This window comes from Mauremys reevesii, linkage group 5, assembly GCF_016161935.1.
Source record: "Mauremys reevesii isolate NIE-2019 linkage group 5, ASM1616193v1, whole genome shotgun sequence".
Lineage (NCBI taxonomy): Eukaryota > Metazoa > Chordata > Testudines > Geoemydidae > Mauremys > Mauremys reevesii.
This window is the reverse complement of record NC_052627.1, coordinates 38,618,343-38,906,700: the sequence shown is the minus strand read 5'-3', so window position 1 is coordinate 38,906,700 and position 288,358 is coordinate 38,618,343. Positions and strand designations below refer to the sequence as shown.

Genomic DNA, 288,358 nt, shown 5'->3' with positions numbered 1-288,358 from the left:
ATTCCTGGTCCCAGTGGGAAGAGGAACCAGGGATCCTTGCATATACCATGCCTTTGGAGGAAGAGACAAGACAACAAGCAGGGACATTTTCTCCTCTTCTCCAAATGTTTTGTGGATACACTACTCAAGAGTTCAAAAACTATTTGAAAGAAAGAGTGTATGAGCTGATGATCTTACAACAATTTTGAACTTTATAAAGTTCCACCCTCTGTACTGAGAGAAAATCACAACATAGAGCTACTAGCCTAGATGATGATCAAGATACTGCCTCTGTCACCTCTGGGTGATACTACAAAAGAAATGTGATCTTTTTTTCTCTTTCTGATCCTTCTTGTAAAACTCTAATAATGTGAGGCACAGAAATCTCAAATACTGTACAATTTATAAAGCAGTTCCAAGAAAGTAATAACTGAGGGAGTTCCAGACAGTAGGACTACAAGCCTAGGGGGATGTATAACCCTGAACACCGACGTACATATACCCACTCTCTAGAGGCTAAATTCAGAGATGATGGAAATGCTGGTTTATAAGAAGTTATACTTCTGTAGGTGGGTGCAACTTACATGTGAAGTGGTGTAAAGGAAATAGAGCAGGAACAGTATCAAGGTGAAATAAGATGTAAGATAAAAGTGATGGGGGGGGGTGAAGAGGGTTGTTTGTCTTTATTTTACCTTTCTGCTAGCTGCTTTTCCCCTTCTGTACTCTTGCCATGCAGTCATGCACAAACACATTTTACATGTAGAATTTACATCTGTGTCCCCTTTGAATTTTGCTCCATGCCTCTGATTTCCCTTGTAAAACTAAAGTAGGATGCCATGTGAGAAGACATATTAATAATAAACAATAGTTATTAACAATATAAAAAAACAGCACAGTTCTCACTAATAGGGGAACTACAAAGACATAAAAAGGATCCAGGGCAAATGTCAGCCAAAGTCTGAGTAGTGCAAATAAATTGGGAGTAGCTTTTTTCTGACCATTTTCATATTGCTGAAAGAAAGGAAGAAAAAACTGAGCATCGTTGCTTTTCTGAAAACCAAGTATTTCCGGCTTTCCTAGCTTACTGAGATAGAAACAAGAAGAAATACCTTGTGACTTAACAGTTTGACTGCCACTAAGAAACCAGCCAAATTCCAAATGAAACGAACCATAGGAATGTTACATTTTTCACACATTCGGATTCTGCAATAGCTTTTGGGCTAAATAATTCTTTCACTTACACAAGGTTAACAGTTTTAGTACAAACATTTGTTAAGCAATCTTCTGAAAGTTAGAATCTCTCTCTTGGCTTTCATTTCTTTGTCTTCCATATAATTTCAAGAGTGAAGGAATAAGTCAGGCATGCCAACAATCTAAATTAAGTTTATTTTGGCCTTTCGTAAAATTTGTATTTTCATTTTTTTAGCATTGGTCAACAGAGAGATGCTACTCACTGCTGCCATCTACTGGTTGAGAGAATTCTTCCTGGAGTCCTGTATGAACGAAAACTGATAAGAGATAAAGTTACTTCTACAACTCTTTATCTTGAAAGGTGCTCATCAGCTCAGAAAGGCTGCATTTTTGTCTGAGTGCAGCTTTCCATTGTCTGTTTATCAGCAGAAGAGGAAATGAAGCTTAAAGGCAGATGATAGTAAAGAAAATGATGACTTGCTGGTTGCAGCAACTGTTTTAACAAAAGAAAAAGATTTGATTGAATCTTCATCATCAGATAGTTGGGGCTTTACTTGTTCTAGCCCAGCAGTCTTCAAAACTCTGCTATACAAAGAATTACCATTGCTATCAATCTGTATCAAAGAGAATACAGATTTGCAATTCCATGCTTTAGAAAAAAGAGACTATCCTTAAGGTTGTGTTCACCACAAAATGCTTGTGCCCTTTCATTCCACATAAATCCAATGGTGTGTTTCAGCACTGGAACTTAGCTGGAAAACAGAAATACTTCTCTGGAGCTCATTAGGCCATGGGGAGCTAATTGAGAGGAGCCTGTTAATGAGCCTCTCCTTTGCCTTTCACATTATTCAAGTGAGTTAAGAATGAGCTCTCCACTGCTGTATAATTAAGACTATAATAATAATGGGTCAAACTCTGAAGTGGTTACCCTGGCAGTTTTCATGTACTGTCTCCTGGAGCCCAGCTATTTGACTGAGTCAGGACTTCAGGATTTGGCTCAGTAACAATTTGTATTGTTGTCGCTTGTTTCAAATATGTAGTTGCGATACAAGATATAAAAGCAGTCAATAAGTCAGTCACTGTAGACTAAAGCTAGTCAGAAAATGTTTTCCCCCTCCCTCGTGGAAAAAAAAATTACTTTTTCACAAAATATCAAGAACCAGGGCCGGCTCCAGACCCCAGCGCGCCAAGCGCGCGCTTGGGGCAGCGTCCCGCGGGAGGGCGGCAGGCGGCTCCGGTGGACCTCCCGCAGACGTGCCTGCGGAGGGTCCGCTGGTCCCGCGGCTCCGGTGGAGCATCCGAAGGCATGCCTGCAGGAGGTCCACCTGAGCCGCGGGACCAGTGGACCCTCCACAGGCACGTCTGCAGGAGGTCCACTGGCGCTGCAGGACCAGCGACCTCCAGAGTGTCCCGCGCAGCGTGCCGCTCTGCTTGGGGCGGTGCAAATCCTAGAGCCGCCCCTGTCAAGAACTGAAACATTTTGATTGTAAAATGCTTCTGTGATCCCTCATGATTATTGTAGTTTGGGTTCCTTATGCCCCCATTCTCTTCTATAGGCCAGCCTCCCTCTTTGGATTATCTCTTCCATGATGCTGCATGGGCCTCTGCTCTTAAAGGGCTTGTCTTCACTACAGGGGTACGTTGACCTAACTTACTCTACTCCAGCTACATGAAAAATGTAGCTGGAGTAGACTTACCTGGGTGTCTTCATGGCAATGAGTTGATGGGTCAACTTCCCTTACTCTTCTCGGAGAGCTGGAGTACCAGGGCTGACCGGAGAGCGCTTTGCCATCGATTTAGCGGGTCTTCACTAGACCCGCTAAATCAATCGGGAGGCATGGGATGGAGGTTGACTGGGGAGCCTAAGCAATAGAGGAAGATTGGGTTATGAGGCAACTGAACAACTACCTCCATTAGGCACCATGATGGGATTTCAGAATATTTTGATTTTTGGCAAATATATTTGGGTTTTTTTTGTTTTAGACATGTTATTTTAACAAAACAAAACAAAACAATCTATATTTTGTAAGGAAAGCAAACTTTTTTTGTGAAACATTTCATTTAATTGAAACCTCAGTTTTCTGTTGAAAAACAGATGGAAATTTTTCTACCAGTTCTAGTGTAGCCCCAGACACAGAAGTTTAAGATGAACTAGTGGCATTGGTTGGTTGAATTACATGACATGCATAGTCTCTTTCATACATCTGAGTAAATAGCATACCATCATATATATAAAAAACCACTATGCTATTGCATACTCAGATGTATGAAAGAGTACACACACACACACACACTTTTGAAGTCTCCATCCAGCAAAATTGTTTGGGACACTTTGTAACATTTACCATAATTAAACACATAAAAGCAAAGAGATCGTCTGACTCACATTATATAAAAAAAATGATGGATTCCAACAAAGGTAGTGAAAAGAGAGGGGGAGAGAAAGCTAGTAAACATGTGGCCAAGAAGTGTGATAACAACCCCTTCAACTCCCCCCAAAATCTAAAAAGTTTTGTGGTTTTCCTTTAAAATGCAAAGATATTGACTAAGATAGATGAGAAAGGAGTGGGACAGCAAAGGTCTGATCTTTAGTAACCTAAGATGCAATTGTGAGACTCTTAAAATGTAGATGGTTTATGAGCATAGACATCTATCAAGGTGAGGCATAAGGATCTCTTAAGAGTTTTTAAAATGCAACAGTGCCAACCTGAAATCAATCTGCCACTTTGTAAATGGCCAGTATGAAGAACACCAGGCATGCATAATAAAATCATGGTTTCAAACCAGTGAGCAAATGGGCTGCTGCAAGCTGGAGGTGACAGAGATTCCCAGATGAATGCCTTGGTAAGAATGAATTATAATATTTGAGCCTTGTTACCATGAGAGTGGGTATTGTTGTTCTGAAGATGTCACAGTTTAAAGAAGGGTACAGCTTCCACAAACTGCACAACAGTAAAAATGTTTTCATACCATATTTTTCATGTGGTTTTCACAATTGCCACTGAAACCATAACAGTGATCTGTAACCATCAGCAAGACTTTTGTTTTTCCACAGCTGAAGTCTGAGGAGGTATGATTTCGAGTATTCCTTTAGAGCAGGGGTTATCACTTCTCCATAGTGTGGACCACATATTAACCAAAAGATTGTCTCCTGGAGCACTTGCCCTCCCATTTGTAGTTGTGATCCCTGAACTTATTAGCATCAGGATAGTATTACTTATGTATTTTTGCTGTCTTGAATGTGAAGAATATTTTCTCCTTTTTGAAATAAGTTAATTGCACTGTCTCCTTTTTGCTCTTCATTTCAACTCCAGGGATAACAGTTTGAGAATCTTGCTCTGAAGCAGAGATCAAACTTGCATGATCCCTGGACCATGGGATATATTATCATGCTGCTTATGTTTATGTCATGCAAACATTAAAGCATAGCCAGGAGGGTAAGCCACACTCAGCTAAAGAAAATTGGCTGCTGGAACTTGCTATTCATTTCCTAGCCATTTTAGCAATAGTGGCATGCTGGCAGATTCGGTGTCCTCCTTTTTATGCTACTCTAGATGCAATCCTTTAACTGCAAAGTTCTCCTTTAATGGGATTAGCATCTATTTACCATAATGAGCACATTACTCTAGCCTTTTAGCCTTTGCAGAGCATTATATGTCATATTATACAATCTGCCTGCACCTTCACTAGATGAGCATTCCTGGGAGGAACATGCGGAGGTGCTAATAAAATTCTGACCACAGCATTTGTATATTCTTCCTCACCTTCTTTCTTGAATTTACAAAGGATTGCACTATTGCTGTAAATTATCTGACCATCACTTGCTTTGCTTGGTGGTTGTGTAGGCTTCAAATGCACCTTTTCTAGCTGCTACTCAGCATATTTTCGGAATGAAGGTAGGGACCCTGAATTTTAAAAGTTTAATTCTTTTTTAGTGTGTGTAGAGACAGAGATTATTTTAAGAGAGTCCCAATTTTATTTATGGCTCCAATACTGCTTCCCACTTTTACTCATGGGGATCATGACTCACCAGCCTTGTTATGCATTCTCAAGGTCCTTTGTGAACTCTTCTCCTGTTATGATATTTTAGATATAAATATATCCTAGTAAATTATGAATAAAGCTACCAGTTGAAAATCTTATTCATCCTGGGCTTAAAGGAAGAAAAATCAAGCAACTCAAACGTTGTCACCAGGTCAGGTGATGCAAAGCTGTGTTTTTGTGACAATAGAAACTGCCACCTCAGATGATATCCAGATTGGACAATTGCCCATCTATTCCAGTGACCTGTTTTGGGCATTGGCCTGAAGTAGGAGTATTAGAGGAATGTAAAAACTTTCAGACAGTACCTAAAAAATTGGGAGAAAATTCCTCCTGATCCCAGCTAGCAATGCAGCAATAGTTTTATATGTAACATAGTTGATGATCACATTAAAATTCAGGAACAGTGCACCCACCTCACGTTGTTTTAAGTTCTTGGAGTGGAGGTGTTTGGCACAACTCTCAGTTCTAGAACCCCAGACTGGACAAGTGCATTATATCCACCAGTCCTCACAAACTGGAAAATTTTGAGCCGGTCCCCTACTAATGTATGACCAAAATTGGGATCACACACAAACTTGCACCTGTACTTTGCAGATATGAGTACCTGCTAATAATTCTAACAAATACCCGTACCCTTCAATTAAGCTAAGAGTTGCACCTGAACAACTGTTGGCATACCCACAAAATCCATTGGCCTCAGTGGGTTTTTCTGGTGCAACAGCTAACATTAGCACAAGGGCAGGAGGTAGAGCATTTAGAAAGGACTCAGAAGTGTTTGCATCTGTGAAATGCAGATGCAAATTTATCCTGGAACAATTTTGCACGACAAAGGGGAGGTAGAGGGTAAAAAACCGATACAAAATAGCAAATAGTGTTCTGTGCCTATGAAAAGAATATATTGCTGACTTGTCAAAGTGCTTGATGCCCTTATTGTATTTCCAGATTTATCTTTTATCAAATCACAAGAAAATTCATCATTATCCAATACGCCTTTGCTGATTTTTAATTAGGAATTAGACACACCCAAAGTATTTGTTTTTCTAAAAGTAGAAGCTGGAGGTTTTTTTTCTTGTTCTTTTATCTACATTACAAATAACTGAGAGCTGAATATAAACAAAGTGACATCCTGAGTGACACAAACAAATGGGGCTATGTTCATGGACAATGACTTTCAAAATGCTTAAATGAAGGTCTGTGCTCTGAAGTTACATTTTAGCTGGAAACTGTTGTAATACATTTTCGTATTTATGCAACACTTAGTTCTGTTCTCTCTATGTAATGAGAAAAGGATACCTGCCTATCCCAGACTTTAGATATCTAGAGGTGCTTTTTAATGACTAGCATCAATGTAATTCCTTGCAGCCACAGTAGGAGATATCACTGAGTATCATCAAATTTGGACTAATTTATAGGAAGGAATTTTGTTTGAAGTCAGATTGCTACAGTGAATTCAGGATTCAGATTTATTCTTTCTCTAATAATAAAATAATAATAATAATAATTAATAATTAAAGAAAGAACTCTTGACCATATTAGAAGTTTTAAATTACATTAAAGGTATTTCCCAGAAAAATCTAGTCATTCAAGAAAAAAAATAGAACAATGGAAAATAAATCAGTGCAGCTCCAGTGACATCAATGTCACTATATTGTTTACTCCTCATAGCCTAGAGAATGACAATTGGCTACTAGAGGGATAAAGGCCAGTTTAGATAGACAGATAGATTTGTACAACTTCTATCTAGGATTATACATGACAATTTCTATAGAGCCCACCATAACAAACCAACAAATGCAGAAAAGCATATAAATCCATATATATATTATAGGTCCAATTTTTAAGAAGAAAAGTTGAGGTCATTGTGTAAAATATGCACGTGCTGTTACCACAATTGTGCATGCAAACCCACCTCCATAATTTGTTTTCCTCATGTAACTGTAGTAATTTCTTTTAGCATGTGTGTGAGACAACTTTGTGAATAGATGATGGTCTAACTTTTTAAAATTTGTCCATAAAAATACTCATATAGATTAGAAAATTATACCACACTTAAAAAAATTGCTATTTTTACTAGCATACATTATTTAGGCTGATTTTCATAAAAGACTTTTTAATTAAAACTAAGAGTCAGTAAACTATACTGGGGCAGCTGTGAACAGGTTTCAGGGGGTCCACAAAGCATGGCTGGTGTTAGGCTCACTAAGGCCCAGGGCAGAAAGCCAAAGGCCCGCCATGCGGGACTGCAGCTCGGGCCCTGAGTCCCACCATCCAGAACTGAAGCCTGAGGAACTTAGCTTCATGGTGCCCCCTGGGGTGTCGAGCCCAGAGCAGTTGCCCTGCTAACACTGTTACCCCCTAACACTGGCCCTGGCTTTTATATGTAGAAAAACAGTTGTTGTGGCGCAGGTGGGCCATGGAGTTTTTATAGCATGTTGGGGGGGACTCAGAAAAAAGTTGAGAACCCCTTTGTTGGACAACCCATTTTGCTCCTGTTTTTCAAAGAGAGAAACAGAATCCTTTCATATCGTAATTAAGGGTTGATAAAATTCAATAAACAGATTAAGTTCATTTCACTTCTACAGTAAATAGACATCTACAATATCACCCTGGCTTACATGAAGATGAAAATAAATAGTTATAAGAACTCCCTTTTACCAAGCTGACAACAATCAAGTCTAAAGTCCTCTGTTTATTCAGAAAACAATTTGTTTAAAGAATAAGATATAGAACATAGGCTAAGTTTTCAAAAGCACCTAAGTGACATGAATCGAAGTTCCATTTTCAAGAGTCACTTTGGCAATTAGACTTCTAAGTTCCATTAACTTTCAATGAGACAGGCTCCTACTAGCCACATTTTTTGAAGGTATTTAGGCACTTAAAGATGCAGATAGATACCTGGTGGGATTTTCAAAAGGGACTAAACAGGTTAGGTGCATAACTCCTATTGAAATCAATGGGTCTTTAACTACCTAAATACCTTTGAGGTATTTGAAAAATTGGTCCTGAGTGCATAAGTCACTCTTGAAAATGGAACTTAAGCTGCTAAATCACTTAGATGCTGTTGAAAATTTTACTCAAATTATAGTGTCATATTTTACCAGACTCAAAAGTGGAGTACTTTGCATTTGTTCTTATTGAATTTCATCCTATTTACTTCAGACCATTTCGCCAGATTATATTGAATTATAATCCTATCCTCCAAAGCCCTTGCAACCCCTCCCAGCTTGGTATCATCTGCAAACTTTATAAGGGTACTCCATATGCCAGTGCTTCTCAAACTAGGGCTGCCGCTTGTTCAGGGAAAGCCTCTGGCAGGCCAGTCCCGTTTGTTTACCTGCCGCATCCACAGGTTTGGCCGATCGCTGCTCCCACTGGCCATGGTTCGCCACTCCAGGCCAATGGGTGCTGCAGGAAGGGCGGCGGCCCTAGTTTGAGAACCACTGCTCTATGCCATTATCTAAATCTCTGATGAAGATATTGAACAGAACTGGATCCAGAACTGATCCCTGTGTGACCCCACTCATTATGCCCTTCCAGCATGACAGTGAACCACTGCTAACTACTCTCTGGGAATGATTTTCCAACCAGTTTTGCACCCACCTTATAGTAGCTCCATCTAGGTTGCATTTCCCTAGTTTGTTTATGAGAGGGTCATGCGAGACAGTATAAAAAACTTTACTAAAGTCAAGATGTACCACGTCTACCGCTTCCCCCCATCCACAAGGGTTGTAACCCTGTCAAAGAAAGCTATCACGTTGGTTTGTTCTTGAGAAATCCATGCTGGCTGTTACTTATCACCTTATCTTCTAGATGTTTGCAAATTGATTGCTTAATTATTTGCGCCATTATCTTTGGATAAGGGGTGGGGGAAGTCAAGGAACAGGGTGGGTTGGATGGGGAGGTGGGGTCCCAGGGGGGGTTAGGGGTGGGGGTCTCTGGAGGGGGCAGTCAGAGAGCAGGGGGTTGGATGGGGCATGAGAGTCCTGGGGTTTGTGAGGGGGCAGGGGGTGGATAGGGGTCAGGGCAGTCAGGGGACCGGGAACAAGGAGGGTCCTGGTGGGAGGCAGTTAGGGTGGGGGGGTTTCTGGAGGGGGTGGTCAAGGGGACAAGGAGCTGGGGGGGGTGTATGAGTTGGGAGTTCTGGGGGTCCTGTCAGGAGGCAGGAGTGTGGAAAGGGGTTGGCGCAGGCAGGGAGTTGGGGGGTTGGATGGGTCGGGAGTTCTGGGGGTCCTGTCAGGGGCGGGGAGTGGCTGGATAGGCATGGGAGTCCCGGGGGTCTGGCTGGGGACTGGGGTGTGGATAAGGGTTGGGGCAGTCAGGGGACAGGTAGGGGATAGGGTCCAGTCCGAGGACAAGGAACAGGGAGGCTTAGATAGGGGGTGGGGTCCTGGGGGGCAGTTGGGGGCAGGGGTCCCAGGATGGGGTAGTCAGGGGATAAGGAACAGCGGGGTTGGGAGTTCTTAGGGGGGCAGTCACCCAGCCCTCTCCCCTGAACCCTGACCCCCACACATACACCACACCCTCTGCCCTGAGCCCTGCACACTCCTCAGTCCCCTGCCCTGAGCCCTGTACCTCCCTCATACACACCCAGCCCTCTGCTTGACTCCTTCATCCCCCCCCTCCAACCCTAGCCTTGACACCAGCACCCCCACCCATACCCAGGCCCCCCTCTGCCCCGACACCTACACCCCCCCACATACCCAGCCTCCAGCCCTCTGCCCCCAGCCCTCTGGGTCCCGGCCCTGCACAGCCTGCTGCTGGTCTTGGGTTCTGGCTGACGGACCCTTGCCAGCCGGGGTCCCGGCCACAGGCCTCGCTCAGCCGGCTGCCGGCCTAGGTGAACAAAACCGCAGACCAGCAGTGGGCTGAGCGGGCCAGCAGCGTAAGATCAACATTTTAATTTCATTTTAAATGAAGCTTCTTAAACATTTTGAAAACCTTGTTTATTTTACAATACAACACTAGTTTAGTTATATAATGTATAGACTTATAGAGAGAGACTTTCTAAAAAACATTAAAATGTATTACCGGCACCCGAAAGCATAAATTAGAGTGAATAAATGAAGACTTGGCACACCGCTTCTGAAAGGTTGCCAACCCCTGCCTTAGAATCATGAACTCTATCATTTCACGATCACTTTCACCTAAGCTGCCTTCCACTTTCAAATTCTCAACCAACGCCTCCCTATTTGTCTAAATCAAATCTAGAACAGCCTCACCCCTAGTAGCCTTCTCTACCTTCTGAAATAAAAAAATTGTCTCCAATACACTCCAAGAATTTGTTGGATAATCTGTGACCTGCTGTGTTATCTTCCCAACAGATGTCTGGGTAGTTGAAGTCTCCCATCACCACCAAGTCCTGTGCTTTGGATGATTTTGTTAGTTTTAAAAAAACCTCATCCACCTCTTCATTCTGGCTAGGTGGTCAGTAGTAGACCCCTACCATGATATTATCCTTGGTTTTTACCCCTTTTATCCTTACCCAGAGACTTTCAACAGGTCTGTCTCCTATTTCCATCTCAACCTCAGTCCAAGTGTATACATTTTTAATATATAAGGCAACCCTCCTCCCTTTTTCCCTATGCTTTTCCTTCCTGAGCAAGCTGTACCCTTCTATACCAATATTCCAGTCACGCGTATTATCCCACCAAGTTTCTGTGATGCCAACTATGACATAGTTGTGTTTATTTACTAGCATTTTGAGGTCTTCCTGCTACTACAAGCATCTAAGATACTGATTTCATTCCCCGCCCCCAGTTCTGTCTTGTCTCTCTCTTATCCCTGCTATAACCATGCTCTCCCCAGACTCAAACCCTTCTCCCAGGGTTCCATGTTTTTGACTTACCTGTGGGCTTTGGTCACCTGCCCCCTTTGAATCTAGTTTAAAGCCCTCCTCACTAGGTTAGCCAGTTTGTATCCAAATGTGCTCTTCCCCTTCCTCAATAGGTGGATCCCCATCTCTGCTGAGCAGTCCTTCTTCATGGAACAGCATCCCGTGGTCAAGGAAGCCGAAGCCCTCCTGGCGATACCATCTTCACAGCCAGGCATTCACCTCCAGGATGCATCTGTCTCTGTCTGATCTGATCTGTGTGGATGTTGGGAATCCACAGGGTTTTGCCTTTCCCCTTGCCATTCCATGTGGGTGAGGAAATTAGGGGAAGGGAAGGAGAATAAAGAAGAGATTTAGCCAATGGAAACTCACAGAATATTCTGTTACCACAGGTGGTTTTTTCTGCTTAGGCATTGGCATTTTGTGTTTCAATAATATTTATGACATAGCTACAGCATACTGTATAGTTACTGTATTTAGGCCTAACAGAATAAAGGGCTAGCCATATTTTTTTGTTAATTATAGTAGCTAGGACTTTGTATTCTTAGCAATTCATTTTGCAAGCAATATTTTCTGTATCCCAAATACAAGTCCCATAGCCAGATGAGTCAAAATGCATTTTTAATACAGCCAGTATTCCCTGTGGTACAGTTGTGATACTTTTTTTATTTTTATACAAAGAGATGTGCCTTCTGGGCATCAAGTTTTCAGGTTTAAACAAGACCAAATTGATTTTGTGGCTGCATCAGTGTTTTTTTTTTTCTTCCCTTTTTGTATGAGGTCTATGTTAAGTATTACTTTAATTAAATGTCAAACCCAGCTTGGCTCTGGAAACGCACTATATGCCTGGTGTATGAGGAAAAGCTGTCAGCTCAACTCTCCTCTTGTCAAATTGCCATCTGTCTTACAGTGATTAGTTTAGGCTAAAGGTTCACTCTTTGGCAGGGTACCATATCAGAAATGACTCAGTACTATACAATTTGGGGTACAAAATGTGACACTACCTGTTTGCCTTCATAAGGCTGAGAGTTATCATTCTAAATTATTTAAGGATATTTTGGGAACTTTCCTTGCCAATGAATTAGAAACCTGAAATCCTGCTCAGAATTAGGACACAGGAGCTGAAGGTGAAATCATTCACAGCTGCAATTTCTCTGCACCCTGCTTGTAGTGGCCCCATGATTTTGGTTGACCCAAATGATGTTTTGATTTAATCCAGACATAGTCACCACATTCTGCACTTTAATAGGCTGGTGGCCTAGGCCTGGTCTACACTAGGACTTTAATTCGAATTTATCAGCGTTAATCAAACACCACTCTGTTGACGCTCTGGACAGCAGTCCGAGCTGGATTCTCTCCAGCCCCCACAAAAATGACCCGCTAAATTTGAATTCAGCAGAGGAGTCCGGCAATCCCAGAATAGAAAGAGGTCCCCAGCATGGACTGAGGAAGTCGAAAGAGAAAGGATACAGCCGGGATGCGATGCAGTGCCACGTGAAAGTGAAGGAAGAGAAGGTAACATGCCGCTTCTACGAGGCACTGCATGCCATTCTTGGTGGGTCTACAACAACTGCCCCACCAGTGAGTGGAATATCAAACTATACAAAAAGTAGGTCAACACATATAGGAATCGCAGCAATAATCTGGGGACAGTTCAAAAAAAAAAGAGAGAGAGCAGCTGGAAGCCTCTTTCTGCTTTGCACATTGCCTTTAGCAGGAGAGCACAGCTAACCTAACTGATAAGCAGTATGTACTGTAAGGGGCTTACCAGACTTTTGTGAAGAGGGATGCAGCTGTCGCAATGGCGCCGCCAATGAGAGCGTATTTCAAATCTCAGAGCAAACATGTATGTGTTCAAGGAAATCACCTACAGGGACGACATGTTCCAGAACTGATGGGCCTGCTCCAGGCGGGAGCGGCAGAAGAAGAGACAGTGGAGGAGACCCTGTGTCAGCAGCATCGCACACAACATGAGGGAGGAGGAGGGATGGGTGCGGAGACCAGCAGGCGAGCCAAAAACGCTGGCTCTGGCGCCTTGTAGATGTTCTGCAAGACCGCAGGGGGGGGAGAGAGCCCCCCCAGTGCACCTGCACCGCAGCAGACCGATAATGTTCAAGAGACAACTCGCGCTGTGGACAGTCTGTGTGGTGTATGCTGCCCGGGTCTTTCCAAGGCAGGCTTCCCTTCACATGCACTTCGACCGTAGCGATCCCCCCCGGTGCCCTGAGCCCCAAAAAGAGCCCAGGGGGCCAGGGGCACTTCCCCCCCCCCCCCACCCCCTCCACCCCAACCACCAAACAACCAACCCTCCCCTACATGCAAAAACCACGTAACCGTCCCCACCCCCCAGACCTATATAGGAGCAGGAGGCTGTCCGTCCCTCTTTGGACAAGCCTCCTGATGCACATCGCTTTCCGCTGGGGATATTCTCTCACGGGTGTCTGGCTGATGATGTAAGCAGCAGCCAGGCGAGCGATCTCAACCTGCACACAGCAAGCAGCAATAACTACGGGGATTCTTTTTTTTTTGATGTGCCAGGGCATTAGCGGGTAGGCGGGTCCCCGAGGATCACTGTGAACCTTGCCCGCCCACCCGCGTGGTCCACCACAGCTTGCAGCACATTGAAAAGTAGCCCTTTTTGGTTAATGTACTCGCTGGCCTGGTGGGCTGGTGCCAGGATAGGGATGTGAGTCCATCTATAGCCCCCACCGCAGTTTGGGAATCCCATCGCGGCGAGCCTATGATGACCTAGCAGTTGCTCAACGATTGCGTGGGCTACTTGAATGATGTCCTGGCGCTTCAGGGCAGGGGACAGCAAGTCACACAGTTCAGGAAAGTGCCCCTCCATCCATCCTGAAGTTTCAGCCCACTGTGCTATCAAGGAAGAGAGGAGGGCGTGATTAAACCACCCTCGACATTTTTTCCCAGCAGGCTGAATGTGGACTCAGAAGTTCGATTTGTGTATTTAGTATGGATCCTAGTGGATGGAGCAGGTTTCTGGAACAGACTTCTGATTTCTGTCTAAACCACTGTTGATTTATTGTGCAGATTTGGGCAAGTCACTTAAAAAGAGGCACAGAACGGGTACAATTTTACATTAAGGCCCACAGGCCTTAGGCCCCATTCAGCAAGTAATTAAGCCCATGCCTAACTTTAAGTATATGAGTACTCCTGTTGAAGTTAATGGGACTAATTTACATGCTTAAAATTAGGTATGGGTTTAAACACCTTGCTGAATTGGAGCCTTAATAATTAACACCGATAGCATGATTAGATGAAAGACTCTGTATAATAAGTAATCATTAGGCCAAATACCATGTGAGATTTTCAATAAGGAATACAGCATTTGGTCCAATGTTATTCATTATAGTAATAGTATTAAATTTATCATTAGTAATATAATATCACAAGAAAAGTAAAAATCTATTTATACTTTTGTATCTTTAAAAAAAAATCCAAATAGAAAACAAAGATTCAAAACAACCTCCACCAAGCCTTCTGGCAAGAAGCATCCCAATTTATAGAACCATTGTCAGTTGTTCCTTTATACATAATGCATTCTGGATGCTTTCAGTGGAAAAAGTAACTGATGTTGAAAATGCAAAGGAAATGCGCTAGACTACTAGGAAAATGGCACAAGTCCTTTAAACTGAGTATTACACACAGTAAGTATGTATATATATTGTACATAGGAAGAATATTTTACCTTTTGACCCAAATGTGGAAGAAACAAGGATAGTAATAGGTCTCATTTTGAAAGTAGAGAATCCAAGATGTGCTTAAGAATGAAAAAAAAATAAAAAATAAAAAAAATTAAGAGCAGCAACTTTCATTTACAGCTATATGGGAAGTCTGTGTTGAAATGTTAATTTATTATAGAAATTGTTTATTATTAAAATTAGAACCACATTTTTGAAGCTCTATCGTGCAATAATGACAGTGTATAGTTTGCATGTGCAATTAACCAAGCCGTGCACAAAATCATACCTATAATGGCATGTGTACATAACAAGAAAACTATTTAACTGGTCCTCTGTGTACAAATTTGCTGTGATTTTAAGCACAAATTCAGAAATTGCAAGCAAAATTACATTTATATACATCTTTAACTGATAACATTGTTTAAGCCATCACCAATCACTTTTTTTCTATTACCTGGAATCCATGATAAAATGTGTAATTTTGTCAATCCTCTCATATGAAAACACCCAAGAAGGAAAAGAATCACATGTCCATTGAACTAAAAGCATAATGACATTAATTACGATTTTTAATGTCTAAGTACATAAAAGGAAAAGTTTGGGAAGATTCTTAGTGATTTCCAGTCAGGAAAGTGTTAAAGTTATTACAATTAGTTCAAAGACTAAATCTCAGTTTCACTGATACATATTTATGTGTCTCCAGTCTACTCTGATTGGATTAACAGTTAAGTAAAGCTTCATCTTTTATCTTTGTTGCTTTTCTGAATCACTTATAGCAAACAATAAAATAATCAGAAAGCTAGTGATGGAAGAATTGCAGGATGTTCAAAATTTCAGTCTGGTTAAGAACCCAGAAGTAGAATGCGCAAGAACTGACAAATTTGGCTCTGCAATGTTGGGCTGGGAAATTCACAAGAACAGGCTTTCTAGTGAAGTTTAAGACTTTTGGTCAGGAAACGCAGAAGTGTGCTGAAAAAGAACACAGATTATTATTGAGGGGGTAGGATGGAGTATGGGCAGTCAAAACTTTTCACAGACAGTGAAAAATGTCTTTAATTTTTTTTTAAAACAGTGAATTCAGACAAAACTAAAAAAACCCCTTTCATTTTCACTATTTAGTGGGAAGTCTACATTTTCCATTAAAATGTTTATGAACTAGAAAAACCCATTTCCTCACCAGCTCTAATTATAAATTACTACCTATGATTATTATTATTATTATTGTGTGTGTGGTATAGGTGTAGGGTCTTTTTGGTTATTATTTTTTTTTTGCAATCACCACTTTGTAGACATTCAAGAAGGAGAATCCATGGCCTAAGGATCCCAAAATCTAAGGACAGACTGGCAGACAAAGTTGGGAAGGGGGACAACAAAAGGGATTCTCTGTAAACAAGTTGACAAGATTCACTATAGAAAGAACGGCAGAACTGGGGTTTTAAAGGGACTTAATAGTAAAGAAGTCCTTTTAGGTGAGTTCAGGGAGGTTGAACCATGCTTAAAAGGCTTTGTGGAAGAAGGCATGGAGGATTTTGTGTGTATACGTGTTATCTGCATGGTCTTAAACTTGAAAAAAGGGGTCCATTTTGGTTCAGTTTGATTTTTTGGCAAAGACTCAGGGTGTTGCTCATCCTTGCTGATCAGCTCCACCTCTTGTGAGAAAGTGCTATACATGTTAGGTAAATAATTCTCATTTTAGAAATTAATTAGATGATGTAGGACACAGCAATACATTTCTTTAATGGGCAGTACCCTTAATAGATTCTTGAAATAACTGGATGTCATATCAATACACTTGAGTAGAGCTCTTTTGCACTTCACTATAGATCTTTCTGCCAGAGCCTATTAAGGTTTAACACCTCTCTTTGATTCAGCAGCTATTTCTTCCTCCAATAAACAAGAAACTAGGATAAAGGGGAGCTTCCTTTAATAATCTCATCTCACAGATTGTGGCTCAGAGAAGGAAACTTTGAAGGGTTTAACGTGAATAAGAGACATACAGTCTAACTGTTATGTGATGGGAGAATGTGATAGAATCCACTGTTAGTCTCCTTCATATGTCCTCAGCTAATTAATCACTATGTATTCATTGTAACGAGAGGATTCATACATTTTATTATGTGTGGTATTAATATGTCATAGCAGCTTTTCATTTTTACATGCTATAGCACGGAGAGTGAACATGAACCTTCTTTGAAATCTTATTCTAAAGGCTTCCTTCTAATTTGTACTTCTTACACATATAAACTCTGGTTGAGCTCTCAGTTGCACATGGCAGATCATGATTTATAGTGATATAACTTATCAAAATATGTTTCACAGTTATTTGCAGTGGATAAGTCACCACTGGCTTTTCTGAGACTCTGATGCACTGTGTACAGCTCATCACCCAATTATAAGGCAATGTGTGAGGCTGTAATTGAAAAAGTTTTGTACTACTGATGTTACTGAAGAGATGGCACATGGCTCAATAGTATTAATGGTAAAATAGCAAATTTCAGGCTAGCTTAACTGGAAAAAGAAGGAATTGTTTGTAACTGTTAATTACATTTAAATTATTTTTCCTGCTAACAGATTCCGAAAAGAGGTTCACATATAAGCTGTCTTAATTATACTGACTCATAGTCTATCCCTATGTCAATGTGGCACAAAAATGTAAGCACAAAAATGAGCACAAAAAGGAATGTGGAATAAAAATAGGCACGTACAAGCCTTCTATGCTGCTGCTTGACAATGTTAATGCTAGCGCTCACAGGGGAATTGTAGAGCTAGTGGATATTGAGCATCTTGAATTAGGATAGATTTAGATCACATTGGCATACCATATACCTTCTGCTTGTTGGAGGCGTACTTGTTTGATTTTCAATGGACCCCATACATCATGCTGTCCCGGACGATGGAGAGCTGTGGCACTGTTGACAGAGGTGGCTTTAAGGAGAAGGGCACAATGGCCTAATGATCTGTATGGGACCCAATACTAGTTCATTTGAAGGTGTCTTCCAGAGTAGCTGTGTTCTACTTCACCTTGGTCTCTGTAGCCTGATTTGGGGTGGGTTAGTAGGGACAGTGGAATTTATCCACTTAATTTAGTTTTATTTAATAATTAATTTTCTAATTAATTAGTAATATTAATAATAATTAATATATATTAATAATATGGGTATGGCTCGCCAATATGTGTGATCAGAAGATAAAGTTCATCTTGAATCAGGCTTCACAGAATTTATACAAGGAGATTGGGATATACAACAGGAAATTACACTGAGACAAAATTAGTCAATCAAGACCTTTTATTTAAAATCAATGAAACAAGAAGTAAATGCAAAAATGTTAAAAGCAGTTTGAGATTACAAAGTTACAAAATATCACAGTTCTTTAAGAAAAATACCTATGATAATTAACAGTTCTAAATTCACTAGTGCAGTAGCACTAGGGTATTCACACCTCTGATAGATAGAGGAAGTGATGAAAAAATGGTTATAAGTTTTAGACCTATAATGCTTAGAGGTAAAGCAGAAATTAAAGTCCTTTTATACTTACAAATTTGAAAAGAAATAACACCACGATTTATCAGTAGTTTGACAGCTTTCGTAGGTGTAGGCAGGGTGAGGCGATGGAAGATAGAAAAATGTATCGCCTGCCTAATGGTGGATTATCACCCTTTTTATAGGGAGAAATCCTTCCTCCTATGCCCAAATTTGTCTTTCCCCCATGGAAATGTTAGGGTACCTATTCCCATAGGCTGACCTTTTGTGTGCGTATTAATGACAGATATGTACGTATCTGTGGTGTACGTGTGAGATTTGTGGGCAGAAATCCCCCACTTTTCACCCTATCTAGGTGAAAGGTTAGCAGACATTCAAAAGGTCTCTAGACATTTGTGTAGGTTTGTATTCTATTATTACTTTTCTGAGTAAGGGTCTTAAAGGTTGCTTTCAGCGTCACGCAGGAAATTGGCCAGGGTGTCTGGCCTGGATGTCTATAGGTATCTTGCATTACAGCTTATTATAAAAATTCTATAATCTATGCAGCCTACACACTTTTATCAAAAAGACATTTTATACAGACCAACAGATTAATCCTCAGGGCTACAGTCTCCTATTTTCAAATTAGCAAGTCTACTCCGATTCTCAGTGTCCCTTTCTTCCCCCTCACCCATTAACTCTCTTTCTGCCCCTTTATCCCTTTCACATATTTCAGCTTATGAGGGATGAGGTGCTGTTGTCTGACACAAGATGGTAGCAACAGAGGAGCCCTCTTCTGTTCTGAACTGTATAAACCAGGGAGAGAGGTCAGCAACACTAAGCAGACTCCCGTTCACCCCAAGCACAGTACAAGCTCTGAGGAGACTGGTTGCTGAAGACAGAGTCATGGCAACTGGAAGTAGGGTTTAATAGGATTCTACACCCAATAGTTACAGTAAGTTCCAGCAGAGACTATTAACACAACTTCCTCTTTGCACACATTCACAACATTCCCAGGCATCACCTTTTAGGATGAAATTCCCCATGAATTTCTATGAAAATCTCCCCCACTTGCTTTTGAATTCATTTGGAATAGTACTACAATAGGGATGATTTTCACTCACTGTGGTATACCACTCATTTTAATGAAATTAATACAGATAAATTTAACTAGATATGTTGTGATGTCCCAATTATCTAACCATGGACAATGACCATTATTACGCACAACATGGAGGAAAAAAACATTTCTATATGTGTATTACAATTCATTTGAGTATGCTCTAACAAGCTATATTTGCAAGTACTTTTGTACCTGTTTTGATGCTGGTATCAGCTGTTGCTGCATAGCACTTAATCTCCTTGGGAAAGAGTTGACAGGTTCTGCTTAACTGGCTGCTTGAGACACACATCTCTTTCCCCCGCCCTTCTCGGGGATGTACAGTTTCTGCCAGTCCAGTGACCAAGGAAAGAGAGAAGCTGACTAGAGTGGCATAGTTCAATGTGCTTGGATGTCCTGCCAAGTTGATGAATGGATTGTCAGGAGTGATATTTGGGGAAAAATTGTTTTTGATGCATATGTTATAAAAATATGAAAAGTGCAGTGATGTAGCCGAATCTAAACCATTGTTATACAACAAAAGCAATGGAAGAGAAGGGGATAAGCCTCCATTATACAAGTTGAATAATATATATATAAATGACTAAGACTCAGACCAGCAAAAATGCCTTATTAACAGGCATTTCAAATTAAACTTGGACTTTGCTGACTTACTAACTTATTTTCTGGAAATAGCAGGGCTAATAATGTACCTCAGTTGGACAATCTGCCTTATTTCAGACAGTTTAAATGTTATTTCCTTGCATATTTATTTCAACTTGATTTGCTCAGCAGATCATGAACCAGTTGTATCTATTCTTATATGTTTTTATTTATTCATACATAGGGTGACCAGATGTCCCAATTTTATAGGGATAGTCCTGATTTTGGGGCTTTTTCTTATATAGGCTCCTATTATCCCCCCACCCTCTCCTGATTTTTTACATTTGCTGTCCGGTCACCCTACTCATACAGAAACTTGCTTCTCCACTCCAAATGTAACTGGACAACAATTGCAAACAAGTAACTATAACAGACCAGCTGTTTGTTCTTTATAGGGACAGGGGGTGGGGAGGTAATAGAAGCCTATCTAAGAAAGCCCCAAATGTCAGGACTGTCCCTATAAAATCGGGACATTTGGTCACCCTAGTTCTTTTAGATGGGGTGACTCACACAAAGCAATTTAGAGAGAGCAATTGTAGCTGCAAAGGCTGTATGCAGATCCTTATCTGGCCAGTTTGATTGCTGCTTTCTCAGGATTCTGGTGATGAGCTGAGGAAATACGGTGCCCCTATTGAATTAATAAGCAGTGTCCCATTCCATATAAAATATACCAAGTGCATTTTGCATTTACTGGTCTGTAATTTTCAGTCATCAGCATGAGAGTTATTCATAGGATGCAGTCAGCTCTTTGTGGGACTGCTAGAATTGTCTGTGAGCCAAAGTTCTGGCAAGGGGTTTTGAGAATCCTGTTCCATCTTGTGAAAAGCAAATGTGAACACTTGAGCATGTAAGCTTAACACATTTGCTTTCTGCAACCAGTTCAGTAAGTACAACTTGATCACTGTAATGTTTTTTATGTTCACTTTCCACCAAGTAATGAACACATCCAAAATAAGTTTATGTTTAAAATTTAAAGTAATACTCTTAGGAAAGCTATTAGTGTTAATTAGAACTGGGTAAAAATTCTCAGGGCCAAGTCTTGGAACCATAGAGCAGCTGTGTCCTTGCTGCACCACACAGACTTTCTGACTTGGGTCTGCAGCATGAATTGCATCCATTTTGCAAAATGACAAGGCTTGGACTGAGTCACAGTAGGACTTGGGATGTGATCTACTCCTGTAGCAGGGTCCTGAGTGCTTGACGACCCAAGTTACATTGATTTGTGTGGAGTGAAGCAGGGCTTGAGCTCATACCTGAATCAAGGCTTAGTGTGCAGTGTAGACATACTCTCAGTACCCGCTATTGTGGCCTCAGGATTCAGCAGTCTTATAGACTCATATCTGGCATGGAAAATGGCTGGTGGAACCACATAATCTCAGATCCACTGCTGCATCTCTCCACACACCTCTGAATGTAACAAAACACTGCAGAACTGTATGGGATCCTTCTCCCTTCCCTCTTTCTGTATCAGTTCTTCAAAGGCTCAGCTAGGACTCACCACTGATGCAGACGGAAGGAGCACAGTTTGGGCCTAATACTTCACAGCTGGCATTAAATGAGAAGCACAGAAACAGAAAATACTACACATGTGCAGAATGACCTTAACCTCATTTGTAGAGACCTTAAAGAATGGAATTTCCTGTTCTTGATACTTGATTTCTCAACCTTATGTCGCATAATTTTAGTTTTTAGATTTAATTTCCATAGTGTTGATTTCTTTTTTGCTTTTTCTCCTTTCTTTGGGCAAGATGGGAAGAAAAATTAGAAGGAAGGGAAAAACAGAGGAAAATGGGTTAAAAATGCTTCAGTACTGCAAAAGCACTATAGAGAATAGACTTGAGTCTTGACACCTTTCAGGCCCAATGTAAGATTCACCTGTTTGAAGAAACTATTGCAAAATAACAGGGTAAGGTACATGTAATATCCATGCTTCCTTTCTTTATATTGTAGAATAGTTTATTATATCTGAAAGAATTCTAATTTCAAAGAAAACAACAATAGTAATAATAATGTCCATGATAACGAGAAAATTTTTTGGAACCTCTGTGATTCTGAAATACCAATGTAATTACAACTTTCCATGTCTGCAGAAAAGAGGTTGTTTCAGAATTTCATCCTGTGTGCTTATTGATAAAATGCCTTTAAAACTGTACTGCTTTTATAATACTCGCCTCTTTTCTTCTTCTGGAGACTACTTTTTAGCATTCTCCTTCACTGTGTATTTATATGTATTTAAGATTTCCAGTCCTTGGTGTGCAATTTTACATTCCAGACATAAAAATGAGTTTTGAGATAGTCATAAAATTCTGGAACACTTGATATATATTCTCATACATTTGTAACACCTGAAGCACAGTTCTTATGGTATGTTAATAAATGACCCAAAGCTTTACACCATTAACCATGAATAAAATGTTTTAGTGTCTTCTAAACTCAAGCTATGTTGTAATGGGATAACTTTGTATAAAATAATGCTACATGATACTCATGAAAATAAAAATTCAGTCTTCAAGTTCAGATAAGATCATTTTATCTATGGCCCTAACAATCAGTTCTGTATGTATAAGGTGCAGAAAGTGACAGTGGAGTTGGTAAGCATTATTATGAATTTAATTAGATTATAGCAGACAGAAGGATGATCCATGGGTTATGGCAGTAGCCTGAGAGTCAGGAGACTGGCGTTCAATTCCCTATTCTGCCAGGTACTTCCTGGGTGATATTTGATTGGCCATTTATTATCTCTGGGCCATTGTTTCCTAGCAGTGAAATGGGATATACATATACATGGGTGCTGGAAGTTTTAGCCTCTTCAGACTCTTTTCTAAGATTGTCACCAGGTATGTACATTAGTATGATGCCTATAATTGTTGCATTGGGGAGACCAGTCCAGTAACAACTGGATGGAGACTACCACAAACATAACAGCTATTAGACTAATAATTTTTAGTCTCAATCAGCCTAGACTGAATTCAAGTGGGTAAACAATATCCTATTACCAATCTCTTGGGCTACCAGTCTCCTGAACTGTCAGTTTAGACATTTTTGTGCAGTAAAGTCAACAGAGCAGAAAAACAAACCTTGACTCTCTGTTTCATACCGTGGTCACAGGAGCTAAGTGAACATTTCCAAACCAAAGAACTGTAAAATGTAAAATGTAAAAAAATCATAGTGGAACAGGCCCCACAAAACAGTTCAGCCTGACAGGTAGAGTTCAGGTACTCTGAACCAGTAGGTCCTCCTGTAGCTACTCATGTAGAAATGTGCATGAATAGTACAGCCACCATGCTGGGTGAGTAACTGACACTGTAGATAGGTAACAAGGCCTTTGTACCTAAACAGCCACGATAGGTTACATAAGATGAAAATGACAGCCATATGCTAAGATTACAAATTTGGTTGATAAAGGTAATAGTGTTGATGTCACGTACTTAGAGTTCTGTAAGGCATTTGACCGGGTACCACTTGACATTTTAATTATAAAACTAGAAAGATATAAAAATAACATGGCCTGCATTAAATGGATTAAAAGCTGGCTAATGGACAGATCTCAAAATGTAATTGTAAATGGAGAATCTTCATTGAACGGATGCTTTTCTAGTGAGATCTGGCAGGAATTGGTTCTTGGCCCTACACTAACACTTTTATTAATGACAAAAATTGGCGGGGGAGTGGTAAATAATGAAGAAGACAGGTCACTAATACTGAGCAATCTGGACCTCTTGGTAAATTGGGCACAAACAAAAAATGTGTGTTTTATTATGGCTAAATGTAAATGTACACATGTATGAACAAAGAATGTAGGCCATACTTGCAGGAAGGGGGACTCTAATGTGGGAAGCAGTGACTTTGAAAAAGATTTGGGGGGTCATGGCGGCTAATCAGCTGAACATGACTCCCAGTGAGATACTGTGGCTGAAAGGGCTGATGCAGTCCTTGGATGCATAAACAGGGGAATCTCAAGTAGGAATAGAGAAGTTATTTTACCTCTGTATTTGGCACTGGTGCAACCATTGCTGGAATAGTGTGTCCAGTTCTGGTATCCAAAATTCAAGAAGGATGTTGATAAATTGGAGAGGATTCAGAGAAGAGTCACAAAAATGATCAAAAGATTAGAAAACTTGCTTATAATGATAGAGTCAAGGAGCTCAATCAATTTAGCTTATCAAAGAGGAGGTTAAAGGTTGACTTGGTTACAGTGTAAGTACATACATGGGGAACAAAAATTGGTTAATGGACCCTGCAATCTATCAGAGGAAGGTATAACATGATCCAATGACTAGAAGTTGAAGCTAGACAAATTCAGATTGGAAATAAGGCACACAGCTTTAACAGTGAACAATTTACTAAGGTAGTAAAGTAGTAGTGAATTTCGCATCACTGACCATTTTAAAATCAAGATTGGCTATTTTTCTAAAAGATTTGCTATAGGAATTATTGTGAGGGAAGTTCTGTGGTCTGTGTTATACAGGTTGTCATATTAGATGATCACAATGGTCCCTTCTGGCCTTGGAATCTATGAATTATACAGTTGCTATTATTGCCCACTCCCGTGGGAAGTGATAATGTTTGGCACGTGTGGGATATCAAGGGAACTATACGTTGTATTACAACAGTGGAACGGCATTAGTTCTACAGCCACATTAGAGGGGATATAAGTAGATTATTAAAGAGTTAATGGGAAGGAACTCCTCCAGTTGCTGCAACTAAACATGTCATTTTTTGTATTATGTTAGGGCTACATTTAAAAAAAATGTGTAACTAAATATAGTTCCCTAAAAATCATACTTAGGGGTTTAAAAAGTAAGGAATAAAATGCATAGATATGATCTAATAATACTGATGCCAATATGATGCCAAGGTGAACTGCTCCACAGTTTTAAAAAATCAGGTAATGTATTTAGGTGTATAACTATGTTTTTAGGAGCCTAACTTTAGGCAGCTATTTTTGATAATATTTGCCCAGTTTCTTTTCACCCTCCCAACAAGCTACCCTGGACTCTTTCAGATGTCATGAGGAAATGCAGCTGTATTTAGCTTTCCTAGCATCCCAAATGACCTGATAAGGCTGATTTAGCTTTCTCTGGCTTCCAAAGGTCCCCAAGATACTGAAACTGCGACTAGAGAGTATCAGAGTATAGCACATTATATCCATGCTCCCTTTCCTCCAACCAGGCCCTTTCAGCAGACATAGCAAAGGAGCTGCTATGTGCCTCTTGCACTGAGTGATCCTCCTAGGGCAAGATAGATTGTCTCTCTATAACCAGCATCTTCCAGGGGCAAAGCAACTCCATCAGAATGGACAACCTGGTCAATAGGCTGGAGAAAAACTGTGTAACAAGAAGTTTTTAATACATTTCCAAAGGCAATTAGATGTACCAGCAGAAAGTTCCTTGCAATTAGAATAATTTAAAAAAAAAAAAAAGAAGAAAAAAATCAGGAAATGAATTATATATAGGAAGAACTGTTTCTAAACAGACTAGTTTAAAAAAGGTCCTATGAGGCACCAACAGTTCTTTAACAATAAAAGTGAAGAAATAAGGGAAATCCACATACTTTGGGGGTAACAGTATACAGTTGTTGGTTGATTTGCACTGGTGGACTCCAGCCTGTTAAACCTTTTGTGATGTTATTAACTATAGTTCAAATTCTCTGAAATGAACATTTTATGAATTATGTGGAAAATCATCTGAGTCATAAAAAATTGAGATAAAATAAACCCTTTTCCTGTGGACCAATCTGCTTGCTGTGTGTTGCATAAAAAAGGATTATCCAGGCATTTTATTTAACCATATTTTTTTATATTGGGGTGAGGAGGATAAAGAAGTTTCTTTCTTTCTACTGAAAAGTCTTTCTTCCAGTCATAACTATATTCAAAATCTACAGCAAGTAAATAAATATTGAAGACTGAAATAAAATCCACAGAGAAAATATAATAATACAGTAGGTTTCTATCACAAACAAGTTAAGATAGTTGATTATCAAGGTTTCTATTGTACTTACATTTTTACTTTACTGAAAAAAAACAACAATATTCATCATGAATCCAAGTCAAACTCATTGATTCCCAATATGACCTGTATACAAGATCATCCTTCATTATAGAGATGTATAGATTCTTACAAGGCTGCAGATGTAAAATTGAAGGCCCAACCTCAGATATCAGAGTGATGGGAATGTTTTAAATGCCTTGAAAAATTGTCTAGATGCAGCATAAACATAAATATGTATACATTTCTGTATCTACATTTGTAAATATAATCATGATCATTTGTTTGTACAACTGTGTACATGGAAGTACATCTCTGCTTTTGCAAAATATGACTCTCATTGGCTGCAATAACTTCCGTTTCCTTAAAATCTTACCTTTGTCAACCAATGATGACTTTTTTTTCCTTGTATGTCATTTATCCTTTATCTGTTAAGGTAATCAGCATAGTATCTGAGTACACCTTATACATTGATGAATTTATCATCACAATACCTCTCTGAGTAGGGAAGTATTTTACAGATGGAGAACTGAGGTACTGAAAGATTATGCAACTTGCCCAGTGCAGCGAAGCAAAGACTCACCGACACGGCACCTCCTGCTGGTCAGTTGGGAATTAGCTCATCCAGAACTTGGAGTGTCTCCTGGGGCCAGTGTCTCACTTGCCTCAGGCTCCCGTGTCCCTCCCGGCCCCAGAGCCCCTTACCCTGGGGTTCTGCCCACTGCAGTACCCCCACACGCTGGGTCTCCCTTTCCAGGGGAATCCCAACCCTCTACAGCCACCTTGCCTCAGTGGCTAATGCCAGTCATCATCTAGCCTCTGCTCACTGGGGCAAACTGCAGTCTGTCATGGCCACTCATCATTGGCAAGGAGGTTGGACCAGCTGCCTCTGCCTATCTCTGGGCTGCACTTTCCAGCCCCAATACCTGCACAGGCATTTACCAACCTCAGCCTGGGGAGTTGCCAGGATGGAGCTCCCTAGCTCCTCTGGCCTTTCCCCAGCCCTGCTCCGCTCTGGGTACCCTTTTCTCCCTGGCAGTTAGGTCCTTCTCTCTCCACAGCTAAAGAGAGACTGACCCAGCTCCTCTCCGAGCTCTTATAACATGGCCAGGTGTGGCCTGATTGGGGCGTGGCCACAGCTGTGGTTGCTTTCCTAATCAGCCTAGGCTTTTCTCTCCCGAGAGGGGTAACTGCCCCGCTACACCCATCTTCACATAGGAGCTTCAGTGGCAGAACTAGGAAGAGAATCCAAATCTCTTGGGTTCCAATTTGATAGCTTACCCACAAAACCATCTTTCTTTCATTGCTCTAAAATGTTGAAATGTCATTTTTACCCACTGCCATTATATAAATATTTTCCTTTAACACTTCTACCAGAACAGGAGCTCTCATTATCAAGTATGAGATGGGGGCAGTTCAACAATTATCCCTGGAAGAACTTCTTTCTGGTTCAATATTTAGACCAGGTTAGAAGCACACTGGAAAGTGCGTTCACATGACCCACTTTCAGTTACAACCTTTCTAACAATGGACTGAGGATTAGATGCAAATAAAACAGTTTTCCATTGAATACATGGTGCAAAAATTATAGGAAACCATGCTCCATTAGAATTAGCACTTTGAGACAGAGAGCTTGTAATTGAATATGTACAGTCTAAACATTCTTACCCCAGTCCTCTTAATAGATAAAGCCATATCCTAACAGACATCATTTAAACTTGATATGTGATGTTTCATGGAATTTCTTTAGCTAGTTCTTTGTATAACTGTGCAAACTGATTTTGTAAGAAATACAGTTTTCTTGAGTGATTAAAAATACAGAGTCTTGATTTCCTATTCTGCTGCAATCACATCTGAAGTAATTTCTAATTCACAAATATTTAAAAAATAAAAAGTACTAAGAGAAAATCAATTATTGTAGCTTTGCATATATTACAAAATAATAGTGACTTTAATATAATGACACCAATTTATACCAGTTGAGGATCAGACCCAATACCTACAAAGTGAGTTAAAATATTAAACAGTGTTCCTTCACTTTGTGGTTGTCCAACAAACCAATGTATTTGTGATTATCTGTCCAGCTAATTCCTGCATGAAACACTGGGCAATGTAACATTTTGTTTTGCAAGTAATACTATGCAAAATAATAAGTGAACTGAATATTTTTCTGTGTATTTAGATACACTTATTGTATGTGGGGCTTTTTATTATTACTGCAAGTGTGCTGCATGATGATGTTACAAAAAAACCTTGTTGAAGGTGGAAAGAAGCAGAATTGAGGTTACTGTGGGCGTAACCCCAAAAATCATGAGTACAACTGAAATATCATTTGTGAAATTTCAATAAAAATAAAAATTTTTGTTTGTTTGATTATGTTATCTGCATTAAATCCAGCCATTAAAAAGTGCCCTCTTTTGTAAATGATGCTGTCTGATAGAGAGAACCTATATATAAACTAAACCTAAACCTAAAATTGTAACTTGCTGTAAGAAACTTTTATTTTGACAGTGTTAAAGCTCAATTTTTCACCCACATTTTAGTGTTAGAATGATGTTCAAAGTTGAACTGATGATTTCCAAAGTGTCTATGTGCAAAAGAGAGACAGTTACCCATTTTTAAAATAAGGAAAATTGCCCTGTATGGTAGTTGAATGAATGTAAAGTTGGGTGTTTGGGGAGTGAATGATTTGTTTCAATTTTTATACTATGGTTGCATTCCTAGATTATTTTTAAAAAATTTAAATTAGTTTTAAGATATGTCCAATTGGCACATGTAGGAATACCAGCTATTTAAAGCTGAACAAAACAAAATTCATAACAATCATATTGCACGAGTACCAGTTTTAGGGTATTTTTTTGTTTTCATCGACAAGAGGATGCTTTTTTTTTTCTTTTAGCCACCAAATGTGGAGGAACTTGTCAGTTGGTATGTGTAGGTGTGGGTGTATGCATGACAGAATAACTGTCTACCCACCTAGGGACCACATCTGAAACTGGTCCCAGAATCCGCCTTAAGTTAAATAATTTTTCTGTTTACAAGATCACTCACAAATAACTGTTATTTAAATCCTGAGAAGTCGTTAGTTTTACCTAAAAATTTGTTTAAAGTTAAATAGAAAAAAAGCTCTGTTAGCCTGAAATGTATTGGAATGTTTCATGTAAATATATCATGAAGTTTGGCTATTGCCTAACCACCTACAATGTTGGAATGCAGCCTCATAAATGTCATGAGAACTGCTGTATAAATATTAGCTTTGGTTTGAAAGTGATTTGATCCTCCCTGTACAAGCCATATGGTTGGAAAACAACTTACTGTTTATTGGCATTGAGATTGGTAATCACCTGTTATTTTGAGACTGATAGCTAAACAAAGTGGGAACATAACAGTCTAGATGTATTTGTGAAGTTGAGGGAGAGAAGTTATATAGTGTGGTATATGGGAACTATAATTAGGAGTAACGGAATGAAATTAAGAATAGGAACATTTAGTCTGAAACCAGGAGAAACATCTTGGCAGTCATTTATATTAGGCTGTGGAATAGCTTTAAGAATTGGTAAAAACTTCTTTGCTCTTAAATTATTCCTGGTCAAAGCACTAGGATGCTGTGAGGGACAGTCCTGCATCAGCAAGCTGGTAGACTGGATGATCTAAGAGGGTTTTTCCATCACTAATTTGTATGATTCTATGATAATCTACCTCTGAACCAGCAGGAACACCTCTCTAAAAGATTTGTACTTGTGACAGATGGGGTGACACATAGTAGTAGATGAATACTATATGGGAGGATTGTGATCCCACACACCTGAAAACAGCCACCCTTTTGGTCTTTTAACATATTCTCAAGCAATGTTGCTAATTTCAGTAATGGTGAAAATGGTGAAATACTGAAATAAGGATAAGAATAGTCTAAAATACCAAAACGTCGCCCATCTTAAATATTTTCTGTTAGAAACACTCATTTGTGAAAATGAGATGCATTACTGGAATTTTTATTCCAATTTTATTCTATTTTATCCCACAGTAGATAAATATCAAATTGTCTTGAGATATCAAATTTCTTCCTGGTGAAACTTCCACTAGCACCGTGAGATCCTTGAGCATTTTGCTTAAGTAAATGTCCTCTTCACTTAGTTAAAACCCAAAATAATTACTCTTCCTCATTAGTCACTATAATTCAATTTCAGTTTTGATTGCACTATATTATATAATGGAAGATACAGAGGGAGATGAACAGTAAGGTTCAATTCCACTTTTTTTCATACCCTATATACTAAAATGCAAAATTCACCCACAAAAATAAATTTTGTAGGGAAAAAGAAACTCTTTACTTCTATTTTTTCCCAGGAAGAGTCTTGCTAGCAAAAGGATCATCATCATCATCACCACCACCACCACAGAACAGAAAAAAGGTCTCCACAAGACAGACAGTCATGAAGGAGGGACTCTCTCAAAATGTTTGTATCTTGGATAAGAGAAGGATAAGCATATGGCTTTTTGGATGCTTTTCTGAATTATCCCTGAATTATGGATCTTTTGATATGGGCCCAAAATTAGTCTTAAAACAAAACCTTAGGCTTACTCTCATGAGCAAACCCACTGAGTTTAATAGGACTATTCAAATGAATACAAGTACCTATGCACAATATGCATAAGTGTTTTCAGGATCAAATTTTTAGAGAGAATCTGATTTTCATATTAATTTATAAATCATGCAGGTGCTTTTGAAAATATTATCTTCCCAGCCTAAATGATTTAATCTGCAGGGTAAATTTAGTCTGTGGTTGGCATAATTCTAACTATTTTAGGGTTGTTAATTTTTTCATGCTGTGGAACAAAGAAGATAGGCTGAGATTTTCAAAAGTACCCAAGGGAGGTGCCCATCAAAACCCAGCAATATTTGAGTGACATTTGGAGCTAGTTCTCGGACCTGCTGAAATCAACAGAAGTTTTAATGAAAACAAGATTAGACTCCTAATATTTTGAAAATAAATAAATTTTGCAATTACCACCAAATTTGTAATTTTAAAATCCCAGCCTCCATTTGATTTTTATATGCATTACAAAATATCAGACATAATATAATACACACTCCAATAAAACATGTTCAATGTATAGTTCATTTGAGTAATACCATTAGTATAATAAAAAACACTATTCTAGGGAGTATCTGTTGTTCCTTTAAACCTATAACTTTTCCTATAAGTTTTAAGTCCACAGAGATGATAGTATGATAGATTTATAAACTAGCAGAAATAAATTCCCAAGAATCTTTTCTCTCTTTCTGAAGAACAGAGATTAGAACAAGATTATACCAGTTTAGAAAATATTATGGGGATAGTACATGGCTAAATCCTCTGTTATAATGGGAGTAAAATCCAGTCCTAAAACATAAAAGTTAGCAGGAAGTCTGTTGGGGCCAGGTACTTTCCTTGCCCACAGTGATGGAATAGCTAGCATAATCTTTTCTTGAGAAATATTATTCTCTAGCGAAGTAGCTTCCTTTTTTGAAATCATATATCACTAGGAATCAGCAAGGTACAGTGGTCATAGGATTTGCTTTCTTCACTACCATTCATATGGTTTCATATAAAATTTGAGAAATCTATTAATAGTTTGATGGCCCACTGACACAAAAGCTTTTAATGTGTGGTTGGTTTTTTTTAATGCCCTACACTGTTCTGCTTTTCAACTGCCACAGAAGGATTTTGTTGGCTTTCTCCTCCTATTCATGTACCTTGTTTTTAGCTGAAGGATACAACTTTTTTTTGCAGCTCTTCTGAGACTTCTTTGTGCATTTTGTAAAGAATTAACAGTGCCTGAAGCATTTTAGGATTTCTGTGTATGATCAGCGCAAAGATTCCAAACATCACAGTTTTAATGGAAAAATAAGCAGTTGTCCTCTTTCAAGGCATTTACCCCATTGCATGATGCCGGTTGAAAAGCTATTTTACTGAATGACTTCAGCTTGCATTACAAAAAAGACATATCTGATGCTTAATAACTCTTTTAAAGTGGCACCTTGTAAAAAAGTCATTGCTTTAGTCTAATGAATTGGAGTTGACAGCAATGAAGAGAGAGTAGGGAAGGTAATTCCCAACACAGAGAACAGCATGGAAGAACAGAGAAGATAACTGTGGGAGAAGTGGGAAAATGGGGCATAGAGGCTAGCAGTGCTGGCAGAGCAGAGGGTCAGTTGAGGAGTTTAATGCAGAAAGAGTCAAGGATAAGTAGGGCAAGGCAGAATTATGAAAGATCTTGAGGGAGAAAACATGAAGAATGTATTTGATGCAAAGAAGAACCAACGGAGGGAATCAAAGATATCCAGAACAACAGGCCAGGCCTGTGTGTTGTGTGGCACGGAGAGGCCAGTGAGAAGGAAATAATAAGAATGTGATCTTGGATGAGAGTTTTAGTTGTGTAGACCTAGAGAAAAAGGCGGGTTGAAATTTTGGGCTTGATTCTGCGCTCCATGGAGTTGCCTTCAATGGGTTACAACAAGAAACAAGCCCCAGGGGTAGAGAGAAGCAGCAAGATTTAGGGCCTGTCTGGATGTGGGGGGAAAAGGAATTCTCAGTTATCCAAAGCTAATCTAAAAGAAAACTTTTGCCTTTTTCAATAAAGCTGCTTTTTTTCTGTGAAATGAAAAGGGTCTTCAAAATTATGAAAGGTGCAGCGAAAACTGATTAGTCATTCCTTTTTACCTTCCCATATAATACATGAACAAAGGGGCATTAAATGAAATTAAAAGGCAATAAACTTATAACGAGTAAAATGAAATATTTTTTCCACATAGTGAAAGTCAATGAGTGTAATTTGCTGCTGAAGGGGGTCATTGGCATAATTCTGTGGCTGGATTTTAAAATGTGCTAATCATTTTATGACTATTAATGCTTCGAGCTGTGTAAGTTAAAAAATGATAACAGCTTTCACATCTCATGCTTTATAATCTAAATTATTGTCTATGGGAGTCAGGAAGGAATTTCCTTATCTCTGCCCATGTTCAATGCTGTACGGTTGGTTAGGCATATTAAGTTCTTATTTTTTCCCGCCTTCTTCTTCTGAAGTATCAGGTAATGGCCACTTCTAAAGAAAGAAAACAAGACCACATCGAAGGCTGGTGTAATGCATTATGGCAATTTGTATGTGCTCTAAGAAGAAAATAGAGGATAGTGTTGCCTAGGAAATGGGAACTCTGCACCTCCTGTTATGGGGCTTAATCAGGAGACCGTATCTTCTTTATACCATCAAGTCAACAATAAGCCTCAGCTGTTTCCACACAGACTTAATATAGTACTTTTAAAACAAGATAGGAATTACTTAAATACATAGATACTATCTGAGTGCCTCTAGAGTATTTAAATATAGAAACAAAATTAGTATGCAAAAATATTTTATCATAATTTTCCACTGGCAGGCTAGCCATGAGGGTAAAGTTGTTTTGCTCATAGTCTCTTGAATCACATCTTTCTATTCTGTTGTGAAGATTTGCTGATACATTTCCTTTCCCAACCCTAAATTCACATTGTCAATATAGCCTTGTAGAAAGAAAGAGGAAAATGTACTTATATGTTTATTTACAAAAAACCAGATTAGCAGAATGCCCAAGTTAGTCACTCTCAGGACACATGGGGGAAAAAAATCACTAGAGAACCTTTTTCCACGTTTAATCCCAGATGGGAGTAGAATGGCTACTCCACCACTCCACATGCACAAACCAGCCCTAAAGTCAATTGATCTAGCAAAAGGAAGAGGATCCTCGTGTGCCCTAGGGCAGTGATGAGCTGCCAAAATTTTAACAACTGGTTTCCTATAAAAAGTTCTGATTCAAGGGAGGGGAGGGGAGGAGGGGCCGGGGCAGGCGGAGACATACTTGTGGGGCCAGAGGCCCCTGCAGGGCCTGGGGCAAATTGCCCCCCCAGCAGCCCTAGAGCTTGCAGCCCCCTCCCCCCTTACCTTGCTGGCAGCTCAAAGCAACTCCAGAGCTCAGCTGAGCTGCCCACGCTGCAGCTGGGGGGAAGCGGGGGAAGGGCCGGGGGAGCCTCAGTCTCCCCAGCTGGGAATCCTGGGAGCAACAGGAGGGTCCGGCCCATGGACCGAAGTTCTTTGCCCACTCCATGGCCCTTTAACAACCGGTTCTCCATGGAGGTCTAATTTTAGCAACCGGTTCTTGGGAACCTGTGGGAACCTGCTCCAGCTCACCACTGCCCTAGGGTCACAATAACAGCATCTATATACTCCATCATTACTGTCAGCATAGTAGAGTGTCCCTTTCCCTCAGCATTCTCTGGTTTCTGCAAAGCTGTCTAGTGGAAGCCAGTGTTAATCATTGCACCTTTCAAGCTATTTTAATTTACCCCTGAGATCAGCCCAGTAGATAAACAGGCTAGGAACGATAAGAGGTGCAAAAGCCACCTTGGCACCCTTCCTTTGACTAGTGTCAAACACTTTTCAGCTGATCATGATGATCAGGAGTTCAGATTTCATGAACTGCTGCCATTATGACTGCCTTAACTCTGGGACTGGTGGTTGTGTGCAAACCTACTGAATGGATGCAATGAGAAAAACGGCAGGAGGCGATGAATTACCAGTGTCACATCTAGCAGAGTTTGTACCCCAGGGAAATAGGCTTGGCATCTATGATTTTTTCCCCCTCCATTTTGCATAAATTCCTACTTTTGTTAACCAAATATTGTGTGCACATAGTCAACAAACAGGATTGCTGTTAAGCAGACAAACTCTAAACCTTGACATAATGGTTAACAGTTCCCAAGGCTAGATTTGATGAATGGCCTTCATGCTTATTCCCATTCTCTTAGGGCAAGTCAGCCCATAAAGCTTTGCGGTCATCCTCGAGCTCAGGTTTCAAATAGCCATGCACATGTGATGGAGGCCCATTTGTTGTGCTACTAAAGGCACAAATAAATGTATGTATCGGTTGAACCACAGCTTGACAAATTAATAGAATAATTAATATTTTCTCTTTGTTCTTGTGACTTGACAGATTTACATTTATGCACTGAGTAATCTCTTCGTACCAAGAGATGTCAGAGTTATTTTCAGCCAGTGGGCCTGATTACATGAAGATAGCACCTCCCAGCACTCACCTACAATAGGGCAAGAGAATCTAGAGATTCATAGAATCCTGCCAGGCACCAAAGAAAGCTGATGAGAGGATGTGCTAAATGAATGCATTCTTTTTCAACTACAGTGGCCATACCCCTTTTCTGATACCCTCATCCACTTTTTTCAGGCTGCACTGGCCACCCAGCAGACAGAGAGTTACAGCTGTTTCCCTGACTGCAGTTTGTCCCTTGGCTGACATTCAGTCTTGGATACTTCCACCAGGGTCTCTGATAGCTTCCTCCTTAGAGCCTCTAAGCTTGCATGTAACCCTCTAAGTTTAAAGAACTCACAGCTAAGACTCTCAATAGAAATTCTTTGCAGGCGAGTAACTGGACTTTTAAGTACATGACAAGAAGGAAACCTACCAAATGGTCAGTCAGCCTACGGGATGATCAAAGCGGTAAAGAAGTATTTGAGGAAGACAAGGCCATTGTAGAGAAATGAATGAATTCTTTGTATCAGTCTTCACTCCTGAGAATATAGGGGAGGTCCAAACACCTGAGCCATTCTTTTTAGTTGACAAATCTGAGCAACTGTCCCAGACTGAGGTGTCAGTAGAGGTGGTTTTGGAACAAACGGATAAATTAAATGGTACAGTAATAAGTCACCAGGACCAGATGGTATTCACCCCAGAATTCTGAAGGAATTCAAATATGAAATTGCAGAACTACTAACTGTGTTATATAATCTATCACTTAAATCAGCCCCTGTAACCAGTTGACAGGGGGTTGCCAATATAATGTCTATTTTTATAAGATATTCCTGAGCCAACCCTGGCAATTACAGGCTGGTAAACCTAATTTCAGTACCAGGCAAATTGATTGCAACTATGGCAAAGAACAAAACAGAATGCTCACACATAGGTGAATATGATATACTGAGGAAGAGTCACCATAGCTTTTATAAAGAGAAATCATGCCTCATCAATCAATTAAAATTCTTTCAAGGAGTCAACAGACATGTGGACAAGGGTGATCCAATTGATAAAGAGTGCTTGGGTTTTCAGAAAGCCTTTGACAATATCCCTCACTAAAGGCTTTTAAGCAAAATAAGCAGTCATTGGGTAAGAGGGAAGGTCCTCTCATGGATCAGTGTCTGGTTAAGAGATTGGAAACAAAGGAGAGGAATAAATGGTCAGTTTTCAGAATGGAGAGAAGTACTGGAATCTGTGCTGTCCTACATATTCATAAATGATCTTGAAAGGGACTGAACTAGGGTGGATAAAAATCAGAGATTAAAAAAAATCAGATTTTTTATTTACATCGGATTTTTTTGATAAAATGCTTTTTTTGGGGAAAAAACCTATATAAAGATAGTTTTAATTAAGATTACAGCTCAAAGATATCTCATCATGGAATAGAGATTATAAATTCTAATTCTTTAGTATATGACAATATATTCATATAAGTTTTTAAGAAAAGTTTTGTAACTGAGTTCCAATAGTTCATGGATTAGGAACCCAATTTTACGAGGTTCCAGGGGCTTCTGTATAGATTATTTAGGTTAATCTTTCTATTTACCAAATGGGTCTCAGTGCTCAGTCTAGAAGATACTGTCAGTTTTGCAGTTCTCAAACTGTGGATTTGTGTCTCCAGAGATAACTTGGAAGAAATTAAATCCTCACTCTCAGGTTGGAAGCAACAAAACAATGCAGTTGGCTATGCTATTGCAATCTCTCTATTTAGCATTGGTGCTTCGTGAGCATAAAAAGAAAAGAAAAAAAAGGAGGTTGCAGGTGGGTCTACCCCCGGTCGTAGCAGGACTGGGTAATAGAGGAGTTAGGGGAAAAAGGGAAGAGACGTGTACCTGACACCTAGGAAAAATTAAATGGCAGCTTAAACCCTCTCTTTCTTTCCCTGCTTCCACACATGCTTGTTAACAGCAAAAATGGTTTTAAATAAATAAATAAATAAATAAAAAACCATAGCGGTGAGAAAAAACAGACTTCAACCCTATTGTCCCTCTGCAAATTTGTGTACACAGAGTCAATCCCTTACCTCTTTCTAAAAGTGCAAAGTTTCAAAAAGTAACATGAATAGAAGATTGTTCGGGGTGGAACAGATCTGGGCAAGGAGAAGAAGTCAGGAGAGAAATGGGAGAAGCGAGGGACAGGCAGTAGAAACAAAAGTGTAACAGTTTGAGCAGCATATTCCAGAATTCTTGAGGTCTTTCTGAGTATAACTTTCATTGACATGAGATCTACCATTCTTTCACTAGAAGGGAAAACCTATTATGGCAGCAGGCCGCAAAAGAGACCCAGTTTTAATCAAGTTCTTCTACTTGTGGGTAAGACAGGCATGCATGCAAAATGCAAACAGTGCAACAAAGAAATACAAGGCCTGGTTTCCCGAATGAAATAACATCGTGATAAGTGTTCCTTCTCAGGAGAAAGCTGCATTGAAGTCGAAGATGATGAAAGGAACATGTCTAAACATGCAGGATCTTCAGGTTGGTAAACTTTTTTATTTCATACTTCTTTCTTAAGGACTGACTGTCTTCCTTCTGGACTATTCTTTAATTCTCATGTTTGAGCAAAAAATATAGTTGTTACTCTATGGTAATGATGCAATTGTGATAAAAAATAAATAGCTGAAATAGGCAGATCTTCCTTTTACAATTTCACCTTTAAAGTAGTACTGAGTGTCAGTGAATGCAATGAGTAATACTAAATTAGCAGTATGGTAATAATAATTAAGTAACTGCATTGACTTATTTTGTTTAGGAGAATCCATCCTCAACATACAGGATTCTGAAGACTATCCACCTTCAAGATCACCATCATTTTCTATAGTTTCGGAGTTATCTGCCAATGATAGTGTTTCAGTCACATCATGTATGGCACATAGCCACAGTATATCACCTGTAGCAAAAAGAAAAAAAAATCTCCATCATCCAGAAACAACCATAGATAAGTTTGTGATAAGAACCAGCAGATTGCAAAAAGAGTTAATTGATGAAAAAAATTGCCCGGTTTGTTTATGCAAAAAAATCTCCTTTCCATATGATTGAGAACTCACACTTCATTAACATTGTTTGGTCATTAAGACCAGGATACAGTCCACCCAACAGAGCAGATGTCACAGGCAAATTGCTGGATAAAGTGTATGAAAGAGAAATTGAGCAGTGTGCAAAAGGTCTAGAGGGTGAAATTGTTAACCTGAGTCTTGATGGGTGGAGCAATGTCCACAATGATCCTGTTGTATGTGCTTGTGTGACAACAGAAGAAGGGAATGTCTTCCTTACAGAAACAATTGATACATCAGGAAATGCACGCACAGAAGAATACTTACAAGAAGTAGCAGTAAAAAAAAATTCAAATGTCTGGTACACAGCTTGGTCACAGACAATGCTGCAAATATATCCAAGATGAGAAGAAATTTAGAAGAGAGACCCAAGCTAATAACATATGGTTGCAGTGCTCATTTGATGCATCTCCTAGCCAAAGCCTTCAATGTTCCAGAAATAAAGGCTAATGTTTTTGAAATTGCAAAATACTTCTGTAACAACCACTTTGCAGCAGCTGCTCTGAAAAAAGTGGGAGGAACCAAGCTAACTCTCCCTCAAGTCATGCGATGGAACTCAGTAGTTGACTGTTTTGAGCACTATACCAAGAACTGGCCTAATCTGATGAGTTTGTGAACAAAATAATGAAAATATTGCATTTTACTATGTTAGTTAAAAACAATTTTAACAAAAACAAACCTGATTTTTAAAAAACCTGAATGTTTAACTGAATTCAGCAATTTTTATTAAAATATTATGTTTGTCATTGAAAAAAAAATCCAGAATACATAACATTATTGTTTTAGTTAAATAAAACAATTTAAATGTCTGTCTGATGATGTTCTCCGCCTAATACAGTATGGCAAGAAAATCCTCCAAATATTAATGATTAATCTCTTGAATTGGAGATAGTTTACCTCTCAATGATTTCATAAATATCTGCTTCAATTACCTGTGTTAAATGAAATAACCAAACAATCATTCATTTTCTGATATAACTGTAAAACTAATCCAAACATTTTTCAAAATAAATCACTTTAAAAATGTATAGTGTGTACCTTCTAAAAATGAAACCTACATCTATCTCTGAGTTGTGAAGAATATGTATTAAGGTTATAACAACCAACAAGAATTCACTTTTATGTAGAAATCAATGATTAAATCGAGTCTTCCGGACTCGATTTAATCCACCCTGGACTGAACAGTGAGGTGACAACATTTTCAGACCATACAAAATTACTCAGGATACATCCAAAGCAGACTGCGAAGAGTTATAAAGGGATTATGAGTGACTGGGAAACAAAATGGCAGATGAAATTCAACATTGATAACTCCAATGTAATTCACATTAGAAAAAATAATCCCAGTACTACATACCAAATGATGTGATGTAAATTAGCTGTTAGCACTCAAGAAGGAGATCTTAGAGTCATTGTGGATAGTTGTCTGAAACATCCGCTTAATGTGCAGCAGCAGTCAGAAAAGCTAATAGAATGTTAGGAACCATTAGAAAAGGGATAGATAGATAATAAAACAGGAAATATAAGAATGCCTCTATATAAATCCATGATATGTTCGCACCTTGAATACTGCTTGCAGTTCTGGTTAAAAAAAAGATACATTAGAATTGAAAAAAGGCAACAAATGATTAGGCAAACAGAACAGCTGCCATATGAGAGAAGTTTAAAAAGACTGGGACTATTCAAGCAGCAAAGAATCCTGTGGCACCTTATAGACTAACAGACGTTTTGTAGCATGAGCTTTCATGGGTGAATACCCACTTCTTCGGATGCAAGTAGTGGAAATTTCCAGGGGCAGGTATGTATAAGCAAGCAAGAAGCAAGCTAGAGATAACGAGGTTAGATCAATCAGGGAGGATGAGGCCCTGTTCTAGCAGTTGAGGTGTGAAAACCAAGGGAGGAGAAACTGGTTCTGTAATTGGCAAGCCATTCACAGTCTTTGTTTAGTCCTGAGCTGATGGTGTCAAATTTGCAGATGAACTGGAGCTCAGCAGTTTCTCTTTGAAGTCTGGTCCTGAAGTTTTTTTGCTGCAGGATGGCCACCTTAAGATCTGCTATTGTGTGGCCAGGGAGGTTGAAGTGTTCTCCTACAGGTTTTTGTATATTGCCATTCCTAATGTCTGATTTGTGTCCATTTATCCTTTTCCTGATTGATCTAACCTCGTTATCTCTAGCTTGCTTCTTGCTTGCTTATATATACCTGCCCCTGGAAATTTCCACTACTTGCATCTGAAGAAGTGGGTATTCACCCACAAAAGCTCATGCTACAAAACGTCTGTTAGTCTATAAGGTGCCACAGGATTCTTTGCTGCTTTTACAGAACCAGACTAACACGGCTACCCCTCTGATAATTGGGACTATTCAGTTTAGAAAAAAGAGACAAGTAAGAGGGGATATGTTAGAGGTCACTAAAATAATGAATGGTGTTAAAGAAAGTTAATAGGGAAGTATTATTTACCCCTTCACGTAACAAAAGAACTAGGGGGTCACCCAATGAAATTAACAGGCAGCAGGTTTAAAACAAACATAAGAAAGTATTTCTACAGAGAACACTGTCAACCTGGGTAAACTCATTGCTATGAGATGTTGTGAAGGCTCAAGAAAGAATTAGATAAGTTCATAGAGGATTGGTCAATCAATGATCATTAACTAAGAAGGTCAGGGATTCAACCCATGCTCCTGATATCCCTAAACCTCCAAGTGCCAGAAGCTGGGAGTGGACGATAGGGGATGGATCACTTGAAATTGCCTTCTTCTGTTCATTCCCTCTGAAGCACCAGGCTCTGGTCACTCTCAGAGACAGGATATTGGGGTAGTTGGACCATTGGTCTGGCCCAATATGGCCGTTCTTATGTTCTTAACTAGGACTCACTTTGCATAGGCAGAAGAGCCCAGTTTAGGATTTCTTTCTGGCTGCCACTAATAAATTATTCTTAAGGATTAAGCAGTACCACTTTCACTTCATTACCTAACGCTTTTTACCTTGCTCTGGTAGTCACAGATAAGCCCCAGATGAATATGTTTGGACTATGTTAAATAGTCTCTAGTTATATTTATGAGATTTGGAAAGGATTCATCTAGGTTATAATCAGGATCAGATAAGCAGAGGACAGCATTACAGATGAAAAGTTCAAATGGCCAATTTTACTATCTTTACTCAAGTTTCCTGCTTTGACTATAGAAAATCTAAGTCCTTTCTTTGACATAAACATCAGTCAGTTGGTCATATTTCATGTGCAAAATTATCTTAGGGGAATTTCTTACATTTTTATTTTATTTTAATGTAAATCTTGAGTTCCCATTATTAATCTTAATTATTATGCAACTCAGATAATAGAGATTAAAACAAAAGTAATTAACAATGATGCCAGATCTTCATTATTAACATTGAACTTCAAAGACCTCCAGCAATCTATATCAACAGCACTGATAAAACATAACTGTCAACTGGTAAGATTTTTTTTTAACCCTACATGGTCGGGAGTGACTGAAAAATATTAGAATAAGCTGAATACCAATAGATTGGTGTTCTCAACCTTTTCCATATCACATCTCCTTTCCCATATGCATCCTCCCCACCCACAGAATCTGACTCCCACCTAGTTAGAATCTAAGCAGGGCCCTTGCCACATTTAGCTATATGAGAAACACAGGATGGGCTTGACACCCTGACTGCTGTTTGTGATCTCTCTGGAGTTCACCCACTGATTTCAATGAAAGCAAGCTAGGCCAATGTTAAGCACTTTTGAAAATCCTACCTTTCAGTTTTTAGGCACTGGAGAACCTTTTGGGGAAGACAGACTGTATACAAAAGGTATAAGTTCCACCTTAACCATAGCAGAACCAGATTGTTGGAACAGAATATTAACTAGTATTCAGAGGAATTATTTAAACTAAGAGCTGAGGGAAGCTGAGGGATGGATGAAGATCACTCAGGTCACCTGTCATGAATGAAAATGTAAAAGGTTTTCATTAATCTAAAAGATCTTCATGGATTCTACACTGCAGATGGACAAGAGTACTTTGTATTTGTATCCAGAACTATCCCCACAGTAAGGCTGTGTTTCATAACTGGGACCAAAGAGAAGTACTCTTTGAATACTGGCTGTTTCGCCCAAAATTTCAGAATGTAAAAGTTAGGGTGAATTTTATTCTCATGTAAATATTAGGATACATTTTATTCTGATCTAAAAGGCAGTTTCATGGTAGTTCATGTGATAAAATAACAATTTCATAAAATAACAAAATAAACTAAGAGCTTCCCTCAGCTCTTAGTTTAAATAATTCCTCTGAATACTAGTTAATATTCTGTTCCAACAATCTGGTTCTATTGAAATCAAACAGCAGTCTCTTCTCATAGAAGAAAGCTTGTGACTAAGATGGTAAAGGAGAGAAAGAGGCATATTCTTGGAAAAAAATGAAAATAAAACACTCTCCCCACCCCCTGCAAGAGATTAGTCTTTCCAAAGAGAAGCTAAAAAAGTGCTCTGATGAGACAGTATGTCCATTGGATTTCATAGAGTTGTTCAGCATTGGCCAAACTCTGCTTCCACTGACGACAAAACCCGTAGTGACTTCAGTGTGGACACAATTATGTACTTGGGTGCCTAAGAAACATCAGTTGTGCCTGTGGTTATTTGAATGCAGAAATTTCAATGCCCAAAGAGAGAGATTGATGGGAGGCTCAGTTCAAAATCAGGCTCATTGCTTCTCATTCAATAACTGTGAGGTGTTCATGGACAGCATGTACATACATACACACAATGTGAAATCAGTGTTTTCATGCAGGTTCCAGATTAAAAAAATAAGAGGTATGATGGCCCACAGTACTTCCAAACCCCTCTCCAGTTATTACCTGTGGTAAAGCTGAGATTTTCATCAAGCAAACCACAAACACAAGTGATAAATGAATATGCAAGTCAAACCATTGGCAATTTCCCACAAAATACAGGCTTGGCCCATCCAAATAAAATCTGGCATTTGTCATCATTTAACTTTCTTGTTCTTGTGTAATTAATGAAATACAATCAACTACTGTGGTTTTTAAACTACCAGTAAGTGATAATCTTTACATATGACAATAAGTGAATATATATTATTGTGTGAAAATAACAAAGGCTTGAATGACCAAAGGTATTTTTTCAGTGGCTCCTTTGAAATAGCTAAATGTTACCTCACATGTGAGGTTACAATAATATATGCATCACTGTCCCTCAGATGGCTCCTGGGCCTACTATTGCTATTCTGCTTGTGTCACTCTGCATGTTAATAGGACCTCATAAAATAATAATCACCCTTAAGAGATTAAACTCAAAAGACTGCTCTTTTCATGAGAAGTCTAGTTCATAGACTAGGTTAATCTGGTTTTGCCAGACTGTTAAAATCAGATGATACTTGCAAATATATTACTTGAATTTAACGCCCCTTCAGTTTTCATCACTGGTAGTTCTTCAGCCCTCAGCAGTAAAAAAAGAAAAATTAGAATTGGAAATAGCTAAAACTGATGTTTTAAAAATATTTTAAAAAAATCCAGTTATGAACTAATCAAAGAGGGATTAAACTGCCAAGCAGTCTCAGGCAAATCCAGATACATCTGAACACCAGGGAGATGAACTCAGGTTCTGTGAATTTATTCAGGTATCAGTAAACCTGATCTTGCCTTCTTTACTCCAGCAAAACACCTAGAAAGACAGGATTTAAATCCTATGGAATAGGAGCTGATTGAACTATACATTACAAATATTGGGCAAGATTTTCAGAAGTGACTAAGGGAATAAGCTGCGTAACTTCCATTGACTTTAGAAGATCATTGGGAGTCAAGAAGCTAGCTTGCTTAGGATGATTTTGAAAAATCTCACTCTTAGCCACTTTTTTCACCAATTAAAGTTGTGAAAGAAAAAACTGGATACATGTGAATTAATTAATTATTCCTAAGATTTCCTGTGAATTAATCATGCTGAATAATTTTCAACCCATTGTGTTTTTTTTTTTTAAGAGGTAGAGGAGAGGATGGTTTGGTGAATTGCATATTTGTTGTTCGTGCTATGTGTTTGGTCAGCATAATGAACAAACTTTCATACACTTTTTCAAAACAATAGTAATTCAGACTTAAATTCAGGAAACTTTTGGGACTTGTTATCATTTTCAGAAAATACCTGGAAGTTATTGAAATATATGTGACATTATCTGAGCCAAGCAATCACAGCAAACTGAACTCAGTGCTCTTGTTTTCAAAAATATTGTTTTGCTCTGCTGTGGATAATGAAGTACCACAACCATTCAGAACAAATTTTTTTTCCTTTGAAAAACGCAGATGCCGGTTGACTGAAAAATGTCATGAATTCACATCAATTTTGGACAAAATGAAAAAGAGAAAAAAGATCAGATATGTGAAAACAAATAAAAACAACATTATCTAAATGAAGCCTTTTTATTTTTTGGGCTAGATTCACAAAGGAATTTAGGCACCATTTGCAAAATTGGAGGAAGTTGTGGTGCCCCCCACACTTATATCCAATAGTGCCCAGTGGTTAGGGCACTCATCTAGGACATGGAAGATCTAGGTCCAACTACCCACTTTGGAGCAGGAACTTGAACCCAGATCTCTACCTTCACCAGGTAAGTGCCCTAACCACTGGGTTATAGAATCACTCTCTTTTGCTGGCCCAATAACTACTCAAATTCTTTGTATAAAGTGGAACATCTTGAACAGGAAAAACTGAGAGCGACCCACCCCAGAATACCCTAAAACCTGGTGGTTAGGTCATTCATCTGGGATAAGGGAAACCTGGATTTAAGTCACTGCTCCAGAGAAGGAATTTAAACCTGGATCTGGTTCAACAGGAGGGGGTGAGCAGCACCTCCTCCTATTTAGGTAGTTTTCTGAATCTAGTCTTTCATTTCCTTTTAGTAAAAATACACTAAATTAAATGTTTGTGTCAGGCCAAACAAATTCAATTTTGGTTTCACCTGAACAGCTATTTTCCTCCCAAGTTTTCAGAACTCCAACCAGTGCTAGTGACATTGTTATATATGTACCCTAGAGTACTTTTAGCCAAAATTTCTGTACAATATGGCCTTGATCCTGCATTACTTGGGCATTCAAAACTCTCATTTGAAAGAGATTTTGGTGTGCAAGGAAAGCAGGATCAGGATCTATATGTGAACAGTTGTGTGAATAGCTTTTTTTTAAATTATTTCATTTTATTTCAGTTAGCTGAACAACATAAATCTATGCATTTGATACTATTAATAACCACATAAGCTGCCTGGCAAATGGCAAGTTGTTCAGCATTTGGGAACTATATGACCTTGAGAAATTATACTTATTGAAGAGCTTCTGCCCAGCAGGGGCAGGGGGATCAGGGCCCTGGCTCCTGAACATCTGAAGATTGTCATATGTGGCTTGGGGGGTCAGTAAGCTTGGCCACCCCATTACATGGCATCTGTCACCCACTCACTTTTCCCAGCCATCCCTTAAATTCATCATATAGAACCAAAATCTAAACGACAAAAACAACATACAGAAACCAAGTCAACCCTAAGATCTCTTCCAAAGTAAATATCCTTGTGGCTATTACTCACTGAAGCTAGGTTAGCAGACTCATGCTAGCCATGCACAAGCTAATGTGCTAAAATAGCAGTATGGAGGTTGCAGTACAGATGGAGGCTTGGACTAGCCAGGTGAGCTTGGACCAGGGGGTCGGGTAGCCTTTGTCTCAGGCAACTAGCGTGAGACACTGCCCATGCTGCAACACCCACACTGCTATTTTTAGTGCACTAACTTGAACTGAGCTAGCACAAATCTGTCTACTTTGGCTGGGAAGCACACTCCCAGGTACAGTGTAGGTGTACCCGGTGAGGCTTGCCTGTTTCTAATCTAGTTTCCTTCTGATGCTCAGGCAGAGTATACGTTATGCCACGTGTTCAAGTAAAGGAGATTAAAGCTGCTTTATCTGAAAAGTCTGTAATGTGATTACTTAGGCTGTTGTGATAAAGCAATAATTCCTTCTAAAATTGTGTTCCGTGGGTATAGACTATCGAATTCAAGAACATTCAGAAAAGCAGTTACTGCTAAGGACCCTATATTGCTACAGTATTCGTAGTTTTTTAATTGGTACCTATAGCTATCTAAATGCAAATTTGCATGCATATGCTGTATTGTACAAATGAGCACCATGACCCAGTATACGCTAAAACTTGCAATGAACTGCAGTCTGCATCTGATGGCTGGATTAGCTACTGTTCATAACCTGCTGTCTGATGTCTCTTCTTTTATTTCCCATTCCTGCCCTTTTTTATTTAATGCTCCCTTCTCTTGAATCATCGCAATGACTTTAAAATGTCTTTAAAAAGCAATCCTTTACAATACAGTCTAATTCATAGTCTTCTTAGGCACCACCCCAAGGTGCCACTACACTAAGAGGGATTAGCCATGAGCTCAGCAGGAAGCAGAATTTCAAAGAAAGACTCTGTTCTTAACTAGAGCAGTGCAAATCCTCCAAGTGTCAGTTTGTGGTAAATTTTGTGAACAGGGCTTAGAGGCAAATGCAGTTTCTGGGGGAATCCCCTTTTCCTTCCACCCATGCACCCCTTTTCAAGCCCAACTGACTCTTTTCCCAGACAAGCCCCAGGATTCTTCATGGTCCCTGAGGACTCCCAGTTCCTGGCCCCTACAAATAGATGGCTCCATCTCCAAGTCTGTGTAGTGGATTGAGAATTTTGTAGCTGGGCAAAAATCCTCTATCCATATTTAGGGAATGATTCAAACCCCCAAATTAGGATACATATGAGTGGGTTTGAAGTTAAATGCAAATGTTGCATGTGATTTTATTCCTAGGCAATACTAAAAAGGTTAACATAGGAACATGGGCTATAATGCATCCCAAGGGCTGCTCAGATGTATTTCTCAATGAAATGTTGAAGTTCCAAAGTAAAACCAATACTTCAGAGAATCCCGCCAAATGCTGCTGGGCAAACTCTGAGGTGTTCAGCAGTGAAAGGGATAATGTATTTTCAAAAACATTTAGACAAGGAGCTCTCCTACCTTAAAAAGGGAGAGCGTTCTGAATAAAGTAGCATAGTTACTGATAGAACGAAAGGCTGAACTTTGGAGTAGAGAGCAACTGAGAGCGAGTGGATCTGAGAGACCTGGAAAGGGTTTAGGGGACATGCAGGTTTAATGAAGGAGGAGGTGAGAGACCAGATAGAACTTTGTAAAGCTCAAACATTTTTAAATCTATGGCCCACATTCAATGGACTTAAATGAGGGACAAATTTAGCCCAATGCATTATTGAACTGGGACTTAATATAAATTGAACAGCACAAGAGTGGTATGATCTCATATTTTAGTTATATTTGGGAGTTTGGTTAATTCATTTTAGATTCTTTAAGTGGATGCTGATCATTTTCAGGAGGCAGAGGTTAAAAAGTATGGTACCAATGAAGTATGTGGAATACAAATGCATAGATAAGTATTGCTGCATTGACTTGTGCAAGAGGGCATATTAGTCTACTTTTTATAAAAAGGAGTGGGTTTGGATAAAACAAATACAAACATTTGCCTTTAACTAGTTGTTGTCATTAGTAACTTTGTGCAAATATCAACCTTTTACACACTGGTATCTGAGATACTGCAGCTATTTTGAAATGAGGGGAAAGCATATGTGCACAAACATCTCTAAAAGAGGCGCTGATAGGGGAATGCAAGTCAGGAAAAAAAAACATGGGTAGAGGTGATATGGCTGAAGGGATAGGATCCCTGTCTCAGTGAATTATTATATTCTCAAATTGGAAGGACCTAACTCAGGATAAAGGTGATCATATGGAGGCCCCAAGTCTTGCAGAATCTCTCACTCAGTTCTCTTATCCTAGGTAGTCACTGCCATAGGAAGGGTGCGGTTGAAGTGAAGTGGAAGTTCAGAACCACCTTTTCTGCAAAAGAGAGAGAGAATTGTGCAGTACCAGCTCTGGGATTGTAAGGGACTCCTCTCAACATCTGAGAGTCCTACAAGTAGGTAGCACAGGGGAAGTCTAAGTGCAGTACATGTACTAAATTCCAAAATATTTTGATTATAGGACAACTGCACACATGGAAGAATGAAATTACAGAAACTTGACCAAATTTCGAACATCATGAGAGCAGGGTTGAATAGATCCTTTCCAGAATAAAGGGTGAGTAATAGATTCCATGTATTGGGACAGTTGCTTGTAACTACAGATGGAAGCAACAGAGGGATATTTCAGATTTCTTCTTCTAATTGTATTTAGTTAAAGTTTGCCCAAAGTCTCAGACTGGAGCACAAGGTTAGGAACACATCATTCTGCATGCCTTAATGAGTACATTGCATATAGTAAAAAGCAGATATGTGGGCTTCATTAAGCAAAGGACATAGGATGGGAGGGTCCCAAGGAAATAACTGGGCTGTGAATACTTGTAAAAATCCAGTTATAGAACACTTACATAAAAATCTTATATACTCAAAACTTGCTCCAGCTTCATAAAAAACAACAACAAAATACCCATCCTCCTCCTGAGGTCTTTATCCTCTCATCCTGCTCTGTTTATATGAGAGAGGACTTTATCGTCCAGTGTTGTCAATCCAGTATTTTTCATGAATATTTACTTCAAAAATATATATTAAAAAAATTAAGGGCCAGTGTGCAGCCTCGACACTCCCACATAACTTTTCTGTAACAGTGTAATTCTGGTCTCTGAGATTAGTAATTGAGATAACTTGTCCTATGTTTTTCCTTCTTTGAATTCTAAGATATTTAACCAACAGAGCATGAATGAGATCAAAGCAACTCAGTAGGCCAAATACTACAATATCTCAAATTTTTTGTACTTCACTAGAATTCTCTAAATTTTCTAAGTTGTAGCTATTATGTATGTGTTTGTGTACCCATTGGACATACATTCACATAAAATGCATTTTATTAAGCGTCCTCACATGTACTGTAATTCACTTTAAGATCTTATAAATGTGCTAATCATTATTTTAGAAAGAAGTACGCAGATATGGATGCTGTTTATGACACTAGAAAGAGAAAAAACCTAATTTAACTGGTCAGAAAATTGCTTCGGACTTCTAAATACATTATGCTGCAGTGGCATTTAAAATATTCCCTGACTGAATTGCATAAACCCGCCAATCATCAGTGTAGAAGTATCTGGGCAGACATATGCACAGAACGCTGACAAGTACCCTTTTGGGAGGGATGGAAGAGAGTTGGCCTCAGTAGCAGGAGTATTCTATGCAGGATGTAAGCATTGAAGCGGGATTAATCCCATTTGCTTCTGAGCAGGAAAAGCTGGGAAGCAAGTGTTCCCTCTGAGCTAACTTTGATTCACTGTATGACAAGAGGCAAGTTACTTAAGCCTATATTTTCAAAAACGTCCCTCTAGTTTTGGGTGCCCACCTTGAAATTCCTCTTTTCTGATCCTCAAAAATGCTGAGCACCCATAACTCCAGCTGAGTACGACAGGAGCTACAGATGCTCAGGACTAGAGCTAGATAGGAATTTTCCAAACCTTTTTCATTCATCATAATGCCAGCTCATCAAAACTAAAACTACTTGTAGGAAAGGATGTTTTTGATGAGTCTACTGATTTGTAAATTTTTGGAAAAAGTTTTTCAACTGGAGTTTTCTGCTCTTCTTGTGCATACATATTCCCTTTGGTGTATGTTAAGTCCCAACTCAGGCCTTGTCTACACTACAAAGTTTTGTCGGCAATAGCTGCCTTTTGCCAACAAAGCAGTGGAGGTATACACACTACAAAACTACTTTTGGCAGCAAAACTCTGCTGTTTTGCCAACAAAATAAAACCACCAGTATCCCACAATGCTTGCTATGACTGCTCTGCTCACTGTTTTGATCTCTGCTGCCCTGCAGGCATGTGCCCCTTCCCTTTCAGAGCTCCAGGAAGTAACTGACAGATCAGCCATGCTGCTCCCTTTGGGGAACAAAGAGCAAATCACTGGAATACTCCTGTTCTGCCCTGTACTAGGAACACAGCGGCAGGCAGACTGCTGTGCTGCTTTGACATTCCTCAGCATGGAGAGCTGCTCAGGATGCCGTTCCAGGCAGCTGAAGAGGCTGTGAGAGAATTCGGAGGGAATCACAGAACCACAGGCAGGCAGAGTGGGTCAGGGGCTGACATGGGAGATCTCTTGCCTCAGGATAGGTCAGTCAGCATGTTGTCTGCCCCACCCCAGACACACCACTCTCCTCTCCCTCCCTCCCTCCCACACACTTCAGTTGAAAAGCAGCTGACAATCTAGTAGGATGCCTGTGGAATGATGTGATTGAGAAATGGGGTAGCTACCACAGTGCACTGCTCTCAGTGTCGATGCAAAAGGAGCTAGTGTGGACATGCAACAACGATTTTAATTTATGCTGCTTTAATTAAAGCAACATAAATTTTGCCAACAAAACTTTGTAACGTAGACATAGCCACAGAGTGAGTTTTTAGCACCACTAATAAGCCACTTAAAGAGTGGGAAAGATTATGGAAACCCTGGAAGACTCTTCAAGACTGTCACAAAAAATAAACAGAAGTTCTCTTCTCTACATAAAAACTTAAAAAGGTAAAACAGTTAAAATATTAATGTACCACAAATAAACATTGCTATTACCATCTGGCTATGAAGAAGAATTTTGTACATAAACCACCACTTTCCCCTTTAATTTATCTAACATTCTGATTCTATTCAAAATATTTTACATAGGTCACAAGGTGTGCCACTGTCAGTGAAAGCTCTCTACAAAAACCCCCCCCATCTATCAGGGATCTAGGGATTTTATTATTATCCATCACTCCTCACTGGTGTAAGGTCAATACCACAACAAGGTACCTCTTGAAAAATGTGCTGTGGGAAGATAAATTGCCTGAAGGTTGGAACTGCCAGCTGTCAATACAATTAGTGAGAAAAGAGCATTGATCCAGGCCTCTAGGGATTGTACAGCCATTTGGGAATTAATTTCCTCAGGATTTACCCATTCTGAGCTTTTTATCCATAAGAAGTGTCTATTTGTTGAGAAGTACCATTTCCCAGTTGATGTTCTTTACTATATTTTCTATATACACACTCCCCTGCTCTGCTTTGCCCAGATAAATTTTCTCCTGCACACATTGTGTACAATAAATATTTAACTTTACAAAACAAAGTATTCTCCCATGCACAATGCCATAACATAATAATTGGGGACCAAATAGCAGACTACACACCCACAGGAGGAAGAAAAAGGGAGCAAGAGCCTCCTTTACACTCCTGCTTGGGTTACCCACACATTGGGTCTGGATGAAAAAAAAATAAGAGGGCACGGCCTGTCTGTTTACTTCCATTCAAGGCAAGTGGACAAGGAGTGGAGAGGAAAGATGCAGAGATAGGTGGAGCCTTTGTCAAAGTTCTGCTTACTAGCAAGCACTTCTGAACTCGTGTGGGTAGTAGTATAATTTGCTACTGATAGAAACCAGCAGTAGATTGTCCACCTGGAGCAAGGAGGAAATGGAGGAGAAATTGTGACTCAGAAGTCTTTCTCTGAGCCGCACTGAATCTTAGGGCTTGGGGCTGGGCTTAAGGCATAATCATTCCCTTAGCAAGAACTGGTCAGCAATTTTCCATTGGAAAATGCCTTTTTTGCAATATCAATTTTTTCCCCCAAGGGAAAAACTTCAATTTTGAAGGAAAGTTTCATATTTTAACCTTATTGAAATAAAAATATTTTGTTTTGACCTTCATACTGGATTCTATTCTAAGATATAATAGAATATCATACAAGTTAAAATGACATTCAACAATAAAACATTTTGACCTTAATTTTAAATGTTTCAATAATTCCCTGAAAATTGATAAATTGATACTTTCTGCAAAAAAAAACCCCAAAAACAAAAAAACACTTTTCAATTTTATTGATCCAGCATTTTCCAGAGAAAAACTGTTCTATCAGAGAATTTTCAACCTGCTCTAATCAGCATCGGAATACCTCTGCTTTCCATGAACTCAACAGTTAAACTCCCAGTACGAGCAGAGTTAAGCCTACCTTGAGTCCAATTGAAAAAAAATCGCACTAAAAGTCCAGTCATGCAAACACTGGCACTTGTTGGGCCTTGTGATGGAGTGTTCACCCCACACTGGCAGGGGTTAATGGAGAACAGATGGGCCAATTAATCTACTACAGTAAAAGCTGGGAGAATTAAGGCTGAGAGGAAACACCTGATTAGGGGACGCTCACCTGTATGTGAACAAGAAGGGTTTATAAAGGCAGGAAGTTTGAAGCAGCGTGCAAGGGGATGGAGGGAAGTAGGCTGCAGTTACTCTCTGGGATGAGGGAGTTGTGAGGCTGGTAGGCAAGCCATGGGGGAGAGCCAGAAGGTAAGGAAAGGGATCAGGCAATAAGGTTCAGGAGGGAACAGACTGTGGCTGCTGATTAGAGGCCCCTGATCTGGAACCCAGCCACTGGGGAAGTGGCACCATGGGGCAGCGAATGGGAAGACTGCCTAAGACTCCTAGCAATGAAAGACTGATATACCAAAAATGGGAAACATGTATAGTGACCTGCCGGATGGCCGAGTCATGAACAGGGTCCACCTGGAGTTGCAGAGACTGGGAGAGACAGCAACAGTAGGGCATGCAGCAACCAGTAGAAGGGGAGCCTTGGATCTGTAAGGAGCTAATTCCCATAGTGACCAGGAGGAGGTGCCCCCGGCTCTGAGTGAACCCTCTAACAGGCCTTAAATAAGGACTGCAGGATTTTGCCTTTATACATATTGCATTCATTAGTCAGTTTTAAAAAGGGTGAATTGTTTCTTCAGTTTTCACTTCAATCTGAGTTTGCCACAAAACTAAGAAATTTAAAAAAAAGCATAGACAATTTTTTCAGTGCTAAGAAAGGAAATTTTACTGTTGAATTCAACATGAGCAGAATTAGGCATTTTAAAAATGTCCACCCTAAAAACGATTTTAAAAATGCAACCATGAGGCAAAAAAATATATTTTCTGGAAATTATTTCCATAAACAAAGAATTGTCATTGTAGAACCACAGCAATGGGTGAGATTTTTTAAAAAAGGCAGTTTCCATTGGATATTTGATTTACTTTTTAGAAAATGAATATTGTAACATGAGAGATTACATGCTATATGTTAAATCTCAACCTAGAATTAGATTTTAGCTCCGTGTATTTAAAAGGGGCGAGGAGTACATAAATTGTAGCAGACTTTACTTATTAGCAGAAAAAATAATGAGGATTTTATTGTGAAATCAGTGGGAGTAATATCAGGACCCAGACACCATACATGGGTCCTATTTCAGGCAAACATGTCTCTAACCAAGAATGGCTGACTATTGGGTTTTTCCAGGATCTGTCATTTCCAGTCCTAGATCAGCAGGACAATCACTTGAGAACAATTCACTCCCATTAGAAGGTTAGTGCCAGTTCAAAGAGTAAATGAATGGAGTACAACTACTCTTATTTCAATAATTTTTCTCTTTAAAATGGGTTTCTCTCCTATAGTATTATTAAATAGAATGAGATTAGCAAGTGTATACAAGTGACAAAATGATTGAGTCCACCCCTCAAAAAACCCTACTATTCAAAAACCTCTATTATGCATTAACTAAACCTAAGATGCAGTTCATTCAGACTTGGAGGGGCTAGAACTTCCTTTGCAATGACAGCTCAGAGCCAGAAAAAACTGGACCAGATCCTATCCTCGTTGAAACTACTTTGATCTGGAGGAACAATGGACTATAATGCTTGGGGCTGCTTTAAATTGTGCTGAATGCCAAACCAGATCATGACTTGCCTCTGGATTAGAGAGTACAAAAGGTGGCACAAAGCTACTCTTGCTCTCCAACCCTCACCTCCTGAAGGCCTTTGACCAAGAGCCATTTGCCATAGGACCACAGCCTCTTACTGGTGATCCAGCATTGAGCACGTTGACCACTTCCCTTCAGACATCCATTTGATATTAGTATCAGCTATAACCTTACTTATCTTTGTCTTTGGCATCACTCTCTTTCCCCCATCTTTACCTTCTTTCTTCATACAGAGTTTGTTTTTATGTTTTAGATTTTTCCATCATTATAATACATTTGTAAAGTAGTATTACCAGTATGACCTTTTATATGAACTGTTAAATGTACTACAGTCTATAGGGATATTGTATTACCATTATTTGAAAATATAAAAAATATATTTTAAAAAAATTGAAAAATCACCAAGTGGTTGGTTATATTTGCCCCAACTATAATGCAGACAAACATTTTAACAGATATCGAAGTATGAACCTTTATTTCCTCACTTTTAAATTGAGCATTAAGTTCACATTGTTGAAGAACACTTTCCTTTTCTTTACTTGTTTCTTCTGCCATAATTACAAATAATTCCCCAATGCCACATCACAAGACAATTGGAAAAGTTGTAAATCTGAGAAGTAGGAGCTGAATTAAAAAATAACTTACATTTTCACCTGTCTGACCAAATTTGACTGGTATTGACTAAATTCTCTGTGTGTGAACAATTGTGTTTTACGCTTTTTTGGCTTTATCTTTTTCCAGCTCATTTGTTAGACTGTGCAATATGCCAACCATAATTCTGTTACAACACTGATCACTTTTTCAACTACCATTATAGGACTGGTAGGCAGTGGATAAAGAGTTTTCTATTTAACTCAGCCATACTCCAGTAGGTGTTCAGTTTTCATCTTTAAAGATGTGATTTGATAATATATCATACAGCTTCAAGTTTCATTCACTGAAGTTACAACTAATCAAAATTAGAGTCATTGTTCCCTGTTAACACAACAGCCTTTTGATTATACAGCATTGTGACTAGGGCCTTTATTTATTTATTCAGATCCAGCAATAAGCTAAAGATGAGTGAAGCACCACATTTACAAAACAAAATAGGTACAAAACAAATATTAATACTGAAGTATGATCCGTGTCCAGACACTATCTCCAGCTGTGGCCCTTCTGGGTCACTCCCAGGGTACACACTCCCTGTCTAGTAACCCTTCTTGGAAGTAAGAACCCCATGATCCAGTTGCCCTACATGCCGAAATCTTCCAAGTAACTTAAACACACTCTTTCCCAGAGGTCCAACTTCATGGATTCTCTGGTTTAAGTTTTAATCCTCCAACAACACACAATAATTGCACCAAGGAACCCAGAGGCTTTGTAAAGTAACTTCTTAAAGACACTTTATTCATACAGAGACTTACAGATCCAGGCAAAAAAATATCAAAACCTGTATGCAGAAACCCTTCCTCCAATGTCCTCATTACTCAGAGTCTTTTTGAATTTGGCTAATGTCATGAGGCTCTCAGGACCATCGTCTTTTCTCTTCAAATGTCTTGCCTACATTTGCTCTTGAAAAGAAACATTCTGACATGATTGAAAATAAATGAGAAAGCTAGATTAGCAATTCTTAACTCCTTGTCTTTTTAGGCAGGCTAGTAATTCTATATTAAGTGGATATATTCTAAACCTAGCTGAACAAAACTTCATATCATAAAAAAAAAAACTTTGGTTGCATTATGTTTCCATTGCTGCATTCCATAATTAGTAAACTATAATTAAATAATGTCAGTAGATTTATCCTTGAAAGCACCTCACATAGACATGGAGTTGAGGTTTATGCTGAACTTGTGAAAAAAGCTGGGAGAAATCCCCTTTGCCGACACAATTTCATCACCATACATCACCAACAAGCAAGTTTCCAAAAATCAGAAGGTATCATGAAAACAATGGTAAATGTTCTGAAATTGTCTGAATTAATTATGGTAATTCTTTTCCCCAATCCTACTGGTTTGAAATACAACAACGTACACTGTGAAGTTTACAGGTTTAGAACAGATGAAATACTATTTATTGAATTTATTTTACAAAAAAAATGCCATTGATCAAATAACTTATTTGATAAAGTTTCTACAGTAGCTGGTCAAATACCAATTTGTCAAAAAGGCAAACAGAATGTTAGGAATCATTCAAAAAGGGATAGAGAATAAGACACACAATATCTTATTGCCCTTATATAAATCCATGGTGCACCCACATCTTGAATACTGCATACAGATGTGGTCTCCTCATCTCAAAAAAGATATACTGGCATTAGAAAAGGTTCAGAGAGGGACGACTAAAATGATTAGGGGTTTGGAACGGGTCCCATATGAGGAGAAATTAAAGAGGCTAGGACTTTTCAGCTTGGAAAAAAGGAGACTAAAGGGGGATATGATAGAGGTATATAAAATCATGAGTGGTGTGGAGAAAGTGAATAAGGAAAAGTTATTTACTTGTTCCCATAATATAAGAACTAGGGGCCACCAAATGAAATTCATGGGCAGCAACTTTAAAACAAATAAAAGGAAGTTCTTCTTCACACAGCGCACAGTCTACCTGTGGAACTCCTTGCCTGAAGAGGTTGTGAAGGCTAGGACTATAACAGGGTTTAAAAGAGAACTAGATAAATTCATGGAGGTTAAGTCCATTAATGGCTATTAGCCAGGATGGGTAAGAAATGGTGTCCCTAGCCTCTGTTTGTCAGAAGGTGGAGATGGATGGCAGGAGAGAGATCACTTGATCATTACCTGTTAGGTTCACTCCCTCTGGGGCACCTGGCATTGGCCACTGTCGGTAGACAGGAGACTGGGCTGGATGGACCTTTGGTCTGATCCAGTATGGGCATTCTTATGTTCTTAATTGTCAAATCATTTATATGCCAGATAACAGCAAAATCTATCCAATAATTTGACATTTTTTTCTGGTATTTGATCATATGTACTAGTAATACTGATCCTGATTCACTACCATATAACAGAGTTTTACATTGGTCTAACTCCACTGATTTCAATTGATTTATCCTGATGTAGACTTGGTATAACAAAGTTAGGCACACAATAACTAGAAAACAACAATACAAAACTTCCCCAGTATTGTAGATGTAATGCTTTAAGTATGCAAAACAAAACAGCCCAGTGGGATGTGATCAAATGCATACCTTGTCCTAGATAATCTACAGGCAGGCCCTTACATTATTTACACTGTATTAGCATGTTTATTAAAGCCTACAGATACTAAAGCAATTGCAAAGGAGGAAGGAAAAATATTAAGAATTGTATGATCTAATGAAAGCCCAAGATAATTGATGAAATTTTGGCAATGCAGAGTCTGTTCCACATACTGTATTAAGAAAACAAGATTAAAAAGAAAAAAAATTATAATGCTGAGAATTTTGCACAACCAAAAAAGACACTGCCTTCAAAAAATTATATTTCCCTTTGAAATAAAAATTATTTTAAATCAGTCTCAATTAGGTTAAATTACACTTGATGTGATTCTCTTATTCTAAAATTTCTGATATTAACTTCTCTATTTTACTAAGTTACTCAAGGATGTTGTGCTTTGCATGTGAATGTCTTCATATGATGAGCTGTCTGCATGAATTTAAATTTGATTTGACTAGGTTAATACTAATAGCCTGTTTTGACAACTTGGAAAGGTTTTTCAGCGAAGACAATAAAAATATATGGAAAACATTACACATTGAACAAATATATTGGGCTTCATTTTATAACGTCATTCTAAACAGCATCAGTAGAAGGAAAAGTAATTGTGAATGTTTGTATTTAAGGTGTACAAACAGCAGGTGAGCAAAACAGTTTAAAAAACATAAGATTATAGAAAGCATTATTATGGGTATTGAGTCATTTTGGATTCATCAGCGCCTTTGTTTGATGACTTAATGAAGTATAGTTGAGATACTGTAGAAATTATTAATGGATAGGGTGTTAATTACCTATTGAATTTACAGACTGGACCATGACAATACAGTAATTTCAGACTAATGAACCAGTTTTGAACAAACATACCACCACCACCATGTGGCTTTGCTCCTTTCTAGATCCACATATATTTAAGCTAGATCCATACCTGGTGTAAACTGGCATAGCTCTATTGAAATCAAATTGGCATAGCTCCATTCCATCAGCTGAAGATCTGGCACATTATTGTTTTCATGTCCCCTTTCCAGCAGAGACCATGACTGAAAGTGACAAAATCATACAAGAAAGCCTGTTTCTGTGAGATTTCAAACCAAACTTTGCAGACGGGAAAGTAGGATAGTTCTACGGTTCACATGTCAATAGTTTGAAAAATAGAGTTTAATTGTTACTTGACTTAACCTAACTTAAAATGCCAAGACTAAATGGTTGCTGAGCAGCAAATCACTACTTATGTTTGTCCAAATGCTTGCAGGGTACAAATCAGAACTGAATTTTAATACTATATGAATTTGCATAAATGATTCACATTTCTAAGCACACACAGAATAAACATCAGATCCTGCATTTTAAGTGTTGCGACAGTAATTACTGGAAACATGCTTTATTAGTTGCTAATCAATTTGCTGGACCTTGCATATGATCATGTTTTGAAACATGATATGGAGCAATGATCACCTTAGTCAGGTATTTGTTAATAGAACAAAGGCCACAGCAATAAGCATTGTGGAAAAAGAAAACATTAAGACATGAAAGCAGATGACTATATGCATGTGTAACTTGTTAATATCAATACCAACTCAATTAGTTCTTAAAGGAGAACTATCCATATAGATTCATGGTATTTACATAAACCTTGCTTTCAATTAATTTACTTAGTTCTGGAGAGAGAGAATATAGATACGTAGCATATTGCATGGACACATCAGATTTAAAGAGCTAATGCACGGATGGGTATAAAGCACGAATACTCTATAGTGTGGAATCTAATGCTCTGCCTATTAGGGATTCTAGACTTATCTGATCTTCTTTACATGTCTCTCTCACCTCTACTTTCATTCCTTGCCCTCCCCCGACCCTACACTCCATCCTTCTTATCCCAGTTTCTTCTCACTGATATTTTTGCAAAGAGAACTTGGAGGTGTAAGATATGTCTTTTTCTTGACTACAGACAAGTATCTCCCATTGGTATCTCCCATTCAGGGAACCCAGAGGTTAAATTAAGGAAGAGCACAGCTCCTACATCTCTGCTAAAACCAAAGGGGAACTCTCCACCTCACCCTGGCTACAGTAATCAGCATTCTCCTTCAGCCTTCCCCCACTGATGTTGGCTAATCCGCTGCCATGGATATAAGTGACAACTCTCATTGACTTCTGGAGCAGGATAGGGGTGTGTGTGTATGTATGTTAAGATGGGAGAGGTTCAGATCTACTTTCTCCCACTCCAAATCTTATGAATTCTTGGACTTCCATGTGTCAGATTGCACTTGTGATGCACCTTGTTCCCCTAGCATTAGCAAAACCCTGGAAAAAAATCAGACAAACATTTGGTCACTATAAAGGATATTACACTTTGAGGTTCAGATAGTTGTCAACACAAGCAGGCTTGTTGAAGTCCTGGATTGGATATTTAGCCAAAAATTTCCCAGCATTAACAATCAAGGTTCAGAACCAGTTCACTTATCCTTAGAAGTACCATAAGTAAATTTAAATAAAATTAGAATTAATTTTGTAAAACTGATTTCTGGTTTTTTACAAGAAATCCTGAAAGGCTCATGGAACCTTATTTGTCCAAAATTGTGACAGTACAGTAGACAATCTAAATGAATGATTACATGACCACAGCATTGTAAAAAATAGAACAGAGAGCTAAATATTATCTCTAGTTCAGTCACATGCAATTATCATCATCTATTATTGTATAGAATTCGCAAGGAACTGATTGTGTCACAGTCATAAATTGGAATAGGCCTTTGCCCTAAAGCGTTTACCAAGACCAGTGTATAGATTAGGGAAAGAGATGTGAAGTGTCTTTTTAGTTCCACAGTTATTTTAATTATTAGTTACAAAATTATCCCACTCCCTCTTTCCATCAGTCCAGCTGATCTGACGTACCTACATTCAACACATAGGGCCTAATCCAATACCCACTGGACTCAGTAGGAGCTTTTCAAATGACTTCAACAGACTTTGGATCAGGCCCTTGCATTGGATTCTCCCATCATTCACTCTCTTCTCTAAGTAATCATTGCAGCAGATATGACCAAAAAAAAATTATATATAATTTTTTTTTTCTATAGAATCATAGAATATCATGGTTGGAAGGGACCTCAGGAGGTCATCTAGTCCAACCTCCTGCTCAAAGCAGGACCAATTCCCAACTAAATCATTCCAGCTAGGGCTTTGTCAAGCCTGACCTTAAAAACCTCTAAGGAAGGAGATTCCACCACCTCCCTAGGTAACCCATTCCACTGCTTCACCACTCTCTGAGTGAAAAAGTTTTTCCTAATATCCAACCTAAACCTCCCCCACTGCAACTTGAGACCATTACTCCTTATTCTGTCATCTGGTACCACTGAGAACAGTCTAGATCCATCCTCTTTGGAACCCTTTTTCAGGTAGTTGAAAGCAGCTATCAAATCCCCCCTCATTCTTCTCTTCTGCAGACTAAACAATCCCAGTTCCCTCAGCCTCTCCTCATAAGTCATGTGCTCCAGCCCCCTAATCATTTTTGTTGCCCTCCGCTGGACTCTCTCCAATTTTTCCACATCCTTTTTGTAGTGTGGGGCCCAAAACTGGACACAGTACTCCAGATGAGGCCTCACCAGTGTTGAGAAGAGGGGCATGATCACGTTCCTCGATCTGCTGGCAATGCCCCTACTTATAGAGCCCAAAATGCTGTTAGCCTTCCTGGCAACAAGGGCACACTGTTGATTCATATCCAGCTTCTCGTCCACTGTAACCCCTAGATCCTTTTCTGCAGAACTGCTTCCTAGCCATTCGGTCCCTAGTCTGTAGCAGTGCATGGGATTCTTCCGTCCTAAGTGCAGGACTCTGCACTTGTCCTTGTTGAACCTCATCATATTTCTTTTGGCCCAATCCTCTAATTTGTCTAGGTCCCTCTGTATCCTATCCCTACCCTCCAGCGTATCTACCACTCCTCCCAGTTTAGTGTCATATGCAAACTTGCTGAGAGTGCAGTCCACGCCATCCTCCAGATCATTAATGAAGATATTGAACAAAACTGGCCCCAGGACCGACCCTTGGGGCACTCCACTTGAAACCGGCTGCCAACTAGACATGGAGCCGTTGATCACTACCCGTTGAGCCCGACAATCTAGCCAGCTTTCTATCTACCTTATAGTCCAATTATCCAGTCCATACTTCTTTAACTTGCTGGCAAGAATACTGTGGGAAACTGTATCAAAAGCTTTGCTAAAGTCAAGGAATAACACATCCACTGCTTTCCCCTCATCCACAGACCCAGTTATCTTCTCATAGAAGGCAATTAGGTTAGTCAGGCATGACTTGCCCTTGGTGAATCCATGCTGACTGTTCCTGATCACTTTCCTCTCCTCTAAGTGCTTCAGAATTGATTCCTTGAGAACCTACTCCATGATTTTTCCAGGGACTGATACTGAATGGCCTGTAGTTCCCCAGATCCTCCTTCTTCCCTTTTTTTAAAGATGGGAACTACAGTAGCCTTTTTCCAGTCATCCGGGACTTCCCCCGTTCGCCATGAGTTTTCAAAGATAATGGCCAATGGCTCTGCAATCACATCCGCCAACTCCTTTAGCATCCTCAGATGCAGCGTATCCAGCCCCATGGACTTGTGCTCATCCAGTTTTTCTTAATAGTCCCGAACCACTTCTTTCTCCATAGAGGGCTGGTCACCTTCTCCCCATACTGTGCTGCCCAGTGCAGCAGTCTGGGTGCTGACCTTGTTCGTGAAGACAGAGGCAAAAAAATCATTGAGTACATTAGCTTTTTCCACATCCTCTGTCACTAGGATTCCATCAGTTCCAACATCCAGAGATACTCCTCTGGGATCTCTAGAGTCAATGACAGGTACATCCTGATGGCCTCTTCTGTTCTCAAGTCTCCGGCAACTGCTGCCACTGTTTCTTGCTTGGGGTCAGTGGAGGGAAAGAAAGATGAGTCTGGTCTAGTCTAATCCACTAAAAGCAGAGGCTCCATTCTTTCTGTTTCCCAAATAGGCTTTTTATTGTCTTCTCACAGTATTTCTTTTCCTGGGAAATTGTTAATTTCTTTTTAGTTTCAATGTCAATAAAAGAAGAGTGATTACAGTTAATTGGTGCATATGCACAATTAAAGTTTTTTTAACCAGTCCCATTTGACACACTATGCAGTGGGAATATCAGTTAGGTCTAAAAGAGAAGGTTGTACGCCAACAACCTGATCTGAAATTTAAGTCAATGGAAAGGTGCCCATCAAATTTGATGTGCTTTGGATCAGGCCCCAAATGAGCCATGTTGTAATTATGTTTTGTAGTATTCAGGTAGGTATATAGTAGAGAAAGAACAACTGAAGGTTAAATTCACCCATAGCATATTCTACAAAATGGTCCAAAACAATGTAGATGTGAAATAATTGGAGTTTATCTCATTAAAGTCTCACTTTCAAAATTGATTAAAAGGGAGCTTACCTGTCAAATGGAGTGTCAACAAACAGAAAAATATAATCAAAGGATAAGATCCAAATAGAAATGTTGGAGCTGGGGAAGGTGACAGGATGATATCAGAGAACTTATCTTAGTTCTAGTCCCATTTCATATCTTTACTCTCTTCTATATCATTAATAAACAGCATGCTAATGTAATCTGCAGATAATTAATTCAGAGGAGTTGGAAACATCAGTCAGGAAAGAATTTGTATGGAGAGAGATAGAAATACAGAAAGGAAATAAAATTGTTTGTATTTTTACAAAATGAATCTAATACAACTGAGGAAAAATATATTCAAAACAGAGACAGTCAATGGAAGCAATAATTATTGAAAAAAAATAATGCCAAGAGACTTAGAAGTGATGCGAGTACCACAAAATTACAATATATGGCAGCAAAACATGACCATTTCTGACTATTTAGGCTGACTGTAAAGGGATATCACATCACTGAGAAGGAAAGTAATAGTCCTTCTCCATATAGATCTGGTTAATACATAAGAATGGCCATACTGGGTCAGACCACTCCCGACAGTGGCTAATACCAGGTGTCCCAGAGGGAATGAACAGAACAGGTCATCATCGAGTGATCTATCCCCTGCAACCCATTCCCAGCTTCTGGCAAACAGAGGCTAGGGACACCATTGATGGACCTATCCTCCATGAATTTACCTGGAATATAGCACTTATTTCTGGATACCTTATCACCACAAAGACAATAACAAGCTGGAGGTAGTTCAGAGAAGAATGGTAGAAATGATGAAAGATCAGAATGCTGGGAGGAATGAAATGATGAAAGAGAAATACAGATTTGCTTTGGTTACGTGACAGCTATGGAAATGGGAGGGGAGTATGGTAACAATCTACAACTCCATGAAAGGATTTAACACCAAGGAAGAGGGGGACTTATTTAGCATTAGTAAAGGGCTAGAAACAAAGGCGTAATATTAGGAAAGGGGAGTTATAGCCAGAGTAACGGGAACACTTTCTAACTGTGAGAAATATTAGGCTGAAGAATAGTTTCCTAAGGCCAGTTACAGAAGCCTCATTAGTTGGGGATATTTAAAATTAAATAAGACAAAAAATTCTCTCTACTAAATGTACACAAGGTAATTATTTTGACCTTGGAGGGGATGACCTGAGTGATATACCAGGTCTTTTATTAACAATAGCCATGATCCATACATAATACACAGGTTTCCCAGGAATTCAGAGGTTTCCTCTTTTTGCAAGGAAGTTCCCAGCTACCTCAAGTAATTGCATTATGACAGGCAATGCTCATCTTGAGTGCCAGTGCCCTCTATTGGAGAGCATCAGAAATATTCACCTCTGTGTCCTAGGCCCTATATTTTTGACAGCTAGCTGGGATATTTACTACTCTGTGAGAAGACAATAAAATCCCTTTTGCTTTTAGAGAAAGAGGGTATGAGTCCTATCTGCCCCACCATGTAGCATAATGATAACAATTAAGTCCTCAAACATCATGGATTTGTTACAATTTGCTGAAAACCATGGGCCCATTTTTCAAAAAGAGGTTTGTCCATAAAGCTCTTTTATATTGTAGGAAAGAACTAAGATATTTTTACAGTTTTGTACATCAATTAGCTACCACTGAAAGCTCCCATTATTGTTACAACAACACTGAAAATGAAACAGATGTTCTTGGCACAAAATGCTTGATTAAAACTACTGCCTTTTTTGTGTGCACTGCACTTATCCATATTGTAGAATGTATTGTTCAGCTATTTCAAAACTGGTAAATGTTGATAAAAAAAGGTATTATATACAAATATTATAGATGTATAGTCTAACTTATTCAATGGTATCTTCACAGCATTAAACAATATTAATCAATAAATCTCTCAAGATATCAGCATTCTGCTACTTCCTCACATAAAATGATTAGGAATTCAATAAGACGAGCTGCTTCCTACTGAGCTGCTCATTCCTTACCCCATTATAGGTTTCTCTCAAATTAGGTTCATCTCATTGCATTTTTTCTTAATGTTGTTGTAGAATTAATGTTCTTCCATGAAATGTTTATTATCCAGCAATAAATTCTGCAATTATAGTGGCATGTATGATTCAGACTAGGTTAAGGAGTAGAGAACTGAGTGGCAGCCTGGGCCTTGAGATTTTTTTGTTATGTCAAATGTATATTAAAGTTTCAGTATTCACAGACATGGTTTTATGATTCACAAAACAAAACAAGGTTAAATGTGGGGGAGGAAGGAGGAGAGACAGTCAAAGTTCCATTACTCTTTTCTTCCATTTTGTTCCAAGCATCATCTCTTTCATTCCATTGCTACTATACCTCAAAGTACTCAGAAGTGTGGGAAAGTCTGCTAAGCCCTATCATGCTTTGACATCAGATTCAATCTTTGAAACATTACAGCACGGATTGAAATAGAGTTCCTTGTCAAAGTATTGTGTTCTATAAATATTTACTGGGATTGTAACGGTTATTTTTTTTTTCCCCCAAGAGCCTTATTCTGTAAAGTGCTGATTGTTTCAAGTGGTGCTGCGGGCCCTGAACTCACAATGACTCTGGGAAGTTGAGGGTATTCACCTTTCAGAAGCACTAAGTAACTTGCAGGCTTGGGCCCTAAATGTTTTTTTGAAAGTCTAATGAACAGGATCTTTCCCCCAGAATGTGAAGGAAAACTTTCTAAGTTCTTATACTTTACTTGTTACCATAGTAACTAAATACCTTTTCTTCTAACAGACGTTTTGCAGCATGAGCTGATCAATCAGGAGGATGAGGCCCTGTTCTAGCAGTTGAAGTGTGAAAACCAAGGGAGGAGAAACTGGTTCTGTAATTGGCAAGCCATTCACAGTCTTTGTTTAGTCCTGAGCTGATGGTGTCAAATTTGCAGATGAACTGGAGCTCAGCAGTTTCTCTTTGAAGTCTGGTCCTAAAGTTTTTTTGCTGTAGGATGGCCACCTTAAGATCTGCTATAGTGTGGCCAGGGAGGTTGAAGTGTTCTCCTACAGGTTTTTGTATATTGCCATTCCTAATGTCTGATTTGTGTCCATTTATCCTTTTCCTTAGAGACTGTCCAGTTTGACCGATGTACATAGCAGAGGGGCATTGCTGGCATATGATGGCATATATTACATTGGTGGAAGTGCAGGTGAATGAACCGGTGATGTTGTGGCTGATCTGGTTTGGTCCTGTGATGGTGTTGCTGGTGTAGATATGTGGGCAGAGTTGGCATCGAGGTTTGTTGCATGGATTGGTCCCTGAGCTAGAGTTACTATGGTGCAGTTGCTCGTGAGAATATGTTACAGGATGTCAGTTTGTCTGAGGGCTAGTACTCGTCTCCCACCCAAGGACTGTGAAAGTGTGGGATCATTGTCCAGGATGGGTTGTAGATCCCTGATGATGCGTTGTAGGGTTTTAGCTGGGGACTGTATGTGATGGCCAGTGGAGTCCTGTTGGTTTCTTTCTTGGGTTTGTCTTCCAGTAGGAGGCTTCTGGGTACACGTCTGGCTCTGTTGATCTGTTTCCTTATTTCCTCGTGTGGGTACTGTAGTCTTGAGAATGCTTGGTGGAGATTTTCTAGGTGTTGGTCTCTGTCTGCGGGGTTAGAGCAGATATGGTTGTACCTCAGTGCTTGGCTGTAGACAATGGATCTTGTGGTGTGTCCGGGATGGAAGCTGGAGGCATGAAGGTAGGCATAGCGGTCAGGTATAGGGTGGTGTTGATGTGACCATCACTTATTTGCACCATGGTGTCTAGGAAGTGGACCTCCCGTGTAGATTGGTCCAGGCTGAGGTTGATGGAGGGGTGGAAGCTGTTGATGGCCAGTGGGTTAGGGGTACCACGGCTGTGGCCCCATGTGGCAGGTAGGAGTTTAGACAGCTTACAGTCCTTTTTCCTTTGTAGAGAGGTGAAGTGAGTAATGTAGATCTCCTGTCTTATTTTAGTGAAGTCCGTTTGTATGGAAGTTTGGTTATTGATGAGAGTCTCCAGGTTGGAGAGCTCTTTTTTGATGTTTTCCTGTTTGCTGTATAGGATGCTGATCAGGTGGTTCCTCAGTTTCTTCGATAGAGTATGGCATAATCTCTCACTGTGGTCTGTGTAGTATGTAGATAGTAGTGGATTTTTTACCTTTAGTCCATTAGGTATGATGTCCATCCGTTAGCATTTGGAAAGGAAGATGATATCTGTCTGTATTTGTGCAAGTTTCTTCATGAGGTTGATGGATTTCCACTCCATACGACTGAATGCAGTGCCTTGCATGGTGTCTTTGCTGCTTTTACAGAACCAGACTAACACGGCTACCCCTCTGATACTTGATACCTTTTCTTGTCACCTTGGGAGACCAACAATTGGACAGTGTCTTCATTAAGATGACCCTATACTTCCAATGGATCTTCAAGATCTGTGTTGATCTTGTAGATCCATAGGGTCTGGAGAGAAACTCCAGCTTCTCCCCTGGGGAATGGGGCAGGTCAAATCTCCCCCCCTCCACAATTCAAGAATCTGGAGGGCACTTTGCAAGAGGACCTTGTGGAGTTTGTCTCCCTTGGCCTGCTTCTGTGTATATTTATTGTGGGAGAGGGTAATCTCCATGTAATACATACAGCTTCACCTAATGGTGTGTATAGTCCTCAGTGACATTCAATAAGCGGAATGGTTATTCACCGCTGGATGCACCTAAAGAGTCAGTTCTTCTTTTTCACATATAAAGGGTGAACTTTAACAGAGTCAGAGAGTCAGCTTGCTTTTAATCATCTGTCCAAAGCTTAATATTTCTAAACCTCTTTTCTTTAGAAGAAACTTCTACAAGTCTCATATAAAGATGAGCTTTCCTGAGAGTTTCAGTGTTGCTCAAATCCAGGCAATCCATTAAGCTTACCAGAACATGAAGCTTACCTATAACAATTCCTTCCTTCTTATTTCGGTCCTGATCCACTGGGAAGTGCAGAGACCAAGGGGAAAGGGGAGGAAATTAAATGGGCTTTTCCAAGACTTTAAGTTTTGGGTGCTGACTGGTTCCTTTTAGCATTGTCCTGCCAATTCTTAATTTTGACTCAAAGCAGTTGTAGCAGGAGTTAGTTTAATCTCTTTTTTTTTCAGTATTATTTTCCTTAAGATAATTAGAGCTGGATCAGCTCCTCATGAAGAATGATCCTCTGGTAAGGTACACTCTCACTGAGGAGAGGGAAGCAGAAGAAAGGAGCTGAATTCAAAAGTGTTGTTCAGCAATCTATCAACTTTAAGTGGCTGAAGGAGGAAAGATTAATAACTAGAGGACCATTTCAGGCCATCATTTTCAAGCACAACTTCCCACTGAAATTATGTATCACAAAATACGGAATCCTGTTTAAAAATCTATAGCAAAAAATGGGCATCAATCTTCAGAATTAAATCAAATGGTTATCATTGTGTTAGGCCTCTTTTTTGTGTCTAGATGTTTGAGCATTCTTGTATTATCTGTAATGTCAAATAATTTGTATCTATTCAAGGTATAGCTCTTGTGTTGTTGCTGTTATGTATTCAGGTCTGAGGCATTTTCCAATACAGTACACTGAAATCTGGGTGGAAAGAAACATGCTTCAGCATAAACATATCCCATAATGATTTAGCTATGCTGCTTGGCCATGACTTAATCTTTGGCCTTACATATACTGATTAATAGACTACTATTTTATTGCTACCACTCCCTCCCCTGCTACAAACATTAAATGTGGAAATTTCCATTTGCCATTTTTTCCAGTTCTCTCTAGAACAGAAGATATTCAAATTTTTAATTGTTCAGTTTCAAAGTAATCTGTCACCCAGTATTGATTTGTCATTCTTGCAGATATATTTCCCTGCATGACACATAATATGTTGATTGCTTTCATAATAATGCATCTGAAATCTGGAGAAAATGAAGGCTGGCTGCCTGACTTTCAAAGAGAAGATGATGAAAGGCTAGAGAAGAATTTTGCATTAGAGAGTTCCTTTTGTCATCAGCTGGTACAGTGACCTCAATCTTTTTTAAACAGGAGAAACAAATCTGAAAAAGTGTTTCTTGGTGTAGGAATGGACTATCTTACAACAATTAATTAATGCTCATTTTATATAATACCCTCAAAACCCCTTCCAATTATTATGACAATTTCTTGCCAGAGGCACTGAAAGAACATTTATAATGCAAGTAATCTAATTTTAAGCTATGCAACTTATAAATTTCTAGATATCAAGAGCTGAAAGTTTATAATTACAAACCATCACCTAGATTTCTTTTTCACTCTACCTACCATTAAGAGATTCATCATAGTGAAAAATCTGAAATGCAATGTCCATTTTATTCAAATCCTGTTAAAATTTATCCAGATCTGAATAATAAAATTGAATATAGCATGCCCACTGATCTTTAGATAGTGAGGACATTTTGTTGCTCATGCTAATGCATGTTTTGAAAAGGAAGTTATATTTCTCTTCAACTTGTTTAATGCATTCTATGATGAGAGCTGCTTGAAACTCCTGGCTTTAACTGAAGAAAAACTGAGTCATGAGATTTAAAGAATTCCCAGAATATAATTTCACTGTAATATTTGCTCCATTTTTGTTGAATGTTCCTAATTTGACATTGTTGGTGAAGTTTTTGAGATTTTGTAAAATTCTTGGGACATTTTAAGCAACAGTTGAGATGAGACTAAGTCAGAAAATGTTTGTATTTATTGACAGGGCTGGCTCCAGATACCAGCGCAGCAAGCAAGTGCTTGGGGTGGCCAATGGAAAGGGGCGGCTCATCTGGCTCTTCAGCGGCAGGTCCCTCAGTCCCCCTCGGAGGGAAGGACCTGCAGATGAATTGCTGCTGAAGAATGAAGCCGATCACGGCTTTTTTTTTCCCCCCTTTCTTTTGTTTTCCATCCGCTGCTTGGGACGGCAAAAACGCTGGAGCCGGCCCTGTTTATTGAGCTGGATATAAAGAGTTATTTATTTTTCCCATGGTGTTTGGTACACAAGGACTCAAAGCTAAAATAACCAGTTGTTTTATGATGGTGAATGCTAACATTCAGAAGGTCAATATAGGTTTCTATGTATAGATTCATAGGTTCAAAGGCCAAAATAATTCCTAGAAAAGATCTTTTAGAAAAACATCTAATACTAATTTTAAAATTGACAGTGATGGAGAATTCACCATGATCCTTGGTAAATTGTTCAAATGGTTAATTACTCTCACTGTTAAAAATGTATGCCCATTTCTCTGGTAGACTGAAGAGCCCATTTTCAAATATTTGTTTCCTACATAGGTACTTATAGACTGATTAAATCATGCCTTAATCTTCTCTTTGTTAAGATAAATAGAGTTAAAGAACTCCATCTCTCTCTATAAAGCATGTTTTCTAACCCTTTAATCATTCTTGTGGCTTTTCGTTTTTCAATTTATCAACACTTTTCTTGAATTGTTGACACCCAAACCGGGCATAGGATTCCAGCAGTAGTTGTACCATACCAAATACAGATACAATCACCTTTCCCTTTCTACTTGAGATTCTACCACACAAATGATAGGTGAAGCTGGCAACACCACCTATAGTTAATATTGCCTGTCATTTCCCACTATAGGACTTTGTTTTCAGTTGCTTACAACTAGGGGTTTATCAAATTCATGGCTGTGAAAATTACATCACGTCATGGACCATGAAATCTGGTCTCCCCCATGAAATCTGGTTTCGGGCTACCCATCTGTCAAGGCAGAATGGAGAGTGGCAGCTGCTGCCTGGGGGCCCAGCTCCGAAGGCAAGCCACCCTTACTTCTCCACTGCTGCTGGCGGCGGCACTACCTTCAGAGCTGGGCACCCAGGCAGCAGCTGCCACTCTCCATTCTGCCTTGACAGATGGGTAGCCCGAAACCAGATTTCATGGGGGAGACCAGATTTCATGGTCCGTGACGTGATTTTCACAGCCATGAATTTGATAAACCCCTAATTGTAAGCAACTGAAAACAAGGTCTTATAGTGGGAAAGGACAGGAAATGTGAACAACAAGTGATGTGCTCACTTCACCTATAATTTGTATGGTGTCCATTTATTATGTACCTCAAAAATTAATAAGATTTGATTAAAAAGACTGTCATACAGCTCCAGTGATTAACTCAGGGGACTTGGAGTCTAAGCAGTGGGTCCTATTCCTGGATCTACTATTAACTCACTGTTTGACTTTGGGCAAGCCATACCTTTCTGTGCCTCAGTTTCCCATCTGTCATATATGAATATACTACCTACCTGGATGAGTATTATAAGGCATTATTAATGTTTGTAGTGCCCATTGTGATCCTCAGATGAAAGATGCTATAAAATATTGTAATGGTGTGACAACTATTATCTTCCATTAGTCTAGATAGCATTGTGTTCTTTGTAAAAAAATGTAAGGTAATATGAAATAAAAACTTGTAATATTAGAAAGTAGAGGCAGGTTCTTGTTTGCCGGCAGTGTGATCTCTTCATTTTTGGGAATATGAATGTCTTGCATTGAATCTTATTAATTCTTCAGAATAAGATTCAATCCTGTATGTCTGAGTAGTCATAATAAAGCATTAACTAAATTAACCAGCCTATTTGCATGAACACTGATTTTGGGGAGCAAGTACTAAATTTCTATGAGGTAAGTTTAGTTTCTATGTTTTGAAAAAGCTTCCCAAACACAATTAACAATAGAAATGTTTTCACTGTTGTTTCTTTTCAGATATCAGGAAAACAGGCTTTTGTTTGCTTTCAAGTTGTCTGGCACTGTTTGTGACCTAGATGTTCCAGCACTGAGTAACATGCAAGGCAATATGTTCTGGAGGAAGGCACATGTCAAAAGGCACAGAGTCCTAATCCTGGCTCTGCCAAAGCCTCAGCGTGCAGCATGGGGCAAACCACTTCACCTTTCTGTCTCTATCGGTCTGTAAAATGAGTATAATAATAGTTGCCCAACTATTTTACAGGTATGTGGTAAGGATTAGTGGTTAATGTCTTTACAGTGCTTTGAACATATAAAGTGCTATAAAAATGCTAAGTATTACTATCCATGGATGAGAAACAACAGCAATAACTAATATTAGCTAGAAAATGATCAGTGCGGTTTCAGTGACTAAGCTAAGAAGAACAGGTCTTTCACTTTTAAGTAATTAAGGCTACGACAAACAGAAGTAAGAACATTTTTAACCCAATAATATCCTTTTAATTTTTTTTAAAAATGAACCTCCCCCTACAATGCTTTTTTCATTACTGCATATTCTTTTGATAAGTCTTGTAGTATTAACTTAGAAATATACAACTATTATTGTTATCACCATTCTGTCCTTATTTTCACAACCTGTCCCGTTATCCTCAATAGACAACCTCCACATGCTGTGAAAACTGCAGATATTATTGCATCCATTTTAAAGATCAGTAAAAAGAGGCAACTAGTAACCTGCTCACGGTCAAGCAGAGGCAGAGCAGGAAATAGAATTCAGAAACTCTGTTTCCAACCTCAAGGCAACAGTATCATTCTGTCTAGTCCTTCTTAAACATCAGCTCTGCCACCTGCCAGCTGGACTATGACTATAGCAGATAATAAGTTCAGTGGTACCTCAGTCTTCGTATTCATTTTTATTTATGGCTGATGATTTGAAAAGGTTTTCTTTCAACTACCAAATTCTAGGGGTTAATTATATGTAAAAACTGTTTTTTGTTTTTGTTTGTTTTTTTTGACAGAAATGGCATGAATTAAATCATGGCACCATTTGAAATAGATCTGGCCTGCCATTTAAAGTTAGTTTAAATATAGCACAACTTTTTTTTAATTTTCAACAGTTGTCTTTTTAATAAAAGGAATAAAATAGGGGAAAGTAGAGCCAAAGAGACTAAACAAAACTTGAAGTAGGGTAACATGAACACACCTCTTAAAAACTGGCAAAGGCAGGTACTGCAGCTAAAACTAGAGCCACTTAACCAGTGCATTTTTACCTCTTGAATCCTGTTGACCTGAAAAAGAGCTCTGTGAGGCTGAAAAGCTCATCTCTTTTACCTACAGAAGTTGGTCCAGTAAAAGATATTACCTCACCCATCTTGTCTTTCTAATGTCATAATCAGGCAGGAATAACAAGTTCAGTAGCACTCCATTTAAAAATCATAAAACTCTGCATAACAGTTAAATTTTGTGACATTATTATTTGTCATAAGCTGAAACAATTTAGCCTGTAGGTCTATAAATGTGTCCCTAAAGGCTTCCGTTATAGCTTTGATTATTATCTACTCCTCTCTTTTTACAGCATGTGTCAGAAAAACTGTAGGGCAGGCAGGATATGTATGGTTGGAGCATAGGACTAGTATTCAATGTAAGGCCTGGAATATGTCTTTAAAAGAAAATACGAACTCTGGTTTATAAAAATGGACCACATCCCTTCAAATTTTCTGCTAGCAGATTGAAGTGCAGGATGCAATGAATTGGATTTTAATTCCATGCATGAGCTTGTAAAAACCCAGAGCAAGAAACTAGGAGCCAAGTTACAGTCTTAAACTGAAAACAATTAACACCAGAAAGAAAATTTCAAGTTATAACTATCCATGAAACACAGATTCTTTAACTCCAACACTTAAAGCAATGTGAACAAATATAGTCTTTTGCTTTAAAGTGAAAGAGCAGCTGAGAAAACAGCACTAAATATTAGTGACAGACCAAAAATTGTGATGTAGACTCAAAAAAGCAGTACACTTGCAATTGCTCCCAAAACTTTGCAATCTCCCAAAAAGTTGCTTGTGTAGGAGAAAAGCAGTGAGTACAAGGCTTTAAGTTTAGAAGATGAACACACATATAGAACACTCACTGTGTTCCTCTGTACTAACGTGACACTCGCCATCTTGGTTGTGGCTCAGGCAATTCTAGACCTAAAGAACATTAGCTCCTACAGCTCCCAACTGCAGGATTTAGTCCTGTAACAGACTTTATGGTTGAGGCACAGAGGAGGACATATGACATGCACTGAACAGTGGACTGCTTTAAGTCAATATGTATTTCAATGTGTCTCAAACAGCTGGTGTAAGAATTTCAGCTTCCTTATTCCTGTGTGTTTACCTAATAGCTTACTCACTACCTACTATAGATTTGCTACTTACAGATAACAAACACAGTATCCATGCCTAAGGTTTCAATTATACTTTAACATGTGGCAGTGTTGATGCACCTTTGGCATATTTGTTCCCATTGGCCTCTTACTTGTATATAGCTGGGCATGCTGCTTTGGGAACTTGCTGTTGTACTTCTCATTTGTATACATTCTGGGTATAAATTGCTAAGTGTGGTCATTTGTGGGGGGGGAGGGATAGCTCAGTGGCCTGCTAAACCCAGGGGTGTGAGTTCAATCCTTAAGGGGGCCATTTAGAGAATGGGGATTGGTCCTGCTTTGAGCAGGAGGTTGGACTAGATGATCTCCTGAGGTCCCTTCCAACCCTAATAATCTGTGATTTTATCTTCCAAATGATTGACAACATACTCCCATTCAGCGTTACTAACTCCCTATGGCCATCTTCTTTGTATTTCCCTAGAGGCAGAAGAGCACCTAGGTGCTTTGTTTTTACTTAACACACAAACTGCTGCTTTGGTTACCTCTTTGGGGCTATCTGTCCATCTGCTTTGACACGCATGCATCACATTCCCAATGCCCTTATATGGGTATGATGCGTTTCACATGACTCCTCCATGTACTGGTTGAACACGTGCCCTTGTTTTCACCTTTATAGTGGGATGGTAAGATGTGTTATGCTTTTTAGCCATGATAATTGTTCACAGCAACCATGCCAGCTTGCATTTTAATTATTTTCTGCTTAGATTTCCTCTGAAGATGGGCAATCATTGTAACCTGCTTTTGTCATAAGCTTTTGGTGTCATTTTTTTAAAAAACATGAATGCTCTGAACAACAGAACTTTATCCAGGCTTAAAGCTAGTTCCAAGATCCTCTTATGCTTATGGCTTCACTATAAATGCTTTCAGTGTCCTTAGGATTTTAGTAAATACACAATATTGTACTAAATAAAGTTCCTTTTATATTATCCCTTCCCTACTCATCCAATTATATCCCTCGAGAGGAAAAATAGCATTACAGGCAGAATAGTGTTATTACTCAATGGCCAAGTGAAACAAAGAATAATTTCTGGCTTCCTTCATATTCAATGGGACACAATCAATGTGAATGATGTAGCTGCTCTGTAAAGGATTAAGGGCTTTGTGAATCTTAGACACCAGGACCAGATTCCCCCATGGGAATTCCAACCAGTGCTAGTGACATTGTTGTATATGTACCCTACAGTACTTTTAGCCAAAATTTCTGTACAATATGGCCTTGATCCTTCATTACTTGGGCATTCAAAACTCATTTGAAAGAGATTTTGGTGTGCAAGGAAAGCAGGATCAGGATCTATATGTGAACAACATAAATCTATGCATTTGATACTATTAATAACCACATAAGCTGCCTGGCAAATGGCAAGTTGTTCAGCATTTGGGAACTATATGACCTTGAGAAATTATACTTATTGAAGAGTTCTTAAACACAATCCTATCATCTGTGAGATGTTGTTTTAGTGGTTTCATAAATGACAAATTTAATATTTTTATCCAAGTCCTCCCCATTCAACTGAAACATAAGATTTACTTAAGGGGCCATTTCAAATTAAAAGCCAATAATTGTCTGGTAAGAACACTTACATTATTAAAAAACCTAGATACTATCGATATGTAGAAAATATTTACTGTTTACCTGTGCAGGAGTGAACTACCATGATAACCTAATAGATAAGTTTGCTACTTCAGTTCATTCTCCCAAGGCACAGTAGTCTATGTCACAAAACAATTTCAACTATCTAGATATAACTTGTTATAATATGGCATGGTTGGTAGCCTCTGCTTTGAAGAGATACTATTCTGTGTAAAGTGAGAATAAAGATAAAATGATGTATAACTTTCATTGTTTGGAGAGTAGTTGTTGCTGTTAAAGACTGAAACAATTGGAATCTACCTCTGTACATTTAGTGGCTTTCCTTCAACAATAATAGTAATTATAATAATAAAGGTTACAGCTTTTAATCCTTCTAACTCCACTAAATCAACAAAATAATAAAATGTTGTTTGTAACAGCTATATGGAGTGATTTTGTACTAGGAAATTTCACAATGGAGAAAGTACACTGGAAATAAGAGGGTAGCAACTGAAAAAAATCCCCACAGTCTCAAAATGCCACGTGTATACAATATGAAAGGAGGAAAAGCATGTTTCTGCATCAAAACGTGTGTACTGTCTAACAGCCAGACATATTAATAATAAATTACTTACTGAGGGAGCAAGTTCTCAAATGTAACAGGGTATGGTCCTGACCCTGCATGAGATCTGTATGGATAGACCAATGTGCAACTTATTGCAGGATGGAGGCCCAAAATGGTCACTTTAATTGTTAGAGTACATTTGAGTTATTCCAGGGATCAATGTGACCCTAATTTTGAAATGTTTAAATTTAAAAATAATCAAGAGGCTAACAGATTTTTTTTTTAAAAAGCAGTGGCAAGGATTCTGTAACTGAATACATGCATCTCCCAGTGACTGGATTTTAGCTACAGAAAACCTCCATTTGTATTTATTAAGAACATATCTCATATTATGTATATAGTCTTCTGTTACCGATATGCAGTTAGGCACTAAGCTGTAGCTGTGACAGCTGTCACCAGATCTACCATGTCTTGTCTCTTTTCTATTACAATGATAAGCTCAGTTCTTCAAGACAATGTGTGTCTGGTGCCACTGGTGACATAGATTCTGCCACCTTCCTCACACTGAGAAGCACCTTATTCTGTGAGCAGTCCATTTGAAACCACAAAGTAAGCACTGAATGAGATAACAAGCAGCATGGGTAACAGAATCATCATCTGGCCCTCACTGTTTATTCTGTCAATCAATAGGTCAAGTTTGACAGACCGATACTCAGCTTAAAATCACAGTCCTATGCAAAATAGGAAATAAAGCTGGGGTTAAAGTTGTGAACAAACATCAATGATTTGTGGGGAATGAAGAGGTCAGGGTACAACTTGCATATAGTAGAGTAGCTTTTAAAATGTTTGAAATCGAGAAAATTTAAAGTGAAGGTTACACCTAAAAAAAATTAAAAATCTTAAAGATTGGAAAAATGTAGAAAAGGAGAGCTAAAGGATCCCTAACTACCTTAGGGCCTGATTCTGTGATGCACTTAAGGGCCAGACTTTCAAATGTACTTATGCACCATAAAGTGCTGATAGTTGCCCAGTGGGATTTTTAAAAGCCCCAGGTGCCTAAGTCTCATTAATTTCAATTGAAGTTAGGAACCTAAGCACTTTGGGAAACCCCACTAGACACCTATCTGCATCATTAGGCACCTAGATCCATTTGAAAAGCTGGCCAATAGTACCTCCTGCAAGATGCTGAGTGCTCTCAACTGAACAATGAAGCCAGGAATTGAAAGTACTCAGTACTTCAAAGATCAAGTCCACACTCTGCTCACTTGTGCCTGACCACAGAACACCCAAAGTTATGAGACATGTGTACACGTGCACATCCTACATCAGTGGGAACCACATGCACTGCACCAGCATTTAAAAAACAATAAATGATATATAAGCATTACAAAATGGTTATTTTTGCTAGGTTGGCATGCAAATCAAATTATTCCCTATTTCCAATATATAAAAAAACCATTCTATTTCAAAAATAGACATAACGGAATCCTAATTATAATTGAATAATGCTGAAAAGGCAGAATCAGAATTATGGTTTAACTAGAATGAAAACCCATAGTGCTGCTTTTTAATAAATGCCTGCAGATTAACTTCAAGTTGGTCTCATGATTGCCAAAGACAAAATGCTCACCTGGTTCGAAGTACCTTGGCACTCAGCATCCCCCTCATCAGCATCTAATTGGAGCAAGAAGCTCATCAAGATATAGAAAAACACAGATAATGACCCTATTCCTAATGGCTGTTATCTCCATCATGGTACTCACAGCCTCATGGTTATTAGCACAGCAGATGGCTGAGATTTTTGACACCTGTCCCAGCAGTTTTATTTTGCTACAGCTTGCAGAAATTCATACACAAAAGCCATTTGTCAAAAACTAATTGACAAAAGCCAAGTTGGGTGAAATTGCATTTGCCAAGAATACATTTATTCCTAATAGCAGCAGTGTTGGGGCGAAGGGACTCTCTCTCTCTCTGCTATAGGTAAGCACTATTCCTCCCCTTTAGACATTCTGAATGGTGGAACTGAGAAACATGCTCCCACATCAATAGCAGTTTACTATTTCAAATAAATAAGTTGAATGCTGCTAGTAGCATATCAGTCTACATGACAGTAGTATTGATAGGTTAGATTATCATTTGTAATAGCCAGTCATATTTTCAGGCTGCTGCCTTTTCAATAGTTTTGCCTGCATTTATGCAGCAAATATGCTGTTTGATTTAACTATTTCTACACAGAATATTAGGAATCACAAAAATGGCTCAATTTTGTAGCATTTAGACAACATTTACAACCTATTTGGAGGTTTCTATTTTAGGGCAGCTCAGATTTGATTATGAGGTTTTAGTTAGAACAAATTTCTTTTAAAATAGTTAAATCCATCCATTGAAATATTCAAAGTGTAATGATCCTTATTTATTCTTTCCTGATACTTCCTTCAGGGGTATCATCTTCATCATTATTCTGATTATTTTAAGGCTAAGCTGCACTAGCTGGTCTTGCAGTATTTCTACTCTGCTTATTTCTGTGCCTAGAGTCAATTTAGCAGCCAGACTCATCTGTTATTCCATGTCGTCTCCTCCACTTTCCCCTCATTACTTCTAATCTCTTGCCTCTAGTTAGCATGGACAGCAAGATAGCCACTCCTGAACCTTGTTCTGACAGTTAGGATCTCATCTACATTGTCTCTACCAGGACAGATTCTCATACACATTTATGAGAATTTATTTTTATATATATATAAAAAATTTACAGAAGTATCAGGTGTTATCGATACATTCATTTATCATGTGTATATAATCTGGTAGCACTGCCTTAATTAAGGTTACCCGACACTTCCCATTTTAAGACCCTGTCTTCAGTTGCTTATAACTTTGTCAAACATTAACCAGTGTCATATGCCAGTGTCTCCTTCAGGCTGACTTTTGGGGGGGAAATTTTCCTCTAAAATGGTTTGGCTGTTTCCAAGATTGAGGCTGTGAGCAGAACAGTTGATTTTTCCATGTTTTATTCTGGTGCCCTTTTCACAGCTTTAATACCCCCGATTAAAAATTGGCAGGAGGTTGGCCTTTGTATCAAGCGTGTGACTTTTGCCATCCACATGAAATTCCACCGAAATTTGACCAAGTTTAAGCTTTTGAAAAATTGTAGTTTGCACATGCTCAGTGGAGACAGGCTTTAAGACAGGGGCTGGCAAACTTTCTGGCCTGAGGACCACATCAGGTTTCCGAAATTGTATGGAGGGCCAGTTAGAGGAGGCTGTGCCTCCCAAAACAGCGAGGCGTGGCCCATCCCCAGTCCCCTATCTAACCCCCCTGCTTCTCGCCCCCTGACTGTCCCACGCCTGACCCCCCCCCCCCTGACTGCCCCACGCCGCCACATCCAACCCCTCCCTCTCATTCCTGACTGTCCCCGGACCCCCACCCCTGACTGCCCCACACCACCACATCCAACCCCTCCTCATTTCTGACTGTCCCCCCAGGACCCCTGCCCCATCCAACCACCCCTTCTCCCTGAGTGCCCCCCGCCACCCGATCCACCGCCCTTCAACTGGGACCCCTGGTCTCCACCCTCTGACTGCCCGAACCCCTATCCACATCCCCGCCCCCTGACCACAACCCCGAACTCCTCTGCCCTCTATTCAAACCCCCCCGCCCCCTGCCCCCTTACTGCGCTCCCTGGAGCATTGCTGCTGGCAGCACTACAGCCGCGCTGCCCAGAGCACCAGGACAGGCAGGCGTGCAGCCTGGCTGGAGCCAGCCACACCACCAGTAGCTCGCAGCCCCATCGCCCAGAGCATTGCGCCAGCGGTGCAGTGAGCTGAGGCTGCATGGTAGGGGGAACAGCAGAGGAGGGACAAGCCCGGAGCTCAGGGGCCCACGGGCCATAGTTGGATCACCTCTGCTTTAAGAGCTCAATTCCCTAAAGACTTTGTCCACAAAGGGCATACTCAAGACCAGGAAATTCCCTGCAATTGTTTCTCTGGGTTGTGCTGGGTCTGAATCTGGGCACCTGAACTGAGAACAGGAACACTATCTTCTGTGCTCTGAGTGACTTATCTGCTGGGCCCAGGCAGTTGTAGAGAAGGCTGCTTGATTTAAATGCATAGGAGAAAAGATTCAGACCAGTGTGGTGGGGATATGGGCAGTACAGTCTGAGAAAAAGCCTGGGGGGGAGAGGGAAACTGGTACTGGCATCCAGGGGTGGAGACTGGGATGGCTGGGAGATAGTAAATGGGGGTTCGGGAGGAGATAAAGATAAGACAAAGAGCAGGGGTGAGAATAGGACTGTCTGGAGAAGGAAACTGGGACTGAGAATTAGTGAGGCAGGTGAGAGGAAGTGAAGGGGAAGAGGAGCGCAGAAGAGGACACAGGGTACATGGGGAAAATGGACTTGCTAGACCAAGAGACTTGAACAAAGAGCTGGGAAAGGTTAAGAGGGAGACTGGGCCTGAAAGCCAGTGGGAAAACTAGGGTCTAGGGAAAGGGACAAGGCAGATTTATGAGGAGCTAGGTAGAAAGGGGAATTAGGAATGGGTTGGCAAAGAGTCAGGAGACAAGGAGCTGGGTAAGAACTGGGACTGGCTAGGCAAGGAGACTGAGACTAGGGGTGAACTGTAGGGAGAAAGAGTTCTGATGACCCATATGGGTGACAATGTGATGCCAGATAACAGAATTTGGGGAGGTTGGGTTTTTTTTTTCAGCTTGCTTTTTTATAAAGCTAAGAAGTTACATACAAAAACTACATTAAAAGAAGACTAAGGTTGCAAAGTCAAATGTTACGTAATGCCAGAATAGAGATGGTGAAGGACATAAATCCACATCGTGTAGAGGTCACACAGCGCTGGCAGAGTGTCACCTTGCTTATTAGGCTCAGAGACACTGTCAATCAATTGATTACAATAGAATATATAGATTTTCCATGGGCGGGGGAAAGTGAAGGGGTAGGCAGTTCCACACCCCGGGATAGGTTTTGCAGCAAGACAAGATAGCACATTAGCCAATGGTTAAAAGGTTACATAATGTCTCTGCCCATGGTCTCAAGTTAGCAAATTAACATTTAATTAATACTTTGATAAAATGTTATTAGTATAAAATATATATGTTGAATTCTGATTTGGGGTCCATAGGAATGGAGCAACTCTTTTGATTGTTCAACAGGTACATTCCTAGGGGTTAAAGCAAAGAAATAGTGAAAGTATATGACAATACAGATTGTCTCCTTTATGTCTTAAGGCAAGCATTGGTCCCTGGGAAGGGAGGTGGAAGGATGCCATATTTTTATACTGACATGTGCCAACTTTTCATAAACTCAAGGCTGAATCTGTGGGAAGACTGTTTCCCTACAGGAGAAACACAATAGGAACAGGGATCCTTTGTTCATTTTGAAACATTGGATGAAACATAATTATTCAGTTATTGCTTCAACATCTGGCATTTCTACTGACCAAGCATATCTTAGCAAAGGCAATGTTATCTTGTTTACCCCAGCTTTTTCTTAGCTGATCACTATTTGCTAGGCCTCTGGTCTCTTGACCAAACTCTGGACTTTGGGTCTGGAAAAGAGCTGGCACAATCCATATACCAGGTTGTTATATAAAATGCACAAGCATTTTAACCCTTCAGATGGCCTGTGCAATCTTAATTTGGCTGCCTATGCATAAATCACATGATACCATCTTCCTACATGATCATTGTAGCACGGCAGACACTCACCACTGTGGCGCCTTCTGCCAATCGCTCTGGGAATTAGCTCAGTTCCAGCCTCGGAGTGCCTCCTGCTGGCCGGTGTCTTGCCCATTGTCTACTTTGCTGTGCTGTCTGGGACCTGCTTTGCTCTCTGACTTGCGGCGTCCTCTTCTAGACACAGCCCTCTGGCTGTGCCCCACTCGGTTCTCTCCCCTTCCGAGGGAGTGTCAGCAGTCCTCAGTCTGCACCTGCCCTTGTGGACAACTGCAGCACCAAAGTCTGGCCCAGGGGTGGGCAAACTACAGCCCATGGGCCACATCTGGCCTGCAGGACCATCCTGCCTGGCCCCCAAGCTCCTGGCCTGGGAGGCTGTCTCCCCACCCCCGCAGCCTCAGCTCGCTCACTCCACTGCTGGCGCAGTGCTCTGGGCGGTGGGGCTGTGAGCTCCTGGGGCAGCGCAGCTGCAGAGCCAGCCTGACCCGGTCTCTGTGCTGCGTGGTAGCGGTGGTGGCGGCAGTGGCAGCGTGGCCCAGCTCCAGCCAGGCAGCACGGCTGTAACACCGCCAGCTACCTGTGCTCCAGGCAGTGCGGTAAGGGGGCAGGGAGCAGGGGAGGGGAGTTGGATAGAGGGCAGGGGAGTTCAGGGTGTGGTCAGGGGGCAGGGTTGTGGATGGAGGTTGAGGGGGAAACAGGGGGTTGAATGGGGACAGGGATCCCGGAGGGCAGTCAGGAAGGAGGGGGGCATTGGATGGGGTGGCAGGGGGCAGTCAGGGGCAGGGTTCTGGGGACAGTCAGGGAGAAGGGGTGGTTGGATGGGACAGGGGTTCAAGGGGGGCTGTCAGGAATGAGAGGAGAGGTTGGATGAAGCGGCGGGAGTCTGGGGGCAGTCAGAGGACAGGGAGCGGTGGGGTGTGGATGGGGCAGGGGTCTCAGAGGGGCGGTCAGGGAACAGAGGAGTTGAATGGGGGAGGAGTCCTGGTGGGGACAGACACAGATAGGAGGTGGGGGCCAGGCCACCACCCCCTCCCCTAACCAGCCCTCCATACAATTTACAAAACCTGATGCAGCCCTCAGGCCAAAAAGTTTGCCCACCCCTGGTCTAGCCCCTTGCCTCAGGGGCAAGCCACAGTCTGTATCCAGCCACGCTCCTGCACGGCCACGTGCAGTGTTAGTGGGGAGGGGCAGACCAGGCCCACCCACTACTCTGGGTCCCAGCCAGGGACCCTCTGGCTCAGCCATGTCCTGCTCTCCATCTCTCCCCTTTACTGCTTGCGCTCCCTGGGCCACTTCCCTTTGGCCCTTGCACCTTCTCAGCCCTTTCTTTCAGGGGTCTCAGCCTGGAAGGTTTCAGGCTGGAGCTTTTCCTCTGTGACCCTGAGCCAGCTGGCCCAGCACTCCTCTATATAAGGTGCTATCCTGGGGAGCCAGTCCTCCTCCCTTGCTTGTCAGGAAGAGACTCTAGTCTCCTCTGCTTTGAAGGCTTTATACAGGGCCCAGCCTGGCCATGATTGGCTGCTTCTAAGCCTTCTCTGATTGGCTGGGTTCTGTGTAGCTGCTCCAAGGGCTATTATTAACTCTTTGTCTGCCAAAGTGGGGCAACAGCCCCACTACAATCACATACTATTTTTCCAGTAATAGAAGAAAGTGAGTCTTTCTAGGATTCTTTGCTATTGTTATGTGATAATGTTCTACTGTTATGGAAAAGTGCTGTTCCTTTTTGCTTTCTCTAAAATGCATTATAATCCTGACAACAACATGTGTATTCTCACTCTATTAAATGACTTCTCAACTAACTCTTCTGAAGTAGAATCCACCAAACATGTCTAATTTTAACAACTGCATCATTTTCAATAATATGGAAAGCTGTATTCTATATCTTCCCATTTTATATTGCATTCTTTAGAACCTGAATCAAATAAAGTAATCCCAATAATGTTGAGTTCCATAAAATCAATTTACTGTACCAAATAATAGAGTTGCTTAAATTATTTATTGTGAATAAACTATCCAACAAATATCTACCTTTTTTGTTTGTGAATTTTTTCATTAATAGTTCCCGATTGCTAAGACTATATTAAGTATTTGTATTTGCTGAATAGTTTCTGCAAACAGATATAAGCTTATGTGTTGTGTGTGAACTATTTACATATTATTTGTTATTCATCTAATATGATTGGTCACCTGCATCATAATATTTCTGTTCCCATTAGATTTTTAGATTTTTAAAATAGTGAATAATAGCAAAAAAACCATGCATTTTTGGTACTAATTTTCAGATAAAAAAGCATTCACGCTAGAATTTGTGAAACGTTTGGGGTTTGTGACTATCTTAATTAATAAACCATGGTCATTCAAATATACATGAACAATGAGTAACATTACTTCAGTAATAACATTGGCATGAACTTGCTATGTTTATTTGCAAAACATATTGACAAATCACTTTTATTATTTAATCAGCTATCTATTAAACAGGAAATATGGAAAATGTCATTCTCAACATATGGGGAATTCTAACATATTTGACACTGATAGCATCTTGCAAGTTGTAGTAACAACATTTGATAATTGTGCATACCACGATAAAAACAATACTCTAATAAAGAAAAAGCAAACATTTATTGAGATAACATTATCTGTCAAACTGGGTGGAAAAATATTTTTTCCCCCAGTGAAAAGTTTTTCCAAAAATGCTTTTTTTTTTCCAGGGAAAATCTTGAGAAAATCAACTTTTTGGCAACAATAAAAAACAAAATATCAAAACCCCAAATATTTTGATTCTGAAATACTCATGCACAGCCTTATAGGAATTGGACTACATTTCTCAGGATGCACCCTGGTCTCTCCTTGTGCATCACTGGAGTCCAATGGAGGCATGCATCATGAGAGATGAAGTACAGCTGGGGTGGTTGGCCCATAAGGCATCTGAACTACAACTCCCATGAGATAACATGACAGCCTATGTGAATCAAAACATTTTGGTTTGGGGCTGTTTTTTCCCCCACTTTTCTATTTTGATGAGAACTGAAATTTTGCATGGAAAGCAGAAACTTATGAAAAATTTAGTTTAGCCAAAAACCAAAACATACTGTGGAAATAGTTTCACTGGAAAATTTTTGATGGCCCAGTTCTGGTCAAAATTAGGTCTGTGCACAGTATTCACTATTATTCAACAACACTGCATATGACTCATGAGGGCTTTTACAATCATCGAGGATATACATGTTTGTATATAGCACAAAGGACGTACTCTTTGGCATATGGAAGATCTGTTAGATAAATAGAAATTGTTGACAAAGCCGGGCCAGATTCTCAGTCAGTAGAGTTAGCTTAACTCACACCAGTGGAGCATCATGTCCTGAATTGTCAGTTTATTCCTTACATAGGTGGTTTCAGATGGATGAACAGCTGAAAGAAACAACTGGTTTCTCGGCATTCACCCATTGAGCTCGAAGCAGTAAATATTCTGATTGGCTCTATGACCACACTTTCCTTCATAATATACTAAATATCAGCTTTTGTGCTCTGTCTTTTTGATCAGTGAAAACTTGCCCTCAACGTGCTTACTGGGCCCTGAAAATGCATGTAGAAATTTAACACAGGCTTGGATATTTTGATGTTCAGGGATTAAAAAAAAAATATTGAATCCCCTTTCCCAGTCTTTTATGAGCTTCTCTTTTTCTCCTGCATATACTGTTATCTTTACCAATTACATAGTACTGTCTGTCAGCTGTTTGTGAGTTCATTTTTTTACAAATTGGTTATCAAGTGATATTTTAAAATCTGTAACCCTGATGGAATATACCATCAGTCTGCAAGATAGAATCCCCACAACTGAGGGGAAAAAAAACGTTATATCTATCCAGGTCCATATATCATGGGTATCTAATACCTGGGTGCAGAACCTCCATAAGAGCTGGTGCCAAATTATTGAATAATTTAGCTTTTATCAATTTATAGAGTACAAATTTTGCATCTTAAAGTATATTTTTACTCTGAAAAGTGACTCTAAAAGTGGCACTTTCAACAATTTTCATATCAAATATGCTCAGGTTTCAAGTAAAAATATATACTTTTTACTCCCTAAATACCAGCTCTGCAAACTCAACCTGTTATCAGAAAGCCAAGCTGAGTTTATCCTTCACGCACATCATCACCAGTAATTAAGGCTCTTCAGACCAAAGTGGGCCCCCGATTCACCTTTGCAATTTCATTGATTTCAAATGTCCATGGAGTTCAGTGTCAGTTGTGCAAATGCACTGCTTTCAGCAGTGTAGCTGATTGTACTGGATTAGACATGTACTTATTGACTAAAGACACTTTCCCTTCATGTTTTGCTATGGCAGCTGGGCTATTCACAATTAGGTTATCTAGTTGTTATTTCTTATGAGCCATCTACTGGAATGGGCTTTCATGTGCTCTGAAGTCTGGGATAATAAAACATCATCTCCTCTCCCCTGTGTTCCTTTACTTGAAAGTGCTAATTTAGTACACTAAGAGCTGTGAAAAATGCACAGGGCTGGAATATTATGGGGTTATTTTCATTGTCCTGAATGTAGAGGATACTATTCAAAATATTTTTAATGCACCAAGTAAATAATTAGTAATAACTATACTAGTATGATAAAATAATAAGTAATTTGTACCTGGTATAGGAAAAAAAGTATTTCCCCCACCTTATTAGCTGAAAAAGCTGTAGCAACTGCCAGATAAGAGAGTTCACAAGACATAGCTATCAAACAAATCCATTTTGAAAAAAAAATTATCAGCTAGTTGTGTTATGTGAACAAAATGCTATATATGAATGCTGGAGAAGGCCGAAGGTAATTCATGTAAAAAGAGCCTTCTCACTGTCTGAACTGGACGCTCATCATGGTATTCCCCCCCAACACTACCCTGCTTCATTTGTCAACCTTTAAATTAGAAGTATAAAAATCTGATTTGTACTTACAGTTCTTATTTTCTGTTTTCAGTTCTTTGTGTATTATCAAAATGAGTTTCTTTTACCATGCATACAGTGGTGAAACAAGAATATTGGTTTGATGTATAAGAACAAAAGTCAGCAAAACACTGGGAAGGGTGTAGAAGATCATGCAGCATTTACTTCTGACAAGAAGAATGACTTTAATGTCCATAAAACACCCTCCTCACAAATTTCTTTCTACAGAGGCCATTAATCAATGTGAGTCACTTATGTTGCAATAGCTGTCATCCCTTCTGGTTGTTATATTGCTGTAGAGAGGATCTAACACCACTTCGCCCAGAATTGACAACTTGAGCTGAACTCAGAACACATTTTCTATGTCAGTTACCAGAAGTTGGATGATTGAGATCTATCTACTGCATGGGTACTTCTTTGTCTTTAGGCTGGGTTAACTATTTGCAGTGAGTTGTTTTCTGAGTGTTATGTAGCCCCTTTTCCTATTTGCAAGATGGACATGATTTTTTTACAAATGTGTTTGGTGTTCTAAATTCTTCTTACAAATATCTCATAGAAAAAATGCCCATGGATTGCACGCGAATGAACCATTTACTGTAACTATTCCTTTCAGTGTTCAGTATTCACACAGAGCTGTTAAGTTCCCTAAGTCACATCTATTTAGGTATTTATATGGCTGCACCCCCATTAGCATAGTGTCTGAGCACATCACAAACAAATGGATTTATTCCCACAACACTTCCATTTTACAGTTGGGGAAATGAGGTGGAGAAAGTTAAGTGACTTGTCAAGGTTATACAGGAAGGCTGTGACATAGCCTGCAATGAAACTTAGATCTTCTAAGTGCCAGTCCAGTGCCTGAACCATAAAATCAGCTGCCCTCTTATGGTACTATTTCTGTTTTCTGACTGAATGATCTAAACTTAGTAAGCAAGAGGACAACCTGAACCATGCTGTGACCAAATATGCTCCTATATTCACACCCTACATACTATTGTAATAAGCTTTTTACAAAAATATACCTTGTGAGGTATCATTTGAAAACTAATAACTTGCTGCTCAATAATATAATGGTGAAATATATGTAGCAATGTTATATGTGAAGTTATGAATTCCCCTTGTATGATGTTGCTAGCACATGTTCAAAACCATGTAGCTCCAATTAGGCAGGACTGGTTAAGCAAGTTAATCTTAAACAAAGGATTGTGTGTGTACCTCAATTTGTTTATAGATAGTAAACAAGGTCAGCAAGAAGGAGACAAGGAATATCTGCATTTCAGTATACACAGGGGAGAAGAAAGAGCACGGGGCCACCTTCACCCCCAGACTCAATGGCACCTTGTTTTGCCACTTTAAAGGCAGAGTGAGGGGCAAAACCACTGCCGTTGGACTTTAAGGGCAGATCCTGACTTGAGAATTTGGTCAGCCATGTTCTGGGAACATGTGGTAAGAATTTTACCTCGGACCAAGTCTAACTTGTTAAGTTTTAGCACTAGAAAGCATTTTATCTATTTCTCTTGCACCCATTTCTGACTCTAATGCCTTGTACACACTTAAAATCTCTCTGTAGTTAAATAAACTTACTTTACTCCTTAATCAAAAGACACCTGCTTGTTCATCATGTATCATTAGAAGGATTCAGCAGCATGCATCGAATCTTTTTCTCTAAATAGCCAAAGGAGTTACTAAAGAGGTCTCTTAAGTATTTCATCTGTATGAATGTGCAATGGATACTGAAGGTAAACTTCCCTTTTCTGACCTTCACACAGACCACCAGCAGAAACAGAGAGAATTACAAACAAATGAGGGAGAAAAGGACAAATCAAAATATAGACACTTTTTCTGCTTGCTGATAGTGTGTGGGCTGGCACAAAAAATGCTCTGGGACCAGGCCTGAAAGAATACATCTGATAGATATCTTGGGGATGTTCCATCTCTAAGTTACACTGGTGTGAAACCAGTCTTCAATTTGGATCACTGTCAGGCCCACTTTTACTGATTAGTTGTGCAAACTGCTTGCAAGTAAACTTAACTACTATTGGCTCTCAAACACTAGTCCATGGAGCCTGTCCTGGTGATTGACAGTTTTCAAAATACTTAATTCTAAGTACTGTTTTAGGAAAATAAATGTTTCATGAAGGGATATTTATCTTATGAAGTGATGCGCACATGACAAATTTGCAAGCTAATAAATAGTGTGTGTAGAAGAGGAAACTGACTGATAATGCTCAGGATTTTTGAAAATGAGGTCACATATTTAGCTCCCTAAATAAGAATTCAAAAATAAAATATTTTTAGAAATAGGAGCCCTAAAGTTAGTCCATTATTTAAGCACCCAAGGTTTAGATTGTCAAATGCACCTACATTGAGGATTAGAGCTGGGTCAGAGCAGCCCTTGAAGCCAGATGGCCCAGGAGTCTGGAAGCCCTGGGGCTCTCTGCATGGCACAGCTGTAGATGATTGAAACTGACATGTTTCTTTACAGTTTCACCACTGCTACAGAGATGACAAGATCATGTCAATTTCAGTCAGCAGCTGCTCCTCCCAAGGACCATATTTTGTTTCATAAGCCTCATGTGTCAGTGTTTCTGAAGATAAATTATTTCAAAATTTCTGGTTCATGAGAAACTGAAAAAAATGGTTTTGGTCTGAACTGGACCAAGCCCAAATTTCAAATATTGAAATGTCTTGCAAACCAGAAATCCCAAGTTTCAGCCAGAGTGCATGATACTCCAAATGATCTTTGGCCACTAGGATGCTCTCTATAGGAATACTGCAGCCAGCAGAAATTAAGCTGTGCTAAGTTACATCACGGGCCATTTTGTATCTGTCAACCCCAAGACCACAGTGCAGAAAGGTGGCTTAAAGACCTCACATCACAGGATTTTGTTGTCATGCTTTGAAATTTTATTTTTGATTTTAGGTTACGGTTCTGTTTTCTTATACATGTTTTGGTTATGTAAAAAAGCTAGGCTACAGAAAATGTCACAATTACCAAATATTAGAAAAAAACGAAGTAAAGATGTGTGTGTTTGTTTTTAAGAGAGAGTTTAGAATATGTCACTGCTTGGACACATTCCTCTGCTAATCAGAGGTTCTGCCAAATAGAGCTTCTACCAGATGCAACTTGAAAGAAGCAGTATGTTAATTTCACAAAGGATGTAAATGGAGGTACAAGTTATATGGTAGCAACTATGTAAATCTGTGTAACACACGTGGTAACGGAGAGAAGGACAGGGTTGTAGCATAAAATCAGCCAACTGCAAGAGACTAAGTAGGAGGGTGGGCACCTTCTCTTATATTCTCCTGTTGGTTCCTTTTCTTGCTAGAGCTCTAGGCTTTTACTCCCTCAGCATGTAAATGGACTCACCTGGCGTTCAATCACACAATCCTTCTGAGCTATAGTCCTCTCTGATTTGCACCAGTGTAAATGTGGGGTAACTCAGACTTGGAAGATGCTTTGGTTTAACACTACTGTGACTAAGTAGAAGTTGGTCCAATCTCTTAACAGTTCTCAGGGTACTAGTTCCAAACGTGGTGTAAGTGAGAACAATTTAATTGACTTTAATGTAGTTGTACTTAATGTTACCAGGTCTGAATTTGTCTCTTAAGTCTTCTCCCAAGTAAACTATACCACCAACTCACTGCATGTCCTAGAGCAAAATATGCATACCACTACTTAGATACCTATCTCCCATGGTTTGTGAGGCTTAATTTATTTTGGAAAGTGCTTTGATATCTCTGGCTATAAGTGCTTATTAAAAATTAACAAGCAGCTGCTTACCCTACAGAAATGTCCTATATCATAGGGTAAATCTCAACAATACCTCATTAACAAGACCTTTACCCTGGGACTTGCCGAATAGTTCAGTCACTGAATTTAAGCATGATTCATAATTTATATATGTGTCTGTTTCTGTTTAAGAAACACAAACTTCCCCCTTCCCTCGCTCTATATGGAGAAGATTTGGATTAGCTCATCAAACAGCGCTCCTTGCAGACATATTTCATTTAGATCACATCGAGTTATGATAATGACTTTTAAGGATAGAAAAATACATTTATTTGCAATGCCTTTAATGAAAAAAATTGTGGGCAATAAGCTTAGGGAGGAATTGGCAAAGTGCCCCCCAAGTCTTCGTTAACCTTTAGAAATGATAATTGGATGGCAGGGGTTTAATGGCACTTGAGAAAAAAACATTAATCTACTTATTCTGGCTCAGTATAGAATATTGAAAACTGCCTCCTTTTAGCATATTTGAATTGTTTCTTGCTAATGTTTGAGACTGCCTATTGATGCCTATACACGTTATTTTTAAATAATACTGGACATTTGTATTAATGTTAGGGAACAAGGTTTCAGTTACTTATAAATTTATCTAGAACCAACAGAAATACACAGCCGTATGATGGGCCTCCCAACCCACAACTTGGAATTCTCTACCTGAACCTATAAACACTGTAATCTGAGGTATTTAAAAGCTGAATTATAATTATTAGTTCATTAGTGTACTTGCTTTGGCAACATCTCTGCTTAATGTGGGTTTGGCTTGGCAGAAGTGTGCTTTTGCACTGCTATTATGCGGTGTTTATGGAACATTGATAGAAGTTTTCCTGGCCTATAACAAGATGCTTATTTAAATGAAATGTTAAAGTCTCAGTGAGCCACTGCCTGACTAAATATTATACATCACATGGAACAGCTTGTATAGGCTTCTGAAACAAAAACTCTTGATAAATTGACCTGCATAGCAAAAGTCATCTGTTTGCAATTGTGAAAAAAGGGCTATTTTTACATAGTGAGTATTGGGAATAGAAGACGGAGCAGCCCAGAAAGTACTCTTATTTATGTGGCTTCTTCCTTTCCTCTAAAATGTAGTATCTGGCCCAAGAGTTCTATTTGATACATTTTAAAGTGAGTTATGAAAAAAGCCCTTTTCTAAGCCTGCTGGATCCCTCTGTTGTGCTGAACCAGTACTGAAGAGCCAGAAGATGCTCACAAAACAGTCTATCTACATTTGGAAACCTGCTTTGGGAACACTTGTTGCACAGTGCAGATTCCTTCAGTTGCAAGGTGTCTTTCTGGAACACTACACATGCTCAGTGCCCATATATTTAAGCAGCCTCCTTCCCATAATCAGATATACTACTATAGCACTATTATCTACTTTCATTTGAAACCAGCTGTTGATCATAGATTTAGATGTCGCAATTAAATTCTGTACTGCTTCCAGTGGTGCTGCTGCACCCCCTGGCTTGAAGTAGTAATAACAAACACGAAATACATGGTTTCCATGAGCAGCACTCCCACTATAAAAATTGTTCCAGAACCCCTGCTTGCTTCTCTGTCCCTTTCTGCTGTTTTGAAATGGGTTATTAGGTCCAGGGCTGGCTCTACTGTTTTCGCCGCCCCAAGCAGCACGCCAAATTGCCACCATGGACGGCAGGGGCAGTCTGTGTGCCGTTAGGGCGGCGTGCGCGTTTCTGCGGTGGCGGCAATTCAGTGGCAGCTTCTGTCTTCAGCCGGAAGACAGAAGCTGCACCATCGCGGACAGCTGAACATAGAAGCTGCCGCCGAATTGCTGCCGCCGCGGAAATGCGCGTGCCGCCCTAACAGCACACGGACTGCCCCTGCCGTCCGCGGCGGCAATTTGGCGCGCTGCTTGGGGGCAAAAACACACAGAATGCCGCCCCTTGCAGACTGCTGCCCCAAGCACCTGCTTGGAATGCTGGTGCCTGGAGACGGCCCTGATTAGGTCTGTCACTTAGACAATAAGATCAACAACAACAGTTGAGTTTATTGTAGTTGAAGGTCATCCCACCCTCACCCCCACAGCAATGTCTATTAAAAAGCTGACCAACATCTGTTGGACAGAAACCATAAATTCTTTATGGGAAAATAATTGAATCACCAGACAGAGGAACACAAATATAAAATACATTGCCATTAATTCCTTTTTCCCCTTTCCAAAGTTCACAATCTGCTGGGAGACCTTTGTTAGAATGATGTATGTATTTAATTTAATCCAAATAGGCAATACAACAAGTTCCAAAATGTTAAGCATACTATACGTATTATAAGCCTACAAATTAGTTGTGATCCACAATATGACTTCACACTTTCCAGATGATGGGGAGAGTTTCTATTATGCTGCAGTTAATTATTTTCTGTCCCTGTACCATCTTAATTCACACGTAGCTACATACGTCTTCATTATGGCACAGGAAGAATAGAGCACCTTGCTTCTCTATCTTGTTGGCAGTTTCATCAGCTCTCCCCTCACCCACCCAAATAATGTGTGCTTCCAGACAGGCAGAAATTGGAGATCAATGTGGGAAATAACAAGGCTCTATTACTGCTGTAAAACTTTTCTTCTCAAGTCCTTGAGTTGCTTTTTCCTCTTGAGCTGCTAGATTTGTTGTGTGAAGAGAAATTTATGGATATCATTATTGTACTCTTATAATTGGATAAACTGAGAAGATATAATCCATTAAACTCCCAGGCCACACTACTAAAAGCACTAACATTTTACAGCTTCTCCTGCTACAGATACCTATACTGGTCTCATAGCTAGTAGCAAACAAAGGGCCAGATTCTGCCCTCTTTGTTATGTAGAGTAGTGACTTTTTCTACAAGCAGTCCTACTCCAATTAGTGGGACTACCCATGGCGTAAGGCACTACACAATGGACACAAATGGCAGAAGCTGGCTTTAAAGTAAAGTGTCTAGGCAGCCAGAATCAGTGTGTAATAAGTACAGCTGAGAAAATAATGGATTTTTTCATTTGCTGAAAATTGTGAAAAATTAAAAAAGGTTTTGCTTTGAGTCTAATCAAATGTTTTTTCCAGAATTTGTGGAGACTCAAGCAAGTTACAAGTTGGGTCAAAATGAATTTTTTTGTTTCAACCTGAGTTGAGTTTTTTCATTTTCATTTCAGGCATTTTAACAAAAGCAAAGGAGGATTATAGTTACAGAATTCCTGTGTACATTGGGGGTGGCGGTGGTTGGGATACTCTCCTCGGATATAGGACTGGCAATTCATAGTCATTCATAATGACAATCAATAACCAGGGGGGAGAAGGGATGAGAGAATGTGTCTGTAGACTGGTTGTTGGGGTATTCACTTAGGATGGGGAAACCCAAGTTCAAGTCCCTGCACCAGTGACTAATTATTAATATAAAGTGCAACAGCTTCAACAGGAGAGACTGAGAAAGACCCACACCAGAATATCCCATAGCCTGACTAGAGCACTCTCCTGCTATATGGGAGACCCAAGTTTAAATGTCTTCTTCACATACATCAAGCAGAAGGTGAAACTGATCTGATGTTTCCAACATCCCAGGACAGTATCCTAACCACTTGTGGTCATCCTTCCTCTCTGGCATTTTGTGAATATTGTCCTCCTTTGCTTTTGTCAAAATGCCAGAAATCAATATAACCAGATTTTGAAAAGCTATTTAGGAACCTAACTCCTAAATTTAAATTTAAATCTTGCCCTAAAATCTTACAGTTCTAAAACAAAAACTCTCATATTTCATACTTTAGCTTTGCTGGCATTTAACAGATGAGCCACCTGTGGAGAATAAAAAGCCACATCTCAGTGAAATGGAGGCAAGAAGAGGCAGTGAAATCCTCATAAGCAATAAGTGCCTGTTCCTGTTATTATGGAAGCCCATATGGAATCTGCCACCAACCTCAATGGGGGCAAGAGAAGGCGCTAAATGGTTATTCCTTGTTCAGATTCTCTGTAGTACTAAACAGACTGTTCGTCTACACTAGATTTTTGATATTAAAAGCCAGTCAAGATCTATAACTTGTAAAAGCAATTTGAAAAAAAAAATAGAAGTTCTGAGGTGTAAGTAATTAGATATTTATGGACAAAACCATGGACAAACATCCATTGCTATTTAATCAGGCGAAAACTGATAACTTAGAAACCATTGACATCATAAAACTAAAGAAATACCAAAAACTTACAATCTGAACTATTAAAAAGATTTAAACTAATGAGCAACATTTTCTTTTTTCAGACAGCTGCTAATTATTCATTTCACTAAATACGATAAATATGCAGCTGTGTTTTCATAAACAGAAAAACACAGGTTTTCCGTAACCACCTATTAAGTCTCTGATACTGCTGTTTGATACTTGCAGGCTCTGCATCCTTTAGATTGCAACACATTTGGTCAATCTAATTCTGTACATTACTTGACAAGTTGATCAGCTGTGCTCCTGCTTTTGTGAATGCCTCACACAATTCATAGGTTTTTAAGGCCAAAAGGGACCACTGTGATTCTAAAATCATAGGACTGGAAGGGACCTCATGAGGTCATCTAGTCTAGTCCCCTGCACTCATCTAAATATTATCTAGACCATCCCTAACAGGTGTTTGTCAGACCTGCTCTTTAAAATCTCCAGTGATGGAGATTCCACAGCTTCCCTATGCAATTTATTCCAGTACTTAACCACCCTGGCAGAAAGTTTTTCCTAACGTCCAACCTAAACCTCCCTTGCTGCAATTTAAGCCAATTGCTTCTTGTCCCATCCTCTCTCTCCTCCTTGTAACAAACTTTTATGTACTTGAAAGTACATCACCTAGTCTGACCTCTTGTATTACACAGGCCATAAAAGCCTTCCCTGAATTAATTCCTCTTTGAATTAGAGCATATCTTTTAGGAAAGAATACAATCCTGATTTAAAAGTTGCCAGTAATGGAGAATCCACCACAACCCATAGTAAGTTGTTTCAACGGTTAATTACCCTCATTGTTAAAAACATATGCTCTATTTGCAGTCTGATTTTGTCTAGCTTCAGCTTTCAGCCACTGAATCTTGTTATACTTTTCTCTAATGTGATCCAGTCACCCTTTAACCTTCTTTTTGTTAAACTAAATTGAACGAGAACCTTGAGTCTATCACTATAAGGCATGTTTTCCAACCTTTTAATCATTCTTATGGCTCTTCTCTAAACCCTTTCTTTTATCAGCATCCTTCAAGAGTTCAGGATGGCAGAACTGAACACAGTACTCCAGTAGCAGTCACACAATGCCAAATACAGAGCTATGTAACATCTCTACTCCTACTCAACAATACCCTGATCATATCTACTAAGATCACATTGGCTCTTTTGGCCACAGCTTCACACGGGGCGCTCACATTCAGCTAATTATCCATTATGGTCCCCAGGTCTTTTTCAGAGTCAAAGACAGCGTCCCTCTTCCTTTAAGTATGGCTTGCATGCTTTGCTTCTGGATGTATACATGTACATTTGGTCAAATTAAAATACATATTTTGTTTGGGCCCAGCTTAACAAGCGATCCAGAACACTCTGTATCAGTGACCTGTCCTTTATTAATTTATCACTCTCCCAATCTTTATGAAACTTTTTGTGTGATAATTTTGTTTTCTTCCATGTCATTGATCAAAACGTTAAATAGTAGAGCGAAGAGCCAACTCCTTCTGGGACCCCATTACAAACACACCCACTCAATGATGTTTCCCTATTTACAGTTACATGTTGAATCATAGAGTCATAGAACCATAGGGTTAGAAGGGTCATCTTCTCTAACACCCTGCCAAGATACAGGATTTGTTGTGTCTCAACCTTTGGTGGGCAATCTGTGGCCCACGGGCCGCAGGTTGCCCATCACTGATCTAAACCATCCAAGACAGAGGAGACCCATCATTTAGCCAATTTTCCACCCATTTACTTTGTGCCATGTTTGTTTAATATCATTTAGTTTTTTTTAAATTGAAATGTTGTGTAGGGCCAAGTCAAATGCCTTACAGAAGTCTAAGTATATTACATCAAACACTATTATCATTATCAACCAAACTTGTAATCTCATCAAAAATATATCAAGTTACTTTGACAGGATCTATTTTCCATAAATCCACTGCTTTCCAGGATCAATCCCCCATTCTGTAAATATGGCCTGCATTCTTTGTTCCTATGATATTGCCTTTGGCTGTATTGAAACACCTTTTATTTAAATGAGCCCAGGCATATCACATATTCCTTTGGCAGCCACAGATGCTCAGGAAACTTATGCTTTCCTTTCTCCTACTCTGGCACACTCCATCAGCTAGTGTGAGACCAGGTGTAAAGGACATATTGTTCTATATAGTGACCATCATCAAAAAGAACAGCATTTGTCAATAATAAATCCCAGAGATATCTGAGACACATACTTACTCCCTTTACTTATAATAGGAAATAATTGTATGAACTGTTGGTAAATAATAGGAAGCACTAACAGAACTGAATTATATATTATAGCTCATTCCCAATGTAGCCATCAAGGTAAAGCAGGTGCTTGCTTTGTAGAGACGTTTTAGAGTTCCAACCTGGTGCAGAAGAAATTACTGTCTCAGAGGGCAGACACCTCACAGACGGAATTACAGTACTGCACAGTTTGCCCCCTACTGAGACTAACCTACCACATGTGAGAGCCTGTAACATAACACAAATTTTAAAAATATATATATAGCAGGAAAAGATCTATTAGGTTACCTTTTCCATCCCCTGTCAATAAAGGATTAGTAAAAATTTGGATGGTCTTGGCCAAAAGGGGAACTTCGGTGTGCATTTTCCTTCTTGAACTGACAAAGATAGGGCCCAGGCAGAGGGGTCAAACAACTACCCAGTCAATGTATTAATGTGCCATATTCAAATTTCACAGAGTCTAACTTTTCATCTTAAAAAAAACACAAAAAGGAAACAGTGGGATATACACTTAACTCTGTTTCTGTTGGTAAAATTCCTGTGGACGTCAATGAAAGCAAAGTTATTGGAAAATCTCGTCCTAAATGTCTAACCGTCATACTTGATAATCTTCTAAATGTGAACTGAGTATAACCAATGCAACACAGTTTCTTGAATCTGCAGAGAGCCTGAAATACTAACAGAAAACCTAGAGTTGAGTGTAATTCAGAATTGCTGTTCTGTAGGAAATGCCAATATTTCAACATTAGGTTTCATCCCAACGTGAGACAAAAAGGTGAACTAATGAATTTTTTCATGGAAAGAACTCTTCAAAAGGTATTCAGTTTGGAAAGGTTGGAAAGATGTTACTTCTAAAAACCAAGGATGATACTATACGTGTCAGCACTGACTGCTGAATTGCTGGTCATTTTATGAAATGGGATGGAGGTGAAAATGAAACCTCTAAGGGTAGATGTAAAAGTCAGATTTTTAGAGCCAGAAAATAATATTGCAATGTGCTAGCTGGATGTTCTAACTCCTACAGATCATGGTAAAGAAGTTGGAAATGATTTTACCTCTGGAGAAAGCACTGTACTACAGTAACTTATAGAAGAATTTATTTGAACTGAACATCTTTTCAAGAGATATATTCACAATGAAATACCTTTGTTCCACCTGACTATTCACTGACTAAGTAAAGATACAGTGGATAGGGTACAATGGGTTTCTAGCTATCAGAGCGACTTTGGATTTCTAACACCTTTCATTCAAAGATCTCAAAAAGTGTTTTAGAAATATTTATTTTTAATATATTTTATACCTGTGAAAGATATGAAGATATATATATCTATATATATATATAGATATATATATCTCAAACATTTCACCCACAACTGAAACGTAGTCATATCAAAGCATAGTATAAAATAACAGCTATACAGCTTGGATTGTTTAAAATTTTGCTTGTCATTAAGTGAAATGTGGTTCCTTGTTTTCAGGTTAAATTGATACTGCTGGACAGAGGCACTGTACCTACAAGCAGACTAGGCAGCTGCCTAGGCAGCAGATTTCTGAGTGTGGCAGAGGAAGAGGAGGCTGGTGGGGCTGCCTGGGGACTCCAAGAAGCAGAAAGAAGACCCCAGTTGGGGAATCACTCCCAGTCCTTCCCCAGCCATTCCCTGCCATGGGTAAGATAGCTGCTATGGCTCAGGGCTGCTCCTGGTGGCATCTTATGTTGGCTGGGGTTTCAGTTAAAATTGCAGTGAACTTCCACTCCATGCCTAGCCCTCCTGGGCCCTGAGGCCTGGGAAGCCCTTTCCCCCTCTTCAAATCCCCCAGGTCCAGGCTCTGGAGGCACTGCAACCACATGGACTATGAGTCCAACACTAAAGAGCTCATCTGGAAATATGTGGAAGTTGAGAGGTGGGATGGGGCAGGGGGCCAGATGGGGAGTGCAGGCTGGGATGCAGAGTGTGAGGGGCCTGGCAAGGGGAGGGCTGAGGTACAGAGACCCCCAGACTGTACAATGGGAAGGAGCTCACCACCCACCATGATCAGTGGCTTGGGTTGCTTTGTGCGAGGCAAGGGGTCCACCCTGCCCATTAACCGAGGCCCTATGAGCTGGACTGTGTCCCTTCCAGTACCCAGGTTTTGGAGTGTTCCCATCCTATGGAGTCTGTCACTGGGGCCCAGTGGCTTTTGTGGCTCCAAGCCGGGGTCTGCTCAATCAACTTCTGACCCAGGTGGATGAGGTTCAAGGATGGGTAATGGCAGCAACAGAGGTGGTGCTGGGATCCTGCTGGGAGATGCGCAGCACACCAAGGTTTTAGCTAAGGCAGCAGATTGTCTTGCGTACCCTCTGCTATTGGGAATATATTTCCCCAATTGCTAATGCTTAAAAAAATATCTTTCCCTTCAGCAGACAAAAGTTGAGTAGTCTGTAAACAATTACTTTTATTAGCATTTATTTGAAATATATCCTTGTGGAGACAACTAAATATAACAGCAGACTAAAATACATTAGGGTGAGTTGACCTGGGCTTGGAAAACGAAGTCACTAACCTCTTTATCTATCATCCACATGGCACTATTATGTCTTTCTGTAACAGTTATGAATTCTGGAGTAGTGATAGAGAACAGCCATCACAGCTTGTGGCATTCATAGAGCAAAAAGTACTCATTTAAAGTTTTGCATAATTCTTTTAGCATGAGAGAAGATATGTCACCTTCTTGTGATCCAGCTACGCTTATGGATCTCCAGAACCCCTGTAGTTTGCTATTGCAGCAGCAGTGCATACAGCAAGTAATGTAATTTACCCCAGGCTTGGCCAGCAAGGAAAACTAAAGAATGGACTGCCTTCCTACTGTTCCATTTCATACCTTGACTCCTACTAAACTAAAACCATTCCAGCGCATCATCAAGGATCTACAACCTATCCTGAAGGAGAATCCATCACTCTCACAGATCTTGGGAGACAGGCCAGTCCTTGCTTACAGACAGCCCCCCAACTGAAGTAAATACTCATTAGCAATCACAGACCACAGAACAAAAACACTAACTCAGGAACCCATCCTTGCAACAAAGCCCGTTGCTAACTCTGTCCACATATCTATTCAGGGGACACCATCATAGGACCTAATCACATCAGCCACACTATCAGAGGCTCGTTCACCTGCATATCTACCAATGTGATATATGCCATCATGTGCCAGCAATGCCTCTCTGCCATGTACATTGGCCAAACCGGACAGTCTCTACGTAAAAGAATAAATGGTCACAAATCAGACGTCAAGAATTATAACATTTAAAAACCAGTCGGAGAACACTTCAATCTCCCTGGTCACTAGGTTACAGACCTAAAAGTCGCAATATTACAACAAAAAAACTTCAAAAACAGACTCCAACAAGAGACTGCTGAATTGGAATTAATTTGCAAAATGGACACCATTTAATTAGGCTTAAATAAAGACTGGGGGTGGATGGGTCATTACACAAAGTAAACCTATTTCCCTAAGTCTATTTCCCCACCCTACTGTTCTCACAACTTCTTGTCAACTGCTGCAAATGGACCATTTTGATTACCACTACAAAAAGTTTCTCTCTCTCCTGCTGGTAATAGCTCACCTTAACTGATCACTCTTGTTAGAGTGTGTATGGTAACACCCATTGTTTCATGTTCTCTGTGTGTATATATTATATATATATATTAAAATCTTCCTACTGTATTTTCCACTGCATGCATCCAATGAAGTGGGCTGTAGCCCACGAAAGCTTATGCTCAAATAAATGTTTTTGCCTCTAAGGTGCCACAAGTACTCCTATTTCTCACTGTGTACAGTATAGTCTTCTCACCAACTTCTTTCCCCCTTCTTTTTGTGCACATAAAAGGTACCCTCATTCTGACAGAAGGTAGCAGAGGATAGCGTTACTTGCCATCATTTATTATCAGTGACTAGAAAGTATGAAACGTCATACAAAAGGCATTGGTAGAAATGGATTTTACTAAATCTACCTACAGCAACTGGTTATTAATATTGCCATTTTCCCCAATAATAAAGAGTCTGTAATACTTTAGGTTGAATGACCAGTTTTGCATGTTTTGTTTTTCAGTCCTGATTTTTTCCTCAGGATGAGTGTTTAGTGATGTACAACTCTAAGCAACTGCCTGTTTACTGATGCAAAACGCAGAACATCATTAACCTTCACTAGAGATACCAAAATAAGGAGTTCTTTTGATGGAGGTAAGCCATCACACCAGGTTAATGGTTTGGAGGAATAAAATGTAGAGTAAATTACATTACCTCAAGAGAAATGGGCTATTTGCACTCAATTGTGTTATCCTTGCAAGAAAATCTCCCTTGTCATAATGTACATTACCAGATGTAAATTATGGTAAGACAAAGTTAGGGTAAAAGACACTACAGAGATATTGTAATTATCCCCCAAACCAAGCATTATAAATCCAGGTTAAAACATAAAATAAATCAAAACATGTTAAGGCATGGAAATGCACAGGTTGGGCACCCAAACATTGCACTGTAGGGCTGTATGATTATGATCAAGGCATTTTACTGCTTGATGGTCACAGAGTAGATTGAATTGATTTTTAAAGGTATATTTGACTTTTTTCCCCATAGTTTCCCCAAATGTTGAAGTTCTTTGTAGAACTCTCGATAATAGAACATTATTATTCAGCTTCTATTGAAGGCGAACGTTTCAGTTATAAAGAATAATAGGGAAAAAAGGACCATTAATTGCTATTTCCCCCGCACCCAAAATTTTTGAGTTCCAGACTATGCACAAAATTTCAATAACTTTTAATTGCATGGGAAGTTTGAAAAATCTTGCATTATTCCATGATTAAGATCACTAAGGGGAATAAATAAATAAATACACCTCCCCCCGCCCCCACACCCCTGATACCAGGTGTCAATTTTCTTAAAAATACATTTTAAAAGTAACTAACTCCTTAACCAATTAAATGTATTTATTACTTGTAAATGCTCAGTAAATCAGTTCTATACTCAGAGAGTAAGTACAGAAATTTTGGGGAGGATACACACTATTTTTCATACATAAAAACCAAAATCCATTAAGTACAAAACTCAACTCAAAATTAACTATGCAGCTGCAACTAGTGCCTCCATAAATACCCCTAACTTGAAAACATGAGATACATGGACATGTGCAAATAAAAACAAAGTGAATGCTAATGTTATATAGAAATCTTAAAAAAAAAAATTATACCATTTTGAATTATTTCAAGAGTCAACTGTATAGATACCCTCTTATAATTTGTACTACACTAGCAACTAGAGAGCCCAATCAGAATTGAATACCATTGTACTGGCTGCTGTATGTTTAGTTCTTGCTTTGCTAACAGAATAGCAGTGCCTCAGTCAGGTCCCAGTTTAATTGATACCTTCTTGACTGGGATGATTACCAGAGAACAGACTCACTATAGTTTGTTCCAGTTACTCTACAAAAATTGATAGGTGGCACAGCTAGTATTTTAAAATGGTGCATGGTGTATTGTTGTCAACAAACCATTTCACAATGATTTATAAGTATAAATGATTGTTTCCTGGCATAAAGTTTCAATGCAACAGTTTGTTCAATTTAGCCATCTTCCTTGCTTTGTTGTTGCTACTAAACATTTCAAAGCTGCCTCACCATATTTTTGAATGTGTTAAAATTTTGTACAATACTTATAAAGAAATTACTGTAATCATTTTTTTTCTCCCAGAACAATTAACATAGTCATTTAATATATTGTTTAACTGGCATCCTTCTTTTCTACCAGGATGTGCCAAGAGGATCTTATTGTATTATACATGTCAGAATTAAAAGTACTTATTATCCTTTTGATAAAGTTTACCCTTATAAGTACCCCTATTTTACAGTAGCAGAGTGTAACTGCACAAGTTTTAGATTTTTTTCATGCACAAAGACCAACAATACATCTTCAGCTACAATAACGTATTTTCTATTAAGGAAATGAAAGAACAAATAAAAGTATGGTCTCAATTTGGCTCTGATTCAACTCCCACTAAAAATCAGTGGAATTCTTTCCATTAACTTTGTAAATATTCTTGTAGCTTACTGAAACTACAGTGTTACACAGACCCTCTACTAATGTATGAAGCCTTTCTTCAGGAGAAGTGCACTCGAATTAAAGATTACTTTTATCCAGGTTCCCTGATTTCTTTTAAATCACTTCATCTTGACTGTGGTATGTGAATTGTAGTGTGTCTATCCTCACCCTTAAGTTTTATTTTCAAAACTAGTTATAGATCTGTATTATACATATGATCTGTTTTGTTCTAAAAGTGTGTTTGGTATCTTTAGGTCAAGCAATTATTGTTGATTTAGCTTCTGATCATCTTATTCACCAATCTGGTTTTCATACTATGAAGTACTGCTTATATTTCTTCTATATGAAGATAAGAATATGGAACATAAACACAGGTGTCTCTTTCCTGTGGCTGATTACTATTCTGAGAGGATTCCTCTTGAGGTAATATTGATGAGAAATCTCATACTTTTTTGCCTCAGATTAAATACTGTCTGCATGTTGACAGAGTACCTGCTTTCAAGAAAGATATTACTTATCCATTTGAAAATGTGAATGAAGTACTGCAGTTCACTTGTCATATGGTCTTTTTCTTTAATGAAGTATGCTTCAATGCAAGCATAGTTTAATTCTAGAGATCTGATATACATCTGCAATACCCACCTCAGAAATAGTCCAACACAAGAAGCTAAAAAGAGATGTTAATGCAAAGTTACCAACCCTAGAACCTTTCTTCTGAAGATGTTCTATTGTTGTTACTAAGATGAAATTTCAACATGAGGAATTTAAAATTTAGAATTTAGTCTGTAACCTGGATCCTTTTTCATAAAAAAAACAAAACACCTTAGATTTCCCTCAGTGTACAACAGGACAAATAAAGTTTTTTCCCTAAGATCCAGTACTATCATTTAAATTCTTTTCAGAAAGATCATTCTCTTAACAAGGTCCCTCGGCAGTTTTTTCCTGACTTAGTGGTACATTAGTCTTTGATACCATTTGTAACAAACAGCTATTTTTTTCTCTCTCTCTCTCTCTTTTTTCCCTGAGAAAGGTGGTTATGGACTTTAACAGTTCAGAATTTATAACTGCCTCTCAGATGCATATACCAAGTCTACTAGCCACACTAAAATAAATGAATTCACTTATTAACAAACAACAACATTTCACTCAACTCCAAATTAAGTGTCAGAAAACGTGAACCCAGAAATATTGTTAAATTCAATTAAGTAAAAACACTGTTCACTTTACTCTTTTGTGCCACGTTTATCATTTTAAAAAGGAGCAGAGTGATGTTTAAAGGTTAAAGTAGACAACTGTTAGGAGATCAAGGTTCTGTTCTTTCCAATTACTTTCTGTATATAATTGGGATAAAATAAACATGATTTTACAAAAGGTAGATAGTTCCAGACTAACCTGATCTCTTTCTTTGAGATAACTGTTTTTATGGAAAAAGGAAATGCACTAGATCTAATCTATGTAGATTTCAATAAGATATTTGATACAGCTCCACATGGGAAATTATTTAATTGGAGATGAGGATTAATAGGACGATTGAAGGGTGGATCTACAATGGGTCATACTGAAAAGTGAACTGTCAGGCTGGAAGGAGGTTACTAGTGGACCTTGGCACAAAAAGTGGGAATGTGCTAATAAAATGTCACACAAAGTTGGGAGGTACTGCTAATACGGAGGAGGAATGGAATATCATAGAAGACAATTTGGAGGACCTTGAAAACTCAAGTAATAGAAAGAGGATGAAATTTAATAGTACAAAGCGCAAGGTCATGCACTTAGGGACTAACAATACGAATTTTTGTTATATGCTTGGGACATATCAGTTGGAAGTGATAGAGGAGGAGAAAGAACTGGGTGTATGAGTTAATCACAGGAATACAATGAGCTGCCAATGTGATGCGGCCATTAAGAAGGAAAGTAATCTTGTGATGCATAAGGCGAAGTATTTCCAGTGAAGATAGGGAAGTGCTTCATTATACAAGACACTGCTGAGAACTCATCTGGAATACTGTGTCCAGTTCTGGTCTCCATGTTCAAGAAAGATTAATTCAAACTGGAACAGGTGCAAAGAAGGGCTTAGGATGATCAGAGGAATGGAAAACTTACCTTACTAGAGAAGACTCAAAGATCTTGTATTGTTTAGCCTAAGAAAATGAAGGCTGAGGGGAGTTATGATTGCTCTCTATAAATACACCAGATAGAGGGAGAGGAGTTATTTAAGTTAACCGCCAATGTTGATACAAGAACAAATGGACATAAAACTGGCCATCAACAATTTATGCTTGAAATTAGATGAAGATTGCTGATCATCAGAGGAGTGAAGTTCTGGAACTCCGTTCCAAGGGGAGCAGTGGAGGCAAAACATCTAATTTGTTTTAAGACTGAACTTGATAAGTTTCTGGAGGGGATGGTATGATGAGATGGCCACATACCATTGTAGGCAATCTGCGCCTGCTATTAGAGAATATCCCCAACAGCAGGAGATGGGACACTACATGGGGAGGACTCTGAGTTACTACAGAGAATTCTTTCCCAGTTGTCTGGCTGGTGGGTCTCACTGACATAATCAGGGTCTAACTGATCACCATATTTAGTGTAAGGAAAGAATTTTTCCCAGGTCAGATTGGCAGAGACCTTGCGGGGGTTTCACCTTCCTCCGCAGCATGGGTCAGTTGCTGGTTTAAACTAGAGTAAATGTTTTGTTTTGACAACTCAAAAAAAATTCTGACTTTTCTACTTGCCATATCTCCTCTTTCCCCCCGCTCCTCCAAAAAAAAAACCCACCGGGTTTTGCTTGGACCCCAGACTTCACTCTTTTTTTCCCCCTATTTTTTTGGAATTGCCAGTGAGCCGAAAAAATCCATTATTTGCCCAGATCTATTATTAATGGAATCTGAATATTCTGAAACCCAATCTGTCATGCAAGACTCAGCCCCCTGTAGAACAATACAATGCTCTCCAACTGAGATAGCACTCCATCCATGGGTGAGACATCACTGAAAGATATTTAAATTAACTCTTTGGCTAATTCGTGCTTTAAGTTATATAGCTCAGCAAAGTATTACAACAAATCAGGAGGTTTAAAGGGGTGAAGCTGATGCTGTAATATTCCTGAAGCATAAATTTCAGGTCATATTGGTCTAGACTTCTCATCTTTTAAAAAAAGATACATATATTGTGCCTTATTTCCAGTTGGAACACTTGTATTTGCTGTGGCAGTATTACAACATGCAATTTAGAGAAAAATCTAGAAAAATTGTTAATATGGGAAATAAAGACACACTTCACAACTTTAGCATGTGCTAATAGTCTCTGTAATTTAACAATTTGTCCCCAAATGAATCAAAGTAAATTAGTATGAATTATTTTAGGGTGTTTGGCACCAATTTAAAATAAAACAAACTGTAGATCATGAAAATAAGTGACTAGATTTTTCAAGTTATACTAGCAAATTAGGTCATATTGTGGATTATGACTAGAATTACTGAAGACAAAGGCTTCTAAAACTATTCATGCAGTATCTCTCTTCTGCAGCTTGCTATCCACCTTAAATTTGGCAAACCTCACCTTTTTTTTCATGCTCCTTTTTCATTTTCTGTTTAAAGATCTTTTAGGCATAGACTAATAGAAAGGAACAAACTCTGGCTAGTCAAGTGTAAAGTATAATTAGGCAGGCCAAAAAAGAATTTGAAGAACAACTAGCAAAAGACAAAAGATTATCAGGAGCAGGAAGCCGCCTAAAAAAATCCATGGGGCCATTGGATAACGGAGGTGCTAAAAGAGCACTCAAGGAAGACAAGGCTGTAGTGGAGAAGCTAAATTAATTCTTTGCATTGGTCTTCACTGCAAAGCATGAGACGGAGATTCCCACACGTGACCATTATCTTTAGGTGAGAAATCTGAGCAACTGTTTCAGACTGAAGTATCAATACAAGAGGTTTTGGAACAAATAGATGAATTAAACAGTAATAAGTCATCAGGACTAGCTTGTGTTTCTGAAGAAACTCATATGAAATTGCAGAACTACTAACTGTGGAATGTAACCTATCACTTAAATAAGCCTCTGTACCAGATGACTGGAGGGTAGCTAATGTAACAATGTAAAAAGGCTCCAGAGGTGATATTGGCAATTATAGGCTGGTAAGTAACTATAGTAAAGAAAAGAACTATCAGACGCATAGATGATTATGATTTGTTGGTGAAGAGTCAACACAGCTTATGTAAAGGGAAACCATGCCTCATCAATTAATTAGAATTCTCTGAGGGGGTCAGCAAATGTGAAATAGGGTGATCCAGTGGATATAGTGTACCTGGACTTTCAGAAAGCCTTTGACGAGGCCCCTCACCAAACCACACACTCACGGGATTAGAGGGAAGATACTCTTATGGTTCAGTAACTGGTTAAAGGGTAGGAATAAATGGTCAGTTTTCACAGTGGGGAGAGGTAAATAGCAGGATCCTCAAGGATCTGGGATCAGTGATCTTCACCATATTCATAAATGATCTGGAAAAGAGCTAAATAGTGACGTGGCAAACTTTGCAGATGATACAAAATTACTCACAATAGTTCAGTCCAAAGTTGACTGTGAAGAGTTGCAAAGGATCTCACACAACTGGGTTACTGGCCAACAAAATGGCAGATGAAATTCAGTATTGATAAGTGCAAAGTAATGCATATTGGAAAAAATAATCCCAATTACACATACAAAATGATAGGTGCTAAATTATCTGTTACCACTCAAGAAAGGAGAGCCTGAAGTCATTGTGGAGAGTTCCTTGAAAATAGCCATTCAATGTGTAACAGCAGTCAAAAAAGATAACAGAACATTAGGAATGGATAGATAATAAAACAGAAAATATTATGCCACTATATAAATCCATGGTACACCCACACTTTGAATACTGTGTGCAGTTCTGGTCACCCCATCTCAAAAAATATACATTAGAATTGGAAAAGATACAGAGAAGAGCAACAAATATGATTGGGGTATGGAACAGATTTCATATGAGGAAAAATTAAAAAGATTATGACTGTTCAGCTTGGAAAAGTGAAGACTGAGTGGTATATGATAGAGGTCTATAAAATCATGAGTGGGACAGAAAAAGTGAATAAAGGAAGTGTTATTTACCCCTTCATATAACACACAAACTAGGGATCATCCAATGATAATTAATAAGCATCAGGTTTTAAACAAACACAGGGAAGCATTTCTTCATACGATGCATGATGACTGTGGAACTCATTGCCAGGGGATGCTGTAAAGGCCCAAAGTATAACTGGGTTGAAAAAAGAATTAGAAAAGTTCATGGAGGATAAGTTCATCAATGACTATTAGCCAAGATAGTCAGGGATGCAACAACATGCCCCGAGTGTCCCTTAAACCTCTGACTGCCAGAAGCTGGGATTAGATGACCAGGGACGGATCACTTTATAAAATGCCTTGTTCTGTTCACTCGCTCTGAATCATCTGGCACCAACCACTGTTGGAAGACAGAATATTGGGCTAGATGGACCATTGGTCTGACCCAGTGTTGCCATTCTTATGATTAATGAACCAGTGGAAAGGTAGGTGGATATTAGAAAAAGGGAGTCTGCGTGACACAGTATTGAACATTCTGGTCCTGATTCTGTAAAGCGCTTAAGAACATCATGCTTATATTTAAGCATGTGTGTAGTCCCTCTGTGGTCACCAAGATCCCTTGCTTTGCAGAGAATGACAAATTCTAACTGTATTAACATTCACAAAACTCCACTGGCTACTTCTTGTATTTATTGGACTGTGCCTATTAGTACCTTTAGGTTCTGATCTTGCAACTGCATTGGTGTGACTGTATGTCTAGTATGTACATTACTACTGTGAAGCATGCAGGCATCTTCAAGTTTGAGCAAACTGGGACTGATTTATGATTTTGAATTAAAATAATGACATTCAGCTTCCAAAATTTCAACACAAAATTGGGTCAAAGTTGATAGTTTCACCTGAATGAGCTGTGACATTGAGCTTGTCTGAACCTTCAACTCAGCTCTTGAATTGGAGTGGATAACCTGTGTGTGTTATAAACTAACAAAATATTTTGCAATCACTGCAAAGCCTCAGTTTGACAAAGTTCTAGCACAGACCTTCCCCGGCTTGTATATTTCTGAAGCTATTTTTAAAAAATAATTCTCTAACATGTAACAGGTGCACCAGCATAAATGGAGGATGGATTTATGATGGACAATGAACCATCATCAAATCCCTTTACACCAACATTTTCAATTCTTCATATGTTAATTGGAGTGTGGCATCTTTATAGCCAACCAGTCTGCCAAGCCAGATGGCACACTCTTCACAGTGCTGCAGACTTCAGTAATCCAGAGCACAACCTTTGAAGGTGACTGGCCTCCTTGCTCTTCATTGACCTCCAGACACAGAGAAATAGAGCTCAACATTTGTACAGTGCAATCTTGGAGAAAGTAACCAAGCTTCAGTTAAAATGGACTTGGGTTAATCACGCTTGTACTACACACCTGTGATTTGCTGGCAGTGCTGTTGGCTGAACAATGAGAGATGATCAGAGTTAAAATGGTTCTTGCACCCTATTCCCGTTTGTATTTTGCAGTATTTCTCCCTACCTTTACAATGAATTCAGTCTGTTTGCTCCTTCACAATTGTTTTGTTAGCAACTGTAACATGCATTTACCTCCTTTTCAATTGGTGATATAGAAATACAGAGCTATAGAGTAATTCACACTGATATTTGAAGTCACACAGGTGTGCCTAACTCCAGACAGCTTTTTTTAAAAAGCACTTTCCAAAGTCTTAAAAATAGTTGTCTATCAGTGCTTTACAGCATAGCCCAAGTTCCAGCCATTCCATCACCCCTCCATGAGGGAGAAATGAGAAACATCAAGAGCCACTGAATGCTGAACTTTCACAGTGGATCAGCACAACATTACTCAGAACAGAGGTTCTTGTAATTGTGATATACTGGAAAAATATCAGTGCATTCAATGGCCTCTAACTCTCACAGCTATTTTTATGGCACTGTAATGCTAGTCATAGCTCTTGAGCACCTTGAGCTTTTAGTTTTGGATTACCCAGTGCACCTCTTCCAAGAAATCAGAAAGATTCAAAGAGGGACTGGACTTTTATATGGATAAAAAGAATGTCCCGAGTTCTATAACAACTACTGAAAACGTTTTTAAAGGAATATAAAATTTCATGTTTCTGGGATCAAGAAGAGACTTCCCAGTAGGCCAGTATGATAGGAATTCTGGGGTTTCTAACCCCCTTCCCTTAAAAGCATCTGATGCTGGCCATTGTTGGACATACTGGACTAGTTTCAGAGTAGCAGCCGTGTTAGTCTGTATCTGCAAAAAGAACAGGAGTACTTGTGGCACCTTAGAGACTAACAAATTTATTTGAGCATAAGCATAAGCTTTCACTACAAAAGTTTTTTTTCTCCTGCTGATAATTGCTCATCTTAATTAATTAGCCTCTTAGAGTTGATATGGCTTCTTCCACCTTTTCATGTCCTGTATGTATGTATATCTCCTTACTATATGTTCCATTCTATGCATCTGAAGAAGTGGGCTGTAGCCCATGAAAGCTTATGCTCAGATACATTTGTTAATCTCTAAGGTGCCAGAAGTACTCCTATTCTTTATACTGGACTAGGCAGACCACAGATCCTGTATGGCAATTACCATGTTCCTCTCATTTGATTTTTTCTCTGCCACTTATAAAAAGTCATGTGAAATATATTCATATATAAAAATAGAACATTTCCCTGCTGTAAGTGAATCTAGAAAATGGCGAGGCTCAACAATGGTCTTCTATCTGGTATCTGAAAATACTTGAATCTTACATGCTCACACATTAAAAATGAAACAGTAAACTCTGGCAGTTACTTTGAACTTGGGAAATGATCAGATCCTCACTCTGGTACTCAACGTAGGAAGAAGGCTCTATGACCAGGAGTTTATCCTCAGGGCACATTCAATGAAAAAACATTAGCAAATGAAGAGCCATTAAGCGCAAGAGATGATGCAACACTTAAACAGCATATTGGCACCTAAGTGAGCCCTTCCCTCCCCTTATCCACAGGTTTAATGGTCCTATGATCTGCACCAGGTGAAGGAAACTTGAACAACACAACACAACAAGAAATATGATGAGGTTCAACAAGGACAAGTGCAGAGACCTGCACTTAGGATGGAAGAATCCCATGCACTGCTACAGACTAGGGACCGAATGGCTGGGCAGCAGTTCTGCAGAAAAGGACCTAGGGGTTACGGTGGACGAAAAGCTGAATATGAGTCAACAGTGTGCCCTTGTTGCCAAGAAGGCTAATGGCATTTTGGGTTGTATAAGTAGGGGCATTTCCAGTAGATCGAGGGATGTGATCATTCCCCTCTACTCAGCACTGGTGAGGCCTCATTTGGAGTATTGTGTCCAGTTTTGGGCCCCACACTGCAAGAAGGATGTGGATAAATTGGAGAGAGTCCAGCGGAGGGCAACAAAAATGATTAGGGGGCTGAAGCACATGACTTATGAGGAGAGGCTGAGGGAACTGGGATTGTTTAGTCTGCAGAAGAGAAGAAGAGGGGGGATTTGATAGCTGCTTTCAACTACTTGAAAGGGGGTTCCAAAGAGGATGGATCTAGACTGTTCTCAGTGGTAGAAGATGACAGAACAAGGAGTAATGGTCTCAAGTTGCAGAGGGGGAGGTTTAGGTTGGACATTAGGAAAAACTTTTTCACTAGTAGGGTGGTGAAGAACTGGAATGGGTTACCTAGGGAGGTGGTGGAATCTCCTTCCTTAGAGGTTTTTAAGGTCAGGCTTGACAAAGCCCTGGCTGGGATGATTTAGTTGGGTTTGGTCCTGCTTTGAGCAGGGGGTTGGACTAGATGACCTCCTGAGGTCCCTTCCAACCCTGAGATTCTATGATTCTATGAACACTGGACGAAAATGTGGTCAGAGGCATATGAACTCCAACACAAGCTTTCCCAACAACCCTTCACCTCAGCTATGGTAGCAGTCAAGAGATGCTTTTTCTTCTGAATGAGAGAACCATTTCATCTGTACTGCTGCCTCCACACTACCCCAGAAGTCAGGTCTTCTCAATGTAAGGAAACTATCAACTTACTTCTTGGAGAAAATCACCCACATCTGTGATGTCTTTACCAGTATGCAGCATGGATGAGTAGTACAACACCTCTTCACTGAACAAAACCCTTTCACATAGCAAGAGTCTTGAGAAACTGAAAGAAATCCACATCACCCCATGATTCAGATCCATACTCTTTATGGCTAGTGAAACGCACTTCTGCTGACTGATGGTCAGCTTCATCTTTGACCAAGGAAACCTTCCCTTCACCCTTAAGTATGCAACAGCACATAACAGTCTGACCAATTTTCAAGAAACTCTTTCTTGACCCAACAGACCTCATAAGCCACCTTTCACCAGATGGCTAATTCCCTCTTTAAGAACAATGGGAAAAAGAGAAAGAAACTAGTTTGGAGAAAGACCATCTCCAAATACACTTATTCATTACCAATATCCTGAACATCTCCATTCTGGTTTCAGCCAGTTAATGGAACAGAAACAGCGAAAGTGGCATTGATGTATGACCTTCTCTTGTCCATACATGGAGAAGGACATCCACACATGCTTCTGGATCTGACAGAAGTATAGCACATCACAGACCATGGTTACATACTGTCCCATTTCAGAAATGTAGTAGGGGTTAATGGAAGAAGTGTTGAAATCGTTCCAATCCTTTCTTTAGCAATGTCACTTCATGCCCAGACCTTGCAATACTGAAGACAGTAGGCAGAAAATCAGATCCAGAGATGGGTTGCTTTTTCTCTACCTCCACAATATTTACCTGTGGAGTCTCACAAGGCTCAAGCCTTTCCTTTACAGCATTTACGTAGAGCTGTTTCTTATGCCATATTCCACTATAACAGTTCTGTTATAGTTATTCTTTAAATTTCACATGAAAAAAACCCAGAAATATACAAAAACAGAGTGATTCATAATAAATGACTATAATGGGTAAAGTGAGAGCAGTGTTTGGCCCAGTGACAATTCTAATAGTATAGAAGTGCTGTTTAATTCTCAGTGGCTAATGGCAGGGAAGAGTGAGCTTTAATCAGCATGGGAAGATTACTCAGATTAGTACTATACATAGTTGCTGGTTGATTTGTACTACACACTTCAGAGCCATAGCTTGTCATTGATTTCCTTCAAGACTCCCATGGATTTCAATGTGAGTTTTGGAAAGGCAGCATAGCAGAGTATGTTTTTATTTTGTACTGTGTGTAACGGTGCCAACCTTGACTTTTGTTTCTCTCTCACACACACAGAAACACGATGAGCAATTAAGGAAATGTTGTCAGTAGCATTACAGTTCAGTGGAGGGAAAAGAACTAGGATTATACGACTGAAGACACTGGGCAGTATCCTATGCTATTATTCTAGGTCACAATTCACAAGTCATGATGGTAAGATGATCGAATGCCCTACCAAACGAAGGATGGATGATCAACAACTGTAAGTGAATTAGATGATCAGCAACTGCAGTGTTCACATAATGTATTAAGGATGCCTCTAATTAGACAAGGAAGGAGAGGATGCACAGCCTACTGTTTTCAAAATAGACTACAATAGACAATGTAACATGTCTGCTAGGTTCAGGATAAAACTTCTGCCAGCCACATCTGGAATGTAGTAACAAAACCAATAATATTTGTAAAACAGTTGAAAAATAATATTTAGAGTAAGAGTTCCAGAAATAAATATTTTTACATCTTCTTATCTTAATGAGCAGAACAAAGCTAGTTTCTCATGACTGGCATGTCAGGTCCTGTTTCCTAAGTTGCAAAAACAGTGGGAAAAACAAATGTTGGAAGGGTAAACCCAGTTAAGATAGTGAAGATACTCCGAACAGTTTCACATACAGTTTCACTGCAGCGTGAGAGTTAGGAAAAAGCTCAATTCTTATTTGCTTGAAAACACAAAGTTCATTTCTTTTACTAGATTCTTAAATGTTTTCTTGTTCTCTGGATCTGTGTCAAGATTTCTTCAACCCAAATTCCATGTCACTCCCAAACCATTCATGTTTTATAATGTGAGTGCAAAGGAAAGTATCTCAGTTGGTGAGTCAGATTGGCTGTTTAATAGCATCCTTGAGTTCTCCTTATAGCTCTGCCACTGCGTTTTTTGTTTTCCCTTCCTCTTCAGGCTTAACAAGCACCTTAATGTTCTCATCACTTCCCTTTTAACTTTCAGAAGAGTTAAAATTTTCCATTCAGAAGATAATTAGAATCTAACGTTTCTAGTATCCAAAACCTTGCCAATAGCATGCTGCTGTAAGTACTTCAGCATTTAAAATATGAAAAACCTGAAAAGTTACAGAAAAGCCTTTAAATATCCCCAATTATTTTACACTGCTTAAATATCCTTGCAGGAGTAAATGTGATTCCATGCTGATGTCCACATCACCTAGAGAACCACTTCCCATCTCTTTCCAAAAAGGCAGTGCTGCAGAACAAATGCAGTAGAAAACTGAAATAAGGGCTGGTCTACACTACAGTACCTTTACTAGAATACCTATGCCAGTAAAGCCCTCCAACTCTTTCTGTCAGCACAGCTAAACCACCTCCCTAAGCAACATTTTTTAAACCGATGGAAGCATTCTTCTGTTAGCATAGCTGCACCCATGCTGGGGATGTTGCCAGCATAGTTATATTGGCTGAAGGAATGATTTCTCTCCCCCCCACTTCTGGTCAGCATAGCTATGCCTTCATAACTTTGTAGAGCATTTGTACAGCAGTCTAAGCCTGAGCACCCCATCATCCATCCTGAGAAATGCAGTAGTTTCCCTCTCCTGGTATTGTGTCCAAAACCCAAGTACTATCATAGCTGGTGAAAATCTCAGACATTTTAAGAAAAACAAATTATCACACCTTCATGAACTTCATATGGATACCTCAAAGTTCAGTTTGAATTTTAGGCTTTGGCTTAGATTCAGGTTCTTTCTTACCAAAGTTGGTTTGTCTATCCTAAACCCTCTGTGCACTTCACACAGAGTGCAGTATCTCCTTAGTATGTGATAAGAGGGATGTCCCTCATGAGTCTTCTTTAATCCTCCATTATTGAACATCCAATACATATTATTTCTTTTCCTGTGTTTCACCAAGCCAAACAAATAATTTCAGCTCATCACTGGTCTATGATCATCTTATGAGTCTCTAATTTGTTCTTTTAAAGAAGATTTCCATGGAATAGTTTTGGTGACTAATTCTTGGTCTGTACTGGTCACATGAACAATTCTGTACTGGCTAGTGTGAGAACGAAAGAGCTTATCAGGCTTTAGGTGGACCAGTTTGCAAGCCACATTGCTTTTTTAAGAAGTATGATGGTATTTTTATAAATTTGATTAAAACCACTTAATAAAATCAAGAAGACATATCACCAAAACTAAGCTATTATTAAAATATTTAACAGACAGTAAACCAATACAGCTATCAAATCAATGTAATAAATCAACAAATTACTCTCAATATTGGATTAGAGTTAAATCAAATACTAAAAATAGCCAATCTTCAAAAATTCTAAAGAGGATTTTAAGGAAGTGATTGTCCATTTGCCATAAATCCCAACTAAATATTTCTCCCAGTTAATCAAATCTATATTTTGAATGGTTAAATATTTTAAGTGTCTAAACCACAACCTCAGAACCCTAGATTTCCATTCTTATGTGGTGGGTAATTCTTTTTTCTTCATCCTCCATCCCCTCACCCTTCTTCGCCCCTTCCCTGTGGCCCACCGCAATTATAGTTCAGACTTTGACAGAACTTTCTTGATAAAAAGTAGTTTGACAACTCTTATTTACCAGAAGTTACAGTGACAACCTCAAGTCTCTCTGGATTTTTAAACACAGAACATGTATGACACTCTGCATAATTTTAGGAAATAAAATTTAGGGCTGTTTACCTGGGGAATTTTTCTGTCAGGTCCCTTACCCACCTGGACTTTATGGAAGTGCTTATACACACATGTATGCACATAGCTAGACTCTCACTTGCACATGATACAAATAAAAATGATAAATAAGCTGGGATGTCTCCCACCCTATATAAATATGAGACAAAAATAGAAGAAAAATAAAATATATAAGGTAACAGGTATTTGCAAACTGTTTAGCTCTTGCAGATTTCCAGACACTCATAGAATATGAACTGGAAGTGCAGCCAAGAAGCCAAACAGTAATGCAATGGGCTCCTTGCTACCAGGCCCTCTTTGGGTGCAGGGAGAGAGATTGGTCAAAGATAGCCTGGTTGTTGATTGTGATACTTTCTCTTCCTCAGGTAATCAGTCCTGGGGATTCTGGAAGGTTATTCTTCCCTTAGGTGGGCTGTTGACACAAAAGGCTAGACCTCTCACCCTTACCGTATATTCTTATGGCTTGCAAATGTTACTTTTTCTGACTTGCGGAGTCTTCCTTCAAGGTCTTGGAACAAATCCAGTATGATTCCTACCTAAGAGCCATGCAACCTGGTCCAATCAGGTTTGAATTAGATCATTTTGAGTTAGTCTTAATCCAGAAAAGTTTTGTATACCTCAGAGATTAAGTTTGTGACTCCCCCAAAGTATCAAAATTCTGAACACGTGAGACCAGTTTTGCGGAAGCTGGCATGGTCTTATCCAGGTGAAAGAGTCTTGAGATGATATTTTGTCACCACTTTACAAAGTTCAATTCAAAAATAAGAAATTTGCTAATTGCTAGGGTTCTTTTTCCATAATCAGTCATGCAACATGAATCCATCTGCAACATTAAAAATGAATAGGAACTTATTATTCATGGCATTATTCTTCTTGCAAAAAAGACAATTTGCAGTAATTCTTCTATTTTGGAACTGGGTTATAAGACAAACAACTTATCGTCTAGAATCTTCATCTTGATAAAGAAAAATATTTTAAGGCCATCAAGATGAAAACCATTTGAGATACAAATTTTTTCAAGTTTTTATAAAAGTCTGTATTTCCATAAATACTTTCACACTTTTGTCTGGACATACATGATAGATTACATGGTATATGTCTACTCCCTGACTGCATGAGAACTACTTGTATGGGGTTCTCCAGTGCAAACACGCACTACGACGTTCAAGTTCACTGTGAATATTCTCTAATATTTGCTGTTTCTATGAAAACTCCCTCCAGTAAAACTATTCACTAGAACATTCACAGAAACTGAGGCCAATTATTTTTAAATTCAAATCAAAAGCCACAGTATAGGACCTATAGGATATGATAAGAAGCAATCAGCTTAAATTGCAGCAGGGCAGTTTAGGCTGGACATTAGGAAAAACTTCGTGTCAGGATGGTTATGTATTGGAAAATACACAGGTACATTGCCTAGGGAGGTTGTGGAATCTCTGTCATTGGAGATTTTTAAGAGCAGGTTTGACAAACAGCTGTCAGGAATGGTCTAGTTAATACTTAGTCTCCTGCCTTGAGTGCAAGGGACTGGACTAGAAGACCTCTCAAAGTCACTTGCAGTCCTACAATTCTATGAAATCTTCTCTCCAGCTTTAATCTTACAAGAACTTTTGAAAGCTTCTCCCACAACTTGAACCACAGTAAGCCTGTTTGAGAAGTGTAGAAGGGCATTAAAGTTATTGTAAATGTAATTAAACCCCCCCTTTCTCCACCAGAACTGTATACAGGACCTTTAGTGCAAATGAGACTATGGCCCAGTCTATGCTTCTCTAGTTAGCATTTGTACACAAAAAAAATCTAATTGTTATCTGGCTTACATTCATAGATGGAAAGAAAAAAAAGTTACTGGTCTCATCTCAAAGTGCAAAGAGGTAATTTACTGTATAATTGGAATCTCAGTCCTTTCTTCCTGCACCATCAGATATTGTTAAGGATATGAACAAGGCTCCGTCATACCTGCCTATCCTGGTCTGTTCTTTACATGTACACTATGTTGTTAAGTCTTCTTATAGAAAAATCCACTAGCAGATCCAATAGCAGATCCAATAGATGTCTATGTTAGAGGATACACAGGTTAAATAATAAAAAATAGAATAACGTTGTTCATTACTATGAATGCTGAAAAGCCCAATCACTTCATATATTAACCAAGGTAATTCTCTTTACAAAAGCATGTGCTAAGAATCCCTGGGCATCCCCCACCAGCACTCCCACTCCAAAAGTTTAAGTCCATCAAACTTTGGATGTTTAGAATCACTGAGAACATTGCAAAATTGTTTTTTGAAGAGTGGGATTGTATTTTATATGATCACCACATGATGATATACAAAATACAATCTCAAAGAAGAGATTGGTCACTTATACATTCAATTTTCCTACAGAATAAACCTCAATGAGTGATGCGTTTCTGATAATATACTGGGGTTCACACAAATTAGACATTTCTGAACGTTTTCCTGTTCAGGTGGGGAGGAAGATTCCTAATTAGATTAAAGTTCATAGTAATTAGAATCAGAAAATGTACATAAATTGATTTCAAAAAATTTTTCCCCAATCACAGACAGCTTTATGAACAAACACCACATCACACATATAAATGCGCAAGTTTTGCTTTCAAGACTCATATTTTTTGCTAAATTTATCCAAAAGTATTTTGGTTTCAGCAGAGCTGGAAGAAATAATTGTTCCCTCTAGATAGGACTATGCTGCATTTTGTATTACTCTTTCCTCAGGCACAGTCCTTTTAATCCAGGAATATCTGGTTTTGGAACTTGTGAATTCAAGTCTTATCTGGTTTTACACTTCCAAGTATCCACAAGGAAAATGCATTGCTTAATTGGTCTTATAGGTCACAACTGTTCAGAAGAAAAGCTAGCATTATTAAAGCTTGTTTTCTGAGGGTTAAGAATCACCTTGAATACAGTCTAGGCATTTAAGAGGAAGAAACTCAGTCTTCCCTCCCCCACTGCTTAAATCTCACCAAAGCACTGAGATTGTGGGATAAAGTCACAGTACCAATTTAATGAAGTCGTTTTTAGAGTGTGTCAATTCCTATAATCATTTTTCCCTAAACATTTGATTCACTGTCCATAATTATTCTTGACGTCAGTTGGCACAATCGGTGTGACTAATATAATTCCTTATTATGTTGCTTCAATAAAAGCTTTGATGTGATCTTGCATAAGTTACAGTGAACCACGAATTTTCTTTGACATTTATTACAAAAAGTGCACACTGCTTCAAAATCATGAAAGTCAGCTTGATTCTTTCTTCATGAGACAAAAAACACTCACAAACTGATTTGGCTCTTGTTATGTCTCCCTCTCCCGCCCACACCCTCCAAAAGGTTCTGCCAAAATTTAAATATATTGGACTTTTTAAATGTTGTGCTTAGACGCTTACAGTTCTTAGAACATAGTAAACACTATATTGATGATTAGTGATGTACCCCAGCATTTCGCTTACTGAATTCATTATATACCAACACACTGAAGCAGAAAAGAGGATCATTTTAGAGATCAAAAATGCCTGATGATATTCCCTTCCAACTGTATTCCTTATTCGCTGGCATCAGTGCATAGACACTTACTCCAAAATACATGCTGGAGTTATTGCCCTCAGGGATAATATCCAAAATAAATGCAAGACATACAAAATCTGGATTCAGCAAGTGTGCTGTTAGTGTGCATCCTTAGATTTATTAGCCCTACCTTAAACTGGTGACTGGGAGGCTTTTTAAAAAAACAATTCACCAAAATAAACTTTCAGGACAGTACAAACATTTTAAATGAAGCCATTCTTCTTACCCAGATGTCTCAAATCTCTATCCACACAACAGTATGTGTACCTATTTCAAAATAATCACTACTGTAGTCCTTTGTCAAATATAGATTGGCTGGGGTATTTACACAATAATATTAAGACACCCTGAGACCACAGTGATAGTTTGATATAAAGAAACTAGATAGCTTACTCAATTAAAAACAAAAAAGAGTCTGTTTTATACAACACATTCATTAAGTATTATTGAAAATGAGCTCTTAATAGAAGGGACCCTGTGTCATTGGGAGTCACCAGATGGTATATGACAGGTAGTTTTACAAGTTCTTTTTAATAAAGTTTTAAACATTTTAGAGAAATACTTGTTGCTAATTGTGATGTAGTTCTTTGTGGAAGCTGAGCATTTCACCAGTAAAGTTTGGCCTTCAGCACACACACAGTCACTCTGCAGTCATTCTGTCTGCAATATTGCAGAAATGATGAAAACCACTATTCACATTTCTTTAGCCAAAGCCCCACCCTCTCTGAGAAATGAGAAAATAAAAGATTGCCAGGCAGACAACTTGTGTACCTAACAAATAAGTAGCACAAATACTATGCACTAGGTTAAAACTCTCTTGAAATCTCAAATGTGCTGTAAACAGCTTGTAATGGTCACTTTTTCTGACTCTTGGAGTAGGGGGATGGTGGGGGGAAATCAGGAAAGGAGAATGCATTAACTGCTAATCTTAAATCCCTTCTCACCGCCACTACAAAATGCTCCCTCTGCCGCCTCAAGCTTTTTACTATATGCATAGTGAGACAACCTCTGCTGTGTAAGTATTGCCCAGGGATTGTGGAATGGAGGACAATGAATTCAAATATATGACTGTTCACTAAAACCAAGACAGATGGCAAGCCTACTGTCAAAGTGAAGTTTGGGAAGGCCTGACTTAAAAGTCAATCACAGGACACAACTAAGCAAACTTCACACATCGCAAAATAATACCCAGATTTTGGACCGGATCAAGGTAAAGCTTCCCTCCTTTCGTGACCATCAGCTCTTTTGACAAAAATGACACGGCAGTTTCGCTTAAAAACAAAAATGCTTTCAAATGAATGCTTGTATGGCAAAGTGGATTGTTAAACTGTCTTCCAAGTCATGCTGTTTGACCATTAATTATGTAAATATGGAAGAGAAACATTAAGATTCATGTTTCCCATTTTAACAAATGCTAGCCTGTCACAGATATATGCACGTCAGTAATATATGCACGGAGACATCAGAGAGTAAACGCAGGAATACTGTAGCTCCAACAAAGGCCGTTTTTCCACAATATCCACAAACAATCCACATTTACATTACCTTGTTTGAGAGAGCCTGAATATAGGCTTTTATCCTCTTTGTCTGCCACAGTTGCCTACAAATCTCCTAGAAAAGGGACTTGAACCTCAGTAATCTCTATCACTCTTTGCTTACACAATATGCAGCTTGCTTTCTCTGCATGAATAACAATTTTTTTCCACACTATTCTTCAAGCCAAATATTTTGCTCATTACAGGAAGTGGTATGTTGTGCACAGTATGTTTATAAATATACTTCAGTGCAGCTGGTAGCCACATTAGTAAATCTTCATCTCAGTGTAACAAAAGAGACCAGAACAAACAGGTTGTGCATCAGAACTTTTTATTTAAACAATGAGGGTAATTAACCATTGGAACAATTTATCATAGAACTGGAAGGGACCTTGAGAGGTCATCTAGTCCAGTCCCCTGCACTCAAGGCAGGACTAAGTATTATCTAGACCATCCCTGATGGGTGTTTGCCTAACCTGCTCTTAAAAATCCCCAATGATGGAGATTCCACAACCTGCCTAGGCAATTTATTCCAGTGCTTAACCACTCTGACAGTTAAGAAGTTTTTCCTAATATCCAAACTAAACCTCCCTTGCTGTGATTTAAGCCCATTGCTTCTTGTCCTATCCTCAGAGGTTAAGAACAATTTTTTTCTCCCTCCTCCTTGTAACAACCTTTTATGTACTTGAAAACTGTTATGTCCCCCCTCAGTCTTCTCTTCTCTAGACTAAACAAACCCATTTTTTTCAATCTTTCCTCATAGGTCATGTTTTCTAGACCTTTCATCATTGTTGTTGCTCTTCTCTGGACTTTCTCCAATTTGTCCACATTTCCTGAAATGTGGCACCAAGAACTGGACACAATACTCCAGTTCAGGCCTAATCAGCATGGAGGAGAGTGGAAGAATTACTTCTCGTGTCTTGCTTACAACACTCCTGCTAATATATCCCAGAAGGATGTTAGCTTTTTTTGCAACAGTGTTACACTGTTGACTCATACTTAACTTGTGAGCCACTATGACCTCCAGATCTCTTTCTGCAGTACTCTTTCCTAGGCAGTAATTTCCCATTTTGTATGTGTGCAACTGATTGTTACTTCCTAAGTGGAGTACTTTGCATTTGTCCTTATTGATTTTCATTCTATTTACTTCAGACCATTTCTCCAGATCATTTTGAATTTTAATCCTAACCTCCAAAGCACTTACAACCCCTCCCTGTTTGGTATCATCCGCAAACTTTATAAGTGTACTCTCTATGCCATTATCTAAATCATAGATCAAGCTATTGAACAGAACCAGACCCATAACTGATCCCTGTGGGAGCCCACTCGTTATGCCCTTCCAGCATGACTGTGAACCACTGATGATTACTCTCTGGGAACGATTTTCCAACCAGTTATGCACCCACCTTATAGTAGCTCCATCTAGGTTTTATTTCCCTAGTTTGTTTATGAGGTCATGCAAGACAGTATCAAAAGCCTTACTCAAGATATACCACATCTATGGCTTCCCCCCTATCCACAAGGCTTGTTACCCCGTCAAAGAAAGCTAGCGGGTTGGTTTGACACAATTTGTTCTTGAAAATCCATGCTGACTGTTACTTATCACCTCATTATCTTCTAGGTATTTGCAAATTGGTTTCTTAATTATTTGCTCCATTATCTTTCTGGGTACAGAAGTTAAGCTGACTGGTCTGTAATTCCCAAGGTTGTCCTTATTTCTCTTTTATAGATGGGCACTACATTTGCCCTTTTTCAGTCTTCTGGAATGTCTCCTGTCTTCCATGACTTTTCAAAGATAATTGCTAATGGCTCAGATATCTCCTCAGTCAGCTTCTTGAATATTCTAGGATGCATTTCATCAGGCCCTGGTGATCTGAAGACATCTAACATGTCTAAGTAATTTATGACTTGTTCCTTCCCTATTTTAGACTCTGACCCTACCTCATTTTCACTTGCATTCACTATGTTAGATGTCCAATAGCCACCAACCTTCTTGGTGAAAACCGAAACAAAGAAGTCATTAAAGACCTCTGACATTTCCACATTTTCTGTTATTGTCTTCCCCTCCTCATTGAATAACAGGCCTACTCTGTCCTTGGTCTTCCCCTTGCTACTAATGTATTTGTAGAATGTTTTCTTGTCACCCTTTATTTCCCTATCTCAGCCTTTCTACTTTTGTCCCTACACATTTGTTTTATTTGTTTATATTCATCCTTTGTAATTTGACCAAGTTTCCACTTTTAGGAGGACTCTTTTTTGAGTTTTAGATAATTGAATATCTCCTGGTTAATATCTCCATGACCACCAAGAGTTTACCAAGAATTGTGCTAGATTTGCCATCACAGGAAATTTTAAAATCAAGATTGGATGTTTTTTCTAAAAGATATGCTCTCATTCAAACAGGAATTAATTCAGGGAAGTCCTGTGGCCTGTGTTATATAGTATGTCACAGTAATCCATTCTGACTTTGTAATCTACTAATGCAGCAGAAGATGTTCTGTGAGTATCCCTACACAAGTCATTTCTTATTCACTAAAATCAAACAATATGGTGTGGTCCAGTGTTTAGAATACACACCAGACCCAGGAGACTTGGCTCTGGCACTGACATGCTGTGTACCAGCTTGGTTGGAGAAGTCACAGCCTTTCTGTAAAATGGGAATTATTAATTATCTAATTTATAAACATGTTGCGACACTTAAAAAGGTAATGTTTGTAAAGTACACTGAGATCCTTAAGTGAAAGACGGTATACAAGTTCAACAGAATATCAGTAGTCAAGTCACCTTTCATTATTAATGGTCCTTGTAGCCATTGGTATCCATGGAGAAAAATCAAGATAGGTGAGGGGAGAATGTGCAGCAGGAAAAAGGATGGGTCTGTCAGTAATGCTGTTGAAGAGTTTGTGGTAAGTATTATATATTGTAGTAACTAAGCACTTAGGGCCTGATCCAAGTCCCATTGAAGTCACTGAAAATCTTTGCTTTTATTTCAGTGGGCTTTGGGTCAGAGAGCAACAAGAAGGGCTCTCTCCAGGCTGGAGGGAAGAGGGAAAACAGCATTGTATCTCATTTTCAAATAAATTTTTCATGGAAGAACCCCTAGAAAGCTTAAAGATTTGAATCCTCAAGCATATTGAACTCCTCACCTTAGCATCTTTTTGCAGGAGAATTTAAAATTACTAGAAAAGTTAAGTATATTTGGGTGTGGGTGTAAGGGAAGGACAGCTGGAGCAGCATGAAAACAAAAAAGCACAACAAATCTAGGAAATATTTGATCCAGTGCCAGCCAAGAAGATCTAATGAAAACAAAAACGACTGGAATGCTCCTTGGGGAATTACATAGGCTAAAAAACGTGTGCTCTCAAAATAAAAGTGCTTCCAAAATAAAAGCCTACCATTCAAGTCAAGAACAACTGCATGCTCTTTCTCCCTTGCTTTCCAATTTTCTCCAAAATCAGTATCACAAGGTTAACATTTAGTGTTAGTAAACCTTATAACAATCTGTTTTGATAAGCACCAAGAAGTTCAGACAAACAATGATGTTCATTTGGAGATTCAAATTCCCAAACTCAAGTCTCCAAGGCATTCTATTCCACTCCATTCTATATACGTTCTTATACTGTGCTTATTGCCAGAGCACCTTCCAGTAGTGCACAAAGCAATGTGACTAATATCTGTCATGTGTGTGTTTAAAAATGAGGTAATGACATTATCTCCTTCTCAATCCCCAACCACAACAAACTCTGAGATCTCTCCGCTGAACAATACTTTGGAAACTAAATAGTTATATTAATTTTTTCTTTAGCACCTTAATAATACCTGAACACCAAGAATCATACTGCAATATTTACTATATTTAGAATATATTTCACAATGAAGTATTTATACTTACTAATATATACTTTCTTTTTATTATAATAATTGGTACATGATTTTCTGAAAGGTGTTTACACAACACGAAGTCTGTGTCCTGGCACACACTGCCACAAACAAGGAAAAGGAAAGAACATGATAAAATGAAGAAGGCAGCTTTTTGTAAAGTTCTCTCTAAACTTTATTTCTTTATGGTCTCTTTTGGAATTTTGCCTGATTAAGGACAGCAGACTTTGGCCCATAAAAATAATACAGTTGCTATGCTAGATCAGACATTTTGTCTACATTGTCCAATATTTCATTGTTCTATATGGCATTCCAGGCTTCATTTGGAACGGAACTAGAGTCTCAAACAAAAGTTGCAGGTTAAAAACGAAAACAAAAAAACCCCAACACCTTTTTTTCAAAGTGAAAGACAATATTGTTCCTGCCATTCCATATTTTTAAGTTAGACTGTTAAGAAGACTATTCATGCCTTGTAATCCCACAGAGAACACTAATATACACAGCAAATGCCATTATCTGCTGATTCAAGTGAACATTAAAAAAACAACAATAGCAACAAGAAAACTGACACTCATAATGAATGTAGCAGGATTCCACAATACAGTAGCTGAGGGAATAATTCTTTCCTAACACTTAGGTTCTATCATTTTACAATCTAAAGTATGAGACAATTCATTTTATACCTTTGGTCTTATCTTGAATAGCTAATATTATTAATGGCCATAAAGTTAACTAGGCATTTTTTTATAATTCAGCTATAGTACTTCTGAGGCAATTAATCCTTAAATTTGAGTATGTACTCTGTAAGAAAGAGCTTCCTTTTGATTAATTTTTCCACCCTTTACTGTTAAATTTGTAGCTCTTTCCTCCTCCCCCACCCCCATATAAAACAATACCTTACATTTATATAGTGCCTTTTATCCTGAAGGATACCAAAAATACTTTTCCTGTGCTTAAGTGCACCCACCACATGAACAGTCCTACTGTAGTTATATGACTCAATGGGAGTACTGTGCATTCAAGGAATAAAGGATTATGCCTAAATGTGTTTGCAATTGGTACAGTAAACAATGCATGCCTTAAGTGGTTAATACTTTTCACGGTGTAAGAGCATATTTTCTTCACCATTTTCTGAGGGCTTAAGAAGGGAGATTAAGGGTCTGTCTGTCTTTCAGAAAAAGACCCACAGCAGTGAGTGACAGTGACTGGTTCAACTCATTTGGGCTTGTGTTACAGGGCTACTCACAGCTGGGAGTCTTTTTTTTTTTTTTTTTTGCTGGTAGACATACCCTGACTATGATATGGATACCTGCGTTAAGGATTTCTGCAGTATGAATGCAGTATACCACTGGATTCTTCTAAAAAAAACACATATAATGTATAATAATAAATAATAATACTTAACTCCCCCCCCCCCCCCTTTACCCTTTTACTTTCATTTTCAAAAATACTGCAACTCCCAGCAACACTGTGAGAATGAGAATGCCTAGTGCAGTGTTTTTTTTTTTTTTTTTTTGATACTTTGGCTTTGCTTGCTGCCTTAAACTGTCAGGGAGATCTCAGGGGAAAAACACCAAAAACTGAAAAACTGACCTGAAAAAGTTTAGACAATACAGTGTTCTGATGGGCAAGAAAAAAAATAAAATTAAATTAAATTTTTTTTTTTTATCATGCTACCTGTAACCTATGCACATGTAACATATATGTGTAATATATATATTCACTCATTAAAATTAATGAAGAATCAATGAATCAATCAATCAATCAGAAAATTTAAATCCCCCCCCCTGTTTGTCTCCCTTTTTTATAATGCAGCATACTTTTTTTTTTTTATTTTTTTTTATTTTTTTTTTTCTTTTTTAAAAATAATTGAGATAAATTGTCATAATATATATATAAATATTATTAATATATATATATTATCTTTTTATATTTCTTAAAAATATATATATAATCAAACAAACTAATAAAAAACAAAAAAAAAGTTTGGAAAATCTTTGGATCAACATCATCAGATCAGTGGAACATAAGTGGGCTTTCATGGACTTCAATCATTTTTTGTATATTGTTTGTTGTTGCTCGTTCTATTACTCTGTCAATATATGTTTATTTTACCTGGATAGGAGGACAGATAAAATTACAATCATCTTTCTGTTTTTAGGGGGAAGGAGGTAGGAAATTTTCAAAACTCCTATTGACTTCCATAGAGATTTCCTTTCAGTAAGGTACAGGATTTGAGCCATACAATGGAATTTTGACTTTATTGAAGTCAATGAATTTTTTTGCCTTTGACTTCAGTGTGGCCAGAATTTCACACACAGTATTTTGGGTCATTATTGTACAATGCTACAGTAAGTAACGGAAATATGTTGCTCAAAACAGCAAACACATGTGATCTTCCATGTATGTAAAGGAAACCTAAATATATTTTTGTCTGAATATAATTATCTCTAGTAGGGAAAATGGACAACCCAACTCTTTACACACCATGCTGACATTTAGATCAAAATTTATCTCCCATTTGTTTCTGCTAATTATGACAATGAAAAACACCCATGCTGGCAAATTCACACAAAGAATTTTCCTCTTTATTAAAATAGAATTGTCACTTTTACACTATACACATTTTAAATGCATCTCAGTCATGACTGGTCAATGCCTGCCACTTATTTTATTACATCCAAACTAGACTGGCGACATGCTGTATTGGAGTAATCTCTCTTCAGTGTTTTCTGTGCATTACCAGGCTTGTATTAAGGGGCCGCCTTTTTAGGGCTTTTGTTATTTTTTAAACTCCTTTTGGGGACAGGAATTAGGGAACAACATTTTTGATTTAAGGAAGGCAGTTGACCAGTCTATATCAATGAACAGGAGAGATATTTTCCTCCATCTTTTGTATCAAGGGATATAAAAATATGGATCCTAAATAAATAATAGCTTTGATGTCCAATAAAGTTCCCAAGGTTTTTTTTTTTATGGAGGTGTCAGTGAACAATCAGCTAACTATTAAAGATAACTCCCCAATGCCTTTAATTATTAACAGTGAGAGCTGGAACCGAAAAGCTGGATCGATAGTCTGCCATTATTAATAGCCTATGTACTGCAGTTAATTTCGAAAAAGAGCTGCAACTCAAACAGAAGTCCAATTCATGGTGAGAAGCAAATGAGTCATCTTTACTATCTAAGCAGATAGCTAATGATTTATCTTTGACATCAATTCACCATAATGTATTAGTTGTTTACAAAAAAATTGAGTGTCAAGTAACAATACAACACATAAAAGACATGACTAGTATAGAAAAGTGGGGGAAGCAGGGTAGAAATTAGGAGACCATTCATGTAGTCTTTAATTTGCTAATGGTGAGATGTGAATAGCTGAGTCCTTATTAAGCAACCACCTTTTCCACATTGTACACATATTCTGACATGACTTGGAATAGAAAAGGACAAAGTGTGTGAACAGCATCTCATTTACAGGAAAAGTGAAATGCCTCACACACAATTAATTTACTGCCCTTTCAGTAAAGTTAACTTATGGTGAGGCAATAATTCTACTACTGGATAGATTAACTACAGTGACTATTAGCATAATGAGTCTCAACATTAGCTAAGTCAGTCATTAACTAAGTTGTATATTTATAGAAGTGGCCAGAAATCTGCATATCTTCCATTAAAGACCACTCATATAGTAAACAAGAGAAAAAACAAACCAACCTCCCTTTTCTAAATGGTATGGCTAGACGATACACTAATTGTCTTGGTGGGAAGAGATTGCTGTTTTTGTGAGTCTGTGGTTGTAGCTTCAGCTCTACTATGTGTGTTGGGAATTATAACTATGGTGGTAACAGCTCTTTTCTCAGTGTAGTAGGTCACATATGTTGTCTTCAGAAAAAATGGATAAATACCCAGACGGCAGATTTCCATTGCTGCTGCACTAGCTGGAATAGTCTGGCAATGTGTTGATAGTGCAGCATTAATGTTGGAGACAAGGACAGAGTACATACCTTTCCTCTAAACAATCAACACAAAAAGTCTTCCCAGGCAGCATGACTGAGTCACTCATAGAGAGAAGAAAAGACGACAGCAGGAGAGATTGAAAACAAAAAATAGAATCATCATGTTTTAAGTATTCAATCACTCAACTCTGGAATGTGAAGTATTTGTATGTGCACGAAGATATGGTCTCTTTACAGTTTAAGTGGTTACTACACATGGATGCATTGTTATCTTTACTTGCTGTACTCCCAGAATGCACTAGTACTTTCTCTAACCGTGTTTCCAATCTTTTCTTCTATGTAAAATAAAGAATCCTTTACAAACAAACAACTTTAAGGGGCTGGGGAGTAGAAGAGAGAGAATATGCTAAAATATTAAGAAGAAACATGTAATTTTTGCTTTATTAGGCAGATTTTACTTTAGACTCTCAGCTACCTACTTTCTTGAAACCATACCATCTTGAGCTTTCATCTAATCAGTTCTTACAATGTAAGCAGTTAGGCTTTGGATGAGAGATCACAAAGGAAAGAAAACTAGGTGCTTTAAGAAATGGTGTTAGGTTGTTCAGCAGATGGCACTCTTCTCTCTAGTTATTATTTAAACCAATGCTCCTAGTCTGGTGTCTGAAGCATTTATATTGCATATGATGCCAGCTTTAAGAGGAATGGCATAAGAGCAAATGTGCACTTTGCATATGTGCTTTAAAATGCCCATGTTTAGTTAGTTTATTTTTTCAAATAGATTAGGTGAAAAATGGTCTCACCTTGGGACCCACGCCCTTGGACAGATAGAATAATTCAAGTGCTCTGCCAGCAAAGAAGCTTTCTTTGCTTTATTGTTTATGATTATCAAATCGGCTGAGAAGGTATAAAGTAGTCAAATTAGAGCTCAACTAGGAAGTAATCATGTTTTATAATCTCCAGGGATTGACTAATCACTGGATAAATATTCATGAACATAACTACATGATCAACAAAAGTTAAATCCAGAGACATTTAGAGTGTAGTTTTTTCCTGTTTTCAAGTATCAGAGGGGTAGCCGTGTTAGTCTGGATCTGTAAAAGCAACAAAGAATCCTGTGGCACCTTATAGACTAACAGACGTTTTGCAGCATGAGCTTTCGTGGGTGAATACCCACTTCTTCTTGCATCCGAAGAAATGGGTATTCACCCACGAAAGCTCATGCTGCAAAACGTCTGTTAGTCTATAAGGTGCCACAGGATTCTTTGTTGCTTTTCCTGTTTTCAGTTTATTTTGGGCAAACATCAAAAACTTTAGCTTTGTTGTTAACCTAAACTTCAGTAATTGTGACACCAAATTTAACTCTTTGATAGATCAGCTCCAATTAAACATTCTAATAAGAAATTGGACCTACATCACCTATTTTCATATATATATATATATATATATATATATATATATATATATATATATATATAGCTTCACACCAGCTGAAGATCAGGGCCATAGAACTGAACCCTTATCTGAAAAATGAATTAGCTTCAAGGTCTCTGCCTTCAGCAAATCAAATTGTAGATTGCTTCTCTACAGCTAACACGGATACTCTAAGCCTGATTTCAGATCAGAACTAACTTCAAGTGAGATGGAGAGCTCGAGGACAGTATGTGTCAACCCAAAGGTGAATGTTGCAGCAAGTGATGAGCAGGAGTTAGAATAGAAGGCATAATGACATCTTAACTGTGGTAATTACTAATATTCATGATATAACTGAATGGTAACTAATTAGATACTTTTAAATGCTCTATTTAAAAAGGAGATTTTGCATTCACATCATCCCACTACTCCTGCACAGTACTTTAGTTGTGATGCATAACTATACAAACCCAGTACAAGGCACCTGAAAAATAGTAATACACTAAATTGCCCTTACTGCAGCATTCAAAGTAGTCTATAGAGAAGAGATAGATGGACCTGAAATGGAAACCTGAAGCAAACACTCTTGAAGTGTGGTGGTGTTGTAGGAGGTTCTGAAATCTGGAAATGAAATTCAATCCAAATGATACAAGTACGGTCTATTTCAATAAAGGACTGAACCAGCACCTGGAATAATTAAAAAACAAACAAACCTGGAAGTGGGAACATAAAGGGTAGATTTCAGACCCTGATCCATATTTTGCAGATCAAGCCCATCTACGATTTAGAGTTTAAACATACCAACCAATACATAATTGGCAGTTAATCTTTTCTGCTCCACAGCATAATGGAACATTTATGTAGTAACCTTCAATTATGCAATATTAATCAGAAAACCATTTTATGCTTCCTGCAGAAAACTAAAAGCATTTTAGGTACCTTTGGGCCTAATGGTAATTCTTATTGCCATTTGGAGAAACCAGCTGAAGCTATAGTACCATTAAGTGCCTTATTTCACAGACAAGTGATTGTCCTAGGCAATTAAGCACCTGCACTACAGACCCTGTTGAGAGTCACTTCATTGCCAAATGCGTCTTTCACTGAGCAAACAACATGGTGAGAAATGAAAAACAGAAGACTTTTTCTGCTTGGAAACTGTTTCCATTCCAGTATTTTGTTCTTAATGACCTTTGATTTCACAACAGATTTTCACTTCTTACTACCGTGAATGAAGTATTGACAGCTGTCTCACAATGCCAGTTCTCTCTTCTATACACTGGTACAAATTACTTTTGATTTTTTAATCTACAGTAGAGTTGACTGCAATTCAGTTAAAAATGCATCATGAAGGGAAAGAGAAGGGTTGGGAGATATAAAGGTAGCACCAGACATGAAATCAGGCACATAGCATCCCAGAATACTTTTTCATGGGTAGAAAGGTTACTCACAGGAGTTTCTTATACAAAGTGCATGAACCTCATAGAATAATTGCTCAGGAGTTCCAGAGGATATCAATGTAAAGACTATCTAGTGTTATAGGCACCTCAGCAGTCACAGAGCTGCTAGCCATATGATCATAATGAGTCCTTCTGTCCGTAAACATTAATGACCAGAGAATTAACTATTTCTAGACTATGGTATGGTAGGGCAGGAGGAGGATAAATCTCTGAAGAATTAGGGAGAAGCAATGGCCCTGTCTGGAACTCTGGAAGACTACATGAGAGTGTATGGGAGAGGGTTGGTAAGCGGCCATCCAGTACCCAGTGCTACCTTGGCACTTTGCAGGGGATCTCAGTTAAGTTGTGGTGCCCCAAGAACAGACCAGAGAACTAATTTTAACTTAAAGCCCCAACTCAGTCTCTGAATCTCCCTTTCTCTATGGAGGCAGTTAACCTTTTCCCTAGTGCAGCTTACTTCCCTCCCCACACTGGCTCTGTCTTCTCCAACATTCTGGTCAACACAGCTGAATCAAGATGCTACCAGCTCCCACCTGTGCCCACTGTTCTGTAGAGGCTACATTCCCCCCGCAATTCCATGACCTGTCGTGTGTGTAATCTGACCAGGTGAGCAAAGGGTCCCCTCCCTACACTCCCTCACTCTTGAGTACAGGTACATAGGTTAGCTCCTGATGGAGCCTTCTGCCATTATGTATTTAGAATGCAAAATATATGTAGTAAGCTTCCTTATGGAAGCTGGTGGATAAAATGTTTGTACATGCATATGGAAGGGTAGACTTACCACTGGAATACCCCCTTCTGGCAGGATGTGGTGTAGAGGCTCTGTCCTCTGTAGTAAACTTTGTGACCATTGCTCCAGGCCTGTCATGGTCTGCTTCTTCTCTCAACTTGGCCCTCTGGCCAGGTTGTGATTAATCTCCACCTCTTCTGGAGCAAACAAAAAGCACAACTAAAATCCAAAAAACATCCCAACAGCCTCTTGGCTATTCTTCAGCCTGGCCTTAAAGCTCCAATTTCAGCCCCTGGGCTCAGCAGCCCTTACACTGGATTTTCACAAACCTTCCTTGGGTCTGGTTGCGGAACCCAGGCCCACTTTCTACACTGGGTTCTGGCCCTGGGGCCCTATATTAAGTAGCTAGGTCTGCTTCTTCAGATGCACTGCTGTTTCCCTGGGCCACTTCCATCTCTGAGTCCCTTATGCTGCTTTTCTGGCTTAACAAAGTTGCCAGGCCTCTGGCTTCTCCCTTAGGTTCTCCCACTTCCTTCTTTCTCTTCTGGGATGCTGACCCTTCAGGACTTCCTCTCTGTGCCTTACCCCCTTTCCAGGGCCCAACATAGGGATTAATTCCATCCCTGTGGCCTTCATCCATCTGCTTTTCCAGAGAACAGAAACTCCCTCTCTCCTGGGTTTCTGTATCCATTTTGCAGCTCCCACTTCTTTCACAAAGACAACCAAGCTCCCCAAGCTGGGCCTAACAACAAATCAAGTTTGACACACCCTCTAGGTGCAGCAAGATGGGCTAACTGAGCACTCAGACTCCTGTTAACCCCTCTTTGTTCACCTGTATGGAAGGTAGATTCTCCATCAGTGTGAAAATATGGAATTGTAAGTTAAAATTATTTTGACCAAATCTTTTAAAAATTTAAATCAGACCTATTATAAATTAGATTCTGATAGAGGCTAATCATGTGCAAATTTTTAATTTCTAGGTGAGCAGGTGCAGGAAAGAAACAAAAATCATTAACAACTGCTCCCTTACTAGGGTTGTAAATGTCTTAGAGCAAACTTTTACAGCCATCTTATTACCACTGCCACTCCTGCCAAGAATGGGTGCCACAACAAGCAAAATGTCAGAGCTTAAATTATGATTCTGACCTTCCATGCCTGATCTCAGGCAAAATTCCATTGATTTTCATGACTTATTGGGAGTTTTGCCTAAGTTGTGTAGGACTCAGTTCTGGCTCTGTGCACACAGGTTCCTCTCCCAGTTCAGGAAAGCACTTAAGGACATGCTTTAGTCCCATTGACTTCACAACACATACTACATGGATGGAACATTTATTAAAATTAGAGAAGGTCCCTAGTTATGAAGTTCACATCCAGAATCAGATCCATATGAAAATATTTCTAAAATTGGGGGTCTTGGCTAACATCAGTCCAATAAAGAGGTTTGAGTGGTGAACTTTGGATTTGAACCTGCAATTGTTCGACATTCATGGAAGTTTCAGATCTGATGTAAGGTTCAATCCCATCTCTAGATAAAGTGTCTCTAAGATTTCCTTTTCTGGGCCTAGCAAACAAAAATACATTTAGATGATGATCCATTTTGTTTTGTTTTTACTCTTTTTTTTAAACTCAGGATTATAAATTAGTTTAAAAAATAGTTTAACAACATGGAAGACTACTTCCCTAATTATAATGACCTTTCCTATTCTTTCAGAAAAAATCATGTTAAATACATTTCATGTGATTTGCTTCATTATCTTTTCATTTAAATCATCTTCAATGAGACACCACTTAATTAGGTTTGTTGTGCAGGTACTGACAGTTACACTTCTGTATTCATTGCATGCACTTTCATTTGACTAACATAATAAATCTTATTCATGCCAATGGCACCATCTATTACAAAAAATAATAAAGCATCATCCAGTTAAATTCAGCTTTCAGGGTGTTATAAGGGATTTTTGTTTCATATGATTATAAAACCCTTTATTGACAAACATTTTGGGTTGTTTGGCCATCCCAGTCATAAACAAAGATTTACTTGTCAGCATATGGTATAAACACTACCTGCCAGGAATTTATATTGTTGTCTTCTTCGGTCATAAATACAGTTTTGCTTTGCTACAGCTGCCTTGTTCTGTTATTAGGTTTAACAGCCATGAGAAAGAATAAAAATTGCCTAGTAGTTAATACCAAATATTGTGCAATAAGATACAACCCTAATCTGACTAGTTGTGAGGGGTAAAAGTATGTAGCCCTCCAGAACTTGCTAAATCTGTAGGTAAACATGTATATCTGGGCATAACACCAATGTTGTATGTACATAATCACATATCCAAAAGCAGAAGAGAATTTAAGAAATAATTTTGTCAATGATTCTTAAGGGGACCACTACAATGACATCTGATCTTCCTTACTCTTTTCACAGCTTCTTAGAGATTAATTTTGAAGGTGCTTATCTTTACATAAGCATCTACTGTAAATTCACTTAAGTATGAAGGTTAGCATCAGTCACTAACAATCAATATCAATTTAGCTACAACTATGTTAATTAGAGATGGAGCAGACCTGTGGGCTGAGTAGCAATCTATATTATTGGAGCAAAGAAAATCTGAACCTCAGGTTCTGTCACAGATAAGGAAAGTACAGAAGGTTAACCACTGAATTTATCTAATCTATATCATTATCAACATCCATGCATAGTCTACTAAGGACTATTGTACCAGTCAAAGTAATCACAGTTGATGGTGTTGCACGAGGCATCATGTGGTGAAGTTTCCAGATCCAGTTCACTCCTGTGAATCCACAAATCTCTTGGGTTGCCCTGTAGGCAATGACAGGTAGGGTCAGGATGTGTCAAAGGAGACTTTGAGAGCATGGTATGCTGGGATGCTTTCGTCCATCCTTGTGACATAGCCAAAGAGCATACAGTGCCACTTTTCTATATGATTGACTGGAGGAAGGCCAGATCTCTGCGAGATTATGATGTTTTGCACAAAATCAAACCACTTTATACTCAGCACTGGCATGGATAGTGCATATGGAATGCCTCTAGCCCTCCAATACTGCCTGTAAGATGGTCCAGGTTTCTGACATGTAAAGCCATACAGCTAGTACACAGGTTTGACAAGTCCTGAACTTTGCCTCAACTCAAAAACTTTTTTGCATCCATTAGCAAGACACAGACTTCATGCAGGAGGCAGCAAGACCCGTTTGTTGAAGAACATCTGGTTTGCTGTGACAGTTTGAACTCTGGATGCAGCCTATGTAGATGAACTTGTCAACACTGACTTCACCTGCACTGGGATTCTGGTGGCCCAGCCGTAACTTAGTCTAATCTATAGCATTCGTCCAAATCAGTGGGTGGCATCATGTTAATGGATATCACTGAAAGAAACATTCATGAGTTATATTGTATGTCAGCTAATTCTAACTGGTGCTTCATTTTAGAGTAGTGCAATAGCATAAGGGATGAAAAGCAGGCTGTATTGGGGGAAGGCTCTCAAGCAGTACAAGTTGCAACTGAAACTGGAACTATACTTAATATCGTGATAGACTAGGGAATAATTAGACCATTGGGACTAACATATGGATATGGTAAACACAAAGAAAATCTCATATTTTCAAACTTCCATGATGTAGAAAGGAAGGCCATGTGGTTAAGGCATTGAATTGGGACACAGAGCCCTGGGTTCAGTTCCCAACCATGCCACATAATTCCCTGTGTGAGCTTGGGTTAAATCATTTAGTTTGTCTGCCTCATTTCCTAATCTGTAAAATGGGGATATTGTCTCTTTCCCTACCCCACAGGTGTTGAGAATGTAAATTCATTAACGTTTTGAGGTACTTAAATACTATGGAGATATGGGTCACACAAAAAATAGGACAAATTAATATTAGTCCTTGCTACATGAAAAATATTTTAATGTACTTTAATTACATATCCACCACATGCTAAACATTTTCTATATACTACCTCCACAAGTTCCCTAACTCTGTGGCCTATATAACTTATACAACTCAATTTTGTGGGACCAGCAGTCACAAGGTCATGTCCCTACATGCCAACATTACGCACCTGGTTTGAAGGCAAATTTTAGAGAGGGAGTAGATTGGAAGAAGAGAGTTTTTGATTGTTAGGGAAGCACAAACAGAAGAGCAAAGCCAGCAACATCTAAGTGTAGGAAGTCACAGAAACAAGAACAGAAAAGAAGGTATGTCTGGCAGACTAGAATGAGAAGGCAGTTGAGTAAGTGAATGAGGTCACAGAAAGGTGAAGTTTTGACTACGTATGTCAGTGTTTCAATTTTTCTTTTTATTATATCTAAATATGCAAGAATCAATAAAGCAAACATTCACTGGTTCATACTAGGGAAATGCATTTAAAATATAAAATAAAATATTTCAAAACATATTCTTAATTTTAGTACTATTAGGTATTTTGTACAGCTCATGATATGGATCAGTGGTGATGGAACTACCATATCACAACGCACAGAAAGGAACCCATTGTAAACACAAGCAGAACTAATCCTTTCATTTTATTCCCACTTGCTCAGGTCACTAGCAAACTATTTCTATGCATGTATATTTAAGGTTTCAGACAAAAATATTTTATTACATAACTAAAGTCTGTATCACAATACATACCCAAAGAGGCAGAGTTGCATATACAGCCTTGAATTTGCATGTGCAGCCTTGAATTTGGTATCTCCTGACTTTTGCATGCTTAATTAGGCATCAGTGTCATCTTAAAAGGTTTTAAGATTGGTGTATCTCCTCCCTCCCCATCCCATTAGAAGTTATATTTCAACCTCTGCTTCTTTTGCAACCTCTTTGAATTCATATTTCACTTTCTGTCCTAAGCACAAGCAACAGTGGATATAGGGTTTAGCTAATGAGGTTCAGGAGCAGGAGCGAGAGAGAGTTGGGTTTTTTTTAAATTCAAAATATAACAAAGAGTCAATGTCATGATGTCTAATGCTGTGAGTAAGCAGATTCCAAGATGTTCCTATTTGATGTTAACAAGAAACTTATCTGTACCTTTCTGCAGGAATTTTCAAGGACAATGTATTCTAGGACTTGTATTTTTGGCCTGTGTATTTTACTGTGGGTTGAGTGAAGATAAATAAATTATGTGTTTTAAAAAAACCTCACACACACATAACTGTTTTTGTTATATTTTATAGCCAGAAATAAAATGACTAATCTTGGCATTTTCTTTTGTCTTTATCTAGCTATTAATCCAATGCTATCCTTCCCTCAGGGTAACTATTATTTTCCTGCCTGGTACATCTCAGGTCAATACATTTGGAGATTCAATAGAAATTGTGAGTAATCTCAGAATTTTCTACATGGTCAGCACCAGTAGCAGAACTCCAATGTATGTTTCCCTTTTCCTAATTTCCTCTGCTGGAAGTTATACCTGAAACAATCATAATTTTTGCATAAGTAGGACAGTCTGCATTATCTGGGAATCCTCCAACCATAAGCTATTTAGTGGTTTCAATGAAAAAATAACTAATACAAAGGCAGGAGCGGGGGGAGGGGGGCGTTAATATTATTGCCCCACTGAGTGAATCCATTACAGCAGTGTCTCCAAAACTTGGGATGCCGCTTGTGCAGGGAAAGCCTCTGGTGGGCTGGGCTGGTTTGTTTACCTGCTGCATCTGCAGATCCGGCCAATCGTGGCTCCCAGTGGCCATGGTTCACCGCTCCAAGCCAATGGAGGCTTCTGGAAGCGGCGCGGGCCGAGGGACGTACTGGTCGCTGCTTCCAGCGGCCCCATTGGCCTGGAGCAGTGAACTGCAGCCACTGGGAGCCGCGATAGGTCGGCCCTGCGGATGCGGCAGGTAAACAAACCAGCCTGGCCTGCCAGGGGCTTTCCCTGCACAAACGGCATCCCAAGTTTGGGAAACATTGCTTTACAGGAATGGAACTCATATGAGAATAAAGCCTTGAAAAGCTGAGTAAACCAAAAAATCAGAGAGTACAACCGAGTTCAACCTTCTGGTAAGAGGTGTGAAATAGAGAGGATCAAATTCTGATGCAAAACATGTACATGCTAAATTGCGGTCATAGGGGTAACTCCAGCAAAGGAGGGGAAAAAAGCATTGCTGTTACTTAATGGATAATCTTTGGAATTGCCATGAAAATAAGAAATACTGTAATTTTATCTTTGAATGGTTTTGACTAAAGCTAGTTACTCTAAGACCAGATAAAAACAATTGTAATAGGTATTGTGACAGGGTCAGGCCAGATGGCTACAGGAGAGTGTTAGAAGGCAGATCTATTAGTCCCAGATTAAGTAGATCCCTTTTCCCTGGGAAAAGTAACAGGGGCAGTTCCAGAACAAGCAGGAACTTGCTGGAACCAACTAAGGCAGGCAGGCTAATTAGGACACTTGGAGCCAATTAAGAAGAAACTGCTAGTATCAATTAGGACAGACTGGCTAATCAGGGCACCTGAGTTAAAAAGGACCTCACTTCAGTTTGTAGTGTGCATGCGAGGAGCTGGAAGCAAGAGGTACTAGGAGCTGAGAGTGAGAAGACATATTGCTGGAAGACTGAGAAGTACAAGCATCATCAGACACCAGGAGAAAGGTCCTGTGGTGAGGATAAAGAAGATGTTGGGAGGAGGCCATGGGGAAGTAGCCCAGGGAGTTGTAGCTGTCATGCAGCTGTACCAGGAGGCACTCTAGACAGCTGCAGTCCACAGGGCCCTGGGTTGGAACCCGGAGTAGAGGGCGGGCCCGGGTTCCCCCCAAACCTCCCAACTCCTGATCAGACAGAGGAGGAATTGACCTGGACTGTGGCTTCTACCCAGTGGGCTGTTTCCTGACCCACATGGTGAATCTCTGAGGCGAGCAAATCCGCCAATAAGCGCAGGACCCACCAAGGCAGAGGAGGAACTTTGTCACAGTATGCTATTTATAGAGAAATTTATAATTAAAGTATAAATATTCCTATTATTCCATTTGTATTGAAGAAGCAAAACAGTGTATTAAGTCTGATTTGTATTACATTTTTCATGTATCTATAGTAGGTATTCAATGTATGAAAACCTTTTGATTGAACTGTATAGCCCACCAATTTAATGTTCTTATATTTCTCAATATGTTTCTATTAAATAAAGTGAACCACAGGGGAACCTCCTAATTTTATACTAGTAGAATTGTGTAGTTATTGAGCTAACCAATATTTGGGAAGCCTAACAAAAAAGAAAAACCTTCCTCACTATCAAAATCCCTTGACTTAAAATCCTATTCATGAATACTAAAAATGCAACCTTCATTCCTCAGATATTATCTCCTGGTTGCTTTCCCTGGAGCCTTTATAATAAATATTGGAGTATTTTTTTATTTGTAATTCTTAGTAAGTTACATTTGCATACACAGAATTATTACCATTAACAAAAATCTGACAGTAATATGCGAAGAGCTTGATCCTGAGTGAAGCCAATGAGAAAACTGCCATTCAGTTCAATGAAAATAGACTTGGGCACTAGATCAGTTGCATTTTAATTCATTCTTCATGCTTTGCTCACTGTTAACTCAGTGACGACATATTTATCATTAGTGCTAGGATGATATTAACCCATTTTTCTTTTTATCTCATCCTTCATAGGGAAGAAACTGAGGTATTTCTTCTCTTTCCTACCTTGTCATCTCCCCCACCTGGTCCTGAGGGTGCAGATAGAAGGAGATGTCACTATAAGTGGTCCCTCTTCTCTTTAGTACTACCCCAACCTTCTGATCTCTTCCTCGCCTGCCTCCCACCTCCTCCCCCAGCCAAATTGGGCACATTCCTTTCCCTTGTTTTTACCCTTGAAGGTCACACTACCACCAAAATGTGCTCAGCTCAGATCACTCAAAATTTCACAAATGCTACAGTAGGACCAACTCTCCACTGATTGCTGGTGGGAGTTGTGTGTGAAGGAAGGGTTGTGGGGTGGATTGAACAACTTTCCTTTAATATGCAAAACCAATAGTGTTTCATATGGTACTTCTGATTGAGAGCATGAAATTAAATCAACACCTAATTTAAGTGCACCCTCCTGAAGAATATGGGTTGTAACCACCCGCACCTTAAGCCAGCTCAGCCACATGCAGGGTTTGACCTATAACGGATGAGTAGATCTTTGTTACTGACAAGCATTAAAACTGGTACATTGGTCGCATTCACAGAGACAAAATTAGTATACTGCATACTACAAAAACAACACCAATTTAAATGTGAATTGGAAATGTTTTAACGAAAGGGAAAGGGTTAAACTAAATGCTTAAAAAAAATCATAGAAAATGAGTGGAATCAACGGGCTGATCATGTCCTTGTCCCCCCTCAAGCTCCACACAGTGAAGTGAATAACAATTAAGAAAACTCATAGGCAAGTGTCCTCAGTAAACTTTCTCAAGCTTCAGTTATTTTCAGTTACTGTTTAGAGAATCCCAGGTGGCTGGCACAGAGATGTGAGTGAAGTTATCCACTAGTAAGTCATGGAGAAACACTACGAGACTGTGCATGTGCGCAGAAGCAGCATTTTTTTTTTAAACAGCACATGGTAACCAATATATGCTTAAATAATTGCTTCACACAAAGGATGGAAATGCAATTAAATATCTCTCCATATGTTATAAGGCACAAGGCAAAGCCAAGTAACCTTAGTTTATCTTTCCTTGATTTTTGTCACAGCAAGACTTGAGTATTGTTGCTCAGATCTCTCAGATGAGGGTAACATAATAGTTACTGATTCAAATTCTAAAGGTACTCAATTTGCATTGTTAGAGGCTTGTGAACCACGTTTTAGGATATCAAAATTAGTCCAAATTTATCAAACTATTTTCCTCCTTTAATTTATGTAGGTTTCTTCCTGCTCACTTCCACATGATTCAGCTTTAACACAAACAATTTTCTACGCGAAGAAAAGCTTGATATATATGACAAACCCTTTAATGTATGGAATTGCACAAGCAGAATAGTATATGGTATCATGAGACACTACATATGTGTATCTAAGGTGGTAGTAAATACTGCATTATAAACTCATAGAAGCAAAAGTCTGGAACTTTACCTATGGAACTAGATATAATGTTGTATATTTTGCAGAGCAGAATGTAACAATTTAATTAAAAACTCTATCCAAACACACACATGTAGGGGTGCAGAGTTGAGATTATGTGTACAACCTTGACCTGTATAGGGGAAAGATACATGAACTAGATTCAATGCTAAAAAACCTCCCAAAAACTGAACACCTAAATTGTTCTGAATAAAAGTCCTGTAGAATTTAACAAAGATAAAACCTATAGTGGTCTACAGAAATGTAGTAAGGTTCTACAGAAAATACTGTAAAAAAAACAAACAAAAAAGAAAAAAAACCTACAACATTTAATAATGAGATCCTTCCACAGGTTTTAGACTAATTCTATGGAATTTTGTTGAGGGGATATAATGTTCTTTTAGTCAAACATTTTCAGACTAGGGCCTCTTCCTTTGCTTCAGACCTCCCACTTCATTAAGCTGGGATTTAGCCACAACATCCCATTCATTTAGTAGCACAGGAAGGCAGAGTAGTCATGAATCCCTGACACGTGTTCATGACCTCCAGGTTGAAAACAGCTGCTCTATGAAATCCTATTTGACTGATCACAAACACCTATATAAAAAGATATTTCCTATTAAATTCTATAGGGCTTTTCCATATGGGAAGGACAAACTAAATACAAAAAGGTTTTCCTGTGCTGTAATATTGCTTTCCATTGCCAGCTTGATTTGGCTCAACCATCCTAGGGAGGACCATCCTAGGGTAAAGGTAGTGTGGAGCACAGATAGAATCATAGAATATCAGGGTTGGAAGGGACCTCAGGAGGTCATATAGTCCAACCCCCTGCTCAAAGCAGGACCAACACTAGCTAAATCATCCCAGCAAGGGCTTTGTCAAGCCTGACCTTAAAAACCTCTAAGGAAGGAGATTCCACCACTTCCCTAGGTAACCCATTCCACTGCTTCACCACCCTCCTGGTGAAAAAAGTTTTTCCAAATATCCAACTTAAACCTCCGTCACTGCAATTTGAGACCATTACTCTGTCACTAGGTTGCCTCCCTCATTCAGTAAGGGACCCACACTTTCCTTGACTTTCTTCTTGTTGCTAACATACCTGAAGAAACCCTTCTTGTTACTCTTAACATCTCTTGCTAGCTGCAACTTCGAGTGTGATTTGGCCTTCCTGATTTCACTCCTGCACAGAGGTGCTTATGCCACTCACTCCCACTCACTGCTAGCATAGGAGGAAAAGGGGGTAAGATCCTACACTATGCAGATATTTGGCTTTATTTTTGGTCCCCGGTGGCAGCTAAGGGTAAATTAGAGCCATCCTCAAGCTGCTCTAACATGGTGCAGGGGGGCCGGCTCTGAACAACAAAGCAGTCACAGGATCAGAGGGGAAGGATTAGCTTCTAGCCCCCTTCTCATGCATACTCCTTTTCTGCACTCTGTGAAATTTAGCTGCACTCCAAGAACTGTCCCTATGTGTTAAAAATAATATTTTAACAACACAGCAGAGGGCAATCACAGACAGGCTACTATCTGGAAACATCCATGAAGATGCAAAATAACTTGCTCAGTAAACCTGGACATTTAATAATGTAAAGTTTTCACCATTAAGCAGGAAAGTGAGCTGACAAGAATGCACACAAAGTTATCAGATACCTGAGCACAATCTATGCCCAACTCAACCAGTGGAGATCTAGTCTATGCAAAAAACAATTATATGTTAATGCAATGTTAATCTAGAGATTTAAAATAAATTCAGCATTTAAAATGATTGAAGTTCACACAACAACCTTAAAACTACATGCTATGCCTCTTCTATGCACAAAGATACTATCCTGCATTTCCTTCCCTTATGTACCAGAATGAGGTCTTTTTATACCTGCTTCCCTCACAAATAGGCTCCTCTGGACTGTATGGAGCACTGCCTCAGCTGCTGTTAAACATAGCTCAGTTGAAATCTACCAAGCAATGACAATTTACACCTGTTGAGGCTCTGTCTCCCAGTATCTCCCTGCTTTCCCCCACACCCCTCCTTTCTCTTCCCCAAAGCCCCTCCTACTCCTAATTAAATACACTGTAGTTCTATGTATGTCTTTCACTCTCCATTAATCAAAAATGCTAGGAGCGCCACATTACAAGTGTGCTCCTAGGCTGGTTTCCTACAGTGCTACAAATGGCCTCATTCCAATACCTGGCCGCTATTATTTGAACTTCCACTCCCCTGGTTAAGTGTAGAGTAGAAAAATGAGATTAGCTTAAACAAAATTCCTTCCAGCAGATCTACCCTCAGCAGCAAAGAGGTTATAATTAGAGCAAATTTATGCAGCAGGAGTGCCAGATATAAAGTGATGTGCTATATGGAGGTATACAGTATAGGAATTCAATATTACATTTGTTATTAAGGAAAAACCAGTACTGAGTCCTCATATTTTTAGGAACACTCAACACTTTACAGGCCAACAGAGAACTGCCTGGACCAAAGATGCATGTACAATCATAGCAGTAAGATATAAATCAGCATGTGTCTCATAATCTAGACTCTAAGGGCCACATTTGCCGCTAATAAAAGTTTTACACTGGAGTAATTCCAATAATTATATTCCAGTTACTCCTGATTTACACTAGCCTAACAAGATCCAACTGTACTAAGTTTGTCCAGTTCTTAAGTACAGCAGTGTACAGAGAATGACAGATTTCAAATTACTTGAGTTACAGCTGCCTTTGGGAAGTTTGCTTTTTACGAAAACCCTCAGCCTAATTTTACTTCAGATTTGTCACTGCCTTGACCCTACTATTTGACAACTTAGTCACCAGAGATATCAGCTAATTAAAAAATCAGACAGGCATTAATTTGTTCCCTTTAAGACTACTTTTATTCCTGCATTTCATTAAATTAATATTTAAATATCAAAGTATAACTCGCCCATCATAATATCCATACATTGTCTCAACTTTCAAAAGGATTATCTAGAAAGTCCAACAGGGAAAAACCCAACCCACAAGTTGAGATCAGGATCCTGTGTTCTGGTTTTGGGTCATTTGCTTCTGTCTTCTGCTTTGTCAGGCTGGTCTTCCAACTGGAAATAGCCAGCATATTGCTGCTTCTCTATGACATGTGATTTTTCAAAAATTTTCATAGGAAAGCTGTCCTCCCTTGACTATCGCTAAAAAGAGAAGGGCAGACTTCAGAATTGTGTGTTAGGTAGAGGAAGCAGCTTCTTAATTATGTCTTTGTATTGATCTCCTGGGAATTTCCTAGGGAGAATTCTGGGGATTCTCCCTAGAATTATTCATAGGAGAGTTGTAAGATACATACTTTGTATTTACTTTTAGAGATGACTCCAGGCTACAAAATTTGGATCCTGATTCAGAACTGAATTTCCCCAAAGTTTAATGTTGTCCAAATCTGGAGTTTTTCTTCAGGCTCAACCAACTCTCCTTACAATGTTTTTATTATACCAATTCTAATTTTATTTTTTTCCCCTTTTATGCCTTTCTGTTTAGCTTGATTTAGGATTGTTGAGCCTGAGCAGCTATATGCAATAAAACAATGTGACTGTTGTCCTTGACTAAACTGATCATCAAACAACAATAAAGTGGATAAATGTATTTGAACTCAGATTACATTATACAATCGCTATATTTTTCACTAGGACAGTTGCTAACCCTGGTTAAGTTTTCTTCAGGATTTTATATACATCATTGTGATCTTTCCTAAGTGTTTTTTTTTAATCTATATAGGCCAAGTCTTGTTAATCTTTCCTCATAACTCAGCCTCTGAAAAAACGATGCCTTTATGAGCAATTAAAAAAACTGAATGAATGTCATCCTGTAAAATCAATTTTACTATGAAGCTGATGACGTTAGCACAGTTTAACAGCTGTAAAGGTGGATTCAAGGGTAAGTGATTATTTAATATTTTAGAATACAGAATACTGATGTACAGCACAAAGTGAAAAACTAAATCTAAAATTGCTACATATGGAAATGAGTGATGCTGAATACACCACCATTTGAGGTTTTTTTCTTGATTAAACACATACTTTGAAGCAGAGTAAATCACCTATTTTCTAAGATCCTCAAAATTTCATGGATAGTCTAATCAATTACAGAGAGAGGGTTATGCATTGCAAATTTATCCATACATTGAAGGCTATATCCTATATCATTGGAGTTATACCAGAGGTCTACAGTTAAACACATAAGAGATACACAAATGCAAAACAGCTAAATAAGTGACACTTGGCATACAGCATTCTATGTAGATAATGCTCATCATAACTCCCATGCAATTACACACCTGTTTTACTCTGCCACACATACTAGAACTCAAAGTTCACCTTAAATCTTTGGTCTCATGTCTGATTTTGTCTCCTACTGTATAGGTAGAGGGTGGGGCCAATCATCCCGTTTGGAATTTAAAAAAATACTGGAGAAAGGTAAAGGTGGAGGGAAATTTATAATATTATCCTCTCAAATCCACAAAAATTTACAATGTGACCAGTACACTAGGTGTGGTTTCATTAATATTGGAAGTTCCATATAAGGAAGAGACAACATTTACCTAAATGCTATTAAAGAACTTATTTACAGTATGACTCCTAGACAATCAGCACACACTGTAACCATTACAATCATCTCAGACATGAAAGGTTTCTATTATGCATAATGCAAAGATAATATCCGTAGTAACTAGTGGCCTCAAAAGAAGCAGGTAAAAACAATACAAATGTGGAAGGGGCAAGTCTGAGAAAGCAGGCAAGAAATCAAAGAAAAATAATACCGGTAAAGCTTTGAGGTAAATCATAGATGTATGAGAAGATAAGGTGCAGCTGATGCAGGGGTAGATAGACTTCTTTTATATGGACTAAATTGTCAGAAGTGATTTTTGGTGTCAATTTTTGAGTGCCCAACCTGAGAAATGTGAATGCTAATGATGAGATATATTATATATTTTTGTTACTTGGTCTTATTATGAGAAGGTTGGATATAACTTCAACTTTTTTGTAAGATATGAGCCATGCATTAGATGGGACAATCACATCTTCTGTTACTCATATTTTGTGATTATAAATTAAACCTAGATTGGTAGAGTTCAAGACCAGAAGTGACCATTGTGATCATCTACTTTGACCTCCTGTAAAACAGGCCATAGAACTTCCCTGAAATAATTCCTAAAACGTATCTTTAAGAAAAACACCCAATCTTGATTTTAAAATGGTCAGTGATGAAGAATCCACCACGATTCGTGGTAAGTTGTCCCAATGGTCCATTACTCTCACTGTTAAAAAATGTATGCCTTATTTCCAGTCTGAATTTGTCTAGCTTCAACTTCCAACCTTTGGATGGTGTTATACCTTTCTCTGCTAGATTGAAAAGAGCCTATCTTCAAATATTTGTTCTCCAAGTAAGTTCTTATAGGCTGTGATCAAGTTACCTCTTAACCTTCTCTTTGTTAAATTAAATAGATTAATCTAACACTATAAGGAAGCTTTTCTAATCCTTTAATCATTCTTATGGCTCTTCTCTGAACCCTCTCCCATTTATTAATATCCTTCTTGATTTATGGATAGTAGAATTGGACACAATATTCCAGCAATGGTTGCACCAGTGCCAAACACAGAGGTTAAATAACCTTCTACTCCTACCTGAGATTCCCATTTATGCATCCCAGGATTACATTAGGGTTTTTGGCCATAGCATCATACTGGGAGCTCACATACTGATTATCCACCACAACACCCAAATCTTTTTCAGAGGATTCTTTTTGTTCCCAATAAACTTTAAAAACTCCATATTGTCCTTAAATCTGCTGGTTATAGATTTTTTTTCCTTGTGTCCCTTTGCTTCCCTTATCACTTTTCTATAATTCCTAGCTTCTGATTTATATTCATTACTATGAACTTCCCCTTTCTTCTGTGTCAATGTGCACGTATCTTTTATAGTTACCTTCACTCCCCTTCTAATCCAGCTCAGTTTATTAACCAGTACAGCCTTCTTCCTCGATTGTGGGATTGTGACTTTTTGAGCATTTAGTAAAGTGTTCTTAAACAATTCCCAATTATTATTCTCATTTTTATGATTAAATTCTTCCTTCCAGCTCATTTGGCTTGTAATTGTTTTCAGCTTTGTGAAATTGGCCCTATTAAAGCGTATATATATATATATATATATATATATATATATATATATATATATATATATATATATATATATATATATATATATATATATATACACACACACATACACACACATACACACACACACTATTGGCTTGGACTTAATTCTGTTTGAACATTATAAATGTGATCAAGTAAGGATCACTTGTACGTAAGCTACCATTATTTTTTAGTTCTGTGATCCATTCCTCTTTTTCTGTCAAGATTAGGTCTAACATAGAAACACACACATGCACACCATGTTGGATGATATACTTTTTGAGTTAGGAAATCATCATCTATAAATATTTAAAAAGTCTCAGGATGTTTTAGTACTGGCTGTATGAGACCTTCAGCATGTGTCACTCAAATTGAAATATGTCACTCAAATTCCCTGTGAATACGCAGCTATTTCCCCCTACACATTACAGATAGATGCCTAAGGAGCTGTTCCCTAGTGTGATTTGGTGGTCTGTTATCCAATACTGCATCTTTTGCTTTTCTGTTAGGACATTGATTCTTGAGCATTCAAAATCATTTTCTTCATGTTTTCTTTCCTGTGTGAAGCCAGAAGGGACTTCCTATGCATAAAGTTGGTGGCTTTACTGGAAGAAACTATTCTTGGATTGGAGGGGCAAGTAGAAATGCTACTGAGAATCACAGAAGCTTAAGGAGGTTTCAGACATTTGAGTTTGGGAAACATGAATACAAGGAAAAAAGGTTCAAGGAAACAAGGAACTAGTCGTCAAGGAGTCGGAGAGGATGCCTCACCACTCTTGTCACTGTGCTGCCGTCACCTCCTTGCCTGGTTTTGCTTTTGCAGGTTCTGGTTCTGCATATACTGCAGGATAATGTGCGTGGTGTTTACAGTGCTCATAACTGCCACGGTGATCTGAGTGGGCTCCATGTTCCCAGTGCTATTGCATCTGCACTGAAAAAAGGAGCTAAACGATTGTCTGCCATTGCTCTGACAGAGGGAGGGGCGACCGATGACATGGCTTACAGGGAATTAAAATCAACAAAGGGGGTGGCTTTGCATCAAGGAGAAACAACTGTCACACAGACTGGCCCCCTCAAGGATTTAACTCAAAACCCTGGGTTTAGCAGGCCGTTGATTTCACGGAGGGAGGGGTAGCAAATGAATACAAATGAATACAAAACAAATCTGGTCTATTTCTTGTTTTGATCCACTCCATCTATCTTATACATCTTAGGCTGGCAGCAGATGGTGCAGTATGACGGCTAGACATCAACATCTGCTGGGTGCTCAGCGGAAGATGGTGCGTTACGATTGCTAGCTATCGTCATCTCCTGGGTGCTCGCCAGAAGACAGTGCAGTACAACTGGGGAATGACCTGGCTGAGTCACTCCCATGTCTGCCCAGGTGCCCCTGACCAACCTCACTGAGGTTGGCTAAAAGAGCACCCAGGAGTACGATGACAATGGTTACCAGTCATAATGCCCCATCTGCTGCCAAAAGACAATGAGTTGCTGCTGTGCAGTTCCACATCTGCCAGCATCCAGGAGACATACGGTGATGGTGAGCTGAGCGGGCTCCATGCTTGCCGTGGTATGGCGTCTGCACAGGTAACCCAGGAAAAAAGGCACGAAACAATTGTCTGCCGTTGCTTTCACAGAGAGAGGGAGGGAGGGGGCCCTGACGACATGTACCCAGAACCACCCACAACACTGTTTTTGCCCCATCAGGCATTGGGATCTCAACTCAGAATTCTAATGGGCGGCGGAGACTGCAGGAACTGTGGGATAGCTACCCACAGCTGCCTACAGTGCAACGCTTTGGAAGTCGATGCTAGCCTTGGTACTGTGGACGCAGTCCACCGAGTTAATGCACTTAGATCATTTTGTGTGTGGACACACACAATCAACTGTATAAAAACAATTTCTAAAAAACTGACTTCTATAAATTCAACCTAATTTTGAAGTGTAGACATACCCTTAGATGGTATTGAGTAATTAGCAGTGGATCAGCAATGGCCGGTCACTTCCCCACTGGGGAGTATCGTGTCAAGAAAAAGACACTCAGGATAGCTTCAGAGAATTGCTCTGAAGTGCACTCTATTATCTAATCTTTTTATAACTAACTTTTGCAAAACACATAGCTCATAGTGACCTCTACTGGGTCATCACCTCTCCTAACTTCAATAAACTACTTATCAACAAAACACTCCTAACAATCTCAGTCCACAACCTTCTATAGCAAAGGTACCCAATCTCAAGGTCTCCATCCACTTATTTTCTTTCTGTTTCAATTTGTTGACTCTTTTCTCCCTTCCTCCCATTCAGATTAACAGAAACTGCAAGTCTACAGCTAGCATTTGACCTTGCCTCCAGAGGCCCTGCTTATTCAGACTAACCCTTACCTAGAAGGTGTTATTTTATTAATTCATGGTGGATGAATGCACACAATATGGTTGCAATTAGCTTGATCATATTCTGGGGTAACATTTCCCTCGATTCCAGGGTAGCACCAGACGCAAGAGATCACATTAACATTTTTCATTCCTGGAGACAGATGAGGATGGGCAGACTGTGGCAACCAGACAGGTGAGGGCTCAGAGGAATTGCACATAGCTAGGAGTTGTTAATTGATATCAGATCCTCAAAACATGGAAACTCTTTAAAATACCTCTCAATATCCAGCTGTTCCAAGGGAATGGAGAGAGATACAGGACACACCTGTGAATGGCAGCTTGGCTACACCTGTAGGAAAAGCAAGTTTGCGCATAAAGATTTCTCCAGCCATTCAAGGAAGGCAGATGATCCTTGCTGGGGATTCAGTATTCAAAAGAATTGAAAAGATATTCTGCAAGGGACAAGCAGACAACATGACAGTGTAGTGTCTTCCCAGAATCAAGACATGCGATGTCACACTAAGATTGACTTCTGAAGTCAATTGGCAAGGATCAAAGGTAATGGTTCATATTGGCACTAATTACATTTTACCTCAGTAGAAGGGGAATTGACATTGCACAGGACAGGCTGGAATTAAACTATTAACGAAAGCAGAGATATGAGCATTCAATTTAGCACAGAACCAAGATGTTGAGAACGAAATTAATCAAGGTGCCAAAGGACATGAAAAGAAGATATTCTTTAAATTGACTACATAGCAATGCTATGAGCCTGGGTAACAAACAAAAGGAAGTGGGATTGCTTATTTGTGAATAAAGAGCACAAACTTCCAGTGCATTCAGATTTTTATTAAGTTCAAATAATTTCTGAATGGACTGGAACTGGTTGAGGTATATATTCTGCTTAAGTCTGTCCTCTTGAATCTGAAAAAAGTGATGAAGTATGAATGACAGCTCAATAACCCCTCTAGCCAGTCAATGGTACACAAGCATTGAAAGGAATAAAGGAGAGGTAAAATGATGAAATGGGTTATCAATGTACAGAGGTTTAGAGACAGGTAATTACATTAATGGTGACTGAGCTGGTTGTGTTGTGGGAAAACTAAGGTGATCTCCAAGATCAGGAAGTAAAAAGGAGAAAAAGGTGCCTGGAGCGAACAAGAAGTATGAATAGATAGACCTAAAATGATCACTGGGATACTGCATGCTTGAATCAGTATCTGAAAATATTTAGGTATAACTAAAAAGAAATAATTTAATATATTGCGTAGGGAATTGTGGTGACGATAGATCACCACTTAATGAATACACCATGCATCAAGTCATCATCTGAAACTCTCATGGAAAGCTTGGTGTGGATTATTTTCTTCCAAACAAACTTCATTTGTGTTTGGCCATATTTGAATTCTACCCAAGGAATTCATTATGTCGTATTGATTTATTGACACAAGATCTAATTTGCATGTGTAAATTAGCAGTAAGAACATTTCCCATCACTTTGCTATATGGCTGGATTGACTGTTTACTTAATTTCTTTCAGCACAGCTCTGGATTTTACAAGATGCATTAGCAACCAAAAATGTCATCTCAGCTTTAGTTACATGTGGTATATACTTTACAAAAAGGTAAAGCAATATAAAACTTAAATTTATGTGAATTAGAATTTGCAACCAGTCTTGAGGTTTTCCAAATAGGATGTATCTATCTTTCAGAGCACTTGAATCCCCCTCCACCTGAGAATCACTAGAAAAGCTTATCTCAATCTTAAATTTCCATTAAGAAGGTATTTTCTGTCAACTGATATTTTCTTAGAATTGTCACACACATAATGATTTTAGTGCTTTATCTTTGTGGGAGGTGGGCAATAAAATGTGCTTGAATCTAAGATAATTCATCTCTTTTATGGCCCCTTTTTAAAAAAAAGAATTGGACATTTGGACACTTTCTTAATTCAAACTAAATGGAGTGGAACCAAGAAATAGAGTCTAAATGAAATGTAATAATCTTGTACTGTATCAAATGTGGAGTTTCAGATATTACAACAAATGTAGTTACAATAAATACAAGATAGCTACAGTACTAAATCAATATTGTAACATCAGCAACTTTTGAGACATTTATGCATAGAGATATGATGATTAGCTTTTTCAACTGAGTTTGATTCAGAAGAAGTTTAACCCCCAAACTAGCAAATTATATATAGCTCTGAAGGACATTTATTAGTCTTTGAAACAAACAACTAATATAAAGGAGAAGAGAATAGGGGCACATTCAGTGCTAAGTCAGGAAGAATACAAAAGTACAGGCGAACCCACTGAAACCTTAGGATAGAAATATAGTATCTGATCAGATGCTTATGCCCATGACAGTGAGAAAAATTTTGCTGTCTCATGTTTGGAAATTGCTTTATGATCAATGGGCATAGCACCCATGTAACAGAGTGGAAGAACTGGCTTGGTATAAGGCACAGAGACTCTATGTGACCATGGGAAAGTCACATAGGGCCAACTTTTTAAAATGCATTTAGGCACTCAAAGGTAAGACAAGCACCTAGTGAGATTTTCCAAAAGTGCCAAACTACCATTGAAATTGATGGGAGCTAGGCACCTGGTGCTTTTGAAAATCCCAATATGCACCTCTGTGCACCTTTAGGCACCTGATTACTCTGAAAAATCTCTTTTTGACTTGACAGCAGCTCTGCAGACTAGAAAGACTCAGGATTTGTCTTCACTACCATGCTATATCAGTGCCACTGCATCAATGTGGTGGTGCTGATGCAGTGCATCTGGTGAAGACGTGCTATGTTGATGGGAGAGCGCTCTCCTGATGACATAGTGTGGTGTAGACACCACTTTAAAGTCAATGTAACTTACCTCACTCAGGGGAGTAATTTTTTTACACCCCTCAGTGATGTAAGTTACATTGACTTAAGCGGTAGTGTAGACAAGCCCTGAGTCAGTAACCTCAGGGAGACTTCTGCTTTGACATCAAGCTAGCCAACTAGAAGTGCTGAACTAATGATCCTCTTGGAGGCTTGAATGTTGATATCAATCCTACACGTTCATGCTCTCAAATGAGTGACCTCACAATCGCCTGCCCCTCAAGAGCAGATGAGCAAGACAAGTGTTGAGTTAGTGATATCAGAGAGACCAGGGGCTTGACAGCAGCCCAACAATTCAAAGTTGCTGAGCAGCCATTAAAAGGAGGAGCTGTGGAAGGCAGCTCCTACTCCTCTGATAAAAGCAGAGGGAGAACTCCCCTCCTTCCGCTGTTCTAGGCTTGGGGAAGCTTAGCAAGAATGATATTGAAAGGCTACTATCAGTATAGCCAATTGTAGCCTTTTTGTTCTCTGGAGTGTTTAAATCCCTCCCTTTTTAAAGAATCAGCATTTTAAAATATGTGTCCATGGGGGGTTTTGGTTGAGGAGATGATGAAGAATGTGAAAATTCACAATGGTTTGTGCCCAGTATTATACCTGGAGGATTGTACCAAATCAACAGCTGGTCTTTGTCTTGGGTTCTGTTTTTCACAGAATACACAGTAAGATAAATAATCACAGCATGGAATTTTGAAACTGAAATCATAGTTATGGCAATCATAAACTATCTGTTCAAAAATCTCACACTAATTGGCACTACTACTCCAATGCATTAAAGTAAGGCATAATTAGGTTACTAACTAATAAATCCTAAATAGATTTGTGAAAAAGCAGGATGACTGCTAAGGCTATGACCTCTTATTTTCATATGCGTCACAGGACAATTAGCTGCTATAAAAAGCTTTTAAAGGATTAAGAATATTGTTGCAACTTACTGATTCCCATAAATTTTGGGGCTTTGTTATAAACTGAAATGCTCTAAACTGAAATAGGAATCATATCCTTAATCATTCATCCTAGTAAATCATTATTGGGACAGCATTTTTACAAACTCCACTAGATTGAAATAAACACATGTTATGGCTAAGAAGCAAACTTCTAGTAAGAATCTTCACTCTTTATATATACACACTTTACTACATTTAGATTAACCGAGATGCCTGCTTATTAACTGTTCTACTATCAGCCAGTCTTGTAAAGTAGACAGAAGATAGATAACATGTTCACAGATCTGGGAATGTCTTTCAATTGTTTGGATGAGTATTTGCCCAAATGCCTAGTAGTTAGGATTGGCACCATCTCTTCCTGGCCAATACTTAGTCAATGTGAAAGTTTTGCATTAACTTGACATTAACTTTTTTCATCACTGCTATTGTATTATTGTAGTACATAGGAGCCCTAATCATAAACCAGGACCCCCATTGTGTTAGGTGCTGTATAAACAGAACAAGAAGACCATCGCTGCCCCCAGAAGTTTACAATCCAAGTGTAAGACAATTGAGAACAGATTACTAGACAGAGAGATGAGCAGTATTGGTTAGCCTGACTAAAGCATTCCAACAGTCTAATTGTATTCAAGGTGTGTTTTTTTTGTAGACATTACAACAAAGGTGCTTTTTAAGAAGGTATTTGAAGGAGAACAATGAAGTGGCTTTGCAGATGTTACAGGGAGCTCCTCCCAAGTGTGAAGGGCAGCATGGGAGAAAGCATGAAGGTGCTTGTATGAAAATGTAACAAGTGGACAATGCAGGCTGGCACCATGGGACGATCAGAAGCAGATGTCAACCAGTACTGAGTGAGAGATATCAGGTAGAGTAGGGATAGGCCATGAAGGACCTTGAAGTGAAGTGAAAGCAAGTAACTTATGTGCAATGCACTATGAAGAAGGAGCCAATGGAGAGATGCAGAGGGGATGATGGTCAATTTTTGGGGTTAACAGAATGATTCATTTGAACTAGCATTCTCAACGAAGACGACACTGGCTAGTTTGCATTTGTTAAGGCTGAAGAAAAGGATGTTGCAGTTATCGAGATATGAGATGAAACCCCACAGACTCTTTCCTACTTAAGTGAACTCTAAACACAGTGGATACAGCCATGTATAGAACCACAAAGTCCAACCGAATTTTAACTACATTGACACAATGGGATGTATGGTATAACCATACAGTTAAACATACAGATATATGTTTTCCCTGTAGGTCCCTCCCCGTGTTGTTAATGCAAATTATGACTCCCAGTACTCATTGCTAAATAGGCATTTTACATATGAACCACATGGGTCACATGTGTCAGAATGGAAATGACAAATCCCAAGCCATCAGTTTCACTATGCATGTTGTGATGCTGGGAGATCCTTTCCCAGATCAGAAGAAGAGCTCTGTGTAGCTCGACAGCTTGTTTCTCTCAGCAACAGAAGTTGGTCCAATAAAATATATTACCTCACCCACCTTGTCTCTCTGAAACCACAAACCATAATATTAATCCTTTAGGTTAATCAATGGCTATTAGCTAAGATGGTCAGGGATAGAACCTCATGTTCTGCCTTCCAGAAGGTGTGACAGGACCATAGGGAATGGATCACTTGATAAGTTGCCCTGTTCTGTTAATTTCTTCTGAAGCATCCAGCTCTGGCCTTTGGTGGAAGACAGGATTCAGGGCTAGATGGACCATTGGACCCAATATGGCCATTCTTATGTTCTTATGAGCTTGGCATATGGATTGAATGCTGTATTGGTAAGTACATCGTTTATTTTGGATGAGGAAGGATCTGCAGATTCAGGCATGACCTCCAGGGCCTAGTAAGAGATTAAAGTAATGCCAATGCAGATAGTTTTCTCTATGATCCTTCTTGTGCCAAGCAAGATGACTTGACACTAGAGACAAATGATCACTGCACTAGTGTTTCAAAGAACATACTTTTGAGATGATGTGAACCTGAACAGTTACCTATTTGGTAATGATGGCAGTATCAACCACATTGGTTTCAGACTAACAGGGCTTTTTAGAGTGCTTTAAACTAAAGCAGGAAAGAGGTAAAAGCTAACCCTTCCCTTATCAGTCTTGCAACAAGATGGAAAAAAATGTAGAAATACATTAATCAGTAAGAACAAACAAAAAATGTCATGAGATGATTGAGATTATGCTATATTTTTATTGGGTATAATTAAAAACTGGTCAGGTTCCATTAAAAAAACCTGGAATAAATGGGAACAATTTTCATAATGCAGGCAAGTCGGAAAGTGATGCTGAACAGGTGGAATATTAATTTTATGAATCATACTCTACCCTGTTACTGTTTTACAGTCAAACAAAGGAGAACCTACAATAGATGACTACTACATAATCAACAGGACTAGAAAGAGATTGAGAATGAGACACTCCTGTACCAACCTTTCAGATGCTTAAAACAACAGGATATAATACTTACAGATGTCTTTGTTCAGAAAGCTACTGAGTAACATCTAATCTAATAGCTTCTCTCTTCCTCTTCCACTTCCACTAGTACACATTAAAAGGTTCTCTCTCGCACACTAGCTCTAGTTATTAGAAACACTATACAAGTTCAGTATCATTCAACCAAGGCTCTTAGTTTATATAAAGGGTAACTGATTTAAAAAAAAAAATTGAAGAATCCAGAAGATAAATTACTCTTTTTAGCAGTAGGGAATAATTTATTGATAACATGAGGATAATATGAAATCTTGGGACCAGCAATCATTAACTACTTTAATTCAATACCATAGGGAATGAATCAATATAATTCTGCAATACAAAGGTATTAGATTTCAAGAAAGCAAATTCTGGGGAATTAAGACGCTTAGTGAGGTGAAAGCGATGGGAATAAGACTTGTAACAAAACCTGTCACACTGGAACAGACCAATGTACATGTTTGTAATCCTACTTTCCATAATGTTGCATAGGAACAGAGGAATCTGACTTGTACTGGAATATATGTATGTTTTAAGAATGTTATTAAACAATTATACAAATGTCATTTCTAAGAAAATGATATGCAAGAGTAGAACCTAAGGATTTTATAATTACAGCAAGACAACTACAATGATCTACTCAATGCATTGAAATATGAGCAATTAATGCAATATTTCCGAGGAAGGGATTACTATAATTTTGCACCTGAGGATTTAGGATTTTGAAAAACAAATGTTGAATAGCACTTTGATTCATATCCCACTGGCCAATCTAGCCCTGGTTAAATCCTCTTCACAGAGTGAAGATGATTTTTAATGTTATTGCCAAGAATACAGACTAGCGTAAAGAACATTAGCACCCAGGAGCAAGCTAAATTCATTTTTTCAAACTCGGTGTTAGCTGCCAGCATTAGATCCAGAATGTAAGATGGGGTACATTATTTTTGAAAAATTAGGTTGAAACTTAAACTCCTTTATTGTGTAATCAAGGAAGGCACCAATGAGTCCAAAAGGAAAACATTCATTGATAATACTAGTCATATAGCCAGTTGTGACAAATGAGATGTAAAGGAGAAAGATAAAGCCATAAAAGGCAACTGGAAGTGGAACTAGCATGAAAAAAACCTGAAAGATTTGTATCTAAGAAAGTACATTTGCAAAATGCAATATCACTGGAGGGCACACCACATTTGGTATACATGGGAGATGTTATCAGATACAGTTTGCCCTATCTCTACAAGGTGACACGTGCCTTTGACTCCCACGGGACCCAATTTTGATCTTGTTTACCATTCTAACACCATTTATTTCTGTACCTTTTATATAAACTATGTATATAAGCCTCTATATATTCCCTCTGACTTTTGAGATCAGACTCAGCCTTAATTGAAATGGGCATTCTGAACCTTCACAGGATCAGGCCCGGAGCTTACAAAGGTTGAGCTCCATAATCATCAAACCCTGAAGATATGGGAGATCCACTATAAAATCTCACATGACTTCTGTTTGTGCAAAGGAACTATTGACCCCTATTTAAAGGATTCTGTCCAAAAGAAACTCGGCTAACAAAGCCCTTGGTGAAACAGATAGTGACAAGGCAGAGTGCATAATGAAACAATATTTAAGAGTTCCACCTTCAGAACCCTTTGCAAATATTAACTAATTAATGTTCAGGACACCTGTTGTGAAGGACCTATAATCATTATACAGGTGGAGAAAACTGAGTGAAAGAGAGAGCAAGGACTCTTGAAAACATGGAAGAGCATGAGGAGTGGTGCCTCCACAGCATGAGCTCCCTTTCCTGGAAACCCTCCACAATGTCACTGCTCAGTGAGGGCTGTACAGTTAGGATGTGACAGAAGGGGAGATGGAATGTAATTATCTGAAGGAGTATTTTAACTTCAATACAAGTATTGACAAGGAATGTCACTTTCAGTATGACTGCACCATTACAGTTTTGTTGTCTTGATGGGGAGTCACCTGTCTTCAAGCCTGACTGTTCTGTTTTCTCTGGCTCTTGGAGCTTGTCTCTGCAGTTTAGTAGTCCAATATAATGTGTATTTCAAAGAGCCTAAGAACGCTGAAATTGTACACAAAGACAACCATTGAAAAATGTTGATTTTATAGTTCCTGGAGGAGACAAAGTGGCAGAAATAATTGCTACTATGTGAGACATGACCTCTGAAGATGTCCAAAATGCATATTGCAAAGGAATTCCTGTCCATAGGAATTGCCAGTCCTATACTCATACCATATCTTCTCCTACTATGAGGTTTCTTGGCAGATTTGTCATTAGCACAAAATCATATGACCAGAAAACAGCAATTGGTTTGTTTACAGGATTGACAGCATACGAGTATGATTACCCTCCATTTTTCTTCCATTTAACAGTAGTTAAAGAATGCTACAAAAGTAGCAGTTGCATCTTTGAACACAGGGCTGGGTCTAGGCATCAGCGTCCCAAGAATGTGCTTGGGGCGGCACTTCACCAGGGGCAGCATTCCAGCCTTTGGGGTGGCACCTTTGCTTCAGCGGCAGCATGACAGCTTTTTTTTTTTTTGCTTCGGCAGCAGCACTCCAGCGTTTTTTTCTTTTTCTTTTTTTTTGCTTGAGGTGGCAAAAAAACCAAGAGCCGGCCCTGTTTGAACAAGGGTGGATTTTTATTAACTTCCCCACAGAACAGGCATACCAGAGAGATGGAAGAATAATGCTTCTAATGGACATTTTTTGCAGCTTATAGTAGAACAATTGAACCTTCAGTCTTCACCAAAATGGATGAGAATTCCCTTAAGGACCAGAGTCAATAGCTAGTTGCAAGTTTAGACATAAAGAAATAGCAGATTGTAAGATGCCTGGGGCAGGGAATGTCTTCTCTGTGCTATGCTTAGTACAGTGCTAGATGTCCTAGTCACTGTTGTAACAGACATAATAAAGCATTGAGGATTTAATCTTCCCAGAAGTTCTTAAATAAATTTGTATAGAAATATTTATTTAGACAGAGAATAAAATATTTTAAAATAATCCCAATTGGAAGGACAGACAGGATTGCAGCCATTCTTTTCATAAGTTCAGAGAAAGAAGAAAGGACTATATCTGAGGTGGTAAAAAGCACAGAACAAAAGAAGAATATAAGATACCTCTCAGACTGATAGCTCTTGAGGTAGAAGGCAGGAGCATTTGTAAGTTTTGTAAATGTTACTAAATTGATCTTGAGCTCTTTTTTAGGGCAGTTTTCCAAGTACATGAACAATATCTTATTCAGCAGCTTTAGTAGTGCAGTCTATGTGTTACAGTTCTATTTCATGTTACTAATGCTATAGGATTTTGCCACTCTCAGTAGTGGCAATAAGTACTACAATCATACTGCTCTTTCTCTGCATTATTTTCAAGCTTATCAGCTCAGACTATCTCTGCAGGCATGTGGCTGAGGAGGGTATGTCTTCACCATGGAGTTAGCTACCGCCACTCATTGTCACTATGCTGACAGGAAAGCTTTCTCCCATTGGCATAGAGTAGCTACCCAGGAGACCTTACAGCAGTGCAGCTGCAGTGATACAGCTGTACCACTGTAAGATCTGTAGTGCAGACACAGCCTTACATTCAAGGTGAGGCACATGATCAAGCACTATAGAAGCATCTGGAAAAGGAGCGAGGGACAATGAACAAAAACTTCAGACCCAGCACTGGACTATGAGATAATATATTCAGAATAAAAAGCAGAAGTACTGAACAGGGGAAGAAGGCAAAATGAACCATTAGCCAAGGCTGACCCCACCCCCAAAAAAAGTTAATAGATTACCCCACAACATGTTTTTACAACAGAAAAAAAACAAATGTGGTAAAGCCACCAGGACAGAAAAGACAGAACTCACTGAAAATCAGATGCCAAATATACGTCGTGCTTTCTTGGAGAAAAAATGTCATCATGGCAAAATGAGTAATGGAACAAAAATATTAAACCAACAAGCTCTATCAAAAAAGATTTAAACCCGTAGCGCCACAATGTAAATCCAAACTGCAAAGAAGGAGAAAATAAAACACAACCAGACTAAATGGGTTTTGATATTTTAGGCTGCAACAATCAATGTCACCTTTAGTCTGCTAATCACATATATTTATGGGGTAGGCACTCTAGTAAATTATACATATATTTTTCATTGACCTACTTCTGTTCCAGCTCATTAAACTGAGCTGCTTTCCAGTCTGCTTCCCTCTGGCTAGGTGTAATAGTGTCCCTGCCTTCTGGGTAGGTGATAATTAAATTCATTGAATAAGTGGCAAGTGGGTGGAAAAGGAACTATTTACACCTATCCAAAGGGGAGAGTCCCAATTAACACTATGTTTAGGAACTTGACTTTTAAAAGAATTATTAAAATTTAAATTAATTCTAAACTCTGATGCTCTCCCCATATTTAAGTTGGCTCATTTCTCCTTACTGGGAATTAAGATGTTTAAAAATAGGAGCCTACATTTAGACATCTAAGTCCACTCTTAGGTTCATAAAATAATATGAATTTAAAAAATGCTAGCACCCAGAAGCTCATTGACTTAAAAAGCTATAGTAAAATCTGAGTAACTCTCAATGAAGCAGCTGATAATTTTGGGGTGTTACTAAACCATACACACACACACAATTAAAAAGGCGCCACTTTTGGGGAATGTGCTCAGCGCTCACCTACTCCCCCCATACCTATGCTACACACACACACAGATCACTTGTTAAATGAAGTGAGCCAAATTCAGCCTTCTGTGAAGTGAGAAATATAGCTATTCTTTACTGGAGCATAGGACACAGTCAAAAGATCTGAAATCTATTCCTGGCTCTGCAACCAACTGAACAAGACTTTGAACAAGTCAAAATATATACCTCACTTTCCCCATGTATCTATCTTTGACACCTACAGATGGCAATTGATATATAAGCACAGAATACTCTTCTTATAATATTCACCATGGCCATTATCCAAAGCCCATTGAAATGAATGGGCATCCTTCTGCTGACTCCAGTGGGTTTGGATTCAGGCTATATATGTGTGAGATACTGGTGAAACCCTCTGTATAAAAGGGAGGTGGGAGATTCTGCCAGAATTTTCAGCCATTGGTGCCTGTAGCTGGGGATGTGCAGGGACACAGTTATAATGTCTGCCTGTCCCCTAGCTGTAGGTATGACCCCCATGCATCGTGAGGTTGTGACATTCCCCTCTGGTATTATCCGGACTGGTGATCTGCTAGGTCACTCCAATCCTTGACACTGGGAGTCAGCCTTCCCCTGCTCTGCTGTGAGAACCCCCACTTCTGGGCTGTTCACACACAGTCTCTGGCATGTAAGCTGCTCCTTGGATTGTGCAACCGAATGACACTAGCCAATATCTTCGGTCTCAGATACAACCCTAGAAACCTCCGTCTTGCACTGTCCAGTTATGCCGGCTGGACACTGCAAGCTTATATGAGTTCATCAATTTAACAAAGAAATTATCCCAAGGAGAGTCTCTGATATGCTTCAAACCAAATCCACTGCTTTAGGTAGAACAAATAAACAGATTTATTAACTATAAACAGGGGCGGCTCTAGGCACCAGCAAAACAAGCTGGTGCCTAGGGCGGCAAAATCTAGGGGGCGGCAAAAGGCTGGGGCCCCAGCTCATCCTGCCGCTGCGAGAGGAGCGAGGCCGCCCCCCCCTGCCTGCGGGGCGGCTGGGGCTGGCCTGCCTGACCTGCCGCAGTCATGCCTGCGGAGAGGTCCACGGGCCCCCGACTCGGACCTCGCAGCGGGCGGGGGCGAGGGGCTCGTCGCGCGGCTGCTCTGCTGGACTGCAGGCATGACTGCGGCAGCTCTCAAGCGGCGCGCCGACCGGCCCACCGCCCGCAGCCGCGGAGGTCCAGCCGAGCAGCGCAGCCGCGCGGTCCTCTGCAGTCATGCTCGCGTCAGGTTTGTTTGGGCGCCTCTGCGCATGACGCATGACTGCGCGGAAAAAAAAAGTAAAAAGACTATAAAGATACATTTTAAGTGATTATAAGTCAAAGCATAACAAGTCAGATTTAGTCAAATGAAATAAAAGCAGAACACATTCTAAGCTGATCTTAACACTTTCAATGCCCTTATAAACATAGATACTTCTCACCACAGACTGGCTGATTGCCCTTCAGCCAGGCTCTCCCGTTTGATCAGTGCTTCAGTTGATTGGTGATGGGGTATCTGTAGATGTAGGTGGAAGAGAGAGGAAGAACATGGCAAACGTCTCTCCCTTTTATCATGTTCTTTCTTCTCTCTTGGTTTTGCCTCCCTCCCTTCAGAGTCAGGTGAGCATTACCTCATCCCAGTCCCAAACTGAAGAAGGAAGGTGACTCACTCAAGAGTCCAACAGATCCTTTGTTGTTACCTAGGCCAGTGTCCTTTGGTCCTGTGAGGCTGGGCTCGGTTTGTCCCATACATACCCTGATGGGGTGTGAACTGCCCCTCTGCTCCTGGAGAGTTTTTGCCTGGGCCTGCTTTAAGCCATGAGGACACATTTTCAACCTCATAACTATATACATGAAATTACAACCTATAACATTACTATAACAACTATTACTACAACATCACTATAACAACAATACTCAGTGCATCATGAGCCTTCCGAAAACACCCGGCATGACAAACTTTGCATTGGATACCACACAATCATATTATAAGGATGAACATGGGGGTGCAGGGTATTCCCCCGAGGTACAGAGTGTCACAGAGGTACCTTGATGGTTTCTCACAACTACTTCCCATAAACATGTCCCAATGTGATGGAGCATTTGGCAGTTCTGGGCAGTGGATGGGGATCACCCTGCATGGGTATATGACTGAGAGAAGCATTATCTCCTTGCATACCTGGAGCAAAAAATCCCAGAATAGTAACACATCTGTAACTCTTCCTTTGTCACACATAAGTCCACTGCTTGACTACCACCACTTTGTCATTAAGCGTTTGTCTACACTGTAGCTAGGAGCCAGCCTCCCAGCACAGGCAGACTTGTGCTAGCATGCTAAAAATAGCTATGTGGATGCTGCAGCTCCGACTGGAGCTCAGGATCTCAAGTCTAGGGGTCAGAACTCAAGACCCAACCCAAACCACAACATCCACACTGCTTTTTTTTTTAAGCATACTAGCTTGAACCCTGCTAGTGTGAGTGTATCTACCCAGGCTTGTTCCCACTGCAATGTAGACACACCTTACATTTAGGCCATGACACCTAGTGCAAGGTGCCTTGAAATGTGGCCTACAGCATTTAAAACAACTTGCTGCTGAAAAGAGATTTTTGTAAGTAGCAATTTTTGAAAACTGAGGAAAGCGTGACCATTCTTCTCACTTTCCCTTACCTGTGAAACCATCTTGGCAAATTTTGTAAAAATACTCAAGTGAATATAAATATTACCACAGTCACACTGTATTGTAAATGATACATTTATGAATTCTTCCTGTAATTTGCATTTGGCTTTTGCTATTGTTGTAACATCTTTCTCAGAAAACACTCATGTGATTACAGAGGTGATGACTAGACCTTTATTATGATATAATATAGTACAATAACTTAAGCAATGAGGAACTGTGCAGCTTTTTATGCAACCAGGCATTAGTTATGTAAAAATATTCAGGAGGCATAAGCATATACTATATGTATATAATTCCAGCAGTATAAAGGTTAATGTATAAGTGGGTTACAGAGAGAGCTCGATGCTCAGATAATATAAATGACAGATTTTGAGATGATTGTGTCAGGCGAGGCCAGCAGTTCCATTAATTTTGCAACATCATCATATATCTTGCTAATAGTAAAGTTCTGCTTCACTGTTTGCTGTTCTGCTTTGCATCAGGAGTGACTTTCACAGGCACAGCTAGGCTGGGGAAGGATGCAAGAGAACACAGATCACCGGGTGGGGTTCAGACAATGATGGGGGGTTTCTTTGTTCAGTTTTAAAATGTGATCCTTCACCTCCTACCCCCACAAAAAAGTGTAGCTTTTAAATAAAGAAAAAGGCCCCCCGACCAAGAAAGCATTTAGATATTTCTTCACTTCCATTCTTCACTTTAAAAATATGAGTAATCTCATTGAAATCAATGGGCTAAACATAAGGGAAAGCTTCTTTAAATTTTCCAAGTGGTTTCTAAATTAAAGTCATTTTTTGTGTCTCCAGGAACTGCATAAGGGGTACATCCTGTTTCGACCCAGACCGTCCCCTTTTTAAGCCCTGTCCTTGATGTCCCAACTTGGCATTTGTCCCATTTGCTATTGCCCTGAATGAACATTGGCGGGGGGGGGAGAGGTGATGTTTGGGGAGGTAGGGGACACTCACTGTCGCTCACTGGCCCTGGGCCCTACTGGGCAACCTGGCTGGTAACTGCCCAGCCAAGTTTCACAGCATCCAGTTGTGCCTTGTATCAGAGCCATGTTAGTCTGGATCTGTAAAAGCAGCAGAGAGTCCTGTGGCACCTTATAGACTAACAGAAGTTTGGAGCATGAGCTTTCGTGGGTGAATACCCACTTCGTCGGACGCATGTATTCACCCACAAAACCTCATGCTCCAAACTTCTGTTAGTCTATAAAAGTGCCACAGGACTCTTTGCTGCTTTTACAGTTGTGCCTTGGCACCAAATGTGGCACGCTTCCCCTGCTGTCCTCTGAGAAGTCTCTGGAACTGCCACCCAGCCTCATGTCCTCCTCCTCCAGTGTCCTTTGGGGGCAGTCCCCAGAGCCCTCACCAGGCCCCCTTTACTCCACCTGGCTTCTTTCCCTTCCCAGTCTGCCTCCAATTGCCTGCTTCTGCCACACCCCATTCAGGGCACCATTTAGGGAGGGTGATGGGGGACACCTGCTCCCGCCCCATGTTTCGTACCACTGTCTGGGAGCAATTCCCCATACCCCCATCTCTTGCTCCTCTCCCCTATCCCCTCACCAGCTGGGAGAGACCCATCCCCTGTCACTTGCTCCTGTCCCCTCACCAGCCGGGACCGACCCTCCCCTGCTTCTCACCCCAAGTCTCCTCACTGGCTGGGAACGACCTGTCCCCCGCCCCTTCCCCCAGCCCCTCACCGGTTGAGAGTGACCCATCCCCCATCCCTCACTCCTCTCCTGCCTCCACTCACTGGCCAGGAGCAACTTGTCCCCTGCTCCTCTCCACTCTCTCCTCACTGCACCTATCCCCTGTTCCTCTTCCTCCTCCCCTCACAGGCCAGAAGTTGCCCCCCCATACCAAAATCTGAAATGGCAGCCCTGCATCCTATCCTTCCTCTCACCTTCCCGTGGCTGCTCTCTGGAGTATACTTGGTCCCTCCTGCTACCTGGCATCTCCTTCCTGCCCCTCTGGTATCCCAGCCCCAAAAGGGGCATTGCCCGCCTGGCTGGATCATGGTCAAATATCTTCACCTCCTGGCTCTGAGCCCAAAAGTACTGACACTCCCACCCTGCTTTGCTGCCCAGATCCAGGCCATACCCATTTTTCTTCCCTCCCACATCCATCTCTGCTACTTGGCTCAATTGGTTGTGCAGAGGAATGTTCACAGGGGACAAGCGGTGACATCAAGTGGCTTAGGCCAGCCCCACATGTCCTGTTTTCAGTTTAGAGAAATATGGTGACCCTAATAAGGGATCCATATACATTTCTGTAGCCATCAAGAGCAAAAGGCAGAAGAGGAGGCTTACTGGCCTGAGGAATGGTGGATTACTTTTCTACTGATCAGAAGCAGGCATTCACCAAACAACACTGCAGTCCTTTTTTAACATCAAATTATTTTGACTTGGAGATTCCAAACATCATATACCGTGAAACGTTGATTACCCAAACATAAATTATCTGAAACTACCTGTTACATGAAACAGGCTCATATCCACTGTTATCTTTCAAAAATATTGAAAATTCTATCATCCATGAGTATTCACTACCCCCTATTTTGGATAATTGGTAATGCAATGTTTTTTTTTTCTTTTTTATTTGTATTTGACTGCAAACTTACTTTCACTTTGTGAAAAATCTAGCCAGAGCTAGCAGAGAACACTCATGCTGCATGAAGTTTGATGATGGCAGCAAAAAACTTTCAAGTTGGTTACTGTAACATGAGAACAATGTTTCAAACATCAAAAATATCACAGATCATAAGGAAGATGGGCAACTATAGACTCAAAATTCTGGACATTAGTAAGAGCAGATGGGCAGGTACACATAAGAAGTGCTTCAAGCAGGAGAAAAAAATATTTAATTTATTTCGGTAACAGTGATAAACACTCAAAAGGAGTAGCACTCATGGCAGATTCTGTGGAAAAAACAATCAACTGGGAGCCTATCAACCAACAGATCATATATACAAGATTCCAAACCAGATTCCTAAGAAAGACAGTCACAGTGCTCTGCTCCCACAGATGAACATGGCAACAAAGACAGGTTCTATAATTGTCTCCAAAGTACGAGTGACAGAATACCAAAACATGACTTGCTTCGGGTGCTAGCTGACTTTATTGCTATAATAGGATGCGACAACCAAGGAATGGAAAGAGCAATGGGGAAGCACGGGCTGTAGATCACCAACAAAAATGGTTAAAGATTCACTGAATTGTGCTTGGTGTCTGACCTAATTCTTGTAAGCACCTTGTTTTGTCACAGAGACATATACAGAGAAACATGAAATTCGCCAAATGACAAAATGAAAAACCAGATCAGCCACATCTGGGTTAGCATGAGGTTCAGGACACCTGTCCAAAACACAAGGGTATAGGAAATTGCAAATAGCAGCAGCAACAATCTTTGCATTACTAAACTGGTATTATAATTGAGAAAGATCAACTTTAAACAGAAAGTGATAAAAAAAAGTCCACAGTATAAAACTGAAAATGAAAGAGTATGGGGAGAAATTTCAACCTGAACTATGGAACAGATGAGAGACATTGCCAGAGGCAAAGGAAGGTGAGAGACAGACAGAACTAAAAAAGCAGAGCTCAGGGACAATGTGATTCAAGCTGCAGCACCCACAAATTGGACATCAATAGAGCAAAAACTGAATAAGCCAACAAAATATTGGAAAAAGAAAAAGGAGTACAAGAAAGCGAACAAAGCAGTGAAAAGCAATGCAAGGAAAGATGAATGGAGATATGCTGAAGACCTAGCAGGTGAAACTGCTTCTATGACAGGAAACCACAGATCCATTTATCAAGTGACTAAATCCTTGTGAGATTATTTCAAAATAGGAAGTGGACTAATAAAAAGTAAAGATGAGAATGCTTACAACTGATGGATAACAGTAAAATAGATGGGCAGAGCATTTCAAAGTAGTCCTCAACAGATCTAGTCCCACCTCAGCACCAGATTTTGACAAATGTATAACATGGCAAGCTCCCCTAATCAATTTAATTGATTTTCAAAAGGCAATTGACACTATGCAGACAGACACACACACTGTGGAATATTCTTCAGTCCTACAGAATCCCAGATAAAGTTGTCCAAATCATGCAGACCGTGCACAGAGATGTGAAGTGCTCTGTAAGGGTGAACAACCAGACAGAGTAGTTCATTATTGATACTGGCCTGAAAATGAGGGTTGCATTTTCTCTCTGCTACTGTTTGGCATTGCTATAGACTGAATAGTAAAGAAGTGTATTAGCAATATACATGCTGGAATAGCATGGGTAGAAGGCAAATGCCTAAAAGACCTGGACTTTGCTGATGATATTGTGCTACTGAGTGACAGCCCTGAAAAGTTACAAAGACAGACAACCTGGCAAAAACAACAACCCATGCAGGGCTCAAAGTTAGTTATCCTAAAATGAACATCCCAGAAACCCAGATGTCAAGCAGTAACATCACAGTAAAAGACAAAAATGTCAAGAAAGAAGAACAGTTTATCTACCTGGACAGCACCATATTGGCCAATGGGAGATCTCAAGAAGGAAGTGACATCAAGAATAGGAAAGGCATCCACAAAATTTACTAAAGTGTAGTAATGCTCAGAAATATGGGGTGGGGGCACAGATTTTTAGTTCAAATGTAATCTCACTGTGAATATACAGCTGCAAGAGCAGACAAGCTACCAAAATGTTGGACAGAAAACTAGATGCCTTCTAAAATAAGTGCCTATGAAAGACTTTGGGCATTGGCTGGAAACATATTGTTACCAACAAAGATTTGTGAAATCACCAACCAGCTACTTGTTTCCACCGGCATCAGAAGGGGCAAGTTCTCTAGATGACAGCAATCTCCACATGAAGCTGTCAAGTGGAAACCAACTGAGTGTGAGGGCACCCCAGAGAAATTTTAAGAAGAACATTTAGCAGGTAAGGCAGAATCATCGATCTCAACATGACAGAGCAGATGGAAGCAGAAGCAAATGGCAGAGAGGAATGGAAGAGACTAATTTCTGTACTCTGCGCCTACAGTTGCACAGGAAGGATGTAATGTATTTTCTCTGCCACAGTATGGTTAAGGAATAACTTTTGAATCAATTTTCATTTTCTTACTTGATTATTTTCATTCATTTACTCAGATGAAAGTCCATCTGTTTCACTTGCAGTTTTTCTTGTTTGTTTACAGTTTTATGAAATATCAGCACAGACTGTACCCATCTTGATCCTTCATACTCTGGCATAATAAAGGCAGGAAATAAGGTGAACACATTAGTATGAACACCTGATTCCACCACATAAAAATGATTTAGCACCTTCCATATAAAAAGAATATATGTTCACATTATTTATAAGAATGAATGCTGATAACGTTCAGAGCCCACCAAAATTCAGTGTCTAGCACTAATTACAGTGTGTCTCACAAAGACACGCCCGATAACTTTCTAGGAGCAGACACCTTGTAAATGTGAACTCTGGCTGGGATCCCATGTCTCATACTGAATTACTGGGAGGAAACTTTATACTGCTACAAATTTGTACGTGAGAATATTTTGAATTATTTACTTGAATTAAATTGTTATAGAACTTTATAGTAGTTATCTGTTTCCACTCTGCCCTTGATGGTGACATTTTGAAATTTGAGGTTTTATTACTAGATGCCATAGGGTTAAAAGACCTGGTGGTAAACAGTCTGAGCTCTGCTACACTAGAGCATCCACCATTACTGCCACTGATGGAGGATTATGGGTCTGATTTTTACTAGTGTAATAATGCCTTAATACCCTAACACCTTGAATTTTACCAAAAAGTAAAAAGGTAGATAAGCATTATTTGTACTACCATGCTGCAGAGAAGCCCTAATCAAGGATTAGAACCCCACTTTCCCATCACTGGACAGATAATGAATACAATCCCAACCCATACTCATAATGAACAACCTTGCTCAGAAAATGGGACACTGAATTCTCTGTAAGAGACATATTTAATTCTACTGGTACTAAATGTTTCCTTTTTCTTTAATTGGTCAGGGTTAAAAAGAAAAAGAAAAAGTGGTTTGTCAATTTTCATGTTGCTTCTCATAATTTAAAATATTGCATTCAAGTCTGAATTAGACTATATGTTCTTTGATGGCACTTAAATAATAAATCCTTTCAACTCTTCTTTTTTCAGGCTAATTAGTAAAAAATTTTTTTTACAGTCTTTCACATGTAAATACTGTAAATAGTGACATGTTAACCATTTTGCCACTTTTCTCTTGACCAGCTCAGTCTAGAGTGGAGAGGACTAAAACTGGATGCAGATGACTAACAAAGTTGGTAAATATAACAATGTTAATGTTTTCCGTATTATTCTCTGAGTCAGAGATAAATTCAAGCATTTTTAAATATTGCTGTATGCTGGGCAGATAGTTGTGTGAGCTATAATATTTCATAGATCTTTTTCCTTTGAAGGTCTTTATTATAGAAGTATATAGCAGCAGCCCTCTATCTAGATTCTTCTCTTCTTCTTCAACACTTAGCCAGCCAGACAGTTGGCCATAGCAATCGTTCACCATTTGGTCCATTCTTGAGGAACCACAAAAGCTTGATGGCCTGAGAGTCGAACATCGGAACAGACTTAATGAACCCATGTAATAGGGGGATCTTCCTCTGGGCTGCCTCTACCCCTCAGTTGGTGGAATTTTGTCCCGGATGTTAGAAGCCACCTGAAGAACGGCGTTCGCTGGAATGTCTTGTAGCATCCTTGCGACATGTCCAAAAAGCATAAAGCTCCGCCTGAGGACAATGGCTCCAGTAGTCTGTAGACACAAGTGACCATAAACATCTGCATACAGATGAAGTCATTCCACTTTATGCCCAGTATATGACATTGACATCTTGTGTGGAAAGCCTCCAGCTTTGTCCAGTCTGAGCGGCATAGTGTCCCTGTTTCAGAGCCGTATAACAGTATGGGAAGGATACAGCTCAAATAAATCCTGAACTTAGTTGTCATACTAAGATGCTGTTGATTCCATATCCATTGTAAAGGGCTCATGGCAGATGCTGTGATGCCAATCCGATGGAGAACCTACGTGTGAGAATTGGAGGAGCTGGTAAGTACAAAACCCAGATAGCAAAAGCTGGAAACTGATTAGACGGTTTAGTCATTCAAAGAGATTGGAGTTGCAGGTCGACCTGGTCCTAGGTCTCGCTTGTTGTCAGAGATACATTGCAAGTTCAGGAAGCCCCTGCATGCAGCGTATACTGATCTTAAAGCTGCATTGAGTAGACCATGTCATGTTGTGGAAGGCCTTAAAGGGCGTAGGTATCCCTACCACTCTACTGGACTTGATTAGAGAGCTGCCCACGTTTGTTTGGGGAACCGGATGTCAGTGCCTTTTAAATCAGTATCTGGTGCTAGGCAGGGTTGCATTTTGGCCCCTGCACTCTTTTGTCAGGCAATGGATTTCATAGTGCAGCAATCTGCCAGGTCCATAGGCACTGAGAACAGTCATCGCTCGCTCACAGACCTTGATTACGCTGATGACGTTGTTCTTTTAGTACAGAGCCCAGACAGGTTTCATGTGGCACTCCAGCATATGGAGGAGGAGTCAGCTAAGATTGGTCTCCATGTTTCATGGTCAAGGACAAAACTGCCAAATCTAGGAAGTCTGTCTAGATTGCTCAACTTAACTTGCTTATAACTTTCTGTTATAAAAGATTGAGACTTTTTTTTAAAGAATCCTAATACCTCCATTGTTGTCATCAGGCCTTTGAGATTTGGTTGGAGGATAGTTTTGGGACCAGAGAGGTAACTTTTGCTGATTCCACATAAATCTGTATAGATCAGTCAGATCTAAAAGCTGGTGAAAAATGCAGAAGCACACTTGTTTTGTACAGCATGGCAAAACCCTTTGAGATTTCATTAGCACTGCACATATATCCCACACTGGTGTTCCACTGAAGCATTTTACAGACATAGCAGAGAGACCTGATCCTGAATCACTTTTCCCTTGCTGCCAATCCCCTTTATTCTACCCATCCCCGAGTCTACGACATCTCCTCATCAAAATACCCTTTGTGAATACAGCCTTATAGCTCTAGTTTATTCCCTGAGCATCCACTAATGAGGAATGTGCACCGGGGTCCTGTGGAAAATAATATTTTATCATGTAATTTTAAAAAGACTACTACAAAGCACATGTACCAGAGGGCTGAATTAAAGTTGCAAAGACAAGCCTAACTTTCATTGCTTGATGTTGCAATCTAAACAAAAATTTAAAGTAGTTTAAAGCAATCACTTTGTACCTGCTTAATAATATACGCTTAATACATACTAAAACCAATGCCAATGTAAAGGATGACATAGATGGATAAACTGCTGAAAGAGGAAACAAACATCATAGAGAGAAAGTAAGACAATGAAAATAATGAGGCTATGTTCAGAAATCACTGGTGTTTAGGAAGAAATCTCTGCAGTGCAAGAAAAGACAAAAACACTCAACAGCATCATTAATTTTAGTAGTCTTCTAAAAGTAGAAAAAGTACCAAATAACTTTTAATAGCAGCAGTTTGGACCCTAGAGATATTTTTCATAAATTGATTCTAGTAGCATGAAAGAGACAGCATAAGAAATATCCAGATATCACACAATCTATTTTCCCTGCACACACAATAAAATTTCATCCTCCCTTTATCCATTGCCTTTCCCCCTCAGAGAAATTGATTTCAGCACTCTCTCCTGCCCACCACCACTACTTTAATTCCCATGTACAATTTTTTTTCCTTTAACTTTCCTGATTCCCTCCTGCCTATTCCTTTTTTTGACCTAGGTCCTGGTTCCTTCTTCCTCTTATCCTTAGTCCACCGCAGAACCCATGATTCTTTCTGCTCCGTCCTTTGGCTCAGTGGTTCTTGCCTTCCACAAACTCTACACACCTTCCTTCTACCCTCATGTCTTCTCACTCAACTTCTCTGTCTTTATGTTCCCACAGACTCCTATAGGCTGCCAGCTGCTTTGTGCCAGTTGCTGGTCTTGCCTCCCTATCCAAACCCAGTCTCTCTCTTGAGAAGTTTTGATGTCCCTTAGAACTCTGGTTTTCTTCTCCCTTTCTGCTCACCTGAAGTACCTATGTAGACAGGGGGAAACACCTGTATCTTTTCCCTCTGGCACATGGTGGTGGTGGTGATGCGTGGGTGGGTGCCATAATCTTTATCCAATTAGCAAAGTCTTTGGAGTGAGGGCTCTTGGGTTTGTGGGAGAGAGGGGAGGAAATGGCTCCTTTATAAAAATCAGTAACCTCTGGCTGCTCCTTCTTCCTTTCACAAGTGGCCTTACTGGAACGGAAACAAGGGGGTCAGATAGCAGTCCGGATATCCAACCACCCTCAAGAAGGATCCTGCAGAATCTTAGTGGTACTTGAACCACAGTTTACTTTAAATACAACCACTGAGTCTCACTGTAATCTTAAAATCTATATTTCTAGTTTTGGCATTCAGTTTATAATGTGACTGGATATAAAAGATGTAAATTTATTCTCAGGCCAATATGCAGGGGTGGCAAGCCAGGGGAGGGGGAGGGGGAAAGGGCGGCATGCTGTTCGCCGTGAGTCGGCAGGCAGGCAGCCTTCGGCAGCGTTTCTGCAGGAGGTCCGCCGGTCCCACGGATTTGGAGGCAATTCGGTGGCGGGTATGCCAAAGGTGCGGGATCGGCAGATCACCCGCAGAAATGCCACTGAAGGCTGCCTGATTGCCATGCTTGGGATGGCAAAAAACATAAAGCTGCATGGGGATCATTGGTCATGCACAAAATTCCTCTCTTCTTAATAGTCTATATGTAGAAAGGATTCCTACCAACCCATGTACAATCAATATTTCTCTTTGGCTTTAGTGCACTGAACATTAATTTAGGCAAAATTAGATGTCATATTAACCCTGATTCTTCAATCCTTCACAAGACAGGATTGATAGGTAACTGGAAGCTCTGTTGTTCCTGCTAGGTCCACTAGCCACCTAAACGCTAGCAACAAGAGAAAACTAGTATTTATGACACTGGCTTTATTAAGGCTATTGACTTTGTGCTGTAACTGCTTGTTATCCTCAATCTTGGGAGTAGTCATGACCTTCTGCCCTGAAGATGTATTTTCCTGATCAGAGACTCTAATCTCCACTTTCTGCATCCTGCTGTTAAAGGGATTTTTTTTAATCAATAGCTCTAAGTGACTCTTGCACTCTGTCTAGCCTTTTATGTATTAGATCCAGGATTTAAATACAGCAAACAAGGTTTCTTAGTCTGGTGTCCAAGCCAGTGGTGTGGGAACAACTGAAAATGCTGACAACCTTTGAATGATTCCTTCAATGCACTGTACCTTTCTTTGGCATGCTGTCTGAACTCAGAAATGGAGAAGTCCTATAGCCAGCGATTTGCTTCCAAAACAGCACAAAAATTGGTTTTGGTGATAAAATAAGTAAACTCATTTGGAGCTGTATTTACACTGCTCCCATGGGACTTTTGTAAAAGATACATATTTTTAAAAATTTATGCCAGTGCTTTTTAGATGTGTCCAAAAATTAACAGATAGAAACTGAAGTCCTCTCTCCACAGTATAGCTCAGCCACCAAAATACCTTACCATTGATTTAGATGGACCATATAAAGAAACTGATCTGGGGCAAAAAATTGGTCCTGCTAGTGAAGGTAGGGGGCTGGACTAGATGACCTTTCAAGGTTCCTTCCAGCTCTAGGAGATTGGTATATCTCCAATTATTTTTTGGGGGGAGGGATAGCTCAGTGGTTTGAGCATTGGCCTGCTAAACCCAGGGTTGTGAGCTCAATCCTTGAGGGGGCCATTTGGGGATTGGTCCTGCTTTGAGCAGGGGGTTGGACTAGATGATCTCTTGAGGTCCCTTCAAACCCTAACAATCTATGATAAATAATCTGTTACTTTCCCAAAGAAGGAGGTCAGGTTGGTTTGGACAATCTACCTTTTGTAAACCATGTTGTAATTTATCCCAATTACCATTTACCTCAATGTCCTAAATTATTTTCTCCTTCAAATTTTTTTCCAAGACCTTACATACTACAGATGTCAAACTAACAGGCCTATAGTTACTCGGATCACTTTTTTTCCCTTTCTTAAAAATAGGAACTATGTTAGCAATTCTCCAGTCATACGGTACAACCCAAGTTTACTGATTCATTAAAAATTCTTGCTAATGGGCTTGCAATTTCATGTGCCAGTTCCTTTAATATTCTTGGATTTAAACCCTTGTCAATAAATTGAAGTAGCAGGTTTGTTTGTTTTTTAAAGAAAAAGTTAAATCTTTTATGACCAGATGGATTCAAAATTGTACAGTACCTGCTCCAAGCTTTCATTTGTTTCCAGTTTAAATGGTGATGCTTAGAATGGTATCCTACAAGACTGAGATGATTAATGTAATGTGTTTATATACATACTACCTAACAGTATTTGATGAAATAAAGGAATGCAATTTAATTAACTGTGTTGAACTGGATATCTTTATGAAGAATTCCAAAAGCATAAAAGAAAATTCATGTACAAAGTGGTTGCTTTTTTCGTCAAACTAATGAGCTGTCCTTATTTAATTTCTAATGTCCATGAAGATTATTCTTAACAGGTACCTCACTCTCCTGGGTGCTTCATTAGTGTTTATAGGAAAAGAATTTACCTATATGCAATTGTTAAGAAGCATACTGCACAAATTTGGTTATCTTGGTCAGACAGACAGCTCAGAGTGCAAAGTAATCAAGCAGATACTAAAGCACATAGTTCTGCTTAATTTTACCACTAATCCTTTTTTCAATAATCTCTTGAATAATTTCCTTCATTTATTTTGGTCTAGGTGCCTAGAGACCTAAAATATTGATTAGACCTTTTCTACACACAAAGTTTGCATTACTTAAAATAAAATTGTTTAAAAAACAACTACTAGTAGTATTACTGTAGTGCTGAGGAGCCTCAGTCAGTGGTCAGAACCCAGTTGTGTTAGGTGCTATATACACACAGAACAAACAAACAAACAATAAAAGGCCATAAACTCTGTGCAGCAGAAACAATCTAAGTTTGATCTAAACCAAGTGTGTATCAATTTAGCTTAAGCCAATTCCTTACCAAACTAAGATAAGTCAATAGGAACGATTTTAATTGAACATGTTTGCACCAATTTAACAAAATAGATTTTAAAAGCGTACCTTTAGTTAAACTGGAGAAAACTGTGTGTGTAGATAAGGCATGAAATGGAGTTACACAAGGGTTGTGGAAGTGGAAAGGTGGTTTAGGGGTTCCTTTCTCACTTTGAGTGCAGCACCAATTGCAGCCATCCCTAAGCATGTGCTGCTAATATCAACATGTAGCTATAGATACATAGTGTAAATGAAAAAAAAAATCCCTACAATATTCTGTCCTGTCAGAGCTGTCTCATGATGTTGTGAGCCATTGCACAAAACCCTAAGCACTAAGTTACTGGGATATTGTTCCCTAATAGAACTTGACACCCACTCCCCAAATATAAACAGAAAATAGCAACCCTCAATTTTGAAGAAGACTAATAAATAACTTTCCAAAACTGCCATTCAGAATACAAACTTTTCTTTCATATTCTGCTAACAAATGGAAACAAGCTGAAGCATAATATTCCGACTCAACATGTTTTAAAAGTAGAAAACACACTACAAACAAAAAATTAAAGGTGTGAATTGGATAAGTAACTCCAGTATTGGCCCATGTTATGGAGTATATAATTAAGACTGCAATCTAGCAGTGACAACCTATTGTTCAAAACCACAGTCTGATTAGCCAATTGGGCCTTTTTAGATTATGTATAGATGATGCATCGATTCCCAACAGTGAACAGCTGAGTCCCTATTACTGAATCTCTCTCTCACACATATCGCTCTGTGTTTGTTACAGTAAATGAGGGGAAGGGATGGTTTTGTAGGGAGGGCAAAGATAAGGCATTCTGGGTGGATGGGGGTGAAGAGATGTAGTTGTGGGAAGAAGAGAGGGGGAAAATTGGGAAAGTCAGAGTTTTAAATTGCCACCTTCTCAGAAATTCACTTGTAAGCAGCAGGTTGTTCTCCTTCCAGCCACTTTTAACTACATTTCTTACAATAAGCTAAATTGGGTGTTGTTCAAGAGCATAAATAAAGTAATTTTCATTACAAAAAAAGTTAGTTTTAAGTTAGCCACTGGCAGCCAATATTACTTGGATGGGGAAGGGATCCAAGTATTCTAGGACATCTTAAAAAAAATGAAGGATAGATTAAAAACAAATATATTCAGAATGTTTATGGCAATTTATTTTATTTTGCCACAGCATATCATGAAAACCCTACCTCTCAACATGGAAAGATACATTTCAGAAACTCCCAGATTACTTTTTTTAAAAGTTTAAATTACATTAAATGTATAATTAATGTTTCAGGCAAAATGACCTAGTGGATAGAGCACTGGAATTGAATTTGGAAGACCTGAATTCTATTCCCAGCTCTGCCACTGGCCTGCTGGGTGACCCTGGGCAAGTCACTTTACCTCTGTACCCATTTCCCTATCTGGAAACTGGGGATGATACAGACCACCTTTGTAAAGTGCTTTAGATCTACTGATGAAAACTGCTATATAAGAACTAGGTGTTAATAATAGCAGCAATTAAACACCCCAAGGGATGCATTAACAATTTGATTGGTGCATTTCTCATGTGAGTAAAGGCATGAGACCTTTGACCTTGTAGGTATGCCCCAATGCTTACTAATCTATCCCATGTTCTTGTTTATCACCTTTCTGATTTTATTGCATCTTTGTCATGCTTTTATTGCATCTTTGAAGAAAGGTAAGAAACCTTTATGCTGATCTACAGTATATCAAGTGCATGAGGGTGAAGAGGGGAATAAAAAAAGGGAAGAACATACCTGATAGCTCAAATGAAAAACAAACCAAAACCCTTTTTTAAAAAAATGAGAATGTTTGAAATTGCCCAGAGGGCGGGTTTTTTTTTTAAACCACTTAAGAACTCTCCCACTCATTGTATCATAACGGATAATATTGGTGGAGTCTTGCTTTTTGCTTTGAGTATCCATCAGTATTTAATCTTCTATTAAAAATACATAACTGAAGTCTTTTTGCCACATATTCCCATTTCTTCAATAGAAAATATCACAGCTTAAGACTAAAGCTGCTCCATTTTCACACCTGTATCTTTCCTCGTACAATAAAACCGAAGGTCATGGCAATTCAAGTCATGTCCAATATTTCATTCTCCAAGTACCATACATATCAAAAGAAACACTATGCCTAGGGACTTGGAATTACAGAGGACGCTGCAATTCAATATTAGTTTAGCATGTGACCTTAAATACTATTCTCTATTTGATAAACCTAAATATGCTGAAATGAATATTTCGGCTGGTTTATAAATGTAAACAAGGCTTGAGAGTAAAATTTACAGACCTTCATAGTCTTTATTACAGCAGACTTCACTTTCTGAAATGAAGTTTTGCAGATCACCACATCATGATGTGGACAAGGCCCCTTTGGCATAGAAAAAGTATGCAAGACTTTTAGGTTTAAAATTGTAAATTTTAGAGATGTAGAATTATTACATTACATGAGAGGGAATTTTGCTATGCATTCAGATGCAATATTGTAATATGCAAATACATTCTAATATTAATACATATTCATAGCATATCTGCAGTGTATGCTGAATAGATAATATAAAAAATGGCTGAAGGCATTTTGCACTGTGTATTCAAAATACAAGAATATATACTACTGAAGGAAAGAATTGTGTGTGCTAGAAATTTTGCTCAATTATAGTTTGCCTTTTGGCATTATAGTGTGCTAGGGAGCCTCAGATCCAATACATTGAGGGGATAGTTTCTGCATCTCCCCAGAAGGCAAGGTGTAGAGAAGTTTGGTTCCTCATAAGTGATATGAAGAGATAATATCCTCCCCCATTCTCTTGGCCCACCCCATGCAGTGCCCTTATCATACTGTACATCTTAATGGTTACTACCTGCATTGCCATTTAGACTTGGCTCTTTTCATCAGTAAGATCAAGGACGACTTAATGGAGCTTCAAAGGACTGATCCAAAGCTCATGGGTGTCAACAGCAGGGCTCTCATGGACTGCAGCATTTTGATTCAGGTGCCCAAGTTCTTTTCACCAAAGCCAGCTTAGTTTGGCCTCATGATTGTGCACCAAATAAGGAGAGGAGCTGCCATATCTTCTGCAATAGATGATTTCGGGAAAAGATCTGTCTCCACTTTTGTTAGGGATGAGGTCAGGAGAAAATACTGCCCTTATGCGGCACACATGGATTATGTAATTTTAAACCTGAGTACCCAAGCTTGACTTGAGGGAGTGTCCTTGGTTTGCTAGCAAGCACAATGTTAGAGCTTTAAAGAAATAGAGCAATGTTAAGGGCTTTAAATAAATAGAAGAAGACAGCTCCCTGACCCAAAGCGTGTAAAGTCTGTATTACAGACAAACATTTAATAGTGGGAGTAATAGTGTTTAAGAGGCACAGATGGGAGAAGGATTCACATCATTTGGATGCAATTAATTGATATTGCAGGGCAGAACATTTCTCCACCACGAGAAGCCACTGAGGATCACCTGTCAATAGGCCCAAACTTCCATACAATAATAATGCCTGGCCCAGGTGCTGATGAAATAGTTGTGTCAGCTAGCCAGGCTTGGAGAGCTGTAGCCTGGGGATTACTCAAGGGAACCTTAGTTTGGGATAGTTGGGGTAATTTTACATTTTGCAGAAGCAGCCTCTGCTTGTGGACTTCTTGCAGTGGGAAATATACACATCTGTGAACTGTTTTTCCTGGACTCTTAGTGTTAATAAAATTTCAGTCAGTAGGTCATTTCCCCCATGGTAATTTTAAAGAAAATACATCCTCTCTTAGGATACTTATTTTACCAGTACCATCTCTAGGATTCCTGCATTCAGAAGATTAGATCATCAGGCAATTCAATATGCTTCTCTCTCATTGTAGGCCAGTTTCTGCTCCCTGGCTATGTGCCCTTGCATTGCTCCAGTAGTACGGAAAGGGATGGAGAGCTGCCCTAAGAGGAGAACTAGACATTCCCCTACACCACCTGCTCTCTGCTCCCTCCCCTCCACCTCACCCTACCCTCTGGCCCAACTAGTAAAGCTTGTTACAGCAGAGACAGAGGAAGAGTTGGAATTGAAGCTCATTGCACTTTAGCAATCCTGTAAACGAGTTGCTACCACCCTATGCATGACTACCTCTGCACAGCCTGCTCTTTATTCTCTTTCTTCAACGGCCTTTCACACAGATTCCACACACTTGCTCATCCAATCAGCACCCTTATGAGGGGTTGGGTTTATTTAGACAAAATGAATGCAAAAGTAAAACTCAAACTCCCTAAAGTCTATCCTGGGGCATGGCTCTTACCGCAGAGCCTGGGCTAGCAAAAGGGTTCCATCACAGGGTCCTTTTATCAGTTCTTAGGAGGTGGCCCATTCTGGGGTTTGGCTTGTAGTTGCCCTGCTCAGAGCTGAGTCCCCTAACCCAAACCCAGAGTCACCTCTCCCCAAGAATTGCTCCAGGTCTCTTATAAGGAACCAGCTGCTTGAGTTCACTTCCTGCACCAGATGTCTCATATGACTCATTTAGCAAGCCTGCTCCAGTTTTGAAGTCTCCTCCTGTTCCCTTCTGCTCTCTCAAAGATCCCCAGCTGGCAAGAGTGGTCCCAAATAACCCCTCTAATCAGCGTAATTTAAACTAGTCTAAACTGTGTTGGAGACAGATGATCTCTTGTTGGGTGAAGGCTCAGGGAAGCTTCAAATCACCTCACTCCTCCATTCCAGGTCCTGCATTAAGCACAATTTGGATGGACACAGGAATCTGTCCATACACTTTTAACCCAGGACACAGTACTTCAAAGGAATCTCTGTAGTGAGTCAGCTCATTGCAGTGTGTTTATATATCTATCTATATCTATATCTATATCTATATATATATATATATAAAATAATTATATACCAACTTTAAATGTATTAGCTAAATAAATTCTCATCTCCCCACCTCCATAAAGGCCATGTAAAATAGGAATACTGCCTTTCAGAAGGAGAGAAATAGTTCTAAATATTCTGAATTCATTCTCTTTTCTTCCCTCCATTCCCCTTATTCTTCAGAATAATATACTTGTAGTTTTGACAGGATTCTAAACCTAGGTAATATTTGCAACTATGTTCTTCTTCTGAAGTGCTGGTGAGGGTGTTTTTTTCCTTCTTCAAAAGAACAGGAAAAAGCCTTTGCTTGCAGAACAGGAGATGTATCTTTGATGGAGAGTGGAAGAAAAATGTTTTCATAAAAGAACCAATCTTAAGAAAACAGAAATCTAAGAATACTATGACACAGTGCATAAATCTTTACAACTCACTTTTTTCTTATATGTTAAAAAAAAGGAAAACTCTATTAAAAGTCAAAATTCTTGCCTGATGTACAAGAGGTCCAAATGAGAACTGGAGTTTTAACAGTTTGGGATGGGAGGAGCCTATACAGAAGAGATGGGCTCCACCTAAACCAAAGTGGAACCAGACTGCTGGCACTAAACATTAAAAAGGTTGTAGAGCAGTTTTTAAACTAGGAGATAGGGGAAAGCCGACTGCTGCAGAGGAGCATGTGGATCAGACACAGACTTCTCTTAGGGGGAGAGTCTGATGATAGAGAATCTCCAGGTTATAGTCAGGAGCAAAGGACGGAAGAGGATAATGTAAGGGCCGGATCAAATGATAAACAGTCACATAAAAAAGAATCTGGCACATCAGAAAAGGGCAGACAAATAAACAGGGACAAGTTTTTAAAGTGCTTGTACACAAATGCTCGAAGTCTAAATAATAAGATGGGTGAACTAGAGTGCCTTGTGATAAAGGAGGATATTGATATAATAGGCATCACAGAAACCTGGTGGACTGAGAGCAATCAATGGGACACAATCATTCCGGGGTACAAAATATATCGGAAGGACAGAACAGGTTGTGCAGGGGGAGGAGTGGCACTATATGTGAAAGAAAATGTAGATTCAAATTGAAGTAAAAATCTTAAGTGAATCCACATGTTCCATAGAATCTCTATGAATAGAAATTTCATGCTCTAATAAAAATATAACATTAGGGATCTATTACAGACCACCTGACCAGGACAGTAATAGTGATGATGAAATGCTGAGGGAAATTAGAGAGGCTATCAAAATTAAGAACCCAATAATAGTGGGGGATTTCAATTATCCCCATAATTCGAGGGATGTGATCATTCCCCTCTATTCAGCACTGGTGAGGCCTCATTTGGAGTACTGTGTCCAGTTTTGGGCCCCACACTACAAGAAGGATGTGGATAAATTGGAGAGAGTCCAGCAGAGGGCAACAAAAATGATTAGGGGGCTGGAGCACATGACTTACGAGGAGAGGCTGAGGGAACTGAGATTGTTTAGCCTGCAGAAGAGAAGAATGAGGGGGGATTTGATAGCTGCTTTTAACTACCTGAAAGGGGGTTCCAAAGAGGATGGATCTAGACTGTTCTCAGTGGTAGAAGATGACAGAACAAGGAGTAATGGTCTCAAGTTGCAGAGGGGGAGGTTTAGGTTGGACATTAGGAAAAACTTTTTCACTCAGAGAGTGGTGAAGCAGTGGAATGGGTTACCTAGGGAGGTGGTGGAATCTCCTTCCTTAGAGGTCTTTAAGGTCAGGCTTGACAAAGCCCTGGCTGGGATGATTTAGTTGGGTTTGATCCTGCTTTGAGCAGGGGGTTGGACTAGATGACCTCCTGAGGTCCCTTCCAACCCTGAGATTCTATGATTCTATGATATTGACTGGGAACATTTCACCTCAAGATGAAATGCAGAGATAAAATTTCTCGATACTTTAAATGACTGCTTCATGGAGCAGCTGGTACAAGAACCCACAAGGGGAGAGACAACTCTAGATTTAATCCTGAGCAGGACCGCTTGGAAATAGTGACCATAATACAATAGCATTCAACATCCCTGTGGTGGGAAGAATACCTCAATAGCCCAACACTGTGGCATTTAATTTCAAAAGGGGGAACTATACAAAAATGAGGGGGTTAGTTAAACAAAAGTTAAAAGGTACAGTGACTAAAGTGAAATCCCTGCAAGTTGCATGGGCCCTTTTTAAAGACACCATAATAGAGGCCCAACTTCAATGTATACCCCAAATTAAGAAACACAGTAAAAGAACTAAAAAAGAGCTACCGTGGCTTAACAACCATGCAAAAGAAGCAGTGAGAGATAAAAAGACTTCCTTTAAAAAGTGGAAGTCAAATACTAGTGAGGCAAATAGAAAGGAGCACAAACACTGCCAACTTAAGTGCAAGAGTGTAATAAGAAAAGCCAAAGAGGAGTTTGAAGAACGGCTAGCCAAAAAACTCCAAAGGTAATAACAAAATGTTTAAGTACATCAGAAGCAGGAAGCCTGCTAAACAACCAGTGGGGCCCCTTGACGATCAAAATACAAAAGGAGTGCTTAAAGATGATAAAGTCATTGCGGAGAAACTAAATGGATTCTTTGCTTCAGTCTTCACGGCTGAGGATGTTAGGGAGATTCCCAAACCTGAGCTGGCTTTTTTGGTGACAAATCTGAGGAACTGTCACAGATTGAAGTGTCACTAGAGGAGGTTTTGGAATTAATTGATAAACTCAATATTAACAAGTTACCGGGATCAGATGGCATTCACCCAAGAGTTCTGAAAGAACTCAAATGTGAAGTTGCGGAACTATTAACTAAGGTTTGTAACCTGTCCTTTAAATCGGCTTCTGTACCCAATGACTGGAAGTTAGCTAATGTAACGCCAATATTTAAAAAGGGCTCTAGAGATGATCCAGGCAATTACAGACAGGTAAGTCTAACGTCGGTACAGGACAAATTAGTCGAAACAATAGTTAAAAATAAAATTGTCAGACACATAGAAAAACAAACTGTTGAGCAATAGTCAACATGGTTTCTGTAAAGGGAAATCGTGTCTTACTAATCTATTAGAGTTCTTTGAAGGGGTCAACAAACATGTGGACAAGGGGGATCTGGTGGACATAGTGTACTTAGATTTCCAGAAAGCCTTTGACAAGGTCCCTCACCAAAGGCTCTTACGTAAATTAAGCTGTCATGGGATAAAAGGGAAGGTCCTTTCATGGATTGAGAACTGGTTAAAAGACAGGGAACAAAGAGTAGGAATTAATGGTAAATTCTCAGAATGTAGAGGGGTAACTAGTGGTGTTCCCCAAGGGTCAGTCCTAGGACCAATCCTATTCAATTTACTCACAAATGATCTGGAGAAAGGGGTAAACAGTGAGGTGGCAAAGTTTGCAGATGATACTAAACTACTCAAGATAGTTAAGACCAAAGCAGATTGTGAAGAACTTCAAAAAGATCTCACAAAACTAAGTGATTGGGCAACAAAATGGCAAATGAAATTTAATGTGGATAAATGTAAAGTAATGCACATTGGAAAAAATAACCCCAACTATACATACAATATGATGGGGGCTAATTTAGCTACAATGAATCAGGAAAAAGATCTTGGAGTCATCGTGGATAGTTTTCTGAAGATGTCCACGCAGTGTGCAGAGGTGGTCAAAAAAGCAAAAAGGATGTTAGGAATCATTAAAAAGGGGATAGAGAATAAGACTGAGAATATATTATTGCCCTTATATAAATCCATGGTACACCCACCTCTCGAATATTGTGTACAGATGTGGTCTCCTCACCTCAAAGAAGATATTCTAGCACTAGAAAAGGTTCAGAAAAGGGCAACTAAAATGATTAGGGGTTTGGAGAGGGTCCCATACGAGGAAAGATTAAAGAGGCTAGGACTCTTCAGCCTGGAAAAGAGGAGACTAAGGAGGGATATGATAGAGGTATATAAAATCATGAGTGATGTTGAGAAAGTGGATAAAGGAAAAGTTATTTACTTATTCCCATAATACAAGAACTAGGGGTCACCAAATGAAATTAATAGGCAGCAGGTTTAAAACAAATAAAAGGAAGTTCTTCTTCACACAGTGCACAGTCAACTTGTGGAACTCCTTACCTGAGGAGGTTGTGAAGGCTAGGACTATAACAATGTTTAAAAGGGAACTGGATAAATTCATGGTGGCTAAGTCCATAAATGGCTATTAGCCAGGATGGGTAAAGAATGGTGTCCCTAGCCTCTGTTCGTCAGAGGATGGAGATGGATGGCAGGAGAGAGATCACTTGATCACTCCCTCTGGGGCACCTGGCATTGGCCACTGTCGGTAGACAGGATACTGGGCTAGATGGACCTTTGGTCTGACCTGGTACGGCCGTTCTTATGTTCTTATGTTCAGCACAAATCTATGTACCAGGCCCCTCGATGTTTTAATCTAAATTCTGATTCAAAATTACACAAGTTACTGTTATAGAAATACATCTGTTACAATCCAGCTGAAAATATATGTAGGTTTCCAGAAAAAGGCTCTATCTACCTTTTAGATTCCTTCCAACTGCTATTATTTTTATATCTTATGTGGATTAACAGTAATATAATTTTAACTTAATAAATGAGGGTTTGATTCAAAGCCCATTGAAGTCGACAGGTGTTTTTTCTATTGGGGCATAATCTAAAAATGATGGCACTTGTTTTTAAATGGTGGTGGTTCCATTGTGTTATATTTGTTTTTGTGGATTCGTTATGTTATTGTGCCATTAACACAAAGGATGTCCTATGCATGAAGACCTTAGAATACAAATAGCCAATATTATTAATTACAATAAATAGAGCAACATGAAAGCCAAAGACAAATGGTATAATACTTCCCAGACACAGGTCCTTAATCAGGAAAATCCTGTATGCTATCTTCAAGATTCTTGGGACAATTGAGGTAGCTGAATTCTGCAATAGAGTATTTAGATCTTATGCAATGCCTGATGAGGAAAATGGAAATATTCCCATTGACATCAGTTGGTGTTGGATTGGGGTCATTGTGAATATTCTTGCAAATAAAGGCGTCGATGCAGCAAAGCAAATGTAGTAAAGCATATGCTTAAGTATGTGAGTAATTCAATTGCCTGAAGATGAAGTGTTGGATGAAGATTTTTTTTTTAAATCAAGCCAATCTCATTATTTTTGGGGACTCAAACTCATGAGTTTTGGATTATTAGGTTGCCTTTTTCTCTTTTTAAAAAGCTCTAGGCCCTCTAGTCAGGTGACTAGATGACAATCTCAGCTTTCCTTTCTTGTTTAAAGAGTAAGTTTCTATTTCCATGTTGTCAGAGAAAAATCACAATCATCAAAATGAACCCTAAATGTTTTAAACATTGAAATAGAAGGGGGTGGGGGAAAAGAAAAAACCCTCACATATGTTCCGAAGAACCAAAATAGAATTTGTAAAAAAATTCCCAGAAAGGAGCAAAGTTGGAATCCAAGACACTGACTCACTTCTGACCCTGGTTTTACCCATTGATGTCAGCTGAGTTCCTTCCAATCTTTGCCCCAGTGTGGAATCAGAATTAGATGCCAGGAATTCTCATTGCTAATTTGTGAAATATAGACTTTACCTAAGAAGTGCTTAGATATTATGGTCTTACATGAAACCCTATGGCAGATAGAACTGGAGTACGTTATATGTATATTATACACATGCATAAAGTACCTTAGAATGAAAGATAGAAAAAATGAATTGGGACTAGTGTATGCATGAATTATACATAAATGTACTTATTTGAATAAGGAAATAAATTTAAAAAAAAAAAAGGAAGAACGAACTCTGCCTTCTGCCTCTGGATGAGATTTAAATAGCCAGAAGGAACAGATACTACATAAAGTCTTAAGCATTAGCAACGTTCTGTCGGTAGTGTGTAGCGAAGTCTGGTCTTGTTTCCATTATTCTTTGTAGCCTGGATGTGTTATTGAATTTTTTGATGGCAAATGTAATAAGCTGTGGAAACTTAACCCACTGTCATATGAGCCATACAATAAAAAGGACACATTGCTTTAATATATTTTAGAGATGCTTGGATGGTATACCAAAACAATTATCTATGGTAATCCCCTCATTCCTCCTACTGGCATCAAGGCACCATTGAAGACGGGGGAAACTTATTTTCTCACTGCATCACTGAATAATTCTAAATCCTCAAGATACCAGTTAACTGGTGGGATGAAACTGGAAATATAGAAAACTGAAATTCCACATATTGTTTAATGTAATGATTTTCTTTCCTGAACCCCTGAACCCCAAAAAGGCAGAAATATTTTTTGCAAACTTCATCCTCTTTTAGCAATTATCTGCTTAAATTTAAGGTATGAAAATATGCTAATTAGTGACAAGTAAACTTCAAAGTCTTTGGCCTGAATAAGCACTAAAATGTTGGGATACTTATCTGAACCACTGGACTCTGCAAACTGGGCTGGAAGTCACGTGAAAATAAGATCTTGCAGAATTTTCAATACTTCCTGTTTTAAGTTAGTGCAGTATTGCTATAAAATTAACCACCTTTGCAGTATTTCAGTGCTTCTTGTCCCAGTGAAAATCTGGAAGGGCAGAGGCACACACAAATAAAAAACGATTGGGTATGCATTAAGAAATCTGTACATAATCTGAAAAAAATGTTCACTGTGGCTTAGGTTTGAGTTCAGGGATGATTATGAAATAATACCTCCTTCCCTTTTCCTTTTGTCTAAGCTTCCAAATAGAAGAAAGAGAGAGAAGATATCCCCCCGCCCTTTCTTACCTATACCTAACTGTGTTGAAAGAACGATATGCAAATTAAAAATAGCCTAAAACTCTGGGAAAGTTGCCGAAGTCCCCCTCTCTCCCACAGGATATATATAAAAATCAATCTAATTTGAACATAATTCAAACTAGAACATGGAGAAAATGGCCTCAATCTGAAACTCTTTCACTTACTTTGGAAAAAAAAAGAATAGTTCAAGATATTTGTAAAAAAAAAAAAAAAACAAGTTTGTCCATCCTCACCTTAGCATAGAAATGTTGATGGGAAGGGACCTCGATAGGTAATCTAGTCCAATCCCCTGCACTGAAGAAGACAAAGTATTATCTAGACCATCCCTGATAGGTGTTTGTCTAGCCTGTTCTTAAAACCATCCAATGATAGATTCCACGGCTTCCCTAGGTATTTGTCTCAGTGCTTAATCTTTACAATTAGGAAGTTTTTCCTAATGTCTAACCTAAATCTGCCCAGATGCAATTTAAGTCTATTACTTCTTGTCCTGTTCTCAGTGGATAAGAAGAACAGTTTATCATCATCTTCTTTATGAGAACATTTTACATATGTGAAGACTTATGTCCCCCCTCAGTCTTCTTTCCTCCAGACTAAACAAACTCAATTTTTTCAATCTTTCCTTGTAGGTCATCTTTTCTAGAACTTTAATAACTTTTGTTGTTCACCTCTGAACTGTCTGCAATTCGTCCACATTTTTCCCAAAGTATGGTGCACAGAACTGGACACAGTACTCCAGTTGAGGCCTTATCAGAGCTGAGTAGAGTGGAAGAATTACTTCTCATGTCTTGCTTACAACGCTGCTGTTAATACATCCCAGAATGATGTTTGCTTTTTTTAGCACCAATATTACATTGTTGACTCATATTTAGTTTCTGATGCACTATACCCCAGGATCCTTTTCTGCAGTGCTCCTTCTTAGGCAGTCATTTCCCATTTTTTATTTGTGCAAATGATTATTCTGTCTGAAGTGTAGTACTTGACATATGTCCTTATTGAATTACATCAAACTAATTTCACAATTTTTTTAAAGTAGAACAGAAACAGGAAGCCTGCCAAACAATCAGTGGGGCCACTGGATGATCGAGATGTTAAAGGAGCACTCAGGAAAGACAGGGTCATTGCAGAGAAAGTAAATTAATTCTTTGCTTCAGTCTTCATTGCAGAGGATGTGAGGGAGATTCTCACATGTAAGCCATGCTTTTTAGGTGACTAATCTGAGGCACTATCCCAGATTGAGAAGTCAATAGACGTGGTTTTGGAACAAACTGTTTAATTTAACAGCAATAAACCACAAGGACCAGATGGTATTCACCTAAGAGTTCTGAAAGAACTCAGATATGAAATTGCAGAACTACTAACTGTGGTATGTAACCTATCACTTAACTAAACCTCTGTATTAGATGATTGGCAGATAACTACTGTAATGCCAATTTTTAAAAAAGCCACCAGAGGCAATCCTGGCAGTTATAGGCTAGTAAACCTAACTTCAGCACCAGGCACATTGGTAAAAACTATAGTAAAGAGTTGACTTATGAGACACAGATGAACATGCTACATTGTGGAAGGGAACATGGGGAACATGCAACATGGCTTTAGAAAGGGAAATCGTGCCTCTCCAATCTGTTTGAATTTCCTGAGGGTGTCTGCAAACATATGGACAAGGGTGATCCAGTTGATATCATGTACTTGGACTTTCAGAAACCTTTCACAAGATCCCTCACCGAAGGTTCTTAAGCAAACTAAGCAGTCATGATATAAGAGGGAAGTTCTCTCATGGAATGGTACTGGTTAAAAGACAGGAAACAAAGGGTAGGAATAAATGGTTCGTTTTCACAGTGGAGAGAAGTAAATAGTGGATTTCCCCAAGAATCTGTACTGGGACCAGCTGTTCAACATATTCATAAATGATCTGCAAAAGGGGCAACAAGTTAGTTGGCAAAATTTGCAAATGATACAAAGTTACTCAACATATATAATTACAAAGTTAACTGTGACGTGTTACCAAGGGATCTTGCAAAACTGGGTGACCGGACAACAAAGTGGCATATAAAATTCAATTTTGATAAATGCAAAGGCATGTATATTGGAAAACATAATCCCAACTATACACATAAAAAAGGATGGGGTCTAAATTAGCTGCTGCCACTTAAGAAGGAGATCTTGGAGTTATCGTGGATAGTTCTCTGAAAACATCTGTTCATTGTGCAATGGCAATCAAAGCTAATAGAATGTTAGAAACCATTAGGAAAGGGATAGATAAGACTACAGAAAATATCCATGCTATGCCCACACCTGGAATACTATATATAGTTCTGGTCACCCCATCTAGAAAAGATATGTTAGAACTGGAAAAGGTACAGAGAAGGGCAACAAAAATTATTACGGGTATGGAACAACTTCCACATGACGAGAGATTCAAAAAAGATTGCGACTGTTCATCTTAGAAAAGAGATGACTAAGAGGGGATATGTTAGATGTGTATAAAATCATGAATGGTGTGGAGAAAATAACTAGAGAAATGTTATTTACCCCTTCACATAACACAAGAACCAGGGGTCACACAATGAAATTACTAGAAATTACTAGGGTTAAAACAAACTTAAGGAAGCATTTCTCACAAGGCATAGTCAACCTGTGGAATTAATTGCTAAAGCCAAAAGACACCTGTCCTGTTGTGAAGGCCAAAAATATAACTTTGTTCAAAGAGAAGATTTGTTCATGGACAATCGATCTATTCATGGCTAATAGCCAAGATGGTTAGGGACAGAATCCCATGCTCTGGGTGTCCCCGAACCTCTGACTGCCAGAAGCTGTGATTGGATGGATCACTGCCCTGTTCTGTTTATTCCCGCTGAAGCATCTGGTACTGGCCACTGTTGTAAAACAGAATACTGGGCTAGATTAAATATTGGCCTGACCAAGTATGGCTATTCTTATGTTCATCCTATTCATTTCACGCCATTTCTCCAGTTTGTCAAGAATTCTAATACTGTCCTGCAAAGCTCTTGCAATCTTTCCTAGCTTGGTATCATTTGCAAACTTTAATAAGTGTATTTTAATGCCTTTATCCAAATCATTTATGAAGATATTGAATAGAACTGGACCCAGGACAGATCCCTGTGGGACCCCACTTGATAAACCCTTCCAGGTTGACTGAGAACCATTGATAACTACTCTCCGAGTATGCTTTTCTAACCAGTTGTGCAGCCTTCTTATTGTAGGGTTCATCTAGGCTATATTTCCCTAGTTTGTTTATGAGACTGTCATGTGAGACAGTACCGAAAGCCTTACTAAAGTTTAAATCTGTCACATCTACTGCCTCTTGTCTATCCACAAGGCTTGTTAAACTGTCAAAGAAGGGTTCTTGACAAATCCATTTTGACTGTTACTTGTCATCTATCTTCTGTGTGCTTACAAATTGATTGTTTGATTATTTGCCCCATTATATTTTTGGGTACCAAATTTAAGCTAACTGGTCTACAATTCCCTGGATTGTCTTTCTCCCCCCACCTTTTTTTTTTTTTTAAATAGAGAAGTACTATACTTGCCCTTTTCCAGTCCTCTGGGATCTCGCATATCCTCATAGACAATTGTTAATTATCAGAGCTCTCTCCAGGCAGTTCCTTAAGTATTCTGGGATGTATTTTGTCAGGCCTTGCTGACTTGAAAACATCTAACTTGTCTAAGTAATTCTTAACTTGTTCTTTTCCTATTTTAGCCTCAGATACTATGCCATTTACACTGATGTTCACTATGTTCGTTGTTTGATCACTACTAACATTTTTGGTGAAAACTGAAACAAAAAAGCATTTAACACTTCAGCCATTTCTGCATTTTCTGTTATAGTCTTTCCTTCCTCATTAAGTAATTAACCTAACCTCGTGTTTGGTCTTCCTCTGCCTCTAATGTATTTGTAAAATGTTTTCTTGTTACCCTTTATGTCCCTAACCCTATGAAATATAAATCTGTTCCTGATACTGTAATTATAAATCATGATTGAGTGTCCCACATCCCCATGGATCATCAAGCTGTTCCTTGAAACTATTAGAAGTCTCTCTCTGTCACACTTGTTCTTTAAGGAAAGATGCTTAACACTATTGCTGCCAGAATGTCAGTTAATACTGGCAACAGCTTTCCACAGAATGTCTATTCAAATTAATGGAAAGTCATTGCAGAAACAGGTTTAATTGACTTATCCAGAAAACCGGATGGGACTTAAATCAAGTTTTAATTTAAATTTAATTCCCTCCCCACTCTCTTCTTGTCCGCATGTGGGTACCCCATGTTGCTGTCATGCTGCCCTGTCCATTTGACATTAGCAGTAGTAATGAAAAGGAGAGATGAATTATCTGAAGGCATTGTCTGCCCCACCATGCAGATGCCCCCTCAGCAGTTGACTTAACTGGCTGAAGAACTAAATAGGAGCTTCCAATCAGAAGGAATCTATCCCCTTCTCTATCATGGACTCTCTGCTCAGCAGCTGTAACTATGCTGAGGGAAAGAGTCCTGAAGGTGTTCCTTATCCAGCACATTAGTCCACGGCCAAAGCATTGAATGAGGGCAGAGCTGTCCCCACCTCAGCAAATACATGTCAATCCTATTCTTCTCCTCAAGTGAGATGCAGGGGCAATAGAATTCAGCAGCCTCTGAAAAAAACTAGGTACTTTAATTATGCAGTCAACTTTAAACCCTTATATTTTCCAGATCCCATGGATATCAGTAATATTCAAGATTAGATGAATCGCCCTAATGCTATCACCATAGATCATTTCCTGAGCTTACTGGCTGACAATCAAATCACTCTGCACTTTCAGACAGCTCAGGCAGAGCTAGGAATCAACAGGCCTAACCCTGTACATCAGCCAAAAGACCGGTTAGTCATTGAGCTTCCATCAAACAAACAATCCCCTTCTTTGAACCATAGGACAAGGTGGGAAGATACAGTCACTTAGGCCTCCTCCTGTGACCTCCAAACCTAGCAAAGTTGCATGGAAAGATACCAGTGCCTCTCCTTTCTACCACTCTGTCCTCTGGCAGGCGAAGCAAAACTACTTCTTGGCATCCTCTGTGATGAAAGGAGATGTGAAGATCCCAAGTGGCTAGTAATTCCCAGCATGTCAGTTGGGATGGATAAGAGAAAATCCCTGATCCACAGGTGGATATATGGAATAAGTGTGCTAATAAATTTTGTAGTATTTTGGAATTCCCTCCACTGCTGATTACCATGTAACCTTTTTTTTAAAATCTTCATTATGTACTCATCTTTTTGTTTAGTTACTGTCTGAAGATCTAGGGACTGTCTCTCCACTGCTTTACATAGTGTGGAATTATTTACAATTATGCAAAGGGGGCAGAAACCACTTCCATGCTAATATGATAGTGCTTTGCAAGTTACATGTTAAAAACAAAAACTGAATTAATATTTGCAGTGTTATTGTAATTTTAGAGAGACGAGGTGAGTGAGATAATATTCAATAAAAATATACATCTCAAAGTCCATGTTTCTCAAACAAATTTCTGTAAGTCATTGAAGATTTACAATATATACAAGACTTATGACAAAAGTGTAAGTATATGAGAATGCGTAGTGTCTCTTATATTTACATGTTCCTAAAAGGCTTTAAAAAAATGAGTATATTGTATTAATTGATTATTAAGGAATTAGCAAACAATCATATACTTATGGGACAAAAGAGTGGCAAAAATAAGGTTGCATGTGCCATCTTAAATTTGTCAGTTCCTAACTTTGAAGAGCTCAACCATGCAGCTTTAATATTCCCATAACCCGTGTTGGGATATAGATATTCAAGCCTGTCTGTAAAGACCTATACTTAAAAAATTTAGGTATACGTTTATTATTTGGCTTGTTATAAAGGTATAAAAGAAAGAATCTGTGTAAGGGCCTTTTCTCAAATGTGACAGTCTGAGGCCCTGTTTAGTCATACTGAAATAAGGCAATCTGGGGCTATTAGGAAGGAGATCCGATCTATCACCTCCAAATTAAGGGAAAAGCCTAGAAGATGTAAAAGGAAATTTAGTTTGATAGTTTTCTGTCTGGTAAGAACTCACTTATCAATAGACACAGCTGGGAAACCCTTATGTCTTTATAGATGTAGTTGTGAAATCCTCACTTCTGTATTGTTTTGTATGTTTATTTGCATGGTCTCTGTCTGGTTCTGTGATTGTTTCTGTCTGCTGTATAATTAATTTTGCAGGGTGTAAACTAGTTAAGGTGGTGGGATATAATTGGTTAGCTAATCATGTTACAATATGTTAGGATTGGGTAGGCAAATTTTAGTAGAATGATTGGTTAAGGTATAGCTAAGAATATTACTATATAAATTACAGGCAAACAGGAAGTAAATTGGGATTTGAAAATAAGGAAAATAAGCTTGCTGGAAGTTCACCCCAATAAACATCAAATTATTTGCACCTTCGGACTTTGGGTATTGTTGCTCTCTGTTCATGCGATAAAGACCAGGGAAGTGGGAGAGTGAAGGGATAAGCTCCCTAACAACTTGCAGTTTTAAATGGCTTAATTTTTCTATTAAAATATAATAACTTGGAAATACTTGGCTAGATACCATGAGAGTGCAGAACTATGTTTGGGTGAATATCACAAAAATATATATTCATAACTTCTTGAATTCATGAATACATTTAATTTAGCTGTTTGTGCTCTTCTTGTATTTGCTTTCTGTGAACATTCAAGTTTTATTTGCACTAATGCTCAGGGAAAGCAAATTTTAAGTTTGTACACTTGAGTATTTGCTGTGGAAGGTAATATATTTTATTGCAGAGGGGACACTACTTCACTTGACACAAGAGGTTGTAAAAGTTCCCATAGCTCCTTCCAGAGCCCTGGTCCAGAGACAATTAATGAGATAGAAAAGGATCTGACTGCAAACCTTTACAGTCAGGACCGTGCACAAACCTGCTTTACTTTCAGTGAATACAAACAAAGAAAATTTAATTTAAATGTTGCACTTAGCCAACAAAGCTTCCTGTTTTTTTAGTTGTTTTTTAAGGGGATGATGCCTTGGACAAAGCCCACTTTTGACCAGATTAAGACATTATAACTGTTCTAATTCCCTTCCAAAGTCTTCAGCTCCTAGAAATAGCCATTTTGTTCAAATACTTTAAGAATCAAAAGACTGCTTGTAACTTAGAGACAGAATTTGTGACTGGCATAAGTAAGTATTGAATCAAATGGTCTTTGACAGCAATAGAATCCAAACACCAAGCCACCTAGTAATTGCTGAACCAGACTTGACACCTTTAACTTGATTCAATTTTATTCACAGAAAGGACTATGTATTTTGTGCCCATAGAAAAATAAAAAGGATTTAAACACATCTGAAATGGCACATGAACCTGAACTTTCCTGTGAAAATTCAAGTGTGGACTCACTAAATGATAAGACATTACTGTGTATTTGAAGCATAAAAAACCCCTACATGCTTTAATTGTATAAATGTTATGGGTTGGTAATGAAATCACAACATTAGACTCTCTCTCTCACTTTTTAAAATTCACCCCATACCTGCACCAGCTTTTCTGACTTTTGTAGTCTAACATTTTGGAATGCAGAGTATATTTTGTATTTTGAATGATAGAAATGTCTGTTTAGATTATCATTTATGCTATTTTAGGCATTTGTTAAGCATTCACCACTACAGTATCTAGTACACAATCAGTATAGGATTGCTTAGTGCACTGACATGTAAGCTACAGTTTCTGCACAGTTCATTTCAAGTTACTGGCTGAGTTCATTACTTTTGCAGAGTTGGACAAATATTGTCACTTTTTAAAATGAAAACTAGCTTTTAAAAATTAAAATTTTCTGTGAACATTTCAAACCAGAAACCCGTATTGCCTTTTTTTTTTTTTAAAAGATCAGTTTCGGGTTTTGGTTGAAGATATGGAATTCCCACGAAAAATAATGGTTTTTTTTGTCTTACCAGTTCTACTCTTTTGTGCTTTACTTTCAAGTCAGTTGATGAATAAAATACATTTCCAGTTAGGTTTGATGAAACTACCCTTTGTAATATTTTAGTTTAATACATAGGAAGTGGTCACGTTTGTTAGAGAAGTTTTGTTAAAACATTTATTAGCTATTATTCTCAATAAGGCTGATCCTGCAAGGTGCTATCTAGTCCCCAAACACCTGCTGACTTAAATGGGAGCTGGACACACCTATGACTTCATAAGAAGGGTTCAGTCTTGCAAAGTGCTAACCAAGATGCTTAAATATTTTTTCACTTAAACGTGGGAGCGGCACATCCATGGATATGATAGAAAAAAAAGCTTACTGTACACCAGGGATCGGCAACCTTTGGCATGCGGCCCCGCCAGGGTAAGCAACCTGGCGGGCCAGGCTGGTCTGTTTATCTGCCACATCCTCAGGTTCATCCGATCGCAGCTCCCCTGGCCGCGGTTCGCCACTCCAGGCCATTGGGGGCTGTGGGAAGCGGCAGCCAGCACATCCCTCGGCCCGCACCGCTTCCCGCAGCCCCCATTGGCCTGGGACAGTGAGCTGCAGCCAGTGGGAGCCCCAATCAGCTGAACCTGCAGATGTGGCAGGTAAATAAACTGGCCCAGCCCACCAGGGGGCTTACCCTGGTGGGCCGTGTGCCAAAGGTTGCCGATCCCTGCTGTACACTATAATAGAATGCTGGCATTCCTACTCCACTGTGTAAACTCCCAGTGCCCAAAGAGGAATTTTTAACTTGATTGACTCATTACTCTGTAACTTCTAAGCACCAGTTCCTTGTACCCACCATGGTCCGTGGTTTTAAAGAAATCATATACAGAGCTACACAGGAAATGTTTGACCAGAAATTCCATCTTGGACCTGAGAAACCTTTCCCAAAGCAAAGTTTTGTAGAAGCAGATATGTTTCTATGAAAAGTTTTGGTTTCAGCTCTAATTATATAACCCTAGCTAATTACGTATCTCAATACGTAATACCTGGCAAGAAGTAGATAAGGATTATTACCTTCAAAAGTCTATGTCCGTGCTGAGATTAGTAAACAGGAGTCCTTTGCTCTTAGTTCCAAACTGCCTAGACCTGACTATCTCATGCTGTTTGGCTTCCCCTCCCTGGCCTGAGTCTGCTACTTGATTGGCTCTATAGAAAAGTCAGCTCAGCTGGATAGGCGGGAGCTTGTGTTAAACCTAGCAAAACTGTCTTCACCTTAACTGGATAGAGGGCACCCCTGAAATCTGTTCCAAAATTCAATGGAACCATGGCACACACTGTACCAAGTCCTAAAGGTCAGCCCTGGATGGATGATATGGAGATTGTGACCCACGAATAATCCATGGAAAGTGTCACCATGACAACGATTCACATTTTAATTTGGGGGGGGGGGCGAGAGTGAGCTACAGCAGAGTCTGAGGTCCAAAATGTGATAATTTCTCACACACATATAGTGTAGAGGTCATTGCAGAAGCCACTGGAGAGTAAAGATAGTTACACAATAATCAGGAACTCCCAGAAAGTGAGACTATCTGGTGGAAAAAATAAAAACAGATCACGAATTTATGAAGCTAGACTGATCAAGAGGGGGCTAGGGTGTATGAAACATATCATAAGAAAGGCAGTACAGAGTGATCAATAGAAAAACAGGAGAAAAATCAGAGATCATTGATTAATCTAGAGTGACCGTGAAAAATAGGTAAGCACATTTGGTCAAGAGGAAGATGGAAGAAAAGGAGGGATGGCATAGATTGATCAAAAATACAAGTCCAAATAAAAATGTTAGGAGTAATTTTTCTGAAACCCACCTAAGTGACTTAGGAGCCTAAATCTCCTTTTCAAAAGTGATTTAGTGACTCTCCGTATACGTCTAAGACACTTTTGAAAATGGGATTTTATGCAGCTTTGAGTATTTGATCCTAGATCTGAACACAATCAAACTCTGTGAAAGTTTGGCCCATCTCCAGTTAAGGTGAAGACAGGAGAAAGTCAGGGAGCATGGAGCAATCAGCAATCATGACTCACAATCTGAAAAGTTATCTCACATGCAGAGAAGCCAGAAATGTGGGCTTTTTGTGCAAAGGTTCACAAAATTGATTATTTGTGCTGGCACAAGATCAAGTGTCTCATAATGACTCATTCAAATTTTGTGAGCCCTTAAGTAGGACTTTTAAGTATGGTAATTAATTTTTCTCTATTAACTTTAATTATATGTAGAAACTCAGTAAATAAAGTAATATAGTAAGCATACTTACTTACTAAGTGGATTTTCCCATTATCCCAACAATCAGAGTGACACCATAAGCAAGCAAGAGGTCAGTGACTGTTGGAAAGCAAACTAAAAAAAACACCCATGTAAGATTATATTGGCTTAATATGTATTTTCAATTGCAGATTAAGAACCACACTACCGTAAAATGGTATGGTACAAAAACAGCAGGTGAAAATTACTGAACAGGCTATTTGTTTTGGCTTTGCTTTAATTTTACATATAAAGATGCAGCACACATCAGTATAAAGAAAGGTAGTGTGCTTGCAAATACTACCACCAAAAGCAGCTAAGATCTGTGATGGAAAATTAAACTAGCGTTTTACATTTCTGAAGGAGCTATAAAAGTATTACTTGCTGGAGAATACTTGCTCCATTTTTCTACAATAACGGGTTGTTGCCCAGTTCATAGATTCTAAGGCCTGAGAGGGCCATCTATTCTGATCTCCAATATAACACAAGCTATAGACCTTTGAAACTAAAGCATATCATAATTTAAACATTGCCAGTGATGGAAAATCCACCACAAACCATAGTAAGTTGTTCCAATGGTTAATTACGTTCACTGTTAAAAATGTGCACTTTATTTCTAGTCTGAATTTGTCTAGCTTCAACTTCAAGCTATTGGATCTGGTTATATCTTTTACCTGCTAGACTGAAGAGCCCATTATTAAATTTTTGTTCTTCCTATATGTACTTCTAAACTGTAATCAAGTCATCCCTTAACCTCTACTTCATTAAGCTAACGCGACTGAGCTCCTTGAGCCTATCACTATATGGCATGTTTTCCAAACCTTTAATCATTTTTGTTGCTCTTCTCTGTAACCTCTCCAGTTTATCAACATCCTTCTTGAATTGTGGACACCAGAACTGCACACAGTATTACAGCAGTGGTCACATAATCTCAAATACAGAAGTAATACAACCTCTCTGATCCTACTCAATATTCCTCTGTTTATCCATCCAAGGATCACATTAGCCCTTTTGGCCAAAGCGTCACACTAGGACCTCATATTCAGCTGATTATCTACCATGATCTCCAAGTACTTTCAGAGTCACTGCTTCCCAGGATAGAGTCCCCCATCCAGTAAGCGTGACCAACATTTTTCAGTTCCTAGATCTCTTACTTTACATGTGGCCCTATTAAAAATGCATATCGCGTGCTTATGCCATGCTTATCAAGAGATCCAGATCGCTGTTTCAGGGACCTAGTCTCTTCATTATTTATCAGTTCCTCAATGTGTGTCATTTGCAAACTTTATCACTGAAGACTCTGTAATTTCTTCCAGTTCATTTATAAAAATGTTATTCATTATAGGACCATTCCTATGGTATGCCACTAGAAACACACACCTGCTCTATCAATGATGATTCCCATTTACAATTACATTGAGACTTGTCAGTGAGCCAGTTTTTTTAATCTGTTTTTTGTGCAATGTTAAGTTTTGTATCATTCTAAATATGTTTTAATCAAAATGTTGCACTGTACCAAGCCAAATGACTTATATAAGTCTACATATAATTACATTCACACCAATACCTTTTTCAAACTTCTAATCACATAAAAATGAAGTTATTTTGAGGATCTATTTTCCATAAACACTGTTGATTGACATTAATTAAATTACCCTCTTTTAATTCTTTATTAATTGAGTCCCATATCAGCCATTCCTTTATTTTGCCTGGTATCAGCGTCAAGCTGACAAACCTATAACTACCTGAGTCATCCCATTTACTCTTTAAATATTGACACAATATTAGCTTTCTTCTAATCTTCCCAAGTGTTCCAAGAATTAATGAAAAATCATAGTTACCAGTCCAGCAAGCTCATTGGCCAGCTCTTTTAAAACTCTTGGATGCAGGTTATCTACACCTGCTGATTAAAAGTGTCTAACTTTAGTAGACATTTGTTTAACATCCTCCTAAGTTACTATAGAAAAGGAAAGTGTTTCATCATAATCTAATATGACTGCATCATATTTTATTATACATAGGACTGAAACAATTTACAGTGCACATTTAAATTAATTACATTAAAATCCCCACAAATGTGATAACATCAACGGGGTGGTGGGGAGGAGGTGTAATGCAGATGTAGCACCTCAAGAATAGTATCAGAGGGGTAGCCGTGTTAGTCTGGATCTGTAAAAGCAGCAAAGAATCCTGTGGCACCTTATAGACTAACAGACGTTTTGCAGCATGAGCTTTCGTATTCACCCACGAAAGCTCATGCTGCAAAACATCTGTTAGTCTATAAGGTGCCACAGGATTCTTTGCTGCTTTTACACTTCAAGAATGACACTATTCAGAACATCTTTGCCTCCTTTACTAGGGATCCTACCTTGATATCTGTATACATTTAGCATTCAGATTTGCACAGGTCTAAATGACTAAACAAGACACAATATAACTATGAATCCAGCCTAAGAGATCAATTTTACATGAGATTTCACTTCAAAGTTTCAAATTCTCCCAATGTCTGTCAATTCTAAGCATATTGCTAAACTCCTGCATGGTACATTACCTTTGATAAACTAAATGTCCTACATCAGTTTATTTTTGGATAGCCTGTGTACACGAAACTCAGCCTATTCTGCTGTTGTCTGAAATAGAGTCTCATGAATCATAAGTGTTATTTCTACTCTCTTGCACTGGAATTTTGGAAACAAAGGTTTTATAATGGATGCCACTGTCACGTAACCCCTTTGGAAGTACCAACTCCTGAAACAAGCTGGCACAGTCCCATTGCCGAGTTAACAGTAGTAAAAGAGATAGCCCTGCTGAGATAGTGAAGTGTTAATTGGCAAATTAACACAGTACTGCACTGAAGCATTGAGAATAAATTGCTATATTGAATGTGCATTTTCATTGGCTCATAAGTAAATTGAGTGGAAGATACTTAGAAGGTCCCTGTCAGCTCTATTGTGAGAGGGTGGTGTCTGATTTTTTTCTGATGCATATACAGCAATCTCCTGGCTCTCTGAAGTGATTAGTTCTTTCAAGAATATTATTTAGTTAAGGACTGAAGTTTAGCCAGGGAGGGTTCTCTACAGCCTCAGTCAGATTTGCAGTCTATCAGATAGTTAGAAAGGTCAGAGTTGGGTAAAACAAACCAATGAAGAGAATGTACTGAATGCTGCTATAAGCACAATGCTATTTACATCCCAACTTAGGTATAAAATTGTGATTAAAAAAGTAGACTGACAATGAAAATTATTTTCTAAGAAGTCAATAAACCGATTGCTGTGCCCCACACTGATTTGCAATCAGATGAACCGATTCTCCTCTCACTTAAATCAATGAAGTCAGGATCAATGCCAACAAAGTCAACAGAGTTACATGCATATAAAACAAGTGTGAGAGGAAGTGCTTTCAGTGATGACAAGTGGATAGATTGCTAGATAAGATATGTGAAGAAGTTTATACTGATAAGGAGAACATAAAAAAATAGCAAAAGATTTTTCCCCCCCCACACACACTTTTTGTTAGGGAGGGTTGACCTGTTTAGAGTACATCAGGCCTCAGTTCCCATGAAAAGGGTAAGCAATTTGTTACTTTTGAAATCATGACAGCAACATCAAAATATTGCTGTACTTGAGGAAGTGTGATATATGAATGTTAAAAGCACTTCAGTCTGCCCATCAGATAACACTGGCCACCAACACTGTGTCCACATTAGTCTTTTCTTTTCTAGTTTCCCCACTGTTGCTGTCAACAATAGTAGCAAGGTAGTAGCTGTAGTGTAAGCCTGCTGCCATTGTTTTAACCAACATGTCATCTAACCTTGCTCAGAGGACAGTATTTAAACCATTGATGGCTCCAGGGGATCCTATATCACCACTCTACTACCAAACCATCCTGCTCCATCCCTTGTCTACTGTGACCCTGCCCAAGTGACAGGCCCATGGTCACACAGGAAGTCTCTGGTTTGCCAGAAATGAAATCAGATCTCCTGACTCCCATACCTGTGTTATGATCACAATTCTCTAGGTTAATAGAGAAAATGAAAACTACATGAGCATTTTCAATTTTTTTAGAAGTAAGAAAACCAAGAAAAATCTCTCAAACCGTTTTACCCATTGTCACATATTAACTAGTATGTAAAAAGCAACGGGACTCACAGTACACGCTTTTGTGCTGTGCTTCATAAGGTACCTGGTATTGTTTTTCATTTTCTTTAATAAATAACTTTTTAATTAGGACAGGCACCTCTTAAATATGACTTCTACACCTCTGATTGAGGTAGACCATTAAATTATTGTGGAAAACAACTCAGCTGTAGCTTTTCTGCCATAAAGTTGGAGATAGTTGTAGGCAATGCAGTGAGGCAACTGTTAGTTAGGAACACATGCTTAGGAATGTGGAAAACATAATTGAAAATAACGTTTTTATACTCTCCTGCTCCCCAAGGTATAGTGTGTTAACAAAAAATATACAGTATTCAGCAATCATGTTGGCCAGTGGGGTCACTATCTGTACACTTAATTCCCTCTGATTCTGGCATATGCTGTACTTCAGGGATACGTGATGATCAGTAATTCTAGTTTCAGGCCACAAAAGCGAACCTATATTATTCATGTTTGCAGCAATTTTATAGCAAGTCTTGTGACATTGTGTTTTTCTGGAAGCCACATCTCCTGAGGCCAAGTAACTAATAATCTTAGCTGTGTCTTAAAAAAATAAAAAATAAAGCAAGTTTCTAAAAGACATGGTTGCAGAGAAAAGCATGAAAGAATGAACCCAAGTGCACCCTAAAGGCTCAAAAAGAAGACAAAATAAAAGGAAAAAAAAATAAATCTCATTTTAAAAAATAATCTAATTTTGAAGCCTGTCATGTTTTGAACTCTTGGGGTTGTTTGGCAATATTGGCTCCTAGCTCTGTTTTTCAGAGCCTCTGTACATGTTGTCAATAATCTCAGAACTAAGGAAAGATCTTCCAATTAGACCCTGGATATTTCCATTTGGCAGAATGGATTATATGCACACCAATGGCAGCAATGATGGGAGTGCTATAGGCAATTCTCCAGATAGCCACTGGCATTTTAAGCATATTGTAATATAACACTACAGAGAGCAAGCCTATGTGAACCATGCTTAAAATACTAGCAGCTGAAAACAGTTTGGGTAACATTTCCAAAAGTGCCTGAAGTGATAGGAGCCTAAACACATGTCTACACTTAAAATGCTATAGTGCTTTAATGAAGAAACTCTATCCTAATAGAGGCATAGTTAATCCACCTCCCTGAGAGGTGGTAGCTATATCGTCAGGAGAAGCTCTCCTGGCGACATAGTTTAGGCCGGTATAAGTACATTGCTCAGGAGTGTGGATTTTTCACACTCCTGAGTGATGTGATTATACTAATAGAAGTGTGTAACGTAGACCATACTAAAGTCCCATTTTGTGATTTGGGCCCTAATAAACCTATGTCTTATTGAAAATCAATGGAACTTAGGCTTCTAAGGCAGGGGTGGGCAAACTTTTTGGCCCAGGGTGGGGAAATTGCATGCAGTGCCATGAATGTAGGGGCTGGGGCAGGGGGTTGGGGTGCAGGAGAGAGTGCAGGGTGTGGGAGGGGGTGCGGTGTGCAGGAAGGGGCTCAGGGCAAGGGGTTGGGGCAGAGTTGGGGTGCAGGGTATATGAAGGGGCTCAGTGAAGGGGGTAGGGGTGCAGGAGGGGGTGCGGAGTGCAGGAGGGGGCTCAGGGCAGGGGTGCAGGGAGGAGTGTGGGAGGGAGCACAGGGCAGGGGGTTGAGGTGCAGGAGGCCTGCAGGGTGTGGCAGAGAGCCCAGGGCTTCAGGTTGGGGTGAGGGGTGCAGGAGGGATTTGGGGTGCGGGCTCTGGCCCAGCGCCGCTTACCTGGAGAGGCTCCGGGGTGGCAGCAGCATGCACCAGGGTCAGGGCAGGCTCCCTGCCTGCCTGCCCTAGCTACACGTCATTCTCACAAGTGGCTGGCACCACATCCCTGCAGCCCTTAGGGAAGTGGGGAGCAGAGGGCTCCACGCGCAGCCCTCGCCTGTGGTTACCTCCCCCAAAGCTCCCATTGGCTGCGGTTCCCCATTACTAGCCAATGGGAGCTGCAGGCGGGGGGGGTGTACTCACAGGCGAGGGCAGCGTGCGGAGCCCTCTGCCCCCCTTTCACAGGGGCCGCAGGGACGAGGTGCTAGCCACTTCTGGGAGTGGCACGGAGCCTGAGGCGCCACAGGGGTGGCAATCCCGTGGGCTGGATCCAAAGCCCTGACGTGCTGGGACCAGCCCACAAACCCCTGTTCTAAGGGCTTAAGTCACTTTTGAAAATGGAAATTATGGTCCTAATTCGCTTACGTGTTTTTGAAATTTTACTTCTTGTCTATACTAGAGCTCTCAATGTTGCTATCACTAGTGGATCTTAACTAGATTTTGCAACAGCAAAATTTCATGGCAAAAAACTCCTAGGATCAACAAGGCTTCTGAGATAACAAGATTACATTTCACACGGTCCAAAACAGCTTCCATAGCATAATTTTGTAATATTTTTATTATGGAGATCTGGAGCTCCTCTCTTAAATTTGGATAATAATTTTGATTTGGCATCTCATTCTGATGACCAGTTTGGTAGAGCAGTTTTATTTAATTAATGCTCTTCAATGCGCCTTCTGGAAATTGTGCTGATAGTTAATCTCCCAGACAAGGGAACTGAAGAAGCAATTCTCAAAGGAGAAAGACATGCTATTGATAGGTAACTGTTCTTCAACTGGATTACCTCTGCACATCTTTACTTCCCACTAGGTTGACCAGATGTCCCAATTTTATAGCGACAGTCCCAATTTTGGGGTCTTTTTCTTATATAGGCTCTTATTACCCCCCCACTCCCTGTCCCGATTTTTCACATTTGCTGTCTGGTCACCCTACTTCCCACCCTCCTTTCCCATTACTTTGGAATCCTATTTCAAATCTTTGAATTAGCAAACAAGAACTGATGAAGGATGGGGGCACAATTCTTTAATACTTGGTCAAATTTTCATGAAAGGGTACTCATGACAGACCAAAGGTCACTGTTTTTCTAAAGTTTCTGATGCACCCTTTTCTGCTCCTGGGCATCCAGTGGGCAGGTCTTTGTAAGGAATGTATGCAGTGAGTGATATTGATTAGTGAATAACTCTCAAATACTTAGAATATGCTCTTGGTAGTATTTTAAATACTGTATACATTCTGTCTTAAGATCCTAGATTAAACTAGTTTACTGCTGAATAAAATTGAACCAAATTCTCTAACAGATTAAAATTAAAGCAGTGTTTGGATAACAAGTAGTTCCCAGGAAGGAAGGAACACGTTTCTTTGTGATCTTTCCTTTTGATAACTTCTAGGGAAATTTTACCTAGCAGCAATGTCCATATAGAAGTTTACACACCAACACATGTAAAGAAAGCAATAGTTTCTAAACACAGTGCTTCAGATACATAACCCAAAAGCAGAATTACCGTTAAATCATCATTTTGGGCCGTTGTCATTTCTTCATCTTAAAAAATGTCTTCTTATTTAAAACACAAGATAATACTATTGCTTGAGAAAACAGGTTACAGTCTCAATTAAATCAAGCAATTTATATTTACAGAAATCTTTCTTCTGCCTCCAAGCACTGGAGTTTGTGAAATAAAATTTCTACTTTTTCTTTTAATTGCTCAGTCATTTTAACGGAGAAACAAAGAATGCATCCCATACTAACAGATTGGGGGGGCTTCTATCTTGAGATACAGTGATTCTGACAAAGTTGTGGGGATTGTGGTTGAAATCAGCTAAACATGAGTTCCCAGTATGAAGCTGTGGGCAAAAAAGCTAATGCAATCCTGGGATGTATAAACAGGAGAAACTTCAGTAGGAATAGAGAGGTTATTTTTCCTTTGGCACTGGTGTGATTGCTGCTAGAATACTGTGTCTAGTTCTGGTACTCACAATTCAGGAATGATATTGAAAAATTGGAGAAGGTTCAGAGAAGAGCCACAAGAATCACCAAAAGATTAGAACACATGCCTGATAGAGATAGACTCAAGGAGTTCAATCTACTTAGCTTAATAAAGAGATGATTAAAGGGTGACTTGGTTACATTCTGTAAGTGTCTACATGGGGAACAAATATTTAATGATGGGCTCTTCAGTCTAGCAGAGACAGGTATAAACGATCCGATGGCTCAAAGTTGAACCCAGACAAATACAGATTAGAAATATGGCATAGATTTCTAAGAGTAATTAACTTCTTAGAACAAATCACTAAGGGATGTGGTGGATTCTCCATCAATAACCATTTTAAAATCAAGATTGGATGTTTTTTCTAAAAGATACGATCTAGGAATATTTGGGGGAAGTTCAATGGCCTGTGTTATACAGGAAGTCAAATTAGAGGATCACAATGGTTGCTTTTCTGTGGTAACCTGCTTTCATTTATCTGGTTGTCCAAATTGGGTGTCGGGAAGCTTACGGTCGCCCTGCTTTCCTGAATCCTTAGTTATACTTTTCCATGAAAAACTCAGTGTAGTTCTCATTTAAAAGCAATAAAGATTCATTGTTCAGTAAATTTCAAGGCCTTTTGGGGACTGATTTTATATACATCCATGTCCAACTACAGATGCAAGTTGTAATAAAAGTTAATGACCTTGGCTTTTTGAAAAAGATTTCATATTACATATGCACACACATTTTATATCTATTTTACACATACACTGGTGTGTCCTAATACATAAACTTATGCTTCCCAAATTCAGATAAAAAAATATAAGTTTATAGAACTAGAAAAATATAAATCCTATTAAGATCTAAAATTCACCTGAAGTAATTAACAGAAGTGAAAGGTTTCACCAAGGTGAAAATTAAGGGCCGGATTCTGCCATTTTTATTCATGTTGAATAATCCCCTACATGGAGTGTGAAGTTTACCCTTATGCCTGTATAAATCTCTAGAAAACCCAGCAGTTTGAATAAAGTATTACTGTTCTACTATGAAGGGCTGATCTTGCAAAGCACTTAAGCATGTGCACAACTTTGCTAATGTGAATCATATGAGCAACAATACATGAGATGCAGTGCTTTGCTAGATGGGGGCCTTACCAAGGAAAAATGTCAGCCATATTGCTGAATTTTGATTCATTGTGGCGGGTAGTACAGAATCTAACACAATCAGTATTATACATAAAGAAAACAAATGGAAAGTTACAGTGCAGCCAATAGGCTTTCTCTAAGAAAAGGTTTTGTTAAGAAAATTTTCAGTGGCATTTTTCCAAGTTGAAAAATACAATTCATTTTGACAAAAAGAGTTTGGTGGAAATGTATAATTTATTAACAAGCTAACAAAAAATGTTTCTCTTCCTCCCGCCTCAGAAGTCCATCCTGGATGTAACAAACACCGTTGAAACCAAAATATACATCTTGGTGAGGGGATGGAGTTTGAAGACACCACCACCGCTCTCCAGAGTAGCCAGTAGCCTGAGGGCTAGGGCAGTCAACGGATATGTGAGCCCCTACCTGATTCAGACCAAGGATTTGGACCTAGGACTCTCATATACCCAGTAAGTACCTGAACCATCAGACTACTAGCTCTGCTGAGGTGAATCTCTTCTTTCCTGAAAAAAGTTCAAAAGGTCTCATTTTTATTCTGCATAGGAATTAAATAAATTTTGAAACTGCAACATTTTTCACAAATGAAATTGTTGTTTCCCAGCCATCCCCAGTTAGCACAGGATAATATGCAGAGACTCTCTCTCTCAAACCAGAAAATTAAACTTCTTAAATTGTTGCATCTGTGAAGGTTAGAAAAGTTTAAAAAAAAACACTTTGCCTTTTGTTCTTTTAAATCAATTTGCAAGAAAAACTTCAATTAAAAACAAAATTGATAGTAAATTTCTTTTCTTTCACCAGAAAAAGAGATTAATAACAGTCTTCAGTTTCTATTGGAACTAAAAGCATTGGACCACAACATAATTTTCTAGGCTGTCTGCCTAGCTACAGGTAGCTAATAACTGTGTCAGAAAGTGAAACGAATGGGCAGTTGCTACTGACTCATTCACATGCATACCGCACACCAGTAAATTCCAGCACAGTCTGTTTCACCCAGTGTCCTACTTCAACTCCATTATAACTGACATGGCAGTGTTAAGCAAGGCACTTCCAGCTTTTAGAAGCACATTATTAGCTAGTAATCAATTTTTACCATACAGAAGAAAACAAAAAGGTTTTCTTTACACTAGTAAAGTATTAATCAAAGCTTCGCTTATTAGGACAGCTGGGAAAGTAAGAAAACAAGTTTCACTTTACCATAATTCTTACACAAAACTAGCCTTCCTATCTTGTTACATACTTAAATGCTCCATAATTTGGAAATTTGCAACTAAGTGTTTGAAATTATCTTACTAACTAACAGTAGACACAATAGAATATATGGAATTAAGTCTTGCTTGGTTTACAGTATTTTTAACGCTAGCAGTTTAAGGCCTGTACAATAACAAAAAGGGAAGCATCTATGCCCAAATACAGTTCAATTTTTAACTTTTCAAAACACAAAAAGTACTTACAATACATTCTCCTTGTATTTATTTATTTTCATGATTTATAATAGCATTAACTGTCCCAATCGTATCCTTTTCAGATAAGGACTAGACAGGAAACACCCTTTCCACTGATCATAATTGATAGTTTAAATCCTCATTTAAAGGTGATGATACTAAATTTAAGAAACTTTAGGTCAAATTCTTCTCCCACATGCACCTTTCATAAACTCAGTATGCTTCAGCAAGTGAGCTAGTGTCTTCACAGAGAGCTGTGTCTTGTCATCAGACAAGCAAGCTAGCAATTGAACCACAAACTGTAGAGACAGGCCTGGGACTGCCTTCATATAAATCGAGCAAACAAGAAATGATAAACCAGTAAGTTACAAGAATTTTGTGCTGTGACATTAGCCTGTAAGACGGTAATAGACATAGAATAGCAAGATAGTGAGCTGACTGAGGCCAATGATTTACTAGCTCAGCTAGTTTGAGATGCTGAGCAGGGATTAAAAGTAAAGGGCTGGTAAAATGAGGACACATCAAGTGGGAGAACCTGAAGTGTGAACAGTAGATGTTGTTGCCTAGCTGGGGAGTTTGTGGCTTCATGCTCTCCCAATAGTAGGTAAAGTAGCACCAGCACATACACATTTTACACAGATGTAAGTTTTCCTCTTGAAAAGACGACATCTCTGCAAGTTCCCCCTCTCTTCTATGGTATGAAGAACCCACTTCAGCTCCCCCTACCCTCCAGGGGCACAGGAAACTACCCCTAACCAGAAACCAGGAAAACTGAATAGAACTGAGTGTTCTGTCCTCCTTTCTGTTTATTCATAGTGGGATGTGCAGATGGGGAAGAAATAACAAAAATAAATAAAAATCAAAGAACAAGGGATATTTCTTCTACACAGCTCCACATACACACATTCCACTTCCATCTCTGCTGATTGTCTAATTAGGGGTCTGCTTTGGGATATCTACTCCTTTCAGACAATATTTATTCTCTTGTCTCCAACCATCCTCACTGTGACATTTCCCATTACTCATGGTGATGCAATATTCATTCACAAAGTAACACACATAATGAGATTCCACCAGGAGATTTGTTGAGCTTCTCCTCCTATTTTGAACCAATTTAATCACTGGTCAGTTCTTTTTATTCTTCTGACATGGGTATGGTGTCATACCAATTTGACTGTATGGTCCCTTTCCATTCATATTTTTTACATCATTAATGGAATCTTTAGGTCTGGCCTACTCCCCATCCTCTATGACCTAATCTTTTACTTTTAATATAATAGCTATGTATCCTTTTTGTCAATCCACCATTTCACAGAATCATCAAAAATTAGAGATGGAAGAGACCTCAGGAGGTCATCTAGTCCAACCCCCTGCTCAAAGCAGGACCAACACCAACTAAATCATCCCAGCCAGGACTTTGTCAAGCCGGGCCTTAAAAACCTCTAAGGATGGAGATTTCACCACCTCCCTAGGTAACCCATTCCAGTGCTTCACTACCCTCCTAGTGAAATAATTTTTCCTATATCCAACCTAGACCTCCCCTCTGCAACTTGAGGCCATTACACCTTGTTCTGTCATCTGGCACCACTGAAAACAGCCAAGCTCCATCCTCTTTGGAACCCCCCTTCAGGTAGTTGAAGGCTCCTATCAAATCCCCGCTTACTCTTCTCTGCTGCAAACTAAATAAACCCAGTTCCCTCAGCTTCTCCTCATAAGTCACGTGCTCCAGCCCCCTAATCATTTTGGTGCCCTCTGCTGGACTCTCTCCAATTTGTCCACATCCTCTCTGTGCGGGGGGGGGGGGGGGAACTGGATGCAATACTCCAGCTGTGGCCTCACCAGTGCCAAATAGAGGGGGAAAATCACGTCCCTCAATCTGCTGACAATGCTCCAACTAATCCAGCCCAATATGCCATTAACCTTCTTGGCAACAAGGGCACACTGTTGATTCATATACAGCTCCTCGTCCACTGTAATCCCCAGGTCCTTTTCTGCAGAACTGCCACTTAGCCAGTTGGTCCCCAATCTGTAGCTGTGCATGGGATTCTTCCGTCCTAAGTGCAGGACTCTGCATTTGTCCTTGTTGAACCTCGTCAGGTTTCTTGTAGACCAATCCTCCAATTTGTCTAGGTCACTCTGGACCCTATCCCTATCCCCCAGCATATCTACTTCTCGCCCCAGCTTAGCGTCATCATGAACTTGCTGAGGGTGCAATCCATTCCATCGTCCAGATCATTAATGAAGATGTTGAACAAAAACAGTCCCAGGACAGATCCCTGGCTGCTTGATACCGGCTGCCAACTAGACACTGAGCCATTGATCACTACCTGTTGAGCCTGACGATCTAGCCAGCTTTCTATCCACCTTATAATCCAATCCATACTTCTTAACTTGCTGGCAAGAATACTGGAGGAGACCGTATCAAAAGCTTTGCTAAAGTCAAGATATATCACGTCCACCTCTTTCCCCATCTTGACAGAGCCAGTTATCTCATCATAGAAGGCAATCAGGTTGGTCAGGCATGACTTCCCCTTGGTGAATCCATGTTGACTGTTCTTGATCACCTTCCTCTCCTCAAGTGCTTCAAAATGGATTCCTTGAGGACCTGCTCCATGATTTTTCCAGGGATTGAGGTGAGGCTGACCAGTCTGTAGTTCCTTGGAGTCTCCTCCTTCCCTTTTTTAAAGATGGACACTATATTTGCCTTTTTCCAATCGTCTGGGACCTCCTCCGATCACCATGATTTTTCAAAGATAATGGCCAATGGCTCTGCAATCACATCAGCCAACTCCCTGAGCACCCTTGGATACATTGCATCCGGTCCCACGGACTTGTGCATGTCCAGCTTTTCTAAATAGTCCTTAACCCGTTCTTTCACCACTGAGGGCTGGTCACCTTCTCCCCATACTGTGCTGCCCAGTGCAGCAGTCTGGGAGCTGACCTTTCTGTGAAGACAGAGGCAAAAAATGCAGCTTTTTCCACATCATCTGTCACTAAGTTGCCTCCCCCATTCAGTAAGGGTCCCACACCTTTCCTGACCTCTTTTTGTTGCTAACATACCTGGAGAAACCCTTCTTGTTATGCTTCACATCCCTTGCTAGCTGCAACTCCAGTTGTACTTTGGCTTTCCTGATTACCCCCGCGCATGCTCAAGCAATATTTTTATACTCCTCCCTAGTCATCTGTTCAAGTTTCCACTTCTTGTAAGTTTCCTTTTTATGTTTAAGGTCACAGAAGATTTCACTGTTAAGCCAAGTTGGGCGCCTGCCATATTTGCTATTCTTTCTGCACATCGGGATGGTTTCAGCAATGGCTTCTATGACAAGATCTTTTCCTGCTGGCAGGCTTTTCAAGTTACATGTTTTTCCTTTTACAATTCTCACATTGGTGCATAGACATTTATAGCTTTTATTTTGGGCAATGTCTCTATTTATAATTAATTCCTTAGTCTAATACCATTCTGTCCTATAATATACTGGTTAAAGAGATACCTTGACATTTGTTAGGGTTGTTAGTGATGCATTTGTCAGCTTTCCCTCAGCATCTCATTTAAATAATCCCTCCAAATGTGGTCAGTGTACATCAGCTGTCTAGTTCTATTTTGGTTCAAGTGGAGCTCATGCTTCTGGATAATCTCCACCTTTCCCAAATGTTTCCCCATCCATGGTTTTTTCTGTATACATGGACTGTGCACACTATCTGTGACTGCTTCATTGTTCAATAGCTGCAACTCTGCCTACATAGATGGCCTGATTTTCACAGGTGTAGAGAGCCCCTGCAGCTGCCACTGACCTCAATCACAGATGGGGGTACTTAGAACTTCTAAAATTCAGACAATATATTTTGTGTCTTGATAATTTGTACAAAACAAACACTTTCTCACTGGCTTTGTCCTTTCAGCAAAGAAAATGGTAGATGTTTCATGCAGTGTACCTTGAGGTCACATTAGGCCCAACACTGACATCCAAAGAGCACTTATGACATTCCCCAGGGTACAATATGAACTGTTTAATAGTGCTGTCCCCTGAACTCTCTAGCCTGAGGTGTCTTTTATACCTCTTTATTGTCAGAACAGCCTTCTTGTCCACTCATGCAGGCTTCAGTATGTAAATTCACTCCCAGCTAAATACATAAATGCTCTCCCAGCCATTCATGAACTACATACACGGTGACACCCACAAATTCTTAGTCTCAGCCTTGTTACCCAGAAATGTGCATCTTACTGCTCAGTGTTCTCCTGGACAGTGCAAGCTCATAGTCAGTCATTCCAACACTGGGAAATTATTTGCACCAGCCTTGTATTCTCAAATTGAGGTTCCCCAACACTTCAATCCAAACTCATTGGATTGGATAAAACAGTAGAACTATAGAGAGATAGATTTTAAGTGATTACAAGTGATAAGGCATAAAAGTCAGATACTGGTTACAATAGAAAAAAATGCAAGTTAATACCTAAATGAATTTAAAAGAAAAATGTCTCTCTGACCATAAGCTGCGACAGTTCCTGGATTTCCTTTTTAACCAGGGACGTCTGCCCCAGCTGAATGTTCTTCAGATATTCATTGATGCCATAAGCAGACAGATGGGAGGAGGTGAAAGGGGTGATGTGGAGATCACTGTCTCTTATTTTTATACCCTCCTCCTCTTTTTAAGGATTACACCCCACCAGGATAGAAACAAACAGTCTCCTGTGTATGTGAGATTCTGAGATGAAATGTACATTTCTTGCTTACACCTTCTCACTTGCTGGTGAATGGACAGTTAAGCAGGTAATGGCTCCTTAGCACCTTGCTGGCATGTTAGTGTGGCTTTGTCTCTGAGAAATTGGTTTTTGGGCGTTACCCAGAACTACAACTTATTTCAGTTACAATCATATCAGAAAATCTCATTTACATAAAGTGTTGTTACACACATTTCAACAGGATAATATTATTAATCAGATAATACGTTTTCCAATGATACCTCACGAGGCATACTTTGTAAAAAATATATCATAACCATATAAAAATGGTGACCATGGGGTAGGTACAGTGTATCATAGCACTCAAGAAGCTGAAAAAGAAAGTGAACTCCAGACATTTTGTTCTCCAAAAACTGGTCAACACAAAATGGGGAGCCAACTCCCAAATACTCTAAACAACCAGGCTCATCCTTTGTTACTCAGCTGCAGAATACTGTGTCCCAATATGCTCATGCTTGAGCCATGCACACAAAACTGATTCTGAATTAAATCAATCAGTTCTGTATGATCATCACAAGGACTTTAACAAGGACTCCCACACTGTCGCTATACTGCCTTACTGAGGTTGCATGACCATCAGAGGCAGGATGCCTTCATTAAAAAGGAGAGAGAAAAACAAGTGTATTATCCAAGATATCCACTGTATGGACACATTCCAACACCCAAGAGGTGGAAGTCCAGAAAGAGCATTGCCTATGAAAATCTGACTCCAAAATACCAGCGTGGAAGGCTAGAGAGTAATAAAATGGCAGGAAATGCCAATGATCTTGGAGAACATGGTTCCTTCAGAAAGAAAACCCTCCCCAGGCAATGACCTCACATCAGAACACTGGTGTACTCTAAATTGGGAAAGAGCTGGGGTGGCAAAGGCCAGTGACAATATGACCAAGTGGAAACTGAAGAATGACCCCAAATATGAATACAGAGAGCCAAGAACATTTGAACACTGCCTGATGCCGGGCCTCCTGTCAGTATCCTGTACTTCAGGTACTCAAGATAAGAGACACCACCACATCTTGCCTACAGTTTTGGAGCTTTAATGAGAGAAGAAAATCATTTGATCAAAAGTAATTTAGGTCTTAATGATTCCACTCACCTACTCAAATTCTGAAAGTTAAAAATTCATAGACGGCATGTTTTGTAGCAGAGCAACACACGAACACCACATGAGCTCCGCCTCTTCTCGTGTGGTGCTTATAAGCACCAGGAAGTCTGCCCTAAGAGAGAAAGGATTATCTCTCTACTGCTGCATTCAGTAAAAGGAGTAGGGCGCTGACGGAGGAGGTGGACGGGAGTGGAGGCCAGCTATCTCTATCTCCTCTCCCCAACCACTTGTACATAGTTTGAGCATTGGTGGTAAGTCAGACTAATCTTCTGGTTAATAACCTGATGAATGATTTGATGAGGGCAGATTAGAGCTTCCAAAAAAATTGAGGGAACAGTTTTCCATTGGAAATTTCAGTTTCTTGAACAGTGAGACAGTCTGCTGGAACTTGTCAATATAGATGAAATTTTTGACAGCAAAAAGTCAAAATAAATCATTTCTCATTTCAACAAGGCAAACCCATTGGATTATAACTTTATCATTTTCAATAGATTTCAGAGTAGTTTTAATATATTGCATATTCAATATTATAACATTTTAGACTTGGTTTAACGGGAAATTTTGGAGGTTTGTTCCAACATGGAATGAGAAACAAAATTTCAAAGCATTGGGACTTCCTATAGAATTGAAATTCTGTTATTCAACCAGTTCTACTGGTGAATTTTTCCTGCTGACAACAGGCTTGTGCCATTTTTTTAAGACTTTCGAGGAGCCCAGGTTTATTTATTTAATTATTTTTATTACATTTGTTAGTGTCCAAATGCTCCCTCAACATTCTATAAGTAGCACAAGAATGTTGAGCAGATGTCAGTGGGCTTATATTTGTGTCACTTTAAAAAGGAGTGATCACTAAACCTCAGACTTTATTTATGAACAATTAAATATGATTAAGCAGTCAGAACCGTTTCCTGTCAAAACTGAACAGAAACATGCTTGTATTAACCTAGAATGACATTATGGATTCAGAAAGTGGCTTTAAACAGCTGATATGTGACAGTGTTTACTGAAAGGGGCACTTGGGTTTCTTTGTAGAGAACAGAAATAAAAATCCTAATGATTATTTTGTTTACATTAACTATAAGGAATTCAGGGCATTAATACCATGCCACCAAACTTTCCACCATAAGAAAGTGACTGCTCATTGCTTTATACTGACCTAGAAAGTTTGCTAAGGATGCTGCATCCAAGCCACATATAAACACACACAAGCATCAATTGGATATGGACATTGCAGACTTTAGAAAAGCAGTCATTTTAAAGCATAACAAACATAGCATCAGCCTTGCCAAGAAAACAAGGGAAGAAAATTATGGGAGATCAGAAAACTTGTGGATGTAATTTTGCTTCAGAAAAGGGGGTTCAACGACTAAAATGTTAGGCTGCATGAGGCATACCAGAGAAAGCCATTAGTGAGGAATTGAGGGTTTGAAAAGGACAGTTATACTTAGGTGAAGAGGATGGATACAGAGTTATTTTAGTTAGACATTACATTTTCTCACCAGGGTTTTCATATAATCATCTACAGCTATTTTCTATTTTTTTTAAGCAAAAACAGAAAGATGCCTCTTAGCTGTTGTCTTCCTAGGAAAAATATAGTGATATTTTACAGAGAGCGCTTCATGGAGTCTTCCTTAACATTGCTTCTGACCAAAATGAATAAAGATGTGACAGCAGAATACTGTTGGCATTGTTGAAGAGAGTCACATATGAAGACTTACAATATGAATGTATATTTAAAATACAGAGAACACGACAGAAAGATGATTATTCTGTATTTATGCATCTTTGCTTTCTTCCCCCTTGTTATATTAATCTTGCACTAAAAAGGTAATATACAATTCAAGAAGTATTCTCAAGAACAATTACCCCAAATGCTGCTTCCACAGTAAGGGACTCCAAAACTGATTGTTTGAAATAATTTTAATGATCCTGAGCACTGCATTTTTATTTCCAGATTTATAAAGCCTTCTATATAGTTCTATTTAGTAATTCACAGACAGGTGATATTATTTACTATATCCCAGAGCATTAAAGTCCTGATTAAAGCATTAAAGCCCTCTAAAGTCAAGGGAATCTTTCATTTTATTTTTCATGGGATTGGACTCCTCATTTAAAAAAAAAACAATAAAACTAACAAGGAAGAAGCAACCAAAGGCTAGCTGAGAGGAGGATCTGGAATCAGAAACTTCAAGGTTCTAATGACGGCACTGATTTGCAGTGCATCCTTGGGCAACTCACTCAACATTTTTGCCACATCTTTCTCATAGGCAGGAATGAAGAGGGGGAATAATGTTTTTCTACATACCACTCATCGTGATTGGGAAGATTAGTTTATACAGCACTATATAAGTGCTGTACATGCATAAGTAGTATTTCAAAGGAATAACATTAAGAAGAAAATGTGAAGCATTGGGGAGGAAGCATTAGCTAAAAAGATAGCTTTCTCTTATTTGCATGGAGGAGTCAGTTATCTTAAATACAAAGAAGGAGAGAAATTGAGGCATCATGACAGTGAGCTTTCAATATCCAATAATACTTCATAAAAATCTCAAATGTAACTAATTTTGTGTGGAATTAATACAGACACTAACACTAGCTTAATCAAATAAGATAGTCAGGAAGCATGGGCGGTGGGTATAAGCCTCCCAAAATGGGACAAGAAATGCCAGATGCAGAACATCTCCTTTTGGAGGCACTGCCACCGTAAGCTCCTGAGAAGTAGGTGGGGGTGAGGGGGGGGAGGCACTGGTGCCTGGACCATGGCCCCACCTGCACTGCACAGCTTCTCCCCAAGGCCCCACCCTCACTCTGTCTCCTCCTCTGAGGCCCTCCCCACCTGCTGCTTGCTCCTCTAAACCCTCCCGCCCCTGTCACTCACCCTTGAGGCAGGAGAAGGCAGAAAGGAGCCACTATATAAATCAATGGTATGCCCACACCTTGAATGCTGTGTGCAGTTCTGGTCGCCTCATCTCTAAAAAGATATATTCGTATTGGAAACAGTACAAAGAAAGTCATCAAAATAATTAGAGGTATGGAACAACTTCCATATGAGGAGAGATTAAAAAAGAAAATAAAGACTGGGACTCCTCATTTTAGAAAAGAGACAACTAAGGAGAGATATGATACAGATTTATAAAATTATAAATGGTGTGGAGAAAGCGAATAGGGAATTATTATTTACCCCTTCACATAAGAACAAGAACCCAATGAAATTAATAGAAACCAGGTTTAAAACAAAGATAAGGAAATACTTCTTCCCACAAGGCACAGTCAACCTGAGGAACTCATTGCCAGGGGATGCTGTAAAGGGCAAACATATAACTGGGTTCATAAAATAATTAGATAACTATTGATGGACCTAACCTACATGAATCTATGATTCTATGAACTTATTAGCAAGACTGTCAGGGAAGCAACCTCATAATCTTGGTGTCTCTAAACCTCAGACTGTTAGAAGCTAAGAATGGATGACAGGGGATAGATCACTCAACAATTGCCCTCTTCTCTTCAATCCCTCTAACGCATCTGCCACTGACCAGTGTTGGAAAATGGGATACTTGGCTAGATGCACCATTGGTCTGACAAAGTATGGTCTTTCTTATGATCACTATGGCACTGTTTAGCACTATATCCAATCTTTGTTATACTACACATCACTAACCTTGCGGCATGATGTTCATGTCTGAATATGACTGGAAATTCAGAAGGATGCTGTAAGATAAAAGGAATGAAACAAAAGAAGCAGCTAAGAAATTAAAGGGATTAGGAAAACACAGAAGTCATGTGAGATTGCTTTTTATTGTATTAACATCTATAATATAATCACAATCATTAAAATAGTTCCATTGTTATTAATTGGAATATTTTCTTTTGTACCTTTAAACTATTTACTGTGAATTATTAAGCCATGAGGAAACAAAAGATAGGAATAAATGGTCAGTTTTCACAATGGAGGAAGGTAAATTGGGGGTCCCCTAAGGATCTGTACTGTGACTTCTGCTGTTCAACATATTCATAAATGATCTAGAAAAGGGGGTGAACTGTAAGGTGGCAAAATTTTCAGATGATACTGTCATATTCAGCAGTGCAATCCAGACCAGTTAGGGGTTGTGTCACTGCCTGCCCAGGAACCTTGGGAGCCACACAATGCATGCCTGCCAGCATGCAGGTCACACACTGAGTTTCTGTGCACTAGACAGTCTTGGTTCAGCAGCTCTGACTCCAGCAGTTCATTTATAGTCTCACATCTGCACTCTGGCTTCCACCAGCCTGGGTTACAGCCAGCAAGGTGATGCCAACACACTCCCAAGTTCTCAATTTTCCTCAAACCATGGGCCCTGGGGCGTCCAGCAATCTCTTAGACAGTTCAAAGTAATAACAGGGTTTGTTTGCTCCTCTAAAGACACAAAAAGCACATCGCAGCTTATTAAACTTACCTAGGTTGAATACACTATTCCCTTTAAACAGCACACAGTTGGTTTTTAGTAAAACAAAACACATTTATTAACAGTAGGATATAGGTTAAATGATGCAAAGTGAAAGGAATAAAGTTAGAAAGGATTACAAGCAAATAAATGTGAAAACATGCATCTAAGAGTCTAAAACAATCTAGCAAGATATAGACTTTGTGCAAAATGGTATCTTTTACCAGTCAGTTTACTTCCCAGCCATGGATGACTTTCCCTCAGTCAGGACATTCCACAAAAGTACAAGGTGAAAGATCTTTGCCTAAGCACCTTTCTCACTTAAACTCAGTTCCAGAGACTTCCCCCTCCTTGGTTGAAGGACCCATCTTTCTCAGCTTGCAGTGACTCTGTTCCTTTGTGTCTATCTACTGATGGATGCAAAAGATGGCTTCTGTACAGTTCAGCAATCTCGCTTCAAGAGCTTTTCTTTTCAAGGGCTTCCCATTCTGACCGTATATTTCTATGCAAATGGGACTTCTATTGTTTCTGACTTCACCATGCTTCATTTACATAGGAGATAGGAGGGAATGCTACAGCTATCTACTTGTCTGGGAAAACTGTTCAACCTAATATCAATGAGTATCAATAATTCCTTACATAGTGTTAATACATATATTTCACAGTGATATTAATCACCAGTGTGTCTGAAAGCTAATGGCAAGATCTCTCTCTATACACTTTTATAATACAGTAATACTGTGTATGATCAGTTGATTCAGTTGCCTATCACCTGAAGTTCACTTCTCTTTATAGACCAGTAAACCTTCTAAATGGATTCTTCTGAAAAGTAAAACCCAAATCCAGCATCTCTCTCTTGCTGTGTGTAGCTATGTCGTTGCTTCCCCCACTTGTTAGCTTGTTAGTTTATGTGGCATGCCAACGTGCCTTCATTGTCTTCGCCTGACTATCAATCTGGTCCAGACATGCTGACCTCGATCATGGTGTGAGTTTTGATGGTTTTGATTACTATCCCATTGCCTCTGGTCCATTCTGCTTCATTTGCATTCAAGATCTTGGCAGATCTGTGCACCAACTCCCTCTGGCATGCCTGGTTTAAACCCATTTTTAGTTCTCTTTCCAGCATATGTCCATAACTCTTAATATACATTGCATACATACATCACACAAGAATATTAACTAATGAGTTGTTAGTTTTCAAATACCACCTCACAAGGCATATTTTCCACAAAGATTATTACAATACTGTATAGGATCTGAATACAGGGGTGCTTAGTCACACAATAGAAAATACTCAAGATATTTCAAAAGATCATTGTCCTGTTCTGTTCATTTCCACTGAAGCCTCTGGCACTGGCTACTATTGGCTAGATACTGGGCTAGATGGATCATGGTCTGACCCAATATGGCCATTTTTATGTTCTAAACAAAGAAAAAAACAAAAAAATGTGCAGCTATACAGGGCTTCGGTGTTGTAAATGTTTCTTCTAAATCTTATCTGTTTAGATGGCAATATATGAGCTCAGTGCCTCTGCTTTGAAAGAGTGAGATTATCTATTCTTAAAAACGCAGACAGAATCTGATAAATATTATTGTCTCAGCGATACCAACAATGGTGATGTAAATGTTCTCTAATTCTCCTTTTTTAAAGCCAAGAGTAAATATACTCATTTAAACTACTGAAATTTTTAAATTTCATGATTATTTTTATAAGAGACTTAGATAACACAAAATGCTGTTGCATATCATTTCCCATTCCTATGGTTAGTTTAATCTTGTTCAATATGTTTGTTTCCTCTGACCCTGCCACACACACACACACACACACCTTGAGCAGAATGAGGGCATTTAGAACCATTTTACCAAAGATTACATTTAAAATCTAATATACATAGGTTATAGGCTGCTGCTTAGAAAAGCTTATATCGTATTTTTGTGCAAATTGGGAATAATCTTGCCTTATGATATGAAGCAGAGTAAGTAAAGGAGGAGAGGGCTATCTTTTATTTTAAGGGGAAGATTGTGTGACCCTAACGCTGAGTGGTATCTTATTCTGCAATTAGTCTGATTGTTATTAATGGGACTTCACTAAGTAATGCACTACTCATCATGAGAAAAAATGCGAGAATCTGACCCTAAATAGGTGGTATTTTACCTATGGGATCTTAAGGGCAATAGGTTTTTATTTTAAGCATCAAAACAGTTTGATTTTTTTTTTTACTGTTTTAAAACAGGTAGCATGTGGTTGTGCTGGCCGAGGCTCAAATGAGGAACCAGTTTTCACCATCTGGTTGCCAGTTTTACCCCTCTTTTGGGAGTGGAAAGTAATCTGTCCCATCTTACTTCCCTGGCACACCAGTTTAGATGTGTTGCATGGGTGCACAGGACAGGTCACAGTCTGGCCCATGATATTTAAATGTGAGTTCTTATATATATTTAAAGTTAGTACTCCATTAACCCTATAAACTTGCTCAGTATGAGTCTTGTTTACAGGCCTGCAGCTCAGACCTTATGCTTTGGCTTAGATAATATATTAGTTGTACTGTTTGGCCCGGTGCCATACAGAATTTTCCTTACCTATCTCCAAGTTGGTGGAATGTTCTGTCTTATATCTATGCAAATACTGCTCTCAATATCTTCAAGGTTAAAAATAAATGTTTTGAGTCTAACTATTTCTGGTTGATGGTCTGTCTACTGTTAGGCTTTTGGGGACAAACTAACTTCAGTATGAGTGTGGGATTCCTTGTATATCAGCATCCGAATACTTGATAAAAAGGCACTTTATGACATCAGCAAATAGGTATTAGTGTAATAGAATGTATGTTACTTGAAATCTGAGAAAAACAGCCTGCTAAAGCGAAAGTAATATACTAAAAATGTATTAAAGTGATTTATATATTTACAAATGCTATGATAAAAAAGCACCTTAATGATGCTAAAGCAGATTCTGCATGGTAGCAATTTCAATTAAGTTGGATAATGAGGTTTAACTTAAAAAAAATGTAGCTTCATGCTGAACATGGCTGATGTTATAACTAGTTTCCCCCTCTCTCTTTAGTTATGTGGTTTTGGTATTAACTGTTTTTGTCAACTGATTATTTCATGCATATAAAATAGTAAATAAGATATTTGCCTCAAGAATAGCATCTCTAACTGTTCACATATCTGTATTTGATTTTGTTTGTGGATGCATGTGGACACAATGCATCAAATTAGGATTTGTGGATTTTAATATACTGTATTGCTTTCTATGTCAGAAGAGCCAGTGCCACAACATTAGAAGCAGGAATAAAGTAGTCTTGGAATCCTAACTTAGGATATGTCTACACTACGAAATTAGGTGGAATTTATAGCAGTCTTTTTTAGAATCGTTTTTATACAGTCGATTGCGTGTGTCCCCACACAAAATGCTCTAAGTGCATTAAGTCAACGGACTGTGTCTACAGTACCGAGCCTAGCATCGACTTCCGGAGCATTGCACTGTGGGTAGTTATCCCACAGTTCCTGCAGTCTCTGCTGCCCATTGGAATTCTGGGTTGAGATCCCAATGAATGCCTGATAGGGCAAAAACAGTGTCGCGGGTGGTTTTGGGTACATGTTGTCAGGCCCCCCCCACTTCCTCCCTCAAAGCAACGGCAGACAATGGTTTGGCGCCTTTTTTCCTGGGTTACCTGTGCAGATGGCATACCACGGCAAGCATGGAGCCTGCTCAGCTCACCATCACCATATGTCTCCTGGGTGCTGGCAGACGTGGTACTGCATTGCTACACTGAAGCAGCTCATTGCCTTTTGGCAGCAGACGGTGCATTACGATTGGTAGCCGTTGTCGTTGTACTCCTGGGTGCTCTTTTAGCCAACCTCGGTACCTATCTCATAGAACTGGAAGGGACCCTGAAAGGTCATCAAGTCCAGTCCTCTGCCTTCATTAGCAGAACCAAGTACTGATTTTGCCCCAGATTCCTAAGTGTTCCCCTCCAATGCTCAAACCATTGAGCTATCCCTCCCCCTGTGAGGTTGGTCAGGGCCGCCTGGGGCCTGGGCAGACATCGGAGTGGCTCAGCCAGGTCATTCCCTTTTCAAGTTTCGTCTCATGGAGACTCAGTACTGCCGGCAGTCGTACTGCACCACCTTCTGCCGCGCACTCAGGAGATGATGATGGCTATCAGTTGTACTGCACCGTCTGCTGCCAGCCTAAGATGGATGGAGTGGATCAAAACAAGAAATAGACCAGACTTGTTTTGTATTCATTTGTATACATTTGCTCCTCTCTCCCTCTGTGAAATCAGCGGCCTGTTAAACCCAGGGTTTTGAGTTCAATCCTTGAGGGGGCCATTCTGTGTGACAGTTTGTGTTTCTCCTTGATGCAAAGCCACAGCCTTTGTTGATTTTAATTCCCTGTAAGCCAACCCTGTAAGCCATGTCGTCAGTCGCCCCTCCCTCCATCAGAGCAATGGCAGACAATCATTTCGCGCCTTTTTTCAGTGCAGATGCCATATCACTGGGAACATGGAGCCTGCTCAGATCACCGAGGCAATTATGAGCACCGTAAACTCCATGCGCATTATCCGGCAGGATATGCGGAACCAGAACCTGCAAAAGCGAAACCAGGCAAGGAGGCGATGGCAGCGTGGTGACGAGAATGATGAAGACATGGACCCAGACTTCTCACAAAGTATGGGCCCTGACAATGTGCACATCATGGTGTTAATTGGGCAGGTTCGTGGCATGGAACACCGATTCTGGGCCTGGTAAACAAGCACAGACTGGTGGGACCGCATAGTGTTGCGGGTCTGGGACGATTCCCAGTGGCTGCAAAACCTATGTCTGAACTACTGAAATCCTCAAATTGTGGTTTAAAGACTTCAAGGGGCAGAGAATCCTCCAACAAGCGACCCATGCCCCAGGCTGCAGAGGAAGGCAAAAAAAAACCAGGGTCTGGTGCTGCTTTGAGTTGGTGTGTCCTGGTCTGTGGGGAGCTTACTTCTGATGATGAGTTTGGTAAGTTTGGGAGGATGGAACAGTGGGGTTGGGAAAGATTTCTTTCATCCACCTTGCCTCATGTATATTCATGGCATTTTAAACATTTTTTCCCTTTGGTTTCAATCCTGGCAATTACAGATTTTATCCATGATGTACTTTACTTGTGAAAAACATTGGACAAAATGTCCAAACACTGAAGCAACAGTACTTATTTAAAGATATTTGAAAATTAAAGACACAAACCCCAGAACTGCAAATGTCTTCAGAGATGTATTCAGGTGCTTAACTGCTTTTCCTCAGCAAGATGAGAAGCTTTTTAAAAGAGAAGAAACCTTGCTATGCTCTTAATTCCTGATTCAGTATAGGGACTCATTAATACACAGTATTAATATTAAATAGAACACACAGTAAAGTGTTGCATTCATTCATTTTTAATACAGACATTATTAGAAGAGAGGTAGTCAAGATTTATGCATTCTCCACTATAAAGGATAACCTTGTTTTGCAATTTTCTTGCCAAAAGAATTTTGGTTTAAAATTAAATATTATGCTCTGATCCCTTAAAAATATAAGATATGAGATACAAGAGATGTATCATCTGATAACATTTTTCTGTGCTGCAGAAGAGAGAAACAAGGATTGGACTTCCAAGAGTTCCTTAGTAAAACGCAGCATTCATACAATGCTCAAGATTCTACATCCCCATGTACAGAACCTCTAATTTACTTTTGTCCATTGAACATGACATTTCAAGCATTCTTACTAGCACTAGGGTAGCTCCATCAACCGCAGATACGGGAAAGAAGGGAACTGGAATGAGGGAGGCAGTCAGCACAAAGGGAAGCATGCAGAAACAATAAAAGAGACCGAAGCAACTAAAAATTTTCCCTCTGCATGAGTTTTTCTCCTTCCCAATTAAGGTGCGCATATTCACTTTAACAAAGAATGTGCTGGAGCAGGAGAAACATTCATAAACAAAAGGCCTGGTTCTGATCTCATACCAGGAGTAATCCCAAGATGACAATGGAATTAAATCAGTGTCAGAGAGATCAGTGCTATATCAAATGTGACAACACGCATTCTTCTAATTTGGGGAGAGTAAAAGTGTTGATGTTAAGGGTGATTGTGCTTTATCCAGTTGATTTCAGTTCTGAAATACATATAAATTTCCAGCAATTAGGTAATTAGTTTTCCTGGAGTTTCTCTGTGATATCATAGGATTTGAAAATATTTTTATTGATAGTTATTACATTTTTATATAAAAGCATTGAGAACTTGGCAGGGATATTGAAATCCTAGCATTAATAGTATTTGTGACTTTAGAACAACTGTCATTAAGGATCTCAAGACCTTTTACAAACACTAAACCTCATGTCCTGTGAAACATAAGTGCTCACCGTAAGCAAGCATTTGGCAGCAGTTACCACATGGTTGTATTCAAGAGCCTACACTTCTCCGCATACTTCAGAAAGAGAGAGAGACTGTGGCCCTCAAGTACCACTTTAAATGGCAACATAAACAGTCATCATAGTTAACTACTATACCTGTGTTGCAACTGAAGAAAAAATTAGGCTTGGTGCTGTTAAGCACCATAACTTGAGCTCACAGTAAGTCAGTGAGTAGACAGTTCTCCGCTAAATAACTTAGACCACACTCATTCTAACACTGCCAGAAAGCAGATGTCATCACGTATTTAGCTTTTTGATTACAAAAATCATGAAAGAGATAGGCTTCCCATATTCACATCTTTCAGTCATCCAGGGAGTATTACAATTAATTGTGAACTCTCTGATCCAAGCTGCTACTTCATATCTTTCAGGGAGATATCAGCATAGCTGGTGGTGAAAAAAAATGTAAAATTATGCCAAACAACAATGTCAAAGACGACATTAATGCAAAATGTAATTTTTGGAGAATTTTGAACAGAAATTGAGGAAATTCTCTGTAAAACAAACTCACCCAAGGACAAGAGTTAACCTGATTTAGTATAGCTCAGAGATCAATCCATTTTAATATATTATTCTGTCACTGTAGTTTAGTGAATTGATCACATCTTGACTTCTGACTTGCTTGCCAGCAAACACAGACTAATCTGTCCACTTGGTTTCACTGGTGTACAGTTACCGAGCACTAATTTGATTTGATCGTTACCCCCCTACAGTGTGTTTATTGGGCTGTAGACTTTTAAAATGACAAATCACTGTCAGCATGGTCTAGGAATGAGGGCTGAAATGGTACACCATGCAAGAGCATGTACTACAAGACTGACCTACATGACAGACCCTTGTAGCGATTTCATTTACAAATTAATTTGACAGTTTGCTCCAGCACAGAGAAAATGCTTGTTACCAGGGGCATGACTGAAGGGCTCTCCATGGCCAGCAAAGTTATGCATGCCTTCTATTTATTATTCCCAATTTCTTCAAATAGGTTTGCAATAGCATCCTCCCCTCCCACAAACTAATTGTAATAGTTCACTGTCAGCCACTGGACTTACTGATAGAGATCTGTGGAAAAAATTGCAATGTCAGTAGAAAAGCAACAAAATACACATTTTTTGCTTGAAGTGACATTGTATAACCCTTGATTTTCTTGCTGTTTTTCCTACAAAAAAGAAAATCATTCTGGAAATAACCCTTTTCCTAGGAAAAAGATAACAAACTTGGGAACTTTAGGTTAATACATGAACATCTTCCAATATTTTTCCAGTTCTCTAAATTTTGCTACAGAGATACAATTTATTAATAAAAAATGGCACCAGTTTCTCCTTGCTTCTGCAGTGACTGGCTGAGTTAAGATATTTGATATAAGGAAATAGTCTACTTTCTACTTTTAAGTGTTAATATAGCAATACTTTCAGAAACCAATTAACACTTTCAACATACAGTTTTCCATCAGGCAAAAGTTGTAAAACAGTTAAAATAGGGGGGAGAGGGAGGATATTAGAGACTTCCTATAATTTCAGGAATTCAGAAAATTCAAGTCCTACCCCCCCTCTCTCCTATACCAAGTTTTTGAATTGTGGGGGAAAGCCCAGGACTTTATGTTCTGCTGAAAGTTGAAATTTTCCCAGCAAATTTTCTTTTTTTTTGACAAAACCTTATATTCTGACAAGAAAAAAAGTGTAGGAAGATTTTCCACCAGCTCTCTATATAAGCCAGCAGACTTAAGTTCAATATGGGTAAGAAAAAGGTGATGCTAGTGAAGAGGGGGGCAAATAAAAACATGTATTGGGCCTGTGAACGCTCACTCTGTTCTAAGGTACTTTAATTCTCATGGTCAGTGGCCCAAAGTCTTGTCATTTTATGAGATCCTCATTAATACTTAATTCTCATGCAACTGTAGTAGTCTAGAATCCTTTTGCTTTTCTTTCTTCTCTCCTGGGTTATGAGTGCTGCAGCCTTCTGCTTCAACATGCAGAGGCAAAGAAGATTATGGTGGCTACTCTGAAGCTGCAGGTGGTCATAATAGACTTGTTCCTTTACCTGAAGTGATAGAGGTCTGTATTTCAGTGCTCAAGGTCCTCAGTTCAACCTCTACTAGAAATTAATTATGAACAGTAGTGACAATACAAGAACTTGAACTAGTGCCGTGGCCTGCAAATCTCGAGACCAGCTTTCCTTTTGATATGGGAAGCTATGTAACATTCTTGTTATGCAAGTTTTATATTCTTCTTAGTGCAAAGGTCTTGGAGTCAAATCCTACTGACCACGCATGATTAGCTGAAATGCTCTTAATCTGTCATTTGAGTAAGACCCACATTAGCTTCTGACTAGTTCTCTTGCCCAACTTCTGCATATTACTTTTGAGTTTCAAATGACCATGTTTTTTATTTTTCCTTAGATAACTAGGCTGTTGTCATGGGTTAAAATGTCATCAAAATATTGAGACTGTAATCAAGTACCCCCTAACTTTTCTTTACTCAAGACTAAACATGCACAGGGTTTTTAACCTTGCCTAAGAGTTCAGATTTGCTAAACCTCTAAACCATTTTTGTTGCTCTCTGGACTCTCTTCAAATTTGTCCATATCTTTCCTACAGTATGGTGCCAGAATTGGACACAATACTCCAGCTGAGACCTCACCAGCGCTGAGTAAAGCAGGACAATTACATCCTATTTCTTACACACCACACTCCTGTTAATACACCCCAGAATGATATTAGCCTTTTTCACAGCTGCATCACATTTTTGACTCATTCAATTAGTGATCCACTATACCCGAGATCCTTTCCAGCTGTTCTACAACCTAGCCAATTATTAGTTTGTAGTTGTGCACTTGATTTTTCCTTCCTTCCACTTATCTTTATTGAAATTCATCTTTTTGAATTCAGACCACATTTCTGATTTCTCAAGGTAATTTTGAATTCTAATCCTGTCCTCCAAAGTACTTGCAACCCCTTAGTGCTTGGTGTCATCTGCAAATTTTATAAGCATACTCTCCACTCCATTGTCCAAGTCATGAATGCAAATATTGACTAGTACCAGACCCAGGACTGACCCCCTGTGGGACACCACTAGATACACCCTCCCAGTTTGACATTGAACTATTGACAACTATTCTGAGTATGGTCTTGTGAATACAATGACGACCATACTGGGTCAGAAAATGGTTCACCTAGCCTAGTATCTCTCTTCTGACAGTGGTCAACGCTAGCTGCTTCAAAGGGAATGAACAGAACAGGGCAATTGATCCATCCCCCTGTCATCCATTCTCAGCTTCTAACAGTCAGAGGTTTAGGGAAACCCAGATTATGAGGTTGCATCCTTGACTGTCTTGGATAATAACTGTTGATGAACCTATCATGCATCAAGTTATCTAAATCTTTTCTGAACCCATTTATACTTCTGGCCTTCACAGCATCTCCTGGAAAGGAATTCCTCAGGTTGACTGTGCCTTATGTGAAGAAGTATTTCCTTATCTTTGTTTTAAACCTGGTTTCTATTAATTTCATTGAGTGACCAATGCTTCTTGTTCTTATGTGAAGGGGTAAATAACAATTCCCTATTTACTTTTTTCCATATCATTCATGATTTTATAGACCTCTATAATATCCCCTCTTAGTTGACTCTTTTCTAAACTGAACAGTCTCAGTCTTTTTTAACCTCTCCTTATATGGAATTTGTTCCCTACCCCTAATTATTTTTGTTGCCTTTATTTGTACCTTTTCCAATACTAATATGTCTTTTTTGAGATGGGGTGACCGGAACTGCACACAATATTCAAACTGTGGGCATACCATGGATTTATATAGTGGCATTCTGATGTTTTCTGTTTTATTATCTATCCCTTTCCTAATGATTCCTAACATTCTGTTAGCTTTTTATATCTGCCACTTCATACTGAGCGGATGATTTCAGAGAACTATGCAAGATGATAGGGTCTAAATAGTTGGGATTATGTTCTCCAATAGTCATTACTTTGCATTTATCAGCATTGAATTTCATCTGCCATTTTGTTGCTCAGTCACCCAGTTTTGTGAAGTCCTTTTGTAAGTCTTCTCAGTCTGCTCTGGATTTAACTATCTTGAATAGTTTCATATCATCTGCAAATTTTGCCACCTCACTGTTTAGCCCTTTTTCCAGATCATTTATGAATATGTTGAACAGAACTGGTCCCTGTAAAGATCCCTAGGGAACACCACTATTTACTTCTCTTCATTCTGAAAACTGATAATTTATTCCTACCCATTTCCCCCTGTCTTTTAACCAGTTACCAATCCATGAGAGGACCTTCCCCCTTATCCTATGACTGCTTAGTTTGCTTAAGCGGCTGTGGTGAGAAACCTTGTGAAAGGCTTTCTGAATGTTCAAGTACACAACATCAACTGGATCCCCTTGCCTCCTCAAAGCATTGTAATAGATTGGTGAGGAATGATTTCCCTTTTACAAAAACTGTGTTGACTCTTCCCAAACAAATCACGTTCATCTATGTGTATGATAATTCTGTTCTTGACTATAATTTCAACCAATTTGCCTGGCAATGAAGTTAGGCCTGGAATTGCTTGGACTGCCTCTGGGGCCTTTTTTGAACATTGCTGTCACATTAGCTATCCTCCAGTCATCTGGTACAGTGGCTGATTTAAGTGATAGTCACACAACACTTAGTAGTTCTGCAATTTAATATGTGAGTTCTTTCAGAATTCTTGGGTAAATCCCATATTGTCCTGGTGACTTATTGCTGTTTAATTTATAAATTTGTTCCAAAACCTTCTTTACTGACTCCCCAATCTAGGATAGTTCCTCAGATTTGTCACCTAAAAAGAATGGTTCAGGTGTGGGAATCTCCCTCACATCCTCTGCAATGAAGATAAACTAAATCAATTTTATGCATCTATCTGCAATGACCTTGTCTTCCCTGAGTGGACCTTTAGCATCTTGCTTATCCAGTGGATCCACAGATAGTTTGGCAGCTTCCTGATTCTAATGTACTTATTATTTTTTTTGTTAGATTTTAAGTCTTTTGCTGGTTGCTCTTCAAATTCTTTTTGGTCTGCCTAATTATCTTTTTACAGCTGACTTGCCAGAGTTTATGTTCCTTTCTATTTTCCTCAGTACGATTTGACTTCCAGTTTTTAAAGGATGCCTTTTTGCCACTAACCATCTCTTTTACTCTCTTTTGCCATGATGGCATTTTTTGGTCCTTTTACTGTTTTATTTAAATTTGGGGTATGCATTTAATTTGAACCTCTATTATGATGTTTTTTAAAAAAGTTTCCATGCAGCTTGCAGGCATTTCACTCTTCTGACTGTTCCTTTTAAATTCTGTTTAATTAGCCTTCCCATTTTTGTTTAGCTCCCATTTCTGAAGTTAAATGCTACTTTGGTGGACTTCTTTGGGATTTCCCACTCCGGCATCCACAAAGATGTTCAATATAATTACATTATGGTTGCTATTACTGAGCAGCTCAGCTATTCACGTCTTGGATCAAATACTGAGAGCCACTTTGACTAAATCAATAATTGCCTCTCCCCTTATGGGTTCCAAGACTGACTGCTTCAAGAATCAGTCATTAATGATGTCTAGAAATTTTATCTCTGTATCCCATCCTGTGGTAACACGTACCCAATCAATATAGGGATAGCTGAAATCACCTATTGTTATTGAGTTTTCTATTTTTATAGCTTCTCCATTCTCCTTGAGTATCTCACAATCACCATCATCAACCTTGTCAATTGGTCAGTAGTATATTCCTATTTCTATACTCTTATTATTCAAGCATGGAATTTCTATCCAATATGGCACAAATGATTCATTTAAGATTTTTACTATATTTTACTTTATGCTTTATTTCACATATAGTGCCACTCACCGATCAGAATGACCTACTCTGTCATTCCTATATATTTTATACCCGGATATTAGAGTGTCCCATATATTGTCATCATTCCACCAAATTTCTGTGATGTCTATTATATCAATAGCCTCATTTAATACAAGACACTCAAATTCATCCATCTTAGTATTTAGACTTCTTGCATTTGTATACAAGCACTTATAACATTTGTCAATTTTTAGTTGTCTGCCTTCATGTGATGTAATTGAATAAGACTTTCATTTGACTGTTTCTGTTCAGTTCCTCCTGTACTTTATCAATTTCTATCCTTTCCTTTTTACTAGGATATAGAGAATCCCTGTTAATATATCCTCCCCTCTGGGAGGTCTCTGTCCAATCTGTGGGTACGTCTACACTACGGGATTATTCTGATTTTACATAAACCGGTTTAGTAAAACAGATTGTATAAAGTCGAGTGCACGAGGCCACACTAAGCACATTAATTTGGTGGTGTGCGTCCACGGTCCGAGGCTAGCATCGATTTCTGGAGCGTTGCACTGTGGGTAGCTATTCCATAGCTATCCCATAGTTCCTGCAGTTTCCCCCGCCCCTTGGAATTCTGGGTTGAGATCCCAGTGCCTGATGGGGCAAAAATCATTGTCGCAGGTGGTTCTGGGTAAATGTCGGCAGTCATTCCTTCCTCTGGGAAAGCAACGGCAGACAATCATTTCGCGCCCTTTTCCCCTGGATTGCCCTGGCAGACGCCATAGCATGGTAACCATGGAGCCTGTTTTGCCTTTTGTCACTGTCACCGTATGTGTACTGGATGCCGCTGACAGAGGCGATTCAGCAGCGCTATACAACAGCATTAATTTGCTTTTGCATGATAGCAGAGAGGGTTATCAGTCGTTCTGTACCGTCTGCTGCCATTGTAAATTGGCAATGAGATGACGGTTACCAGTCCTTCTGTACTGTACTATCTGCTGCTGTCATGGGTGCCCCTGGCTGAGGTCGGCTGGGGGCGCAAAAGACAAAAATGGGAATGACTCCCCGAGCCAATCCCTCCTTTATGGTATCTAAAAATAGAATCACTCCTGCCTAGAACATGGGGCAAGTGTACTAGAGAACCAGTGTATCAGAGAACTAGAGAGCACAGCCGCTCCGTGTCAGATCCCGCAGAAATGATGAGCTGCATGCCATTCACAGGGGGTGCCCCTGCAACAACCCCAGCTATTGCTTCCCTCCTCCTCCAGCCTTCCTGGGCTACCGTTGCAGTGTCCCCCCATGTGTGTGATGAAGTAATAAAGAATGCAGGAATAAGAAACAGTGACTTGTTAGTGAGATAAAATGAGGGGAAGGCAGCCTCCAGCTGCTATGATAGTCCAGACAGGACATTAAGCAGTGTTGGGGAGAGGAGCCCAGCATCCCACTGCTATGATAGTCCAGGCAGTACAGAATCTTTTCTTTACACATGAAGGGCGGGGGCTGATGGAGCTCAGCCCCCAGTTGCTATGATGAAGACGGTTACCAGCTGTTCTGTACCATCTACCCAGGCGCCCCCGGCCGACCTCACCTGAGGCCAGCCAGGAGCACTCACGGGCTGATGATGAGGACGGATACCAGTCCTTCTGCACTGTACCATCTGCCACCAGGCTGATGATGACGATGGATAGCAGTCATATTGTACCATCTGCCACCAGGGAGGGGGGGGGAAGAGGATGCTGCAGTTCACTGCCGCAGCATCGCGTCTACCAGCAGCATTCAGTAGACACAGGGTGACATTTTAAAAAGTCAAGAGGTGATTTTTTTCCCTTTTACTTCTGGGGTGGGGGTGGGGGGTAAATTGATGAGCTATGCCCTGAACCACCCCGGACAATGTGTTTGACCCTACAGGCATTGGGAGCTCAGCCAAGAATGCAAATGCTTTTTGGAGACTGCAGGAACTATGGGATAGCTTGAGTCCTCAGTCCCCCCTCCCTCCCTCCATGAGCGTCCATTTGATTCTTTGGCTTTCCGTTATGCTTGTCACGCAGCAGTGTGCTGAGTCCCTGCTGTGGCCTCTGGAGATTTTTTTTAAAATGCTTTGGAATTTCGTCTTCTGTAACGGAGCTCTGATAGAACAGATTTGTCTGCCCATACAGCAATCACATCCGTATGGTCCATGCTGGAGCTCTTTTTGGATTTGGGACTGCATCGCCAATACCGTCAATTTGCGGCCACACTAACCCTAATCCGATATGGTAGTACTGATATTAGCGCTACTCCGCTTGTTGGGGAGGAGTACAGAAACCAGTTTAAAGAGCCCTGTATATCGATATAAAGGGCCTCTTAGTGTGGACGGGTGCGGCGTTAAATCGGTTTAACGCTCCTAAAATCGGTTTAAACGCGTAGTGTAGACCAGGCCTGAGCTTCTCCACACCAGTTGGCTTTTTCCCAACCCCTAGTTTCAAAACTCCTTTATAGCCTTTTTAATGCCAGCAATCTGTTTCTGTTTTGGTTTAGGTGGTGCCCATCCTTCCTGAATGGGCTCCTCTTTCTTAAAAGGTTCCCCAGTTTTTAATAAACCTAAATCTCTCCACCGTCTCATCTATGCATTGAGACCCCTGCAGTTCTGCCTGTTTAACCAGCCATGCACATTGAACTGGAAGCTTTCAGAGAAAGCTACCATGGTGGTCCTGGACTTCAATATCTTGCTAGCAGCCAAAATTTGGCCTCTAGGACCTCTTTACTACCTTTCCCTATGCCATGGTACTTAGATGTACCATGACCACCAGCTCCCCCCCAACACTGCACATACGTCTGCCTATATGTCTGGAGAGATCCGCAACCTTCAGATCCAGCAGGAAATTCATCATGTGGTTCTCTTGGCCATCACAAACCCAGCTATCTGTATTCCCAATGATTGAATCCCCCATTACTATTACCTATCTCTTCCTAATAATTAGGTTCCCTCCCCTGAAGAGATATACTCACTGCAAGTGGATACCATGACATTTTCTGGAAGGAGGGTCCCAACAAGGGACCTTTTTGTCTGCTCCAGTTTGATGATGTTCTCCTTCCCTTAGACTTTCATCTTCCTCAACAGCGCAGAGGCTGTCAGACTGGGAGTGGGACCACTTTGCTGTATCCTGGAACTTCTCATCTGTGTACCTTTCTCTCTCCTTTGTCTCCTCCAGTTCAGCCATTCCGATCTCAAAAGCCCGAACTTGATCCCTGAAGGCCATGAGCTCCATGCACCAAATGCACACACCTGCCCACAGGTTACATGCTACATTCAGTGCAATAAACTGGATAGCTCCCACTCTGCTACTGGATTTCTGTCTACATTCTTTTTAGTCCTGTACTTTTTTTTGGGGGGGAGGGGGATAGTGGGTAGGGGAGTGCTTATTGGCCTAAGTTTAGAGAATGTTAGGTGCATCTGGCCTTCACACGCCCTTTCTAAACTGTCTTGCAAACTCCCATTTGCTGTTCCTGGTCGCTAGCTCCTCTGGTTGCTTAGCAGCTGGCTTTTTAAACCTCTGGTCTCCCTGAGTAGCCCTGCCCCTTGGTTAACAGTTAATGGATCCTAAAGGGATTAGGCAGCATGTGAAGCCCTGGCTGGGGGAAGCTAGCCCCCAGCCCCACCCCTTCCACCCAAGGCCCCGCCCCTTCCTTCTTGCTGGAGCTGAGCCCACCTTTTTGCCACCAGAGCCCAGAGCTGCCCCCCTATTGTGGCCACTAGCCCAGTCATGTGGCTAGCCCCCCACCCCAAAGAAGTGCCAGGAGGGTGGGCAGCACACGGCTCCAGCCTCCTCTGCTCCAGAGAGCGGGAAGGCGTGCGGCCCCAGCCCCCCAACCCCAGCTCTGGAACATGGGAAGGTGGCCAGCGCCTGGCCCCAGCCCCAGCAGAGCACTGGGGGGCTGGAACCAGAGGACTGGAGCCGTACACAGGGAGCAGTCATGGCAGGGGGCATGGTCATGCCAGGCTGTTTGTGGAGGCAGAACCTCCCTCAGTCTATGTGACCTGTCACCCATAGGATTAGGGCTCAAAGCCTCATTAAGAAGTTCTCAGCCTTGACTAGCAGGCCACTAAACTCAGCCCATGGCCCTCCCCAAACACACCACAATCAAGCAGCAAGCACACAATAAACAAACAGAAACTCACTCCAAGGGTCATGTAGTCACTTCTTCATCTGGAGAACTCCCTCGCATAATTCCTGTTTGCTGTTCCTGTTTGATAGTCCTTTCAACTAGTTGTGAATCCACTTTATAGTAATTTCATCTTGACCACATTTCCCTAGTTTACTCATGAAAATGTCGTGTGGGACTGTCAAAAGCTTTACTAAAAATCACATCTACTGCTTCCCGAATCCGCTACACTAGTAACCCTGTCAAAGAAGGAAATTAAGTTGCTTAAGTATGATTTGTTTTTGACAAATCCATGCTAGCTATTCCTGATAAAACCTGTGATCCTCCAGGTGCTTTCAAATTATTTCATAATTTGTTCCAGTATCTTTCCAGGTATCATAGTTAGGCTGACTGGTCTATAAAATTCTCTGGTCTTCTTTGCTCCCCTTTTTAAAGATTATCTAATAGTAGCTTTTGGCCTTCAAAAATCTAACTATGAAATCTATAAATTCATGAAATCTATGAATAAATCTCTTCAGCTTTACTTCCACTGTCCACTCCTGACCATGTTTGATATGTATTAAATACAGAAAAGACATTTAACTTATCTTCCAACTATTTGATATTGGGTGTTCAAAGATTTGTAGGAGAAAGATATGGTCAGCTGTGGCAAACAGTACTTTCATACAAATAATTTTAGTGTAAAGATAAATATCTAGAGATTGAATTAATCTGCTAAATTATAATGGTGTAGAATATTTTTGTATCCAAAGAAAAAATATATTAAAAATGCTTCTGATTATTAAGCTCTTGTTTACATGTCATTTTCGTTTTCAGACAAATGGTACTATAGCCCTACATTTTGTTTTACTTTAAATAAAAATAATTCTCTAGTGAAGTAGAATTAGTTTTTAGTTATTAATATTCTAAAACCTGAACAAATAATCTATTCTAAATCTGCCAGCATTATGTATGCGATAAGTATCAGTTTATGAATGGTTTAGCACCTCATGTACTCTTTTCTAAATCACCCTGGCATATAAAGAAATTAGAAGTACTGTTTTTAACAGGGAGAAATATTGTTTAATCTTCAACACGTGCAGATATGAGATATAATTCATCCACTGTATTTAGGTCATGCTTTGTTTCCATGGTTTTGGTGCAATTTCAGGAGCTGACAAAAAAAGTCAAGCTTGCCATATGCAATGTGGGCACGATGAATCATGAGTATGACAGCATAACAGGATCCAGCACAGATGGTGGAAATGAAAGCATGTATTTGGGTTTTTTTTGTTTGTTTGTTTGGTTTTTTTTTGTGTGTGGGGGGGAGGGGGCTCTGACCATAGAAATTTGGACTCTGGAACTTACCCAGAAGCTTCATTCAGTAACATTTTAGGAAACACCAACCGTGCACCCCATTAACAACTATAAAATGGATAGACAATCCAGTTTGTCCCTTGCAGTCTACAAAGCTCATCCAGTCCCTGTGTTTTATAGGTACTCACCCAGATCTCCCTGTTCCTCCCATCAAACCTAAATTGAGTGTTCATGTTTCAACTTTCACAACCTTTGTTTAGCTCTATTTTAAATAAGATAAATATTACGAGAATAAAAATTAAAACCAGGCTTATTTCAAACCAGATTTAAATACTAAGACATTAAAGTGGGATGCCTGTGGGATGCCTTTGGGTCCCCATTTCCAATTGAAATCTTATGTTAGAAATAAGGAAGCTGGACAGTAAATTGAGAATGTGCAGTACAGTGGAAATGATCCTTCCAATACTGGAGGGTATACTTGCTTCCTAAAACTCTTTTCTATCTGCCCTGAGTCTTTTCCATCACTAATTTTCATGAATCGGGTACTTGGGCCTCAGACGTTTCCCTTGTGCTGCTCCAATGGTGCAAAGATAATCAAAAGCCACCTAAAGCTGCAACTAAAGATTTCCCTAATTTAGGAGAAATCGGGTGTAAGTTTGTCATTCTGTGCACTGAATGAAACAGAGTTCCCATGGAAGAAAATTAGCATGCTGTTATTATGTAATTAAGGACTATATAATAATCTATATGAAAAAGAGGACAAACTTAAGGTTGCTTAACTAATCTTAATTCTAACTTTTGAATGCTTGACTTTGAATGTAATTTTTTGTATATATGTTGAGTTAGCCTCTCTCAGGCACATAGAAAATTGGAGAAGGAGAGAAAAGGGAAATGCACAACAGTGGGAGAAGGTGAAGGAACTATGCTTGTTGTAGGCATATAGAATATAGGACTAAAGCTAATTAGAGGTCAGCAATCTGCTTACTGTATTTGAAAAGAATGAAAAAATAAAAAATGGGACACAGGCCATGCTTGTATAAAAATATAGTTGTATTTTGGTTACAAGACTATAAGGGATATTTAGAAGATTCCTTTGGATGGACCCAAGGCCCACTTCTTGTCTATCCTTCCTTCATCTCTGTGTGCATGCCTATTTGCGGTCATTTCAGTTTCAGCTTTACTGCTGCTCTTAGCAGCAGATACCATTCTACGGTGTTTGAGGAAGAGCATACACATGAATTCACTCAGAGCAGCTTATGCAAGTGATTGTTATGCACTAGCACAATGTGAGTAAAACTATCCAACAATAAAAAAAAATTGGAAATGACTGCACTACGTGCTGTCAAATGTACAAAGTAAACAATATGGACAAAATAAAGGAATGTTTTACTTTTATTCACATGTAAAACAATATTATGGGTTACATGTGATAATTGGTACATTTTCAGATGGAAATGTAATTTTCATATTGACAGTATCATATTGACAGTTTTTCAATAAGGCTAATGAAGAGCTTGGGTATAGTAGCAGGGTGGCTAATAGGAATGAGGATTTGGAGGTAGAAATTATCACATCCAAGGTGGAAGTCAAACTCAAAACAGCTTAATGGGATAAAAATTGGAAAAATCTTCATCCAAAAATATCAAATGAACTGACATGAAATTGCAGGCCCAATAGCAAAGATTTTTAATGAATCTGTAAACTCGGCAATTATACCCTATGACTAGAGAATTGCTAACGTAAACCCTATTTTTGAGAAAGGGAGGAAAAATGTGGTCCGGGAAACTATAGACCTGTTAATTTGACCTCAGTTGTATGCAAGGTCTTGGAACAAATTTTGAAGGAGAAAGTAGTTAAGGACATAATGGTAAATGGTAACTGGGATAAAATACAACCTGGTTTTACAAATGGTAGATCATGCCAGACCAAACTGATCTCTTTCTTTGAGAAGATAACTGTTTTTTTTAAACAAAGGAAATGCACTAAATCTAATCTACCTGGATTTCAGTAAGGCATTTGATACAGTTCCACATGAAAAATTATTAGTTAAATTGGAGAAGATGGGGATTAAATATGAGAAATGAAAGGTGGGTAAGGAACTGGTTAAAGGGGAGACAACAATGGATCACACTGAAAAGTGAACTGTCAGGCTGGAAGGAGGTTACTAGTAGAGCCCCTCAAGGATTGGTTTTAGGACCAATCTTATTTTACATTTTCATTAATGATATTGGTACAAAAAGTGGGAGTGTGCTAATAAAATCTGTGGCTGAAACAATGTTCGGAGATATTGCCAATACAGAGGAGGAACGGAATATCATACAAGAAGATCTGGATGACCTTGAAAACTAGAGTAATAGAAATGGGATGAAATTTAATAGTTCAAAGTGCAAGGTCGTGCATTTAGTGACGAAGAACAAGAATTTTTGTTATAAGCTGAGGACTGATCAGTTAGAAGTGACAGGAGGAGAAAGACCTGGTGTATTGGTGGATCACAATATGATTATGAGCTGCCAACGTGATGTGGCCATGAAAAAGGCTAATGTTGCCCTAGGATGCATCAGGTGAGGAATTGCCAGTAGAGATAGGAAAGTGCTATTGCCATTATACCAGGCACTGATGAGACCTCATCTGGAGTACTGTGTGCAATTCTGGTCTCCCATGTTTAAGAAAGAGGAATTCAAACTGGAACAGGTAGCCCTTCTCTGCACTAGGATGATTTGAGGAATGAGAGGAGACTCAAAGTGCTTGGTCAACCAAAAGAAGGTTAAGGGGAGATATGATTGCTCTCTGTAAATACATTAGAGGGATAAATACCAGAGAGGAAGAAGTTAAGCGTCAATGTTGAGACAAGAATAAAGGGATATAAACTGGCCACCAAAAAGTTTAGGTTTGAAATTAGATGAAGGTTTCTAACCATCAGAGGAGTGAAGTTCTGGAACAGCCTTCCAAGGGGAGCAGTGGGGGCAAAAAACATATCTGCATCAAGACTGAGCTTGATAAGTTAGATGATATGACGAGGCTGCCTACAAGGGCACATAGCTAATCTGTAACTGCTAGCAGCAAATATTTCCTACGGTTGATGATGGGACACTAGATGGGGAGGGCTCTGAAGTACTACAGCAAATCCTTTCCCAGGTATCTGACTGGCGGGTCTTGCTGACATGCTCAAGGTCTAACTGATCGCCATATTTGAGGTTGGGAAGGAATTTTCCCCTGAGACTGGGATTTTTTGCCTTCCTCTGCAGCATGATGCATGGGTTAATTGCTGTTTAACCAAGTGTAAATGGTAGATTCTCTGTAACTTGAGGTCTTAAATCATAATTTAAATATTTCAGTAACTCAGTCAGAAGTTGTGGGTCTATTACAGGAGTGGGTGGGTGAGTTTCTGTGGCCTGCTATGTTTAGGATATCAGACTAGATGATCATGATGGTTCCTTCTGGCCTTAAAGTCTATGAGTATCTCTGTATATGTACAATCATTCAAGTGGAATATCTAGATCTAGATATCCCTACAGTCAGATACCAGATGTCTCAGAGGATGCTGCATGAAAATTCACGTGTCTTGGATGCACACCAGATGTGGTGCTTTAGTGATTAACAGTATCACTTGTATTTTATTACCTTCCACTGAGGTCCACAAGTCCTTTGGGACTAGCAATGGGCAAACCTCAGCAAGATCACATTGTATGTGTGGATAAGTACCCAAAGTTTGGTAAGCATATCTGGATGCTGGCCTTGAAATCTGAGAAGACTATCCTGTGAGATTTCTAGTCCTTATTAGACTGGACATATTGGATGAAGAGCTTCTTCATTCAGAGAAATTTACTTTTGGTTCCGTTCTGAAAACAAAGGATTCAAACTAGCTCTTCCCAAACAACTAAAAATAAGCTGCAGTTTGGCATGAATTTTATTTTGATCAATACTCTATGATTAAGTTAGTTACTGATCCCTACTTGCCCTCTAAAGACTTTTCTATGCCATAAGTACAATCCTGTATTCATAACCAGATCACAACACCATCTGATGACCTAGTCACTAGAAACAGGGTTGACTTTGTTCCACACAGCAGCTTTTTTCACAAAGCACAAAGGTGGCACCTATGTTAATGTATCAATACCTACCATGCTGCCTAGAACTCCAGATTTTTCCTGAATGTAGTCTCATATTGAGTCAGAAAATGGAGGTTCAGGAGTATATGCACAGAGAGCAGGATGAGCAACATGTGTTTCAATGAACTTTCACAACAACAACAACGAGTCCGGTGGCACCTTAAAGACTAACAGATTTATTTGGGCATAAGCTTTTGTGGGTAAAACCCCCACTTCTACCCACGAAAGCTTATGCCCAAATACATCTGTTAGTCTTTAAGGTGCCACCGGACTCCTCATTGTTTTTGTGGACACAGATTAACACGGCTACCTCCTGATAATGAACTTTCAGATGTCCTGCCACTTTTAGAGCTGGGAGGAAAGAGAGCTAGACCATTCAATTATGCAGGCAGTTAGGGAGCTCATATCTACAGAGAAAGATAATAAGATGAAAACAGCTATGTACCTGTCTACACCTCCAGCAAGAACAAGTTTAGCTGTCATAGTTACAGTATATTAACCACAATATGATTGTACACAAACCATGCTTCAAGCCAACCATTTCACTAACTGATTACAACTTGGAGACTTTGCATAGACAAAGACTAATTTGTTATGACTGTCAGTTCATTTCCCTCTTTTTTCAAGGGGACATGTGAAAAATTCTACAGTAAGGACTTGAGCTCTTCGCAAGCCACCACCACCTACTCTGAGACTTTGGCATGTTACAATTTGCCTCTTTCCCAGAACAATCACCAATTCAACTACAATATACAGGAAGAGAAAATAGCATGATTCCAAAGCATTGCCACCTAGATCCAACCAGGATTACACGATCAGATATTAAATTAAATCCCCCATAAAGCCAAACTTATTGTATTTTAATGTAATACATTCCATTTTCAACTTAATTTTAAAATCATAAAATAAGGATTCATACAAAACTGCTGATCAAGAGGACTACCCACCAACAGACCATTAGCAATTCCATCTTATGTTCTACGATAAAACATGCTGTGCAGAAGTGATTGCATTGGAAGTTATTCGTACATTTCAACGCAAACTACCAAACCATGAAAAATGAGGCAACCATTTGCTATAAAAATAAATTAGGAGGCACTGCTTTGCTGGCAAAGCCATTTGAGCACCACAGTTCATAACTATTCATGGTACCATTAACAGATGTCTTTATTTGTACTGTGAGCTGCCTTATGAAATTGTTGTACTCAGCAGTACTTTATATCTAAAGTGAGCACAAGCAACTTTATTTTAGAACATAATAAAATCTTGTCTGATGTAGAGATCCTATGGGAAATTATACAATAATGTTACCTACATAACTAATTTTTTTCTTATGTAATCATGATTCCCACTACACTTTTATAGCTATTCAAAGTATTGTTTAACATCACCATTTCCATGTTAATATCTCAATAAATCACAGAAATATAATACTTCAGAAGAAAAGTGAGCCATAGCTTGGGGAACATAAGTTTTCCTTCCTAAATTAAAAGTGGAATAAAACAGATGCAGAATGTACTGTATGTTGTTCACTGACACTAAAAGTAGTTTCAGAGTAAAGCTACATATTACACTAAGAAAATATGTTGTTTAACTATTGAACACCATACTATAACAAATTAAGACACTTCCAAAGATACCCTAAGGAAAAAAAAAAAAAAAAAAGAACACACAGTTGCCTCTGAGGATTATGTATCCATTTGTTTGGAATTCCTGAGCTATCTTTTCAGAAGTTAGAAGCAGCATTTAATCCTTACTCAAACAAGTAGCACCATTGCAGTCCAAACTCAGGTAAGGAATACTTGAATATGCAAACCTTTGCGCAAATGCACCTCAAGTCCAGTTCCTGTACTTTAGCCTAATGTATAAACAAAAGGTGGGTAGAAAGTATCTCACTGAAACATTGTTTATAAAATGTCATGCTTTCATCCAAAATAAAGCAGAAAAAATTTACCACATTTGGCTTTTTTTTTTACTCTTAATAAAATATATTTTAAAAGGTTCTTATAGTAATACATTATAAATATATTGATTGTATTGCCTTGCAGCAGGATTATATACCAATATGTTTTGCTTAAGTTTACAGCAGAGAATATGAGCAGTGCAGCTAACAATCATGGTAGAACGCACCATGCCTGGTAGTACGTGTTTGCAGGATCAGACCCTATAGCTATACATGTTGTAAGAATATCATATGTAACACATATGGCAATTGTTTATTCTGTAATACAGAAAGTATATTTTGAGTGGTGCTCCTGCATCAGGTGTTCTTCTAGGAGTTTTCTTTGTGCACAGGCCTGAACAACTCCATGCCTTTTCCTCTTGGCCTAGTTTCTTCCCTGTCACAAAAAGTGGGTATGGTGTGTCCACTTTTAGTTTGCCTATGGCAGTAGTTCCCAAAGTGCGGTCCCTAGACCTCTGGGATTCCGCCATGGCTTTTGCAGGGGCTCAATCTCTTGATCCAGGGCCGGAACACACTGGAACTGTGTTCTGGAACTTTTGCTGCATGGAAGATGCCATTTTGAGAACAAAATGGCATCCTCTGCACAGTGTGACCTTGCACGCATTCCCACACTGGCAAGGGGCAGTCCAAAAGTACCAGTACCTGCCCAGTCAGGACTACACCCACCCTGTGAGTTTAGAAATACGTTTTCTGCCATAGATGCTAAGACTTGCAATAGTTCTACAAGATAGGAAAGCAATACTGCCCTTTAGAGGAAACCAAAATATAGAAAGCGATGTGTATAGGTTCTAGAATAACAATGTTAAACTTATCTATAAAAAATGAAAAGGGTCTGGGATATAGTCAGATACCAAAGGGGTCCTTGGGAGAAAAATGTTTTGGAACCACTGGCTTGTTGGCTTCTGTAATCTGAGATTTAAGATACTCAGTCTGTCAGTCACTCCTCTGATTGATGTACCCCTGAACTTTTCTCAACATTGGTTCCAAATGTGTTTTTTATATCATGGACAATTACATTTTTGAGGCTTAATATACATGCTACTTAGACCTCTCACTTCTGAGGTTAGTTCACTGTGCACTGTTTTTCAGTAGAAATTTATTCCCAGCTTTTCCCTACAGTTCTCCCCTTTGATTTTTTTATGCAAAGTTTCTCAGTCTGAAATCAACATGAAACAGAGGGAAAATATTTCCATTTTGTTTTTTGGCAAACATGATTGATTTCACTGTGTGAAGTTTTCCTATTCACCTCTCCTGAAGAGTGGAAAGATCATGGGTCCTGAAGTTGCCGCTAGACTGAATAAGTTTCATTTGATATGTACTAAACAGATTTTTTAAAAAAATTCTTGTAGCCTTCATAGATGACCTTAAAATGTATAAGTAGACAAGTTAAAAAAAAATCAAGATTTTTCACTAAAACTAGGATTCAAAGAAACTAGATGCCTCCTTAAGTTGTAAAATAAGCTATTCTTGCAAGGTTTTTTTATTTAGCCTTTATTTTGACTAGTTTCCTGTATTTTCTGCATGTTTTACTGATCATCTGTGCTGGGAACCATACAAATCTACCAAAGCTACAGAACTGTCCCTTGTTAGCTGCTTTTAGTAGATCATCCCATGCCCTTTCCACTGTTAAAAACCAGTAGAGAGAATCACTAATTAAAATGTTCCTGAAACTGTCTACAAACTTTTGCCATAGCATTACTGAATACCATCTTGAACACTTTCCAATAGGCCCTTTTTTACACTGCTGTAATATAAAAAGGTACTTATACCTTGGTTTCCATGTAAATCTTTTAAATTAAATTTTCACTAGCACACAAAAGGAAACAAAATTATGTCTCCAAAGCAAACATTACTTCATAATAGGAGCTGTTTAGCTTCATTGTCATCTAATACAACAGTATAATTTAAAAAGAGAATGTTTGCCTGCCAGTTACAGCTATTTTCTATGTCAAAAAAATGGCAATAAAGTGTGATACTTGTGCGTAAATGTTATGGTTGTTTGAATAATGGAGGAGAGGAGAGAGAACAGATCCATGAAGACAGTCAAAAGTAAGCTTTTTGAATTAGATTTATTGCCTTGTGTGTGATTATGCCTGTTTGCTATGAACAAATCTTTGGATGACTGATGGTAGTACAAGTACCAAAAATTGCATGAATACGTACCAAAATTGTATTTTGTAATTAGTTGCTATTTGATATTCTCACTTTAAAGTCGTACAGTCAGGGAATAGGAACAATATGACTAATCACACACAACACGAATGGATTAATAATGAAAAGCAAATTGTTGTAGCTATCAGATCACAAACTAGTCTGAAATTTAGAAACCTATAGAAACTTATAAATACAGCAGAGTGAATTTTTTTTTGGCTTGCTGGCAATCCTGAAAGAGATGGGGGAAAATTCATCTGGGGGTCAAAAAAACCCGAAACAGTGTTTCATTTTGATTTTGAATATTAGATTTAAAAAACTGAAGATTTCAAACTGAAATATTTTGACAATTCAGCAAAACAGACAAATTCACATAACATTTTGGTGTCACCAGATATGCATTTTTTGCTGAAACATGTTTCAGCCAAAAGATTTTGCCCAGCTCTACTTATGAGTAACCAATATTACTGCAGAAAAAAGGAGCAATTAACAGTCTACACTTACCAGCCGGGTCGACGCGGTGAGTTCGACTTCTTGGAGTTCGAACTATCGCATCTAATCTGGACGCGATAGTTTGAACTCCGGAAGCGCCGCGGTCGACTCCGGTACTCCACCACTGCAAAAGGCGGTAGCGGAGTCGATCTTGGAGCCGCGGACTTCGATTCCGCGACGTCTGGACGGGTGAGTAGTTCGAACTAGGGTACTTCGAATTCAGCTACGCTATTCACGTAGCTGAATTTGCGTACCCTAGTTCGACCCCGCTTCTTAGTGTGGACCAGCCCAAAGAGAGCCCTAAATTAGTCAAATCTTTGGTTCAGCAATACTATTAGCTCCAGTAAATGTTGACTTTCTGAGATCAGTGGGAGAAGAGGGCACTCAGCATTTCAAAGGTCAGACCCTTCAATAGCATCTTGAATCCAAAAATCCTAAAGTGCTTTGTGATTTAGGGATTATTATTATTATCCATATTTGCTACTGGGAAAACTGACCACAGAGCAGTTAAGTGCCTTCCTGAAGGTTGCACAGAAATTCTATAGCAGAGCAGTGTATAAAACATAGATCTCCTGGTGCAGTTCTGTGTTTTAACCATAAGAAAACTTCCTTCCCAAACTTTCTCTTGCTTTCCTTGTGTTTAGGTCTCTACATTATTTGGATAAATAACAACTGGACAATTATCAATTATCTTTTACATAGTAAGGGATTTTTGTTAAGTGTTTGATTCATCAACTAATAATAATACACCAAAAATAATTAAGCCAAAAACCCACATTTGTAAATCTTTCTGATATGAGCATCTCTTAATTACCCCCGATTGTTTTAGCAAACCAAAGTAAACCATGGAGCTCAAAAAAGGGCTTGTACACATAAAATAGATGCAACTGCAGATATAATGGCAAATGCAGTTCACTCTATTTTATAGCATCATTGCAAAAATATATTATTGTATTCTGCTAAGATGCTATAGATTTTTGTCTATAATCACAACACTTAAAGTTGAATTTAGTTATACGTCCTCTCGTCTCATCAAGAAACAGAAAGCAGCATATCACGGATCTTAGTTACAGAAGTATCACAAAACTCACAACCAAGTGGTCTTCTGTGCAATGATAATATACTGTCAAACATACACATCAATAAACTGTATTCTTAATGGTCCTGATACATCACAAATATATATTTTTGTGTATGCATCTGGGGTGGGTACACTTAAAAATTTCTCCACAACCAGTGGTACATTTTACCAAATGCAGGACACATGAACTGCTCTGGATCCCTGACTTAACTGTTTTGTTTGGGTACACTTAGATGCTATTGTAACAGGTAACATTTTCAGAAATGACTCATGTGCCTAGGAGCCTAAATCTCACTGAAAGAGAATGAGACCAAGGAAAGTGGAACTTGGGCATTTAAAAATAGTTTAAATCTTATGGTTATTAATTAAAAGAATCTAGAATAACCAAAATTTCACTTTAAATTTGACAGAGACAGAACAATAAAAAAAAACCAATCCTCTAGGCGTATGCATGAACCGCTGTACAATGTTTAGTGTAATACTCTATAGAAAAGAAAGTATACTTTTCATTATGATGTTAACTGGCTATTTTCTTGTGAAAACCACCATTTTAGAGAATGGCACCAAAGTGTTGAATATATGTTGTTTACTTACTCTGCCTCTTGAACGTCATTTTCCCAGTGTACTTGTAGGACCTATTATTTTTTTCGCTAGTCTGTCACTACACCAGCTTCATCATCGCTTAAGAAAAGCTGTGTTATTTCTGCTTCATTTATTAGTAGCAGTAGCAGTGACAATCAGACCATGAAAAGCACATTCCAGCTCCAGTAATGGTATGCATGGTTTTCATGAAATTCATAGAAACAAGCCTAACTATTTGGAGATATCCTCATTGAAACCTCCACCCAAGCTGAAGCCAACCCGTCTTTACCAATATTTGAAAGAGATCAAGGTTTCTAAAATTAGTTTTCATTTTGTCACATTTCAAAATGCCTAAGCATAGAAATGGAAGAGTTGAAACTCTGTAAGAGAGTTTGTTCTTGTATTTCCAGCCTGACTGGACACAGGGAAGTAAATCATTTCTCAACTAGTAACTTTTAGTTACTAGTTATTTCCTGTTCTTCTCTTATACTCTCTGTTTCCATTTACCCTTCGCCTCCAGCTACCTAAGCATTCCCATATCATTGACTCTCTTCAAGGTCCTCATGTCTTAAGACCCTCTCACCCACCATCTCCCTGGCTCCCTCCATGCCCTCTACAGCCTTTGATACCCTTGTCTTCTACTCCTCTTCAGTTCCACAGCCACGTGACATAGTCCCCATTCTCACTCATTCCATCCTTCCCAATCCCAATATCCCCAGGCTTCCCATTTTTGTTCTTTGAGGTACTACTGTAGGCGCTTCCTTGTTAATCCTCTGGAGTGAGCAACAGAATTCGCTGGGGTAAAGCTACTACTCTTTCCCACTCTGCATAGATGAAGCCCTGCTGGCAAAGTGAATAAGCTGGATACCAGGGCTAAGGGAGTCCACCCTCAGTGAGTGAGGTTTTCCTTTGCTGGTGAAACTTCACAAGCATAAACAGGGACTTCTTAAAGCACAGGTGGACTACTTACTAGAAGCAAAGGAAACCTGCCTGCTTGGAGATATCTGCCTGTAAAGCTAGGACCGATCTTCCCCTACATTTCTGTGTCTCATTCTGCCTAGAAAATGGGAGGAATGTTATATATCATGTGACACATGCATAATATATATTTAGAAGAACCTAAAGACATTATCAGGCAGAGCTCTGTTAAGCTGAAGCAAGGCTGGTTATAGTTCTTTTCAACCCTATCTGTAAAATGCCTTAGAAGATTATTTTTATTTAAATAAATTTTAATGGTAGTAAGCATGGACTACAGTCAATACCATAGACCATGAGTAGTCTTGACTCACCTGTTTACCCTGGTAGAATATTGAACTGCTCTTCAATAGTTCTGCACTTTCTTAAAAGAAAGAACCCAAAAGATACTATTGCTCAATTTTTCCTTTAGCTGCAAGATTCTCTTGTATAGGGTATTAAGGGGTCCTATTCCATTGTTCTTGTTTTTCCAACATATCTCTGTATATGTTGAAGAGATTGATGGTTTGGCCTATAGTAATGTCAGTATTGTAGATTTTTTTCACAAACTTTGTGATGTTTCTTACTAGAATAATGTTGCATCTGTGCTAAAGAGAACAAACTCAGTGTCTACCAGTTCGCTTCAGAGTGCAATCCAAGATGTTGATTTATATGTATGAAGCTTGACATGATTTAGATCTGGATGATTTTATAAATCATTTCCCTTCTTATCTACCACCCTGAGAATTGTTATTAGCTGGAACACTTTTGCTAACAGACATCTGCCCCAAAATTTGAACTCTGGATTAGAGTTGAGTGAAAAATTGAGTTTTTGGTTTTGGGGGCGGGGGAGAGGGGAGAGGGGTTTGAACCAACTTTTGTTTGTTTTTCCCCTTACCAAAACAAAACAGAAAAGAAAAAAAATATGGCTTCTGGTCAACAAATCATTTTCTTCGACCAGAAACAATGTTTGTTTTGGGTCTTTTTTTCCCCCTCTCCCTGATCTTTGTTCATATAAAAATATTTAGCTAAATTTTGAAACAAAGTGCTTTGAAATGAAATGTCTGAAACAAAATGACAAACAAAACTTTTTGATTTTTTTCAAAATCCCTCCCACACACACATTTTTTCAGCTGAAAAGATTACCTGAATTCACAAATAGTTTTGGTACCCCAAATATATATTTGTTGGTGAATTAATGATTTGCTTAAAATGCTTTGCCCAGCTCTACTCTGGGTTACTGGAATCTGCGTGTTCTCAGTGGTTATGACTACACTGCAGCTGAGAGAAAGCCTCCCAGCCTGAGACGTCAGACTTGTGCTAGTGGGGCTTGAGCTAGCACACTGGCTCCATTTGGGTTGGCTACCCTTGCTCAGACCTAGAAAATCAGGAGGGCTTGAGCTTGAATGGCTAGCCCAGCTCCCTGCTGGCGCTTCAACATCCACACTGTTACTTTTAGCATGCCAACTCGAACCCTTATGTGAGTCTGTCTACCCAGCTCTGGAGACTTGCTTCCAAATGCAATGTAGACATACCAGGGGGGTTCATTGACTCTGGAATTCCCTTTCAGACACCCATCTTGGCCTCATAAACTCAAGTTTAGCAACTGTCAGGGAGTGATAAGGCTCATCTGTTCTCTCGGTGATTTGTCTGAAGGTGGTTTGTTTTGGTGGATTTTTAATAGTAATTAGGAGAGTTCTTTCAGAATTGACTTTTTGCCAGTTTTTACCGCTATTTTTGGTCATTTTAAAGTGCTGTACATGCATCCAGAGGCTTCAATGGTTTAAAATGTTCCCAATGTAAAAAGCTAAATAAATGAAATGCACAAGATACAGATTCTCTGGCAAAAAAACAAAAAGCAAAACAAACAAACAAACAAACCAAAAACATCCTATTGCAAACAGTTTGACAGTTCTATTGTTCTCTTAGAAAAAAAAACACAACAGCCAGGAAATGTATCATTTTCTTCATTCCTTTAGCCGTAGCAAGTATTAGGCTTGTCTCTAGTTTGTAGATTAATCTACTCAGACTCTACAAATTTTAGAAAGAGTGGCATATTAAGGCTGATTAATTTCTACATCATCACATGTAAGAGTAATAATTTCCTTGGAACATCCTAATTGGGATATAATAAAAAGATTGCATCGCAGCTGCACTAATACAATGATTGTATCTTATCTCGTGAGGTGCTTAGTGCTTTCAATGCTAACTAAAATTCATCAAAATTAGGGCAGTTAGTACCTCGGAGGAGGTGCTTAGTAACGCCACCTGTTCAATGTGTTAGTCAAATACTAGGAAACAATTCATACTGAATGACCAAAAATAGATAGATTAGATAGACTTAACTGCCATTACTTGAGTCTTAATTGAGTTTTCAATAAAGTTTATAGAATTAATACATTTTGCTCAATTATTCTTGAATTTAAAAAAATATATATGGACATGTCATTTTAAACAAACAAATGGTTGAATTAAGCCTTTGAGATATCACAAGAACTCCCACTTGTAAACACCTAACAGTTTTCTAGGAGACAGTCAACTTCTGTTACTAGCAGCCAATGGCAGAATGCACCAGGTTAAAATTTACAAGAAGCATCTCATTAGTTTATGTTAGTAGTAGGGATGGAGACCTTCTCAAACCTTTTAAATTTCATAAATAGTCTAGTGAGACTTCAATCCACCCATTATTATTATTGAAAAGATAAAATGTTCCACAAGGTCTCCTTTCAAAGAACATTAGCTGATATTGGTTGTTGCTTCCTAAGAACAACACTCCCACACAGGCAGCAGCACTTACTTAATGGGTGACAGGAAACTGGGTACAATCAATTGTGGGCTGAAGGGGAAGAGATGGTATTTTGACAAACTGGGGGATGTGAAGAACCATATTTTTTGCCATGAAGTGATGAAACAAGTGGAAAGATCCTTTTCCCCTTCTAGCCCTACTGAATCTCCCATAAATTACATCCAGTCAAACCTTGAAGGGATCTGAGACTATACTGCAGCTGTTACAGAGCAATGGTCCTCCATCACTCCTGTTCTGACCTTACTTACAGAAAGACATAATTCATAAAGTCGTTGGATTACACTGACACATAGCAATATTACATTTCTGGCCATTCAAGTGCTCTGAACAAAGTTTACATACAAACCAATGGGGGCACAAAATCACTAAATTTCTATTCCTGCACATAACTTTTACTAGTGTATCAAAACCAAAATTTTATATTACTTTATTTTATCAGTAACATCTGATTCACTAAACACTGCTGTACCTCTGGGATTATGATGTTATATTTCAAGCTCTGTTGGCATTTCCTTGCTAAACCCCAATTTTCAGGGGTTTATTACTCTGTTCTCTTAAATCTCAATGAGCTTTCTTATGATAATGTGGGATTATTATGTCTAGACTTCATTAGTTCATTTTTATTGATAATATGGATTACAGGTCCTCACTTACTCTCTCTACAATAAGTGGATAGAGAAGATGCAGACAGAGACACAGTGGAGAGAATGGTGTTAATTTAAACTAGAGAGAAGTCGTTGAGGCTACTGAGCATTATTAGAACATGTTCTTTTCCAAAGAGGTTGTTACAACTTTAAAAGGCTGAATTGTTCAATTAAAGAGCATGTAGGAGCCCTGTTTGGTAGCATGGTAGTGGAAAGCCAGCAGTGGCCCAGATCATCCCTAAAAATGCATGCAAGTCTTACTAGAGTAGGAGCCCAGCACCAATTCAGTGTGGCATCCCTGATATAGCCTATGCTGGTGGGGCTTCTACAGAGCCTCTCTGGTGGAAATTAAAACTCATTTCCTGACAGGACTCCTGAGGGAATACAGAAGTCACCTGGAATTAATTCTTCCTGGAGCAACAGGCCTTGCTGTCTCACAGAGATGTCAGGCAATAAGCCTAACCAAGTTATGTGCACTTTCATGAACAAGCCAGGGTGAACCTAACCCAAGAGACACCACACAGACTTTATTTCGGTAAAACAATGCACTGACAAATGTGTTATGTTGGCCTGATATGCTGCAATACAAGTCAGATGTGGCTAGAACTTGATATATAAAAAAAAAAAAATCACATATACACTACATGTCACTTAAATGGGTCACAATGGAGTAGCCTGTGATCAAAAGCACCACTGTATTCACATCCCACACACTATTTCTACACTACACACCTGACTTTAAGGTAATTCCCTTAATATCTGATGCTTAATTTCATTTCAAAGCCTATCTTCTTTTGTTAATAAACTTGTTACATTTTTAATCAAAACCAATCCAGCTTATTTAAATTGCAAACTATTGACTATAAACCCTTTACGGGGGCAATGCACCTTTAATACACCTGAACTGTTCAAGAGAGGGCTATACAGCATAGAACACAAGTTTTGGGGGAAATTTGGACCTGGGAATGTGTTTGGGTCACCCTGCAAGTAGTAATCAAGACTGGTGGAAGCCAACCTTTGACTGGAGTGTTGCTGACAGGATCCTGGGTCAGCCCTGCTATACACAGACACTCAGGGTGTGACCTGCACATTGGTAGGTTGTTTGTGAGAGGTCCAGGATGGGAGTTACAACAGCAAAGCAATACATGACACCCCAAATTGTGGAACTGATGGAATACAACCCCCCAGTGGTCTGAATTACATTCCAGAATGTGGCAGAGTCCATAGGAAAGTTAGAACAGAATGTGGATAGCAAGTTACTTTACTAGTTAAAGTAGTTGGTATTAATCTACATCTTGTGATAAAGTGAATTGCTTCAGTAGGTATTTAGACACACAGGATTCACCTACAAGAGATGCATGAAGACCACATCTCCAGCACTTTGTCTCTGTCTGAGGGATTGCCTAGGTCTTTATTTGCTCCAATCCCTCAGACAGAGACAAACACCTACAAGATCTTTATCAAGCATTCTTAAATGCGTGTCTACTAATGTGATATATGCCATCATGTGCCAGCAGTGCCCCTCTGCCACATACATTGGCCAAACCGGACAGTCCTTACGTAAAAGAATAAATGGACACAAATTGGACATCAGGAATGGTAACATACAAAAGCCAGTAGGTAAACACTTCAATCTCCCTGGACATTCTATAACAGATTCTTGAACAAAAAAAACCTCAGAAACAGACTTAAAAAAGAGACAGCAGAACTAAAATTCCTTTGCAAATTTAACACCATTAATTTGGGCTTGAATAGGGATTGGGAGTGGCTGGCTCATTACAAAAGCAGCGTTGCCTCTCCTGGAATTGACACCTCCTCATCTATTATTGGGAGTGATCTGATCGAATTGGCCCTGTCAACACTGGTTCTCCACTTGTGAGGTAACTCCCTTCTCTTCATGTGTCATTATATAATGGCTGCATCTGTAATTTTCACTCCATGCATCTGAAGTGGGTTTTTTACCCATGAACACTTGTGCCCAAATAAATCTGTTAGTCTCTAAGGTGCCACCAGGCTCCTTGTTGTTTTTGTGGATAGAGACTAACATGGCTACCTCCTGATTCTTGACACCAGGAAGGAACAGGAAGGCAACCTAAGGAAAGGGAGGGTGGGGCATAGAAAAACATGGTAGCCCTTGCCCAGAAACAGCAATATAACCTGCCCTCCCTTTGTAGAGGTGTCATTGGGTCAATGTAGTGGCTCATTCATAGACTGCAGGCCCAATGATGGGTATAAGGATGGTAATTTTGATCCCCCAAGTTCTGCCTAAGCCCTGCCCATGCACAAGTCTCGTGGGAATGGAGGAGAAGGAGGACTCCATGCTGGCTGGGACTCCAGAGAAGTCTTTCCCCTGATGGCCCATCTAACCCCCAAACTGGCAAGTGGAGGACTGCATTCTCAAACTTGATCACCTGCACAAACTGATGAGCTGTCACTGTTATTAATAGAAACAACACTAGCATATTGCAGATCTTGGGGCTCAGTTGATAAAGGAATGTCACTTAACACAGTATAGAAATCTTCTTTAATATATTGCATGTGGCAAAAAGGACAACTGACAATATACGTATCGTATGGAATGAATGGAAAAGGGACAGAGATATGAAAGAATAAAAAAAATGGCCGAGTGAATGAAATGCAAGTGAATTGAGATACAGCCTCAGTGTCACAATCTGTAAAACAGAAGTACAGTCCTCTGATAGGCCAGTGATAGGATGTGAAAAAGAATCAAGTAAAAACAGAACAGTAATAAATAAGTTACTTAGAACACAAAGATTGCCTTGTGGGATCTAGTCTCGTAATCTAGAAAACTCCTTAGTCCACCTATGTTTCAGGAGCATCTTTTCTATGATTAAAGGCTATCATTTCATAAACATTCAGAACATGCATACAGTACTTTTACTACCCTTTAAGTAATAAACTGTTTGTTTCCTCCCCCTCCCCAAGTAACCCATGCTCAGCACTCCAGAATGGAAATTTCACAGATGTTTCTCTTTATGATGACTTCTACACTTTTCTAAATAAAAGGGCTTCTATATGATCTCATTTTAAAGCAAGTTAATATAAAGAAAGAAGCCACTTTTTAGCTCATGGACTTAAAATTTTAATACAGTACTAGAAAGAGTATACTGCATTGGTTAAAAGATGTGCTGAGCAAGTGGTGGTTTAACTTAATAGCACTGCATGAACTTATTGATAAACATACATTTTTAAAAAAAAAATGAACATTTCATTACAAAGAATAATTTAAATATAAGATGGCTCTCAGAATGTTCTTTAAATCCAGTGTGTATAGCCAAAGTGTAACATCTCCCCTTAGCTCATTCATATATTTTTCAAATTCCCATCCAGCTTGCATACATAATATATTCCTACAATAAAATGCATAGCTATTATTGTTTTAGAATATAGTTATAGCAGCTAGGCAAGATGTATCATAGCTGACAACCCATTTTTTCCCAACAGTTGTGAACAGACAGGTCTACATTATCTTAATATGATATTACAGTATTTGAAGAAAATAGATTGCATTATATTGCATGAAAAAGAAGTAAGGAATAACTAGCTCTCAGCCTTTAATACATGCTTTTGGGATGATCTAGGTGTAGAATATGCAATGATTGTATCTTATCTCGTGAGCTGCTTAGTGCTTTCAATGCTAACTAAAATTCATCAAAATTAGGGCAGTTAGTACCTCGGAGGAGGTGCTTAGTACAGTACTACAGCTGGGCGAATAGTAGATTTTTTTTTGTTTGCTGGCAATTCCAGAAGAAAGATTGTTTTGGATTAATGAAATGTTTCATTTGAAATGAACTGTGTTGATTTCAAACATTTAATATTTCTAATACATTTAAAACAAATTTCTAAACAGGAAGTAGTTTCAAGGTTTCGAAATTAACTCTTTTTTTGTTTGTTTTGTTTTTTATTTGAAACAAAATGTTTCACTTTTGGGCTTTTTTTAAGTTTCTTTCCCCTTCAACTGAAGCAATTTGGTGAAGTCAACATAAATTCATTAAATATTGTAGTGTCACTGAAAAATGTTTTGGTTAAAAAATTTCACTCAGTTCTATGTAGTACCTCTTTGAATTGGTTCCTTAAGGAATTTTTAAAATGTGGTATCACAGGAAGTTTCTCCTACATGCTAAAACTAAAATAGAAAAATATGAAGCAATAATTATGACCAAAAAAGATCCATGTTTTAGGTGATGCATTAATAGTAACTTAGAGCCATATTCTTATCTGCTAGTATTTGTCATTACTTTGATGTTGGCATTTTCAGAAACAAAACCATTTTCAGTTTCAATTGCTCATTGTGGTTAAGTACTGGAATAAATGGCCTAGAAAGTTTGTGGAATCACCATCACTGGAGATTTTAAAGAGCAGGTTTGAAAAACATTTGTCAGGGATGGTCTAGATCGGGGTGGGCAAACTTTTTGGCCCACGTGCCACATCTGGGTGGAGAAATTGCATGCAGGGCCATGAATGTAGGGCTGGGGTAGGGGGCTGGAGCGTGGGAGGCAGTGCAGGGTATTGGAGGGGGTGCAGGCAGGGCAAGGGGTTGGGGCAGGGCAAGGGGTGGGGAGTGTACGAGGGGGCTCAGGGAAGGGGGCTGGGATGCAGGAGGGGTGCAGGCAGGGAGTTTGGGTGCGGGGTGCAGGAGGGGTTTGGGCTCCGGCCCGGCGCTGCTTATCTGGAACAGCTCCGGGGTGGTAGCAGCACGCACCGGGGCCAGGGCAGGCTCCCTGCCTGCCTGCTTTGACCCCAGTCCCACGCCGCTCCAGGAAGCTGCCAGCACCACGTCTCTGCAACCTCTGGGGGAGAGCTTCAGAGGGCTCTGTGTGCTGCCTTTTCCTGTGGGTACCCGGCCAATGGGAGCTTTGGGGGAGGTACCCACAGGCAAAGGCAGCGTGTGGAGCCCTCTGCCCCCTCCCCACCACTGGGGCTGCAGGGACGTGGTGCTGGCCCCTTCTGGGAGCATCGCGGGGCCCACAGAGTCATGGGGGTGGCAATCCCGTGGGCCAGATCCAAAGCCCTGAGGGATTGGATCCATCCCGTAGGCTGTAGTTTGCCCACCCCTGGTCTAGAGAATACGTAGTCTTGCCATGAGTGCAGGGGACTGGACTAGATGACCTCTCAAGGTACCTTCCAGTCCTGTGATTCTATATGCTACTACAAGCTTCTGTTCTTTCGTCCCCTTTACACATGAATACTGCTGATTATATAAATGCGTACAAGGGTAGGCCAATAGTTCAGGGTACACTTCATTTCATACAAGCGGGCTGCACAAAGCTGATCCATTATTTAAGTCTATTTTAATTCCTTTTCATGAGGCATAGATGGTAGATCTGCATTGTGAGAGGCATCTACCCTGAGAATTTCATCCTCAGAACATTAGTCTCAATTTGGTCTGTATGTTCAAACTGGTTAAAGTGTGGAGAAAATTCAAATTAGGATCAGAACTTTTGGTGGCTTCTCTGAATGTCTCAGAAACTTTAGAGGATTAATTAACAATATACTCTATTTGATAATGCCTTTTATCCTGAAAAATAAGGCAGGAGAAGGACTCCATTTCTCTCCCACGCCTCCCTTTTTATATATAGGGACAATTTTACTCACTATCATTGCCATACAGCCAGTTCTGTGAAAGGACATGGCTGCTAAATGACAGTATACAGAAACACAACACAATTTTGGACAAACAGCAAAGAAGAATACATTGGCCAATTGAAACTGAAGGAGGAATGTAGGCAGAAGGTAGTTACTGTAGGACCAAGATATTGGCACTAACCTCTAACACTTGAAAGAAGTGTGCTGGGATCTTCAAGAACCACAAGCCATCATGATCATCATGAAGTTTGATCCTGCTTAGTTTGTGAGATCTGGCAAGCCTACAGCTGAAGAGGTTATAACTGCAGTAAAATAGTTCCCTTAGGAAACCAAATAGCTGTCCAATTATAACATTTTTTAAATGATGTTTTAAAAACAGAATTGACAGAAAGGTAATTTTCAAAAATCTTCAACTAGAGAGGGGGGTGAAGAGAAATCCCACAGCTTTCATTTTACTTGATAAAACATTCATGTAACAATCCTTAGGAAATAGCTTTAGAAAAATTGTGAATGCAAGCACTGCTAATAGTCCATGTTACAGGGATTTTACAGGTTACTTTATATTCATATATACATATTGCATATCATCTCAATAAGATATCATCTAAACAGTACTTGTCCAGAGAAATTTTTGCATTTCTTGTACAGTTAAATCCCTATCAGACTTTGGCTTCCTACTGTCACTTGAGGCATTATATAAACACAGGAAGGCATTATTTCTTATTACTAAAATGATAATGACATTCAGAAGGAAGAAATCTGATTAGTCAGCACAAACTAATCTGATTAATTTTACGTACTAACTGGGCCCCTAACTAGCTCCAAATGATAGATTGTGACTATCTTTTTCATTAGCTTAATACCATAAATAAAATATTCTGACTGGAAAATTTTAGTGTTGAATAATGAGTCATTTAACTACTGGGACATGGAGTTAAGTTTTGTTATATTTTCATCAAAGAAAAATATCATCAGGAGGCATGAAAGTTGTATATAAAAACAAAAATGCCGAAAGCATTATAGACCAGCATGCTACAGTACAGTCTAACAGCAGATTGAATATGGTGAAATAAAACAAACACTAAAAGCTACTTTGAATGGAATGCACTTGTTTGAATGACTAGTGAAACAAAAAACACATGCTGTGAAAATAGTCACTATCCTATTCAAAAACAGTTGTCACAATGTAGTGTAAAGTATAGGCAAACACACATCATTTAAGCATTAGAATCCCAAAATGCAATGTACGAAGGGAAATTATCCAAACATTACCATCCTCCAATTCTTCCATGGGCTCTCAATTTTTTCCATGTGAATTTCAAATTCCCATATTTTCCTCTTTCCCACTTCTTGGTTCTCATTTTCACACCCCTTTTCCCATTCCCCCCCCCCTCCACACACACCCATAATAATAATAATAAAAAGATACATACATACATAACAAAGTAAAAAAGTGAACTAAAATAGGTGACTGTTGTCACCCCAGTAATTTTGCCGATACATGGCTGGCTGTTTCTCTTGTTTAGATTGCGTCCTCTTTGGTTAAGGGACAATGTCTCTCTACAATGTATGTTTCTATAGCATAATGGGGCCTCCTATTTCTGCCTGTCTCCTTTATGCTCCCTCTGTTACTTCTTTCAGCCTTCTCACTTGGATCCTACAGCTGGATCTCTCTTTTTGAGCACATCTGCCAGATTGACACCTCATCCTCCAAAACACTTAAGTTTTACTTCTTCAAGTTTGCCTGTCAACAATGGCCCAGAGACTCTGGTCTATTCAAATGCCTTAGCATGACTCAGGGAGCAGAGACTGCTTATATTACACCAGCTGGGGATACCAGAGAAACAAACAGGACTCTCAGGACACCTTGAAAATTTGGGAGGGGAAGATAAATGTTATTTTTAACAGCTAACAGGAACAAGAAACAAACCTTAGTAGTTTCATACAAATAGGGAGGGGTTTAAAGAAGATAAAAAGCTGGTTTTGCTTGCATAATTTTCCCCATAAAATCATTGGTTTTGCGTACTTTCCATTTTTAGTGTTCTTCAAAAATACTGGGCTGAGTTTTCCTCTTGATATGTGCTTGGAACACTTATTGGGAGTTACATGAACATATACAGATGTGAGAATTGTACAATGCATTTAAAGTTTGTGGATGTAGGTGCCTCAATGAAACTTAGAAATTCTTCTATGATCAATACATACCATGCAAGCACAAAGTTAGTTGCACACCATTATAGAAGCTCAATGATGGCAAAGTCTTTCATGAAAAATAAAATTATTTTGAGCTTCTAAGAATTGAAGAAAAATTATGATTCACAGTGTTTTGACCTCATAGCCTCTCTCAAATGCTAAAGAAACCCACTCAGTATTTTCACAAGATCCAAATAGATAATATACTTTTAGTGACACATGATTTCATTGATATGCTGGGGGCGGGTGGGGGGGGAGAAGGTGAAAATTACAATTAAATATTAAAAAAAGAAAGATAAAAATGGAACAAGAGAGCACAAAAAAAAAAAGTAATCCAAAGAAAGTTTCAGAAAGCATGTTTATTACTCCCTTTCCATAAGCAAGTCAATTAATATTAGAGCCTTCCCAAATCTGGTTAACAAGGGAACATATTCACTACTTAATTATGATGAAACAGTCCTTAGATATATGGATGCAGCTTCCACTAAAGTAACTGAAATCAACAGATTGTATGTCAGTTTAGTGCTGTATCGAACTATTGGAAGTCTAACCAAGGCTAGGGAAAAAAAATGAAAAAGTCAACACATTGGCTTCTTCTTCCATGACCTGATCTAAAGTGTACTGAAATCAATGGAGTCTTTCTATTGACCTCAATGGGTTTTGTATCAGACTCCCATTCCTGAAAGTTTAAAATAAAAGCAATTGTATTAGTCACAGAAAACTCTGTGACCATTACATTTCTATAATGGGCAACAGAATAAATATTTGAATGCTAAATACTAGGAATAGCCAAGTTTCTTTACTTATTTGTCTGGAAGCACCACAACTAGAAACTGCAAATTCTTAAGTATACTTAAAAAAATACAATAAAACAGGATTGTAATATTGTTCCCAAGAATTACACTCCTGTGTCCTAGCAGCAGAACAGGGCACCAAATTTGCAATCCTGAAGACGTGCATGAGTGGTTTTCTACATACCTATACTGCTGTATGCATTAGATGCACACATTGTCATGCAACTGCCCATGCAAACAAATGGAATTATTTTTGTATGAGCATGCCAGAACCGGTGGTGGTGGTGGTAGTAGGGGAAGCACTGGAATGCAGTCTTATGACAGTCTCGGCACAAAAGGAAAAGGGGCTATATGTTATTCTGGCCCTTTCACATGACGTTAAGTAGGCTGGAGCAGGAGTGAGAATCTTACCCGTTAATTTTAGTTTCTTCCATTTATGCTTCAGCAATTCATTCACCCAGGGATGATTAGCCCAGAGGCAGAATCTTTTTTAAGTACAGATTTGGTGTTTTTTTTAAATTTTGGATTGATAGGCAAAACAGATCAAGCACATGTCCAAGAACAGACAAGTCAGTGGCTCAGCCAGATGAGAATCTGAGAAAGTATAGACTGTTCCCAATACAAATATGCTAAGACAATGTCACTGTAATTGCCTCCTGAGATAGCATCTCAGAGACCCTCCCCTAAGATATTACTACAAGATTTCCTAGCTGTACTGTTCTCAGTTTAAAAAGTTATCTCACAATTGTGAATCATCGTACAAATACACATGCTCTTTAGAACTTGGACATTTGTTTTAGGTAGCTAGATAGGGTTACCTCAATATTTCTTCTATTTACTATAGGGAATATCTAGTGTATAATGCAAATACTAAGGTTTAATTACCAAAATGTAGTGCCAGGTTTTACAGGTAATCACTGTACAGAATCAGCCCCAGTTCTTGCAGACTTGTTCATACACTTAAAATTAAATACTACAAGCGGTCCACATAAAGTTAAGCATATGCATAAGTCTTTGCAGAATCTGGGCCTTAACAAGAGCCCTAATATTGTCTCAAGTATTTAACTCTAACATATATAAATTCTTTTTATAAAAGATGTTCAATTAATATTTCTATACAGTAAGTACACAGTTTGATTTAACTAATAAAAGTGAACCACTTCTATGCAACACATTCATATGTCAACACAAATTAAAAAACATGGCCACAATCTGTTTCTATTTATTTTTATTACACATACTAATGACATTTGGCCTGCTCCTTAATCACCACACTTCAGGCTGTGTGTTGTACTGAATGCTGGAGAAGAGAGGTCAAATTTGTCATATGATTAAAATAATTAAAAGGAAAATTAATAACCACAAGAACTACTATCACAGGAGAAGCAGAGGCATTCAAGATAAAAATAACCTCAAATTTGGGAAATATTACAAATCCTCCAAATGTAAATATGCATACTCATTATGAGAGTCAACTAACAACTCAGCAGTAGGCTGGGGCTCCCCGCCTGAATCCCCAGCCCCCCAACAAAGCCTAAATGAAAATATGAATTTGAAACAATTCTGTCACCCTCAGGCTTGAGCTTTTCCATTCCTCAGTTGAATGCCACGTCCCCAGGCTGCCTCCTTTGTAGTCTTGCCGTTATTTGAGGCCCACCATAGGGACTAACTCCCACACCATTGTTTTCCCCAGTTCTCTTTCTGCCTGCCTCCAAACAGTCCCTTACCTAAAACAAGGTACTTACAATCTCCTGTGTCTTCCCCCTTCCCAAAGGAGTGTTCGCTCTCTCGCTGTCTCTGTAGGCTTTCCTGACTCTTTCTCAGCTGTGTCCAATAACTGCAATTAAGTCACCCAATCAGGAGTAGATGGGGGACAGTTGCTGCATCATAAGTGAAGTTCAGGTTGACTCCCAGGAAAGGGCTAACAATGAGTAATACAGGAAGATAACTGTTCCTCCAGTATATGTATTTTCAGTTTACTATGTACTATAGGATAATTTCTAGATATTTATTTCACACAGAGACACCATTAACATGTATATTGGTTGTTTGACAAGACATGGCCAAACACAAATAAGTTGCAATTGAAATAGTCAAACAAGGTCTTCTAAACATCTGCAAGAACCACATATTTAAACAAAAAACAGAAAACATTTTTACTATATCAATGTGGATAAGTTTCAGAAACACTGATTGTTTTTGTGTGTTTATAAAGGAATTTAATAACAGAGATAATATCAAGAGAAGTTAATACTATTCTTCCCAAATTTAATTAAGTGATAAATAGTTTTCCGAACAATCAAAATCAATCTGTTTTTGTATTGTTCAGTTAACAGTAAATTAACATCTTATTTATAAGATGTAGATAAATTCACATACCACCTAATAATCACACTTTAAAGGGGAAGAATGAAAAGGCTACAATAACAAAAGGCAAATTCTTGCAACATCAGCATTTTTAAAAGTTACATGTTGGCATTTCAAGTTACCCTCGTATTTTCAGATTGCGCTTAATAACGTATGTTTACTTAACATGGATTCAAAGTGGTAGAGCTAGTTGAAATTTTTCAGATGCAAGTATTTGACCAGAACAGCTAACTTTTGAAATCTGAGATTTTTGTGAAATTGTTCTTTGATCTTTTTCAGTGCAATCCAACATGAAAAAAATTGAGAATTGTTTTGATTCCCTCCCTGTTCCCCTTCTCTCGGCTGAAACTGCTGGCAAAATGAAACCACAGAAAAAAGAAAGGAGGTAGGGGAGATAACATTTTTTAAACAGAAATATTTAAAAGAAAAGAAAAATATAATTCCTGTTTAAAAATGTAGGGAGGGAGCTATTTTGAAGTTTTCAAAGTTTATCAAAAGAGATCTTTATTATTTTTTAACCAGTTCTAAGAAGTATCAATTGAAGTACAACAATACAATTAGTGGTTACAGAGAAAAGCCAGAGATGAGGATTTAAAGGTATTTCGAAAGTTTTGGCAATTTGCAATGGTAGATCAAAACATTTGTTCAGGCACTAACTGCAGAAATGAGGTTGAGGTCCAAATCCTGACAGATGCACGGAAAAAGGGGGACGGGGGGAAGAAGAGGGAAGAGAATGAGGTAGCATAAGAAACCTTTTCTCCACTTGCATCCTCCATTCAGCAGCCAGACAAAAGCCTTAAAAACAAGGAATAGTTTCTCCTATTTATTTCTGGGGGTACATTCCACCCCAAAGAGAACAGAAAGTAAGGAAGACTTGGGACCCATACCCTACTTTTCCCCAGACCTGGATTCGATTAAATACAGAGAGGTGGAAAGGACATACTGATAAGCCATCCTGATTTTGTGAATGTATTTGTTATTCATAAATATTTGCAAATATTTGGGCAGATAGTGTTTAGCCTATGGGAGGTTAACAATTGTTCTTTGTGGTTGGTGATGTGATTGGCCACCTAAGCCACATAGATGACAGAAATTTTATAAACAGGTTAACAGATAATGTTGCACACAAATACCTTCATTCATACGTGAATACAGATATCCAAGTTGAGAAAAGCCATGAGCAAGCCATTTGTGCAAATAAATGTTAATAAATAAAAGACAGGCACAAACAAGGTCAAACAGCTGCTTGGAATTTGAATTAATAGCTGTAAGTTATCTTTCCTCCCACCCCCAGAATTCAACCTGTGCTGTTTGATTTCCATGTCCCTCCACCCCCAAACTCTAGAAAAAAAATCAGGCTGAAAGTAGATGGTTGTGTGGAGCAGGGGGAAGGGGAGATTGTAAGAGACTCAAATCTTAAATTCTGCTGACAGAGGTATCCCATTAGGCTGTGATAGATATAGATAAAACAGTAACAAGCCCTATCTATTCATTACAGAGTTATGTACCTGTATGTAGGTAATAAATATGTTCTCTAACACAAGATGTTTTTCTAGAAGTGGAACAAGAAATACACAAACCTGAAAACATACAAAAACAACTATTAATGAATGTGAAGAAAACAGTACTCTTTGGTTCCACCATGGCTGGAACTTCTTCAGGCACTCAAGAGCATTTGATTTGATTCACTTAGAAAGTTTGAAGCATATATTGATTATATTACAGATAAAAATCAAAACCAAAAACTGTTGAAATAAACTTTACACAAAACTATAATGTTTAGTATAGCATATTCACTATTTTTGACTGATCTTAACTGTGTTTTAGCAAATGTTAAATTCCATTTTGTATCCAGTGTGCAGAGCAACTGCTAGAAGAGAAATTACAAGTATATAGGTGGCTAATTTCTTAAATGGTCTTGCTCCACTATTGTGAGATGGACAGGCAGCTATCATGGCATTTCTTTAATGACTACTTCTGAAAGTCAGTGGAACTACTCACATAAATAAATACCATTCAACATGAAAAAGTGTTGCAGAATTAGACTCAAACTATGCTGATTCTATTTTCTCAGAGTGGCCAAATGACAGGAAAGTATTGAAAAAATATGGAGTATTTTAAGAAGGAAAAGGGGAATCAGGAGAGAGGCTGAATTATCAATAAACCTGTATGTTTTTTCACAGGCCAATGGCCAGATACCACTATTCGTACTCAGTCCCCATTGAATCCAGTGAGAGATCTGCCCAAATAAGAACCACCAGATTGGATCCCTTAGAATATGTCTACACTGTGCGTGAGAGCAAGACTCCCAGCCTGGATTGATAGACCAGTGGGGCTCACACTTGTGCACTAAAAGTAGCTGTGTAGACATTGCAGGTCGGGATCCCAAGCCTGAAGATAGGAAAGGAACATTAGTTTGAGAGCCTGGGCTCTAGCCCGTGCCATAACATCAGCACATCTAATTTTAGTCTGCTGGAACAAGTCTGTGGACCTAGGCTAGGAGGCTTGCTCCTAGATGCAGCGTAGGTAGTTGCACAGATTTACTGCATAGATACCTGGCCACCAATCTATGATGACATACTTTCCCAAGAGGAGAGAATAAAGGTTGCATGCTTGATCTAACTCTTCACAACACACTGCCTCCTGTGCAAACATCCAGTATACATCATGAACCAACTATGTCCTCTGATCTCATGTCTTTGTAACCTTTGTATAACTTGGATGTTTTTAAGAATTTAAATATTATATATCATGACAGCGTGGGCTTTCACACACTACCAATGTATGTTATTAAAATGTCTCTACTGACTAGAACAAACAAACTGGAAGTTTCACTTGTCTAATCAATCACAAACCTACCTGAGAGCACAAGAACAGTTAATAAATACAGAGCTATATAGCTAAAGGAAAAACATGATGGGAAAACAAGGGGTTAGTACTTGGGCTGGTGAGCAACTTTGACAAATCTGGTGAGAAATTAAACAAATAGGAGACTCTCCAATGGAAAGAAAAATAGATATTATATATTTAAAAAATAATTAGCACTGTTTTCATCATTATGTTGGCAATGGAAACACTGCCCTTTTTAAAAAAAATAAGGAACAAGAAGCATCAGGAGTATATTTGAAATCCCAGGTCAGTAGTGGGAGGGGGAGAAGATGTGGGGGATGGATACTCTAATCTGCTAAACAATTTCAATAGACTGAGAAAAAATATTAACTTACATTTTTAAAAAGAGCATTCACTTATTTAGATATAAATTACACTGTCTCATTGTGACAGAAGGAAATGACTTTCATATTTAAGGCTCCTTCATTTTCTATGAGCAGTTCTGTTAAATGTAGTGAACCTTTCACAGCTCATTTATTTTATTGTTCTGTTAAGTTTATTGAGGGTTTTTTTTAAAAAGCAGAGAGTCAAACAGCTCTGTAAGCTCTCTTAAGCAGCACATCTAGCGGGTTTCTTTTAAAGATTACTGAGCAGTCTCTGCTTTAAGTTAGGCAGTTTTGAAAGCTTACTTGCAATTTCATCCTAAATCAGAGTTTTAAAGATTTAATTCTAAAGCCTTTAATAAAACTTATATGGAACTAGGTCTGCACTTAGTGTTGCGTACATCCACATCTGATAAGATATATGGTTTTAGGAAAGGCCTCTGGACCTCAGGCTGAAAGAAAATAGAAGATCACTTTTGGGAACACTTTTCCCTAAAAGGCTTGAGGGGGAAAAACCACCTCATCACTCCTTTTCTTGTAGTCCAGGAACACCAAAGACTCATTCACAGACAAGTAAAATCTAATAACTTCGTTTCCCTAGAGCTGCTGCTGATCTGTATTTAAAAATCCTGGCTGTGCTACTTGACGGGTACATTGGACTTGAAGTTTAAAACTAAACGATACCTCCGGTCTCAATATTCCTGTAAGTAGCATCAGATATTCAACTACTTGGCTGCATAATGTGTCTGGCTTCACCCAGCCAACTATATCACACACTACATTCTGGTAAGGAAGCACATGGCAAATGATGCATGCCCTTTACCCAAAGTGCACTGCAGTCCCATGGTATTTACAAGAGAATTGGGCCAGAATGTGCATTTCCATTTCAGGTAATTACGTGTTACCTAAAGCTAGCTTCACTTTGACCAAGTCACTGTGGAAGTTATTATCTGAGCCTGAAGAGGCTGTTGCTTCAGTCTGTACCATTCATGTATTCAAAGTCTAAACATATGGCTGTAAGCAGACCGTGCAGCTTTAAAGAAGGTTTTTCCCAAGCATCCGGTGTGGAGTGTGAGCTGCTGGGATAGTTTACATGGCCTGCTACATCAGAGTACCAGGCTTACATCAGAGATGAAGGACAGATAGATATTCTTCCTTTGCTTTGTTCCACACACATCTGGTTGTTTCATGCTCCATGCTGCAGAGAGTTTGCATAGGCATTTGGATTATGTGGTGTTCTTAGCCAAATGAAACTTCTGAGCCTCTTTAAGGTTCAGGTATCATTCTGGGTGCTTGGTGTGAGAGCAACAATGTAAAACCAGACGCCCAGAACAAGGGATAGGTAACAGCCCTATGACTGTCATTTTGTCAGGTACACTTGCCAAACCAAACCCATTTTCTTATTCAACAGAACAACTGGTTACAACCTACTGGTGTTGGCTGGGGCAAAGAAAAGCTCAATATACAGTGTGTAGGATTATTTTCACCAAAGCTATTGAGCAGAGCTACGGCAATATCCTCAAGATTATGTACCACTTCTCATATCTTTGTGTCATCACCATATTTGATCTCATACTTGCAAACCCATTTCTGAAACGAATATTAATTAGAACTGGTCCGAGTACTGAGCCCTATGAGAACTGCCATTTGTCACCTTTTGTGGGAGAATCATAGAATCATAGAATTCAAGATCAGAAGGGACCATTATGATCATCTAGTCTGACCTCCTGCAAGATGCAGGCCACATAAGCCGATCCACCCACTCCTGAACTAATTCACTCCCTTGACTCTGCTGTTGAATGCTCCAAATCATGATTTAAAGACTTCAAGTAGCAGATAATCCACCAGCAAACGACCCCTGCCCCATGCTTCGGAGGAAGGTGAAAAACCTCCAGGGCCACTGCCAATCTACCCTGGAAAGGTAGAGGATTGTATTCCATTTACCTTACAGCCTAATATCAATCTATTTCCTCAGTGAAGTACAATACTCTTGACTTTAGTAGCTTCCTGTGAGATAGGTTATCAAATTCTTAGCTAAAATAAAGATAAATTGAGTAATCTGATCTCCTTTCATCTATTAAATTAGTTACTCCAACAAAAAATCAAATTAATGAAACTAGATTTATCATCAGTACTTCTAGACTGACACTTACTACTCAATACAATTTTTCCTTAAGTATTTTACTATTTCTCATTAATTCCAGCCTTTTGCCTATGATAGCAGTCAGACTAACTGGCCTGCAGTTCCAACTTTCATTTCTATTAACCATTTTAAGAACAAGCACATCACCTTTTCTTCAGTGCTATAATCAATTTCAGTGATAACCCAATTCAATACGCAAATGGAGCATTTAATGGCTTATAGGCAAGTATATGTTGGAGGGAGAACAGAGGTGAAAGGTTCTTGATTTAGCCTAATCTCTCTCCAAAAAAATTAATAGATCCTCCAGCTTTCCACATCCCACAACTACCACCTTTTAGTTGTAGCAGGCTGACATAACCCGTCAATGTCACTCCTGACTTGGTTATAGAAGGTAATGGATTGGCTGCGCAAAAGTGATTTGTATCACTCCCACCCTTTCAGAGGCTGAATTCACCCCCAGGATCTTTACACCACGACCTTGTTCGTGTCCTCTGACTCTCCCACAGAAGGTTTTGGTTTACAGTTTGCTTACAATCTTGTATTCTAATCAATTTTACAGCATGCCTCTTATGCTTGTTACGGGGAGAGGTAAACTCAGAACTTAAGTAGATGAATTTCTAGTTTAGAAGGCCACAGCGGAGCAGAATTTAGATCACATGAAAAATAGGAGTACCTTAATACTGCTGCTGAACTAGAGACAGTTAACACAGCATTTTCTCCTTTTGTCAATGGAAAGTAGATGTAGACAATTCATGAAGATGACAATCAATTTCCTATTGAGGTGTCCCTCTTTCTTCATCACTACTTCACAAAATCTGTGAAAGCTATTTGCTGTGAAATCTAAAATTATATGAAACATACAGGCTTTAGATTTTGCCACAAACTCTTAAACCCAAACTACAGACTTTGAAAGGTTTAGAAATCTTTCCAACAAAATTGGGCCCTGATTATAGCAAGAGTGGGATAACTTGGGGCACACATGGAAATCACATTAAATCTGCAGTTTTGATGTGAAACTCATGAGTTTCAGCAGTGCCTCAGATTTCAGTGTTCACTAAAACCCCAAATTCAAAGTAAAGGCCAGAGAGGCAAACATTATGTATATAAAAACTCAAAGAAGATAGGTGCACAAACACAACAAAGTGAAGACACCCTGTCACACATATTTAATTATTATGTGCCTGTGAGACCTGGAGAGAAGATATCAGGAGATCTGCTTTGGAGAGTAGCATTGCAAGTGTATCTTTATCAATACCTGAAAGAGAAATGGTTTTGGCAGCAGCCAGGGAAAGAAGAAATTGAGCTGTGAATGGGAAAGGTGCTGATATTTCTGGACCTCTGCCCCAAAACTCAATCTGGAAGGAAGAAGCCTACAGAAATCATATAAGCCTTCACTGGAAAAGAAACCCCATAACTTCAATATTATTCCCAGCAATTTAAAATTATTGTCTATGGCAAAATCCTCTGAAGCCCCATTCTTACTCATACCAATTAGTACTTACTGAAGCAATTCCTCTGAGTTTAAGGGGACTATATGTGTGGATACAGGATCAATCAATATAAGTAAATGTTGCAGAACCAGTTCTCTGATCTGTCAGATATATTCCCTCTGCTAACAAACTCCTGAAGGAATTATAATTAGAGACATTCTATTTTGTTCCACACATGCAATAGTTCTGTAGAACATGTCTTTTAAAATAGATACGGGCGCAGGACAAGATTTGGATCCTAATTTCAACTCCCCATTCTCCCAAAGTTTAAGGTTGCTCAGATCTGGGGTTTTGCTTCATCCCATCATAAAGATAAGTCCCAGCTGTAAAATTTGGATGAGTGCTTGGATCTGAAGCACTTAGAGTTTGGGTCCAAGATTTTGGTTTGCACCCATCCCTTTTTGAACTAATCTGAAGGTTTCAGGCCTGACCGACTAAATGTCCCAAGTTGTTTTTAGTTTAAAATAGAGATATATATTCTCACTGGTATGTTAAAATATAAGAAACTGAAAATTCTCATTTAAAAATAGGTTATTACACATGACTGCAGTCTGGTTCTTTCATTCAATTACAAATTCTACAAGTACTCAGATTCCTACCCTTCTTCAGCTTCCTCTCCACTGGGAAGGCTACAAAACCCAGCATGAGGGCACAAAGAGAAAGTCAAGACCCTCAAAGGAGCTCACTGACAGTGGCTTAGTGTCAACATAAGCACACTGAAGAGGAGGAAAGAAAGGAGAGAAAATGGGGAAGGGAGAAGAAGAAAATAAATACTACCCCCTATGAAACGCCAATCATTGCCTCAGACTAGAAGTACCCAAGATCAATAAATGCTATCTAGCCATTTAAATAATACTAATCACTATGGTATCCATTATAGAAATTGAATAAATTACAGACTAATAGTCTAGATCTAGACTTTGAATTCTCCCTTTCCTCCCTCTGTCTATAGCAAGAATTATGATTATTTCCAGACAAAAAAAGATTCAGTACGCTTTAATTAAGGATAGAAGTGTGTATCAAAAAGCAAACATCAGAAACCCAGAAAATTCAGAGCGAAGATTAAACATGAAAGAAACCCAAACATTCAACAGTACAGATATGCATACCTAAAACATCCAGGCAACACTTTCATACATAAAAATGAACTGCAAGTACTCAAATGCAATAAACACGTTAATAATAATTGACTAGAGATACCTATGTGCTAAATAAGTTACAAGGCAATTTATAACAATTCTAAAGATGAGGGGGGCTGGATAACCCTATTAAAAAAACCCACAAAGACAACTAATAAAGCTACACTGTCCCCTCACAGTGTTACAAGAAATATGTCACTACATAATAGGGGCACTCACCCATTCTGGTATTGAGGCTTGTGTCTGGCTATGCCTCAGTTTTCCAGCTGGCTTCTGATCCACAATCTCTCAGTAGTGGAGGGACAATTTAATGCTTAAATTTTCCAGCCAAACCCAATGAGTCTTCTCCTTCTGAGGTAAACAAAGAGTACAAATAAAAAAGTAAATTTCAATCCATGGTCACAGTCCTTCAGCCATTCCTCAGCTTCAACAATCTCTTTCTTGATTATTTTAGGGATCACAAAATAGCCATTCTCTCACTAGGCAGCTGGTGTCCTGCTTTCCTCCCTGTTGATACAGACTCCCCTCCCCCATCTCAAGAAGCCTCTTAGCTAGAACCCCAAAACCAGGCCTCCAGCCCACACCCATATTATATTGCCCCAAGTTCTTTCCTTCGACCCTCCTCAGACTGCTGCTTGTTAGACCACTTTCACAGACCTTTTCCACTGGAGTGCTGAGCTGAGTTCTTTCCCACTAATCTAAATAGAAAGCCCCACTCCAGGGTTTCCCACAACAGCCCTGGCTCTACCCACCTGTTTTCTTAGTCATGTGACTGGGGGAGGGGAGCCCAGTCACAGGTCAGAGGTAGCATTTGAACTCCTTCCATGCCCATGTTTCCCTGTGACTTGACTTACAAGAAAATGAGAAAGGTAAAAGAAGAGCTGGGCAGGGCATATTTTCTGCTCTTCTCACTTAACCCAAGTGCAGTAGGAAAGTTGCTACTGTCATTCACCTCTTCAGTTATATATTACTCAGGTAGTTGACTGGGGCACAAGAATTTAGTATCCTGAGAAACTGAAGGTAGGAAAAAATTTCTTTAAACAACATATGAATCCAACAGATTTTCCCCTCCTTTTAAATACACCTTGGATAACATTTTCAAAGGTGCTTATGTGATTTAGGAGCCAGTCTAATTTTTTTCAAAAGTGACTTAGGCACTTAGAAGCCCAAGTCTATTTGCAGGACTCTCTAAGTCACTTTTGAAAATGGGACTTAAACTCCTAAAACAGATAAAATTTTCAAAAACACCTATCTATAGACTGCCCGATATATCCATCTATGTGAGGGAATTTTAATTGTACCTTGAACACCATGTAGATGTTGCACTGATCTAATAGATGCTGTACTGAAGACTTTTTTCACAAAATAGCAGAAGAATTGGCCCAGTGTAGCGTACAAGAAGAGTAAAAGGAAACAAGGGCTGAGTAGTAGACAGAGTCAAACCTTCCTCCCGTTCAGATCACTCTCTGTCCTCACTCCCCCCACAAGCTCCATCACTGCAGGAAGCTTCTGGACAGTACATGATGTCATAACAAACTTAACAGGCTACTATTGGGATAGTCACATTCCAGCCATTTCATGAAGATGGAAAAAACATCCAGCAAATTCACAGATTAATAGATTTTAAGGCCAGAATGGACTACTGTGATTATCTAGTCTGACCTCCTGTATAGCACAGGCTATAGAACTTCCCTCAAAAAATCCTAAAGCAGATCTTTTAGAAAAACACCCAATCTTAATTTAAAAATGGCCAGTGTTGGAGAATCCACCACAACCCTTGGTAAATTGTCCCAATGGTTAATTACCCTCACTGTAAAAAATTTAAATTGATACCACTGGAGAGGTATCACCAATAATCCTGTGGGAAATGCTAAATGCAGTCCTCACAGACAAAATAATTGCCTTCAGTTCAGGAATGAAGCAGTGGATAGAGAAAATTTAATCCCTCAAGACCCTATTTGTAACTGTAAAAAAAAAAGGCAAAATAAGGACACAAACTAAAATGCCTAGGATACAAGAGAATGGAGTTGGGGCCAGCCTCAGGCATTTTGCTGCCATAGGCAAATTTCAATATAATTCCACCCCCACTTTTTTAGTCCTAGATTTTGTCCCTTCCAGTGCTTTACTTCTTTTTTATAGGTGTATTTATTCTAACATTTTGGGAGTAAGCTTCCCATTAAGTCAAGATGTATTTACACTTACTATTATTTACACTTACACTAGCCTTTTTCTACAGTTACTATATTCTCCTCGATGTCAATTCATCCTTTACATTTTTCCTTTTTATGCTAACTGCAGCTCTAAGTGTACCTTTTCCTTCCTCTTTTTCTTTTACCTCCTTAAACTTATTTCTCCTCATGTACATATTTTCTTACTTCTAGCCATCCCATTTTTTTGCTTTCCTTGATTTGACTATGTAGAGTTTGTTCAGTTTTTACCTCCTTTTTTAATCCCCACCACACACCATTCTCCCTTACACTCATGACCCTGATACTCAAACAATCACTCCATATTCAGTTTTGCGCTCACTGTCAGAATGACTCACTACCCACATGCACCCCCTACAAACATACTCAAAGCAGCAGTCTCCTCTCTCATGCTCTGTAGAAAGAAGCTTTTCCTTCTTCTAAAAAGGAAGGGATTTTTCTCTCCATCGGGGGGAGACACTGATTCAGAACTCCAGTCTGAATGGGGCTCAGCTTCAGGGTCATGAGTGTAAGGGAGAATGGGTGGGGGGAGGGTTAAAAAAGGAGGGAAAAACTGAACAAACTCTACATAGTCAAATCAAGGAAGGCACAAAACAAACATACTCAAAGCAGCAGTCTCCTCTCTCATGCTCCTTAGAGAGAAGGGTTTCCTTCTTCTAAAAAAAGAAAGGATTCTTCTCTCCATCAGGGGGGAGACACTGATTCAGAACTCCAGTCTGAATGGAGCTCAGCTTTCCAGATCAAGTCCAATCTCAGACCACACAGAGCCAGCTGAATGCCAATCAGCCCCTCCTCCACCATTTAACTGGAGTTTCTGGTTCACCTCCCTGGGTGCTATGGTTTAGGTGTTACCAGCTTTCTTGTTCTTTAAATGTATTTTATTTGCTGTACTGTATATGCAAATGGAATGGAAGGTTTAGAGACAGCACAAGCAATCTATTTTGCTAACGTGCAAGACATTATTACTTTCAAAATGTTTTTGTATGTCAAATGAAGCTGCCTGAGTCATCCATAAAATCAATCTCTAGGTGTGTTTTTCAGGGGGGTCGTTTTCAGTTATATCAGCAATACTGGCCTAAGTACAAGGCATATACTGGGGATAAATGACTAGATGTATTTAATGTTCCTTACTACATCCCCTCAAGTGGTCATTAATCCTCATGAAATACCCACACTTAATAATTGCTGCTTAAGAGACTGACTCAGCTGTCAGTTGAGTCATGCCAAAACTGCCGTAGGCTTCAGTCTGTATAGGGTTGGGTTCTTTGTGATCAATATGTCTTGAACTCCTTTATTTTCCCATCAAACCAACAATGTTTGAATTCCTCAACATTTATAGGAAGAATTTTAAGTGTTCACATGTGCAATTTATATTTTGTTAAATATTGCACAACATTTGTGAAAGTTTCCACCAAAGTGAAAATATTTTCTGCAAAATAAGCTAGATGAAAGATAAAACAGTTATGTTTGGCAGGGAGAGAATGTAGTGTGCTACTATAAATGACTAGTGCTGGGTTAAAGCAAAAACAACAAAAAATGCAGTAGCAGCTCTGCAAACAGCTGTTTGAGCTATAATTCATATTGCTTCTGCCCTGTTTTGCTTTCTTATGCATTTGCAGAATGTTCATAGAAAGAAAGTGTTTGTACATAGACAAATATTTGTGTCCTTTTAGATAGTTCCTTTTGGGTCTGGGAGTGAGGGTTGTAGGTAGGAGACAAGAAAAAGAGAGAGACTGTGTGTTTAAACATATCCACATATATATGTGTATGTATATAGACACATACATATCCCCGGACCATAGTTATGGTGAGCAACAAAGAAAGGATGAGAAGAATAGGCAGATGTTCCAATATCCAGTAGCAGGAGTGTAATGGGGGCCAAGTAGCCAAAGTGATGAGAACACTCTGACTTGTGTAAGGCTTTTTTATGAGTTCTTATCATCAAAGACTTACGTGACCAGTTTGACATAGCTTGAATTTCTAATATATTTACCACAATACTTGGGTTTAATGTGTGGGATCTGAGTGGTGCTGGTGACCTGTGATATACAGGTTGGACTAGCTCTGGTGGTCCATTCTGGCCTTAAATTATATGACTATGACTTATAGTGAACAATTCATGAGCAAGCTATAGATTAAAAAGCTTTCATCGAAGATAAATGTAGATAATGAAGAAAGACATTCCTTGATTAGAAAATCATCCTGAATTCAACAAATTGTTTCAGTGAAAAAATTCATCCAGATCTATAAATTACAGTTGCAGGCCACTGGGTGGAGGGAAGTTGTTAACATTTGTGCTGTTCTTCCTAATAATGTAAAAGAACCAGCAACCATACATGTATCTACAGTATTGCTGCCTCTGAGTTCTCACATAAAAATAATATATATATTATTCCATTCCTCTCAGTAAAGATGGCTGATATCATGCTCCCCTGACATCTTCTAGACTGCTTTATGCTATAGGATATTTATTTATTTATTTTCATTATTATTATTATTATTATTATTATTATTTAATGCTGCTCAATTTCCCCCCCAACACTTAATATTTCCATGGGTCTTTTAGCTTTAGAAGACAGAACTTGAGCTAAAACTCAAAGAGACAACTTTGTGTCCTCCACATTGTGGAGAAGGGAAAATGGTGCCTGCGTATTATTAGCAGAATTTGAATACTGTATATGGGAATCTTGAACTGTCTGCCATTCTGTGGGGCACAATGGGGGAACCACCTTTTATCCAGCAAAATACCTTTGAATTCAGGTAAATGGTTGAGACCTATGCCGTGATACATTTTAAATTTTAAGGCATAAACCAACATTATAATGTACCTGTAGTTTACATGCATGGTAACTTAACAGAGTTTCCCGGTGAATAGCATTTAACTCCATATCATTGATTTGCTCCTGAGGTAACGGAACTCTAATTTAATGTATCTAGACTCTGATCACAGTTACAACTGTATTAATCTCATTTAAATCTATGAAGTCAATGCTGTTATCCTGGATTACACAGGTATAACTGAGATCATAGTCGGGTCCATTAGCTCCAAAAGTAGACCAGCATATAAATTTGTCCTCTAATTTAGAGGATAGAAATAATCAGCCTCAAGCTGATATTGCATTTTTTGTGCTAGTGCTATACAATATCTCCCTACAGGTGGTTGTACAGTGCTTTGCCATTCAAATACTTTATCACAAACCGTACAAAAGCAGAGACCATGTTACAAGTAAGGATAAACAAACTCATTAGAAAGAAATAAGAACAGGTCCAAATAACATAGAAATCCCTGATCTGAACCCAATTCCTTACATGAAACATTTAGTAATATAAAACATTATTGTAGTCCTCTAAGTTTCACCAGCCCTCCTTACAAATCAATTCTCCGCTATTTAATTGTTACCCAATTTGTCTATTGGCAGAAAGCACAAAATCCACAAAAGTATTTAGGCTCCTAACTTCCATTGAAATAAATGAAACAATACAGTGGCAGCTAGGAACCTAAATACCTTTGTGGATCTGGGCCAAAATAATTTGACTCAGTCTGGTCCTTAGACCATTTGTTTGGGCCACAGGAGATGGCATGGGGAATATGTAAGTTGGATTTAGTGAGGTTTGTTTAGTTTATTTGAAAGCAAACTGTCATTAAGGCTCAGACGGAAGGTGGTTGTCGCTGTGGTCTGTAATTGGAAGCCTGTTTCTGTTACTGTTCTTCTCTATTCCACAACACTGTCATGTAGCAGAATATCTAGGATACTGATCCTGCTATTGTTCTCAGAATTACAGTTATCTCGCTTGAAGCTTTGCATCTTCACGCAATGCAGGACAGACCATTCTGTTATGAGAACTCTGTAATGACTCTGGCGTCATTCATCACTGCCAGTAATCCTATTAAAAAGCACCTTTTGAAAAACTTTTACATTTATCATTTTAAAACATACAGATTTCATAAAAATAGCCTCACACTCTATGGCTATCAATAACAGTCATAACAAATCTCCTAAAAAGAACAGATTACACACACACACAATGTGCTTTTTAATACCTAGTACACTTTATCAAAAATGAACACCCATTCCACACCCCTTTCTACATAAAACCCACAAACAGATTTGGGTTCAGCTGTAGACTTGAATTTTTATTTATCTAAAGCATTTTGTATGAAAGGTAAATGTTACATGAATGGGATCAGGTTATGATCCTTCCCCCACCCCCACCTCAAATGCATTGGTAAGCAATGACTCATATGAGTAGTCCCACTGAAGTCAAAGGTAGTATTCGGTGTGAGAAAAGGTGGCAAAATCTAGCCCTAGCCCATTTTAGTGGTAGTTAAATACTTGAGGACAAGGCAGAGACATTATATTTATTGACTATCACTCTAAACCAGATTGTGACTGATGACACAGGTGAATACTTCCCCATGTGAGTAGCCCCAGTGTAAGAGGGTCACAATCTGACTCGCATTTATTACCAGTAAATGATCTACCACTAATATTGTTTATGTGCAGATTCACCCACCTTTGCTCCTTGGGAGTAGTGCTTTCTTACAATTGAAACAATGAGATTACCGTTGGAATAAAGGTGCGTCACAATCTGCGCGAGGCTCTCCAATTCTCACTCCCAGGCCCAGATCCTTCCAGTTCACGTGTGCAGTCTCAGCCACTGAAGTCAGAGGAGCTTCACGTGGGTGCAGTGGTCATCTTGTGGGATTGGGTCTTTAATGAACAGACCATTTTCAGGTTATGCACAGACAGTGAGGCGTTGCCACCATTTTAATTCTGATGCTGTACCAGTAATTCATGTGAAGAGTACATTCCTGTTACATAATTCCCTTTTTACAATGCAGTGACAAGTTGGTTGCCTTGTGCTTTATGTATCAGCAAAAGTAAAGGATAGGGAATAGCCACCTGTCTAGAAGATGGCATATATCACAGAGAAGGAAAATTATCTGTGTAGTAAGCACTGCTCACTGTGGGTAAGGGTGGCAAAATCTGGTCATAAACAATTTTACTGGCAATATATTTACCAATAGCAAATTAGAATAATTAAAAATATATTATTTAAAGAATAGTAATCAGTAATTAGACAGCAAAATACATGGAGAATTAGTGAGAATTAAAGGTGTAAAGTTTCACAGAGTTTTACAGTATAGTTGTAGTGAAAATATAATATAATTATGGTCACTCTATTATAAAATGTATTCATTCTATCAATATAGGGATAGTCAAAATTCAAATATTGCTCCTTATGTCTCTGAATAATAGAAGCATGCAAGTATAAATCACTGATTATTGACTATATGGATTATGATGACAACCAGATGCCCCAACTGAGATCAGGCCTCAGAGGGAAACAAAGGCACCAAGAGATGAATGGGCATGTACAGGGTCACACAGAAGGTTGATGCTAGAACTGGGAAACCCGGGTCTCATGACTTGTGTAGACCAATGCATTATCCACTGCACCACAATGCCTCTCTTTAAAACACCATGCCTTTAATTTCAGTTTTTAGTTAAACTATGTCAGACACCAGATGTTTTTCATCTCTCTCCAAAATGGAGAAAAGGTAGAAAAAGGATCTGGCTTTTAATGGGTTTTTTTTCCTTCAATTTTTTAAAATTTATTGGCATGTGTGCACGTGCATATGTCTTGATCTCTGCATTTCCTTCCAGCTATACCCATCATCTACTAAAATGGGCAAAACTGACAAACTCATGTATTTGGGATGAAGATTACATCATGTCATAGGTGCTAGTTCCTTTATTTCTTTATGTTTAAAATGAGAATGGGAAGGGAAATAACATACAAACCATAACCAAAAAAATTATACCCACAGTCTAGATTTAGTAAGCTTTTTTACCCTTGCCATTTTTTCACCGAAAAGCTATTGTTTCCCAAAAGGTTTGATTAGGCCTTTAATTAACTGAAGCCAGAGGTGCTGTGACCTCTAATTAAGTTTAATTTTGTTCCTTCTGGCAGTAAAATAATGAACTTATTCAAATGCGGCTCACAGATGCAAACCCCAAACTGATTAGTAGCTAATAATGAAGAATGTTAATAGAAGTGTAGAAGTTTTAGGAAAAGAGATAATTAAGATTTTGTTCTTAAATGAATCTATTTTTGTGAGCTGAGAATGCTGGGGCTAATCCGCAGGTGGTGTACATGGGCATACCTCCCTTGAAATCAATGGAACTATGCCATTTATGCCAGTTAAGCATATAGCCTGTGGACTGTTATAGTGATGCTACAGTTAAATTTCATTTATATGCCATGTAATTATTTTTGTCATACATCTGTGTTCTGTCAAACCTAAAGCTAGGTATACATGTTTAAAATTGTGCAGCAGGCCCCATACAGAGTGACCCTAGGTTCTGGAGAGTGCAAAGTTGAGCTTTACCATCAACTCCTACAGTATATAAAACTGTATTGTTCTTGAGGATGGGAGTTATCTTTACATTATTCCAGGGTCAACGTAAACATAACTGCCATTCTCATGTGCCTTGGAAAATTACAGCATAGGCCAATCTACTCCTTGAATCAGTAAGTCTTATCAGGGTTATTATTAATTACTGTATTTCAGTAGTTCTTAGAGGCTAGAGCTGGGCAACGTTTTTCACACAATTTTTTAAATGAAAAACTGCAAAATCAACAACACCAAAATTCATGTTAGTTTCACTGTATTTTTTGATAACCAAAACAAAAAATCATAAGAATGGCCATATTGGGTCAGACCAAAGGTCCATCTAGCCCAGTATCCTGTCTACCGACAGTGACCAATGCCAGGTGTCCCAGAGGGAGTGAACCTAACAGGTAATGATCAAGTGATCTCTCTCCTGCCATCCATCTCCACCCTCTGACAAATAGATGCTATGGACACCATTCCTTACCCATCCTGGACTTAATCTCCATGAATTTATCTAGTTCTCTTTTAAATCCTGTTATAGTCCTAGCCTTAACAACCTCCTCAGGCAAGGAGTTCCACAGGTTGACTGTGCGCTATGTGAAGAAGAACTTCCTTTTATTTGTTTTACACTTGCTGCCCATTCATTTCATTTGGTGGCCCCTAGTTCTTATATTATGGGAACAAGTAAATAATTTTTCCTTATTCACTTACTCCACACCACTCATGATTTTATATACCTCTATCATATCCCCCCTTAGTCTCCTCTTTTCCAAGCTGAAAACTCCTAGCCTCTTTAATCTTTCCTCATATGGGACCCGTTCCAAACCCCTAATCATTTTAGTTGCCCTTCTCTAAACCTTTTCTAATGCCAGTATATCTTTTTTGAGATGAGGAGACCACATTTCTACGCAGTATTCAAGATGTGGGCGTACCATGGATTTATATAAAGGCAATAAGATATTATCTGTCTTATTCTCTATCCCTTTTTGAATGATTCCTAACATCCTGTTTGCTTTTTGACTGCCACTGCACACTGCATGGACATTTTCAGAGAACTATCCATGATGACTCCCAGATCTCTTTCCTGATTAGTTGTAGCTAAATTAGTCCCCATCATATTGTATGTATAGTTGGGGTTATTTTTTCTAACGTGCATTACTTTACATTTATCCACATTAAATTTCATTTGCCATTTTGTTGCCCAATCACTTAGTTTTGTGAGATCTTTTTGAAGTTCTTCACAGTCTGCTTTGGTCTTAACTATCTTGAGCACTTTAGTATCATCTGCAAACTTTGCCACCTCACTGTTTACCCCTTTCTCCAGATCATTTATGAATAAGTTGAATAGGATTGGTCCTAGGACTGACCCTTGGGGAACACCAATAGTTATCCCTCTCCATTCTGAAAATTTACCATTTATTCCTACCGTTTGTTCCCTGTCTTTTAACCAGTTCTCAATCCATGAAAGGATCTTCCCTCTTATCTCATGACAACTTAATTTACATAAGAGCCTTTGGAGAGGGACCTTGTCAAAGGCTTTCTGGAAATCTAAGTACACTATGTCTACTGAATCCTCCTTGTCCATGTTTGTTCAAATAACTCTAATAGATTAGTAAGACATGATTTCCCATTAGAGAAACCATGTTGACTTTTGCCCAACAATTTATGTTCTTCTATATGTCTGACAATTTTATTCTTTATGATTGTTTCAACTAATTTGCCCAGTACTGACATTAGACTTACCTGTCTGTAATTGCTGGAGTCACCTCTAGCGCCCTTTTAAAATATTGGAATTATATTAGCTAACTTCCAGTCATTGGGTACAGAAGCTGATTTAAAGGACAGGTTACAAACCATAGTTAATAGTTCCACAATTTCACATTTGTGTTCTTTCAAAACTCTTGGGTGAATGCCATCTGGTCCTGATGACTTGTTACTGTTAAGTTTGTCAATTAATTCCAAAACCTCCTCTAGTGACACTTCAATCTGTGATGATTCCTCAGATTTGTCACCTAAAAAGGATGGCTCAGGTTTGGGAATCTCCCTAACATCCTCAGCAGTGAAGACTGAAGTAAATAACTCATTTAGTTTCTCCGCAATGACTTTATCGTCTTTAAGCGCTCCTTTTGTATCTTGATCATCTAGGGGCCCCACTGGTTGTTTAGCAGGCTTCCTGCTTCTGATGTACTAAAAAAAAACATTTTCTTATTACCTTTTGAGTTTTTGGCTAGCTGTTCTTCAAACTCCTTTTTGGCTTTTCTTATTACATTTTTACACTTAATTTGGCAATGTTTATGCTCCTTTCTATTTACCTCACTAGGATTTGACTTCCACTTTTTAAAAGATGCCTTTTTATCTTTCATTGCCTCTTTTGCATGGTTGTTAAGCCATGGTGGCTTTTTTTTAGTTCTTTTACTGTGTTTTTTAATTTGGGGTATACATTTAAGTTGGGCCTCTATTATGGTGTCTTTGAAAAGTGTCCATGCAGCTTGCAGGGATTTCACTCTAGTCACTGTACCTTTTAATTTCTGTTTAACTAGCCTCCTCATTTTAAATGCCACAGTGTTGGTCTGTTGAGGTGTTCTTCCCACCACAGGAATGTTAAATGTTGTTATATTATGGTCACTATTTCCAAGCGGTCCTGTTATAGTTACCGCTTGGACAAGATCCTGCACTCCATTCAGGACTAAATTGAGAATTGCCTCTCCCTTTGTGGGTTCCTGTACCAGCTGCTCCAAGAAGCAGTCATTTAAAGTATTGAGAATTTTTTTCTCTGCATTTCGTCCTGAGGCAACATGTACCCAGTCAATATGGGAATAATTGAAATCCCCCACTATTATTGAGTTCTTTATTTTGATAACCTCTCTGATCTCCCTTAGCATTTCATCATTACTATCACTGTCCTGGTCAGGTGTTCGATAATAGAGCCCTACTGTTATAATCCCTAAATAACTTCTGAAAAACAGTCAAAAAATTGTTTTTTGAAACAAAAAAAAAATTGATTTTTCAGTTTAAAATGCCTTTTTGTTTCAAAATTTCATTTAATTCTACATTTAAAATATAAATGTTTTTAAATGGTCAAAATAGAAATGAAACATGTTTTGTTCGAGCTGAACAATTTTTTTATACTTTGTGATTTGCTAAAAATGTTGGAAAATTCAATTTTTCGGTTTGACCTGAAACATTTGTTTTGAATGTTGGAATTGCCAGTGAGATGAAAAAATTGTTATTCTCTCTGCTCTAATAGGTCAGTACCCTATTGCACCAGCACAGTGAGAGACAGTCCTTGCCCTAAAGAGGTTAAAATCCACACAGATCCTTTTTCTGCAAAGGGTGGGAGGGAGAAATTATTGTTATACCCTTTTCACAGATGAAGGGAGACTAATTGTCTTGTCCAAAAATGCACATGGGAAGCCTGTGGCAGCGCTAGAGAACCCAGAAATTCTGTTTCTCATGCCAATGCCGTAACTCCAAGATCATCTTTCCTCTCCTGACTCATTTTCACCATCTCAAGCCCCTGGGTTGGTGCAGGCATTCAGAAAAATTTTAACTCCTTTGTGTGCAGTTAACAACTCAGTAACAGATTCAGACCTGAATAATGTAAGACCTCTATACTTGATATTTTTGGTTAACACCATTTTGGAAATGAGACTGCATGTGTGTGTATAATATTCATAGTGAAAATTAAAATGTTTGAAAACTTGAGCATTTAACCATTTTGTTTCAAATTTGAAACCTGCACCAGTTTTGCAAAATGTTTACACACAAATGGTTTATTTACAAGTGAAAGTGTTTCACAGTGAAAATACTGAAAAAAGAGCATGTGTTTCTACAGCAAAATTACCTTCTTTGTGAAATCTTCTACAAAATCTCACACAGGAAAAATTAACAAAATTTCCAGGCAGTTTTAAATATGCCACTTCAGTCAAATGGCCAACCTAAAAACTTTACTCAATCTTTCTGCCTCCTCCCCCATCCTCTTTGGAAGCTGAATCAAAATTGCATTTAAATTTTTATTTCTATTTACAGACACAATTATAGAGGAAAAACTCTTACAAAATCTGCCATGTAGTATCTGAGTGTTCCTAACATATAACAGCTACTAAGGTGTCATATGGAGAGATATATGTTAGACAATATATGTTAGAAACCTAATTTTATTCAATTTATGTTTAATTTCTCTTTTCCTTTTAGACTGTTTGGAATTATTTCTCTTTTCTGTTGCTGGAATAAACATCTGTCTTACAACTACCTGGAGAATCCAAGCTTGAGTGCTATTGTAGAATCTGTTTTTTTGTTGGGCTACCTTTTAATTAGAACCTTGGAGAACTGTTAAAAACTATTCTACTGCTCTCTAGGGGACTGGGATGCTTCACAGGACCTGTGATCTGACTATTATTTACAGATTTTATTTCCAGCTGGTGTACCTTTTAACATTTGTTTTGCTACTGTGGGTGATGTAGCTTTCAGTGGACTGCCTCCTGAGGACATTATATACACTGAGTGTATCATTTAATAAGAACTCCTTAGATGACAGAGTAGATAAAGAGTGTAGCTTAAGAGGATTAGCAGTTGTTAGCAAAGAGCTGATCATTACTGCTTTGTTTGGTTATAAGGTAGTTAATATGTAGATGTTGGATGATGGTCTATCTGTGAGATCATATTCAGTTCAATTCAGTGAGATTTTATTGGCATGTCAAGTGAGACAAGTGTTACCAAAATGTAGGAAAAAGGATGATATGACCTATCCAGGACAGGTTTACATGTTGTTTGGGGTTGGTCTTCAGCATCCATTTGTCATTATGGTCCATTCTACACAGGTGCCGAGGTTGTGATTAGTGCTTGCCCACTACTAGCCTTCAATAGCAAATGTTCCTTGTTGGAAGGGCTTTCCACCAAGTGAGAGATGTCCTGGTGGAAGATGATGAGCCACAGAGTCAGCATGAGTTTAGGCTGAGAGGGATAAGGAGTTATCTGGCAGACACTGTCTTGTTGTGAACACTGCATGCCTGTCTGGCCCAGTGGTGGAGAAGCCATCTAGGAGCTATCCTGAGCAAAGGATTATGAAAGGAATTACATATGCAAAGGTTATGAAATCTCATGCTCTAGGTGTCAGGAAGAAATTCCCCCTTCCACAGGTACAGGCACTTCACAATTGTCTAGGTGCATACTAGATGTAAGGTGGAGTTACCTTCCTCTGAAGGCACTGCTATGTTCTTCGCTATCACTATTATTTACAGTCATGTAACTATCAGATGAATGGTCTGATCTGATATGTCAGATAATGAATTCCTATGTTCTTTCTAGCAAAATCAGAGTTTTATCAATGTTTAAATATGACTTGCATGAAGATGTTTTCATCACTGTGAATTCGAGGCACTGGCTTAGGAGAAAGGTAGAAACTGAAGTGACAATATATCAGAATAGTTCAGAATGGAATTAGTTTGATTCGAAGTACTTGTGGGAGAAGCTGACAAATAGGCAGTTGAGGCTGGTCTTGTTGGTGGCGCGAAGACAAGAGCCAACCTCATGATAAAATAATAGGATAGATGAGGCTAGATTGTGAAGGATTTGAATCATAGAATCACAGAATATCAGGGTTGGAAGGGACCTCAGGAGGTCATCTAGACTCACCCTCCGCTCAAAGCAGGACTAATCCCCAACTAAATCATCCCAGTCAGGGCTTGTCAAGTCTGACCTTAAAAACCTCTAAGAAAGGAGATTCCACCACCTTCCTAGGTAACCCATTCCAGTGCTTCACCACCCTCCTAGTGAAAAAGTTTTTCCTAATATCCAACCTAAATCTCCCTCACTACCACTTGAGACCATTACTCCTTGTTCTGTCATCTGGTACCACTGAGAACAGTCTAGATCCATCCTCTTTGGAACCCCATTTCAGGTAGTTGAAAGCAGCTATCAAATCCCCCCTCATTCTTCTCTTCTGCAGACTAAATAATCCCAGTCCCCTCAGCCTCTCCTCATAAGTCATGTGCTCCAGCCCCCTAATCATTTTTGTTGCCCTCCATTGGACTCTTTCCAATTTTTCCACATCCTTCTTGTAGTGTGGGGCTCAAAACTGGATACAATACTCCAGATGAGGCCTCACCAATGCCGAATAGAGGGGAATGATCACGTCCCTCGATCTGCTGGTAATGCTCCTACTTATATAGCCCAAAATGCTGTTTGCCTTCTTGGCAACAAGGGCACACTGTTGACTAATATCCAGCTTCTTATCCACTGTAACGCCTAGGTCCTTTTCTGCAGAACGGCTGCCTAGCCACTTGGTCCCTAGTCTGTAGCAGTGCATGGGATTTGTCCATTGAAGATTAGGACAAAAATATTGTGTTTGATGTGGTGGAAGAGGGATAGCAAGAGAGAAACTTATAAAGGGGAGTGGCCTACTCAGAGTGTAGCAACATTTTGAGTGGACTTTATGGGGGCACAATTGCAGACATCAAGATCAAAGAGGAAGAAATTGTAGTACAGTCAGCATATAGATGGTCAGGGCTTGGGAAATAGTTTTCTATTAAAGTAACCAACTTTATGGCAATTTAGCCAATGACAAGTTTATTTTGAGCAAACCAGAAGCACCATTAACTTCATCAAAACAGGGTAACAGACAAAAGGGAAAAATCTGCTTCTCACGCTGGTGTTTGGGGAGTTATTCTAAATGACATGTTCATGAAGTGCATAGCACATTGTAGGGGCACTTTTCATATAATAAATAATTTGGTTTTGTTGGTATTATCATACCAATAGATTTGGGCATCAAATTTTCACCAATGACAAAAGAGCTGCCAGCACAAAGTCATTTTATTAAAGCTGAATTTGTGGCAGAACTGTAGTCAGTGAGTATTAATGTTAAATTGGTTTATATTTACATAGCACCTGAATGCCATTAGTGTTAAAAAAAATGGTAAACCCATCATTTGACATTTATCACACTGAAGAACAATTAAAATAATGTGACCAGGACAACATTTTCTTGCTTCTAAAGTTATTATCCCCTAAAACAAATTTTTCAAACATTTTATGTGGGAAATTTTTATTCCTGGTTTCTCAGAATGAACTATTGTATACCAAGCAATTTTTTCTTATGCTGAATACATTTATTATCTAGACAGCTGCAATATAGGGAACTCTATTATAAAGACAAAATGCAAATTCAATTCTTTTTGGCTCTGGAAAATAATTTCAGAGCACAAGAACATGGAATTTTTTTTGTCATGCAATAGAGTCATTTTGCTTGTGTCATGTCTGATTTTGCTAGTGAGGAAAGCATTTAAGGCAGAAGTTATATTTGTAAGTTAGCTGGTTATTTGTAATACACACAATAAGTTTTCAGAATACACAGAATAACAGAAATAGTGCCTACAGAGAAAACATTCTTGATAAAATATTCAGAAGGAATTAGGACCCAATCTTGTAAAACCTTACTGACATTAGCAATACTTACTTAGGGTATGTCTGCACTGCAAAATTAGGTCGATTTTATAGAAGTCAATTTTTAGAAATAGATTTTATACAGTTGATTGTATATGTCCACACTAAGCGCATTAAGTCGGCAGAGTGCATCCTCACTACCATGCCTAGCATCGACTTACGGAGCGGTGCACTGTGAGTAGCTATCCCACAGTTCCTACAGTCTCCACCACCCATTGGAATTCTGGGTTAAACTCCCACTGCTTGATAAGACAAAAAACATTGCCACGGATGGTTTGGGTACATTTAATCAGTCGCCTCTTCCTCCGTGAAAGCAAAGGCAGACAATCGTTTTGCACCAGACACCAGGGTGATTAGAAGAGCACAGCATGGCGTGCTGCGCATCAGAGAGACTTTGAAATCCAGTTTCATGACTGGGCAGGCTTTGGTGTGACACATGTGTGTGTTCCTCCTTGATGAAAACCCACCCCTTTTGTTGATTTTAATTCCCTGTAAGCCAACCACCCTCCCCCCTTTGAAATAAAGTAACTATTATTTTGAAACCATGCAGTCTTTCTTTATTAATTTTTAAAAAATGAGATAATGAACAAGATAGTCCAGGTGGGGTGGGGGAGGAGGGAAGAACAAGGCCACATTGATTTTTAGTGTGGCTACAATAAGCAAATTGTTTGAATGACAGCCTTCTGTTGCTTTGGCCATCCTCTGCAGTGGAGTGGCTGGGTGCCCAGAGTCTCCCCCACCCCCGCATTCTTGGGCATCTGGGTGAGGAGGCTATGGAACATGGGGATGAAGGTAGGAGGTTATGGGGATGAAAGTAGGTGGTTATACAGTGGATGCAATGGGGATCTGTGCTCTTGTTGGCTTTCCTGCAGCTCCAACAGACGCTTCATTGTCATGTCTGTTTGCTTCCCCAGCACACCGCTTCATCATGTCCTTTCCTGGCCTCTGCCACTGAGTGCCTCCATGCATTAAGCTGTGCCCTATCAGTGCAGGAGGACTGCATGAGCTCAGAAAACATGTAATTGCGAATGTGGTTTTTTTCACCTTCTAATCTGCGATAACCTCAGGGACAGAGATGATAGGGGGAGCGTAGAAATGTTCTACGCTCTACAATTCTGAGGGGATTGCATGGTCACCTGTGCTGCTGAGTTTGCCATGCTGACCAAACAGGAAATGAAATTCAAAAGTTCCCAGAGCTTTTTCTGTGTACCTGGCTAGTGCTTCGGAATTCAAAGTGCTGTCCAGAGCGGTCACAATAGAGCACTCTGGGATAGCTCCTAGAGGCCAATACCATCTTTTGCGTCCTTACTACCCCAAATTCGACCCAGCAAAGTTGATTTTATCACTACTCCCCTTGCCGAGGAGGAGTACAGAAGCTGCTTTTAAGAGCCCTTCAGGTCAATGGAACGGGGTTGGTTGTGTGGACGCATCCATTTTTAAATCGACCTAAAGCGGCTAAATTCGACCTAACCCCAGAGGGTAGACCACACCTAAGTCAAATAGACTCAGTGACTTCAGTGAGTGGTAATACTCACAAGTGTAAAGAATACTCTCATGAGTAAGCTTTTGAAAGATTAAGGTTTACTTTATTTCATTCATATTATCCCTTATGCAGAACTGTCTGGAAAAAAAACCAAAACTTTTCATTGTTAATTAAATAACAATTTACAGGCTTGCAAAAAACAACATTTTATGTTTTTGCTACAAATTTCCCACATTATTTAAAAGACCTTATGCAGATGAAAAATGCTAATATTGCCACCAAAATAATATTTTTTTGTGTATGAACAATCTATATCAGGACAATTTATGAAACAATTCAAATTTCAAGCAAAATGTCACCATTTTCACAATGAAAACCTGCACTAAGTGGAAGAAAATTTCTAAATTTTAACCTCTCTCACTTTCACAAGTACGATACTTCTGGTACAAAAAATTGATAGTTTCAATTATTAGTTTTACACATGCAAGTAGAGAGGACATAATTAAACAGAAGATTTATCCTAAAGGATAGAGTACATTAACCTGACCTTAAAATTTAGTCATGTCACTTACTCCATCTTTTTTCTATTTTCTGTATTTTATCCTTGCACATTATTCTTTGACTTCAGAATTTGGCATATCTCCACAGTGCCATGAAATTCAGCATTTTTGGCATGGAGCTCATCACTTTGCTGTAGCCAGACAATTAGTTTACTATCCTGCTAGGAACTGTCTAGAGATGCCTCTGGCCCTTTAGCTTTCCCTGCAAGGATTATAGTGCATGCTCACTGCACTGTTCTACACAACCAGGCTGCAGGGTGTTGGGAAGCCAGAAGCATAGGCTAGTGAGCTAGGACACCTGGAGAACTGCATAGCAACAAAGGCTTGAGGACCTGAAAATCTGAGGCTAGCTACAAGCTTCTCACGTCCCTGGCACATGAGAGCAGTTCTGAGCCAGATCACCTAGACAAAACTGTGGGAGCCAAGGCCTGAGGAGCAGAGCCAGGCCACCTGGACAGCATAGAAAAGAAAACATGCTGTTAAATTATCATTGTTGAAATTAACAATAAATGAATTTTACATCTAGTATTTTCAGTTATGAAC

General features: G+C 39.1%; 1 long non-coding RNA gene across 4 annotated transcripts; it reads right to left on the bottom strand.

Annotated features, from left to right (window-relative positions):
* Positions 1–144,180: 144,180 nt before the first annotated feature.
* Positions 144,181–272,423, bottom strand: LOC120406598. Of its 4 annotated transcripts, none has more exons than XR_005599386.1 (5): positions 270,380–270,444; positions 269,942–270,073; positions 217,554–217,603; positions 216,771–216,863; positions 144,181–144,480 (listed from the first exon to the last, which is right to left on the bottom strand). It is a non-coding gene; the product is annotated as an uncharacterized LOC120406598 (long non-coding RNA). The 4 variants fall into 4 exon arrangements; XR_005599387.1 differs by lacking the exons at positions 144,181–144,480; positions 270,380–270,444 and adding exons at positions 163,676–164,026; positions 272,296–272,423; XR_005599388.1 differs by lacking the exons at positions 144,181–144,480; positions 270,380–270,444 and adding exons at positions 163,676–164,026; positions 270,475–270,494.
* Positions 272,424–288,358: the final 15,935 nt, after the last annotated feature.